At 53.9% G+C, this 208,164-nt stretch overlaps 21 protein-coding genes and 1 long non-coding RNA gene across 24 annotated transcripts; 20 read left to right on the plus strand and 2 right to left on the minus strand.

Moving 5' to 3' along the window:
- The first annotated feature begins 18,027 nt into the window (after positions 1–18,027).
- LOC122154057 (PHD finger protein 7-like) lies at positions 18,028–21,393 on the plus strand. The gene is made up of 9 exons (XM_042799851.1): positions 18,028–18,262; positions 18,533–18,624; positions 18,719–18,820; positions 19,116–19,240; positions 19,456–19,618; positions 19,709–19,812; positions 20,029–20,142; positions 20,294–20,412; positions 20,579–21,393. Exons 1-9 carry the CDS (start codon positions 18,211–18,213, stop codon positions 21,391–21,393), a joined length of 1,686 nt encoding a protein of 561 aa, XP_042655785.1. The 5' UTR covers positions 18,028–18,210.
- Positions 21,394–22,836: 1,443 nt separating this feature from the next.
- LOC122154058 (PHD finger protein 7-like) lies at positions 22,837–26,533 on the plus strand. The gene is made up of 9 exons (XM_042799852.1): positions 22,837–23,403; positions 23,673–23,764; positions 23,859–23,960; positions 24,256–24,380; positions 24,596–24,758; positions 24,849–24,952; positions 25,169–25,282; positions 25,434–25,552; positions 25,719–26,533. The coding sequence occupies exons 1-9, from the start codon at positions 23,352–23,354 to the stop codon at positions 26,531–26,533; spliced, it is 1,686 nt and encodes a 561-aa protein (XP_042655786.1). The 5' UTR covers positions 22,837–23,351.
- Positions 26,534–26,744: 211 nt separating this feature from the next.
- Positions 26,745–31,285, plus strand: LOC122154059 (PHD finger protein 7-like). Its single transcript, XM_042799853.1, is given in 10 exon segments — positions 26,745–26,903; positions 28,844–29,173; positions 29,268–29,365; positions 29,664–29,792; positions 30,008–30,170; positions 30,261–30,324; positions 30,327–30,363; positions 30,580–30,693; positions 30,845–30,963; positions 31,131–31,285. Coding segments are annotated over 10 exon segments (1,368 nt in total).
- Positions 31,286–34,435: 3,150 nt separating this feature from the next.
- On the plus strand, positions 34,436–42,370 carry LOC116962208 (histone-lysine N-methyltransferase 2D-like). Its single transcript, XM_042799854.1, has 11 exons — positions 34,436–34,511; positions 34,750–34,874; positions 38,790–39,119; positions 39,214–39,315; positions 39,611–39,735; positions 39,951–40,113; positions 40,204–40,307; positions 40,524–40,637; positions 40,789–40,907; positions 41,074–41,119; positions 41,177–42,370. The coding sequence occupies exons 1-11, from the start codon at positions 34,436–34,438 to the stop codon at positions 41,886–41,888; spliced, it is 2,016 nt and encodes a 671-aa protein (XP_042655788.1). The 3' UTR covers positions 41,889–42,370.
- LOC122154060 (histone-lysine N-methyltransferase 2D-like) lies at positions 42,100–47,298 on the plus strand. The gene is made up of 10 exons (XM_042799855.1): positions 42,100–42,258; positions 44,200–44,529; positions 44,624–44,725; positions 45,021–45,145; positions 45,361–45,523; positions 45,614–45,717; positions 45,934–46,047; positions 46,199–46,317; positions 46,484–46,529; positions 46,587–47,298. The coding sequence occupies exons 1-10, from the start codon at positions 42,100–42,102 to the stop codon at positions 47,296–47,298; spliced, it is 1,974 nt and encodes a 657-aa protein (XP_042655789.1).
- Positions 47,299–47,509: 211 nt separating this feature from the next.
- LOC122154061 (histone-lysine N-methyltransferase 2D-like) lies at positions 47,510–52,708 on the plus strand. Its single transcript, XM_042799856.1, has 10 exons — positions 47,510–47,668; positions 49,610–49,939; positions 50,034–50,135; positions 50,431–50,555; positions 50,771–50,933; positions 51,024–51,127; positions 51,344–51,457; positions 51,609–51,727; positions 51,894–51,939; positions 51,997–52,708. The coding sequence occupies exons 1-10, from the start codon at positions 47,510–47,512 to the stop codon at positions 52,706–52,708; spliced, it is 1,974 nt and encodes a 657-aa protein (XP_042655790.1).
- Positions 52,709–52,919: 211 nt separating this feature from the next.
- Positions 52,920–58,545, plus strand: LOC122154062 (histone-lysine N-methyltransferase 2D-like). The gene is made up of 10 exons (XM_042799857.1): positions 52,920–53,078; positions 55,020–55,349; positions 55,444–55,545; positions 55,841–55,965; positions 56,181–56,343; positions 56,434–56,537; positions 56,754–56,867; positions 57,019–57,137; positions 57,304–57,349; positions 57,407–58,545. Exons 1-10 carry the CDS (start codon positions 52,920–52,922, stop codon positions 58,116–58,118), a joined length of 1,974 nt encoding a protein of 657 aa, XP_042655791.1. The 3' UTR covers positions 58,119–58,545.
- Positions 58,546–66,972: 8,427 nt separating this feature from the next.
- LOC122154056 (PHD finger protein 7-like) lies at positions 66,973–69,292 on the plus strand. The gene is made up of 3 exons (XM_042799836.1): positions 66,973–68,445; positions 68,540–68,641; positions 68,938–69,292. The coding sequence occupies exons 1-3, from the start codon at positions 68,359–68,361 to the stop codon at positions 69,064–69,066; spliced, it is 318 nt and encodes a 105-aa protein (XP_042655770.1). The 5' UTR covers positions 66,973–68,358; the 3' UTR covers positions 69,067–69,292.
- Positions 69,293–69,656: 364 nt separating this feature from the next.
- Positions 69,657–71,702, plus strand: LOC122154045 (serine/arginine repetitive matrix protein 2-like). Its single transcript, XM_042799654.1, has 2 exons — positions 69,657–69,969; positions 70,121–71,702. The coding sequence occupies exons 1-2, from the start codon at positions 69,873–69,875 to the stop codon at positions 71,218–71,220; spliced, it is 1,197 nt and encodes a 398-aa protein (XP_042655588.1). The 5' UTR covers positions 69,657–69,872; the 3' UTR covers positions 71,221–71,702.
- LOC122154063 (histone-lysine N-methyltransferase 2D-like) lies at positions 71,432–76,630 on the plus strand. The gene is made up of 10 exons (XM_042799859.1): positions 71,432–71,590; positions 73,532–73,861; positions 73,956–74,057; positions 74,353–74,477; positions 74,693–74,855; positions 74,946–75,049; positions 75,266–75,379; positions 75,531–75,649; positions 75,816–75,861; positions 75,919–76,630. The coding sequence occupies exons 1-10, from the start codon at positions 71,432–71,434 to the stop codon at positions 76,628–76,630; spliced, it is 1,974 nt and encodes a 657-aa protein (XP_042655793.1).
- A 211-nt stretch (positions 76,631–76,841) lies between these two features.
- Positions 76,842–82,041, plus strand: LOC122154064 (histone-lysine N-methyltransferase 2D-like). The gene is given in 11 exon segments (XM_042799860.1): positions 76,842–77,000; positions 78,942–79,271; positions 79,366–79,467; positions 79,763–79,887; positions 80,103–80,265; positions 80,356–80,370; positions 80,372–80,460; positions 80,677–80,790; positions 80,942–81,060; positions 81,227–81,272; positions 81,330–82,041. Coding segments are annotated over 11 exon segments (1,974 nt in total).
- Positions 82,042–82,252: 211 nt separating this feature from the next.
- LOC122154065 (histone-lysine N-methyltransferase 2D-like) lies at positions 82,253–87,933 on the plus strand. The gene is given in 11 exon segments (XM_042799861.1): positions 82,253–82,411; positions 84,352–84,681; positions 84,776–84,790; positions 84,792–84,878; positions 85,174–85,298; positions 85,514–85,676; positions 85,767–85,870; positions 86,087–86,200; positions 86,352–86,470; positions 86,637–86,682; positions 86,740–87,933. Coding segments are annotated over 11 exon segments (1,974 nt in total). The 3' UTR covers positions 87,452–87,933.
- A 1,160-nt stretch (positions 87,934–89,093) lies between these two features.
- On the plus strand, positions 89,094–92,905 carry LOC122154066 (PHD finger protein 7-like). Its single transcript, XM_042799862.1, is given in 11 exon segments — positions 89,094–89,731; positions 90,001–90,092; positions 90,187–90,201; positions 90,203–90,289; positions 90,585–90,709; positions 90,925–91,087; positions 91,179–91,282; positions 91,499–91,612; positions 91,764–91,882; positions 92,049–92,094; positions 92,152–92,905. Coding segments are annotated over 11 exon segments (1,671 nt in total). The 5' UTR covers positions 89,094–89,679.
- An 8,853-nt stretch (positions 92,906–101,758) lies between these two features.
- On the plus strand, positions 101,759–105,958 carry LOC122154067 (serine/arginine repetitive matrix protein 2-like). Its single transcript, XM_042799863.1, has 9 exons — positions 101,759–101,867; positions 102,691–102,819; positions 103,092–103,183; positions 103,278–103,379; positions 103,675–103,799; positions 104,111–104,177; positions 104,268–104,352; positions 104,588–104,701; positions 104,853–105,958. The coding sequence occupies exons 1-9, from the start codon at positions 101,759–101,761 to the stop codon at positions 105,950–105,952; spliced, it is 1,923 nt and encodes a 640-aa protein (XP_042655797.1). The 3' UTR covers positions 105,953–105,958.
- A 205-nt stretch (positions 105,959–106,163) lies between these two features.
- Positions 106,164–110,671, plus strand: LOC122154068 (PHD finger protein 7-like). The gene is made up of 7 exons (XM_042799864.1): positions 106,164–106,322; positions 108,264–108,593; positions 108,685–108,774; positions 109,070–109,194; positions 109,410–109,679; positions 109,902–110,015; positions 110,167–110,671. Exons 1-7 carry the CDS (start codon positions 106,164–106,166, stop codon positions 110,669–110,671), a joined length of 1,593 nt encoding a protein of 530 aa, XP_042655798.1.
- A 3,282-nt stretch (positions 110,672–113,953) lies between these two features.
- On the plus strand, positions 113,954–116,843 carry LOC122154069 (PHD finger protein 7-like). The gene is made up of 6 exons (XM_042799866.1): positions 113,954–113,995; positions 114,864–114,959; positions 115,265–115,570; positions 115,662–115,751; positions 116,047–116,171; positions 116,387–116,843. The coding sequence occupies exons 1-6, from the start codon at positions 113,954–113,956 to the stop codon at positions 116,841–116,843; spliced, it is 1,116 nt and encodes a 371-aa protein (XP_042655800.1).
- Positions 116,844–120,931: 4,088 nt separating this feature from the next.
- LOC122154070 (PHD finger protein 7-like) lies at positions 120,932–124,627 on the plus strand. Its single transcript, XM_042799867.1, has 8 exons — positions 120,932–120,973; positions 121,842–121,937; positions 122,243–122,548; positions 122,640–122,729; positions 123,025–123,149; positions 123,365–123,634; positions 123,858–123,971; positions 124,123–124,627. Exons 1-8 carry the CDS (start codon positions 120,932–120,934, stop codon positions 124,625–124,627), a joined length of 1,548 nt encoding a protein of 515 aa, XP_042655801.1.
- Positions 124,628–132,050: 7,423 nt separating this feature from the next.
- Positions 132,051–140,233, minus strand: LOC116959231 (protein BTG1-like). Of its 2 annotated transcripts, XR_004405741.2 has the most exons (3): positions 140,122–140,233; positions 138,019–138,068; positions 132,929–133,032 (listed from the first exon to the last, which is right to left on the minus strand). XR_004405741.2 is itself a non-coding variant. In XM_032983303.2 (2 exons), the coding sequence occupies exons 1-2, from the start codon at positions 133,253–133,255 to the stop codon at positions 132,680–132,682; spliced, it is 471 nt and encodes a 156-aa protein (XP_032839194.2). In that variant the 5' UTR covers positions 133,256–133,608; the 3' UTR covers positions 132,051–132,679. The 2 variants fall into 2 exon arrangements, 1 of the variants encoding a protein (XP_032839194.2); XM_032983303.2 differs by lacking the exons at positions 138,019–138,068; positions 140,122–140,233 and adding an exon at positions 133,138–133,608 and having other exon boundaries at positions 132,051–133,032.
- Positions 140,234–140,544: 311 nt separating this feature from the next.
- LOC104363112 (ATR interacting protein) lies at positions 140,545–159,608 on the plus strand. The gene is made up of 13 exons (XM_042799887.1): positions 140,545–140,998; positions 141,932–142,014; positions 143,576–143,746; positions 144,396–144,511; positions 144,810–144,970; positions 146,364–146,459; positions 147,304–147,433; positions 148,626–149,357; positions 149,991–150,133; positions 150,740–150,831; positions 151,734–151,817; positions 152,077–152,326; positions 153,580–159,608. The coding sequence occupies exons 1-13, from the start codon at positions 140,626–140,628 to the stop codon at positions 153,645–153,647; spliced, it is 2,499 nt and encodes an 832-aa protein (XP_042655821.1). The 5' UTR covers positions 140,545–140,625; the 3' UTR covers positions 153,648–159,608.
- Positions 159,609–159,847: 239 nt separating this feature from the next.
- Positions 159,848–183,470, minus strand: SHISA5 (shisa family member 5). The gene is given in 7 exon segments (XM_032983304.2): positions 159,848–163,456; positions 165,429–165,518; positions 165,521–165,646; positions 166,700–166,815; positions 179,702–179,776; positions 180,113–180,281; positions 183,284–183,470. Coding segments are annotated over 7 exon segments (714 nt in total). The 5' UTR covers positions 183,342–183,470; the 3' UTR covers positions 159,848–163,376.
- On the plus strand, positions 179,067–182,528 carry LOC116959232. 2 transcript variants are annotated; one of them, XR_004405743.1, is made up of 3 exons: positions 179,067–179,253; positions 180,783–180,888; positions 181,575–182,528. It is a non-coding gene; the product is annotated as an uncharacterized LOC116959232 (long non-coding RNA). The 2 variants fall into 2 exon arrangements; XR_004405742.1 differs by having other exon boundaries at positions 181,857–182,528.
- A 302-nt stretch (positions 183,471–183,772) lies between the features above and the next one.
- Positions 183,773–186,472, plus strand: LOC116959233 (PHD finger protein 7-like). The gene is made up of 8 exons (XM_042799888.1): positions 183,773–183,871; positions 183,966–184,067; positions 184,363–184,487; positions 184,575–184,737; positions 184,828–184,931; positions 185,147–185,260; positions 185,411–185,529; positions 185,696–186,472. Exons 1-8 carry the CDS (start codon positions 183,785–183,787, stop codon positions 186,178–186,180), a joined length of 1,299 nt encoding a protein of 432 aa, XP_042655822.1. The 5' UTR covers positions 183,773–183,784; the 3' UTR covers positions 186,181–186,472.
- The last annotated feature ends 21,692 nt before the right edge of the window (positions 186,473–208,164 follow it).

The raw sequence follows: 208,164 nt of genomic DNA on the forward strand, positions 1-208,164 counted from the left end.
AAGATGCTGTGCTTAATGAGATATATTTTCCTTTCTGCTGGAGTATTCTTGGTATATCACATTCTAGAAGGACAGTATGGTATACCTTTGTTATTTTTTATTATTCATATACATAGATAAGCTTTATAAGATGTTGAGGGTAAACACAAGATCTTCAAAAGATAGGCATGTCCACGTATGTACTAGGAGTAAAGTGAAATGGCAGCAAACTTTCACAAGCATCATGCTGTTCTTTTAGACCATGATATAAAGTTGATTGTCCTTTCTTGCTATCAAATTTTCAGACCCACTACTTCACATTATTGCCACCTAAAAATACCCATTTGATTTCACAAATATTTTAACTCTAGCAGAAATTATGAACTGTAATCTTTGGTTCTAACAAATATTTACCTTTACCAACAATTTACCTGAAGTAACCATTCTTCTGTTACCAATTTCCTAAAGCAATCTTTCCGAACACAATGTCTAAAGTCAAAGAAATGTTACTGATAAGTCATTTAAATTAAAACAAATATAAAGGAACTTTTTTATATGAACAGGGAGTTTGTATATGTGAAAGAACATTAACCTACTGCTTTATATTGAAATGTCCACAATGGCACCAAGTGGTTTACATAAAAATATTTAAAATAGTCCTTCTTCCAATGAGTCTTCACAAAGATGCAAACAATAGCTCCATAAATAAAGCATTAAGGTAGAAAAAAAAATCCCCCACACACTGTTAAATATTAAAAAGTAAGCTCAGATTTGTCTTCTTATAAGAGGGGCAACTACCTTTAGATTTTGCATACAAGTTTTTCAGTTCCTCTATTTTTCTGCAGCACAGTGAAATATTTGTCAGAATACAGGATTATAGCCTGTAAACGGTAACCTTTTACATGTTCTGTATAGCAAACACTATATCTTTAGGTGATAGGCTCACACTCCTCTGAAACAGCAAAACCATTCAACAATTAGTGAAAAATATTGGTAGGACAAGGTGAGAGCCATCACTGATGTGACACACATATGAAAGAATACTGGAAAACCTAGAGAACAGTTTGATTACAACTGCATGAATTCAGATATGAAAACAGCACTTTCAAATTTTGCTGGGGATAAAGGGAAAGATAAGAGAAACTCAGTGAACTTCAAAGAAAAACATAGATCAAATGCCAACTAAAGACTTTGGCATACACTTGTAGAAAAAAAGGTTAAAAATTGGAAACTAAGCATGAAACAGGAGACAACTGTATTATAAATGAAAAAGACTTACTAGAAAAAAGAGCAAACGATATATTTTAGGGCTACTAATTCACTGACAGTTTTATGTAAGAATAAAATTAGCTGTAGATACAGGCATAAAGCTTAGATGCTGTTGCTGAAAACAGAACTCCAGCTTTAATTTGTTTAGTTAGGTGTCTGAAGCATTGGAAATAATACGCAGTTCATCACAGCAACATGTTAAATAATTAGTTTATAGGCAATGAACCACACCAGGATATATGTTACTAGAAGAACAATAACCCAGCATTGCTACCCCAAAAAATCTGATCTTCAGAAATACTGAAGTAATCACCACAGGAAACAACATCTGTAAAAAATGCAAATATTCTGAAACATATTAGAAGAAGGTATATTAAAAAATCTGTATGGCTTTTTAGGATCCTGTCTGATATGTTGGCTGAATATGTTACAGGTAACTTTTTTTGAAAGCGTGTTTGCCCTCCATGCTTAGTTAATGAAGCTGATACCAGATCTCAATATTCTCAACTATGGATCCTTGTGAAGGGATACTGGAACAGATAATTCTCTTTGCAAAACTAACTTGCAGGTCATTTAAAATACTATTGCCATTAAGAACAGAATACAAAAAGTACATTACAGTACAGTGTTACACTTGCCAATCTGGTACAAAAACAAAAGAACTGTAATAAGGATGGAAAGAAATGCCTCGTAAAAGCTCAGGATTAGTCCTCCCTTTTTAATCCAGTGCTGCTTACTATTCCAATTCTTACATTCATTGTCCAGCCATGGTGTCTGCCAATAAAATAAGCATTAATCTTCATTTCATGTTGATGCAAAGTTTAGCAAATTTAGTGCAAAAAGATTATTTGAAGGGCAGAGAAACCACTGAAATGTAGGAAGGGAGGAGAAGGAAATAAGAAGTTGTCTTGTATATGCTTCTCTTCTGATTTCTAGTCACACATACTGAGATAGATACAGAGCCTACTCTGGATCAGAGCTAAAAAGAAGCCCTTTAATTTCAGCAAACTTTTGATCCCAGACTTCTTATTTTAGTTTTCATTCCATGGAGTGTTCAATGTTTAGTGGTTTAGATACTTTTAGAAAAAGACAAATATCTGTTTATTTTAGAAAACACTCACAGCTTTCCCTGAATATACCATCAAGACATATGCTGCACACATACAGTTGTGAGACTCTCAACATAGACAAATTATTTTCTTGTCTGGTGAAGTGGCTCACAGACAGAACAGTTAAGGCTTCAGCTACAATTAAATCTCCATTTGATACTTCAGAAACTAAAAGGAGCTCTATGAAGCTAATACACAGGACTCAGTTAAACACTGCAAGTGCTTGAAATGTTCATCTAGGCCTGAGCCAAAAGGCTTTTAATATTAAACTTGAGAGTAATTCTACTGACTTCTATAGAAGCAACAACTTGCTCTTACTTAAAACGTGTAGCATTGAGTCACTGAAAAAAAAATCTGAAGACTGTCAGAGATACATTAAAAGACTAATGATAAAATCAAGTGTTCCATAAATACTGCAGTTCATGATTCTGAATTAAGGTTGTTCAGCAAAACCTGCATCCATCAAAATACTAATTCCACATTAAATGTTCAGCACTACCAGTAAATTCAAGTACATTCTTAATTACTCTTGACTGATGTCTTAACATGCATACTTCAACCACTTGAAAAAATAGCTCACAAGCCACATGAAAATATCCAATGCCTTTGGTTTCAGTATCAGCTCATCACACCGTGGGGCAAAAAGAACAAGATGGCCCTTTCCCAACATACTTGTACATCTTTTTCCTGCCCCAGAGGAAAAACCCTTTGACAAAACCCTTGTATCAACCTTTAACATGCAGAGAAGCGAGACATGCATTTGATGACCTCTGGTATATCCAGGAAAAAAAACCTCATCATACTTCCCAGAAGAATGGCTCTGTACAAGTAGCACGTTATTTTGAGCACTAAGTAAAATGTTATCTCATCATACACATTGGAAGAATTATGTCTTCATTTATACTTCTGCAACATTAGAAATACAGTCTTCCTAACAACACATGATAATCCCCATTCACAGAGTAAGAGAAGGCAAGTCTAAGGGGTCAGCTTCTGTTGTTACCCATTCCAAGAATATATAAAAGCGTAAACCACATTAGTTTATATTCTTTTCCATCACTGCCACATGTGACTTTATGTAAATCTAAACCTCAGGTTGCACATTTGCAAAAGAAGTATTTATATAACACTGTTTTGATGCTAATGATGCTGCATAAATAATATGTAGGGGACTAGTGCAAAGTGCCAATTGCATATTCATATCATACATATGTACTGTTATTAAAAAATAATTGCATATAAAGATGTTGTACTCTAGGAATAGTCATTAGTATTTTACCTATATGTAGCATGCAGAATAAAACTTAGGTCTTGCAAATAATGTAATTTCTAAGTACTTGTGAATATTTGATAATATTTATAAATAACGGGCAAGTTCCTTTCCTCCTCAGAGCACCAGTGTAAGAAAGCAAGTTCCATGCTGGCACTCAGTGTAAAATGAAGTATAGTGGTTTGATGTTACCACGACCTTGCTTCTGTGCCGAATTGTCCTCCCAGAACTACTGGAACAAATAGGGCTCAGTGTTCAGACAGTTTAATAAATATTTTCTAGTACAACCTACCTTTTCCCTCAGTTTTCTTGTGCATTTTTCATTCTTCATTCATGTAGCAGACTATCCTGGGAACGGTACAGAGAAGAGGTATCGGTCATCTGAGGTAAAAGTCACTAATGAGAGCTGTGTAAGATGATGAGTTTGTATGACTGGGCTATAAACTGCATCATCCCAGACATCATAATGCTGTCACAGAAAATCTACAGTAAAAATTCCTTTATAACATTGATTATACTAGCTAATACTGAAAAACAAATAAATTTTAGAAGACTTTACGCACTAGAAAGTTCATATTCGAAGCTGCTACATCACAGCATCTGCAAAGACAGTATTTACAATATCATACATGCATTTTTCTTTAAAAATGTGTTCCATTTCAAATAAAAGTTCCATACTGTCCTGGGTTTGAGGGAGCGGTGGGGTTTTTTGGTAGCAGGGGAGGGGGCGACAGCGCTGGCCCTCTCTGAGAAGCTTCTCCAAGCTCCCCCGGCTCCAAGCAGGCCCTACCTCTGCAGCAGGGCCGAGCCAAGCAGCTCCACCTCTGCGATAACGCATTTAAGAAGGGACCTGGTGAGGAGGAGTGGGACTTGTGAGGAGGACTTGCCGCAGCTGCGTGAACACCAAGGCCAGTGGGGGAACGGAGGAAGAAAGGAGGGGGGAGGTGTGCCAGAGCAGAGTCTGCCCCACTGTATCCTGTGGCGAGACGGTGTCGTGGTTTAGGCCTGGTCCGCAGCCAACCGCAATGCAGCAGCTCTCTCTCCCTTCCCCTCCGGCAATGAGAAGGGACAGAGAGCCAGGCTTGGGGTTTGAGATAGGACTGGGATGGGGAAAAATTCCCCTTTCTGATCACGAGCAAAAGGCAGCCTCGTTAGGGGAAGAAAAAAAAAGAACATACATTTATTACAGACACTCACAACACATAACAGAGTAGGACAGTGAGAGGCATCGCCACATCTTGAGAACACCTTCCACCCACCCCTCCCTTCTTCCCGGGCTCAGCTCTGCTCCCGATATCTCTACCTCCTCCCCCAGTGGCGCAGGGGCAGGGAATGGGGGGTGCAGTCAGCGCTGCCACTTCTCTTCTCTTCGGTGAGGGGACTGTCCGGAACTTGTTCCTCCTTCTCCATCGTGGTCCCCCTCTCACAGGAGACAGTCCTCCACAAACTTTCTCCAACATGAGCTCCTCCCATGGGCCGCAGCGTTCCCCACACTGCTCCGTCATGGGTCACTAACCTTCTCCGACTGGATTCCCTCCCACGGCTGCAGCCCTTCCCGAGCTGCTCCGGCGTGGGACACCCCCACATGCTGCAATCCTCCCAGCACTTAACTACATCAGCAGGGCTACCTTTTCCCAGGAGACCCCGGCCTTCTTTGGGCACCGTCACCTTGATCATACGAGCAGAAGCCACAGGCCATAAATCAATGTCTGCTCCACCGTAGGTCTTCATGGGTGGCAGGGGGGGGCCGCCCTGCCGTTTCACCACAGGATACAGGGGGGTCTCTGCTCCGGCACAACTCCCCCCTCCTTTCTTCCTCCATTCCTCCACTGACCTTGGTGTTCATGCAGCTGCAGCAACTCCTCCTCACAAGTCCGACTGCACGTCACCACATCCCTTCTTAAATACGTTATCGCAGAGGCGCAGCTGATTGGCTCAATTTCCCAAACAGAAGTGGAGCTGGCTTGGAGCTGGGGGAGCTTAGAGGAGCTTCTCACAGGGGGCCGCCCCGATAGCCCCCTCCCCTGCCACCAAAAACCACCACCACTCACTCAATCCAGGACAGACGGCCCCTCCCCGCCACCCATGGAGGTCTACGGTGGAGCAGACTCCGAATTATGGCCTGGGAGGGGCCTCACATTCCCTATTAAGGTGGCTGCACCCAGAGTTAGCCAGGACCCTGTGGGAAGAAGCAGCCCTCGCTGTTGTAGGTTGCCGCTGGGAGGACTGCAGCACGCGGGGGTGTCCCACGCCGGAGCAACTCAGGAAGGGCTGCAGCCCGTGGGAGGGACTCACGTCAGAGAAACTTTCTGGAGGACTGTCTCCTGTGAGAGGGGGACCACGCTTGAGCAGGGGGAAGAAGTTCCAGAAGTTCAACCCCCACCCCCGAAGACAGAAGAAGCGGCAGCACTGACTGAACACCCCATTCCCTGCCCCTGTGCCGCTGCGGGGAGGACGTACAGATATCCGGAGCGGAGCTGAGCCCGGGAAGAAGGGAGGGGTGGGTGTTTTTCTACATATGGTGATGCTTCTCACTCTCCTACTCGGTTAAGTGTGGTTGTTGCTAGTGTCTGTAATAAATCTATGTTCTATTTTTCTCCCCTTAATGAGTCTTGGCCTGTGACCATAATGGGTGATTTACCCCTGCCTGTCCTATCTCGAATCCCAAGCCTGGCTTATTTCCTCCTTCTCAGTGCCTTGGGCGGGTGGGGGAGGCAGAGAGGGAGTGAGAGCAGCTGCTCAGTTGTGCCCTCTGAGCTCAAACCACGACACAACCGAAGGCTTCCTTCTTGCAGCAGAAGACAAGAAAGCCTTTTGCGTAGAGGTTGCCAACACCAGGTAAGGAGCTGACACCGCAAGGCTCAGGGGAGACAGAGCAGCGCTTGTTACTCAGGCCTCGAGCCCCATCACGCGCCCTTGAGAGCAAAAAAGTCACACGTGTTCTACGGGAATGTCATACTGGGCCTGGGCTGCGTCCGTCATCCAACAGGAAGGATTTCCCTCCTGCTGGAGACCAGCAAGCCCCTCTCTCTCTAGTGCAGGGAGGAGAAAGGGCTGTGAATCAACGAATGAATGAAAAGCAAATGGTAATCAAACGGTCATGAAGCAATCACAAAAGGGTCACGAGAATCACAGAATCCCTTAGGTTGGAAAAGACCCTTACGATCACGGAGCCCAGCCGTTGACATGGACGACGCTGCCAAGGGCACCGCTAAACCATGTCCCCAGGTGCCACGGCTACACATCTCTTAAATTCCTCCAGGGATGGTGACTCAAGCCCTTCCCTGGGCAGCCCGTTGCGGTGCTTGGCAAAACTCGCCCCATCGACCCGGCCTGGGCAGATGCCTCTATAGAGCCTCCCGACCCTCAAACGGACCAAACCGCCGCCGAAGCTGCCCCGCAGCCATTTGCACTTTCCCTGCCCACCAAGGACGGGCTCACACTGTCTCTGAAAGGCAGTTTATTGCCACGGAGGAAGCCAGGCCGTTCGCGCCGTGAGTCCCCAGCTCGCGCTGCCGCTGCTTTTCCTTCTGGAGGCAGCACGTCACCAAAGCGCTAAGGACGACTTCGGGAGATGACGATGTTGGGCCACCTGCGACACTGAGGTGCCGTCCTGAGGCCCCGTGCTGTGCCCCGGCCACGCGCCGCGTCGGAGCGGATGGGCTGTGCGAGCCCAGGCCGGGCTCCAAGGTGGCTTCTGTCCCCTGGAGCCGGGAGCCCAGGGCCGGCGGCAGCCCTGCAGGTGCAGCCGCAGCGCTGCGGCGCAGAGAGGAAGGATCCCCTTCCCTGACCTGCCGGCAGCGCTCCCCATGCCGAGGGCAGGAGCAGAGCCGCAGCCTGGGCCAGGGCTGCAGCCCTGGGCTCGCACGGCCTGACCAGCACCGGTCGGCCAACAGTGCCAGCCTCGACGGCTGCCCCGCGGGACCTGCCTTTCGGCTCTGCGCTGCCTGCAGGAGCAGCCGCCCCGCTCCCGGGGGTGCCGAGGGCTCGGGCCCCCGCCTCGGCACTTCGCACCCACCCCTGTGAGGCGGCGGCCGGCTCCGAGGGGCTGGCACGTTCCTGAGGGCGTCCCTGCCCGTCGTTGGGGTGCATCCAGGCCAACGGTGCTGATGTCACTGTGGCCATTGTGACCCGCGGGGGACAAGCCTACATAAAGCATCGCTGGGCTCAGGCTGTGCCTCAGTGCGACCTGGTGAGGTGAGGGGAGGGCAGGGGTGGACGGGGCTCGTGCGGGGCTGCCGAGGGAGGAGGGCGGCCCCGTGCCGGGGGGCGCTGGGCCTCTGCTGCAAGCTGACCCGCACCCTGCTTCTCCCCCAGAGTCAGCTGAGGAGCACTTGGGAGAGACACCCCAGCACTGCGGGGACAGCGACTCTCCCAGCACTCACCGTTGATGTGCGCCATGTCTGCGAGGAAGCAGGAGGCCGCCGACTCGATAGATCTGGGTAGAGCAAAGCATCCCTCCCGCAGCATAGCAGAGGGGCTGTCGGGGCACTCAGCGTGGGGCTGAGAGCGGTAGCAGGGGCAGGCAGAAGCTCCCCAAGCGCCCTGGGGCAGTGCCCCTCCGTGCCGCAGCCAGCGGGGCCCAGGCTGGGCCGTGGGCACCTGCTGCTGGGACACCCGTGCCTGCAAGGCCAGCCCTCAGGGACGCTTGCCCCGGCCCTGCAGAGGTGAGCTGCTCATTCCCGCTGTCGTTTGCTCTCTCCCCTCCAGCATGCATGCTGTGTGGCCGGGCAGAGGCTGACCCGCACATCTGCGGGAAGAAACTGCAGAAGCAAGGGATCTGCGCCCACCTCTTTTGCCTGGTGAGTGCCCCCGGGGCTCCCTCCAGCTTGCCGACAGGCAGCCCTGGCCACGCTCTCCTCCTCATCACCTCGTCTCCTCTATCATGTGCAGTTTTTTACCAAGAAGCTTTTTAATCAAGAGAGTATGGATGGGGTAAGCCTGAAGGATATCCGACGCACAATCAAGCAGGCATCACAGAGGGTGAGGACTGAACAAGCTCAGGGAGATCTGTGGTGCCACGGGAGCGGTGTGGGAGCTTAGCCCAGACCCCAAGAAAGAAATCCCAGCCCTTCCAAGCAGCTCTGGGACAAAAGTCTCGCGCCCAGCAGCTCCACAGAGCCTCCACCCAGACCCAGCACAGGAGCCTCGTGCGCTGGGTGCATCCGTGGGCTCTGACCCAGCAGTGGGGCAGCATCCTGCGCCCTGCCCGGAGGCGTGGGGCTGGCTCTGGAGGCCCTGAGGCTGCCGCTGATGGGGGCTGCTCTGCTCTTTCCAGCGCTGCTTCGTCTGTGGCGAGAGCGGGGCCGCCATCACCTGCTGCCAGGAGGGCTGTGACCGCAGCTTCCACCTCCCCTGCGCCGTGGAGGGGGAATGCGTCACTGCAGTACTTTGGGCTTTACAGGTAAGGGTAGCCGGCCCTCCCACAGGAGGATCACCCACTTTTTTATACCCCTTTCTGACAGCATCAATAAGCAAACATAAAACAAGCCCACAGTGACACTTCCTAGCAGACAGTCATGGACAGAGCGAGTGGTGGGATTCCTTCACACATTATCACCCATCATTCCCACCAAAACACTCCTCACCTCACCCTTCCCTTTCCTCGTGCCTCCCCAGGTCCTTCTGCTGGCAGCACCGCCCAGAGCAGGCAGTGGAGGCGGCTCCGGGGGAGAACACCGCCTGCCTCATCTGCCTGGACCCTGTGGAGGACAGGAAGTCCTACGGCACCCTGGTGTGCCCAGCGTGCAAACACGCCTGGTTCCACAGGGCCTGCATCCAGAACCAAGCTATCTACGCTGGCTTCTTCTGTTTCCAGTGTCCACATTGTCAAAATGAATATCGATTTCTGATGGAAATGCTCACCATGGGCATCCGAATCCCCAGGAGGTTGGTTTTTCTATTCCAAGTCACCAGACAGGAGGGTGCCAGCGTTGTGCCGTGCCAGGGACTGCCCCTGCGCTCCCGGCCCTCCGCTCTCTCCCCTCAGCCTGGGCTTCAGCTTCACGCAGGAGTCAGAAAGCGGGCAGGGGGGGAAGAGCAGGGACGCCCTGCATCTGCCTTATGCCGGGGTAGCAGGGGTTCATTAACTTTCCCTTCTTTCATCAAAAGAATACCATCAGGTGAGGACGACAGTGCATATGAAGAGTTATATGAGAGGCACAGCCGCTGCGATGCCCGTGAGTGCCTTTGCCCAGGAGGCAGGCAGCACGCAGAGGAACAGGGGTAAGTTGCCCGAGCGGCAACCTGGGCTCTGCCCAGGATCTCTGTCTCGCCAAGGGCTCGAAGTGGAGGGACAGAAAACAAGAGCTCTGCCGGACAATCCCGTGCTGCGGTCACTTTGTCCTCACAGCCACGCACCCGTTTGCTTCCCCAGGCCCTGGCAACTGCTCCTGTGCTGCTCCTGTGCTGCCGAGGGCACCCACAGACGCTGCTCATTCATGAAACACAGCACAGTCATATGGGAGTGTGACAGCTGTGCTGGCCTGGGCACCGGTAAGAGGCAAAGCACCCGGGTGCCCCCAGGCGAGGCCTGGCAGCGGGTGCCCATTCTGGGCTTGGCAGAGCCCCTCTGCTCCAGGGGGGTTGGGGGCACCGCTCTGGCCTCTCCTGATGCGGGCCTGGGGGGCCGTGCCCGTGACCTTCCTGCTTCCCCTTACAGCCTCCAGTTGCAGCTTGGAGGTCACAGGTCCCATCACCGAGAGCCAGTCATGATCGGGGCCGTCCCACAGCTCTCCAGCACCAGAGACCAGCAGCGCCAGAACCAGCAGCACAGTGGCATCGGGGTCGTCCTCTTGCTCTGCAGCAGGGGAGAGCAGCAGCCCCAGCAGCACTGGCTACCAGGCAGCATCGGGGCTGTCCCACGGCTCCCCAGTGCCTGAGAGCAGCAGCTGCTCCAGCCCACCTGGGCCCGACCGCGTGCGAGACCGCTCTCGCTCGCGGCATCGGGCCCAAAAGCCCTACAGCCGGCGCACAAGAGGCCGTGGCAGGAGCCGCGCACCAGCACCCAGGGCTGAGAGCAGCAGCCCCGCACAGTCGGTGCCGGGATGCTCCCGTGGCTCCCCGGTACCCGAGACCGGCAGCCCCAGCACCCCCAGCTCTGCACGGCTCCAGAGCAGCCGCCGCCCCAGCCGCCCCGGGCCCGTGCGGGGACGAGACCGCTCCCGCTTACGACGTCGGGCCCAGAACCCTTACAGCCGGCCCGGACGCTGACGCGCGACCAGCCCTGCGCCGGCCCTGCCTGCTGGCCCTGATCCCCCACCACCGCTCCAATAAAGTTGACTGTTAATCTCTGCCCTGGGAGATTCCACGCTCCTTTGTTGGCTTCCGCCGGGCCCACAGGGCTGTCTTCTCCCCGGGGCTTGGCAGCACCTTCCCCAGACCTCCCTCCTCCCGGGCTGGCCTTGGCCGGCTGCCCAGCGCCATGGCCGTGGGCTTCGGGCCTCGCTGGCCCCGCAGCCTGCTCCGCTTCCCCGGGGAAAGTTCGAACGCACAAGCGGCAAAGCGCCTCTGCTTTCAAAGTTCCCCTCAGAGTCACCTCTGGAGGTGTGACATGAAGGTTGCTGCAGATGGTGCTGCTACAGTAGTAGCCAAAGGGCATTGCCCTTCCCCAGTTCCAGCTCCTGTCGCCCACCGTGGTTGCTGCTGTACCAGCTTGTCCTGGCTTTGAGGGAGCGGTGGGGTTTTTTGGTAGCAGGGGAGGGGGCGACAGCGCTGGCCCTCTCTGAGAAGCTTCTCCAAGCTCCCCCGGCTCCAAGCAGGCCCTACCTCTGCAGCAGGGCCGAGCCAAGCAGCTCCACCTCTGCGATAACGCATTTAAGAAGGGACCTGGTGAGGAGGAGTGGGACTTGTGAGGAGGACTTGCCGCAGCTGCGTGAACACCAAGGCCAGTGGGGGAACGGAGGAAGAAAGGAGGGGGGAGGTGTGCCAGAGCAGAGTCTGCCCCACTGTATCCTGTGGCGAGACGGTGTCGTGGTTTAGGCCTGGTCCGCAGCCAACCGCAATGCAGCAGCTCTCTCTCCCTTCCCCTCCGGCAATGAGAAGGGACAGAGAGCCAGGCTTGGGGTTTGAGATAGGACTGGGATGGGGGAAAAATCCCCCTTTTATGATCACGAGCAAAAGGCAGACTCGTTAGGGGAAGAAGAAAAAACCATACATTTATTACAGACACTAACAACACATAACAGAGTAGGACAGTGAGAGGCATCGCCACATCTTGAGAACACCTTCCACCCACCCCTCCCTTCTTCCCGGGCTCAGCTCTGCTCCCGATATCTCTACCTCCTCCCCCAGTGGCGCAGGGGCAGGGAATGGGGGGTGCAGTCAGCGCTGCCACTTCTCTTCTCTTCGGTGAGGGGACTGTCCGGAACTTGTTCCTCCTTCTCCATCGTGGTCCCCCTCTCACAGGAGACAGTCCTCCACAAACTTTCTCCGACATGAGTTCCTCCCATGGGCCATTTGCACTTTCCCTGCCCACCAAGGACGGGCTCACACTGTCTCTGAAAGGCAGTTTATTGCCACGGAGGAAGGCAGGCCGTTCGCGCCGTGAGTCCCCAGCTCGCGCTGCCGCTGCTTTTCCTTCTGCTCCCCATGCCGAGGGCAGGAGCAGAGCCGCAGCCTGGGCCAGGGCTGCAGCCCTGGGCTCGCACGGCCTGACCAGCACCGGTCGGCCAACAGTGCCACCCTCGACGGCTGCCCCGCGGGACCTGCCTTTCGGCTCTGCGCTGGCTGCAGGAGCAGCCGCCCCGCTCCCGGGGGTGCCGAGGGCTCGGGCCCCCGCCTCGGCACTTCGCACCCACCCCTGTGAGGCGGCGGCCGGCTCCGAGGGGCTGGCACGTTCCTGAGGGCGTCCCTGCCCGTCGTTGGGGTGCATCCAGGCCAACGGTGCTGATGTCACTGTGGCCATTGTGACCCGCGGGGGACAAGCCTGCATAAAGCATCGCTGGGCTCAGGCTGTGCCTCAGCGCGACCTGGTGAGGTGAGGGGAGGGCAGGGGTGGACGGGGCTCGTGCGGGGCTGCCGAGGGAGGAGGGCGGCCCCGTGCCGGGGGGCGCTGGGCCTCTGCTGCAAGCTGACCCGCGCCCTGCTTCTCCCCCAGAGTCAGCCGAGGAGCACTTGGGAGAGACACCCCAGCACTGCGGGGACAGCGACTCTCCCAGCACTCACTGTTGATGGGTGAGATGACTGCGAGGAAGCAGGAGGCCGCCGACTCGATGGAGCCAGGTGAGAGCAAAGCATCCCTCCCGCAGCATAGCAGAGGGGCTGTCGGGGCGCTCAGCGTGGGGCCGAGAGCGGTGGCAGGGGCAGGCAGGAGCTCCCCAAGCGCCCCGGGGCAGGGCCCCTCCGTGCCGCAGCCAGCGGGGCCCAGGCTGGGCCGTGGGCACCTGCTGCTGGGACACCCGTGCCTGCAAGGCCAGCCCTCAGGGACGCTTGCCCCGGCCCTGCAGAGGTGAGCTGCTCATTCCCGCTGTCGTTTGCTCTCTCCCCTCCAGCATGCATGCTGTGTGGCCGGGCAGAGGCTGACCCGGACATCTGCGGGTACAAACTACAGAAGCGAGGGCTCTGCGCCCATCTCTTTTGCCTGGTGAGTGCCCCCGGGGCTCCCTCCAGCTTGCCGACAGGCAGCCCCGGCCACGCTCTCCTCCTCATCACCTCCTTGTCTTGTCTTTCCTGCGCAGTTTTTTGCCAACAGCCTCTTCCAGAAAGAGTCCCACAACGTGGGCCTGATGGGATTCCCCCTGAGGGATATTCGCCATACAGTCAAGCAGGCATCACAGCAGGTAAGGATTGGACAAGCTCAGGGAGATCTGTGGTGCCACGGGAGCGGTGTGGGAGCTTAGCCCAGACCCCAAGAAAGAAATCCCAGCCCTTCCAAGCAGCTCTGGGACAAAAGTCTCGCGCCCAGCAGCTCCACAGAGCCTCCACCCAGACCCAGCACAGGAGCCTCGTGCGCCGGGCGCATCCGCGGGCTCTAACCCGTCAGTGGGGCAGCATCCTGCGCCCTGCCCGGAGGCGTGGGGCTGGCTCTGGAGGCCCTGAGGCTGCCGCTGATGGGGGCTGCTCTGCTCTTTCCAGCGCTGCTTCGTCTGTGGCGAGAGCGGGGCCGCCATCACCTGCTGCCAGGAGGGCTGCGACCGCAGCTTCCACCTCCCCTGCGCCGTGGAGGGGGAATGCGTCACGCAGTACTTTGGGCTTTACAGGTAAGGGTAGCCGGCCCTCCCACAGGAGGATCACCCACTTTTTTATACCCCTTTCTGACAGCATCAATAAGCAAACATAAAACAAGCCCACAGTGACACTTCCTAGCAGACAGTCATGGACAGAGCGAGTGGTGGGATTCCTTCACACATTATCACCCATCATTCCCACCAAAACACTCCTCACCTCACCCTTCCCTTTCCTCTTGCCTCCCCAGGTCCTTCTGCTGGCAGCACCGCCCAGAGCAGGCAGTGGAGGCGGCTCCGGGGGAGAACACTGCCTGCCTCATCTGCCTGGACCCTGTTGAGGACAGGAAGTCCTACGGCACCATGGTGTGCCCAGCGTGCAAACACGCCTGGTTCCACAGGGCCTGCATCCAGGTAGGAGCCCTTCCCTCGCCCACGGGGGGGGCACGGCGGGCGCTCAGCAGCACCAAGGCCTCACGCCTGCTCCTCATGTTTCCCCTGCAGGGACAGGCTGCGTGCGCCGGCATTTTCTTCCAGTGCCCTCTCTGTAGAGATGAGCATGCATTTCTCATGGAGATGTTCAACATGGGTATCCGAATCATCTTCAGGTTGGTGTCCTGCCCGCCCCACCAGACAGGAGGGTGCCAGCGTTGTGCCGTGCCAGGGACTGCCCCTGCGCTCCCGGCCCTCCGCTCTCTCCCCTCAGCCTGGGCTTCAGCTTCACGCAGGAGTCAGAAAGCGGGCAGGGGGGGAAGAGCAGGGACGCCCTGCCTCTGCCTTATGCCGGGGCAGCAGGGGCGCAGCATTTTTCCCTTGTGCTTCAGATTGCCATCATGGGAGAATGGGCACGCAGATGATGAACAAAATGAGAGGCACAGCCGCTGCGATGCCCGTGAGTGCCTTTGCCCAGGAGGCAGGCAGCACACAAAGCGACAGGGGTAAGTTGCCCGAGCGGCAACCTGGGCTCTGCCCAGGATCTCTGTCTCGCCAAGGGCTCGAAGCGGAGGGGCGGAGAACAAGAGCTCTGCCGGACAATCCCGTGCTGCGGTCACTTTGTCCTCACAGCCACGCACCCGTTTGTTTCCCCAGGCCCTGGCAACTGCTCCTGTGCTGCTCCTGCGCTGCCGAGGGCACCCACAGACGATGCTCCCACTTGGGGACCGGCACGGCCAGATGGGAGTGCGACAGCTGTGCTGGCCTGGGCACCGGTAAGAGGCAAAGCACCCGGGTGCCCCCAGGCGAGGCCTGGCAGCGGGTGCCCATTCTGGGCTTGGCAGAGCCCCTCTGCTCCAGGGGGGCTGGGGGCACCGCTCTGGCCTCTCCTGCCACGGGCCTGGGGGTCCGTGCCCGTGACCTTCCTGCTCCCCCTTACAGCCTCCAGTGGCAGCTCGGAGGTTGCGGGTCCCATCACCGAGAGCCAGTCAGGATCGGGGCCGTCCCACAGCTCTCCAGCACCAGAGACCAGCAGCCCCAGCAGCACTGGTCTCCAGGCGGCATCGGGGCCATCCCAAAGCTCCCCAGTGCCTGAGAGCAGCAGCTGCTCCAGCCCACCTGGGCCTGACCGTGTGCGAGACCGTGCTCGCTCACGGCGTAGTGCCCAAAAACCCTACAGCCGGCCCACAAGACACCGTGGCAGGAGCAGTGCACCAGCACGCAGGGCTGAGAGGAGCACCCCAGGACAGTTGGCACGGGGACGGTCCCACAGCTCGCTTGTCCCCTGAGTCCAGCAGCCCCAGCACCAGCACCACGGCGGCATCAGGGTCCTCCTCCAGCTTCACAGAACTGGAGAGTAGCAGCCCCAGCAGCACTGGTGGCCAAGGGGCATCGGGGCCGTCTCAAAGCAGCTCCCCACCACCTGAGAGCAGCAGCTGCTCCAGCCCACCTGGGCCCGACCGCGTGCGAGACCGCTCTCGCTCGCGGCGTCGGGCCCAAAAGCCCTACAGCCGGCGCACAAGAGGCCGTGGCAGGAGCCGCGCACCAGCACCCAGGGCTGAGAGCAGCAGCCCCGCACAGTCGGTGCCGGGATGCTCCCGTGGCTCCCCGGTACCCGAGACCGGCAGCCCCAGCACCCCCAGCTCTGCACGGCTCCAGAGCAGCCGCCGCCCCAGCCGCCCCGGGCCCGTGCGGGGACGAGACCGCTCCCGCTTACGACGTCGGGCCCAGAACCCTTACAGCCGGCCCGGACGCTGACGCGCGACCAGCCCTGCGCCGGCCCTGCCTGCTGGCCCTGATCCCCCACCACCGCTCCAATAAAGTTGACTGTTAATCTCTGCCCTGGGAGATTCCACGCTCCTTTGTTGGCTTCCGCCGGGCCCACAGGGTTGTCTTCTCCCCGGGGCTTGGCAGCACCTTCCCCAGACCTCCCTCCTCGCGGGCTGGCCTTGGCCGGCTGCCCAGCGCCATGGCCGTGGGCTTCGGGCCTCGCTGGCCCCGCAGCCTGCTCCGCTTCCCCGGGGAAAGTTCGAACGCACAAGCGGCAAAGCGCCTCTGCTTTCAAAGTTCCCCTCAGAGTCACCTCTGGAGGTGTGACATGAAGGTTGCTGCAGATGGTGCTGCTACAGTAGTAGCCAAAGGGCATTGCCCTTCCCCAGTTCCAGCTCCTGTCGCCCACCGTGGTTGCTGCTGTACCAGCTTGTCCTGGCTTTGAGGGAGCGGTGGGGTTTTTTGGTAGCAGGGGAGGGGGCGACAGCGCTGGCCCTCTCTGAGAAGCTTCTCCAAGCTCCCCCGGCTCCAAGCAGGCCCTACCTCTGCAGCAGGGCCGAGCCAAGCAGCTCCACCTCTGCGATAACGCATTTAAGAAGGGACCTGGTGAGGAGGAGTGGGACTTGTGAGGAGGACTTGCCGCAGCTGCGTGAACACCAAGGCCAGTGGGGGAACGGAGGAAGAAAGGAGGGGGGAGGTGTGCCAGAGCAGAGTCTGCCCCACTGTATCCTGTGGCGAGACGGTGTCGTGGTTTAGGCCTGGTCCGCAGCCAACCGCAATGCAGCAGCTCTCTCTCCCTTCCCCTCCGGCAATGAGAAGGGACAGAGAGCCAGGCTTGGGGTTTGAGATAGGACTGGGATGGGGGAAAAATCCCCCTTTTATGATCACGAGCAAAAGGCAGCCTCGTTAGGGGAAGAAGAAAAAAACATACATTTATTACAGACACTAACAACACATAACAGAGTAGGACAGTGAGAGGCATCGCCACATCTTGAGAACACCTTCCACCCACCCCTCCCTTCTTCCCGGGCTCAGCTCTGCTCCCGATATCTCTACCTCCTCCCCCAGTGGCGCAGGGGCAGGGAATGGGGGGTGCAGTCAGCGCTGCCACTTCTCTTCTCTTCGGTGAGGGGACTGTCCGGAACTTGTTCCTCCTTCTCCATCGTGGTCCCCCTCTCACAGGAGACAGTCCTCCACAAACTTTCTCCGACATGAGTTCCTCCCATGGGCCATTTGCACTTTCCCTGCCCACCAAGGACGGGCTCACACTGTCTCTGAAAGGCAGTTTATTGCCACGGAGGAAGGCAGGCCGTTTGCGCCGTGAGTCCCCAGCTCGCGCTGCCGCTGCTTTTCCTTCTGGAGGCAGCACGTCACCAAAGCGCTAAGGACGACTTCGGGAGAATGACGATGTTGGGCCACCTGCGACACTGAGGTGCCGTCCTGAGGCCCCGTGCTGTGCCCCGGCCACGCGCCGCGTCGGAGCGGATGGGCTGTGCGAGCCCAGGCCGGGCTCCAAGGTGGCTTCTGTCCCCTGGAGCCGGGAGCCCAGGGCCGGCGGCAGCCCTGCAGGTGCAGCCGCAGCGCTGCGGCGCAGAGAGGAAGGATCCCCTTCCCTGACCTGCCGGCAGCGCTCCCCATGCCGAGGGCAGGAGCAGAGCCGCAGCCTGGGCCAGGGCTGCAGCCCTGGGCTCGCACGGCCTGACCAGCACCGGTCGGCCAACAGTGCCAGCCTCGACGGCTGCCCCGCGGGACCTGCCTTTCGGCTCTGCGCTGGCTGCAGGAGCAGCCGCCCCGCTCCCGGGGGTGCCGAGGGCTCGGGCCCCCGCCTCGGCACTTCGCACCCACCCCTGTGAGGCGGCGGCCGGCTCCGAGGGGCTGGCACGTTCCTGAGGGCGTCCCTGCCCGTCGTTGGGGTGCATCCAGGCCAACGGTGCTGATGTCACTGTGGCCATTGTGACCCGCGGGGGACAAGCCTGCATAAAGCATCGCTGGGCTCAGGCTGTGCCTCAGCTGCGACCTGGTGAGGTGAGGGGAGGGCAGGGGTGGACGGGGCTCGTGCGGGGCTGCCGAGGGAGGAGGGCGGCCCCGTGCCGGGGGGCGCTGGGCCTCTGCTGCAAGCTGACCCGCGCCCTGCTTCTCCCCCAGAGTCAGCCGAGGAGCACTTGGGAGAGACACCCCAGCACTGCGGGGACAGCGACTCTCCCAGCACTCACTGTTGATGGGTGAGATGACTGCGAGGAAGCAGGAGGCCGACGACTCGATGGAGCCAGGTGAGAGCAAAGCATCCCTCCCGCAGCATAGCAGAGGGGCTGTCGGGGCGCTCAGCGTGGGGCCGAGAGCGGTGGCAGGGGCAGGCAGGAAGCTCCCCAAGCGCCCCGGGGCAGGGCCCCTCCGTGCCGCAGCCAGCGGGGCCCAGGCTGGGCCGTGGGCACCTGCTGCTGGGACACCCGTGCCTGTAAGGCCAGCCCTCAGGGACGCTTGCCCCGGCCCTGCAGAGGTGAGCTGCTCATTCCCGCTGTCGTTTGCTCTCTCCCCTCCAGCATGCATGCTGTGTGGCCGGGCAGAGGCTGACCCGGACATCTGCGGGTACAAACTACAGAAGCGAGGGCTCTGCGCCCATCTCTTTTGCCTGGTGAGTGCCCCCGGGGCTCCCTCCAGCTTGCCGACAGGCAGCCCCGGCCACGCTCTCCTCCTCATCACCTCCTTGTCTTGTCTTTCCTGCGCAGTTTTTTGCCAACAGCCTCTTCCAGAAAGAGTCCCACAACGTGGGCCTGATGGGATTCCCCCTGAGGGATATTCGCCATACAGTCAAGCAGGCATCACAGCAGGTAAGGATTGGACAAGCTCAGGGAGATCTGTGGTGCCACGGGAGCGGTGTGGGAGCTTAGCCCAGACCCCAAGAAAGAAATCCCAGCCCTTCCAAGCAGCTCTGGGACAAAAGTCTCGCGCCCAGCAGCTCCACAGAGCCTCCACCCAGACCCAGCACAGGAGCCTCGTGCGCCGGGCGCATCCGCGGGCTCTAACCCGTCAGTGGGGCAGCATCCTGCGCCCTGCCCGGAGGCGTGGGGCTGGCTCTGGAGGCCCTGAGGCTGCCGCTGATGGGGGCTGCTCTGCTCTTTCCAGCGCTGCTTCGTCTGTGGCGAGAGCGGGGCCGCCATCACCTGCTGCCAGGAGGGCTGCGACCGCAGCTTCCACCTCCCCTGCGCCGTGGAGGGGGAATGCGTCACGCAGTACTTTGGGCTTTACAGGTAAGGGTAGCCGGCCCTCCCACAGGAGGATCACCCACTTTTTTATACCCCTTTCTGACAGCATCAATAAGCAAACATAAAACAAGCCCACAGTGACACTTCCTAGCAGACAGTCATGGACAGAGCGAGTGGTGGGATTCCTTCACACATTATCACCCATCATTCCCACCAAAACACTCCTCACCTCACCCTTCCCTTTCCTCTTGCCTCCCCAGGTCCTTCTGCTGGCAGCACCGCCCAGAGCAGGCAGTGGAGGCGGCTCCGGGGGAGAACACTGCCTGCCTCATCTGCCTGGACCCTGTTGAGGACAGGAAGTCCTACGGCACCATGGTGTGCCCAGCGTGCAAACACGCCTGGTTCCACAGGGCCTGCATCCAGGTAGGAGCCCTTCCCTCGCCCACGGGGGGGGCACGGCGGGCGCTCAGCAGCACCAAGGCCTCACGCCTGCTCCTCATGTTTCCCCTGCAGGGACAGGCTGCGTGCGCCGGCATTTTCTTCCAGTGCCCTCTCTGTAGAGATGAGCATGCATTTCTCATGGAGATGTTCAACATGGGTATCCGAATCATCTTCAGGTTGGTGTCCTGCCCGCCCCACCAGACAGGAGGGTGCCAGCGTTGTGCCGTGCCAGGGACTGCCCCTGCGCTCCCGGCCCTCCGCTCTCTCCCCTCAGCCTGGGCTTCAGCTTCACGCAGGAGTCAGAAAGCGGGCAGGGGGGGAAGAGCAGGGACGCCCTGCCTCTGCCTTATGCCGGGGCAGCAGGGGCGCAGCATTTTTCCCTTGTGCTTCAGATTGCCATCATGGGAGAATGGGCACGCAGATGATGAACAAAATGAGAGGCACAGCCGCTGCGATGCCCGTGAGTGCCTTTGCCCAGGAGGCAGGCAGCACACAAAGCGACAGGGGTAAGTTGCCCGAGCGGCAACCTGGGCTCTGCCCAGGATCTCTGTCTCGCCAAGGGCTCGAAGCGGAGGGGCGGAGAACAAGAGCTCTGCCGGACAATCCCGTGCTGCGGTCACTTTGTCCTCACAGCCACGCACCCGTTTGTTTCCCCAGGCCCTGGCAACTGCTCCTGTGCTGCTCCTGCGCTGCCGAGGGCACCCACAGACGATGCTCCCACTTGGGGACCGGCACGGCCAGATGGGAGTGCGACAGCTGTGCTGGCCTGGGCACCGGTAAGAGGCAAAGCACCCGGGTGCCCCCAGGCGAGGCCTGGCAGCGGGTGCCCATTCTGGGCTTGGCAGAGCCCCTCTGCTCCAGGGGGGCTGGGGGCACCGCTCTGGCCTCTCCTGCCACGGGCCTGGGGGTCCGTGCCCGTGACCTTCCTGCTCCCCCTTACAGCCTCCAGTGGCAGCTCGGAGGTTGCGGGTCCCATCACCGAGAGCCAGTCAGGATCGGGGCCGTCCCACAGCTCTCCAGCACCAGAGACCAGCAGCCCCAGCAGCACTGGTCTCCAGGCGGCATCGGGGCCATCCCAAAGCTCCCCAGTGCCTGAGAGCAGCAGCTGCTCCAGCCCACCTGGGCCTGACCTTGTGCGAGACCGTGCTCGCTCACGGCGTAGTGCCCAAAAACCCTACAGCCGGCCCACAAGACACCGTGGCAGGAGCAGTGCACCAGCACGCAGGGCTGAGAGGAGCACCCCAGGACAGTTGGCACGGGGACGGTCCCACAGCTCGCTTGTCCCTGAGTCCAGCAGCCCCAGCACCAGCACCACGGCGGCATCAGGGTCCTCCTCCAGCTTCACAGAACTGGAGAGTAGCAGCCCCAGCAGCACTGGTGGCCAAGGGGCATCGGGGCCGTCTCAAAGCAGCTCCCCACCACCTGAGAGCAGCAGCTGCTCCAGCCCACCTGGGCCCGACCGCGTGCGAGACCGCTCTCGCTCGCGGCGTCGGGCCCAAAAGCCCTACAGCCGGCGCACAAGAGGCCGTGGCAGGAGCCGCGCACCAGCACCCAGGGCTGAGAGCAGCAGCCCCGCACAGTCGGTGCCGGGATGCTCCCGTGGCTCCCCGGTACCCGAGACCGGCAGCCCCAGCACCCCCAGCTCTGCACGGCTCCAGAGCAGCCGCCGCCCCAGCCGCCCCGGGCCCGTGCGGGGACGAGACCGCTCCCGCTTACGACGTCGGGCCCAGAACCCTTACAGCCGGCCCGGACGCTGACGCGCGACCAGCCCTGCGCCGGCCCTGCCTGCTGGCCCTGATCCCCCACCACCGCTCCAATAAAGTTGACTGTTAATCTCTGCCCTGGGAGATTCCACGCTCCTTTGTTGGCTTCCGCCGGGCCCACAGGGTTGTCTTCTCCCCGGGGCTTGGCAGCACCTTCCCCAGACCTCCCTCCTCGCGGGCTGGCCTTGGCCGGCTGCCCAGCGCCATGGCCGTGGGCTTCGGGCCTCGCTGGCCCCGCAGCCTGCTCCGCTTCCCCGGGGAAAGTTCGAACGCACAAGCGGCAAAGCGCCTCTGCTTTCAAAGTTCCCCTCAGAGTCACCTCTGGAGGTGTGACATGAAGGTTGCTGCAGATGGTGCTGCTACAGTAGTAGCCAAAGGGCATTGCCCTTCCCCAGTTCCAGCTCCTGTCGCCCACCGTGGTTGCTGCTGTACCAGCTTGTCCTGGCTTTGAGGGAGCGGTGGGGTTTTTTGGTAGCAGGGGAGGGGGCGACAGCGCTGGCCCTCTCTGAGAAGCTTCTCCAAGCTCCCCCGGCTCCAAGCAGGCCCTACCTCTGCAGCAGGGCCGAGCCAAGCAGCTCCACCTCTGCGATAACGCATTTAAGAAGGGACCTGGTGAGGAGGAGTGGGACTTGTGAGGAGGACTTGCCGCAGCTGCGTGAACACCAAGGCCAGTGGGGGAACGGAGGAAGAAAGGAGGGGGGAGGTGTGCCAGAGCAGAGTCTGCCCCACTGTATCCTGTGGCGAGACGGTGTCGTGGTTTAGGCCTGGTCCGCAGCCAACCGCAATGCAGCAGCTCTCTCTCCCTTCCCCTCCGGCAATGAGAAGGGACAGAGAGCCAGGCTTGGGGTTTGAGATAGGACTGGGATGGGGGAAAAATCCCCCTTTTATGATCACGAGCAAAAGGCAGACTCGTTAGGGGAAGAAGAAAAAAACATACATTTATTACAGACACTAACAACACATAACAGAGTAGGACAGTGAGAGGCATCGCCACATCTTGAGAACACCTTCCACCCACCCCTCCCTTCTTCCCGGGCTCAGCTCTGCTCCCGATATCTCTACCTCCTCCCCCAGTGGCGCAGGGGCAGGGAATGGGGGGTGCAGTCAGCGCTGCCACTTCTCTTCTCTTCGGTGAGGGGACTGTCCGGAACTTGTTCCTCCTTCTCCATCGTGGTCCCCCTCTCACAGGAGACAGTCCTCCACAAACTTTCTCCGACATGAGTTCCTCCCATGGGCCATTTGCACTTTCCCTGCCCACCAAGGACGGGCTCACACTGTCTCTGAAAGGCAGTTTATTGCCACGGAGGAAGGCAGGCCGTTCGCGCCGTGAGTCCCCAGCTCGCGCTGCCGCTGCTTTTCCTTCTGCTCCCCATGCCGAGGGCAGGAGCAGAGCCGCAGCCTGGGCCAGGGCTGCAGCCCTGGGCTCGCACGGCCTGACCAGCACCGGTCGGCCAACAGTGCCACCCTCGACGGCTGCCCCGCGGGACCTGCCTTTCGGCTCTGCGCTGGCTGCAGGAGCAGCCGCCCCGCTCCCGGGGGTGCCGAGGGCTCGGGCCCCCGCCTCGGCACTTCGCACCCACCCCTGTGAGGCGGCGGCCGGCTCCGAGGGGCTGGCACGTTCCTGAGGGCGTCCCTGCCCGTCGTTGGGGTGCATCCAGGCCAACGGTGCTGATGTCACTGTGGCCATTGTGACCCGCGGGGGACAAGCCTGCATAAAGCATCGCTGGGCTCAGGCTGTGCCTCAGTGCGACCTGGTGAGGTGAGGGGAGGGCAGGGGTGGACGGGGCTCGTGCGGGGCTGCCGAGGGAGGAGGGCGGCCCCGTGCCGGGGGGCGCTGGGCCTCTGCTGCAAGCTGACCCGCGCCCTGCTTCTCCCCCAGAGTCAGCCGAGGAGCACTTGGGAGAGACACCCCAGCACTGCGGGGACAGCGACTCTCCCAGCACTCACTGTTGATGGGTGAGATGACTGCGAGGAAGCAGGAGGCCGACGACTCGATGGAGCCAGGTGAGAGCAAAGCATCCCTCCCGCAGCATAGCAGAGGGGCTGTCGGGGCGCTCAGCGTGGGGCCGAGAGCGGTGGCAGGGGCAGGCAGGAGCTCCCCAAGCGCCCCGGGGCAGGGCCCCTCCGTGCCGCAGCCAGCGGGGCCCAGGCTGGGCCGTGGGCACCTGCTGCTGGGACACCCGTGCCTGTAAGGCCAGCCCTCAGGGACGCTTGCCCCGGCCCTGCAGAGGTGAGCTGCTCATTCCCGCTGTCGTTTGCTCTCTCCCCTCCAGCATGCATGCTGTGTGGCCGGGCAGAGGCTGACCCGGACATCTGCGGGTACAAACTACAGAAGCGAGGGCTCTGCGCCCATCTCTTTTGCCTGGTGAGTGCCCCCGGGGCTCCCTCCAGCTTGCCGACAGGCAGCCCCGGCCACGCTCTCCTCCTCATCACCTCCTTGTCTTGTCTTTCCTGCGCAGTTTTTTGCCAACAGCCTCTTCCAGAAAGAGTCCCACAACGTGGGCCTGATGGGATTCCCCCTGAGGGATATTCGCCATACAGTCAAGCAGGCATCACAGCAGGTAAGGATTGGACAAGCTCAGGGAGATCTGTGGTGCCACGGGAGCGGTGTGGGAGCTTAGCCCAGACCCCAAGAAAGAAATCCCAGCCCTTCCAAGCAGCTCTGGGACAAAAGTCTCGCGCCCAGCAGCTCCACAGAGCCTCCACCCAGACCCAGCACAGGAGCCTCGTGCGCCGGGCGCATCCGCGGGCTCTAACCCGTCAGTGGGGCAGCATCCTGCGCCCTGCCCGGAGGCGTGGGGCTGGCTCTGGAGGCCCTGAGGCTGCCGCTGATGGGGGCTGCTCTGCTCTTTCCAGCGCTGCTTCGTCTGTGGCGAGAGCGGGGCCGCCATCACCTGCTGCCAGGAGGGCTGCGACCGCAGCTTCCACCTCCCCTGCGCCGTGGAGGGGGAATGCGTCACGCAGTACTTTGGGCTTTACAGGTAAGGGTAGCCGGCCCTCCCACAGGAGGATCACCCACTTTTTTATACCCCTTTCTGACAGCATCAATAAGCAAACATAAAACAAGCCCACAGTGACACTTCCTAGCAGACAGTCATGGACAGAGCGAGTGGTGGGATTCCTTCACACATTATCACCCATCATTCCCACCAAAACACTCCTCACCTCACCCTTCCCTTTCCTCTTGCCTCCCCAGGTCCTTCTGCTGGCAGCACCGCCCAGAGCAGGCAGTGGAGGCGGCTCCGGGGGAGAACACTGCCTGCCTCATCTGCCTGGACCCTGTTGAGGACAGGAAGTCCTACGGCACCATGGTGTGCCCAGCGTGCAAACACGCCTGGTTCCACAGGGCCTGCATCCAGGTAGGAGCCCTTCCCTCGCCCACGGGGGGGGCACGGCGGGCGCTCAGCAGCACCAAGGCCTCACGCCTGCTCCTCATGTTTCCCCTGCAGGGACAGGCTGCGTGCGCCGGCATTTTCTTCCAGTGCCCTCTCTGTAGAGATGAGCATGCATTTCTCATGGAGATGTTCAACATGGGTATCCGAATCATCTTCAGGTTGGTGTCCTGCCCGCCCCACCAGACAGGAGGGTGCCAGCGTTGTGCCGTGCCAGGGACTGCCCCTGCGCTCCCGGCCCTCCGCTCTCTCCCCTCAGCCTGGGCTTCAGCTTCACGCAGGAGTCAGAAAGCGGGCAGGGGGGGAAGAGCAGGGACGCCCTGCCTCTGCCTTATGCCGGGGCAGCAGGGGCGCAGCATTTTTCCCTTGTGCTTCAGATTGCCATCATGGGAGAATGGGCACGCAGATGATGAACAAAATGAGAGGCACAGCCGCTGCGATGCCCGTGAGTGCCTTTGCCCAGGAGGCAGGCAGCACACAAAGCGACAGGGGTAAGTTGCCCGAGCGGCAACCTGGGCTCTGCCCAGGATCTCTGTCTCGCCAAGGGCTCGAAGCGGAGGGGCGGAGAACAAGAGCTCTGCCGGACAATCCCGTGCTGCGGTCACTTTGTCCTCACAGCCACGCACCCGTTTGTTTCCCCAGGCCCTGGCAACTGCTCCTGTGCTGCTCCTGCGCTGCCGAGGGCACCCACAGACGATGCTCCCACTTGGGGACCGGCACGGCCAGATGGGAGTGCGACAGCTGTGCTGGCCTGGGCACCGGTAAGAGGCAAAGCACCCGGGTGCCCCCAGGCGAGGCCTGGCAGCGGGTGCCCATTCTGGGCTTGGCAGAGCCCCTCTGCTCCAGGGGGGCTGGGGGCACCGCTCTGGCCTCTCCTGCCACGGGCCTGGGGGGCCGTGCCCGTGACCTTCCTGCTCCCCCTTACAGCCTCCAGTGGCAGCTCGGAGGTTGCGGGTCCCATCACCGAGAGCCAGTCAGGATCGGGGCCGTCCCACAGCTCTCCAGCACCAGAGACCAGCAGCCCCAGCAGCACTGGTCTCCAGGCGGCATCGGGGCCATCCCAAAGCTCCCCAGTGCCTGAGAGCAGCAGCTGCTCCAGCCCACCTGGGCCTGACCGTGTGCGAGACCGTGCTCGCTCACGGCGTAGTGCCCAAAAACCCTACAGCCGGCCCACAAGACACCGTGGCAGGAGCAGTGCACCAGCACGCAGGGCTGAGAGGAGCACCCCAGGACAGTTGGCACGGGGACGGTCCCACAGCTCGCTTGTCCCTGAGTCCAGCAGCCCCAGCACCAGCACCACGGCGGCATCAGGGTCCTCCTCCAGCTTCACAGAACTGGAGAGTAGCAGCCCCAGCAGCACTGGTGGCCAAGGGGCATCGGGGCCGTCTCAAAGCAGCTCCCCACCACCTGAGAGCAGCAGCTGCTCCAGCCCACCTGGGCCCGACCGCGTGCGAGACCGCTCTCGCTCGCGGCGTCGGGCCCAAAAGCCCTACAGCCGGCGCACAAGAGGCCGTGGCAGGAGCCGCGCACCAGCACCCAGGGCTGAGAGCAGCAGCCCCGCACAGTCGGTGCCGGGATGCTCCCGTGGCTCCCCGGTACCCGAGACCGGCAGCCCCAGCACCCCCAGCTCTGCACGGCTCCAGAGCAGCCGCCGCCCCAGCCGCCCCGGGCCCGTGCGGGGACGAGACCGTTCCCGCTTACGACGTCGGGCCCAGAACCCTTACAGCCGGCCCGGACGCTGACGCGCGACCAGCCCTGCGCCGGCCCTGCCTGCTGGCCCTGATCCCCCACCACCGCTCCAATAAAGTTGACTGTTAATCTCTGCCCTGGGAGATTCCACGCTCCTTTGTTGGCTTCCGCCGGGCCCACAGGGTTGTCTTCTCCCCGGGGCTTGGCAGCACCTTCCCCAGACCTCCCTCCTCGCGGGCTGGCCTTGGCCGGCTGCCCAGCGCCATGGCCGTGGGCTTCGGGCCTCGCTGGCCCCGCAGCCTGCTCCGCTTCCCCGGGGAAAGTTCGAACGCACAAGCGGCAAAGCGCCTCTGCTTTCAAAGTTCCCCTCAGAGTCACCTCTGGAGGTGTGACATGAAGGTTGCTGCAGATGGTGCTGCTACAGTAGTAGCCAAAGGGCATTGCCCTTCCCCAGTTCCAGCTCCTGTCGCCCACCGTGGTTGCTGCTGTACCAGCTTGTCCTGGCTTTGAGGGAGCGGTGGGGTTTTTTGGTAGCAGGGGAGGGGGCGACAGCGCTGGCCCTCTCTGAGAAGCTTCTCCAAGCTCCCCCGGCTCCAAGCAGGCCCTACCTCTGCAGCAGGGCCGAGCCAAGCAGCTCCACCTCTGCGATAACGCATTTAAGAAGGGACCTGGTGAGGAGGAGTGGGACTTGTGAGGAGGACTTGCCGCAGCTGCGTGAACACCAAGGCCAGTGGGGGAACGGAGGAAGAAAGGAGGGGGGAGGTGTGCCAGAGCAGAGTCTGCCCCACTGTATCCTGTGGCGAGACGGTGTCGTGGTTTAGGCCTGGTCCGCAGCCAACCGCAATGCAGCAGCTCTCTCTCCCTTCCCCTCCGGCAATGAGAAGGGACAGAGAGCCAGGCTTGGGGTTTGAGATAGGACTGGGATGGGGGAAAAATCCCCCTTTTATGATCACGAGCAAAAGGCAGACTCGTTAGGGGAAGAAGAAAAGAACATACATTTATTACAGACACTAACAACACATAACAGAGTAGGACAGTGAGAGGCATCGCCACATCTTGAGAACACCTTCCACCCACCCCTCCCTTCTTCCCGGGCTCAGCTCTGCTCCCGATATCTCTACCTCCTCCCCCAGTGGCGCAGGGGCAGGGAATGGGGGGTGCAGTCAGCGCTGCCACTTCTCTCTTCAGGTGAGGGGACTGTCCGGAACTTGTTCCTCCTTCTCCATCGTGGTCCCCCTCTCACAGGAGACAGTCCTCCACAAACTTTCTCCGACATGAGTTCCTCCCATGGGCCATTTGCACTTTCCCTGCCCACCAAGGACGGGCTCACACTGTCTCTGAAAGGCAGTTTATTGCCACGGAGGAAGGCAGGCCGTTTGCGCCGTGAGTCCCCAGCTCGCGCTGCCGCTGCTTTTCCTTCTGGAGGCAGCACGTCACCAAAGCGCTAAGGACGACTTCGGGAGAATGACGATGTTGGGCCACCTGCGACGCTGAGGTGCCGTCCTGAGGCCCCGTGCTGTGCCCCGGCCACGCGCCGCGTCGGAGCGGATGGGCTGTGCGAGCCCAGGCCGGGCTCCAAGGTGGCTTCTGTCCCCTGGAGCCGGGAGCCCAGGGCCGGCGGCAGCCCTGCAGGTGCAGCCGCAGCGCTGCGGCGCAGAGAGGAAGGATCCCCTTCCCTGACCTGCCGGCAGCGCTCCCCATGCCGAGGGCAGGAGCAGAGCCGCAGCCTGGGCCAGGGCTGCAGCCCTGGGCTCGCACGGCCTGACCAGCACCGGTCGGCCAACAGTGCCACCCTCGACGGCTGCCCCGCGGGACCTGCCTTTCGGCTCTGCGCTGGCTGCAGGAGCAGCCGCCCCGCTCCCGGGGGTGCCGAGGGCTCGGGCCCCCGCCTCGGCACTTCGCACCCACCCCTGTGAGGCGGCGGCCGGCTCCGAGGGGCTGGCACGTTCCTGAGGGCGTCCCTGCCCGTCGTTGGGGTGCATCCAGGCCAACGGTGCTGATGTCACTGTGGCCATTGTGACCCGCGGGGGACAAGCCTGCATAAAGCATCGCTGGGCTCAGGCTGTGCCTCAGTGCGACCTGGTGAGGTGAGGGGAGGGCAGGGGTGGACGGGGCTCGTGCGGGGCTGCCGAGGGAGGAGGGCGGCCCCGTGCCGGGGGGCGCTGGGCCTCTGCTGCAAGCTGACCCGCGCCCTGCTTCTCCCCCAGAGTCAGCCGAGGAGCACTTGGGAGAGACACCCCAGCACTGCGGGGACAGCGACTCTCCCAGCACTCACTGTTGATGGGTGAGATGACTGCGAGGAAGCAGGAGGCCGACGACTCGATGGAGCCAGGTGAGAGCAAAGCATCCCTCCCGCAGCATAGCAGAGGGGCTGTCGGGGCGCTCAGCGTGGGGCCGAGAGCGGTGGCAGGGGCAGGCAGGAGCTCCCCAAGCGCCCCGGGGCAGGGCCCCTCCGTGCCGCAGCCAGCGGGGCCCAGGCTGGGCCGTGGGCACCTGCTGCTGGGACACCCGTGCCTGCAAGGCCAGCCCTCAGGGACGCTTGCCCCGGCCCTGCAGAGGTGAGCTGCTCATTCCCGCTGTCGTTTGCTCTCTCCCCTCCAGCATGCATGCTGTGTGGCCGGGCAGAGGCTGACCCGGACATCTGCGGGTACAAACTGCAGAAGCGAGGGCTCTGCGCCCACCTCTTTTGCCTGGTGAGTGCCCCCGGGGCTCCCTCCAGCTTGCCGACAGGCAGCCCCGGCCACGCTCTCCTCCTCATCACCTCCTTGTCTTGTCTTTCCTGCGCAGTTTTTTGCCAACAGCCTCTTCCAGAAAGAGTCCCACAACGTGGGCCTGATGGGATTCCCCCTGAGGGATATTCGCCATACAGTCGAGCAGGCATCAGCAGCAGGTAAGGACTGGACAAGCTCAGGGAGATCTGTGGTGCCACGGGAGCGGTGTGGGAGCTTAGCCCAGACCCCAAGAAAGAAATCCCAGCCCTTCCAAGCAGCTCTGGGACAAAAGTCTCGCGCCCAGCAGCTCCACAGAGCCTCCACCCAGACCCAGCACAGGAGCCTCGTGCGCCGGGTGCATCCACGGGCTCTGACCCAGTCAGTGGGGCAGCATCCTGCGCCCTGCCCAGGAGGCGTGGGGCTGGCTCTGGAGGCCCTGAGGCTGCCGCTGATGGGGGCTGCTCTGCTCTTTCCAGCGCTGCTTCGTCTGTGGCGAGAGCGGGGCCGCCATCACCTGCTGCCAGGAGGGCTGTGACCGCAGCTTCCACCTCCCCTGCGCCGTGGAGGGGGAATGCGTCATGCAGTTCTGTGGGCTTTACAGGTAAGGGTAGCCGGCCCTCCCACAGGAGGATCACCCACTTTTTTATACCCCTTTCTGACAGCATCAATAAGCAAACATAAAACAAGCCCACAGTGACACTTCCTAGCAGACAGTCATGGACAGAGCGAGTGGTGGGATTCCTTCACACATTATCACCCATCATTCCCACCAAAACACTCCTCACCTCACCCTTCCCTTTCCTCTTGCCTCCCCAGGTCCTTCTGCTGGCAGCACCGCCCAGAGCAGGCAGTGGAGGCGGCTCCGGGGGAGAACACTGCCTGCCTCATCTGCCTGGACCCTGTTGAGGACAGGAAGTCCTACGGCACCATGGTGTGCCCAGCGTGCAAACACGCCTGGTTCCACAGGGCCTGCATCCAGGTAGGAGCCCTTCCCTCGCCCACGGGGGGGGCACGGCGGGCGCCCAGCAGCACCAAGGCCTCACGCCTGCTCCTCATGTTTCCCCTGCAGGGACAGGCTGCGCGCGCCGGCATTTGCTTCCAGTGCCCTTTCTGTAGAGATAGGCGTGCATTTCTCAAGAGATGCTCACCATGGGCATCCGAATCCCATTCAGGTTGGTGTCCTGCCCGCCCCACCAGACAGGAGGGTGCCAGCGTTGTGCCGTGCCAGGGACTGCCCCTGCGCTCCCGGCCCTCCGCTCTCTCCCCTCAGCCTGGGCTTCAGCTTCACGCAGGAGTCAGAAAGCGGGCAGGGGGGGAAGAGCAGGGACGCCCTGCCTCTGCCTTATGCCGGGGCAGCAGGGGCGCAGCATTTTTCCCTTGTGCTTCAGATTGCCATCATGGGAGAATGGGCACGCAGATGATGAACAAAATGAGAGGCACAGCCGCTGCGATGCCCGTGAGTGCCTTTGCCCAGGAGGCAGGCAGCACACAAAGCGACAGGGGTAAGTTGCCCGAGCGGCAACCTGGGCTCTGCCCAGGATCTCTGTCTCGCCAAGGGCTCGAAGCGGAGGGACGGAGAACAAGAGCTCTGCCGGACAATCCCGTGCTGCGGTCACTTTGTCCTCACAGCCACGCACCCGTTTGTTTCCCCAGGCCCTGGCAACTGCTCCTGTGCTGCTCCTGCGCTGCCGAGGGCACCCACAGACGATGCTCCCACTTGGGGACCGGCGCAGCCAGATGGGAGTGCAACAGCTGTGCTGGCCTGGGCACCGGTAAGAGGCAAAGCACCCGGGTGCCCCCAGGGCGAGGCCTGGCAGCGGGTGCCCATTCTGGGCTTGGCAGAGCCCCTCTGCTCCAGGGGGGCTGGGGGCACAGTTCTGGCCTCTCCTGCCGCGGGCCTGGGGGGCCGTGCCCGTGACCTTCCTGCTCCCCCTTACAGCCTCCAGTGGCAGCTCGGAGGTGGCGGGTCCCATCACCGAGAGCCAGTCAGGATCGGGGCCAGTCCCACAGCTCTCCAGCACCAGAGACCAGCAGCCCCAGCAGCACTGGTCTCCAGGCGGCATCGGGGCCATCCCAAAGCTCCCCAGTGCCTGAGAGCAGCAGCTGCTCCAGCCCACCTGGGCCTGACCGTGTGCGAGACCGAGCTCGCTCACGGCGTAGTGCCCAAAAACCCTACAGCCGGCCCACAAGACACCGTGGCAGGAGCAGTGCACCAGCACGCAGGGCTGAGAGGAGCACCCCAGGACAGTTGGCACGGGGACGGTCCCACAGCTCGCTTGTCCCTGAGTCCAGCAGCCCCAGCACCAGCACCACGGCGGCATCAGGGTCCTCCTCCAGCTTCACAGAACTGGAGAGTAGCAGCCCCAGCAGCACTGGTGGCCAAGGGGCATCGGGGCCGTCTCAAAGCAGCTCCCCACCACCTGAGAGCAGCAGCTGCTCCAGCCCACCTGGGCCCGACCGCGTGCGAGACCGCTCTCGCTCGCGGCGTCGGGCCCAAAAGCCCTACAGCCGGCGCACAAGAGGCCGTGGCAGGAGCCGCGCACCAGCACCCAGGGCTGAGAGCAGCAGCCCCGCACAGTCGGTGCCGGGATGCTCCCGTGGCTCCCCGGTACCCGAGACCGGCAGCCCCAGCACCCCCAGCTCTGCACGGCTCCAGAGCAGCCGCCGCCCCAGCCGCCCCGGGCCCGTGCGGGGACGAGACCGCTCCCGCTTACGACGTCGGGCCCAGAACCCTTACAGCCGGCCCGGACGCTGACGCGCGACCAGCCCTGCGCCGGCCCTGCCTGCTGGCCCTGATCCCCCACCACCGCTCCAATAAAGTTGACTGTTAATCTCTGCCCTGGGAGATTCCACGCTCCTTTGTTGGCTTCCGCCGGGCCCACAGGGTTGTCTTCTCCCCGGGGCTTGGCAGCACCTTCCCCAGACCTCCCTCCTCGCGGGCTGGCCTTGGCCGGCTGCCCAGCGCCATGGCCGTGGGCTTCGGGCCTCGCTGGCCCCGCAGCCTGCTCCGCTTCCCCGGGGAAAGTTCGAACGCACAAGCGGCAAAGCGCCTCTGCTTTCAAAGTTCCCCTCAGAGTCACCTCTGGAGGTGTGACATGAAGGTTGCTGCAGATGGTGCTGCTACAGTAGTAGCCAAAGGGCATTGCCCTTCCCCAGTTCCAGCTCCTGTCGCCCACCGTGGTTGCTGCTGTACCAGCTTGTCCTGGCTTTGAGGGAGCGGTGGGGTTTTTTGGTAGCAGGGGAGGGGGCGACAGCGCTGGCCCTCTCTGAGAAGCTTCTCCAAGCTCCCCCGGCTCCAAGCAGGCCCTACCTCTGCAGCAGGGCCGAGCCAAGCAGCTCCACCTCTGCGATAACGCATTTAAGAAGGGACCTGGTGAGGAGGAGTGGGACTTGTGAGGAGGACTTGCCGCAGCTGCGTGAACACTGTTATAAATCGAGACTACAATGGGTCGAACTCCAATTGAAATTTTATTAATTATAGCAAGTAGAATATGAGCAAAAACAGCGCTGGACGACAGGGCAGTCTGTGCTCCACCAACTGCCGTACTGAGGAGAACAAACTGTCCCTTTTTATACATTTTTTTTCCCGCGTTCATGGAGTGGTGAAGATACTATGTTTCAACTGTTGCTGCGGTCTGGAGTGGTGGAGATACTCTGCGCATGTGCTAGTTGTTGTTAGGGGGTCGTTTTCTGCCTTCTGGTGGTCGATGATATCCTTATATGGAGTTGTTTTTCTTCTGTTTGTTTTCTTGGGATATCTTGTGATCTGCAGCGTCGGCCATGTGTGCACAAGCAACACATAATTCCATGAACGATCTCCCCTCCTCTTATTATCTTTAAGTCTTAATAAACAATATACTTAACTCATAGTTTCTCACAATCCCCCCTTTTTCTTTTTATCCTACTATTGTTTATTAGACGCTACTTTCATTCCTAGCACTGCAAGCAAGCCTTCTTCCACAATTCCAGCATTTATCACAACATTCACAGGATAATATCTCACAATTACAATCATAATTCTTACATGGTATAACGCATTCACAACAATCTTCATCATCTATTTCTTCATTAATAGATACACTTTTATATTTTACCTCAGACCTTAAAATAAGTAATTTAGCTATGTCGAACCGTTCTCTAATAAAGCGTAAAATATAGCGTATTATACAAGGTCCAAATATAAGTCCCAGAATCAATATAATAAGCGGTCCTGCTAAAGCAGATAACAAAGTAGTTAGCCAAGGTGAAACATTAAACCAGTTTTCATACCACGATCTACCCGTCTCACGATCCTTTTTACGTTGATCTAACCTTTTCCGGAGTTCAGACATGGTGTCCTGGACTATTCCCATATGGTCAGCAAAAGAACAACATTCTTCATTTAGAGCTACACATAACCCTCCTTCCTTTAAGAACAATAGGTCTAATCCTCTTCTATTTTGCAGCACTACCTCTGATAAAGACTTTACTGAAGTGGCTAAATTTTGTATTGATCGTTCTATTTTTGCTAAATCCTCATCTACAGCCATCTGCAAACTTTGTAATTCCTGACCTTTTACTAGGGAGGCTATGCCTGTACCTGCTCCAACTCCGCTCGCTATCAGCAGAGTAGCTAGGGTTATCACTGTAATTGGCTCTCGTTTTTGTCTATTCAGGTCTCCTTCAAAGTGGCGTAACGCCTCCTCAGAGGTGTGATAGATCAGACGAGGAACAATAATCACCTGTATGCAAAACTGAGATTGATTAAACACGTTTAAGGATAGGCAAGGCGTTACTCCGATGTCTGAACAAACCCACTTAGCTCCTGGTGTCGGGATAGCCCATTTGTCATTTTGATCCTTGTGTCTTTTTATATTGGTGTTAGTGATTGTTTGGTTGCACAAGGGCTGATACCTTTTGGGAACTGTACCTATACATTTTCCTTGACCTGTTACTAATTGAATAGTAATTCCTTGTGTATGGTTCCTCTGGTCATCCCATTGGCATTCTTGTGGGTTTGAACCACTAGACCATTGAATCCTATCTGGTATTCCGATTGCCTCAAAATATGGTGGTCTAATATTGTAACATAACCAGCATTCCTTAGTTAAATTTGGTTTACTTTCATTAAGGGTACGATAAGAGGCTCGCATTAAATCCCATAAGGGGTCTTTAGATTCTGACACTCCTGAATCCCTAACTAAAGAGTACTCAGTCACCATGTCTTTAGTTGTTCTATCTGTTACTGATAAAAAGTTTGGACGAATGGTTGTGACACTTGTGGGAACCATCCTTTTCTTAGGAAAAATGGGTGAATTTAGGACTGAGTTTGGTCCTACTGGTAAGGGATCGTGAGACATCGGTCTTTTCATTATTTGAAAGATTCCTCCTCTGTCTCCCTCTGGTTCCCAATATCTAATTGCCCAATATTTTCCTGCTAACCATTGATCGTTGTCTGGGGTTTTAATTGTTATGTTAATACTTTTACAATATCCGTCATTGTTACAGTGTCCGAATACACGTCCATTGCTTCCTATGTGAGGTCTCTTACACTTTTCCGGTGACCACTTTATTTCTAGATATTCGTCTCCAGATGTGGACCACTCAGAGGCCCATGTTTCGCATCCCCAATAGCCACAGTAATAGTGACCTGGAAGGTTACAATAACTTCTTCCAGGATTGGACGCGGGACATATGTAGATTGGTTTGCACAGATCAGCTTTGTCTTTACGGTGTCCAGTAATTAGATCGCGCAAACTCACATTAAAACTAAATGTACCCGGTGTAGCCCGTGCTTGAATTGGATTATTTGGATGTTGTATGTTTGTTATTGTCCAATTCATAGGTTCATGAGGGTTTCCTCCTTTTGCCTGGGCTATTATCAGTAACAAGACTAACGGTATACCAGGAAAAAGGGTGTTTATCACTTTTGCCAATTTAGGTGTATTTTTACCAGTCCTGGGGAAGTTAGACCATTGCTGCTTTTGCGTCCCATTGTTCTGATTCTTTTCTCCATGGTTTGTTCCTCCTCTGCCTCGCCCTTCGACTCGGTTGCTTCGAGTCACGGGGTGTACCGTCTTCTCGGCAGCAAGGGAATTCTTCAGGAGAACAGCTGTTTCGGGCTTTCTGCCTGTTTATATAGACTTCCCACTTTGCAGCTTTAACTAATGGGACAAAGCAAGACACAGTTAGTACTTCCCTTCTGCACTTTATAGCCAAAATTTCAGCTACAAAGGGGACCGGTTCGTCAGATTGGTACCGATAATATTGAGGGTTTATTTCTTTGGCAAAACTTTCCCACCACTCATAGGATTCCCCAAATAATTTCTTGTCTAATTTCTCACATTATGTCTACCATTTATCCTGGTATGCCTTGCACCTAAAACAAGCAAACAAGCAAATGGGTAACAGTTACAGTTTAAATGATTACACCTAACTCGTATATTTAAAATGCATACATTATTTATATCAGTATATTTTCTATATTCTAACAATTTTCTCTACCCCCACTTAGTGCGTTTCCATATATAATAAATGAACAAGGAAATTATTATTGCAAGTAAAAACAGCAATATACACTTTATACCAAAAGGCAATGCGGCAAAATGCTCAAACAAAGTCTTTATCATTATCTCTTCAGGTTTATCTTGGTATCACCTGGAGTACTAATTACTTTCCATTGAGGTTTCGTCACGGGGCCTTTAATGCGACTGGCATGAGTCCATCCACGCTCAGCAGTCCGGACAGCTGTTTCTGTTGTTAGTAAAACAAGATAAGGTCCCTCCCAATTGGGTTTTAGGGTTTCTTCCTTCCGTACTTTAACCAATATCCAATCCCCAGGTTTAACATTATGAATTTTTAAGTCCAACGGGGGTCGTTGCACAATCAGTCCATGTTCCCAAAGCTTATTACGATGTTCTGCTAATTGTGAAACATATTCATTAATCACATGGTCTCGAATTAAAACATTTGTTTGTGGATTTTCAATTCTATAGGACATTCCATACACCATTTCAAACGCTGATATTCCCACATCCGCTCGGGGTCTGGTTCTGAGAATTAATAGTGCCATGGGTATGCACTTAATCCATGACAATTTGGTTTCTATCATTAATTTAGTCAGAATAGTTTTGATTTCTCCATTCATCCTTTCAACTTTTCCCGAACTTTGTGGATGCCATGGTGTATGGTATTCCCACTTAATACCCAAGCTTTCGGTTAGATCTCTAACAATTTTTGACACAAAGTGTGTTCCTCTGTCCGAGTCGATTATTTCAGGCACTCCATATCGAGGTATAATGTGTTCAAGTAATACTTTAGTAACTTGGTTAGCAGTTGCCCTGGAGGTAGGAAAAGCCTCAACATAATGTGTTAAATGATCCACCATTACTAACAAATATTTATAACGCCCTACCCTAGGTAGTTCAGTAAAATCCACTTGTATGTGTGAGAAAGGTCTGTATGCTGGGGAACGTCCTCCAAGAGGTTTTTGTCTCATGTTGTTTCGATTAACCTTTGACAGGTCTCACAGGCTGCCGTGATTGTCTTTGCTATGTTATATACGCCTATACAGGCAAACTGTTGATTGAAATGATCAAATAATGCCTGGGTTCCCCAGTGTGTTTTGCTGTGTATTTTTGAAAATATTTCGAGTGCTATGCCTTTTGGCAAGACTTCCCTCCCATCTGGCAATATGTATTTACCCTCTTGTTCCTTAGCTCCCATTTGTTCTAGTTTTTCCTTTTCTGCAGACTCAAAGCTCAAATTTTTATTAACAGATACTTGTTGTATCGTCAAAATTGTATTATAATTGCCTGCCACTCGTTTTGCTTCTGTATCAGCTGCATTATTTCCCCTACCTTGATAACTTCTACCTCGCTGGTGTCCCTTTATATGTACAACATGAACGATCTCCCCTCCTCTTATTATCTTTAAGTCTTAATAAACAATATACTTAACTCATAGTTTCTCACAACACCAAGGCCAGTGGGGGAACGGAGGAAGAAAGGAGGGGGAAGGTGTGCCGGAGCAGAGTCTGCCCCACTGTATCCTGTGGCGAGACGGTGTCGTGGTTTAGGCCTGGTCCGCAGCCAACCGCAATGCAGCAGCTCTCTCTCCCTTCCCCTCCGGCAATGAGAAGGGACAGAGAGCCAGGCTTGGGGTTTGAGATAGGACTGGGATGGGGAAAAATCCCCCTTTTATGATCACGAGCAAAAGGCAGACTCGTTAGGGGAAGAAGAAAAAAACATACATTTATTACAGACACTAACAACACATAACAGAGTAGGACAGTGAGAGGCATCGCCACATCTTGAGAACACCTTCCACCCACCCCTCCCTTCTTCCCGGGCTCAGCTCTGCTCCCGATATCTCTACCTCCTCCCCCAGTGGCGCAGGGGCAGGGAATGGGGGGTGCAGTCAGCGCTGCCACTTCTCTTCTCTTCGGTGAGGGGACTGTCCGGAACTTGTTCCTCCTTCTCCATCGTGGTCCCCCTCTCACAGGAGACAGTCCTCCACAAACTTTCTCCGACATGAGTTCCTCCCATGGGCCATTTGCACTTTCCCTGCCCACCAAGGACGGGCTCACACTGTCTCTGAAAGGCAGTTTATTGCCACGGAGGAAGGCAGGCCGTTCGCGCCGTGAGTCCCCAGCTCGCGCTGCCGCTGCTTTTCCTTCTGGAGGCAGCACGTCACCAAAGCGCTAAGGACGACTTCGGGAGATGACGATGTTGGGCCACCTGCGACGCTGAGGTGCCGTCCTGAGGCCCCGTGCTGTGCCCCGGCCACGCGCCGCGTCGGAGCGGATGGGCTGTGCGAGCCCAGGCCGGGCTCCAAGGTGGCTTCTGTCCCCTGGAGCCGGGAGCCCAGGGCCGGCGGCAGCCCTGCAGGTGCAGCCGCAGCGCTGCGGCGCAGAGAGGAAGGATCCCCTTCCCCGACCTGCCGGCAGCGCTCCCCATGCCGAGGGCAGGAGCAGAGCCGCAGCCTGGGCCAGGGCTGCAGCCCTGGGCTCGCACGGCCTGACCAGCACCGGTCGGCCAACAGTGCCAGCCTCGACGGCTGCCCCGCGGGACCTGCCTTTCGGCTCTGCGCTGGCTGCAGGAGCAGCCGCCCCGCTCCCGGGGGTGCCGAGGGCTCGGGCCCCCGCCTCGGCACTTCGCACCCACCCCTGTGAGGCGGCGGCCGGCTCCGAGGGGCTGGCACGTTCCTGAGGGCGTCCCTGCCCGTCGTTGGGGTGCATCCAGGCCAACGGTGCTGATGTCACTGTGGCCATTGTGACCCGCGGGGGACAAGCCTGCATAAAGCATCGCTGGGCTCAGGCTGTGCCTCAGCGCGACCTGGTGAGGTGAGGGGAGGGCAGGGGTGGACGGGGCTCGTGCGGGGCTGCCGAGGGAGGAGGGCGGCCCCGTGCCGGGGGGCGCTGGGCCTCTGCTGCAAGCTGACCCGCACCCTGCTTCTCCCCCAGAGTCAACCGAGGAGCACTTGGGAGAGACACCCCAGCACTGCGGGGACAGCGACTCTCCCAGCACTCACTGTTGATGGGTGAGATGACTGCGAGGAAGCAGGAGGCCGACGACTCGATGGAGCCAGGTGAGAGCAAAGCATCCCTCCCGCAGCATAGCAGAGGGGCTGTCGGGGCGCTCAGCGTGGGGCCGAGAGCGGTGGCAGGGGCAGGCAGGAGCTCCCCAAGCGCCCCGGGGCAGGGCCCCTCCGTGCCGCAGCCAGCGGGGCCCAGGCTGGGCCGTGGGCACCTGCTGCTGGGACACCCGTGCCTGTAAGGCCAGCCCTCAGGGACGCTTGCCCCGGCCCTGCAGAGGTGAGCTGCTCATTCCCGCTGTCGTTTGCTCTCTCCCCTCCAGCATGCATGCTGTGTGGCCGGGCAGAGGCTGACCCGGACATCTGCGGGTACAAACTGCAGAAGCGAGGGCTCTGCGCCCACCTCTTTTGCCTGGTGAGTGCCCCCGGGGCTCCCTCCAGCTTGCCGACAGGCAGCCCCGGCCACGCTCTCCTCCTCATCACCTCCTTGTCTTGTCTTTCCTGCGCAGTTTTTTGCCAACGGCCTCTTCCAGAAAGAGTCCCACAACGTGGGCCTGATGGGATTCCCCCTGAGGGATATTCGCCATACAGTCGAGCAGGCAGCGCAGCAGGTAAGGACTGGACAAGCTCAGGGAGATCTGTGGTGCCACGGGAGCGGTGTGGGAGCTTAGCCCAGACCCCAAGAAAGAAATCCCAGCCCTTCCAAGCAGCTCTGGGACAAAAGTCTCGCGCCCAGCAGCTCCACAGAGCCTCCACCCAGACCCAGCACAGGAGCCTCGTGCGCCGGGTGCATCCACGGGCTCTGACCCAGCAGTGGGGCAGCATCCTGCACCCTGCCCAGAGGCGTGGGGCTGGCTCTGGAGGCCCTGAGGCTGCCGCTGATGGGGGCTGCTCTGCTCTTTCCAGCGCTGCTTCGTCTGTGGCGAGAGCGGGGCCGCCATCACCTGCTGCCAGGAGGGCTGTGACCGCAGCTTCCACCTCCCCTGCGCCGTGGAGGGGGAATGCGTCATGCAGTTCTGTGGGCTTTACAGGTAAGGGTAGCCGGCCCTCCCACAGGAGGATCACCCACTTTTTTATACCCCTTTCTGACAGCATCAATAAGCAAACATAAAACAAGCCCACAGTGACACTTCCTAGCAGACAGTCATGGACAGAGCGAGTGGTGGGATTCCTTCACACATTATCACCCATCATTCCCACCAAAACACTCCTCACCTCACCCTTCCCTTTCCTCTTGCCTCCCCAGGTCCTTCTGCTGGCAGCACCGCCCAGAGCAGGCAGTGGAGGCAGCTCCGGGGGAGAACACTGCCTGCCTCATCTGCCTGGACCCGGTGGAGGACAGGAAGTCCTACGGCACCATGGTGTGCCCAGCGTGCAAACACGCCTGGTTCCACAGGGCCTGCATCCAGGTAGGAGCCCTTCCCTCGCCCACGGGGGGGGCACGGCGGGCGCCCAGCAGCACCAAGGCCTCACGCCTGCTCCTCATGTTTCCCCTGCAGGGACAGGCTGCGCGTGCCGGCATTTGCTTCCAGTGCCCTTTCTGTAGAGATAGGCGTGCATTTCTCAATGAGATGCTCACCATGGGCATCCGAATCCCATTCAGGTTGGTGTCCTGCCCGCCCCACCAGACAGGAGGGTGCCAGCGTTGTGCCGTGCCAGGGACTGCCCCTGCGCTCCCGGCCCTCCGCTCTCTCCCCTCAGCCTGGGCTTCAGCTTCACGCAGGAGTCAGAAAGCGGGCAGGGGGGGAAGAGCAGGGACGCCCTGCCTCTGCCTTATGCCGGGGCAGCAGGGGCGCAGCATTTTTCCCTTGTGCTTCAGATTGCCATCATGGGAGAATGGGCACGCAGATGATGAGCAAAATGAGAGGCACAGCCGCTGCGATGCCCGTGAGTGCCTTTGCCCAGGAGGCAGGCAGCACACAAAGCGACAGGGGTAAGTTGCCCGAGCGGCAACCTGGGCTCTGCCCAGGATCTCTGTCTCGCCAAGGGCTCGAAGCGGAGGGACGGAGAACAAGAGCTCTGCCGGACAATCCCGTGCTGCGGTCACTTTGTCCTCACAGCCACGCACCCGTTTGTTTCCCCAGGCCCTGGCAACTGCTCCTGTGCTGCTCCTGCGCTGCCGAGGGCACCCACAGACGATGCTCCCACTTGGGGACCGGCGCAGCCAGATGGGAGTGCAACAGCTGTGCTGGCCTGGGCACCGGTAAGAGGCAAAGCACCCGGGTGCCCCCGGGCGAGGCCTGGCAGCGGGTGCCCATTCTGGGCTTGGCAGAGCCCCTCTGCTCCAGGGGGGCTGGGGGCACAGTTCTGGCCTCTCCTGCCGCGGGCCTGGGGGGCCGTGCCCGTGACCTTCCTGCTCCCCCTTACAGCCTCCAGTGGCAGCTCGGAGGTGGCGGGTCCCATCACCGAGAGCCAGTCAGGATCGGGGCCATCCCACAGCTCTCCAGCACCAGAGACCAGCAGCCCCAGCAGCACTGGTCTCCAGGCGGCATCGGGGCCATCCCAAAGCTCCCCAGTGCCTGAGAGCAGCAGCTGCTCCAGCCCACCTGGGCCTGACCGTGTGCGAGACCGAGCTCGCTCACGGCGTAGTGCCCAAAAACCCTACAGCCGGCCCACAAGACACCGTGGCAGGAGCAGTGCACCAGCACGCAGGGCTGAGAGGAGCACCCCAGGACAGTTGGCACGGGGACGGTCCCACAGCTCGCTTGTCCCTGAGTCCAGCAGCCCCAGCACCAGCACCACGGCGGCATCAGGGTCCTCCTCCAGCTTCACAGAACTGGAGAGTAGCAGCCCCAGCAGCACTGGTGGCCAAGGGGCATCGGGGCCGTCTCAAAGCAGCTCCCCACCACCTGAGAGCAGCAGCTGCTCCAGCCCACCTGGGCCCGACCGCGTGCGAGACCGCTCTCGCTCGCGGCGTCGGGCCCAAAAGCCCTACAGCCGGCGCACAAGAGGCCGTGGCAGGAGCCGCGCACCAGCACCCAGGGCTGAGAGCAGCAGCCCCGCACAGTCGGTGCCGGGATGCTCCCGTGGCTCCCCGGTACCCGAGACCGGCAGCCCCAGCACCCCCAGCTCTGCACGGCTCCAGAGCAGCCGCCGCCCCAGCCGCCCCGGGCCCGTGCGGGGACGAGACCGCTCCCGCTTACGACGTCGGGCCCAGAACCCTTACAGCCGGCCCGGACGCTGACGCGCGACCAGCCCTGCGCCGGCCCTGCCTGCTGGCCCTGATCCCCCACCACCGCTCCAATAAAGTTGACTGTTAATCTCTGCCCTGGGAGATTCCACGCTCCTTTGTTGGCTTCCGCCGGGCCCACAGGGTTGTCTTCTCCCCGGGGCTTGGCAGCACCTTCCCCAGACCTCCCTCCTCGCGGGCTGGCCTTGGCCGGCTGCCCAGCGCCATGGCCGTGGGCTTCGGGCCTCGCTGGCCCCGCAGCCTGCTCCGCTTCCCCGGGGAAAGTTCGAACGCACAAGCGGCAAAGCGCCTCTGCTTTCAAAGTTCCCCTCAGAGTCACCTCTGGAGGTGTGACATGAAGGTTGCTGCAGATGGTGCTGCTACAGTAGTAGCCAAAGGGCATTGCCCTTCCCCAGTTCCAGCTCCTGTCGCCCACCGTGGTTGCTGCTGTACCAGCTTGTCCTGGCTTTGAGGGAGCGGTGGGGTTTTTTGGTAGCAGGGGAGGGGGCGACAGCGCTGGCCCTCTCTGAGAAGCTTCTCCAAGCTCCCCCGGCTCCAAGCAGGCCCTACCTCTGCAGCAGGGCCGAGCCAAGCAGCTCCACCTCTGCGATAACGCATTTAAGAAGGGACCTGGTGAGGAGGAGTGGGACTTGTGAGGAGGACTTGCCGCAGCTGCGTGAACACCAAGGCCAGTGGGGGAACGGAGGAAGAAAGGAGGGGGGAGGTGTGCCAGAGCAGAGTCTGCCCCACTGTATCCTGTGGCGAGACGGTGTCGTGGTTTAGGCCTGGTCCGCAGCCAACCGCAATGCAGCAGCTCTCTCTCCCTTCCCCTCCGGCAATGAGAAGGGACAGAGAGCCAGGCTTGGGGTTTGAGATAGGACTGGGATGGGGGAAAAATCCCCCTTTTATGATCACGAGCAAAAGGCAGACTCGTTAGGGGAAGAAGAAAAAAACATACATTTATTACAGACACTAACAACACATAACAGAGTAGGACAGTGAGAGGCATCGCCACATCTTGAGAACACCTTCCACCCACCCCTCCCTTCTTCCCGGGCTCAGCTCTGCTCCCGATATCTCTACCTCCTCCCCCAGTGGCGCAGGGGCAGGGAATGGGGGGTGCAGTCAGCGCTGCCACTTCTCTTCTCTTCGGTGAGGGGACTGTCCGGAACTTGTTCCTCCTTCTCCATCGTGGTCCCCCTCTCACAGGAGACAGTCCTCCACAAACTTTCTCCGACATGAGTTCCTCCCATGGGCCATTTGCACTTTCCCTGCCCACCAAGGACGGGCTCACACTGTCTCTGAAAGGCAGTTTATTGCCACGGAGGAAGGCAGGCCGTTCGCGCCGTGAGTCCCCAGCTCGCACTGCCGCTGCTTTTCCTTCTGGAGGCAGCACGTCACCAAAGCGCTAAGGACGACTTCGGGAGATGACGATGTTGGGCCACCTGCGACGCTGAGGTGCCGTCCTGAGGCCCTGTGCTGTGCCCCGGCCACGCGCCGCGTCGGAGCGGATGGGCTGTGCGAGCCCAGGCCGGGCTCCAAGGTGGCTTCTGTCCCCTGGAGCCGGGAGCCCAGGGCCGGCGGCAGCCCTGCAGGTGCAGCCGCAGCGCTGCGGCGCAGAGAGGAAGGATCCCCTTCCCCGACCTGCCGGCAGCGCTCCCCATGCCGAGGGCAGGAGCAGAGCCGCAGCCTGGGCCAGGGCTGCAGCCCTGGGCTCGCACGGCCTGACCAGCACCGGTCGGCCAACAGTGCCAGCCTCGACGGCTGCCCCGCGGGACCTGCCTTTCGGCTCTGCGCTGGCTGCAGGAGCAGCCGCCCCGCTCCCGGGGGTGCCGAGGGCTCGGGCCCCCGCCTCGGCACTTCGCACCCACCCATGTGAGGCGGCGGCCGGCTCCGAGGGGCTGGCACGTTCCTGAGGGCGTCCCTGCCCGTCGTTGGGGTGCATCCAGGCCAACGGTGCTGATGTCACTGTGGCCATTGTGACCCGCGGGGGACAAGCCTGCATAAAGCATCGCTGGGCTCAGGCTGTGCCTCAGCGCGACCTGGTGAGGTGAGGGGAGGGCAGGGGTGGACGGGGCTCGTGCGGGGCTGCCGAGGGAGGAGGGCGGCCCCGTGCCGGGGGGCGCTGGGCCTCTGCTGCAAGCTGACCCGCGCCCTGCTTCTCCCCCAGAGTCAACCGAGGAGCACTTGGGAGAGACACCCCAGCACTGCGGGGACAGCGACTCTCCCAGCACTCACTGTTGATGGGTGAGATGACTGCGAGGAAGCAGGAGGCCGACGACTCGATGGAGCCAGGTGAGAGCAAAGCATCCCTCCCGCAGCATAGCAGAGGGGCTGTCGGGGCGCTCAGCGTGGGGCCGAGAGCGGTGGCAGGGGCAGGCAGGAGCTCCCCAAGCGCCCCGGGGCAGGGCCCCTCCGTGCCGCAGCCAGCGGGGCCCAGGCTGGGCCGTGGGCACCTGCTGCTGGGACACCCGTGCCTGCAAGGCCAGCCCTCAGGGACGCTTGCCCCGGCCCTGCAGAGGTGAGCTGCTCATTCCCGCTGTCGTTTGCTCTCTCCCCTCCAGCATGCATGCTGTGTGGCCGGGCAGAGGCTGACCCGGACATCTGCGGGTACAAACTGCAGAAGCGAGGGCTCTGCGCCCACCTCTTTTGCCTGGTGAGTGCCCCCGGGGCTCCCTCCAGCTTGCCGACAGGCAGCCCCGGCCACGCTCTCCTCCTCATCACCTCCTTGTCTTGTCTTTCCTGCGCAGTTTTTTGCCAACGGCCTCTTCCAGAAAGAGTCCCACAACGTGGGCCTGATGGGATTCCCCCTGAGGGATATTCGCCATACAGTCGAGCAGGCAGCGCAGCAGGTAAGGACTGGACAAGCTCAGGGAGATCTGTGGTGCCACGGGAGCGGTGTGGGAGCTTAGCCCAGACCCCAAGAAAGAAATCCCAGCCCTTCCAAGCAGCTCTGGGACAAAAGTCTCGCGCCCAGCAGCTCCACAGAGCCTCCACCCAGACCCAGCACAGGAGCCTCGTGCGCCGGGTGCATCCACGGGCTCTGACCCAGCAGTGGGGCAGCATCCTGCACCCTGCCCAGAGGCGTGGGGCTGGCTCTGGAGGCCCTGAGGCTGCCGCTGATGGGGGCTGCTCTGCTCTTTCCAGCGCTGCTTCGTCTGTGGCGAGAGCGGGGCCGCCATCACCTGCTGCCAGGAGGGCTGTGACCGCAGCTTCCACCTCCCCTGCGCCGTGGAGGGGGAATGCGTCATGCAGTTCTGTGGGCTTTACAGGTAAGGGTAGCCGGCCCTCCCACAGGAGGATCACCCACTTTTTTATACCCCTTTCTGACAGCATCAATAAGCAAACATAAAACAAGCCCACAGTGACACTTCCTAGCAGACAGTCATGGACAGAGCGAGTGGTGGGATTCCTTCACACATTATCACCCATCATTCCCACCAAAACACTCCTCACCTCACCCTTCCCTTTCCTCTTGCCTCCCCAGGTCCTTCTGCTGGCAGCACCGCCCAGAGCAGGCAGTGGAGGCAGCTCCGGGGGAGAACACTGCCTGCCTCATCTGCCTGGACCCGGTGGAGGACAGGAAGTCCTACGGCACCATGGTGTGCCCAGCGTGCAAACACGCCTGGTTCCACAGGGCCTGCATCCAGGTAGGAGCCCTTCCCTCGCCCACGGGGGGGGCACGGCGGGCGCCCAGCAGCACCAAGGCCTCACGCCTGCTCCTCATGTTTCCCCTGCAGGGACAGGCTGCGCGTGCCGGCATTTGCTTCCAGTGCCCTTTCTGTAGAGATAGGCGTGCATTTCTCAAAGAGATGCTCACCATGGGCATCCGAATCCCATTCAGGTTGGTGTCCTGCCCGCCCCACCAGACAGGAGGGTGCCAGCGTTGTGCCGTGCCAGGGACTGCCCCTGCGCTCCCGGCCCTCCGCTCTCTCCCCTCAGCCTGGGCTTCAGCTTCACGCAGGAGTCAGAAAGCGGGCAGGGGGGGAAGAGCAGGGACGCCCTGCCTCTGCCTTATGCCGGGGCAGCAGGGGCGCAGCATTTTTCCCTTGTGCTTCAGATTGCCATCATGGGAGAATGGGCACGCAGATGATGAGCAAAATGAGAGGCACAGCCGCTGCGATGCCCGTGAGTGCCTTTGCCCAGGAGGCAGGCAGCACACAAAGCGACAGGGGTAAGTTGCCCGAGCGGCAACCTGGGCTCTGCCCAGGATCTCTGTCTCGCCAAGGGCTCGAAGCGGAGGGACGGAGAACAAGAGCTCTGCCGGACAATCCCGTGCTGCGGTCACTTTGTCCTCACAGCCACGCACCCGTTTGTTTCCCCAGGCCCTGGCAACTGCTCCTGTGCTGCTCCTGCGCTGCCGAGGGCACCCACAGACGATGCTCCCACTTGGGGACCGGCGCAGCCAGATGGGAGTGCAACAGCTGTGCTGGCCTGGGCACCGGTAAGAGGCAAAGCACCCGGGTGCCCCCGGGCGAGGCCTGGCAGCGGGTGCCCATTCTGGGCTTGGCAGAGCCCCTCTGCTCCAGGGGGGCTGGGGGCACAGTTCTGGCCTCTCCTGCCGCGGGCCTGGGGGGCCGTGCCCGTGACCTTCCTGCTCCCCCTTACAGCCTCCAGTGGCAGCTCGGAGGTGGCGGGTCCCATCACCGAGAGCCAGTCAGGATCGGGGCCATCCCACAGCTCTCCAGCACCAGAGACCAGCAGCCCCAGCAGCACTGGTCTCCAGGCGGCATCGGGGCCATCCCAAAGCTCCCCAGTGCCTGAGAGCAGCAGCTGCTCCAGCCCACCTGGGCCTGACCGTGTGCGAGACCGAGCTCGCTCACGGCGTAGTGCCCAAAAACCCTACAGCCGGCCCACAAGACACCGTGGCAGGAGCAGTGCACCAGCACGCAGGGCTGAGAGGAGCACCCCAGGACAGTTGGCACGGGGACGGTCCCACAGCTCGCTTGTCCCTGAGTCCAGCAGCCCCAGCACCAGCACCACGGCGGCATCAGGGTCCTCCTCCAGCTTCACAGAACTGGAGAGTAGCAGCCCCAGCAGCACTGGTGGCCAAGGGGCATCGGGGCCGTCTCAAAGCAGCTCCCCACCACCTGAGAGCAGCAGCTGCTCCAGCCCACCTGGGCCCGACCGCGTGCGAGACCGCTCTCGCTCGCGGCGTCGGGCCCAAAAGCCCTACAGCCGGCGCACAAGAGGCCGTGGCAGGAGCCACGCACCAGCACCCAGGGCTGAGAGCAGCAGCCCCGCACAGTCGGTGCCGGGATGCTCCCGTGGCTCCCCGGTACCCGAGACCGGCAGCCCCAGCACCCCCAGCTCTGCACGGCTCCAGAGCAGCCGCCGCCCCAGCCGCCCCGGGCCCGTGCGGGGACGAGACCGCTCCCGCTTACGACGTCGGGCCCAGAACCCTTACAGCCGGCCCGGACGCTGACGCGCGACCAGCCCTGCGCCGGCCCTGCCTGCTGGCCCTGATCCCCCACCACCGCTCCAATAAAGTTGACTGTTAATCTCTGCCCTGGGAGATTCCACGCTCCTTTGTTGGCTTCCGCCGGGCCCACAGGGTTGTCTTCTCCCCGGGGCTTGGCAGCACCTTCCCCAGACCTCCCTCCTCGCGGGCTGGCCTTGGCCGGCTGCCCAGCGCCATGGCCGTGGGCTTCGGGCCTCGCTGGCCCCGCAGCCTGCTCCGCTTCCCCGGGGAAAGTTCGAACGCACAAGCGGCAAAGCGCCTCTGCTTTCAAAGTTCCCCTCAGAGTCACCTCTGGAGGTGTGACATGAAGGTTGCTGCAGATGGTGCTGCTACAGTAGTAGCCAAAGGGCATTGCCCTTCCCCAGTTCCAGCTCCTGTCGCCCACCGTGGTTGCTGCTGTACCAGCTTGTCCTGGCTTTGAGGGAGCGGTGGGGTTTTTTGGTAGCAGGGGAGGGGGCGACAGCGCTGGCCCTCTCTGAGAAGCTTCTCCAAGCTCCCCCGGCTCCAAGCAGGCCCTACCTCTGCAGCAGGGCCGAGCCAAGCAGCTCCACCTCTGCGATAACGCATTTAAGAAGGGACCTGGTGAGGAGGAGTGGGACTTGTGAGGAGGACTTGCCGCAGCTGCGTGAACACCAAGGCCAGTGGGGGAACGGAGGAAGAAAGGAGGGGGGAGGTGTGCCAGAGCAGAGTCTGCCCCACTGTATCCTGTGGCGAGACGGTGTCGTGGTTTAGGCCTGGTCCGCAGCCAACCGCAATGCAGCAGCTCTCTCTCCCTTCCCCTCCGGCAATGAGAAGGGACAGAGAGCCAGGCTTGGGGTTTGAGATAGGACTGGGATGGGGGAAAAATCCCCCTTTTATGATCACGAGCAAAAGGCAGACTCGTTAGGGGAAGAAGAAAAAAACATACATTTATTACAGACACTAACAACACATAACAGAGTAGGACAGTGAGAGGCATCGCCACATCTTGAGAACACCTTCCACCCACCCCTCCCTTCTTCCCGGGCTCAGCTCTGCTCCCGATATCTCTACCTCCTCCCCCAGTGGCGCAGGGGCAGGGAATGGGGGGTGCAGTCAGCGCTGCCACTTCTCTTCTCTTCGGTGAGGGGACTGTCCGGAACTTGTTCCTCCTTCTCCATCGTGGTCCCCCTCTCACAGGAGACAGTCCTCCACAAACTTTCTCCGACATGAGTTCCTCCCATGGGCCATTTGCACTTTCCCTGCCCACCAAGGACGGGCTCACACTGTCTCTGAAAGGCAGTTTATTGCCACGGAGGAAGGCAGGCCGTTCGCGCCGTGAGTCCCCAGCTCGCACTGCCGCTGCTTTTCCTTCTGGAGGCAGCACGTCACCAAAGCGCTAAGGACGACTTCGGGAGATGACGATGTTGGGCCACCTGCGACGCTGAGGTGCCGTCCTGAGGCCCTGTGCTGTGCCCCGGCCACGCGCCGCGTCGGAGCGGATGGGCTGTGCGAGCCCAGGCCGGGCTCCAAGGTGGCTTCTGTCCCCTGGAGCCGGGAGCCCAGGGCCGGCGGCAGCCCTGCAGGTGCAGCCGCAGCGCTGCGGCGCAGAGAGGAAGGATCCCCTTCCCCGACCTGCCGGCAGCGCTCCCCATGCCGAGGGCAGGAGCAGAGCCGCAGCCTGGGCCAGGGCTGCAGCCCTGGGCTCGCACGGCCTGACCAGCACCGGTCGGCCAACAGTGCCAGCCTCGACGGCTGCCCCGCGGGACCTGCCTTTCGGCTCTGCGCTGGCTGCAGGAGCAGCCGCCCCGCTCCCGGGGGTGCCGAGGGCTCGGGCCCCCGCCTCGGCACTTCGCACCCACCCATGTGAGGCGGCGGCCGGCTCCGAGGGGCTGGCACGTTCCTGAGGGCGTCCCTGCCCGTCGTTGGGGTGCATCCAGGCCAACGGTGCTGATGTCACTGTGGCCATTGTGACCCGCGGGGGACAAGCCTGCATAAAGCATCGCTGGGCTCAGGCTGTGCCTCAGCGCGACCTGGTGAGGTGAGGGGAGGGCAGGGGTGGACGGGGCTCGTGCGGGGCTGCCGAGGGAGGAGGGCGGCCCCGTGCCGGGGGGCGCTGGGCCTCTGCTGCAAGCTGACCCGCGCCCTGCTTCTCCCCCAGAGTCAACCGAGGAGCACTTGGGAGAGACACCCCAGCACTGCGGGGACAGCGACTCTCCCAGCACTCACTGTTGATGGGTGAGATGACTGCGAGGAAGCAGGAGGCCGACGACTCGATGGAGCCAGGTGAGAGCAAAGCATCCCTCCCGCAGCATAGCAGAGGGGCTGTCGGGGCGCTCAGCGTGGGGCCGAGAGCGGTGGCAGGGGCAGGCAGGAGCTCCCCAAGCGCCCCGGGGCAGGGCCCCTCCGTGCCGCAGCCAGCGGGGCCCAGGCTGGGCCGTGGGCACCTGCTGCTGGGACACCCGTGCCTGCAAGGCCAGCCCTCAGGGACGCTTGCCCCGGCCCTGCAGAGGTGAGCTGCTCATTCCCGCTGTCGTTTGCTCTCTCCCCTCCAGCATGCATGCTGTGTGGCCGGGCAGAGGCTGACCCGGACATCTGCGGGTACAAACTGCAGAAGCGAGGGCTCTGCGCCCACCTCTTTTGCCTGGTGAGTGCCCCCGGGGCTCCCTCCAGCTTGCCGACAGGCAGCCCCGGCCACGCTCTCCTCCTCATCACCTCCTTGTCTTGTCTTTCCTGCGCAGTTTTTTGCCAACGGCCTCTTCCAGAAAGAGTCCCACAACGTGGGCCTGATGGGATTCCCCCTGAGGGATATTCGCCATACAGTCGAGCAGGCAGCGCAGCAGGTAAGGACTGGACAAGCTCAGGGAGATCTGTGGTGCCACGGGAGCGGTGTGGGAGCTTAGCCCAGACCCCAAGAAAGAAATCCCAGCCCTTCCAAGCAGCTCTGGGACAAAAGTCTCGCGCCCAGCAGCTCCACAGAGCCTCCACCCAGACCCAGCACAGGAGCCTCGTGCGCCGGGTGCATCCACGGGCTCTGACCCAGCAGTGGGGCAGCATCCTGCACCCTGCCCAGAGGCGTGGGGCTGGCTCTGGAGGCCCTGAGGCTGCCGCTGATGGGGGCTGCTCTGCTCTTTCCAGCGCTGCTTCGTCTGTGGCGAGAGCGGGGCCGCCATCACCTGCTGCCAGGAGGGCTGTGACCGCAGCTTCCACCTCCCCTGCGCCGTGGAGGGGGAATGCGTCATGCAGTTCTGTGGGCTTTACAGGTAAGGGTAGCCGGCCCTCCCACAGGAGGATCACCCACTTTTTTATACCCCTTTCTGACAGCATCAATAAGCAAACATAAAACAAGCCCACAGTGACACTTCCTAGCAGACAGTCATGGACAGAGCGAGTGGTGGGATTCCTTCACACATTATCACCCATCATTCCCACCAAAACACTCCTCACCTCACCCTTCCCTTTCCTCTTGCCTCCCCAGGTCCTTCTGCTGGCAGCACCGCCCAGAGCAGGCAGTGGAGGCAGCTCCGGGGGAGAACACTGCCTGCCTCATCTGCCTGGACCCGGTGGAGGACAGGAAGTCCTACGGCACCATGGTGTGCCCAGCGTGCAAACACGCCTGGTTCCACAGGGCCTGCATCCAGGTAGGAGCCCTTCCCTCGCCCACGGGGGGGGCACGGCGGGCGCCCAGCAGCACCAAGGCCTCACGCCTGCTCCTCATGTTTCCCCTGCAGGGACAGGCTGCGCGTGCCGGCATTTGCTTCCAGTGCCCTTTCTGTAGAGATAGGCGTGCATTTCTCAAAGAGATGCTCACCATGGGCATCCGAATCCCATTCAGGTTGGTGTCCTGCCCGCCCCACCAGACAGGAGGGTGCCAGCGTTGTGCCGTGCCAGGGACTGCCCCTGCGCTCCCGGCCCTCCGCTCTCTCCCCTCAGCCTGGGCTTCAGCTTCACGCAGGAGTCAGAAAGCGGGCAGGGGGGGAAGAGCAGGGACGCCCTGCCTCTGCCTTATGCCGGGGCAGCAGGGGCGCAGCATTTTTCCCTTGTGCTTCAGATTGCCATCATGGGAGAATGGGCACGCAGATGATGAGCAAAATGAGAGGCACAGCCGCTGCGATGCCCGTGAGTGCCTTTGCCCAGGAGGCAGGCAGCACACAAAGCGACAGGGGTAAGTTGCCCGAGCGGCAACCTGGGCTCTGCCCAGGATCTCTGTCTCGCCAAGGGCTCGAAGCGGAGGGACGGAGAACAAGAGCTCTGCCGGACAATCCCGTGCTGCGGTCACTTTGTCCTCACAGCCACGCACCCGTTTGTTTCCCCAGGCCCTGGCAACTGCTCCTGTGCTGCTCCTGCGCTGCCGAGGGCACCCACAGACGATGCTCCCACTTGGGGACCGGCGCAGCCAGATGGGAGTGCAACAGCTGTGCTGGCCTGGGCACCGGTAAGAGGCAAAGCACCCGGGTGCCCCCGGGCGAGGCCTGGCAGCGGGTGCCCATTCTGGGCTTGGCAGAGCCCCTCTGCTCCAGGGGGGCTGGGGGCACAGTTCTGGCCTCTCCTGCCGCGGGCCTGGGGGGCCGTGCCCGTGACCTTCCTGCTCCCCCTTACAGCCTCCAGTGGCAGCTCGGAGGTGGCGGGTCCCATCACCGAGAGCCAGTCAGGATCGGGGCCATCCCACAGCTCTCCAGCACCAGAGACCAGCAGCCCCAGCAGCACTGGTCTCCAGGCGGCATCGGGGCCATCCCAAAGCTCCCCAGTGCCTGAGAGCAGCAGCTGCTCCAGCCCACCTGGGCCTGACCGTGTGCGAGACCGAGCTCGCTCACGGCGTAGTGCCCAAAAACCCTACAGCCGGCCCACAAGACACCGTGGCAGGAGCAGTGCACCAGCACGCAGGGCTGAGAGGAGCACCCCAGGACAGTTGGCACGGGGACGGTCCCACAGCTCGCTTGTCCCTGAGTCCAGCAGCCCCAGCACCAGCACCACGGCGGCATCAGGGTCCTCCTCCAGCTTCACAGAACTGGAGAGTAGCAGCCCCAGCAGCACTGGTGGCCAAGGGGCATCGGGGCCGTCTCAAAGCAGCTCCCCACCACCTGAGAGCAGCAGCTGCTCCAGCCCACCTGGGCCCGACCGCGTGCGAGACCGCTCTCGCTCGCGGCGTCGGGCCCAAAAGCCCTACAGCCGGCGCACAAGAGGCCGTGGCAGGAGCCACGCACCAGCACCCAGGGCTGAGAGCAGCAGCCCCGCACAGTCGGTGCCGGGATGCTCCCGTGGCTCCCCGGTACCCGAGACCGGCAGCCCCAGCACCCCCAGCTCTGCACGGCTCCAGAGCAGCCGCCGCCCCAGCCGCCCCGGGCCCGTGCGGGGACGAGACCGCTCCCGCTTACGACGTCGGGCCCAGAACCCTTACAGCCGGCCCGGACGCTGACGCGCGACCAGCCCTGCGCCGGCCCTGCCTGCTGGCCCTGATCCCCCACCACCGCTCCAATAAAGTTGACTGTTAATCTCTGCCCTGGGAGATTCCACGCTCCTTTGTTGGCTTCCGCCGGGCCCACAGGGTTGTCTTCTCCCCGGGGCTTGGCAGCACCTTCCCCAGACCTCCCTCCTCGCGGGCTGGCCTTGGCCGGCTGCCCAGCGCCATGGCCGTGGGCTTCGGGCCTCGCTGGCCCCGCAGCCTGCTCCGCTTCCCCGGGGAAAGTTCGAACGCACAAGCGGCAAAGCGCCTCTGCTTTCAAAGTTCCCCTCAGAGTCACCTCTGGAGGTGTGACATGAAGGTTGCTGCAGATGGTGCTGCTACAGTAGTAGCCAAAGGGCATTGCCCTTCCCCAGTTCCAGCTCCTGTCGCCCACCGTGGTTGCTGCTGTACCAGCTTGTCCTGGCTTTGAGGGAGCGGTGGGGTTTTTTGGTAGCAGGGGAGGGGGCGACAGCGCTGGCCCTCTCTGAGAAGCTTCTCCAAGCTCCCCCGGCTCCAAGCAGGCCCTACCTCTGCAGCAGGGCCGAGCCAAGCAGCTCCACCTCTGCGATAACGCATTTAAGAAGGGACCTGGTGAGGAGGAGTGGGACTTGTGAGGAGGACTTGCCGCAGCTGCGTGAACACCAAGGCCAGTGGGGGAACGGAGGAAGAAAGGAGGGGGGAGGTGTGCCAGAGCAGAGTCTGCCCCACTGTATCCTGTGGCGAGACGGTGTCGTGGTTTAGGCCTGGTCCGCAGCCAACCGCAATGCAGCAGCTCTCTCTCCCTTCCCCTCCGGCAATGAGAAGGGACAGAGAGCCAGGCTTGGGGTTTGAGATAGGACTGGGATGGGGAAAAATTCCCCTTTCTGATCACGAGCAAAAGGCAGCCTCGTTAGGGGAAGAAAAAAAAGAACATACATTTATTACAGACACTAACAACACATAACAGAGTAGGACAGTGAGAGGCATCGCCACATCTTGAGAACACCTTCCACCCACCCCTCCCTTCTTCCCGGGCTCAGCTCTGCTCCCGATATCTCTACCTCCTCCCCCAGTGGCGCAGGGGCAGGGAATGGGGGGTGCAGTCAGCGCTGCCACTTCTCTTCTCTTCGGTGAGGGGACTGTCCGGAACTTGTTCCTCCTTCTCCATCGTGGTCCCCCTCTCACAGGAGACAGTCCTCCACAAACTTTCTCCGACATGAGTTCCTCCCATGGGCCATTTGCACTTTCCCTGCCCACCAAGGACGGGCTCACACTGTCTCTGAAAGGCAGTTTATTGCCACGGAGGAAGCCAGGCCGTTTGCGCCGTGAGTCCCCAGCTCGCGCTGCCGCTGCTTTTCCTTCTGGAGGCAGCACGTCACCAAAGCGCTAAGGACGACTTCGGGAGATGACGATGTTGGGCCACCTGCGACGCTGAGGTGCCGTCCTGAGGCCCCGTGCTGTGCCCCGGCCACGCGCCGCGTCGGAGCGGATGGGCTGTGCGAGCCCAGGCCGGGCTCCAAGGTGGCTTCTGTCCCCTGGAGCCGGGAGCCCAGGGCCGGCGGCAGCCCTGCAGGTGCAGCCGCAGCGCTGCGGCGCAGAGAGGAAGGATCCCCTTCCCCGACCTGCCGGCAGCGCTCCCCATGCCGAGGGCAGGAGCAGAGCCGCAGCCTGGGCCAGGGCTGCAGCCCTGGGCTCGCACGGCCTGACCAGCACCGGTCGGCCAACAGTGCCAGCCCTCGACGGCTGCCCCGCGGGACCTGCCTTTCGGCTCTGCGCTGGCTGCAGGAGCAGCCGCCCCGCTCCCGGGGGTGCCGAGGGCTCGGGCCCCCGCCTCGGCACTTCGCACCCACCCCTGTGAGGCGGCGGCCGGCTCCGAGGGGCTGGCACGTTCCTGAGGGCGTCCCTGCCCGTCGTTGGGGTGCATCCAGGCCAACGGTGCTGATGTCACTGTGGCCATTGTGACCCGCGGGGGACAAGCCTGCATAAAGCATCGCTGGGCTCAGGCTGTGCCTCAGCGCGACCTGGTGAGGTGAGGGGAGGGCAGGGGTGGACGGGGCTCGTGCGGGGCTGCCGAGGGAGGAGGGCGGCCCCGTGCCGGGGGGCGCTGGGCCTCTGCTGCAAGCTGACCCGCGCCCTGCTTCTCCCCCAGAGTCAACCGAGGAGCACTTGGGAGAGACACCCCAGCACTGCGGGGACAGCGACTCTCCCAGCACTCACTGTTGATGGGTGAGATGACTGCGAGGAAGCAGGAGGCCGACGACTCGATGGAGCCAGGTGAGAGCAAAGCATCCCTCCCGCAGCATAGCAGAGGGGCTGTCGGGGCGCTCAGCGTGGGGCCGAGAGCGGTGGCAGGGGCAGGCAGGAGCTCCCCAAGCGCCCCGGGGCAGGGCCCCTCCGTGCCGCAGCCAGCGGGGCCCAGGCTGGGCCGTGGGCACCTGCTGCTGGGACACCCGTGCCTGCAAGGCCAGCCCTCAGGGACGCTTGCCCCGGCCCTGCAGAGGTGAGCTGCTCATTCCCGCTGTCGTTTGCTCTCTCCCCTCCAGCATGCATGCTGTGTGGCCGGGCAGAGGCTGACCCGGACATCTGCGGGTACAAACTGCAGAAGCGAGGGCTCTGCGCCCACCTCTTTTGCCTGGTGAGTGCCCCCGGGGCTCCCTCCAGCTTGCCGACAGGCAGCCCCGGCCACGCTCTCCTCCTCATCACCTCCTTGTCTTGTCTTTCCTGCGCAGTTTTTTGCCAACGGCCTCTTCCAGAAAGAGTCCCACAACGTGGGCCTGATGGGATTCCCCCTGAGGGATATTCGCCATACAGTCGAGCAGGCAGCGCAGCAGGTAAGGACTGGACAAGCTCAGGGAGATCTGTGGTGCCACGGGAGCGGTGTGGGAGCTTAGCCCAGACCCCAAGAAAGAAATCCCAGCCCTTCCAAGCAGCTCTGGGACAAAAGTCTCGCGCCCAGCAGCTCCACAGAGCCTCCACCCAGACCCAGCACAGGAGCCTCGTGCGCCGGGTGCATCCACGGGCTCTGACCCAGCAGTGGGGCAGCATCCTGCACCCTGCCCAGAGGCGTGGGGCTGGCTCTGGAGGCCCTGAGGCTGCCGCTGATGGGGGCTGCTCTGCTCTTTCCAGCGCTGCTTCGTCTGTGGCGAGAGCGGGGCCGCCATCACCTGCTGCCAGGAGGGCTGTGACCGCAGCTTCCACCTCCCCTGCGCCGTGGAGGGGGAATGCGTCATGCAGTTCTGTGGGCTTTACAGGTAAGGGTAGCCGGCCCTCCCACAGGAGGATCACCCACTTTTTTATACCCCTTTCTGACAGCATCAATAAGCAAACATAAAACAAGCCCACAGTGACACTTCCTAGCAGACAGTCATGGACAGAGCGAGTGGTGGGATTCCTTCACACATTATCACCCATCATTCCCACCAAAACACTCCTCACCTCACCCTTCCCTTTCCTCTTGCCTCCCCAGGTCCTTCTGCTGGCAGCACCGCCCAGAGCAGGCAGTGGAGGCGGCTCCGGGGGAGAACACTGCCTGCCTCATCTGCCTGGACCCGGTGGAGGACAGGAAGTCCTACGGCACCATGGTGTGCCCAGCGTGCAAACACGCCTGGTTCCACAGGGCCTGCATCCAGGTAGGAGCCCTTCCCTCGCCCACGGGGGGGGCACGGCGGGCGCCCAGCAGCACCAAGGCCTCACGCCTGCTCCTCATGTTTCCCCTGCAGGGACAGGCTGCGCGTGCCGGCATTTGCTTCCAGTGCCCTTTCTGTAGAGATAGGCGTGCATTTCTCAAAGAGATGCTCACCATGGGCATCCGAATCCCATTCAGGTTGGTGTCCTGACCGCCCCACCAGACAGGAGGGTGCCAGCGTTGTGCCGTGCCAGGGACTGCCCCTGCGCTCCCGGCCCTCCGCTCTCTCCCCTCAGCCTGGGCTTCAGCTTCACGCAGGAGTCAGAAAGCGGGCAGGGGGGGAAGAGCAGGGACGCCCTGCCTCTGCCTTATGCCGGGGCAGCAGGGGCGCAGCATTTTTCCCTTGTGCTTCAGATTGCCATCATGGGAGAATGGGCACGCAGATGATGAGCAAAATGAGAGGCACAGCCGCTGCGATGCCCGTGAGTGCCTTTGCCCAGGAGGCAGGCAGCACACAAAGCGACAGGGGTAAGTTGCCCGAGCGGCAACCTGGGCTCTGCCCAGGATCTCTGTCTCGCCAAGGGCTCGAAGCGGAGGGACGGAGAACAAGAGCTCTGCCGGACAATCCCGTGCTGCGGTCACTTTGTCCTCACAGCCACGCACCCGTTTGTTTCCCCAGGCCCTGGCAACTGCTCCTGTGCTGCTCCTGCGCTGCCGAGGGCACCCACAGACGATGCTCCCACTTGGGGACCGGCGCAGCCAGATGGGAGTGCAACAGCTGTGCTGGCCTGGGCACCGGTAAGAGGCAAAGCACCCGGGTGCCCCCGGGCGAGGCCTGGCAGCGGGTGCCCATTCTGGGCTTGGCAGAGCCCCTCTGCTCCAGGGGGGCTGGGGGCACAGTTCTGGCCTCTCCTGCCGCGGGCCTGGGGGGCCGTGCCCGTGACCTTCCTGCTCCCCCTTACAGCCTCCAGTGGCAGCTCGGAGGTGGCGGGTCCCATCACCGAGAGCCAGTCAGGATCGGGGCCATCCCACAGCTCTCCAGCACCAGAGACCAGCAGCCCCAGCAGCACTGGTCTCCAGGCGGCATCGGGGCCATCCCAAAGCTCCCCAGTGCCTGAGAGCAGCAGCTGCTCCAGCCCACCTGGGCCTGACCGTGTGCGAGACCGAGCTCGCTCACGGCGTAGTGCCCAAAAACCCTACAGCCGGCCCACAAGACACCGTGGCAGGAGCAGTGCACCAGCACGCAGGGCTGAGAGGAGCACCCCAGGACAGTTGGCACGGGGACGGTCCCACAGCTCGCTTGTCCCTGAGTCCAGCAGCCCCAGCACCAGCACCACGGCGGCATCAGGGTCCTCCTCCAGCTTCACAGAACTGGAGAGTAGCAGCCCCAGCAGCACTGGTGGCCAAGGGGCATCGGGGCCGTCTCAAAGCAGCTCCCCACCACCTGAGAGCAGCAGCTGCTCCAGCCCACCTGGGCCCGACCGCGTGCGAGACCGCTCTCGCTCGCGGCGTCGGGCCCAAAAGCCCTACAGCCGGCGCACAAGAGGCCGTGGCAGGAGCCGCGCACCAGCACCCAGGGCTGAGAGCAGCAGCCCCGCACAGTCGGTGCCGGGATGCTCCCGTGGCTCCCCGGTACCCGAGACCGGCAGCCCCAGCACCCCCAGCTCTGCACGGCTCCAGAGCAGCCGCCGCCCCAGCCGCCCCGGGCCCGTGCGGGGACGAGACCGCTCCCGCTTACGACGTCGGGCCCAGAACCCTTACAGCCGGCCCGGACGCTGACGCGCGACCAGCCCTGCGCCGGCCCTGCCTGCTGGCCCTGATCCCCCACCACCGCTCCAATAAAGTTGACTGTTAATCTCTGCCCTGGGAGATTCCACGCTCCTTTGTTGGCTTCCGCCGGGCCCACAGGGTTGTCTTCTCCCCGGGGCTTGGCAGCACCTTCCCCAGACCTCCCTCCTCGCGGGCTGGCCTTGGCCGGCTGCCCAGCGCCATGGCCGTGGGCTTCGGGCCTCGCTGGCCCCGCAGCCTGCTCCGCTTCCCCGGGGAAAGTTCGAACGCACAAGCGGCAAAGCGCCTCTGCTTTCAAAGTTCCCCTCAGAGTCACCTCTGGAGGTGTGACATGAAGGTTGCTGCAGATGGTGCTGCTACAGTAGTAGCCAAAGGGCATTGCCCTTCCCCAGTTCCAGCTCCTGTCGCCCACCGTGGTTGCTGCTGTACCATCTGAAGGCTTCCTTCTTGCTCTAGAAGACAAGAAATCCTTTTTTGTAGAGTTTGCAAACACCTCGTAAGGAATTTACTCCACAGAACTCATTGGAGCCAGAGCAGCACCTGTTACTGAAGCCTCGAGTCCTATCATATGCCCTTGAGAGCAAAAAAGTTCACATGGAGTTCTGGGTAACATGGGACCTGGGCAATGCCCATCATCCGAAAGGATTTCCCTCCTGTTGGGAGACGAGCTAGCCCCTCTCTAGTGCAGGGAGGAGAAAGGATTTGGTTGCAGACTGACTGCTGAAGATCTCTGTAGAAGCTGGCAGCGTGCTAGAAGCCTGAATCAAGAAATAAGGCGACCAAAGCGTGAAGGAAATCCTGTGGGGTGGCTGGACAGACTTGAACAACCCTCTGCTCTTCGGGCAAGCTATAGGTGGCCTTATCTGTGTGCATTAAGTGTCTTCCTCAGAGGCCTTCCTGCAGCATGGAAGTTGATGCCTTACAGGAGGGAACCGCTGTCCTCTCTCAGGTAGGCAAGGGAACCTGAGAAACCTGAAGGGCTTTTCTGCCAAGAAAGAGGCAGCGAGTAAGGAAAGGAGGTCGAGAGGGTCTAAAAGAGAACTCTGTGGCAGCACTTTGTCCTCCTATTCTTGACAGCTGTGTCTGGGAAGACGCATGGTCTGCATGTGGCCAGAACAGGGCGTTTGCGATGTGAGCTCCGAGGCACTCCCGAGCACTGGTGCTTGGTTGATGCCGGCTGAAGAGCTGTGGTCATGAACAGCCCCACTCTGAACCGAGGTGCTTGTTCCCTGGCACCGTTCACCTCTGACAGCACCCAGCTCACTGTGTTCTGTAATGCCTGGCTGTCGGAAGGCCACGACAAATCTCAGAAAGCCTGGTGAGAAGGAAACCCTGAGCACCAGAGTTTGGCTTGGAAGGTGGCTGGTAGAAGAGGATGGCCGAGGACACTGGGAAGCCTCTAGTCACTCTCAGCAGTGTCAGACAGCTAGTGTTGTAGAAGGGCTTCTGGGGATTTCACATTTCTCTCTTAGTCCTGAATTGCCTTTGGGAACTGGATTCTCCAATACTGGATTTCACATTGCTTTTTTCCTCCTACGGTTGTTCCCGGGGCACCGTTTGGTTTTTGTCCTGGCAGGTTCAGTAGTGGACTCGGTGGTGCTCGGTGAGTAAATGTCCCTGATGTCTGGGCGCTCACCTGGGCCCACAGCCCTCACTGCCTTCCCTTCAGGGGGGACTCCTGCCTCTGGATCGAGCTCATACTGCAGCACCGTTGCCACAGACCCCCAGGGACTGATGAACAACCCCATCAGCTGCCCTGTGGCTAGCCCAGTTACAGCAGGTTTCTGAGGGTCAATGACCTCTGCTCTATACTTCCTCCATGCTCCTTTTTTTTCTCCACACGATGTCCTCGTAAGCCTTCAAGATGGTAGCTGGTAAGGGAAGGTTTCAGGCTTCCCTACCCTACCTGCTCCTTCCTAAACTTTTGCAGAATCTCTCCCTTGTAGAAGGATGGGAAGCTCAGGTGTGGAAGGAGATGACTGTGATAAATGGCAGAGAAGAATGTTCAGCAGTCGAGAGGCTTGTGCAAGGCTCTTCCACTAAGAATCCCTGGTTGTTTATTTTAGGAAAGATGAAGTTTAAATGGCAATTCAGTGATTGTGGAAATACACCACAGAGATAAGAAAGCTGAAAACTGTCTTGTTTTGCAAAGGAGAAGTTACAGGAGAGAACGTCAAAAAGCAAATAACTTAAGTACTGAGTAGATAAAGAAGAAAAACTGTGTTTTTTCTTAGGTACTCTTCTCTGTGTCTGCACAAGTTTGTCTGAGTCATGTTTTCATTTTGTTCTTTGTTTTCTCTCTTCAGAATTAATTTTGCAGTGTAGAAATTTGAAAACAGATATTAAAAAAACTTTTCACTTACTCTCACATATTCTTTGGTAAAGGCAAAAAGCTAAGTTCATAGGTAACAGGCTTTATCTTTGAAAGCCATGCGATCTGACTCAATTTGTAAATACCTTGGTGTGTCATGCTGCTTTTGAAGATGTTAAACTGAACTGTAATTTGTGGTGCATGATCCTCTCTCATTCTGAGGCTAGGAGGTCCTCCTAGTTGTATTAAATACCACATTTTTGCAGTATACTGCATTACTACTTCTGCACGCTCTTTTTTTCTCCTAAGAATTCCTGCAGCATTGATGTTCTAATGTGGTGCTTTCCTGTCATCCAGAGCTTCACAACTCCTAACTGCTAAACATACTGCATTGTAGTATGAAGAGTCCTCATGACATACCATTTACAACAGCATAGGATTTCAATCAAGACTAATGTTTTCAGGACATTTTGGTGGACATTCAGCAGAGTAAGCGGTACTACAAAGCCCTAAATTAGCAAAGAAATAAAAGTGCTGGTCATCTGCTATCAGCCCTCCTGACTTCATTAGAGTTTGTACATCTGTACATTTCAACCTGCATGGATTTTCATGGATAGCTGGAGAAAGTAAAGAAGCACTAACTTAAATTCTTTTTGACTTTTACTGTAACAAGGCACATGTTTGTACCCGTTTGCCAGGAGAGAATATTTTATGCAGTGGCACATCACTAGAAATTCCTCTTTCTAGTAAATTGCATTGTGCCTGGATCACCAGTGATGCTTAGACAAAATGGGTGATTTATTTGGCTAACGATCAGTGATTTCCTGGAATCTAATCACTGAGATCACTCAGGTCCTTGGAATATTTTAAGAATAAAAACTGCTGTATCAAATCACTTTGTTAAATTGTTATGATTGGCCGAAGGAGCATCTGCTTTAAAAATCATTTTTACACATTTGCAAAATTATGAAGGTGGCATTTTGATGACTTAAAATTTACTGGGGTTTTTTTCCATAATAATGTTTCATCTGTCATACTCGAGCAAACATTGATATTGCAAACATGAACGTTTAGTACCTTTGTCCAGTCTTCCCTTTCATCCCTTTTGCCTTTTGACACACCTTTTCTTTCCTCACAATTTTGTGGTTTCCCCTGGGGTGTTTCAAGTCAGAAGTCTGGGGACATTCTATCCAGGTATGCAGTATGAAAATGAATAAATACGAGCCGTTTCAGTGGGAAGAGGCGTCCCGGTGGCAGCAGTAGCGGGCTGCAGGCCGCGCTAGGCCGCAGCCGCCTCCGCTCCGCCCGGACGGTGGCGCCGGCTGCACGCGCTTGGCGGCCCGCGCGCCGGTGCCCAGGCACGGCAAAATGGCGGCGGGGGGGGGGGGGCGCGTCGCAACCACGGCGTTGTACATCAGCCCCTTAGCCCTCTCCTCGGCGGGCGTTCGGGGTTTTCGACAGGGCTGTTTATTGATCTTTTAGTTCTCCTTAGCTCAGCGTTGCTGTTATAAATCGAGACTACAATGGGTCGAACTCCAATTGAAATTTTATTAATTATAGCAAGTAGAATATGAGCAAAAACAGCGCTGGACGACAGGGCAGTCTGTGCTCCACCAACTGCCGTACTGAGGAGAACAAACTGTCCCTTTTTATACATTTTTTTTCCCGCGTTCATGGAGTGGTGAAGATACTATGTTTCAACTGTTGCTGCGGTCTGGAGTGGTGGAGATACTCTGCGCATGTGCTAGTTGTTGTTAGGGGGTCGTTTTCTGCCTTCTGGTGGTCGATGATATCCTTATATGGAGTTGTTTTTCTTCTGTTTGTTTTCTTGGGATATCTTGTGATCTGCAGCGTCGGCCATGTGTGCACAAGCAACACATAATTCCATGAACGATCTCCCCTCCTCTTATTATCTTTAAGTCTTAATAAACAATATACTTAACTCATAGTTTCTCACAATCCCCCCTTTTTCTTTTTATCCTACTATTGTTTATTAGACGCTACTTTCATTCCTAGCACTGCAAGCAAGCCTTCTTCCACAATTCCAGCATTTATCACAACATTCACAGGATAATATCTCACAATTACAATCATAATTCTTACATGGTATAACGCATTCACAACAATCTTCATCATCTATTTCTTCATTAATAGATACACTTTTATATTTTACCTCAGACCTTAAAATAAGTAATTTAGCTATGTCGAACCGTTCTCTAATAAAGCGTAAAATATAGCGTATTATACAAGGTCCAAATATAAGTCCCAGAATCAATATAATAAGCGGTCCTGCTAAAGCAGATAACAAAGTAGTTAGCCAAGGTGAAACATTAAACCAGTTTTCATACCACGATCTACCCGTCTCACGATCCTTTTTACGTTGATCTAACCTTTTCCGGAGTTCAGACATGGTGTCCTGGACTATTCCCATATGGTCAGCAAAAGAACAACATTCTTCATTTAGAGCTACACATAACCCTCCTTCCTTTAAGAACAATAGGTCTAATCCTCTTCTATTTTGCAGCACTACCTCTGATAAAGACTTTACTGAAGTGGCTAAATTTTGTATTGATCGTTCTATTTTTGCTAAATCCTCATCTACAGCCATCTGCAAACTTTGTAATTCCTGACCTTTTACTAGGGAGGCTATGCCTGTACCTGCTCCAACTCCGCTCGCTATCAGCAGAGTAGCTAGGGTTATCACTGTAATTGGCTCTCGTTTTTGTCTATTCAGGTCTCCTTCAAAGTGGCGTAACACCTCCTCAGAGGTGTGATAGATCAGACGAGGAACAATAATCACCTGTATGCAAAACTGAGATTGATTAAACACGTTTAAGGATAGGCAAGGCGTTACTCCGATGTCTGAACAAACCCACTTAGCTCCTGGTGTCGGGATAGCCCATTTGTCATTTTGATCCTTGTGTCTTTTTATATTGGTGTTAGTGATTGTTTGGTTGCACAAGGGCTGATACCTTTTGGGAACTGTACCTATACATTTTCCTTGACCTGTTACTAATTGAATAGTAATTCCTTGTGTATGGTTCCTCTGGTCATCCCATTGGCATTCTTGTGGGTTTGAACCACTAGACCATTGAATCCTATCTGGTATTCCGATTGCCTCAAAATATGGTGGTCTAATATTGTAACATAACCAGCATTCCTTAGTTAAATTTGGTTTACTTTCATTAAGGGTACGATAAGAGGCTCGCATTAAATCCCATAAGGGGTCTTTAGATTCTGACACTCCTGAATCCCTAACTAAAGAGTACTCAGTCACCATGTCTTTAGTTGTTCTATCTGTTACTGATAAAAAGTTTGGACGAATGGTTGTGACACTTGTGGGAACCATCCTTTTCTTAGGAAAAATGGGTGAATTTAGGACTGAGTTTGGTCCTACTGGTAAGGGATCGTGAGACATCGGTCTTTTCATTATTTGAAAGATTCCTCCTCTGTCTCCCTCTGGTTCCCAATATCTAATTGCCCAATATTTTCCTGCTAACCATTGATCGTTGTCTGGGGTTTTAATTGTTATGTTAATACTTTTACAATATCCGTCATTGTTACAGTGTCCGAATACACGTCCATTGCTTCCTATGTGAGGTCTCTTACACTTTTCCGGTGACCACTTTATTTCTAGATATTCGTCTCCAGATGTGGACCACTCAGAGGCCCATGTTTCGCATCCCCAATAGCCACAGTAATAGTGACCTGGAAGGTTACAATAACTTCTTCCAGGATTGGACGCGGGACATATGTAGATTGGTTTGCACAGATCAGCTTTGTCTTTACGGTGTCCAGTAATTAGATCGCGCAAACTCACATTAAAACTAAATGTACCCGGTGTAGCCCGTGCTTGAATTGGATTATTTGGATGTTGTATGTTTGTTATTGTCCAATTCATAGGTTCATGAGGGTTTCCTCCTTTTGCCTGGGCTATTATCAGTAACAAGACTAACGGTATACCAGGAAAAAGGGTGTTTATCACTTTTGCCAATTTAGGTGTATTTTTACCAGTCCTGGGGAAGTTAGACCATTGCTGCTTTTGCGTCCCATTGTTCTGATTCTTTTCTCCATGGTTTGTTCCTCCTCTGCCTCGCCCTTCGACTCGGTTGCTTCGAGTCACGGGGTGTACCGTCTTCTCGGCAGCAAGGGAATTCTTCAGGAGAACAGCTGTTTCGGGCTTTCTGCCTGTTTATATAGACTTCCCACTTTGCAGCTTTAACTAATGGGACAAAGCAAGACACAGTTAGTACTTCCCTTCTGCACTTTATAGCCAAAATTTCAGCTACAAAGGGGACCGGTTCGTCAGATTGGTACCGATAATATTGAGGGTTTATTTCTTTGGCAAAACTTTCCCACCACTCATAGGATTCCCCAAATAATTTCTTGTCTAATTTCTCACATTATGTCTACCATTTATCCTGGTATGCCTTGCACCTAAAACAAGCAAACAAGCAAATGGGTAACAGTTACAGTTTAAATGATTACACCTAACTCGTATATTTAAAATGCATACATTATTTATATCAGTATATTTTCTATATTCTAACAATTTTCTCTACCCCCACTTAGTGCGTTTCCATATATAATAAATGAACAAGGAAATTATTATTGCAAGTAAAAACAGCAATATACACTTTATACCAAAAGGCAATGCGGCAAAATGCTCAAACAAAGTCTTTATCATTATCTCTTCAGGTTTATCTTGGTATCACCTGGAGTACTAATTACTTTCCATTGAGGTTTCGTCACGGGGCCTTTAATGCGACTGGCATGAGTCCATCCACGCTCAGCAGTCCGGACAGCTGTTTCTGTTGTTAGTAAAACAAGATAAGGTCCCTCCCAATTGGGTTTTAGGGTTTCTTCCTTCCGTACTTTAACCAATATCCAATCCCCAGGTTTAACATTATGAATTTTTAAGTCCAACGGGGGTCGTTGCACAATCAGTCCATGTTCCCAAAGCTTATTACGATGTTCTGCTAATTGTGAAACATATTCATTAATCACATGGTCTCGAATTAAAACATTTGTTTGTGGATTTTCAATTCTATAGGACATTCCATACACCATTTCAAACGCTGATATTCCCACATCCGCTCGGGGTCTGGTTCTGAGAATTAATAGTGCCATGGGTATGCACTTAATCCATGACAATTTGGTTTCTATCATTAATTTAGTCAGAATAGTTTTGATTTCTCCATTCATCCTTTCAACTTTTCCCGAACTTTGTGGATGCCATGGTGTATGGTATTCCCACTTAATACCCAAGCTTTCGGTTAGATCTCTAACAATTTTTGACACAAAGTGTGTTCCTCTGTCCGAGTCGATTATTTCAGGCACTCCATATCGAGGTATAATGTGTTCAAGTAATACTTTAGTAACTTGGTTAGCAGTTGCCCTGGAGGTAGGAAAAGCCTCAACATAATGTGTTAAATGATCCACCATTACTAACAAATATTTATAACGCCCTACCCTAGGTAGTTCAGTAAAATCCACTTGTATGTGTGAGAAAGGTCTGTATGCTGGGGAACGTCCTCCAAGAGGTTTTTGTCTCATGTTGTTTCGATTAACCTTTGACAGGTCTCACAGGCTGCCGTGATTGTCTTTGCTATGTTATATACGCCTATACAGGCAAACTGTTGATTGAAATGATCAAATAATGCCTGGGTTCCCCAGTGTGTTTTGCTGTGTATTTTTGAAAATATTTCGAGTGCTATGCCTTTTGGCAAGACTTCCCTCCCATCTGGCAATATGTATTTACCCTCTTGTTCCTTAGCTCCCATTTGTTCTAGTTTTTCCTTTTCTGCAGACTCAAAGCTCAAATTTTTATTAACAGATACTTGTTGTATCGTCAAAATTGTATTATAATTGCCTGCCACTCGTTTTGCTTCTGTATCAGCTGCATTATTTCCCCTACCTTGATAACTTCTACCTCGCTGGTGTCCCTTTATATGTACAACATGAACGATCTCCCCTCCTCTTATTATCTTTAAGTCTTAATAAACAATATACTTAACTCATAGTTTCTCACAACACCAAGGCCAGTGGGGGAACGGAGGAAGAAAGGAGGGGGAAGGTGTGCCGGAGCAGAGTCTGCCCCACTGTATCCTGTGGCGAGACGGTGTCGTGGTTTAGGCCTGGTCCGCAGCCAACCGCAATGCAGCAGCTCTCTCTCCCTTCCCCTCCGGCAATGAGAAGGGACAGAGAGCCAGGCTTGGGGTTTGAGATAGGACTGGGATGGGGAAAAATTCCCCTTTATGATCACGAGCAAAAGGCAGCCTCGTTAGGGGAAGAAGAAAAAGAACATACATTTATTACAGACACTAACAACACATAACAGAGTAGGACAGTGAGAGGCATCGCCACATCTTGAGAACACCTTCCACCCACCCCTCCCTTCTTCCCGGGCTCAGCTCTGCTCCCGATATCTCTACCTCCTCCCCCAGTGGCGCAGGGGCAGGGAATGGGGGGTGCAGTCAGCGCTGCCACTTCTCTTCTCTTCGGTGAGGGGACTGTCCGGAACTTGTTCCTCCTTCTCCATCGTGGTCCCCCTCTCACAGGAGACAGTCCTCCACAAACTTTCTCCGACATGAGTTCCTCCCATGGGCCATTTGCACTTTCCCTGCCCACCAAGGACGGGCTCACACTGTCTCTGAAAGGCAGTTTATTGCCACGGAGGAAGGCAGGCCGTTCGCGCCGTGAGTCCCCAGCTCGCGCTGCCGCTGCTTTTCCTTCTGGAGGCAGCACGTCACCAAAGCGCTAAGGACGACTTCGGGAGATGACGATGTTGGGCCACCTGCGACGCTGAGGTGCCGTCCTGAGGCCCCGTGCTGTGCCCCGGCCACGCGCCGCGTCGGAGCGGATGGGCTGTGCGAGCCCAGGCCGGGCTCCAAGGTGGCTTCTGTCCCCTGGAGCCGGGAGCCCAGGGCCGGCGGCAGCCCTGCAGGTGCAGCCGCAGCGCTGCGGCGCAGAGAGGAAGGATCCCCTTCCCCGACCTGCCGGCAGCGCTCCCCATGCCGAGGGCAGGAGCAGAGCCGCAGCCTGGGCCAGGGCTGCAGCCCTGGGCTCGCACGGCCTGACCAGCACCGGTCGGCCAACAGTGCCAGCCTCGACGGCTGCCCCGCGGGACCTGCCTTTCGGCTCTGCGCTGGCTGCAGGAGCAGCCGCCCCGCTCCCGGGGGTGCCGAGGGCTCGGGCCCCCGCCTCGGCACTTCGCACCCACCCCTGTGAGGCGGCGGCCGGCTCCGAGGGGCTGGCACGTTCCTGAGGGCGTCCCTGCCCGTCGTTGGGGTGCATCCAGGCCAACGGTGCTGATGTCACTGTGGCCATTGTGACCCGCGGGGGACAAGCCTGCATAAAGCATCGCTGGGCTCAGGCTGTGCCTCAGTGCGACCTGGTGAGGTGAGGGGAGGGCAGGGGTGGACGGGGCTCGTGCGGGGCTGCCGAGGGAGGAGGGCGGCCCCGTGCCGGGGGGCGCTGGGCCTCTGCTGCAAGCTGACCCGCGCCCTGCTTCTCCCCCAGAGTCAACCGAGGAGCACTTGGGAGAGACACCCCAGCACTGCGGGGACAGCGACTCTCCCAGCACTCACTGTTGATGGGTGAGATGACTGCGAGGAAGCAGGAGGCCGACGACTCGATGGAGCCAGGTGAGAGCAAAGCATCCCTCCCGCAGCATAGCAGAGGGGCTGTCGGGGCGCTCAGCGTGGGGCCGAGAGCGGTGGCAGGGGCAGGCAGGAGCTCCCCAAGCGCCCCGGGGCAGGGCCCCTCCGTGCCGCAGCCAGCGGGGCCCAGGCTGGGCCGTGGGCACCTGCTGCTGGGACACCCGTGCCTGTAAGGCCAGCCCTCAGGGACGCTTGCCCCGGCCCTGCAGAGGTGAGCTGCTCATTCCCGCTGTCGTTTGCTCTCTCCCCTCCAGCATGCATGCTGTGTGGCCGGGCAGAGGCTGACCCGGACATCTGCGGGTACAAACTGCAGAAGCGAGGGCTCTGCGCCCACCTCTTTTGCCTGGTGAGTGCCCCCGGGGCTCCCTCCAGCTTGCCGACAGGCAGCCCCGGCCACGCTCTCCTCCTCATCACCTCCTTGTCTTGTCTTTCCTGCGCAGTTTTTTGCCAACGGCCTCTTCCAGAAAGAGTCCCACAACGTGGGCCTGATGGGATTCCCCCTGAGGGATATTCGCCATACAGTCGAGCAGGCAGCGCAGCAGGTAAGGACTGGACAAGCTCAGGGAGATCTGTGGTGCCACGGGAGCGGTGTGGGAGCTTAGCCCAGACCCCAAGAAAGAAATCCCAGCCCTTCCAAGCAGCTCTGGGACAAAAGTCTCGCGCCCAGCAGCTCCACAGAGCCTCCACCCAGACCCAGCACAGGAGCCTCGTGCGCCGGGTGCATCCACGGGCTCTGACCCAGCAGTGGGGCAGCATCCTGCACCCTGCCCAGGAGGCGTGGGGCTGGCTCTGGAGGCCCTGAGGCTGCCGCTGATGGGGGCTGCTCTGCTCTTTCCAGCGCTGCTTCGTCTGTGGCGAGAGCGGGGCCGCCATCACCTGCTGCCAGGAGGGCTGTGACCGCAGCTTCCACCTCCCCTGCGCCGTGGAGGGGGAATGCGTCATGCAGTTCTGTGGGCTTTACAGGTAAGGGTAGCCGGCCCTCCCACAGGAGGATCACCCACTTTTTTATACCCCTTTCTGACAGCATCAATAAGCAAACATAAAACAAGCCCACAGTGACACTTCCTAGCAGACAGTCATGGACAGAGCGAGTGGTGGGATTCCTTCACACATTATCACCCATCATTCCCACCAAAACACTCCTCACCTCACCCTTCCCTTTCCTCTTGCCTCCCCAGGTCCTTCTGCTGGCAGCACCGCCCAGAGCAGGCAGTGGAGGCAGGCTCCGGGGGAGAACACTGCCTGCCTCATCTGCCTGGACCCGGTGGAGGACAGGAAGTCCTACGGCACCATGGTGTGCCCAGCGTGCAAACACGCCTGGTTCCACAGGGCCTGCATCCAGGTAGGAGCCCTTCCCTCGCCCACGGGGGGGGCACGGCGGGCGCCCAGCAGCACCAAGGCCTCACGCCTGCTCCTCATGTTTCCCCTGCAGGGACAGGCTGCGCGTGCGCCGGCATTTGCTTCCAGTGCCCTTTCTGTAGAGATAGGCGTGCATTTCTCAATGGAGATGCTCACCATGGGCATCCGAATCCATCTTCAGGTTGGTGTCCTGCCCGCCCCACCAGACAGGAGGGTGCCAGCGTTGTGCCGTGCCAGGGACTGCCCCTGCGCTCCCGGCCCTCCGCTCTCTCCCCTCAGCCTGGGCTTCAGCTTCACGCAGGAGTCAGAAAGCGGGCAGGGGGGGAAGAGCAGGGACGCCCTGCCTCTGCCTTATGCCGGGGCAGCAGGGGCGCAGCATTTTTCCCTTGTGCTTCAGATTGCCATCATGGGAGAATGGGCACGCAGATGATGAACAAAATGAGAGGCACAGCCGCTGCGATGCCCGTGAGTGCCTTTGCCCAGGAGGCAGGCAGCACACAAAGCGACAGGGGTAAGTTGCCCGAGCGGCAACCTGGGCTCTGCCCAGGATCTCTGTCTCGCCAAGGGCTCGAAGCGGAGGGACGGAGAACAAGAGCTCTGCCGGACAATCCCGTGCTGCGGTCACTTTGTCCTCACAGCCACGCACCCGTTTGTTTCCCCAGGCCCTGGCAACTGCTCCTGTGCTGCTCCTGCGCTGCCGAGGGCACCCACAGACGATGCTCCCACTTGGGGACCGGCGCAGCCAGATGGGAGTGCAACAGCTGTGCTGGCCTGGGCACCGGTAAGAGGCAAAGCACCCGGGTGCCCCCGGGCGAGGCCTGGCAGCGGGTGCCCATTCTGGGCTTGGCAGAGCCCCTCTGCTCCAGGGGGGCTGGGGGCACAGTTCTGGCCTCTCCTGCCGCGGGCCTGGGGGGCCGTGCCCGTGACCTTCCTGCTCCCCCTTACAGCCTCCAGTGGCAGCTCGGAGGTGGCGGGTCCCATCACCGAGAGCCAGTCAGGATCGGGGCCATCCCACAGCTCTCCAGCACCAGAGACCAGCAGCCCCAGCAGCACTGGTCTCCAGGCGGCATCGGGGCCATCCCAAAGCTCCCCAGTGCCTGAGAGCAGCAGCTGCTCCAGCCCACCTGGGCCTGACCGTGTGCGAGACCGAGCTCGCTCACGGCGTAGTGCCCAAAAACCCTACAGCCGGCCCACAAGACACCGTGGCAGGAGCAGTGCACCAGCACGCAGGGCTGAGAGGAGCACCCCAGGACAGTTGGCACGGGGACGGTCCCACAGCTCGCTTGTCCCTGAGTCCAGCAGCCCCAGCACCAGCACCACGGCGGCATCAGGGTCCTCCTCCAGCTTCACAGAACTGGAGAGTAGCAGCCCCAGCAGCACTGGTGGCCAAGGGGCATCGGGGCCGTCTCAAAGCAGCTCCCCACCACCTGAGAGCAGCAGCTGCTCCAGCCCACCTGGGCCCGACCGCGTGCGAGACCGCTCTCGCTCGCGGCGTCGGGCCCAAAAGCCCTACAGCCGGCGCACAAGAGGCCGTGGCAGGAGCCGCGCACCAGCACCCAGGGCTGAGAGCAGCAGCCCCGCACAGTCGGTGCCGGGATGCTCCCGTGGCTCCCCGGTACCCGAGACCGGCAGCCCCAGCACCCCCAGCTCTGCACGGCTCCAGAGCAGCCGCCGCCCCAGCCGCCCCGGGCCCGTGCGGGGACGAGACCGCTCCCGCTTACGACGTCGGGCCCAGAACCCTTACAGCCGGCCCGGACGCTGACGCGCGACCAGCCCTGCGCCGGCCCTGCCTGCTGGCCCTGATCCCCCACCACCGCTCCAATAAAGTTGACTGTTAATCTCTGCCCTGGGAGATTCCACGCTCCTTTGTTGGCTTCCGCCGGGCCCACAGGGTTGTCTTCTCCCCGGGGCTTGGCAGCACCTTCCCCAGACCTCCCTCCTCGCGGGCTGGCCTTGGCCGGCTGCCCAGCGCCATGGCCGTGGGCTTCGGGCCTCGCTGGCCCCGCAGCCTGCTCCGCTTCCCCGGGGAAAGTTCGAACGCACAAGCGGCAAAGCGCCTCTGCTTTCAAAGTTCCCCTCAGAGTCACCTCTGGAGGTGTGACATGAAGGTTGCTGCAGATGGTGCTGCTACAGTAGTAGCCAAAGGGCATTGCCCTTCCCCAGTTCCAGCTCCTGTCGCCCACCGTGGTTGCTGCTGTACCAGCTTGTCCTGGCTTTGAGGGAGCGGTGGGGTTTTTTGGTAGCAGGGGAGGGGGCGACAGCGCTGGCCCTCTCTGAGAAGCTTCTCCAAGCTCCCCCGGCTCCAAGCAGGCCCTACCTCTGCAGCAGGGCCGAGCCAAGCAGCTCCACCTCTGCGATAACGCATTTAAGAAGGGACCTGGTGAGGAGGAGTGGGACTTGTGAGGAGGACTTGCCGCAGCTGCGTGAACACCAAGGCCAGTGGGGGAACGGAGGAAGAAAGGAGGGGGGAGGTGTGCCAGAGCAGAGTCTGCCCCACTGTATCCTGTGGCGAGACGGTGTCGTGGTTTAGGCCTGGTCCGCAGCCAACCGCAATGCAGCAGCTCTCTCTCCCTTCCCCTCCGGCAATGAGAAGGGACAGAGAGCCAGGCTTGGGGTTTGAGATAGGACTGGGATGGGGGAAAAATCCCCCTTTTATGATCACGAGCAAAAGGCAGACTCGTTAGGGGAAGAAGAAAAAAACATACATTTATTACAGACACTAACAACACATAACAGAGTAGGACAGTGAGAGGCATCGCCACATCTTGAGAACACCTTCCACCCACCCCTCCCTTCTTCCCGGGCTCAGCTCTGCTCCCGATATCTCTACCTCCTCCCCCAGTGGCGCAGGGGCAGGGAATGGGGGGTGCAGTCAGCGCTGCCACTTCTCTTCTCTTCGGTGAGGGGACTGTCCGGAACTTGTTCCTCCTTCTCCATCGTGGTCCCCCTCTCACAGGAGACAGTCCTCCACAAACTTTCTCCGACATGAGTTCCTCCCATGGGCCATTTGCACTTTCCCTGCCCACCAAGGACGGGCTCACACTGTCTCTGAAAGGCAGTTTATTGCCACGGAGGAAGGCAGGCCGTTCGCGCCGTGAGTCCCCAGCTCGCACTGCCGCTGCTTTTCCTTCTGGAGGCAGCACGTCACCAAAGCGCTAAGGACGACTTCGGGAGATGACGATGTTGGGCCACCTGCGACGCTGAGGTGCCGTCCTGAGGCCCCGTGCTGTGCCCCGGCCACGCGCCGCGTCGGAGCGGATGGGCTGTGCGAGCCCAGGCCGGGCTCCAAGGTGGCTTCTGTCCCCTGGAGCCGGGAGCCCAGGGCCGGCGGCAGCCCTGCAGGTGCAGCCGCAGCGCTGCGGCGCAGAGAGGAAGGATCCCCTTCCCCGACCTGCCGGCAGCGCTCCCCATGCCGAGGGCAGGAGCAGAGCCGCAGCCTGGGCCAGGGCTGCAGCCCTGGGCTCGCACGGCCTGACCAGCACCGGTCGGCCAACAGTGCCAGCCTCGACGGCTGCCCCGCGGGACCTGCCTTTCGGCTCTGCGCTGGCTGCAGGAGCAGCCGCCCCGCTCCCGGGGGTGCCGAGGGCTCGGGCCCCCGCCTCGGCACTTCGCACCCACCCATGTGAGGCGGCGGCCGGCTCCGAGGGGCTGGCACGTTCCTGAGGGCGTCCCTGCCCGTCGTTGGGGTGCATCCAGGCCAACGGTGCTGATGTCACTGTGGCCATTGTGACCCGCGGGGGACAAGCCTGCATAAAGCATCGCTGGGCTCAGGCTGTGCCTCAGCGCGACCTGGTGAGGTGAGGGGAGGGCAGGGGTGGACGGGGCTCGTGCGGGGCTGCCGAGGGAGGAGGGCGGCCCCGTGCCGGGGGGCGCTGGGCCTCTGCTGCAAGCTGACCCGCGCCCTGCTTCTCCCCCAGAGTCAACCGAGGAGCACTTGGGAGAGACACCCCAGCACTGCGGGGACAGCGACTCTCCCAGCACTCACTGTTGATGGGTGAGATGACTGCGAGGAAGCAGGAGGCCGACGACTCGATGGAGCCAGGTGAGAGCAAAGCATCCCTCCCGCAGCATAGCAGAGGGGCTGTCGGGGCGCTCAGCGTGGGGCCGAGAGCGGTGGCAGGGGCAGGCAGGAGCTCCCCAAGCGCCCCGGGGCAGGGCCCCTCCGTGCCGCAGCCAGCGGGGCCCAGGCTGGGCCGTGGGCACCTGCTGCTGGGACACCCGTGCCTGCAAGGCCAGCCCTCAGGGACGCTTGCCCCGGCCCTGCAGAGGTGAGCTGCTCATTCCCGCTGTCGTTTGCTCTCTCCCCTCCAGCATGCATGCTGTGTGGCCGGGCAGAGGCTGACCCGGACATCTGCGGGTACAAACTGCAGAAGCGAGGGCTCTGCGCCCACCTCTTTTGCCTGGTGAGTGCCCCCGGGGCTCCCTCCAGCTTGCCGACAGGCAGCCCCGGCCACGCTCTCCTCCTCATCACCTCCTTGTCTTGTCTTTCCTGCGCAGTTTTTTGCCAACGGCCTCTTCCAGAAAGAGTCCCACAACGTGGGCCTGATGGGATTCCCCCTGAGGGATATTCGCCATACAGTCGAGCAGGCAGCGCAGCAGGTAAGGACTGGACAAGCTCAGGGAGATCTGTGGTGCCACGGGAGCGGTGTGGGAGCTTAGCCCAGACCCCAAGAAAGAAATCCCAGCCCTTCCAAGCAGCTCTGGGACAAAAGTCTCGCGCCCAGCAGCTCCACAGAGCCTCCACCCAGACCCAGCACAGGAGCCTCGTGCGCCGGGTGCATCCACGGGCTCTGACCCAGCAGTGGGGCAGCATCCTGCACCCTGCCCAGAGGCGTGGGGCTGGCTCTGGAGGCCCTGAGGCTGCCGCTGATGGGGGCTGCTCTGCTCTTTCCAGCGCTGCTTCGTCTGTGGCGAGAGCGGGGCCGCCATCACCTGCTGCCAGGAGGGCTGTGACCGCAGCTTCCACCTCCCCTGCGCCGTGGAGGGGGAATGCGTCATGCAGTTCTGTGGGCTTTACAGGTAAGGGTAGCCGGCCCTCCCACAGGAGGATCACCCACTTTTTTATACCCCTTTCTGACAGCATCAATAAGCAAACATAAAACAAGCCCACAGTGACACTTCCTAGCAGACAGTCATGGACAGAGCGAGTGGTGGGATTCCTTCACACATTATCACCCATCATTCCCACCAAAACACTCCTCACCTCACCCTTCCCTTTCCTCTTGCCTCCCCAGGTCCTTCTGCTGGCAGCACCGCCCAGAGCAGGCAGTGGAGGCAGCTCCGGGGGAGAACACTGCCTGCCTCATCTGCCTGGACCCGGTGGAGGACAGGAAGTCCTACGGCACCATGGTGTGCCCAGCGTGCAAACACGCCTGGTTCCACAGGGCCTGCATCCAGGTAGGAGCCCTTCCCTCGCCCACGGGGGGGGCACGGCGGGCGCCCAGCAGCACCAAGGCCTCACGCCTGCTCCTCATGTTTCCCCTGCAGGGACAGGCTGCGCGTGCCGGCATTTGCTTCCAGTGCCCTTTCTGTAGAGATAGGCGTGCATTTCTCAAAGAGATGCTCACCATGGGCATCCGAATCCCATTCAGGTTGGTGTCCTGCCCGCCCCACCAGACAGGAGGGTGCCAGCGTTGTGCCGTGCCAGGGACTGCCCCTGCGCTCCCGGCCCTCCGCTCTCTCCCCTCAGCCTGGGCTTCAGCTTCACGCAGGAGTCAGAAAGCGGGCAGGGGGGGAAGAGCAGGGACGCCCTGCCTCTGCCTTATGCCGGGGCAGCAGGGGCGCAGCATTTTTCCCTTGTGCTTCAGATTGCCATCATGGGAGAATGGGCACGCAGATGATGAGCAAAATGAGAGGCACAGCCGCTGCGATGCCCGTGAGTGCCTTTGCCCAGGAGGCAGGCAGCACACAAAGCGACAGGGGTAAGTTGCCCGAGCGGCAACCTGGGCTCTGCCCAGGATCTCTGTCTCGCCAAGGGCTCGAAGCGGAGGGACGGAGAACAAGAGCTCTGCCGGACAATCCCGTGCTGCGGTCACTTTGTCCTCACAGCCACGCACCCGTTTGTTTCCCCAGGCCCTGGCAACTGCTCCTGTGCTGCTCCTGCGCTGCCGAGGGCACCCACAGACGATGCTCCCACTTGGGGACCGGCGCAGCCAGATGGGAGTGCAACAGCTGTGCTGGCCTGGGCACCGGTAAGAGGCAAAGCACCCGGGTGCCCCCGGGCGAGGCCTGGCAGCGGGTGCCCATTCTGGGCTTGGCAGAGCCCCTCTGCTCCAGGGGGGCTGGGGGCACAGTTCTGGCCTCTCCTGCCGCGGGCCTGGGGGGCCGTGCCCGTGACCTTCCTGCTCCCCCTTACAGCCTCCAGTGGCAGCTCGGAGGTGGCGGGTCCCATCACCGAGAGCCAGTCAGGATCGGGGCCATCCCACAGCTCTCCAGCACCAGAGACCAGCAGCCCCAGCAGCACTGGTCTCCAGGCGGCATCGGGGCCATCCCAAAGCTCCCCAGTGCCTGAGAGCAGCAGCTGCTCCAGCCCACCTGGGCCTGACCGTGTGCGAGACCGAGCTCGCTCACGGCGTAGTGCCCAAAAACCCTACAGCCGGCCCACAAGACACCGTGGCAGGAGCAGTGCACCAGCACGCAGGGCTGAGAGGAGCACCCCAGGACAGTTGGCACGGGGACGGTCCCACAGCTCGCTTGTCCCTGAGTCCAGCAGCCCCAGCACCAGCACCACGGCGGCATCAGGGTCCTCCTCCAGCTTCACAGAACTGGAGAGTAGCAGCCCCAGCAGCACTGGTGGCCAAGGGGCATCGGGGCCGTCTCAAAGCAGCTCCCCACCACCTGAGAGCAGCAGCTGCTCCAGCCCACCTGGGCCCGACCGCGTGCGAGACCGCTCTCGCTCGCGGCGTCGGGCCCAAAAGCCCTACAGCCGGCGCACAAGAGGCCGTGGCAGGAGCCACGCACCAGCACCCAGGGCTGAGAGCAGCAGCCCCGCACAGTCGGTGCCGGGATGCTCCCGTGGCTCCCCGGTACCCGAGACCGGCAGCCCCAGCACCCCCAGCTCTGCACGGCTCCAGAGCAGCCGCCGCCCCAGCCGCCCCGGGCCCGTGCGGGGACGAGACCGCTCCCGCTTACGACGTCGGGCCCAGAACCCTTACAGCCGGCCCGGACGCTGACGCGCGACCAGCCCTGCGCCGGCCCTGCCTGCTGGCCCTGATCCCCCACCACCGCTCCAATAAAGTTGACTGTTAATCTCTGCCCTGGGAGATTCCACGCTCCTTTGTTGGCTTCCGCCGGGCCCACAGGGTTGTCTTCTCCCCGGGGCTTGGCAGCACCTTCCCCAGACCTCCCTCCTCGCGGGCTGGCCTTGGCCGGCTGCCCAGCGCCATGGCCGTGGGCTTCGGGCCTCGCTGGCCCCGCAGCCTGCTCCGCTTCCCCGGGGAAAGTTCGAACGCACAAGCGGCAAAGCGCCTCTGCTTTCAAAGTTCCCCTCAGAGTCACCTCTGGAGGTGTGACATGAAGGTTGCTGCAGATGGTGCTGCTACAGTAGTAGCCAAAGGGCATTGCCCTTCCCCAGTTCCAGCTCCTGTCGCCCACCGTGGTTGCTGCTGTACCAGCTTGTCCTGGCTTTGAGGGAGCGGTGGGGTTTTTTGGTAGCAGGGGAGGGGGCGACAGCGCTGGCCCTCTCTGAGAAGCTTCTCCAAGCTCCCCCGGCTCCAAGCAGGCCCTACCTCTGCAGCAGGGCCGAGCCAAGCAGCTCCACCTCTGCGATAACGCATTTAAGAAGGGACCTGGTGAGGAGGAGTGGGACTTGTGAGGAGGACTTGCCGCAGCTGCGTGAACACCAAGGCCAGTGGGGGAACGGAGGAAGAAAGGAGGGGGGAGGTGTGCCAGAGCAGAGTCTGCCCCACTGTATCCTGTGGCGAGACGGTGTCGTGGTTTAGGCCTGGTCCGCAGCCAACCGCAATGCAGCAGCTCTCTCTCCCTTCCCCTCCGGCAATGAGAAGGGACAGAGAGCCAGGCTTGGGGTTTGAGATAGGACTGGGATGGGGGAAAAATCCCCCTTTTATGATCACGAGCAAAAGGCAGACTCGTTAGGGGAAGAAGAAAAAAACATACATTTATTACAGACACTAACAACACATAACAGAGTAGGACAGTGAGAGGCATCGCCACATCTTGAGAACACCTTCCACCCACCCCTCCCTTCTTCCCGGGCTCAGCTCTGCTCCCGATATCTCTACCTCCTCCCCCAGTGGCGCAGGGGCAGGGAATGGGGGGTGCAGTCAGCGCTGCCACTTCTCTTCTCTTCGGTGAGGGGACTGTCCGGAACTTGTTCCTCCTTCTCCATCGTGGTCCCCCTCTCACAGGAGACAGTCCTCCACAAACTTTCTCCGACATGAGTTCCTCCCATGGGCCATTTGCACTTTCCCTGCCCACCAAGGACGGGCTCACACTGTCTCTGAAAGGCAGTTTATTGCCACGGAGGAAGGCAGGCCGTTCGCGCCGTGAGTCCCCAGCTCGCACTGCCGCTGCTTTTCCTTCTGGAGGCAGCACGTCACCAAAGCGCTAAGGACGACTTCGGGAGATGACGATGTTGGGCCACCTGCGACGCTGAGGTGCCGTCCTGAGGCCCTGTGCTGTGCCCCGGCCACGCGCCGCGTCGGAGCGGATGGGCTGTGCGAGCCCAGGCCGGGCTCCAAGGTGGCTTCTGTCCCCTGGAGCCGGGAGCCCAGGGCCGGCGGCAGCCCTGCAGGTGCAGCCGCAGCGCTGCGGCGCAGAGAGGAAGGATCCCCTTCCCCGACCTGCCGGCAGCGCTCCCCATGCCGAGGGCAGGAGCAGAGCCGCAGCCTGGGCCAGGGCTGCAGCCCTGGGCTCGCACGGCCTGACCAGCACCGGTCGGCCAACAGTGCCAGCCTCGACGGCTGCCCCGCGGGACCTGCCTTTCGGCTCTGCGCTGGCTGCAGGAGCAGCCGCCCCGCTCCCGGGGGTGCCGAGGGCTCGGGCCCCCGCCTCGGCACTTCGCACCCACCCCTGTGAGGCGGCGGCCGGCTCCGAGGGGCTGGCACGTTCCTGAGGGCGTCCCTGCCCGTCGTTGGGGTGCATCCAGGCCAACGGTGCTGATGTCACTGTGGCCATTGTGACCCGCGGGGGACAAGCCTGCATAAAGCATCGCTGGGCTCAGGCTGTGCCTCAGCGCGACCTGGTGAGGTGAGGGGAGGGCAGGGGTGGACGGGGCTCGTGCGGGGCTGCCGAGGGAGGAGGGCGGCCCCGTGCCGGGGGGCGCTGGGCCTCTGCTGCAAGCTGACCCGCGCCCTGCTTCTCCCCCAGAGTCAACCGAGGAGCACTTGGGAGAGACACCCCAGCACTGCGGGGACAGCGACTCTCCCAGCACTCACTGTTGATGGGTGAGATGACTGCGAGGAAGCAGGAGGCCGACGACTCGATGGAGCCAGGTGAGAGCAAAGCATCCCTCCCGCAGCATAGCAGAGGGGCTGTCGGGGCGCTCAGCGTGGGGCCGAGAGCGGTGGCAGGGGCAGGCAGGAGCTCCCCAAGCGCCCCGGGGCAGGGCCCCTCCGTGCCGCAGCCAGCGGGGCCCAGGCTGGGCCGTGGGCACCTGCTGCTGGGACACCCGTGCCTGCAAGGCCAGCCCTCAGGGACGCTTGCCCCGGCCCTGCAGAGGTGAGCTGCTCATTCCCGCTGTCGTTTGCTCTCTCCCCTCCAGCATGCATGCTGTGTGGCCGGGCAGAGGCTGACCCGGACATCTGCGGGTACAAACTGCAGAAGCGAGGGCTCTGCGCCCACCTCTTTTGCCTGGTGAGTGCCCCCGGGGCTCCCTCCAGCTTGCCGACAGGCAGCCCCGGCCACGCTCTCCTCCTCATCACCTCCTTGTCTTGTCTTTCCTGCGCAGTTTTTTGCCAACGGCCTCTTCCAGAAAGAGTCCCACAACGTGGGCCTGATGGGATTCCCCCTGAGGGATATTCGCCATACAGTCGAGCAGGCAGCGCAGCAGGTAAGGACTGGACAAGCTCAGGGAGATCTGTGGTGCCACGGGAGCGGTGTGGGAGCTTAGCCCAGACCCCAAGAAAGAAATCCCAGCCCTTCCAAGCAGCTCTGGGACAAAAGTCTCGCGCCCAGCAGCTCCACAGAGCCTCCACCCAGACCCAGCACAGGAGCCTCGTGCGCCGGGTGCATCCACGGGCTCTGACCCAGCAGTGGGGCAGCATCCTGCACCCTGCCCAGAGGCGTGGGGCTGGCTCTGGAGGCCCTGAGGCTGCCGCTGATGGGGGCTGCTCTGCTCTTTCCAGCGCTGCTTCGTCTGTGGCGAGAGCGGGGCCGCCATCACCTGCTGCCAGGAGGGCTGTGACCGCAGCTTCCACCTCCCCTGCGCCGTGGAGGGGGAATGCGTCATGCAGTTCTGTGGGCTTTACAGGTAAGGGTAGCCGGCCCTCCCACAGGAGGATCACCCACTTTTTTATACCCCTTTCTGACAGCATCAATAAGCAAACATAAAACAAGCCCACAGTGACACTTCCTAGCAGACAGTCATGGACAGAGCGAGTGGTGGGATTCCTTCACACATTATCACCCATCATTCCCACCAAAACACTCCTCACCTCACCCTTCCCTTTCCTCTTGCCTCCCCAGGTCCTTCTGCTGGCAGCACCGCCCAGAGCAGGCAGTGGAGGCAGCTCCGGGGGAGAACACTGCCTGCCTCATCTGCCTGGACCCGGTGGAGGACAGGAAGTCCTACGGCACCATGGTGTGCCCAGCGTGCAAACACGCCTGGTTCCACAGGGCCTGCATCCAGGTAGGAGCCCTTCCCTCGCCCACGGGGGGGGCACGGCGGGCGCCCAGCAGCACCAAGGCCTCACGCCTGCTCCTCATGTTTCCCCTGCAGGGACAGGCTGCGCGCTGCCGGCATTTGCTTCCAGTGCCCTTTCTGTAGAGATAGGCGTGCATTTCTCAAAGAGATGCTCACCATGGGCATCCGAATCCCATTCAGGTTGGTGTCCTGCCCGCCCCACCAGACAGGAGGGTGCCAGCGTTGTGCCGTGCCAGGGACTGCCCCTGCGCTCCCGGCCCTCCGCTCTCTCCCCTCAGCCTGGGCTTCAGCTTCACGCAGGAGTCAGAAAGCGGGCAGGGGGGGAAGAGCAGGGACGCCCTGCCTCTGCCTTATGCCGGGGCAGCAGGGGCGCAGCATTTTTCCCTTGTGCTTCAGATTGCCATCATGGGAGAATGGGCACGCAGATGATGAGCAAAATGAGAGGCACAGCCGCTGCGATGCCCGTGAGTGCCTTTGCCCAGGAGGCAGGCAGCACACAAAGCGACAGGGGTAAGTTGCCCGAGCGGCAACCTGGGCTCTGCCCAGGATCTCTGTCTCGCCAAGGGCTCGAAGCGGAGGGACGGAGAACAAGAGCTCTGCCGGACAATCCCGTGCTGCGGTCACTTTGTCCTCACAGCCACGCACCCGTTTGTTTCCCCAGGCCCTGGCAACTGCTCCTGTGCTGCTCCTGCGCTGCCGAGGGCACCCACAGACGATGCTCCCACTTGGGGACCGGCGCAGCCAGATGGGAGTGCAACAGCTGTGCTGGCCTGGGCACCGGTAAGAGGCAAAGCACCCGGGTGCCCCCGGGCGAGGCCTGGCAGCGGGTGCCCATTCTGGGCTTGGCAGAGCCCCTCTGCTCCAGGGGGGCTGGGGGCACAGTTCTGGCCTCTCCTGCCGCGGGCCTGGGGGGCCGTGCCCGTGACCTTCCTGCTCCCCCTTACAGCCTCCAGTGGCAGCTCGGAGGTGGCGGGTCCCATCACCGAGAGCCAGTCAGGATCGGGGCCATCCCACAGCTCTCCAGCACCAGAGACCAGCAGCCCCAGCAGCACTGGTCTCCAGGCGGCATCGGGGCCATCCCAAAGCTCCCCAGTGCCTGAGAGCAGCAGCTGCTCCAGCCCACCTGGGCCTGACCGTGTGCGAGACCGAGCTCGCTCACGGCGTAGTGCCCAAAAACCCTACAGCCGGCCCACAAGACACCGTGGCAGGAGCAGTGCACCAGCACGCAGGGCTGAGAGGAGCACCCCAGGACAGTTGGCACGGGGACGGTCCCACAGCTCGCTTGTCCCTGAGTCCAGCAGCCCCAGCACCAGCACCACGGCGGCATCAGGGTCCTCCTCCAGCTTCACAGAACTGGAGAGTAGCAGCCCCAGCAGCACTGGTGGCCAAGGGGCATCGGGGCCGTCTCAAAGCAGCTCCCCACCACCTGAGAGCAGCAGCTGCTCCAGCCCACCTGGGCCCGACCGCGTGCGAGACCGCTCTCGCTCGCGGCGTCGGGCCCAAAAGCCCTACAGCCGGCGCACAAGAGGCCGTGGCAGGAGCCACGCACCAGCACCCAGGGCTGAGAGCAGCAGCCCCGCACAGTCGGTGCCGGGATGCTCCCGTGGCTCCCCGGTACCCGAGACCGGCAGCCCCAGCACCCCCAGCTCTGCACGGCTCCAGAGCAGCCGCCGCCCCAGCCGCCCCGGGCCCGTGCGGGGACGAGACCGCTCCCGCTTACGACGTCGGGCCCAGAACCCTTACAGCCGGCCCGGACGCTGACGCGCGACCAGCCCTGCGCCGGCCCTGCCTGCTGGCCCTGATCCCCCACCACCGCTCCAATAAAGTTGACTGTTAATCTCTGCCCTGGGAGATTCCACGCTCCTTTGTTGGCTTCCGCCGGGCCCACAGGGTTGTCTTCTCCCCGGGGCTTGGCAGCACCTTCCCCAGACCTCCCTCCTCGCGGGCTGGCCTTGGCCGGCTGCCCAGCGCCATGGCCGTGGGCTTCGGGCCTCGCTGGCCCCGCAGCCTGCTCCGCTTCCCCGGGGAAAGTTCGAACGCACAAGCGGCAAAGCGCCTCTGCTTTCAAAGTTCCCCTCAGAGTCACCTCTGGAGGTGTGACATGAAGGTTGCTGCAGATGGTGCTGCTACAGTAGTAGCCAAAGGGCATTGCCCTTCCCCAGTTCCAGCTCCTGTCGCCCACCGTGGTTGCTGCTGTACCAGCTTGTCCTGGCTTTGAGGGAGCGGTGGGGTTTTTTGGTAGCAGGGGAGGGGGCGACAGCGCTGGCCCTCTCTGAGAAGCTTCTCCAAGCTCCCCCGGCTCCAAGCAGGCCCTACCTCTGCAGCAGGGCCGAGCCAAGCAGCTCCACCTCTGCGATAACGCATTTAAGAAGGGACCTGGTGAGGAGGAGTGGGACTTGTGAGGAGGACTTGCCGCAGCTGCGTGAACACCAAGGCCAGTGGGGGAACGGAGGAAGAAAGGAGGGGGGAGGTGTGCCAGAGCAGAGTCTGCCCCACTGTATCCTGTGGCGAGACGGTGTCGTGGTTTAGGCCTGGTCCGCAGCCAACCGCAATGCAGCAGCTCTCTCTCCCTTCCCCTCCGGCAATGAGAAGGGACAGAGAGCCAGGCTTGGGGTTTGAGATAGGACTGGGATGGGGAAAAATTCCCCTTTCTGATCACGAGCAAAAGGCAGCCTCGTTAGGGGAAGAAAAAAAGAACATACATTTATTACAGACACTAACAACACATAACAGAGTAGGACAGTGAGAGGCATCGCCACATCTTGAGAACACCTTCCACCCACCCCTCCCTTCTTCCCGGGCTCAGCTCTGCTCCCGATATCTCTACCTCCTCCCCCAGTGGCGCAGGGGCAGGGAATGGGGGGTGCAGTCAGCGCTGCCACTTCTCTTCTCTTCGGTGAGGGGACTGTCCGGAACTTGTTCCTCCTTCTCCATCGTGGTCCCCCTCTCACAGGAGACAGTCCTCCACAAACTTTCTCCGACATGAGTTCCTCCCATGGGCCATTTGCACTTTCCCTGCCCACCAAGGACGGGCTCACACTGTCTCTGAAAGGCAGTTTATTGCCACGGAGGAAGCCAGGCCGTTTGCGCCTGTGAGTCCCCAGCTCGCGCTGCCGCTGCTTTTCCTTCTGGAGGCAGCACGTCACCAAAGCGCTAAGGACGACTTCGGGAGATGACGATGTTGGGCCACCTGCGACGCTGAGGTGCCGTCCTGAGGCCCCGTGCTGTGCCCCGGCCACGCGCCGCGTCGGAGCGGATGGGCTGTGCGAGCCCAGGCCGGGCTCCAAGGTGGCTTCTGTCCCCTGGAGCCGGGAGCCCAGGGCCGGCGGCAGCCCTGCAGGTGCAGCCGCAGCGCTGCGGCGCAGAGAGGAAGGATCCCCTTCCCCGACCTGCCGGCAGCGCTCCCCATGCCGAGGGCAGGAGCAGAGCCGCAGCCTGGGCCAGGGCTGCAGCCCTGGGCTCGCACGGCCTGACCAGCACCGGTCGGCCAACAGTGCCACCCTCGACGGCTGCCCCGCGGGACCTGCCTTTCGGCTCTGCGCTGGCTGCAGGAGCAGCCGCCCCGCTCCCGGGGGTGCCGAGGGCTCGGGCCCCCGCCTCGGCACTTCGCACCCACCCCTGTGAGGCGGCGGCCGGCTCCGAGGGGCTGGCACGTTCCTGAGGGCGTCCCTGCCCGTCGTTGGGGTGCATCCAGGCCAACGGTGCTGATGTCACTGTGGCCATTGTGACCCGCGGGGGACAAGCCTGCATAAAGCATCGCTGGGCTCAGGCTGTGCCTCAGCGCGACCTGGTGAGGTGAGGGGAGGGCAGGGGTGGACGGGGCTCGTGCGGGGCTGCCGAGGGAGGAGGGCGGCCCCGTGCCGGGGGGCGCTGGGCCTCTGCTGCAAGCTGACCCGCGCCCTGCTTCTCCCCCAGAGTCAGCCGAGGAGCACTTGGGAGAGACACCCCAGCACTGCGGGGACAGCGACTCTCCCAGCACTCACTGTTGATGGGTGAGATGACTGCGAGGAAGCAGGAGGCCGACGACTCGATGGAGCCAGGTGAGAGCAAAGCATCCCTCCCGCAGCATAGCAGAGGGGCTGTCGGGGCGCTCAGCGTGGGGCCGAGAGCGGTGGCAGGGGCAGGCAGGAGCTCCCCAAGCGCCCCGGGGCAGGGCCCCTCCGTGCCGCAGCCAGCGGGGCCCAGGCTGGGCCGTGGGCACCTGCTGCTGGGACACCCGTGCCTGCAAGGCCAGCCCTCAGGGACGCTTGCCCCGGCCCTGCAGAGGTGAGCTGCTCATTCCCGCTGTCGTTTGCTCTCTCCCCTCCAGCATGCATGCTGTGTGGCCGGGCAGAGGCTGACCCGGACATCTGCGGGTACAAACTGCAGAAGCGAGGGCTCTGCGCCCACCTCTTTTGCCTGGTGAGTGCCCCCGGGGCTCCCTCCAGCTTGCCGACAGGCAGCCCCGGCCACGCTCTCCTCCTCATCACCTCCTTGTCTTGTCTTTCCTGCGCAGTTTTTTGCCAACAGGCCTCTTCCAGAAAGAGTCCCACAACGTGGGCCTGATGGGATTCCCCCTGAGGGATATTCGCCATACAGTCGAGCAGGCAGCGCAGCAGGTAAGGACTGGACAAGCTCAGGGAGATCTGTGGTGCCACGGGAGCGGTGTGGGAGCTTAGCCCAGACCCCAAGAAAGAAATCCCAGCCCTTCCAAGCAGCTCTGGGACAAAAGTCTCGCGCCCAGCAGCTCCACAGAGCCTCCACCCAGACCCAGCACAGGAGCCTCGTGCGCCGGGTGCATCCACGGGCTCTGACCCAGCAGTGGGGCAGCATCCTGCACCCTGCCCAGAGGCGTGGGGCTGGCTCTGGAGGCCCTGAGGCTGCCGCTGATGGGGGCTGCTCTGCTCTTTCCAGCGCTGCTTCGTCTGTGGCGAGAGCGGGGCCGCCATCACCTGCTGCCAGGAGGGCTGTGACCGCAGCTTCCACCTCCCCTGCGCCGTGGAGGGGGAATGCGTCATGCAGTTCTGTGGGCTTTACAGGTAAGGGTAGCCGGCCCTCCCACAGGAGGATCACCCACTTTTTTATACCCCTTTCTGACAGCATCAATAAGCAAACATAAAACAAGCCCACAGTGACACTTCCTAGCAGACAGTCATGGACAGAGCGAGTGGTGGGATTCCTTCACACATTATCACCCATCATTCCCACCAAAACACTCCTCACCTCACCCTTCCCTTTCCTCTTGCCTCCCCAGGTCCTTCTGCTGGCAGCACCGCCCAGAGCAGGCAGTGGAGGCGGCTCCGGGGGAGAACACTGCCTGCCTCATCTGCCTGGACCCGGTGGAGGACAGGAAGTCCTACGGCACCATGGTGTGCCCAGCGTGCAAACACGCCTGGTTCCACAGGGCCTGCATCCAGGTAGGAGCCCTTCCCTCGCCCACGGGGGGGGCACGGCGGGCGCCCAGCAGCACCAAGGCCTCACGCCTGCTCCTCATGTTTCCCCTGCAGGGACAGGCTGCGCGCGCCGGCATTTGCTTCCAGTGCCCTTTCTGTAGAGATAGGCGTGCATTTCTCAAAGAGATGCTCACCATGGGCATCCGAATCCCATTCAGGTTGGTGTCCTGCCCGCCCCACCAGACAGGAGGGTGCCAGCGTTGTGCCGTGCCAGGGACTGCCCCTGCGCTCCCGGCCCTCCGCTCTCTCCCCTCAGCCTGGGCTTCAGCTTCACGCAGGAGTCAGAAAGCGGGCAGGGGGGGAAGAGCAGGGACGCCCTGCCTCTGCCTTATGCCGGGGCAGCAGGGGCGCAGCATTTTTCCCTTGTGCTTCAGATTGCCATCATGGGAGAATGGGCACGCAGATGATGAGCAAAATGAGAGGCACAGCCGCTGCGATGCCCGTGAGTGCCTTTGCCCAGGAGGCAGGCAGCACACAAAGCGACAGGGGTAAGTTGCCCGAGCGGCAACCTGGGCTCTGCCCAGGATCTCTGTCTCGCCAAGGGCTCGAAGCGGAGGGACGGAGAACAAGAGCTCTGCCGGACAATCCCGTGCTGCGGTCACTTTGTCCTCACAGCCACGCACCCGTTTGTTTCCCCAGGCCCTGGCAACTGCTCCTGTGCTGCTCCTGCGCTGCCGAGGGCACCCACAGACGATGCTCCCACTTGGGGACCGGCGCAGCCAGATGGGAGTGCAACAGCTGTGCTGGCCTGGGCACCGGTAAGAGGCAAAGCACCCGGGTGCCCCCGGGCGAGGCCTGGCAGCGGGTGCCCATTCTGGGCTTGGCAGAGCCCCTCTGCTCCAGGGGGGCTGGGGGCACAGTTCTGGCCTCTCCTGCCGCGGGCCTGGGGGGCCGTGCCCGTGACCTTCCTGCTCCCCCTTACAGCCTCCAGTGGCAGCTCGGAGGTGGCGGGTCCCATCACCGAGAGCCAGTCAGGATCGGGGCCATCCCACAGCTCTCCAGCACCAGAGACCAGCAGCCCCAGCAGCACTGGTCTCCAGGCGGCATCGGGGCCATCCCAAAGCTCCCCAGTGCCTGAGAGCAGCAGCTGCTCCAGCCCACCTGGGCCTGACCGTGTGCGAGACCGAGCTCGCTCACGGCGTAGTGCCCAAAAACCCTACAGCCGGCCCACAAGACACCGTGGCAGGAGCAGTGCACCAGCACGCAGGGCTGAGAGGAGCACCCCAGGACAGTTGGCACGGGGACGGTCCCACAGCTCGCTTGTCCCTGAGTCCAGCAGCCCCAGCACCAGCACCACGGCGGCATCAGGGTCCTCCTCCAGCTTCACAGAACTGGAGAGTAGCAGCCCCAGCAGCACTGGTGGCCAAGGGGCATCGGGGCCGTCTCAAAGCAGCTCCCCACCACCTGAGAGCAGCAGCTGCTCCAGCCCACCTGGGCCCGACCGCGTGCGAGACCGCTCTCGCTCGCGGCGTCGGGCCCAAAAGCCCTACAGCCGGCGCACAAGAGGCCGTGGCAGGAGCCGCGCACCAGCACCCAGGGCTGAGAGCAGCAGCCCCGCACAGTCGGTGCCGGGATGCTCCCGTGGCTCCCCGGTACCCGAGACCGGCAGCCCCAGCACCCCCAGCTCTGCACGGCTCCAGAGCAGCCGCCGCCCCAGCCGCCCCGGGCCCGTGCGGGGACGAGACCGCTCCCGCTTACGACGTCGGGCCCAGAACCCTTACAGCCGGCCCGGACGCTGACGCGCGACCAGCCCTGCGCCGGCCCTGCCTGCTGGCCCTGATCCCCCACCACCGCTCCAATAAAGTTGACTGTTAATCTCTGCCCTGGGAGATTCCACGCTCCTTTGTTGGCTTCCGCCGGGCCCACAGGGTTGTCTTCTCCCCGGGGCTTGGCAGCACCTTCCCCAGACCTCCCTCCTCGCGGGCTGGCCTTGGCCGGCTGCCCAGCGCCATGGCCGTGGGCTTCGGGCCTCGCTGGCCCCGCAGCCTGCTCCGCTTCCCCGGGGAAAGTTCGAACGCACAAGCGGCAAAGCGCCTCTGCTTTCAAAGTTCCCCTCAGAGTCACCTCTGGAGGTGTGACATGAAGGTTGCTGCAGATGGTGCTGCTACAGTAGTAGCCAAAGGGCATTGCCCTTCCCCAGTTCCAGCTCCTGTCGCCCACCGTGGTTGCTGCTGTACCAGCTTGTCCTGGCTTTGAGGGAGCGGTGGGGTTTTTTGGTAGCAGGGGAGGGGGCGACAGCGCTGGCCCTCTCTGAGAAGCTTCTCCAAGCTCCCCCGGCTCCAAGCAGGCCCTACCTCTGCAGCAGGGCCGAGCCAAGCAGCTCCACCTCTGCGATAACGCATTTAAGAAGGGACCTGGTGAGGAGGAGTGGGACTTGTGAGGAGGACTTGCCGCAGCTGCGTGAACACCAAGGCCAGTGGGGGAACGGAGGAAGAAAGGAGGGGGGAGGTGTGCCAGAGCAGAGTCTGCCCCACTGTATCCTGTGGCGAGACGGTGTCGTGGTTTAGGCCTGGTCCGCAGCCAACCGCAATGCAGCAGCTCTCTCTCCCTTCCCCTCCGGCAATGAGAAGGGACAGAGAGCCAGGCTTGGGGTTTGAGATAGGACTGGGATGGGGAAAAATTCCCCTTTCTGATCACGAGCAAAAGGCAGCCTCGTTAGGGGAAGAAAAAAAAGAACATACATTTATTACAGACACTAACAACACATAACAGAGTAGGACAGTGAGAGGCATCGCCACATCTTGAGAACACCTTCCACCCACCCCTCCCTTCTTCCCGGGCTCAGCTCTGCTCCCGATATCTCTACCTCCTCCCCCAGTGGCGCAGGGGCAGGGAATGGGGGGTGCAGTCAGCGCTGCCACTTCTCTTCTCTTCGGTGAGGGGACTGTCCGGAACTTGTTCCTCCTTCTCCATCGTGGTCCCCCTCTCACAGGAGACAGTCCTCCACAAACTTTCTCCGACATGAGTTCCTCCCATGGGCCATTTGCACTTTCCCTGCCCACCAAGGACGGGCTCACACTGTCTCTGAAAGGCAGTTTATTGCCACGGAGGAAGCCAGGCCGTTTGCGCCGTGAGTCCCCAGCTCGCGCTGCCGCTGCTTTTCCTTCTGGAGGCAGCACGTCACCAAAGCGCTAAGGACGACTTCGGGAGATGACGATGTTGGGCCACCTGCGACGCTGAGGTGCCGTCCTGAGGCCCCGTGCTGTGCCCCGGCCACGCGCCGCGTCGGAGCGGATGGGCTGTGCGAGCCCAGGCCGGGCTCCAAGGTGGCTTCTGTCCCCTGGAGCCGGGAGCCCAGGGCCGGCGGCAGCCCTGCAGGTGCAGCCGCAGCGCTGCGGCGCAGAGAGGAAGGATCCCCTTCCCCTGACCTGCCGGCAGCGCTCCCCATGCCGAGGGCAGGAGCAGAGCCGCAGCCTGGGCCAGGGCTGCAGCCCTGGGCTCGCACGGCCTGACCAGCACCGGTCGGCCAACAGTGCCAGCCTCGACGGCTGCCCCGCGGGACCTGCCTTTCGGCTCTGCGCTGGCTGCAGGAGCAGCCGCCCCGCTCCCGGGGGTGCCGAGGGCTCGGGCCCCCGCCTCGGCACTTCGCACCCACCCCTGTGAGGCGGCGGCCGGCTCCGAGGGGCTGGCACGTTCCTGAGGGCGTCCCTGCCCGTCGTTGGGGTGCATCCAGGCCAACGGTGCTGATGTCACTGTGGCCATTGTGACCCGCGGGGGACAAGCCTGCATAAAGCATCGCTGGGCTCAGGCTGTGCCTCAGCGCGACCTGGTGAGGTGAGGGGAGGGCAGGGGTGGACGGGGCTCGTGCGGGGCTGCCGAGGGAGGAGGGCGGCCCCGTGCCGGGGGGCGCTGGGCCTCTGCTGCAAGCTGACCCGCGCCCTGCTTCTCCCCCAGAGTCAACCGAGGAGCACTTGGGAGAGACACCCCAGCACTGCGGGGACAGCGACTCTCCCAGCACTCACTGTTGATGGGTGAGATGACTGCGAGGAAGCAGGAGGCCGCCGACTCGATGGAGCCAGGTGAGAGCAAAGCATCCCTCCCGCAGCATAGCAGAGGGGCTGTCGGGGCGCTCAGCGTGGGGCCGAGAGCGGTGGCAGGGGCAGGCAGGAGCTCCCCAAGCGCCCCGGGGCAGGGCCCCTCCGTGCCGCAGCCAGCGGGGCCCAGGCTGGGCCGTGGGCACCTGCTGCTGGGACACCCGTGCCTGCAAGGCCAGCCCTCAGGGACGCTTGCCCCGGCCCTGCAGAGGTGAGCTGCTCATTCCCGCTGTCGTTTGCTCTCTCCCCTCCAGCATGCATGCTGTGTGGCCGGGCAGAGGCTGACCCGGACATCTGCGGGTACAAACTGCAGAAGCGAGGGCTCTGCGCCCACCTCTTTTGCCTGGTGAGTGCCCCCGGGGCTCCCTCCAGCTTGCCGACAGGCAGCCCCGGCCACGCTCTCCTCCTCATCACCTCCTTGTCTTGTCTTTCCTGCGCAGTTTTTTGCCAACAGGCCTCTTCCAGAAAGAGTCCCACAACGTGGGCCTGATGGGATTCCCCCTGAGGGATATTCGCCATACAGTCGAGCAGGCAGCGCAGCAGGTAAGGACTGGACAAGCTCAGGGAGATCTGTGGTGCCACGGGAGCGGTGTGGGAGCTTAGCCCAGACCCCAAGAAAGAAATCCCAGCCCTTCCAAGCAGCTCTGGGACAAAAGTCTCGCGCCCAGCAGCTCCACAGAGCCTCCACCCAGACCCAGCACAGGAGCCTCGTGCGCCGGGTGCATCCACGGGCTCTGACCCAGCAGTGGGGCAGCATCCTGCACCCTGCCCAGAGGCGTGGGGCTGGCTCTGGAGGCCCTGAGGCTGCCGCTGATGGGGGCTGCTCTGCTCTTTCCAGCGCTGCTTCGTCTGTGGCGAGAGCGGGGCCGCCATCACCTGCTGCCAGGAGGGCTGTGACCGCAGCTTCCACCTCCCCTGCGCCGTGGAGGGGGAATGCGTCATGCAGTTCTGTGGGCTTTACAGGTAAGGGTAGCCGGCCCTCCCACAGGAGGATCACCCACTTTTTTATACCCCTTTCTGACAGCATCAATAAGCAAACATAAAACAAGCCCACAGTGACACTTCCTAGCAGACAGTCATGGACAGAGCGAGTGGTGGGATTCCTTCACACATTATCACCCATCATTCCCACCAAAACACTCCTCACCTCACCCTTCCCTTTCCTCTTGCCTCCCCAGGTCCTTCTGCTGGCAGCACCGCCCAGAGCAGGCAGTGGAGGCGGCTCCGGGGGAGAACACTGCCTGCCTCATCTGCCTGGACCCGGTGGAGGACAGGAAGTCCTACGGCACCATGGTGTGCCCAGCGTGCAAACACGCCTGGTTCCACAGGGCCTGCATCCAGGTAGGAGCCCTTCCCTCGCCCACGGGGGGGGGCACGGCGGGCGCCCAGCAGCACCAAGGCCTCACGCCTGCTCCTCATGTTTCCCCTGCAGGGACAGGCTGCGCGCGCCGGCATTTGCTTCCAGTGCCCTTTCTGTAGAGATAGGCGTGCATTTCTCAAAGAGATGCTCACCATGGGCATCCGAATCCCATTCAGGTTGGTGTCCTGACCGCCCCACCAGACAGGAGGGTGCCAGCGTTGTGCCGTGCCAGGGACTGCCCCTGCGCTCCCGGCCCTCCGCTCTCTCCCCTCAGCCTGGGCTTCAGCTTCACGCAGGAGTCAGAAAGCGGGCAGGGGGGGAAGAGCAGGGACGCCCTGCCTCTGCCTTATGCCGGGGCAGCAGGGGCGCAGCATTTTTCCCTTGTGCTTCAGATTGCCATCATGGGAGAATGGGCACGCAGATGATGAGCAAAATGAGAGGCACAGCCGCTGCGATGCCCGTGAGTGCCTTTGCCCAGGAGGCAGGCAGCACACAAAGCGACAGGGGTAAGTTGCCCGAGCGGCAACCTGGGCTCTGCCCAGGATCTCTGTCTCGCCAAGGGCTCGAAGCGGAGGGACGGAGAACAAGAGCTCTGCCGGACAATCCCGTGCTGCGGTCACTTTGTCCTCACAGCCACGCACCCGTTTGTTTCCCCAGGCCCTGGCAACTGCTCCTGTGCTGCTCCTGCGCTGCCGAGGGCACCCACAGACGATGCTCCCACTTGGGGACCGGCGCGGCCAGATGGGAGTGCGACAGCTGTGCTGGCCTGGGCACCGGTAAGAGGCAAAGCATCCGGGTGCCCCCGGGCGAGGCCTGGCAGCGGGTGCCCATTCTGGGCTTGGCAGAGCCCCTCTGCTCCAGGGGGGCTGGGGGCACAGTTCTGGCCTCTCCTGCCGCGGGCCTGGGGGGCCGTGCCCGTGACCTTCCTGCTCCCCCTTACAGCCTCCAGTGGCAGCTCGGAGGTGGCGGGTCCCATCACCGAGAGCCAGTCAGGATCGGGGCCATCCCACAGCTCTCCAGCACCAGAGACCAGCAGCCCCAGCAGCACTGGTCTCCAGGCGGCATCGGGGCCATCCCAAAGCTCCCCAGTGCCTGAGAGCAGCAGCTGCTCCAGCCCACCTGGGCCTGACCGTGTGCGAGACCGAGCTCGCTCACGGCGTAGTGCCCAAAAACCCTACAGCCGGCCCACAAGACACCGTGGCAGGAGCAGTGCACCAGCACGCAGGGCTGAGAGGAGCACCCCAGGACAGTTGGCACGGGGACGGTCCCACAGCTCGCTTGTCCCCGAGTCCAGCAGCCCCAGCACCAGCACCACGGCGGCATCAGGGTCCTCCTCCAGCTTCACAGAACTGGAGAGTAGCAGCCCCAGCAGCACTGGTGGCCAAGGGGCATCGGGGCCGTCTCAAAGCAGCTCCCCACCACCTGAGAGCAGCAGCTGCTCCAGCCCACCTGGGCCCGACCGCGTGCGAGACCGCTCTCGCTCGCGGCGTCGGGCCCAAAAGCCCTACAGCCGGCGCACAAGAGGCCGTGGCAGGAGCCGCGCACCAGCACCCAGGGCTGAGAGCAGCAGCCCCGCACAGTCGGTGCCGGGATGCTCCCGTGGCTCCCCGGTACCCGAGACCGGCAGCCCCAGCACCCCCAGCTCTGCACGGCTCCAGAGCAGCCGCCGCCCCAGCCGCCCCGGGCCCGTGCGGGGACGAGACCGCTCCCGCTTACGACGTCGGGCCCAGAACCCTTACAGCCTGGCCCGGACGCTGACGCGCGACCAGCCCTGCGCCGGCCCTGCCTGCTGGCCCTGATCCCCCACCACCGCTCCAATAAAGTTGACTGTTAATCTCTGCCCTGGGAGATTCCACGCTCCTTTGTTGGCTTCCGCCGGGCCCACAGGGTTGTCTTCTCCCCGGGGCTTGGCAGCACCTTCCCCAGACCTCCCTCCTCGCGGGCTGGCCTTGGCCGGCTGCCCAGCGCCATGGCCGTGGGCTTCGGGCCTCGCTGGCCCCGCAGCCTGCTCCGCTTCCCCGGGGAAAGTTCGAACGCACAAGCGGCAAAGCGCCTCTGCTTTCAAAGTTCCCCTCAGAGTCACCTCTGGAGGTGTGACATGAAGGTTGCTGCAGATGGTGCTGCTACAGTAGTAGCCAAAGGGCATTGCCCTTCCCCAGTTCCAGCTCCTGTCGCCCACCGTGGTTGCTGCTGTACCAACTGAAGGCTTCCTTCTTGCTCTAGAAGACAAGAAATCCTTTTTTGTAGAGTTTGCAAACACCTCGTAAGGAATTTACTCCACAGAACTCATTGGAGCCAGAGCAGCACCTGTTACTGAAGCCTCGAGTCCTATCATATGCCCTTGAGAGCAAAAAAGTTCACATGGAGTTCTGGGTAACATGGGACCTGGGCAATGCCCATCATCCGAAAGGATTTCCCTCCTGTTGGGAGACGAGCTAGCCCCTCTCTAGTGCAGGGAGGAGAAAGGATTTGGTTGCAGACTGACTGCTGAAGATCTCTGTAGAAGCTGGCAGCGTGCTAGAAGCCTGAATCAAGAAATAAGGCGACCAAAGCGTGAAGGAAATCCTGTGGGGTGGCTGGACAGACTTGAACAACCCTCTGCTCTTCGGGCAAGCTATAGGTGGCCTTATCTGTGTGCATTAAGTGTCTTCCTCAGAGGCCTTCCTGCAGCATGGAAGTTGATGCCTTACAGGAGGGAACCGCTGTCCTCTCTCAGGTAGGCAAGGGAACCTGAGAAACCTGAAGGGCTTTTCTGCCAAGAAAGAGGCAGCGAGTAAGGAAAGGAGGTCGAGAGGGTCTAAAAGAGAACTCTGTGGCAGCACTTTGTCCTCCTATTCTTGACAGCTGTGTCTGGGAAGACGCATGGTCTGCATGTGGCCAGAACAGGGCGTTTGCGATGTGAGCTCCGAGGCACTCCCGAGCACTGGTGCTTGGTTGATGCCGGCTGAAGAGCTGTGGTCATGAACAGCCCCACTCTGAACCGAGGTGCTTGTTCCCTGGCACCGTTCACCTCTGACAGCACCCAGCTCACTGTGTTCTGTAATGCCTGGCTGTCGGAAGGCCACGACAAATCTCAGAAAGCCTGGTGAGAAGGAAACCCTGACCACCAGAGTTTGGCTTGGAAGGTGGCTGGTAGAAGAGGATGGCCGAGGACACTGGGAAGCCTCTAGTCACTCTCAGCAGTGTCAGACAGCTAGTGTTGTAGAAGGGCTTCTGGGGATTTCACATTTCTCTCTTAGTCCTGAATTGCCTTTGGGAACTGGATTCTCCAATACTGGATTTCACATTGCTTTTTTCCTCCTACGGTTGTTCCCGGGGCACCGTTTGGTTTTTGTCCTGGCAGGTTCAGTAGTGGACTCGGTGGTGCTCGGTGAGTAAATGTCCCTGATGTCTGGGCGCTCACCTGGGCCCACAGCCCTCACTGCCTTCCCTTCAGGGGGGACTCCTGCCTCTGGATCGAGCTCATACTGCAGCACCGTTGCCACAGACCCCCAGGGACTGATGAACAACCCCATCAGCTGCCCTGTGGCTAGCCCAGTTACAGCAGGTTTCTGAGGGTCAATGACCTCTGCTCTATACTTCCTCCATGCTCCTTTTTTTTCTCCACACGATGTCCTCGTAAGCCTTCAAGATGGTAGCTGGTAAGGGAAGGTTTCAGGCTTCCCTACCCTACCTGCTCCTTCCTAAACTTTTGCAGAATCTCTCCCTTGTAGAAGGATGGGAAGCTCAGGTGTGGAAGGAGATGACTGTGATAAATGGCAGAGAAGAATGTTCAGCAGTCGAGAGGCTTGTGCAAGGCTCTTCCACTAAGAATCCCTGGTTGTTTATTTTAGGAAAGATGAAGTTTAAATGGCAATTCAGTGATTGTGGAAATACACCACAGAGATAAGAAAGCTGAAAACTGTCTTGTTTTGCAAAGGAGAAGTTACAGGAGAGAACGTCAAAAAGCAAATAACTTAAGTACTGAGTAGATAAAGAAGAAAAACTGTGTTTTTTCTTAGGTACTCTTCTCTGTGTCTGCACAAGTTTGTCTGAGTCATGTTTTCATTTTGTTCTTTGTTTTCTCTCTTCAGAATTAATTTTGCAGTGTAGAAATTTGAAAACAGATATTAAAAAAACTTTTCACTTACTCTCACATATTCTTTGGTAAAGGCAAAAAGCTAAGTTCATAGGTAACAGGCTTTATCTTTGAAAGCCATGCGATCTGACTCAATTTGTAAATACCTTGGTGTGTCATGCTGCTTTTGAAGATGTTAAACTGAACTGTAATTTGTGGTGCATGATCCTCTCTCATTCTGAGGCTAGGAGGTCCTCCTAGTTGTATTAAATACCACATTTTTGCAGTATACTGCATTACTACTTCTGCACGCTCTTTTTTTCTCCTAAGAATTCCTGCAGCATTGATGTTCTAATGTGGTGCTTTCCTGTCATCCAGAGCTTCACAACTCCTAACTGCTAAACATACTGCATTGTAGTATGAAGAGTCCTCATGACATACCATTTACAACAGCATAGGATTTCAATCAAGACTAATGTTTTCAGGACATTTTGGTGGACATTCAGCAGAGTAAGCGGTACTACAAAGCCCTAAATTAGCAAAGAAATAAAAGTGCTGGTCATCTGCTATCAGCCCTCCTGACTTCATTAGAGTTTGTACATCTGTACATTTCAACCTGCATGGATTTTCATGGATAGCTGGAGAAAGTAAAGAAGCACTAACTTAAATTCTTTTTGACTTTTACTGTAACAAGGCACATGTTTGTACCCGTTTGCCAGGAGAGAATATTTTATGCAGTGGCACATCACTAGAAATTCCTCTTTCTAGTAAATTGCATTGTGCCTGGATCACCAGTGATGCTTAGACAAAATGGGTGATTTATTTGGCTAACGATCAGTGATTTCCTGGAATCTAATCACTGAGATCACTCAGGTCCTTGGAATATTTTAAGAATAAAAACTGCTGTATCAAATCACTTTGTTAAATTGTTATGATTGGCCGAAGGAGCATCTGCTTTAAAAATCATTTTTACACATTTGCAAAATTATGAAGGTGGCATTTTGATGACTTAAAATTTACTGGGGTTTTTTTCCATAATAATGTTTCATCTGTCATACTCGAGCAAACATTGATATTGCAAACATGAACGTTTAGTACCTTTGTCCAGTCTTCCCTTTCATCCCTTTTGCCTTTTGACACACCTTTTCTTTCCTCACAATTTTGTGGTTTCCCCTGGGGTGTTTCAAGTCAGAAGTCTGGGGACATTCTATCCAGGTATGCAGTATGAAAATGAATAAATACGAGCCGTTTCAGTGGGAAGAGGCGTCCCGGTGGCAGCAGTAGCGGGCTGCAGGCCGCGCTAGGCCGCAGCCGCCTCCGCTCCGCCCGGACGGTGGCGCCGGCTGCACGCGCTTGGCGGCCCGCGCGCCGGTGCCCAGGCACGGCAAAATGGCGGCGGGGGGGGGGGGGGGGGCGCGTCGCAACCACGGCGTTGTACATCAGCCCCTTAGCCCTCTCCTCGGCGGGCGTTCGGGGTTTTCGACAGGGCTGTTTATTGATCTTTTAGTTCTCCTTAGCTCAGCGTTGCTGTTATAAATCGAGACTACAATGGGTCGAACTCCAATTGAAATTTTATTAATTATAGCAAGTAGAATATGAGCAAAAACAGCGCTGGACAACAGGGCCGTCTGTGCTCCACCAACTGCCGTACTGAGGAGAACAAACTGTCCCTTTTTATACATTTTTTTTCCCGCGTTCATGGAGTGGTGAAGATACTATGTTTCAACTGTTGCTGGGGTCTGGAGTGGTGGAGATACTCTGCGCATGTGCTAGTTGTTGTTAGGGGGTCGTTTTCTGCCTTCTGGTGGTCGATGATATCCTTATATGGAGTTGTTTTTCTTCTGTTTGTTTTCTTGGGATATCTTGTGATCTGCAGCGTCGGCCATGTGTGCACAAGCAACACATAATTCCATGAACGATCTCCCCTCCTCTTATTATCTTTAAGTCTTAATAAACAATATACTTAACTCATAGTTTCTCACAATCCCCCCTTTTTCTTTTTATCCTACTATTGTTTATTAGACGCTACTTTCATTCCTAGCACTGCAAGCAAGCCTTCTTCCACAATTCCAGCATTTATCACAACATTCACAGGATAATATCTCACAATTACAATCATAATTCTTACATGGTATAACGCATTCACAACAATCTTCATCATCTATTTCTTCATTAATAGATACACTTTTATATTTTACCTCAGACCTTAAAATAAGTAATTTAGCTATGTCGAACCGTTCTCTAATAAAGCGTAAAATATAGCGTATTATACAAGGTCCAAATATAAGTCCCAGAATCAATATAATAAGCGGTCCTGCTAAAGCAGATAACAAAGTAGTTAGCCAAGGTGAAACATTAAACCAGTTTTCATACCACGATCTACCCGTCTCACGATCCTTTTTACGTTGATCTAACCTTTTCCGGAGTTCAGACATGGTGTCCTGGACTATTCCCGTATGGTCAGCAAAAGAACAACATTCTTCATTTAGAGCTACACATAACCCTCCTTCCTTTAAGAACAATAGGTCTAATCCTCTTCTATTTTGCAGCACTACCTCTGATAAAGACTTTACTGAAGTGGCTAAATTTTGTATTGATCGTTCTATTTTTGCTAAATCCTCATCTACAGCCATCTGCAAACTTTGTAATTCCTGACCTTTTACTAGGGAGGCTATGCCTGTACCTGCTCCAACTCCGCTCGCTATCAGCAGAGTAGCTAGGGTTATCACTGTAATTGGCTCTCGTTTTTGTCTATTCAGGTCTCCTTCAAAGTGGCGTAACACCTCCTCAGAGGAACAATAATCACCTGTATGCAAAACTGAGATTGATTAAACACGTTTAAGGATAGGCAAGGCGTTACTCCGATGTCTGAACAAACCCACTTAGCTCCTGGTGTCGGGATAGCCCATTTGTCATTTTGATCCTTGTGTCTTTTTATATTGGTGTTAGTGATTGTTTGGTTGCACAAGGGCTGATACCTTTTGGGAACTGTACCTATACATTTTCCTTGACCTGTTACTAATTGAATAGTAATTCCTTGTGTATGGTTCCTCTGGTCATCCCATTGGCATTCTTGTGGGTTTGAACCACTAGACCATTGAATCCTATCTGGTATTCCGATTGCCTCAAAATATGGTGGTCTAATATTGTAACATAACCAGCATTCCTTAGTTAAATTTGGTTTACTTTCATTAAGGGTACGATAAGAGGCTCGCATTAAATCCCATAAGGGGTCTTTAGATTCTGACACTCCTGAATCCCTAACTAAAGAGTACTCAGTCACCATGTCTTTAGTTGTTCTATCTGTTACTGATAAAAAGTTTGGACGAATGGTTGTGACACTTGTGGGAACCATCCTTTTCTTAGGAAAAATGGGTGAATTTAGGACTGAGTTTGGTCCTACTGGTAAGGGATCGTGAGACATCGGTCTTTTCATTATTTGAAAGATTCCTCCTCTGTCTCCCTCTGGTTCCCAATATCTAATTGCCCAATATTTTCCTGCTAACCATTGATCGTTGTCTGGGGTTTTAATTGTTATGTTAATACTTTTACAATATCCGTCATTGTTACAGTGTCCGAATACACGTCCATTGCTTCCTATGTGAGGTCTCTTACACTTTTCCGGTGACCACTTTATTTCTAGATATTCGTCTCCAGATGTGGACCACTCAGAGGCCCATGTTTCGCATCCCCAATAGCCACAGTAATAGTGACCTGGAAGGTTACAATAACTTCTTCCAGGATTGGACGCGGGACATATGTAGATTGGTTTGCACAGATCAGCTTTGTCTTTACGGTGTCCAGTAATTAGATCGCGCAAACTCACATTAAAACTAAATGTACCCGGTGTAGCCCGTGCTTGAATTGGATTATTTGGATGTTGTATGTTTGTTATTGTCCAATTCATAGGTTCATGAGGGTTTCCTCCTTTTGCCTGGGCTATTATCAGTAACAAGACTAACGGTATACCAGGAAAAAGGGTGTTTATCACTTTTGCCAATTTAAGTATATTTTTACCAGTCCTGGGGAAGTTAGACCATTGCTGCTTTTGCGTCCCATTGTTCTGATTCTTTTCTCCATGGTTTGTTCCTCCTCTGCCTCGCCCTTCGACTCGGTTGCTTCGAGTCACGGGGTGTACCGTCTTCTCGGCAGCAAGGGAATTCTTCAGGAGAACAGCTGTTTCGGGCTTTCTGCCTGTTTATATAGACTTCCCACTTTGCAGCTTTAACTAATGGGACAAAGCAAGACACAGTTAGTACTTCCCTTCTGCACTTTATAGCCAAAATTTCAGCTACAAAGGGGACCGGTTCGTCAGATTGGTACCGATAATATTGAGGGTTTATTTCTTTGGCAAAACTTTCCCACCACTCATGGGATTCCCCAAATAATTTCTTGTCTAATTTCTCACATTATGTCTACCATTTATCCTGGTATGCCTTGCACCTAAAACAAGCAAACAAGCAAATGGGTAACAGTTACAGTTTAAATGATTACACCTAACTCGTATATTTAAAATGCATACATTATTTATATCAGTATATTTTCTATATTCTAACAATTTTCTCTACCCCACTTAGTGCGTTTCCATATATAATAAATGAACAAGGAAATTATTATTGCAAGTAAAAACAGCAATATACACTTTATACCAAAAGGCAATGCGGCAAAATGCTCAAACAAAGTCTTTATCATTATCTCTTCAGGGTTATCTTGGTATCACCTGGAGTACTAATTACTTTCCATTGAGGTTTCGTCACGGGGCCTTTAATGCGACTGGCATGAGTCCATCCACGCTCAGCAGTCCGGACAGCTGTTTCTGTTGTTAGTAAAACAAGATAAGGTCCCTCCCAATTGGGTTTTAGGGTTTCTTCCTTCCGTACTTTAACCAATATCCAATCCCCAGGTTTAACATTATGAATTTTTAAGTCCAGCGGGGGTCGTTGCACAATCAGTCCATGTTCCCAAAGCTTATTACGATGTTCTGCTAATTGTGAAACATATTCATTAATCACATGGTCTCGAATTAAAACATTTGTTTGTGGATTTTCAATTCTATAGGACATTCCATACACCATTTCAAACGCTGATATTCCCACATCCGCTCGGGGTCTGGTTCTGAGAATTAATAGTGCCATGGGTATGCACTTAATCCATGACAATTTGGTTTCTATCATTAATTTAGTCAGAATAGTTTTGATTTCTCCATTCATCCTTTCAACTTTTCCCGAACTTTGTGGATGCCATGGTGTATGGTATTCCCACTTAATACCCAAGCTTTCGGTTAGATCTCTAACAATTTTTGACACAAAGTGTGTTCCTCTGTCCGAGTCGATTATTTCAGGCACTCCATATCGAGGTATAATGTGTTCAAGTAATACTTTAGTAACTTGGTTAGCAGTTGCCCTGGAGGTAGGAAAAGCCTCAACATAATGTGTTAAATGATCCACCATTACTAACAAATATTTATAACGCCCTACCCTAGGTAGTTCAGTAAAATCCACTTGTATGTGTGAGAAAGGTCTGTATGCTGGGGAACGTCCTCCAAGAGGTTTTTGTCTCATGTTGTTTCGATTAACCTTTGACAGGTCTCACAGGCTGCCGTGATTGTCTTTGCTATGTTATATACGCCTATACAGGCAAACTGTTGATTGAAATGATCAAATAATGCCTGGGTTCCCCAGTGTGTTTTGCTGTGTATTTTTGAAAATATTTCGAGTGCTATGCCTTTTGGCAAGACTTCCCTCCCATCTGGCAATATGTATTTACCCTCTTGTTCCTTAGCTCCCATTTGTTCTAGTTTTTCCTTTTCTGCAGACTCAAAGCTCAAATTTTTATTAACAGATACTTGTTGTATCGTCAAAATTGTATTATAATTGCCTGCCACTCGTTTTGCTTCTGTATCAGCTGCATTATTTCCCCTACCTTGATAACTTCTACCTCGCTGGTGTCCCTTTATATGTACAACATGAACGATCTCCCCTCCTCTTATTATCTTTAAGTCTTAATAAACAATATACTTAACTCATAGTTTCTCACAACACCAAGGCCAGTGGGGGAACGGAGGAAGAAAGGAGGGGGAAGGTGTGCCGGAGCAGAGTCTGCCCCACTGTATCCTGTGGCGAGACGGTGTCGTGGTTTAGGCCTGGTCGGCAGCCAACCGCAATGCAGCAGCTCTCTCTCCCTTCCCCTCCGGCAATGAGAAGGGACAGAGAGCCAGGCTTGGGGATTGAGATAGGACTGGGATGGGGGAAATATCCCCCTTTTATGATCACGAGCAAAAGGCAGACTCGTTAGGGGAAGAAGAAAAAAACATACATTTATTACAGACACTAACAACACATAACAGAGTAGGACAGTGAGAGGCATCGCCACATCTTGAGAACACCTTCCACCCACCCCTCCCTTCTTCCCGGGCTCAGCTGTGCTCCCGATATCTCTACCTCCTCCCCCAGTGGCGCAGGGGCAGGGAATGGGGGGTGCAGTCAGCGCTGCCACTTCTCTTCTCTTCGGTGAGGGGACTGTCCGGAATTTGTTCCTCCTTCTCCATCGTGGTCCCCCTCTCACAGGAGACAGTCCTCCACAAACTTTCTCCGACATGAGTTCCTCCCATGGGCCATTTGCACTTTCCCTGCCCACCAAGGACGGGCTCACACTGTCTCTGAAAGGCAGTTTATTGCCAAGGAGGAAGCCAGGCCGTTTGCGCCGTGAGTCCCCAGCTCGCGCTGCCACTGCTTTTCCTTCTGGAGGCAGCACGTCACCAAAGCGCTAAGGACGACTTCGGGAGATGACGATGTTGGGCCACCTGCGACGCTGAGGTGCCGTCCTGAGGCCCCGTGCTGTGCCCCGGCCACGCGCCGCGTCGGAGCGGATGGGCTGTGCGAGCCCAGGCCGGGCTCCAAGGTGGCTTCTGTCCCCTGGAGCCGGGAGCCCAGGGCCGGCGGCAGCCCTGCAGGTGCAGCCGCAGCGCTGCGGCGCAGAGAGGAAGGATCCCCTTCCCCGACCTGCCGGCAGCGCTCCCCATGCCGAGGGCAGGAGCAGAGCCGCAGCCTGGGCCAGGGCTGCAGCCCTGGGCTCGCACGGCCTGACCAGCACCGGTCGGCCAACAGTGCCAGCCTCGACGGCTGCCCCGCGGGACCTGCCTTTCGGCTCTGCGCTGGCTGCAGGAGCAGCCGCCCCGCTCCCGGGGGTGCCGAGGGCTCGGGCCCCCGCCTCGGCACTTCGCACCCACCCCTGTGAGGCGGCGGCCGGCTCCGAGGGGCTGGCACGTTCCTGAGGGCGTCCCTGCCCGTCGTTGGGGTGCATCCAGGCCAACGGTGCTGATGTCACTGTGGCCACTGTGACCCGCGGGGGACAAGCCTGCATAAAGCATCGCTGGGCTCAGGCTGTGCCTCAGTGCGACCTGGTGAGGTGAGGGGAGGGCAGGGGTGGACGGGGCTCGTGCGGGGCTGCCGAGGGAGGAGGGCGGCCCCGTGCCGGGGGGCGCTGGGCCTCTGCTGCAAGCTGACCCGTGCCCTGCTTCTCCCCCAGAGTCAACCGAGGAGCACTTGGGAGAGACACCCCAGCACTGCGGGGACAGCGACTCTCCCAGCACTCACCTGTTGATGGTGAGCATGATCTGCGAGGAAGCAGGAGGCCGCCGACTCGATAGGATCCAGGGTGAGAGCAAAGCATCCCTCCCGCAGCATAGCAGAGGGGCTGTCGGGGCGCTCAGCGTGGGGCCTGAGAGCGGATGGCAGGGGCAGGCAGGAAGCTCCCCAAGCGCCCCGGGGCAGGGCCCCTCCGTGCCGCAGCCAGCGGGGCCCAGGCTGGGCCGTGGGCACCTGCTGCTGGGACACCCGTGCCTGTAAGGCCAGCCCTCAGGGACGCTTGCCCCGGCCCTGCAGAGGTGAGCTGCTCATTCCCGCTGTCGTTTGCTCTCTCCCCTCCAGCATGCATGCTGTGTGGCCGGGCAGAGGCTGACCCGGACATCTGCGGGTACAAACTACAGAAGCGAGGGCTCTGCGCCCATCTCTTTTGCCTGGTGAGTGCCCCCGGGGCTCCCTCCAGCTTGCCGACAGGCAGCCCCGGCCACGCTCTCCTCCTCATCACCTCCTTGTCTTGTCTTTCCTGCGCAGTTTTTTGCCAACAGCCTCTTCCAGAAAGAGTCCCACAACGTGGGCCTGATGGGATTCCCCCTGAGGGATATTCGCCATACAGTCAAGCAGGCGTCACAGCAGGTAAGGATTGGAGAAGCTCAGGGAGATCTGTGGTGCCACGGGAGCGGTGTGGGAGCTTAGCCCAGACCCCAAGAAAGAAATCCCAGCCCTTCCAAGCAGCTCTGGGACAAAAGTCTCGCGCCCAGCAGCTCCACAGAGCCTCCACCCAGACCCAGCACAGGAGCCTCGTGCGCCGGGCGCATCCGCGGGCTCTAACCCGTCAGTGGGGCAGCATCCTGCGCCCTGCCCGGAGGCGTGGGACTGGCTCTGGAGGCCCTGAGGCTGCCGCTGATGGGGGCTGCTCTGCTCTTTCCAGCGCTGCTTCGTCTGTGGCGAGAGCGGGGCCGCCATCACCTGCTGCCAGGAGGGCTGCGACCGCAGCTTCCACCTCCCCTGCGCCGTGGAGGGGGAATGCGTCACGCAGTACTTTGGGCTTTACAGGTAAGGGTAGCCGGCCCTCCCACAGGAGGATCACCCACTTTTTTATACCCCTTTCTGACAGCATCAATAAGCAAACATAAAACAAGCCCACAGTGACACTTCCTAGCAGACAGTCATGGACAGAGCGAGTGGTGGGATTCCTTCACACATTATCACCCATCATTCCCACCAAAACACTCCTCACCTCACCCTTCCCTTTCCTCTTGCCTCCCCAGGTCCTTCTGCTGGCAGCACCGCCCAGAGCAGGCAGTGGAGGCAGCTCCGGGGGAGAACACCGCCTGCCTCATCTGCCTGGACCCTGTTGAGGACAGGAAGTCCTACGGCACCATGGTGTGCCCAGCGTGCAAACACGCCTGGTTCCACAGGGCCTGCATCCAGGTAGGAGCCCTTCCCTCGCCCACGGGGGGGGCACGGCGGGCGCTCAGCAGCACCAAGGCCTCACGCCTGCTCCTCATGTTTCCCCTGCAGGGACAGGCTGCGTGCGCCGGCATTTTCTTCCAGTGCCCTCTCTGTAGAGATGAGCATGCATTTCTCATGGAGATGTTCAACATGGGTATCCGAATCATCTTCAGGTTGGTGTCCTGCCCGCCCCACCAGACAGGAGGGTGCCAGCGTTGTGCCGTGCCAGGGACTGCCCCTGCGCTCCCGGCCCTCCGCTCTCTCCCCTCAGCCTGGGCTTCAGCTTCACGCAGGAGTCAGAAAGCGGGCAGGGGGGGAAGAGCAGGGACGCCCTGCCTCTGCCTTATGCCGGGGCAGCAGGGGCGCAGCATTTTTCCCTTGTGCTTCAGATTGCCATCATGGGAGAATGGACACGCAGATGATGAACAAAATGAGAGGCACAGCCGCTGCGATGCCCGTGAGTGCCTTTGCCCAGGAGGCAGGCAGCACACAAAGCGACAGGGGTAAGTTGCCCGAGCGGCAACCTGGACTCTGCCCAGGATCTCTGTCTCGCCAAGGGCTCGAAGCGGAGGGACGGAGAACAAGAGCTCTGCCGGACAATCCCGTGCTGCGGTCACTTTGTCCTCACAGCCACGCACCCGTTTGTTTCCCCAGGCCCTGGCAACTGCTCCTGTGCTGCTCCTGCGCTGCCGAGGGCACCCACAGACGATGCTCCCACTTGGGGACCGGCGCAGCCAGATGGGAGTGCAACAGCTGTGCTGGCCTGGGCACCGGTAAGAGGCAAAGCACCCGGGTGCCCCCGGGCGAGGCCTGGCAGCGGGTGCCCATTCTGGGCTTGGCAGAGCCCCTCTGCTCCAGGGGGGCTGGGGGCACAGTTCTGGCCTCTCCTGCCGCGGGCCTGGGGGGCCGTGCCCGTGACCTTCCTGCTCCCCCTTACAGCCTCCAGTGGCAGCTCAGAGGTGGCGGGTCCCATCACCGAGAGCCAGTCAGGATCGGGGCCGTCCCACAGCTCTCCAGCACCAGAGACCAGCAGCCCCAGCAGCACTGGTCTCCAGGCGGCATCGGGGCCATCCCAAAGCTCCCCAGTGCCTGAGAGCAGCAGCTGCTCCAGCCCACCTGGGCCTGACCGTGTGCGAGACCGAGCTCGCTCACGGCGTAGTGCCCAAAAACCCTACAGCCGGCCCACAAGACACCGTGGCAGGAGCAGTGCACCAGCACGCAGGGCTGAGAGGAGCACCCCAGGACAGTTGGCACGGGGACGGTCCCACAGCTCGCTTGTCCCTGAGTCCAGCAGCCCCAGCACCAGCACCACGGCGGCATCAGGGTCCTCCTCCAGCTTCACAGAACTGGAGAGTAGCAGCCCCAGCAGCACTGGTGGCCAAGGGGCATCGGGGCCGTCTCAAAGCAGCTCCCCACCACCTGAGAGCAGCAGCTGCTCCAGCCCACCTGGGCCCGACCGCGTGCGAGACCGCTCTCGCTCGCGGCGTCGGGCCCAAAAGCCCTACAGCCGGCGCACAAGAGGCCGTGGCAGGAGCCGCGCACCAGCACCCAGGGCTGAGAGCAGCAGCCCCGCACAGTCGGTGCCGGGATGCTCCCGTGGCTCCCCGGTACCCGAGACCGGCAGCCCCAGCACCCCCAGCTCTGCACGGCTCCAGAGCAGCCGCCGCCCCAGCCGCCCCGGGCCCGTGCGGGGACGAGACCGCTCCCGCTTACGACGTCGGGCCCAGAACCCTTACAGCCGGCCCGGACGCTGACGCGCGACCAGCCCTGCGCCGGCCCTGCCTGCTGGCCCTGATCCCCCTCCACCGGTACAATAAAGTTGACCGTTAATCTCTGCCCTGGGAGATTCCACGCTCCTTTGTTGGCTTCCGCCGGGCCCACAGGGTTGTCTTCTCCCCGGGGCTTGGCAGCACCTTCCCCAGACCTCCCTCCTCGCGGGCTGGCCTTGGCCGGCTGCCCAGCGCCATGGCCGTGGGCTTCGGGCCTCGCTGGCCCCGCAGCCTGCTCCGCTTCCCCGGGGAAAGTTCGAACGCACAAGCGGCAAAGCGCCTCTGCTTTCAAAGTTCCCCTCAGAGTCACCTCTGGAGGTGTGACATGAAGGTTGCTGCAGATGGTGCTGCTACAGTAGTAGCCAAAGGGCATTGCCCTTCCCCAGTTCCAGCTCCTGTCGCCCACCGTGGTTGCTGCTGTACCAGCTTGTCCTGGCTTTGAGGGAGCGGTGGGGTTTTTTGGTAGCAGGGGAGGGGGCGACAGCGCTGGCCCTCTCTGAGAAGCTTCTCCAAGCTCCCCCGGCTCCAAGCAGGCCCTACCTCTGCAGCAGGGCCGAGCCAAGCAGCTCCACCTCTGCGATAACGCATTTAAGAAGGGACCTGGTGAGGAGGAGTGGGACTTGTGAGGAGGACTTGCCGCAGCTGCGTGAACACCAAGGCCAGTGGGGGAACGGAGGAAGAAAGGAGGCGGGAGGTGTGCCAGAGCAGAGTCTGCCCCACTGTATCCTGTGGCGAGACGGTGTCGTGGTTTAGGCCTGGTCCGCAGCTAACCGCAATGCAGCAGCTCTCTCTCCCTTCCCCTCCGGCAATGAGAAGGGACAGAGAGCCAGGCTTGGGGATTGAGATAGGACTGGGATGGGGGAAAAATCCCCCTTTTATGATCACGAGCAAAAGGCAGACTCGTTAGGGGAAGAAGAAAAAACCATACATTTATTACAGACACTAACAACACATAACAGAGTAGGACAGTGAGAGGCATCGCCACATCTTGAGAACACCTTCCACCCACCCCTCCCTTCTTCCCGGGCTCAGCTCTGCTCCCGATATCTCTACCTCCTCCCCCAGTGGCGCAGGGGCAGGGAATGGGGGGTGCAGTCAGTGCTGCCACTTCTCTTCTCTTCGGTGAGGGGACTGTCCGGAATTTGTTCCTCCTTCTCCATCGTGGTCCCCCTCTCACAGGAGACAGTCCTCCACAAACTTTCTCCGACATGAGTTCCTCCCATGGGCCATTTGCACTTTCCCTGCCCACCAAGGACGGGCTCACACTGTCTCTGAAAGGCAGTTTATTGCCAAGGAGGAAGCCAGGCCGTTTGCGCCGTGAGTCCCCAGCTCGCGCTGCCGCTGCTTTTCCTTCTGGAGGCAGCACGTCACCAAAGCGCTAAGGACGACTTCGGGAGATGATGATGTTGGGCCACCTGCGACGCTGAGGTGCCGTCCTGAGGCCCCGTGCTGTGCCCCGGCCACGCGCCGCGTCGGAGCGGATGGGCTGTGCGAGCCCAGGCCGGGCTCCAAGGTGGCTTCTGTCCCCTGGAGCCGGGAGCCCAGGGCCGGCGGCAGCCCTGCAGGTGCAGCCGCAGCGCTGCGGCGCAGAGAGGAAGGATCCCCTTCCCCGACCTGCCGGCAGCGCTCCCCATGCCGAGGGCAGGAGCAGAGCCGCAGCCTGGGCCAGGGCTGCAGCCCTGGGCTCGCACGGCCTGACCAGCACCGGTCGGCCAACAGTGCCAGCCTCGACGGCTGCCCCGCGGGACCTGCCTTTCGGCTCTGCGCTGGCTGCAGGAGCAGCCGCCCCGCTCCCGGGGGTGCCGAGGGCTCGGGCCCCCGCCTCGGCACTTCGCACCCACCCCTGTGAGGCGGCGGCCGGCTCCGAGGGGCTGGCACGTTCCTGAGGGCGTCCCTGCCCGTCGTTGGGGTGCATCCAGGCCAACGGTGCTGATGTCACTGTGGCCACTGTGACCCGCGGGGGACAAGCCTGCATAAAGCATCGCTGGGCTCAGGCTGTGCCTCAGTGCGACCTGGTGAGGTGAGGGGAGGGCAGGGGTGGACGGGGCTCGTGCGGGGCTGCCGAGGGAGGAGGGCGGCCCCGTGCCGGGGGGCGCTGGGCCTCTGCTGCAAGCTGACCCGCGCCCTGCTTCTCCCCCAGAGTCAGCCGAGGAGCACTTGGGAGAGACACCCCAGCACTGCGGGGACAGCGACTCTCCCAGCACTCACTGTTGATGGGTGAGATGACTGCGAGGAAGCAGGAGGCCGACGACTCGATGGAGCCAGGTGAGAGCAAAGCATCCCTCCCGCAGCATAGCAGAGGGGCTGTCGGGGCGCTCAGCGTGGGGCCGAGAGCGGTGGCAGGGGCAGGCAGGAGCTCCCCAAGCGCCCTGGGGCAGGGCCCCTCCGTGCCGCAGCCAGCGGGGCCCAGGCTGGGCCGTGGGCACCTGCTGCTGGGACACCCGTGCCTGCAAGGCCAGCCCTCAGGGACGCTTGCCCCGGCCCTGCAGAGGTGAGCTGCTCATTCCCGCTGTCGTTTGCTCTCTCCCCTCCAGCATGCATGCTGTGTGGCCGGGCAGAGGCTGACCCGCACATCTGCGGGAAGAAACTGCAGAAGCAAGGGATCTGCGCCCACCTCTTTTGCCTGGTGAGTGCCCCCGGGGCTCCCTCCAGCTTGCCGACAGGCAGCCCTGGCCACGCTCTCCTCCTCATCACCTCGTCTCCTCTATCATGTGCAGTTTTTTACCAAGAAGCTTTTTAATCAAGAGAGTATGGATGGGGTAAGCCTGAAGGATATCCGACGCACAATCAAGCAGGCATCACAGAGGGTGAGGACTGAACAAGCTCAGGGAGATCTGTGGTGCCACGGGAGCGGTGTGGGAGCTTAGCCCAGACCCCAAGAAAGAAATCCCAGCCCTTCCAAGCAGCTCTGGGACAAAAGTCTCGCGCCCAGCAGCTCCACAGAGCCTCCACCCAGACCCAGCACAGGAGCCTCGTGCGCTGGGTGCATCCGTGGGCTCTGACCCAGCAGTGGGGCAGCATCCTGCGCCCTGCCCGGAGGCGTGGGGCTGGCTCTGGAGGCCCTGAGGCTGCCGCTGATGGGGGCTGCTCTGCTCTTTCCAGCGCTGCTTCGTCTGTGGCGAGAGCGGGGCCGCCATCACCTGCTGCCAGGAGGGCTGCGACCGCAGCTTCCACCTCCCCTGCGCCGTGGAGGGGGAATGCGTCACGCAGTACTTTGGGCTTTACAGGTAAGGGGAGCCGGCCCTCCCACAGGATGATCACCCACTTTTTTATACCCCTTTCTGACAGCATCAATAAGCAAACATAAAACAAGCCCACAGTGACACTTCCTAGCAGACAGTCATGGACAGAGCGAGTGGTGGGATTCCTTCACACATTATCACCCATCATTCCCACCAAAACACTCCTCACCTCACCCTTCCCTTTCCTCGTGCCTCCCCAGGTCCTTCTGCTGGCAGCACCGCCCAGAGCAGGCAGTGGAGGCGGCTCCGGGGGAGAACACCGCCTGCCTCATCTGCCTGGACCCTGTGGAGGACAGGAAGTCCTACGGCACCCTGGTGTGCCCAGCGTGCAAACACGCCTGGTTCCACAGGGCCTGCATCCAGAACCAAGCTATCTACGCTGGCTTCTTCTGTTTCCAGTGTCCACATTGTCAAAATGAATATCGATTTCTGATGGAAATGCTCACCATGGGCATCCGAATCCCCAGGAGGTTGGTTTTTCTATTCCAAGTCACCAGACAGGAGGGTGCCAGCGTTGTGCCGTGCCAGGGACTGCCCCTGCGCTCCCGGCCCTCCGCTCTCTCCCCTCAGCCTGGGCTTCAGCTTCACGCAGGAGTCAGAAAGCGGGCAGGGGGGGAAGAGCAGGGACGCCCTGCATCTGCCTTATGCCGGGGTAGCAGGGGTTCATTAACTTTCCCTTCTTTCATCAAAAGAATACCATCAGGTGAGGACGACAGTGCATATGAAGAGTTATATGAGAGGCACAGCCGCTGCGATGCCCGTGAGTGCCTTTGCCCAGGAGGCAGGCAGCACGCAGAGGAACAGGGGTAAGTTGCCCGAGCGGCAACCTGGGCTCTGCCCAGGATCTCTGTCTCGCCAAGGGCTCGAAGTGGAGGGACAGAAAACAAGAGCTCTGCCGGACAATCCCGTGCTGCGGTCACTTTGTCCTCACAGCCACGCACCCGTTTGCTTCCCCAGGCCCTGGCAACTGCTCCTGTGCTGCTCCTGTGCTGCCGAGGGCACCCACAGACGCTGCTCATTCATGAAACACAGCACAGTCATATGGGAGTGTGACAGCTGTGCTGGCCTGGGCACCGGTAAGAGGCAAAGCACCCGGGTGCCCCCAGGCGAGGCCTGGCAGCGGGTGCCCATTCTGGGCTTGGCAGAGCCCCTCTGCTCCAGGGGGGTTGGGGGCACCGCTCTGGCCTCTCCTGATGCGGGCCTGGGGGGCCGTGCCCGTGACCTTCCTGCTTCCCCTTACAGCCTCCAGTTGCAGCTTGGAGGTCACAGGTCCCATCACCGAGAGCCAGTCATGATCGGGGCCGTCCCACAGCTCTCCAGCACCAGAGACCAGCAGCGCCAGAACCAGCAGCACAGTGGCATCGGGGTCGTCCTCTTGCTCTGCAGCAGGGGAGAGCAGCAGCCCCAGCAGCACTGGCTACCAGGCAGCATCGGGGCTGTCCCACGGCTCCCCAGTGCCTGAGAGCAGCAGCTGCTCCAGCCCACCTGGGCCCGACCGCGTGCGAGACCGCTCTCGCTCGCGGCATCGGGCCCAAAAGCCCTACAGCCGGCGCACAAGAGGCCGTGGCAGGAGCCGCGCACCAGCACCCAGGGCTGAGAGCAGCAGCCCCGCACAGTCGGTGCCGGGATGCTCCCGTGGCTCCCCGGTACCCGAGACCGGCAGCCCCAGCACCCCCAGCTCTGCACGGCTCCAGAGCAGCCGCCGCCCCAGCCGCCCCGGGCCCGTGCGGGGACGAGACCGTTCCCGCTTACGACGTCGGGCCCAGAACCCTTACAGCCGGCCCGGACGCTGACGCGCGACCAGCCCTGCGCCGGCCCTGCCTGCTGGCCCTGATCCCCCACCACCGCTCCAATAAAGTTGACTGTTAATCTCTGCCCTGGGAGATTCCACGCTCCTTTGTTGGCTTCCGCCGGGCCCACAGGGCTGTCTTCTCCCCGGGGCTTGGCAGCACCTTCCCCAGACCTCCCTCCTCGCGGGCTGGCCTTGGTCGGCTGCCCAGCGCCATGGCCGTGGGCTTCGGGCCTCGCTGGCCCCGCAGCCTGCTCCGCTTCCCCGGGGAAAGTTCGAACGCACAAGCGGCAAAGCGCCTCTGCTTTCAAAGTTCCCCTCAGAGTCACCTCTGGAGGTGTGACATGAAGGTTGCTGCAGATGGTGCTGCTACAGTAGTAGCCAAAGGGCATTGCCCTTCCCCAGTTCCAGCTCCTGTCGCCCACCGTGGTTGCTGCTGTACCAGCTTGTCCTGGCTTTGAGGGAGCGGTGGGGTTTTTTGGTAGCAGGGGAGGGGGCGACAGCGCTGGCCCTCTCTGAGAAGCTTCTCCAAGCTCCCCCGGCTCCAAGCAGGCCCTACCTCTGCAGCAGGGCCGAGCCAAGCAGCTCCACCTCTGCGATAACGCATTTAAGAAGGGACCTGGTGAGGAGGAGTGGGACTTGTGAGGAGGACTTGCCGCAGCTGCGTGAACACCAAGGCCAGTGGGGGAACGGAGGAAGAAAGGAGGGGGGAGGTGTGCCAGAGCAGAGTCTGCCCCACTGTATCCTGTGGCGAGACGGTGTCGTGGTTTAGGCCTGGTCCGCAGCCAACAGCAATGCAGCAGCTCTCTCTCCCTTCCCCTCCAGCAATGAGAAGGGACAGAGAGCCAGGCTTGGGGTTTGAGATAGGACTGGGATGGGGAAAAATTCCCCTTTCTGATCACGAGCAAAAGGCAGCCTCGTTAGGGGAAGAAAAAAAAAGAACATACATTTATTACAGACACTCACAACACATAACAGAGTAGGACAGTGAGAGGCATCGCCACATCTTGAGAACACCTTCCACCCACCCCTCCCTTCTTCCCGGGCTCAGCTCTGCTCCCGATATCTCTACCTCCTCCCCCAGTGGCGCAGGGGCAGGGAATGGGGGGTGCAGTCAGCGCTGCCACTTCTCTTCTCTTCGGTGAGGGGACTGTCCGGAACTTGTTCCTCCTTCTCCATCGTGGTCCCCCTCTCACAGGAGACAGTCCTCCACAAACTTTCTCCAACATGAGCTCCTCCCATGGGCCGCAGCGTTCCCCACACTGCTCCGTCATGGGTCACTAACCTTCTCCGACTGGATTCCCTCCCACGGCTGCAGCCCTTCCCGAGCTGCTCCGGCGTGGGACACCCCCACATGCTGCAATCCTCCCAGCACTTAACTACATCAGCAGGGCTACCTTTTCCCAGGAGACCCCGGCCTTCTTTGGGCACCGTCACCTTGATCATACGAGCAGAAGCCACAGGCCATAAATCAATGTCTGCTCCACCGTAGGTCTTCATGGGTGGCAGGGGGGGGCCGCCCTGCCGTTTCACCACAGGATACAGGGGGGTCTCTGCTCCGGCACAACTCCCCCCTCCTTTCTTCCTCCATTCCTCCACTGACCTTGGTGTTCATGCAGCTGCAGCAACTCCTCCTCACAAGTCCGACTGCACGTCACCACATCCCTTCTTAAATACGTTATCGCAGAGGCGCAGCTGATTGGCTCAATTTCCCAAACAGAAGTGGAGCTGGCTTGGAGCTGGGGGAGCTTAGAGGAGCTTCTCACAGGGGGCCGCCCCGATAGCCCCCTCCCCTGCCACCAAAAACCACCACCACTCACTCAATCCAGGACAGACGGCCCCTCCCCGCCACCCATGGAGGTCTACGGTGGAGCAGACTCCGAATTATGGCCTGGGAGGGGCCTCACATTCCCTATTAAGGTGGCTGCACCCAGAGTTAGCCAGGACCCTGTGGGAAGAAGCAGCCCTCGCTGTTGTAGGTTGCCGCTGGGAGGACTGCAGCACGCGGGGGTGTCCCACGCCGGAGCAACTCAGGAAGGGCTGCAGCCCGTGGGAGGGACTCACGTCAGAGAAACTTTCTGGAGGACTGTCTCCTGTGAGAGGGGGACCACGCTTGAGCAGGGGGAAGAAGTTCCAGAAGTTCAACCCCCACCCCCGAAGACAGAAGAAGCGGCAGCACTGACTGAACACCCCATTCCCTGCCCCTGTGCCGCTGCGGGGAGGACGTACAGATATCCGGAGCGGAGCTGAGCCCGGGAAGAAGGGAGGGGTGGGTGTTTTTCTACATATGGTGATGCTTCTCACTCTCCTACTCGGTTAAGTGTGGTTGTTGCTAGTGTCTGTAATAAATCTATGTTCTATTTTTCTCCCCTTAATGAGTCTTGGCCTGTGACCATAATGGGTGATTTACCCCTGCCTGTCCTATCTCGAATCCCAAGCCTGGCTTATTTCCTCCTTCTCAGTGCCTTGGGCGGGTGGGGGAGGCAGAGAGGGAGTGAGAGCAGCTGCTCAGTTGTGCCCTCTGAGCTCAAACCACAACACAACTGAAGGCTTCCTTCTTGCAGCAGAAGACAAGAAAGCCTTTTGCGTAGAGGTTGCCAACACCAGGTAAGGAGCTGACACCGCAAGGCTCAGGGGAGACAGAGCAGCACTTGTTACTCAGGCCTCGAGCCCCGTCACGCGCCCTTGAGAGCAAAAAAGTCACACGTGTTCTACGGGAATGTCATACTGGGCCTGGGCTGCGTCCGTCATCCAACAGGAAGGATTTCCCTCCTGCTGGAGACCAGCAAGCCCCTCTCTCTCTAGTGCAGGGAGGAGAAAGGGCTGTGAATCGACGAATGAATGAAAAGCAAATGGTAATCAAACGGTCATGAAGCAATCACAAAAGGGTCACGAGAATCACAGAATCCCTTAGGTTGGAAAAGACCCTTACGATCACGGAGCCCAGCCGTTGACATGGACGACGCTGCCAAGGGCACCGCTAAACCATGTCCCCAGGTGCCACGGCTACACATCTCTTAAATTCCTCCAGGGATGGTGACTCAAGCCCTTCCCTGGGCAGCCCGTTGCGGTGCTTGGCAAAACTCGCCCCATCGACCCGGCCTGGGCAGATGCCTCTGTAGAGCCTCCCGACCCTCAAACGGACCAAACCGCCGCCGAAGCTGCCCCGCAGCCATTTGCACTTTCCCTGCCCACCAAGGACGGGCTCACACTGTCTCTGAAAGGCAGTTTATTGCCACGGAGGAAGCCAGGCCGTTCGCGCCGTGAGTCCCCAGCTCGCGCTGCCGCTGCTTTTCCTTCTGGAGGCAGCACGTCACCAAAGCGCTAAGGACGACTTCGGGAGATGACGATGTTGGGCCACCTGCGACACTGAGGTGCCGTCCTGAGGCCCCGTGCTGTGCCCCGGCCACGCGCCGCGTCGGAGCGGATGGGCTGTGCGAGCCCAGGCCGGGCTCCAAGGTGGCTTCTGTCCCCTGGAGCCGGGAGCCCAGGGCCGGCGGCAGCCCTGCAGGTGCAGCCGCAGCGCTGCGGCGCAGAGAGGAAGGATCCCCTTCCCTGACCTGCCGGCAGCGCTCCCCATGCCGAGGGCAGGAGCAGAGCCGCAGCCTGAGCCAGGGCTGCAGCCCTGGGCTCGCACGGCCTGACCAGCACCGGTCGGCCAACAGTGCCAGCCTCGACGGCTGCCCCGCGGGACCTGCCTTTCGGCTCTGCGCTGGCTGCAGGAGCAGCCGCCCCGCTCCCGGGGGTGCCGAGGGCTCGGGCCCCCGCCTCGGCACTTCGCACCCACCCCTGTGAGGCGGCGGCCGGCTCCGAGGGGCTGGCATGTTCCTGAGGGCGTCCCTGCCCGTCGTTGGGGTGCATCCAGGCCAACGGTGCTGATGTCACTGTGGCCATTGTGACCCGCGGGGGACAAGCCTACATAAAGCATCGCTGGGCTCAGGCTGTGCCTCAGTGCGACCTGGTGAGGTGAGGGGAGGGCAGGGGTGGACGGGGCTCGTGCGGGGCTGCCGAGGGAGGAGGGCGGCCCCGTGCCGGGGGGCGCTGGGCCTCTGCTGCAAGCTGACCCGCGCCCTGCTTCTCCCCCAGAGTCAGCTGAGGAGCACTTGGGAGAGACACCCCAGCACTGCGGGGACAGCGACTCTCCCAGCACTCACCGTTGATGTGCGCCATGTCTGCGAGGAAGCAGGAGGCCGCCGACTCGATAGATCTGGGTGAGAGCAAAGCATCCCTCCCGCAGCATAGCAGAGGGGCTGTCGGGGCACTCAGCGTGGGGCTGAGAGCGGTAGCAGGGGCAGGCAGAAGCTCCCCAAGCGCCCCGGGGCAGGGCCCCTCCGTGCCGCAGCCAGCGGGGCCCAGGCTGGGCCGTGGGCACCTGCTGCTGGGACACCCGTGCCTGCAAGGCCAGCCCTCAGGGACGCTTGCCCCGGTCCTGCAGAGGTGAGCTGCTCATTCCCGCTGTCGTTTGCTCTCTCCCCTCCAGCATGCATGCTGTGTGGCCGGGCAGAGGCTGACCCGCACATCTGCGGGAAGAAACTGCAGAAGCAAGGGATCTGCGCCCACCTCTTTTGCCTGGTGAGTGCCCCCGGGGCTCCCTCCAGCTTGCCGACAGGCAGCCCTGGCCACGCTCTCCTCCTCATCACCTCGTCTCCTCTATCATGTGCAGTTTTTTACCAAGAAGCTTTTTAATCAAGAGAGTATGGATGGGGTAAGCCTGAAGGATATCCGACGCACAATCAAGCAGGCATCACAGAGGGTGAGGACTGAACAAGCTCAGGGAGATCTGTGGTGCCACGGGAGCGGTGTGGGAGCTTAGCCCAGACCCCAAGAAAGAAATCCCAGCCCTTCCAAGCAGCTCTGGGACAAAAGTCTCGCGCCCAGCAGCTCCACAGAGCCTCCACCCAGACCCAGCACAGGAGCCTCGTGCGCTGGGTGCATCCGTGGGCTCTGACCCAGCAGTGGGGCAGCATCCTGCGCCCTGCCCGGAGGCGTGGGACTGGCTCTGGAGGCCCTGAGGCTGCCGCTGATGGGGGCTGCTCTGCTCTTTCCAGCGCTGCTTCGTCTGTGGCGAGAGCGGGGCCGCCATCACCTGCTGCCAGGAGGGCTGTGACCGCAGCTTCCACCTCCCCTGCGCCGTGGAGGGGGAATGCGTCATGCAGTACTTTGGGCTTTACAGGTAAGGGTAGCCGGCCCTCCCACAGGAGGATCACCCACTTTTTTATACCCCTTTCTGACAGCATCAATAAGCAAACATAAAACAAGCCCACAGTGACACTTCCTAGCAGACAGTCATGGACAGAGCGAGTGGTGGGATTCCTTCACACATTATCACCCATCATTCCCACCAAAACACTCCTCACCTCACCCTTCCCTTTCCTCTTGCCTCCCCAGGTCCTTCTGCTGGCAGCACCGCCCAGAGCAGGCAGTGGAGGCGGCTCCGGGGGAGAACACCGCCTGCCTCATCTGCCTGGACCCTGTGGAGGACAGGAAGTCCTACGGCACCCTGGTGTGCCCAGCGTGCAAACATGCCTGGTTCCACAGGGCCTGCATCCAGAACCAAGCTATCTACGCTGGCTTCTTCTGTTTCCAGTGTCCACATTGTCAAAATGAATATCGATTTCTGATGGAAATGCTCACCATGGGCATCCGAATCCCCAGGAGGTTGGTTTTTCTATTCCAAGTCACCAGACAGGAGGGTGCCAGCGTTGTGCCGTGCCAGGGACTGCCCCTGCGCTCCCGGCCCTCCGCTCTCTCCCCTCAGCCTGGGCTTCAGCTTCACGCAGGAGTCAGAAAGCGGGCAGGGGGAGGAAGAGCAGGGACGCCCTGCATCTGCCTTATGCCGGGGTAGCAGGGGTTCATTAACTTTCCCTTCTTTCATCAAAAGAATACCATCAGGTGAGGACGACAGTGCATATGAAGAGTTATATGAGAGGCACAGCCGCTGCGATGCCCGTGAGTGCCTTTGCCCAGGAGGCAGGCAGCACGCAGAGGAACAGGGGTAAGTTGCCCGAGCGGCAACCTGGGCTCTGCCCAGGATCTCTGTCTCGCCAAGGGCTCGAAGTGGAGGGACAGAAAACAAGAGCTCTGCCGGACAATCCCGTGCTGCGGTCACTTTGTCCTCACAGCCACGCACCCGTTTGCTTCCCCAGGCCCTGGCAACTGCTCCTGTGCTGCTCCTGTGCTGCCGAGGGCACCCACAGACGCTGCTCATTCATGAAACACAGCACAGTCATATGGGAGTGTGACAGCTGTGCTGGCCTGGGCACCGGTAAGAGGCAAAGCACCCGGGTGCCCCCAGGCGAGGCCTGGCAGCGGGTGCCCATTCTGGGCTTGGCAGAGCCCCTCTGCTCCAGGGGGGTTGGGGGCACCGCTCTGGCCTCTCCTGATGCGGGCCTGGGGGGCCGTGCCCGTGACCTTCCTGCTTCCCCTTACAGCCTCCAGTTGCAGCTTGGAGGTCACAGGTCCCATCACCGAGAGCCAGTCATGATCGGGGCCGTCCCACAGCTCTCCAGCACCAGAGACCAGCAGCGCCAGAACCAGCAGCACAGTGGCATCGGGGTCGTCCTCTTGCTCTGCAGCAGGGGAGAGCAGCAGCCCCAGCAGCACTGGCTACCAGGCAGCATCGGGGCTGTCCCACGGCTCCCCAGTGCCTGAGAGCAGCAGCTGCTCCAGCCCACCTGGGCCCGACCGCGTGCGAGACCGCTCTCGCTCGCGGCATCGGGCCCAAAAGCCCTACAGCCGGCGCACAAGAGGCCGTGGCAGGAGCCGCGCACCAGCACCCAGGGCTGAGAGCAGCAGCCCCGCACAGTCGGTGCCGGGATGCTCCCGTGGCTCCCCGGTACCCGAGACCGGCAGCCCCAGCACCCCCAGCTCTGCACGGCTCCAGAGCAGCCGCCGCCCCAGCCGCCCCGGGCCCGTGCGGGGACGAGACCGTTCCCGCTTACGACGTCGGGCCCAGAACCCTTACAGCCGGCCCGGACGCTGACGCGCGACCAGCCCTGCGCCGGCCCTGCCTGCTGGCCCTGATCCCCCACCACCGCTCCAATAAAGTTGACTGTTAATCTCTGCCCTGGGAGATTCCACGCTCCTTTGTTGGCTTCCGCCGGGCCCACAGGGCTGTCTTCTCCCCGGGGCTTGGCAGCACCTTCCCCAGACCTCCCTCCTCGCGGGCTGGCCTTGGTCGGCTGCCCAGCGCCATGGCCGTGGGCTTCGGGCCTCGCTGGCCCCGCAGCCTGCTCCGCTTCCCCGGGGAAAGTTCGAACGCACAAGCGGCAAAGCGCCTCTGCTTTCAAAGTTCCCCTCAGAGTCACCTCTGGAGGTGTGACATGAAGGTTGCTGCAGATGGTGCTGCTACAGTAGTAGCCAAAGGGCATTGCCCTTCCCCAGTTCCAGCTCCTGTCGCCCACCGTGGTTGCTGCTGTACCAGCTTGTCCTGGCTTTGAGGGAGCGGTGGGGTTTTTTGGTAGCAGGGGAGGGGGCGACAGCGCTGGCCCTCTCTGAGAAGCTTCTCCAAGCTCCCCCGGCTCCAAGCAGGCCCTACCTCTGCAGCAGGGCCGAGCCAAGCAGCTCCACCTCTGCGATAACGCATTTAAGAAGGGACCTGGTGAGGAGGAGTGGGACTTGTGAGGAGGACTTGCCGCAGCTGCGTGAACACCAAGGCCAGTGGGGGAACGGAGGAAGAAAGGAGGGGGGAGGTGTGCCAGAGCAGAGTCTGCCCCACTGTATCCTGTGGCGAGACGGTGTCGTGGTTTAGGCCTGGTCCGCAGCCAACCGCAATGCAGCAGCTCTCTCTCCCTTCCCCTCCGGCAATGAGAAGGGACAGAGAGCCAGGCTTGGGGTTTGAGATAGGACTGGGATGGGGAAAAATTCCCCTTTCTGATCACGAGCAAAAGGCAGCCTCGTTAGGGGAAGAAAAAAAAAGAACATACATTTATTACAGACACTCACAACACATAACAGAGTAGGACAGTGAGAGGCATCGCCACATCTTGAGAACACCTTCCACCCACCCCTCCCTTCTTCCCGGGCTCAGCTCTGCTCCCGATATCTCTACCTCCTCCCCCAGTGGCGCAGGGGCAGGGAATGGGGGGTGCAGTCAGCGCTGCCACTTCTCTTCTCTTCGGTGAGGGGACTGTCCGGAACTTGTTCCTCCTTCTCCATCGTGGTCCCCCTCTCACAGGAGACAGTCCTCCACAAACTTTCTCCAACATGAGCTCCTCCCATGGGCCGCAGCGTTCCCCACACTGCTCCGTCATGGGTCACTAACCTTCTCCGACTGGATTCCCTCCCACGGCTGCAGCCCTTCCCGAGCTGCTCCGGCGTGGGACACCCCCACATGCTGCAATCCTCCCAGCACTTAACTACATCAGCAGGGCTACCTTTTCCCAGGAGACCCCGGCCTTCTTTGGGCACCGTCACCTTGATCATACGAGCAGAAGCCACAGGCCATAAATCAATGTCTGCTCCACCGTAGGTCTTCATGGGTGGCAGGGGGGGGCCGCCCTGCCGTTTCACCACAGGATACAGGGGGGTCTCTGCTCCGGCACAACTCCCCCCTCCTTTCTTCCTCCATTCCTCCACTGACCTTGGTGTTCATGCAGCTGCAGCAACTCCTCCTCACAAGTCCGACTGCACGTCACCACATCCCTTCTTAAATACGTTATCGCAGAGGCGCAGCTGATTGGCTCAATTTCCCAAACAGAAGTGGAGCTGGCTTGGAGCTGGGGGAGCTTAGAGGAGCTTCTCACAGGGGGCCGCCCCGATAGCCCCCTCCCCTGCCACCAAAAACCACCACCACTCACTCAATCCAGGACAGACGGCCCCTCCCCGCCACCCATGGAGGTCTACGGTGGAGCAGACTCCGAATTATGGCCTGGGAGGGGCCTCACATTCCCTATTAAGGTGGCTGCACCCAGAGTTAGCCAGGACCCTGTGGGAAGAAGCAGCCCTCGCTGTTGTAGGTTGCCGCTGGGAGGACTGCAGCACGCGGGGGTGTCCCACGCCGGAGCAACTCAGGAAGGGCTGCAGCCCGTGGGAGGGACTCACGTCAGAGAAACTTTCTGGAGGACTGTCTCCTGTGAGAGGGGGACCACGCTTGAGCAGGGGGAAGAAGTTCCAGAAGTTCAACCCCCACCCCCGAAGACAGAAGAAGCGGCAGCACTGACTGAACACCCCATTCCCTGCCCCTGTGCCGCTGCGGGGAGGACGTACAGATATCCGGAGCGGAGCTGAGCCCGGGAAGAAGGGAGGGGTGGGTGTTTTTCTACATATGGTGATGCTTCTCACTCTCCTACTCGGTTAAGTGTGGTTGTTGCTAGTGTCTGTAATAAATCTATGTTCTATTTTTCTCCCCTTAATGAGTCTTGGCCTGTGACCATAATGGGTGATTTACCCCTGCCTGTCCTATCTCGAATCCCAAGCCTGGCTTATTTCCTCCTTCTCAGTGCCTTGGGCGGGTGGGGGAGGCAGAGAGGGAGTGAGAGCAGCTGCTCAGTTGTGCCCTCTGAGCTCAAACCACAACACAACTGAAGGCTTCCTTCTTGCAGCAGAAGACAAGAAAGCCTTTTGCGTAGAGGTTGCCAACACCAGGTAAGGAGCTGACACCGCAAGGCTCAGGGGAGACAGAGCAGCGCTTGTTACTCAGGCCTCGAGCCCCGTCACGCGCCCTTGAGAGCAAAAAAGTCACACGTGTTCTACGGGAATGTCATACTGGGCCTGGGCTGCGTCCGTCATCCAACAGGAAGGATTTCCCTCCTGCTGGAGACCAGCAAGCCCCTCTCTCTCTAGTGCAGGGAGGAGAAAGGGCTGTGAATCGACGAATGAATGAAAAGCAAATGGTAATCAAACGGTCATGAAGCAATCACAAAAGGGTCACGAGAATCACAGAATCCCTTAGGTTGGAAAAGACCCTTACGATCACGGAGCCCAGCCGTTGACATGGACGACGCTGCCAAGGGCACCGCTAAACCATGTCCCCAGGTGCCACGGCTACACATCTCTTAAATTCCTCCAGGGATGGTGACTCAAGCCCTTCCCTGGGCAGCCCGTTGCGGTGCTTGGCAAAACTCGCCCCATCGACCCGGCCTGGGCAGATGCCTCTGTAGAGCCTCCCGACCCTCAAACGGACCAAACCGCCGCCGAAGCTGCCCCGCAGCCATTTGCACTTTCCCTGCCCACCAAGGACGGGCTCACACTGTCTCTGAAAGGCAGTTTATTGCCACGGAGGAAGCCAGGCCGTTCGCGCCGTGAGTCCCCAGCTCGCGCTGCCGCTGCTTTTCCTTCTGGAGGCAGCACGTCACCAAAGCGCTAAGGACGACTTCGGGAGATGACGATGTTGGGCCACCTGCGACACTGAGGTGCCGTCCTGAGGCCCCGTGCTGTGCCCCGGCCACGCGCCGCGTCGGAGCGGATGGGCTGTGCGAGCCCAGGCCGGGCTCCAAGGTGGCTTCTGTCCCCTGGAGCCGGGAGCCCAGGGCCGGCGGCAGCCCTGCAGGTGCAGCCGCAGCGCTGCGGCGCAGAGAGGAAGGATCCCCTTCCCTGACCTGCCGGCAGCGCTCCCCATGCCGAGGGCAGGAGCAGAGCCGCAGCCTGGGCCAGGGCTGCAGCCCTGGGCTCGCACGGCCTGACCAGCACCGGTCGGCCAACAGTGCCAGCCTCGACGGCTGCCCCGCGGGACCTGCCTTTCGGCTCTGCGCTGGCTGCAGGAGCAGCCGCCCCGCTCCCGGGGGTGCCGAGGGCTCGGGCCCCCGCCTCGGCACTTCGCACCCACCCCTGTGAGGCGGCGGCCGGCTCCGAGGGGCTGGCACGTTCCTGAGGGCGTCCCTGCCCATCGTTGGGGTGCATCCAGGCCAACGGTGCTGATGTCACTGTGGCCATTGTGACCCGCGGGGGACAAGCCTACATAAAGCATCGCTGGGCTCAGGCTGTGCCTCAGTGCGACCTGGTGAGGTGAGGGGAGGGCAGGGGTGGACGGGGCTCGTGCGGGGCTGCCGAGGGAGGAGGGCGGCCCCGTGCCGGGGGGCGCTGGGCCTCTGCTGCAAGCTGACCCGCGCCCTGCTTCTCCCCCAGAGTCAGCTGAGGAGCACTTGGGAGAGACACCCCAGCACTGCGGGGACAGCGACTCTCCCAGCACTCACCGTTGATGTGCGCCATGTCTGCGAGGAAGCAGGAGGCCGCCGACTCGATAGATCTGGGTGAGAGCAAAGCATCCCTCCCGCAGCATAGCAGAGGGGCTGTCGGGGCACTCAGCGTGGGGCTGAGAGCGGTAGCAGGGGCAGGCAGGAGCTCCCCAAGCGCCCCGGGGCAGGGCCCCTCCGTGCCGCAGCCAGCGGGGCCCAGGCTGGGCCGTGGGCACCTGCTGCTGGGACACCCGTGCCTGCAAGGCCAGCCCTCAGGGACGCTTGCCCCGGTCCTGCAGAGGTGAGCTGCTCATTCCCGCTGTCGTTTGCTCTCTCCCCTCCAGCATGCATGCTGTGTGGCCGGGCAGAGGCTGACCCGCACATCTGCGGGAAGAAACTGCAGAAGCAAGGGATCTGCGCCCACCTCTTTTGCCTGGTGAGTGCCCCCGGGGCTCCCTCCAGCTTGCCGACAGGCAGCCCTGGCCACGCTCTCCTCCTCATCACCTCGTCTCCTCTATCATGTGCAGTTTTTTACCAAGAAGCTTTTTAATCAAGAGAGTATGGATGGGGTAAGCCTGAAGGATATCCGACGCACAATCAAGCAGGCATCACAGAGGGTGAGGACTGAACAAGCTCAGGGAGATCTGTGGTGCCACGGGAGCGGTGTGGGAGCTTAGCCCAGACCCCAAGAAAGAAATCCCAGCCCTTCCAAGCAGCTCTGGGACAAAAGTCTCGCGCCCAGCAGCTCCACAGAGCCTCCACCCAGACCCAGCACAGGAGCCTCGTGCGCCGGGCGCATCCGCGGGCTCTAACCCGTCAGTGGGGCAGCATCCTGCGCCCTGCCCGGAGGCGTGGGGCTGGCTGTGGAGGCCCTGAGGCTGCCGCTGATGGGGGCTGCTCTGCTCTTTCCAGCACTGCTTCGTCTGTGGCGAGAGCGGGGCCGCCATCACCTGCTGCCAGGAGGGCTGCGACCGCAGCTTCCACCTCCCCTGCGCCGTGGAGGGGGAATGCGTCACGCAGTACTTTGGGCTTTACAGGTAAGGGTAGCCGGCCCTCCCACAGGAGGATCACCCACTTTTTTATACCCCTTTCTGACAGCATCAATAAGCAAACATAAAACAAGCCCACAGTGACACTTCCTAGCAGACAGTCATGGACAGAGCGAGTGGTGGGATTCCTTCACACATTATCACCCATCATGCCCACCAAAACACTCCTCACCTCACCCTTCCCTTTCCTCGTGCCTCCCCAGGTCCTTCTGCTGGCAGCACCGCCCAGAGCAGGCAGTGGAGGCGGCTCCGGGGGAGAACACCGCCTGCCTCATCTGCCTGGACCCTGTTGAGGACAGGAAGACCTACGGCACCCTGGTGTGCCCAGCGTGCAAACACGCCTGGTTCCACAGGGCCTGCATCCAGAACCAAGCTATCTACGCTGGCTTCTTCTGTTTCCAGTGTCCACATTGTCAAAATGAATATCGATTTCTGATGGAAATGCTCACCATGGGCATCCGAATCCCCAGGAGGTTGGTTTTTCTATTCCAAGTCACCAGACAGGAGGGTGCCAGCGTTGTGCCGTGCCAGGGACTGCCCCTGCGCTCCCGGCCCTCCGCTCTCTCCCCTCAGCCTGGGCTTCAGCTTCACGCAGGAGTCAGAAAGCGGGCAGGGGGAGGAAGAGCAGGGACGCCCTGCATCTGCCTTATGCCGGGGTAGCAGGGGTTCATTAACTTTCCCTTCTTTCATCAAAAGAATACCATCAGGTGAGGACGACAGTGCATATGAAGAGTTATATGAGAGGCACAGCCGCTGCGATGCCCGTGAGTGCCTTTGCCCAGGAGGCAGGCAGCACGCAGAGGAACAGGGGTAAGTTGCCCGAGCGGCAACCTGGGCTCTGCCCAGGATCTCTGTCTCGCCAAGGGCTCGAAGTGGAGGGACAGAAAACAAGAGCTCTGCCGGACAATCCCGTGCTGCGGTCACTTTGTCCTCACAGCCACGCACCCGTTTGCTTCCCCAGGCCCTGGCAACTGCTCCTGTGCTGCTCCTGTGCTGCCGAGGGCACCCACAGACGCTGCTCATTCATGAAACACAGCACAGTCATATGGGAGTGTGACAGCTGTGCTGGCCTGGGCACCGGTAAGAGGCAAAGCACCCGGGTGCCCCCAGGCGAGGCCTGGCAGCGGGTCCCCATTCTGGGCTTGGCAGAGCCCCTCTGCTCCAGGGGGGTTGGGGGCACCGCTCTGGCCTCTCCTGACGCGGGCCTGGGGGGCCGTGCCCGTGACCTTCCTGCTTCCCCTTACAGCCTCCAGTTGCAGCTTGGAGGTCACGGGTCCCATCACCGAGAGCCAGTCATGATCGGGGCCGTCCCACAGCTCTCCAGCACCAGAGACCAGCAGCGCCAGAACCAGCAGCACAGTGGCATCGGGGTCGTCCTCTCGCTCTGCAGCAGGGGAGAGCAGCAGCCCCAGCAGCACTGGCTACCAGGCAGCATCGGGGCTGTCCCACGGCTCCCCAGTGCCTGAGAGCAGCAGCTGCTCCAGCCCACCTGGGCCCGACCGCGTGCGAGACCGCTCTCGCTCGCGGCGTCGGGCCCAAAAGCCCTACAGCCGGCGCACAAGAGGCCGTGGCAGGAGCCGCGCACCAGCACCCAGGGCTGAGAGCAGCAGCCCCGCACAGTCGGTGCCGGGATGCTCCCGTGGCTCCCCGGTACCCGAGACCGGCAGCCCCAGCACCCCCAGCTCTGCACGGCTCCAGAGCAGCCGCCGCCCCAGCCGCCCCGGGCCCGTGCGGGGACGAGACCGTTCCCGCTTACGACGTCGGGCCCAGAACCCTTACAGCCGGCCCGGACGCTGACGCGCGACCAGCCCTGCGCCGGCCCTGCCTGCTGGCCCTGATCCCCCACCACCGCTCCAATAAAGTTGACTGTTAATCTCTGCCCTGGGAGATTCCACGCTCCTTTGTTGGCTTCCGCCGGGCCCACAGGGTTGTCTTCTCCCCGGGGCTTGGCAGCACCTTCCCCAGACCTCCCTCTTCGCGGGCTGGCCTTGGCCGGCTGCCCAGCGCCATGGCCGTGGGCTTCGGGCCTCGCTGGCCCCGCAGCCTGCTCCGCTTCCCCGGGGAAAGTTCGAACGCACAAGCGGCAAAGCGCCTCTGCTTTCAAAGTTCCCCTCAGAGTCACCTCTGGAGGCGTGACATGAAGGTTGCTGCAGATGGTGCTGCTACAGTAGTAGCCAAAGGGCATTGCCCTTCCCCAGTTCCAGCTCCTGTCGCCCACCGTGGTTGCTGCTGTACCAGCTTGTCCTGGCTTTGAGGGAGCGGTGGGGTTTTTTGGTAGCAGGGGAGGGGGCGACAGCGCTGGCCCTCTCTGAGAAGCTTCTCCAAGCTCCCCCGGCTCCAAGCAGGCCCTACCTCTGCAGCAGGGCCGAGCCAAGCAGCTCCACCTCTGCGATAACGCATTTAAGAAGGGACCTGGTGAGGAGGAGTGGGACTTGTGAGGAGGACTTGCCGCAGCTGCATGAACACCAAGGCCAGTGCGGGAACGGAGGAAGAAAGGAGGGGGGAGGTGTGCCAGAGCAGAGTCTGCCCCACTGTATCCTGTGGCGAGACGGTGTCGTGGTTTAGGCCTGGTCCGCAGCCAACCGCAATGCAGCAGCTCTCTCTCCCTTCCCCTCCGGCAATGAGAAGGGACAGAGAGCCAGGCTTGGGGTTCGAGATAGGACTGGGGTGGGGGAAAAATCCCCCCTTTTATGATCACGAGCAAAAGGCAGACTCGTTAGGGGAAGAAAAAAAAGAACATACATTTATTACAGACACTCACAACACATAACAGAGTAGGACAGTGAGAGGCATCGCCACATCTTGAGAACACCTTCCACCCACCCCTCCCTTCTTCCCGGGCTCAGCTCTGCTCCCGATATCTCTACCTCCTCCCCCAGTGGCGCAGGGGCAGGGAATGGGGGGTGCAGTCAGCGCTGCCACTTCTCTTCTCTTCGGTGAGGGGACTGTCCGGAACTTGTTCCTCCTTCTCCATCGTGGTCCCCCTCTCACAGGAGACAGTCCTCCACAAACTTTCTCCAACATGAGCTCCTCCCATGGGCCGCAGCGTTCCCCACACTGCTCCGTCATGGGTCACTAACCTTCTCCGACTGGATTCCCTCCCACGGCTGCAGCCCTTCCCGAGCTGCTCCGGCGTGGGACACCCCCACATGCTGCAATCCTCCCAGCACTTAACTACATCAGCAGGGCTACCTTTTCCCAGGAGACCCCGGCCTTCTTTGGGCACCGTCACCTTGATCATACGAGCAGAAGCCACAGGCCATAAATCAATGTCTGCTCCACCGTAGGTCTTCATGGGTGGCAGAGGGGGGCCGCCCTGCCGTTTCACCACAGGATACAGGGGGGTCTCTGCTCCGGCACAACTCCCCCCTCCTTTCTTCCTCCATTCCTCCACTGACCTTGGTGTTCATGCAGCTGCAGCAACTCCTCCTCACAAGTCCGACTGCACGTCACCACATCCCTTCTTAAATACGTTATCGCAGAGGCGCAGCTGATTGGCTCAATTTCCCAAACAGAAGTGGAGCTGGCTTGGAGCTGGGGGAGCTTAGAGGAGCTTCTCACAGGGGGCCGCCCCGATAGCCCCCTCCCCTGCCACCAAAAACCACCACCACTCACTCAATCCAGGACAGACGGCCCCTCCCCGCCACCCATGGAGGTCTACGGTGGAGCAGACTCCGAATTATGGCCTGGGAGGGGCCTCACATTCCCTATTAAGGTGGCTGCACCCAGAGTTAGCCAGGACCCTGTGGGAAGAAGCAGCCCTCGCTGTTGTAGGTTGCCGCTGGGAGGACTGCAGCACGCGGGGGTGTCCCACGCCGGAGCAACTCAGGAAGGGCTGCAGCCCGTGGGAGGGACTCACGTCAGAGAAACTTTCTGGAGGACTGTCTCCTGTGAGAGGGGGACCACGCTTGAGCAGGGGGAAGAAGTTCCAGAAGTTCAACCCCCACCCCCGAAGACAGAAGAAGTGGCAGCACTGACTGAACACCCCATTCCCTGCCCCTGTGCCGCTGCGGGGAAGACGTACAGATATCCGGAGCGGAGCTGAGCCCGGGAAGAAGGGAGGGGTGAGTGGGTGGGGCGAAGGTGTATTTCTACATATGGTGATGCTTCTCACTCTCCTACTCGGTTTAGTGTGGTTGTTGCTAGTGTCTGTAATAAATCTATGTTCTATTTTTCTTCCCTTAATGAGTCTTGCCTTTGGCCTGTGACCATAATGGGTGATTTACCCCTGCCTGTCCTATCTCGAATCCCAAGCCTGGCTTATTTTCATCTTCTCATTAGGCTGGAGGGGAGGGGGTGAGTGAAATCAGTTGCTCTGTTGTGCTTTCTGAGCTCAAGCCACGACCCATACTTGTCATATTTCTAAGATTACAAACTTATTCTTTTAAGAACTGAGGTATTTTATTAGCACAATACTTTTGCTTGAAATATTATAGAACTATTTTGTGAGGTATTTGCAGCTTTGTCTTTCAGTGACTCTAGACTGATTTTTTGTTTAACTTAACTGAACAGATGTTTACCTTCTTTTACAATTTTTTCTTTCTTTGGATTTTTAAGAACAACTGGGGAGAATAACTGATAGTATATAGCTTCTTCTGCTAATGAGGCTATACACCTACTGCCATCAATAACCTGGGGGCCAATTGTTTAAAACACTGATAAAACCAAGTCTGTCACAAATCACAATTTAATTTGCATTCTCATTGCTTCCTGACACTTTTTAGAGATCTATTATTCCCACTGATTGCAAACAACGGGCAGCTTAATCTCACAGTGCAAAGTGACTCTCCCAAGCAGATGAAAGATTCTTTCATGCTATTCCATTTCAATTAAAATGTATTACCCCCCTAAGAAGTTACCCAAATTACAAGCTAAAATCAGCAGTTTACTTCTCAATGAAAATTTTATGTAGCCTTATAATGGAAAGCAAAATACCTCTTGTTATTACTGAAATAAATTCAGGCCCTGAATGTATTACAGGAAGGAAGGACGGCAGGCAGGCAGGCAGGCAGGCAGGCAGGCAGGCAGGCAGGCAGGCAGGCAGGCAGGCAGGCAGGCAGGCAGGCAGGCAGGCAGGCAGGAAGGCAGGAAGGCAGGAAGGCAGGAAGGCAGGAAGGCAGGAAGGCAGGAAGGAAGGCAGGAAGGAAGGCAGGAAGGAAGGCAGGAAGGAAGGCAGGAAGGAAGGAAGGAAGGAAGGAAGGAAGGAAGGAAGGAAGGAAGGAAGGAAGGAAGGAAGGAAGGAAGGAAGGAAGGAAGGAAGGAAGGAAGGAAGGAAGGAAGGAAGGAAGGAAGGAAGGAAGGAAGGAAGGAAGGAAGGAAGGAAGGAAGGAAGGAAGGAAGGAAGGAAGGAAGGAAGGAAGGAAGGAAGGAAGGAAGGAAGGAAGGAAGGAAGGAAGGAAGGAAGGAAGGAAAAAGAGAGAGAAAGAGAGAGAAAGAGAGAGAAAAAGAGAAAAAGAGAAAAAGAAAAAAAGAAAGAAAAAAAGAGAAAAAAAGAGAAAAGAGAAAAAGAGAGAAGAGAGAGAGAAGAAAGAAGAAAGAGAAAAGAAAGAGAAAAGAAAGAAGAAAGAGAGAAGAAAGAGAGAAACCAGAAAAAAGCCAACGCACATGGATTACTGTGAAGTAAAAAAATCTGGAGGAACCTAAAAATGTGAAAGGAAAATCCTTGGTTAAAATAGCTAAGAAAAACACCTATGCAAAGGCAATGACCTCTTAAGATAGATCAACACATAAATGAATTCTGGTACTGAAAAGATTAAGACAGTAAAATTGCTAACGTGAGGCAAAAATCTGCAAGTGTTCAATAACTATTGCCTATCTGTATTTGATAATGTGGATAACTTTGTGCTACATGAGGATAATGACATACTTCCAACATACTCATGGCTAAAACAGATAATATCAAGATAATAATTTTTAAGATTTCAAAAGGAAAAGCATAACCACAAGGTCTAGAAAAGCGCCCAAGACAACTGCTTTGGGATACCAGCAGGAGCTTGATGTCTATTTCTGATGTATGTGGTAATGACTAGAAAATTTCCCCAGAGTAGGTATCCCAATATAAAAAAGTAAAAACTAATAATTGCAGGAGTTAGAACACTTTTAATCATGGCTTAAATGTAAAAGGGAGGTTAATTAATGAAGTATTAATTCACTTCAAAAGAAGTATAATTAAAAGGAGAACAATATTCTTAATGCCAGTCAATACAGTTTTATAGAAAAGCTATCCTGTTAAACAAACTTGGGGTTTGTCCTTTGTGTGAGTAATTGCAATTACACTATTTAGGCTTTTATAAGGCACTTCACCTAAAACACGTGGCATTCTAGACAAAAACGACACAGTGAAGAACGCATTACATGAATTAAAAACTAGTTAAGCGAAAGACCTCACATTTAGCAATTTTGTCAGTACTAGATCTGAAGTAATTTTGCATTGTTCTCAGTGGAGTGAAAATCACAGTACTGTCAGTGCTGGTGGCATGGCAAATAATGGTGGGAATAGTGTGATCCAGAGCAGTTGGTTCACTGCACTCATTTCTTGAGAACACATTCTGATGCACATATTAAAAAATGGAATGAGTGTTTGCATAAAGCATGTATGTAAATCCCAGTTAAAAGAAAATTATTTATGCTCAAATTTAAAAAGCTTAATCTTTCTAATCCTTTAAATAAAAAACAAGAATTAATTTGATTGGAATATAAAGTGCATACAAGAGGCCATATTGAAAGGCTCTTTCACCTTGAGGATAAAGGAATAAAGACACCAAAGTTTAGAAATTAAACTTCAAAAACATACTAAATTTCATACTTGAACTCACCTAGCACCAAAGGTAATAGAACCTGAAACGAATATAGACAATATCCTTATCTCTTGAAGTCTTCAAATCAAAACTATACACCTCTGTATTCTTAAGTGCATATAATGAGTCAGGGGTATGATATATAGGAATTGCAGTACATAAGTGGTCAGGGGCTATATAACAAACAGGACCTCCTGTCTCATTTGGATTTTACAACTCAGAAAGACAAATACTATCTAATTGTCTTTGGAGCAAGGCAAATGTATATTTTTTTCCTCTATAAACATTTCTTCCTTCAGCTTTACTTATCCAACAGTTAACCCACCCGCATACAAACAGACATGAGAACAAATAAATATAGCCTTCCTCCAAATATTTTTACTGCTTCAAGGAGGCTAGCATGCAATAATTCTTCCTATAGAATCTACACCATGACTGATCAGATGTTGTCAGTCTTGTGTGACAAGTACATAATCTTAAATGTTAAGGTTTTAGCTTTTCTTTTTGCAATGGCAGAATGCAGAATTTACCACCTTTTAGGGAAAACACAAAATTAATTTTATTTACCTCCTCCAAACAACAGTCTTCCTGGCTTACTACCAAGAGCTCTGTTCCTTCAGAACAGCCTTTGTGCTGTTAGTAAGTCTTCAATATTTTTTTAGGCAATGGAATGTAGTTCTAGATGTCACAGATGTAACAGTGTATTTCCCTGTAGCTCAAGTATTTTATTTGCTTCAGTGCATTTTCTTGAAGCTCCCCAGTCTCCTCTACCTGCTTGTCTGCAGAGTAATTTCAATTCTATGCCTGAAGCGGAAGTATATGAAATTGAACTTGAATTACACTCGCAAAAATGTCCCATTCAATGATAAATATCAAACTTGCAGAGAGCATAGAATACTTGAGACATAATATACGAAATAGCCCATTGAATATGGTAGGATTAATAAATAAGAAGCAATAGAATTCAGCATGTCTGGGATTAATCCAGGCTCCTCTCTACTCTTACTCCAAGACACACCAGGCAAGAACAGAATATCTGAAAAACCTGCTGTATGTACCCTACTTCATGTCAAACCACACCCAGTAGCTGGAAATCATACCCTGTGTCACAAGACACCTTTAACTCCACTTTAAGTTTTTACTACTATGTAAAATCCTCTGTAAAGCCAAAACCTTCATACTACATCTTTTCAGATAGGCTGGTAATATAATGTGCAGCAAAGCCAACTATCTTTCAAATGAAATTTAATCAAAGAGGGCATCTCACCCTTAGCAGATTCAGCGTTATTCTATTCAGTTACTGACAAATGTGTCAAGTATGTCCCTTAGTGGTCCTGAGGAAATAAGTATTCAGAGTGGGTAATCCTATCAGAGAAAAAAAATGTTACTATCTCCCCAAGAGAATAAAACAATGTTGCAAGAACTGATTTTTAATCTTGTATAATAAAAAGGCAATTTACCACAAGACCTTTACAACCCATTTGTTAAAGTAACACAGAAACTTACTTACTGAAGTGATAGACTTAAAACACACAATCAACTTTTACAAAGTTTTAATTACTAAGAAAACTGCACTATGCATTTTATTCAGATTAAACAAATACTACAAGACATGCCTGCCTCTAACACAGTAAGTCAAACAGCAAGAAGCAAGCCACAGCTTTTCCTGACACAAAGAAAAAAAATCTCTTTATGTGAGCTGGAGTTCTACCCTTTGCAGTTTGCCCAGACTTGCCCCTTCCTTCCCTCTCTGTTTTACCATGCTGTTGACATAGTGCAAGTTTGATTTTTTTTTTTAATTTTTTCTTAGCAGAGTACTTTTGCCCCCATTCAGTTTGATACAGCACATACTGAAAAAACACCCATGCAGCTCTACACAGACTATTCAGCTCTACCCAAACAGCCAGCAAGCTTTACTGAAACAAGGCGTTTTGTGGTGATCTGAAATGAAGGTGAATGTTCAGAGGTACACCTTCCTAACTGTGAAGCTATCTGTGATTATTAGAAATAGCTAGAGTAAGGTTTGAGAGCAATGTAAAAAGCCAGGGTGGGGAGGAAGAAGAAAACCAACAACGAACCAACAAGTCAAAAGTAGTTTGAGCAAGTCTTTATTGTTCTACTCCGATAACTAGAAATAACAAGACAAACTAATTCCCCAACTCTTTTTGTCAAAAGGTTTCAGGCATGATGGAATCTAGCCCTCAACTAAATGCATACTCTGAAAAGGAAAAATGAGTTATTTTTGTGATTTGTGCCTCGCAGCCAAACTTAAATGACCCTGAGAGAAGTCTGTGCAGACAAATCACTGGAAAGATTTATGTGCAGCTTGTTAGATCTGTTTCCCACCCCTCTTCGTGTTATTGCTCTGCAAATTGAGGAATGTTTTAGCAAGTGTTAATCTTGACTAAAATCCATCATAAAGAATGCTACAATATTGCTTTTTATTACAAATAGCCAAAACTTATTTGAAAATATAAATGTGTAAAACAATCAACCAACTATACAGTGCATTTTCAGTACACAATCCAGAAAGTAACATGCAGTGTAAAGAACTGCTTTATACATTAGCCCTTGGCCACAAAGAACTTGGCAGTACTACTACAACTTCAGTGACTATAGGGTAAAAAAAAAAAAAAAAAAAAAACCAACGAAAAACTCAGTTACATCTAAATTTACCATGAGATTGGGATACATACATCATCGTACAAGGAATTGTAATTTTTAACTAGAAACTGTCATTATGTTGTAACTCTTGGAAGGGCTGGATCTGCCAATTCTCCACTCCTCCTTACAGCTGTTCCTGCTCTCCAGCGGTTTGGTTGCCTTCCCACCAGGCTGGGGACTTTCGTAAAGAACACAGATAGACCCATCTTCGCCTATCCGATAGGACACTTCGAAAGGGTCGACCCAAAGAGTTAATTCGGTGGGTAAGAGCTGGAAGAGTCTCTCGTGGCTCAGCCCAATCATCCCCGCCGCTTTTCCTATCAAGGGGTCCATCTTATGGTTGATCCTAATGCACCGGTACCCGGAGCCCTTGGAGGGCACCAGGGGGAACCAGTGGTGCTTGTAGTGCTCTGCGGGAGGGAACAAAGAGCAGCTTTACCGCGGCCCCAGAGCCCCACGGAGGCTGCGCTCCGCCGCCGTCCCTCCCCCCCCGCGCCCCCGCCGCCCCCGCTCACCGCGCAGCGCCTCCTGCAGGCACTCCCGGAAGCACCGCAGCTGCTCCTCGCCGATACCGCCGGCGGCCCGCAGGAGGCGGGTGACAAACGCCGCCGCCGTGGAAATCTCGGTCCTCATGGCCGCCCCGGCCAACCCGCACCTGCCCGCCGCCGCCGCCCCGGCCCCGCTGCCAGCGCCGACGCGCCCGCCCCGGCCCCGCCCCCCGCGCCTCCACCCAATGACGGCGCCGCGCAACTGCCACGTCACACGGCGGCGCCCCGCCCCGGCGGGCGGGTAGAAAGCCCCATTGGCGGCGAGCGGGCGAGGGGGCGGGACGGCTTCGGCGGCTGCGCGCCACCATTGGGCCGCCGCACGGGCCGGGCTGTTTGTTTTGTTGGCGGAGGGGCGGGGCCTGCCCGCCGAGGGGCGGGGCGAGGCAGGTCACACCCCCCGGGCAGCACCGGCGAGAGCGGCGCCCGGGCTTCGCTCAGCCGCCGGTGCCCCGCACCACGGCACCCCCCGGGGCTCCGAACGCCCGCTCCGCCCTTCGCCCCGCTCCCGGCCGCCCTGACAGCCGCTCCCCCAGCAGCGGCGGGCAGCAGACGTGACACCCACCCCGCTGCGTGCCCTTCCCACGCTCATTTCTCAAACCAGTACGAGCAAAATCTAAAAAAATCTCTCGCCATCTCTTTTAGACATCCAACGCCAAGACCGAGACACTTACATGGCAAAACAGCAAAGAAATTTTAACAATATCCCCTTAGCTAAGAACACAATCAGTTTTCAGTAAGAGTTATGCAAGAAAATGCAGGTTACTTTTAGAAGAGGTGGTCCAGAAAGCATCACTGTTCTTTCGAAAGCTTGCCTACCTGCAAGTGGTTGAGAATTTGGCACACTTGGAAAACAGATGCAGAAGTTAAACGGAGTTCTGCTTAGTGCATGAACTACACAGTGAAATTTGTTGTCAAATGTATTACAGTGGAAGGATACATCTTTGACCTGTATTTAGATTACTGAGCTGCATCTTTTAAGTGAGATACCAGCCTGGAAAGACTTTTTGTTGTTAGAAATACAAGTCCAATGCTTATTTGAGCACAGAAAGAGCTGTATGCACATTGCACCGAGTACCAAGCTTCGCTGGCCCCACCGGTCGCACTGCAAACCTCACCAAGAGGAATGCAAACAGCTGCACTCTGAGCAGCATTTTTGTGGAGCATAAAGGTCCGAGGTCTGGAAACATGTGGTTGAACAGTCTGTGTTGGCACAAACTTTGTATTATTCTGATGAATAAAGGACGTGGCTTGTCTGAGCCAAGGAACTTTGCTGATGACTCATTAGCATCATCACTGCTGAGCCTCCGAGTTTGAGGAATAACTACAGTTCATCTCTTTACAATAAAAGAGTTGTCTTGACGACACTTGTCCTGGCAAGTCAGTTTGCCCAGGAGCTCCAAACCAGTAATTCTGTCCCTAACCAGACAGACTCACTTCCTCCACACAACTGCCAAGTGTCAGCTGAGTGTAAGTTTCAGGGATGTGTATGCTGACCCAGCTGTGACCTTCTCACCTTCAGTGCAGTGACAATGTTCTTCAGTTATTTTAAAGCATTTAAGAAGTGGCTGTGTTAGGTATAGCCAAGATTCCCCAAGTTTACAAAAAGTTTCCTCTCTAGTTCAAAGACTAAACACAAACTATTTTTCCCCAGCCTTGAAGTTCTGTTCACAAGCAATTCTTCCAATCATTTTTTTTTCCCCAAGAACACTGACCAAGGTCAGGACTTTATCACCAAAGCTGCCTGCAGTCATAACTGAATACACTTCTCAAAAAGCAATCTTTCAAAAGTTCATGCAATGGCCCAAACATTTTTTACCTCCTTGTCTTATTTAAATACATCCTCTCCCTTCACTGGTTTTGTGTCTTAAACCCACTTTGAAAAAAAAAAAAAAAAAACAAAAAAAAACCAAAATAAAACAAACAACTTACATTGATTTCTTTACACAGTTGGTTAGGTTCTAAGACTTCATATTTTCCTTTGTTATATATATATATATATAAAAATAAAAGTTAACTGCTCCTTTATACTTCTCTGGGCCAAACCTCATCACACACAGGAAGGGTTAGCAGGGAAATACCCAGTCCTGCAGTAGCAAGACATGTAGTTTGTTCATAAAATTAGTAGTGAATTACAGTTTACTCCCAACAGTTTATTTTTGCTAGATTCTGCCACCTGGTGTGTTGCAACAGTCAAATAAAAGTGTTATTCAATTTACAGTTAAAACTTATTCAGATTCATTCTGTTTGTGGAAAATTTACTTTAAGAAAACAAGTTCCTATCCAATAGGGACAAAATTACTTGTAATACTATGACAACATTAGAACTCATGTAGTACCTCCTTACTTGATGTTACTCTATTAAGACGATTAACTTTTCTTGCCCTCCCTTTCCTCTAATAGGAAGCAAGAGGACCAAGACAGAAGGGCCAAGACCCTCAAATAAGAGAACTACAGCCATTTGTCCAAAACTCAGGAGCTATTACCTAGTTTGACAGTCCCGCTTCACAACTTAGCTAGAGTATAATTGTGTATGCCATTTTGTTGTCTAACCAAACAGATTTTTATCAAACAGGGGAAAAAAATAAAAAAATCTTATTTCACCTTCTCTTCTAGAAAAGACAGTAGCTTTCTGTGCTTCCTTTTCCTCTCACAGCTGTTAGAACTAAACTAGATCCTCTTCTAATCACATCTCAGGTCTGGATCAAGATACTATTTTGTTAGAACAATTTTTCACTGAAGTCCAGTTTGCATTTCAGTACCTCAGACTTTAGAAATTAAGCTAAAAAAGTCTCTGCTAATACCTGGGCATATCAGTCATCCAGTTATTTCACTCTTGTTTTAGTCAGTGTTTTGAGAATCAGAACAGAAACCCCAACTCTCCAGCTTTGGAGACTTTACTAGTAAATCTATCCAGGTACACATGGACTGTGTCACCCTACATTTGAGCAGGCACAATCATCACTCGCTAGTTATGGCACAGCAACAAAAAAAGAAAGTAAGCCTGCATTATGTGTTACTTAGTCTAGACACTTGATCTATTACTGCACAACAAAATTTTACCATTGCTTTAAGACTAACTCTAGGTTTATTCTGCACATTGTCACATACTTCCCCCACCTTATTCACACCCCCCTTCCCTCTCATTTGTGAGATACAGGCTCCCCGACCATGTCTACACTGTGTCACTTCAAAGCTTCCAACTCCTCGGTTGCACTATCACAAATGCAGTAAGCCAGCTACTCATTTCCAGACTGATTAAAATAATGGACAAAGAAACAATGCTTGCATTGAAGTTATGAAATTCTTACTAGCACTCAAAATAAACATAACTTTACTGTTAACAGCACTAAGAACTGTACAAATCCAGCCATCAGTTATTAAATTTAATGCTTGACTATGCTTCCCCCTGTCAAGCTGCATGATACAAATTCCCAGTTATATACTGTCTGATTTTACTGTCAGTCAGACAAAGTTCTGCTAAAGCCAGGATAGATAAAGGGATCTGGTTTTAACTCGCTTGTGAGAAACTTAAGATCAGAGCAGAAAAAGCTCTCTAAGCAAGCAAATGGAAGGTAGTTAAAAATACTACAAGACTAAAAAGTTGATGTTGTAACACTGCTAGCACAGATTAATGCTTACTACTAGTCCTAAGCAGAACACTCAGTTGAAATAAGAAGGTCTGGCTATAAAAAGAGATGCCACAGTTGTCAGGTACTGTTAAAGTTACACTTTGATTTCCTGTATTCTCCTCGGTGAGCTTCACATTTAAGGCTCAAGGTAAGCAAGTCACAGAAAGACAAAAATAAATCAATAAACATGTAACTATTTGACTTTCATCTCCCTGCCAGAAAATGGTGGCACAGGCAGTAGCATTTAAAAAAGCCTGGGAAGAGTTCATCGAGGAACTAGTTATTTGCCAATTAAGCTAATCATTTATATAAATACGCTGTTTTAGAGAGTACCAATAGTATTCTCTAAATAGTGTTTTAGAGGTTCCAATAACACAGCACTGACAACAGTAATTAAACAACAATTTGGAGACACTGTACCAGCACAATTTAGCAGTAGCCATTGAAATACATTATTTTTTATTAGAAACAAATATTAAGCACTCATATACAGAGGAAAAAAACCACACGGTTCTAGGTTTGTTTATTGTGTGTGTGTCCCCCACTTGCTGGAAGATTTCTATGGCTTTGAGAGTTGAGAAGCCTCATCATACAGACAGCAGAAGCAAGTAAGTTACCACTACTGTTGAGAATTAATAGGATTAATAGCCTTACCTAGCACTAGAAATTAAAGTGTCTGAAGCCTTCGGCCACAAAAGCTGACCAAGAGTAAACTTCCTGATAAAACTAGTTACAGATACAAAACTAGCTGAAACCAGCAAATGGATGCAGAATAAAGGAAAAAAGGACCAAAGAAACAATTCCAAAGGAATGATGTAACTTCAGAAGGCAGCCAGCCCAGTGACCAAGAAATCCAGTAAGAAATCAAGAGACCACTGACCAGAATTAAGTAACTAGACACAGAGATCAGGTGATGGTGGTATGTTCCAGGAAACATATTTGTAAGGGTATAATTGGGGTGCATGACCTGCAGTAGGGGTCCCACTTTGGGAGCACCAAGCTCAAGCCGCTCTGCATGTCAGCTAAATAAGTCACTTATTTACTCAGCAGATTGGTAACTTGTCTTTTTTGAGCATGAATTTAGGGCCAAGCCCTGCTGAGGTGGCATCTGTGTAATTCTTAACATGGACTAGGTGGCAGCTACATAATTCCTGCAACAATTACCATACCTATAGCTTTCTTTCACAAAGAATTTTTTAGCTCATCAACTCAGACTTACTTTGTTTTTATTCTATTCATCTGCAAGTAATTTCTCTTTAGCAGGAACACCTGGAATAGAGGAAGAGAGAGTCAGCTTCTTGGTTTATCTTGTTAAAAAGAAAGTGTGTGCCAGTATGCTATCATTCCATTTTTTCTCAGCTTCAGTTACAGGAAGAGGAGAATGTAAAACTGATACTAGATCACTTATACTGTATATTGTTATTTAAAAGTAGAAGTAGTAATAACGAAAAAATAGTAACGACAGCATAAGCCTATTCATTTATCAAAAAAAAAAAAAAAAGCAGCATTAAGTCTAAGTAAAGTCTAAATCAAGTTCCCTTTAGATTTCTTTAATTAAGCTCTCAGTACACACCTCTACAAACAGAGATAGCTGAAATAGAGTATTGGAACCTGCAAAATTAAATTTTAAACAAACCAAGCAATTTTGGTTTTATTCCGTCTAATAAAAGCATCTCCCTCTAAACAGAAAAAATTAAAACCACTCTTGAAAGCAAGAACTACCTTTTCTTTAACACTAGGCTATGAAGGCAAGGATTACATTACCATTCCCACAACAGAAAGAAAAATAGTTTTTCGGAACACAAATGATTTAAGCATCAAACCCCTCCATAATTTCCCCAGTTCAGTCTACTAATTAACAAAACAGAACTTCTCAGAGACCAGAAGCTTAAGCCAGTACCTCAGAACTAAAGCAACACAAGCACTGTGTGTATGAGCCATCCCCCTAGCCTCCCCGTTTATGTGCACCCACCCACACTGATGAGCTGCAGCTGCCCTGCGTGTTTAAATTCAGAGGGATCACCTGCTGTCACTTTAGCAGAGAAGTTGGGATGACATAGTAGAGCTGAGACCCCTGACTCTCAGGGATTTCTTTTAGCCTTACTGGCTGATCGCAGGCTGCTTGTGTGAGAGCAGTGCACAGATAAAGAAAATGACAACTTAGTGATAACTCTAAGTTTGCTACACACAGAGGGAAATAGAGATATGAGCAAGAGAAATCAAAATTCTCCAATGGATTTGGAAATATGTCATATGAACAGCGCAGCCTTTTTCACTTGAAGGCCACTAAGTGATTAGTAAACTGATTTACAGCACTGAAAATTGTTATTAACCTGATGTTTAAAAATATGCTGCCAGACTACTGTACACTTAAAAAGTTTATCACGTAGCGATGCCCTCACACCCACCTAAGTTATACAGACCTTACATCAGCTGGAAAGTATATTTTTCAACCCACTTTATACCACTTTTAAACCAAACAAAGATATAACAAAAGCAAGGTAATGCAGTAAATTAATATCAGGGGTTTAGTACAGAAGTTTTGCAAATATTGGACTTCCCTGGTACAACTATCTCTTCCTGGTCCCATTTCACTTGGAAAAAAACAAAAACAAAAACAAAAAACATGAAAACGACCTACTTCAGATCTCATTTTCTTTACTAAAGCAACTAAACAATTAAGCAGCATACAACATGGTGCCAATGATTTAGCAGAGCAAGTGAAAAATTGCTCTGACTACCACCTTTGCAGAAATACTAATGAGGGCAAATATTACAAGGCAAAGTGCCTTTTTTTGTAACGGACTGTTTAATAGATTTAAGATTAGAACTGCAATTAAAAAAAAAAAAAAGGCAACAAATTTGGCAGGTATAACACTCCTTTGAGTCTGCAACAGAAAATCAGAGTAAGTGCATTCTGGACTTCGCAAGCTGTATGAATTTATTGAGTAAAAATAATTTCCTTTCCTTACAGTCTTGTGTCTCATATTCCCGTGCGGTACAAGCAAAACCACCATTGCGTATTTGGAGTTTCATGCTCCTCTGCAGCTACCACAGGATGTCCTCAGGAAGAAAGGATGAGGAATACAAACGGCCTGCTAGGACAGCGGCCGGGATCCTTATTTATCTAAATATCCGGATGTTTTCTCTGTGGGCCAGAGGGGCGAGCGCACTGCCCGCGCCCCGACGCGGGACAAGCAGCCGAAGCGGCCCGGTCCGAGGGCCGCGGCCGTACCGCGGGACGCCTCCCCGCCCCCCCGCCACGGACCTGCAGGGTCTGTATACCATGACATCACCAGGTGCCGCTCACGACGTCACTAACCTGGCACCGCGGACTCTGTGGTGGCCGCATGTGCGCAGGTGCCACCGCCACCACCCCGCAGCCCAGCGCCCGGTGTTACGTCAGCAAGTCAGCCCCTCACCACGTCGTGCTGTGACATCACTTGCGGGCAGCCTGACGTCAGCAGTCTTTCTTTCCCCCCGCCTCCGCTGCTGGCGGGAGGAGCCTCCCCACCACCCTCAGCCACCCCGCGCGCCACCTGGCCAATCAGCGAGGCGCTTGCAGCGCGCCTCGCCTCGGCCAATGGCGGGGACGCTTACAGCCAGCCGCTGCGCGCCGGCGCGGGGTTTGACCCCCGGCGGGGCTGTCGTCCCATTGGCCCGCGGGTGATTGGTGAGCGGCGCGGTGCGCGCGGGGGGGGGGGGGCGGCGCGGAGCTGGCGGCGCGTGGGCTCGGCGGGTCCGTCAGCGGGTCCGGTCCGTCCCCCGAGCCGGCCGGGGGGGGCCCCAGCGCTGCTCCCCCCCCCTCCCCCCCCCCCCCCCCGCCATGGCGGCGCAGCCCCCGCCTGGGCCGCGGAAGCGGAGCGGCCCGACGCTGTGCGGGGCGGGCTGGGCCGGGGCCGACCCTCCAGTCGCGGCGGGCCGCGACGGGGCCCTGGAGAACGGCTTCCCGCCCCACAAGCGCCCCAAGAGCTCGGGGGCGGCTGGGCCCGGCGAGGCGCCGGGAGACCCCTTCGGGGACAACGACGACTTCACGGCTGACGACCTGGAGGAGATCGACATCCTGGCTTCGCAGGCGCTGTCGCAGGAGGCTGCCGCCGCTCCGTGGGCGGGCCTCCCGAAACACGCGTGGGGTGCCTGCGGGGCGAGCGGCGCCGAGCGGCGGGCGGCCGTGGGGCTGCCCCGGGGGAAGCCGACAGGTCGGTGTACCCGCGGGGGGGGGCGGTTCGGTGGTTCTCCACGGTGCGAGGTGCGTGGGTTTGCCCGCACGGCCCGGTCCCGAGTCAAGGGCGGTCACCTCTGGGGTCCTGAAGCCGCCCCGTGCTATTGAACTGCTGGGGAAAATGCTTGTCATCCCGTTAGGAATTGGTTGTTGGAGCGGCACGGTGGTGCCGGCTGCTAGGGGAGCTGCTTGAAATTCTAAGTGACACCCGAGCGGTCACGTAGCGTTAAAACGGGCGGTACTGGGAGCCTGCTCTCTGGCAGCGTGTGCCGGGACATGCACCTGGAACGTCGACACTGCCGCTTAAACGCGTTCAATAAAACAAACGACTTTCATAAACTTTTAACAGGGTTTAACTATCATTTATAATATCGTGCATCTTAGCTACCAGATTTTGTTTTCCTAACCATTAACTTTCACTAGTAAACGCATAGTATGTCTCATATTGACAGCTGATTTTCAGGTTTACTTTGAAAAAGGATCCAGGGTTTTGTTCATTATTAAAGTACAGAGGGCTTAAATCCTGTAAGAATGTTTTTGCAGTGCTAACATTTGTAATCTCTTCAGGTCAGAAAGTTTTCAGTTAACCCTTACCTGTGCAGGGTGCACTAACTAAAATTACCTTGGAGGAAATGCTGCATTTACTGTGGGCCATCATACTGATGGTGATAATCTTATGAGAAATGTTTGAGGGGAGGGTTTTATTTTTTTTAAGAATTGATGCACGAGCTCTAAAGAAAGTTACTGTGGTGATCAGATGTGTGCAATTTACCTGTTTATAGCGACAGTATAAATAACAAGATATGCAGACGTATGTAATAGCAAATAACAAAAGCTTGATGTTAAGTCATCAGTGATGTACATACATCATCCATGCTTCAGAACAGATCTCGGCTTTTTTCTGCACCAGGAGGCAGTACAGAAGATAGTCTGATGAGAGATGCATTCCAGTTTGAAGTACTGCAAACACAGCATGAAGAAATTAAACAGAAGGTTAGCAGTATCTTCCCCTCCCCTCTAAATACCACATTTTTTGATAAGGCTAACTGAAAGGTGGGATAAATTTGCTTCCAAGTATCTCATTCTAATCAAGTTGATTAGTAATCTTTGAAATCTGTGGACCTATTAAAAGCATCATACTATAAACAGCTCTAGTAATATTAAGTGTGAGAGCAGTATTTTATTTCTTGGTCATTTCGGATTAGCAAATGCAAATTTGTCAGTTTTACTTGTTTCCTGTCAGATCGATTCTCCTCTGTCCCATTAGCTAGTCAGCAAGAGTCATTTTGTGCAACTTAAAGATTTAAGAAAGTAAACTGACTTTTAAGTTGTGCTATGTTATTTTACCTTCTGATGATCTGTTATGGAAAGATATGGTGGAGGGGAAATGGGTCCAGAAAAGTAAGATGGTACAAATGCCTGTACCAAATCCATCCTTTTTTGGCAGACAGCTTAGGAAGAAAACAAGACCCGAGCAAGTTTATGATGGTATTTTACCAGAATAGCCTTTTAGCCTCTGGTAGAATTTCATGTAGGCATCTCCCAGTCTAGAAATATTATCTGTGTATTTAATATTCTGTAGTGTATTTTTTTAAAACACTTGGGTATTTGGTTTTGGATACCTTCTAGTGTGAAAGAGGTCCACAGATTAACAACACATTGTGTCAGGAAGTTTCTTCTTTGCTTTAATTTTGAACTTTGCACCTAGTGATTTTCAGTGGGTGTGGCTTGGCTGTTACCAGAGGCAGTAAACAAGGAATAACTTGCTTATAGCGCTCACACCTCAGTAGACCTTTGTTTCCTCACAGTTGTGCTTTTTCCCAAATGGGAGGGTCCTACTCTATTTACCTTTCTCTCATCACCCTTACCTCTGTTCTCTGAATCTGTCCCAGCTCTATTAAATCCTCCTGTATTGGGGAAGCTCCTACCTGAACACTGCGTTCAACATGGGGGTAAACCATAATTTTACTTAGGGGTAGAGAGGCATCTTTCTGCTTTTTTTTCTCCATGCTTTTCTGGGTAACTCCTTACCTCTCCAAAGTCTTGTCTCTGGGTGGTGATGGCTGTTCAGACAGCATTAGAGAGTATATATGTCATGAAGATACTGTCTGGGGGTGGTAACTTGTCTTAGGACAGCATGCTTGTTGGCTGCCATGCTAGATGAAATGTTTTAATTGCATTATAATTGTTACCATCCAAACAATGAATAAATTATTGATGTGTGTGACTAGAATACTTTTCAAAAAGAACATAATCACAGAGAAGGGGAAGAAGAATGGTCTCTGACAGATGCCAGGATGGTATATGAAGATGTGCCTTTACTGTCATTTCATAATTCTGTTATCGAAAACAGTAGCTAGGCCTGATTTAATCAGAAAAAGATTAGAAACAACATTGCAGAATTTCTGAACTGGGTTACAGGAGCATTTTTCTCCCTAGAAAGTATAAATGTGCCTAATTTTCAACCACGTAATGATATGAATACATACTTTCAGTTACATAAATACATACTTTCAGTTATATATATCCTTTAATGGAACTCATCTGTTTGCAGCTGAAAGAAATGCAGGATGAAATTCTTACTAAAAATGGAGAAATTAAAATTTTGCGTGACTCCATGCAGCAGATGGAGTGTGCTATGGAGGAACAGAAAAGATCATACATGCTATTGGAACAGCAAAAATCTCAGACCTTAAGTGCAAAAGAAAAAGAGTTCTCCAAAAAGGTTTGTAAATATGACAATTACCTGCACATCACATGCAGAAGTTAATTTTATGACTTAATGATATCACAGACCACCTAGTCAAAGGAAGAACATTTATGTGACATTTCCAAATGATGTATGCTTTTATTTTCTTATCTAGAAGCATTTGTAAGAAATTGCTGAGGGTCGTCTTCTGCCAAAATAAAGGAGTAAAATGCAAGTGGTAGAGGTTTTCGTTTACTTGTTGCCTTTTTTAAGCAATCCCAAGAACATTAAAATTATAATGTATTTTAGAATGGAAAAAAGCGACAGAACATGCTTTATGACTCTGATCAGATTGCTATTCCTGTTGCAGTCATCTTTCTGAAAGCCCTGAAGAGGACAGTGGCTACTTTTGTCCTGTTTACTCTGCTGTTCACGGCCTCACTGTAGTCATGCTCTCCGTGGCAGTTGGTCTCTTAACAAGTCATGTCTCTTGCCTGAAATTTTGATACTTGTTTCTAAGATAGTATTAATTGGACTAGCATACATAAAAATGGAGATCTTGCACAGAGTTCACAGTAAGTAGACAGTAATCTTGAAATTTTACAGTAATTCTTGTTGCTCTGCAGTTATAACACCTCTGAATTATTCAGTAACAGTAAAACCATCTTTTTAATTCCTCTTCCAGTTACTGTCATTACAGTCAGAGTTGCAGTTCAAAGATGCAGAAATGAATGAATTAAGAACAAGACTTCAGAACTGTGAAAGAAATAAACACGCTACTCAGACGGTTTTAGCGCCAAGGTAGGAGTTTTGGGAGATGAATCTGTGTTCCTTTTTACAACATCTGTGCTTAAACTATTGAAGAGATTTTCTTTCTCCATGTACCACTTAGCTCCATTGTCTTTAAAAAGTACAGCCAAAAAAGTCTGGTGACCTCTATGGAATTTGTTCAAGAAGAGCCTTCCTTGTATCTGTGACAGAAATGCAAAGAGTTTATAGTGAACTACCTTTCAAACATCAATGTAAATAGATCTTTGTTTATTGTTTAATAAAGTAATTTCAAAATATTGATTCATCTAAGTTTTAATTTTTATTTTAGCCCTAAAAAGAATTTTGCAATACAAGTGAAATCAGAAGGATGTTCTCCACAGCCTGGAAGAAGATCTTTTCCTACGAAGGAATCCTTCAATGCTGAAACGTCCAGTAAGCCATCATGTTCTTCAGGAAATCCGACTGCCTCAACTGCTTCAGTCAAAGAAGGTAAACCCATATACAGCTTGCAACATATTTAGCTGCATAGGAACATTCTGCCTTAGATGAGGATTTTTGTGCTATATGACTGAACAGTCTCAGTAAGTTCACTGTAGAGAAAAACATTTTATTTTGGTTTTGCTTAAATTTCTTTCTGTTTTATACCAAATGGCATTAAATAGATATGACTGAAATTTGTATCAAGGTCATTTTAATTCACACCATGGCAATGCCTATATACCAGATGCCGGGATGTCAATGATGAAGTGGCTATTGGCCATAACAAAAAATTTTTATTTATTACGTGAGAACTAAAATATCCAAATTGTTAAATCTGCCTTTCTTATATACAAAATAATTTGCCTATTTCCTGAATTGGTCTGCTAGTCAGCTAATGTATTTTATATATTCTTGTGGTTTTGATTTTCAAGTTGACCTTTTGGGGGATTTTATTTTAAAGGGTACAAATTTAGCTGTATTGAAAGAAACAACTGAAACAGTATACTCACTTCCTCTTTTATGTGTAGGACAGTAATTCTCACAAAATTGTATCTTGAAATTTATTGAGTAAATGGGAAATTAGGAAATTAATATATGCATATATTTGAAGATTCCTATAATATGAAACAAAAATGGTGGGTTTTTATGGCAGCTGACTGCCATGTTTCCAACAGGAAATAATAAATGGAAGAAATTTGGATATTATCAACTAATCCTTACATGAAGAGTCATGAAAAATCTGAGATGTAACTGTCAGTTACAGTATTTAATCTGAAACCGTATAGGCATTATGTACTCTATCGAAAAGAAAAATACAATAGCCCTAAAGCATTAGTATTATTTTTTCAGCCTCCTGACTGTTCATTATGGTAACAACACTCAACATCCCTATTTGTTTGAAAAACACACTTGATTATTTGTCTTCTGAACCCTGCAAGGCTTTTGGCTTCAGTTTGGCTAGTAATTGTGACACATAGATGATTGAAAGATTATGAAATGCACAATTTTAGTTTTTAAATGTTTTCTTAGAATTTTATGTTGATTTTTAACTAGTGTAGTCATGTAGATCTCTGCTAGTAGTGGGAATTCAACTTAAGGTATTGTTTTTTCCTAAAAGAAAAGTTGAGAGCAGTAACACTGAACAATCTGTGGTACATCTGAAAGTAAAGGTGAAATGCTATTCGCTTTTCTAATTTATTTTGTGGAGCAGTTCTGCTTGCATCACAGCTCTTAATTATTGCTTGACATATCCGAGTTATACAAGACAAATGTTTTTTAATGATCTACTATCTGTTTAGTTACTATATAACAGCTATGGCTAACTGAATGTGTGTAAAGGATAGCTACAGGTATATAAGCAATGTAGTTCTCGTATTAGACTCATAATTACTGTTTGTTTTAGACAGTAAGATAACCCATCCTGAAGTTTTATCTGTGAAGCATGAAGCAATGGGAAAAAACAGTTCCTACAATTCTGTACCTAAGCGAAACGCACGAGGTAACTTAATTCTGCTAATACAGAAATAGAGAGCATTTCTGAGGAACAGCTCAGAGGTCATTACGAGACAGTGTCGTGCTGAGGAGCCTGCTGCATACAGTGCCACTGCACAGGACAGTGGTGTTCAGCTAGTCGCTTTTCGCTTTGAATGTTCTGATTTTGCAGTAAAGCATTTCGGGTGACAATATAATCTTGCATCCTAACAACATTCTTATGTTATTCTATTTCAGAAGAAAGTTTGCCTGGGTTTTGCTTTATGGGATGATATGGATCAAGAGGCATCTTATTACAGGGATGGCTCTTTCAGTATTAATGTATTATGCTTTTTATTGTAAACTGATGTAAAGACAGGAAAATGCTTTTGTTTTTGTTTTTTTGTTGTTGTTGTTATTTGTTTTGGTTTTTTTTTTTTTGTTTGTTAAATTAAGGTGAAAACAACAAAGCAACATTTACAACAGCCAATACCAGGAAGTTTTCAGGGTACTATTTTATTTCCAATTCAGAATAGAATAACACTAAATTTTACTGTCTGGACTGGAACATGGAGGGCAAGTCACCAGGATAGTTGGGATACATGATCATTTGGCTCGAGCTATTTTGCTGTTATGGGATTGTAATTAAAATATCTCTAAATATAATTCGGTTAATATTTAAATTGTATCTTAATTTATTTTTTCCTGAAAATAATTCTCTTTTAGAGAAAGAAGATTTGTAATGAAAAAATTATTTTGAGTTTGAGAGCACTATAAATAAGGCCAATCTTTTTGAAATATTCTTTGTTGTTTGTTGTTGATGTTGCAGTTGATAGTAAAGCTACTCCAAAGACAATTACATACCCTTTCAGGTTCTATCTTACTAAATGCACTGATGAAACAGCCCATCGTCCCTGGGTCATTACTCGGACTCTGTCATCTTCTTAGCAGTACCTCTGAGCCTCTACCTGGAGCTGTACTGCAGCCTAACTATTTGGATAAGTAAGTTGTTTGGGTTTTTTTGTTAAAGTGTATTTGACATGTTCTCAGTATAGTGGCATTCTCTATACTAAGAAATGCTTATTCATGTAGGATAGCTCATTCCTTGCATTAAATGCAGTTTTGCTTAGGCTATTTAATGCAAAATTTGGAACATCATTCAGCATCTTTGATTATTAATCTTTGATTATTGTAGATGGTAAACAGTGGAACAACCCTAAGAAATAAACTAGGTTAATTATATATTAGGGGAAGGCACCAAAACAGGTTTTATAAAACCTGGGAGTGACTTAGCAGCTGCTATTGTTAGCCAGTTAAGGACATAAAACTTGCATTGCAACAAGGGAAGCATATATACATGATCATGAGTTAAGTGGGAAGAAAATGTTGAAAATATCAAAAGAACAGTAGGCTTTATATCGTCTAAACTGTGTTCAATTTGTAATGTACAATATATGTGCAATTTTCCAAAATCTATTTATAGTGACTGGCAAAACATTTTAAATAGGAATATTGGATATAAATTATAATAGTTTTTCACTTTAAAGAATTAGACTGTAGCTCCTGAAATACCTTTGCTTTTCTGATATGATACTGCATTAGTAATTCTTGGGTTCTGTGGGTCCATAGCAAGGCTCACGTCTCGTGGCCCTTGCCATTTATGCAAGTGGAGGTGGTGCGTTTGGCCTTTGTAGCTGCAAGTTGACTAGTTAATAGCAGAACTCTCCTTCTCTCCCTCCCCACCTCCCTGGCCAAGAAAATAATTTTTTATTATCTGTATAGTTCTCTAAAGGCCCCCACATACTACAGATCAGTAATGTACAGATACTTGTTCTTCCCAGAATCTACCAAATAACATCAGGAGAAGATAATATATGGCAGGTTATCAAAAGAATGAAATTGGAAAGCCAAAGTTTCAAATGTAGTTTCAGACAGTGGCTACAGCTGATGTTGCTCAGCTCTAAGCTCTGACTGCTTTCCCAAGACTTAGGAGTGCTTTGAAATTGCTCCTTCATGCAGGTATCAAGGAGTAGGATTTTTTTTTTTCCCCAATGTACATTTTATTTGGGGAACAGACATCTCTTAGTACTCTAGCCTTTCTGTTATTTGATTCAGAATATGGATAACTCAAATTTCAACTGTGTTCTCTGCCTTTTCTTCTGAAGTATTTCCCATTTTAATTTTATTTGGATAGGAAGTCCACACAACTACCCAACAGCAGGACAACTCAAGAAGAAATTGCTCCTCCTGTATCCCTGCAAGAAGCTCAAGAACTTGCAATAACAGGATTGAACTTCATTGCTATGGACGAAGGATTATCTGAAGGAAACCCAACAGAAAGCCAGAGAGAGTTCTTGCACCTCACACGCTGCAAGGTCCGAGGTGCTGTGCATCTCTTGCCCTTGGTCGAGCACCATATTGGTGCATACTGTCAAGCGGTACAATTGGCGGACAAGTCAGTGAACGGTTCTTGTGGAAGCCATTCAGCTGTGTCTTCCAGAACCAACGCAAATACGGTGTCAAGTAAGGAGGACTTCAGGTTGTCTCTTGAAGAAACTACAGTTATATCGCTGGGTGTTCTTTATTATTTGGCATTTTATAGCTGGGATGTTGTCCACACATTGCTGTCTGCTGAAGTGGAAAAAAGTTCTGCTGCTGGAGATGAACAGGTTTCCAAGATGGACAAAACTGTGTTGTGTGATAATCAGCGTGATAATAAAGAAGATACCAGGACACAAGGAGGGCTGCCCGTAGCCCCACAGGATGCTTCCAGAAATGGTCAAACTCCACATTCTCTGTTTAAAAAGCTGCTTCAGGTTTTAGCTTTTTCTGCTACAAGAGGCTCCCAGACTCATAGTATACTGAACCAAAGCCTAAAAGTTTTGGTGAAATTAGCTGAAAATTCAACAATGGACTTGCTAATAAAGTAAGTCTTTAGCTTTAAAATTATTTCAGACTCATTTAGCAGTTTTCATTCTCTGTTGAAATTAATTCGTGCAGATGACAGTAGAAGTTTTGACATATATGAGAGAATGTCACATTTCTCAGATAATCTTTGAGCAGCAATTGAGGATCTTTCTACTGCCTTTTCTGCTAACGGATGTGATAATGACCCCTGATCAGTAACAAGATTTATGATGCTTTTATGAAGCAGATGCTGTTGCCTCATTGCATAGCTGTCACTTGAAAGTGAGAAAACTTCTTAAGGCCATATGCAGTTGATCGACAGATCTATAACATTCATTTGGGGTTTTTTTGCAATTGCTGGGAGATGTGTAAGGAATGAAAGCACAGGGTCTCATTCTGGTAGGTAAAATGCCACTCTCAAAAGTGAGGCATTTCATCTGCTAATGATCTAATGTACACAACCACAGTATGAACTGAAGACTGACTGCCAAACGTAACAGGGTATGTTTTTCAGTGTACTTTGACATGTATGTTGAGATCAGGTGTGTTTTGAAGGGCTAAAAAGGCACAAATTATGATGCTGTGTACAAGAAATAATGTATTTTTGACTTGTTGGTGCTTTTCTCATTTCTAACTGAGTTTTCTTTTGAAGTTTTCAGCACTTACTGAGTAGCCAGATCCTGCTCCATTGCCTGTGTTCGGAGACCCCTTTGCCTGCTGTCCTTTTGACCGTGCGACTGTTGTCTGTTCTTGCTCAACACCACATCTTGGTTGCTCAACTTTGTTCTCATTCAGGTAAAAGACTGCATAACACAGAGAACTGTTATCAGTTGAATGTTAGCATGACTAAAAAGTAATGCAAGTAGGCCTTCTCCAAGGTGTTAAAACCCCAAAAAGCAAAAAGCCTCCTATGGTACCTGAAAATTTGTTTTCTAGTGCAGTGCTTCAGTTACTGTTTGAAGTGTATTTTCTCTTATGGTATCTGTTACATACAATGCTTTTGAGACCTATGTGGATTTTTAAAACTGCTTTCTGAATTAATGTTTATCATATTAAATGTTAATGAGGAAAAAAGAGCTTTTGAGGAGATTTGAAGTTTAATTTATCTGCGCTCATGACACTGAGTTTAGGGACTCCAGTACTTTGCATGAGCAATAGTATTTGTCCAGATCCTTATGAGTGAGGTAGGACAGTATTACCACAAACACATATATAAAGTTTAGAGGTACTAGTTTTTTCAGCACTGCTTGGGGTGTCTGAAATAAAGCAAGAAGTTGAGCCTGTATCGCCAGGCCCAGGATAGTACTCTGTATTTTCTGAAATGTTTTCATGTCCAACAAAGTTAATTTTTGTCATAAGCAACTGACTAGTTGGGAAAAGAACAGAGTCATCTCTTTTCAGACACCTGCCTCCTTCTTGCACTGTACATGTATATTACATCAAGACCAGATAAATCAGCATCTGAAATGCTTTGGCTTCAGCTGGAACAAGAGGTAACCACAGCTGTTTGTTTTTGTGCTTTTTCCTGCTATTTTCAGCTGGGGGCAGTGGGAGGAGCAGGGCAATGAACAGATTTTCTGAAAATAAGTTCTTTCTCCAGCTGAAATAGAACACTGAAAGTATTGGCTTGCAGTAAGGGATTACACTGATTTTTAAGAGTAGCTGCTTGAAACTGGATCAGTAACTATTCTTAAAGAGAACATTGGTCATAATAGTCATAGTTAAGTCACTGGAAAAACAAGAAAGATCCTAGGATGGCTGTAAGTGTTCAACACTGAACTTTATTTTGCTTTTAGATTGGTAGAGTAAAAAGAAGCAAGATTTACATTTCATTTTGATTGTATTACTTCTGACCTGTATTTTATGAGTTATTACATATAAAAGGCAGGCTGTAGCAATTTAAGATTATATTCTTTGTATTCAGTGTAAATGCTAGCTTGCTGTGTAATAGCCGTGATTGTACACAGGAAGAATAGTGTTTGAACTTAATTTGTAGTGTTTGTACTGACAGTGGTGACTTCTTTGAGGTTCTACTATTTGCTCCACCTCTGTTCTCATTTGAAATAATTTTTAATAATTTTCATTATCTCCATACCTACCTTCTTATATTAAATGTAAGCATGTTGTTTGTGTGCAGTGAATTAAGGCCCACTGCACCTCATTAGCCTTCCTCATCAGGAAGTTGAAAAAGTTTCTGTGCAAGGCAAATGCCATATCTGTAAAGTTCCTTAAGAATTCTTTGGGGTAAAAAAAGATCAGCTGTTTAGAAAGAAAACAAGAATGTTTGAAACTAGAAATGAAATATCACTTCTACCTCCTTTTATTTGCAGCTTTTTTGATAATTCTGCAGAACCCTAGTACCCAATATAATGCAGTCTGTGTGTTTTTGTAATAGACAGTTAGACTCCTGACAAGGTGTATGCGGTGTTCCAGTCCTGCTGTTTTATTGCCTGGTACAGACTGCCAGTGTAATCTTGAGGTACGTCACTACAGTGGCTGAGTTTAATCTACTGAGAACTTAAAGGTACTCAATGCTGAAATAGCTTTTTGCCCTTTTCTTAGCTACAATGAAACTGAAGTGTACTGTACTTTAAAGAATGCTACCTTCTAGGAAGCTTGCTTTTGCTTCTGGAAAATACTCTGAAATTTGTAATTTTGAAGAAATTAAACAGTTTATAATGAAGTAAGTTTTTCTGCGACTATAATTTTTGTGTATTGAGGCACTTTTTTTCTTGCAGGTGGTTAAGGCACTAATTATAATGTTACATAGACAGTGGATGAAGATTAGAAGATCTGAGAACAACTTATGTGCATATAAGGAACAAATTATCCAGTTTTTACGGGATGCTGTTTTACTCTTACACAGCCTGTCTCATAAAGATAAGCTGTTTCACGAACACTGTTTGGAAGTTCTCCATCAATATGATCAAGCCATGCCAGGCATAAGAGCCATCCTAAGAAAAACTCAGAAATTAAGTGCCTGTGAAGGTAAAGAGTCAAACGATAATGTTGGCTTTTTTCCATGCTGTAGAAATAGAAATTCTACTTCTGTCCCTTTCCTTATTTAACAAGTGCCATGTACCAAACCCCATGGATGTTTGTTGCTCAGACCTCAGAAGGCAGTCTACTGCTTCTCAGTCTTCTTTATACTGAATCACTATTCTGCTATTCTTCAGTAGTTTTATCTTCTTCTCTCTATAGAACTATGCCCCTACTATCTTATCAAACAAAATCCTATACTTCAGCTCTCTTTAGTAGAACAATCTGCACTATTTTACCATATTAAAAAAAAAAAAAATCATTATTCCAAGTCTCCAACTAGCATTACACCTTCTGTCTGTAATTGTATTTTTTTCCCCCTGCATCCTTAACATTTCCTCTTCCCTCTTCTACCCCAAAAGCTTCTCTAGCCCATGTCCATCAAGCCTTGCCCCTTGCTTTGCACACTTCTGGTGTCTATTTCCTAAAGAGTGCTAGTCTTGCGAAATTGCCTTTCCTCCTTGTACCTTGATGCCATTTCTTCATTCACTCAGGGCATTATTTACATATATGTTGTAGAACTGATGTGAAGATTGTACTCTTATGTTAGTATGTAGCTTGCTACAAGGTATCAGACAAGGCATCTAGCTTTTTTCAGAGTTGGAGTGATAAATCCTTCATTGTTGGTGTATGTATTGCATCAGTAATGCAGATCACGCAAGCATGCCACCACAGTGTCCCAGGGTTTTCTAGAACTTTACCTAACACCTTGTCCAACTGGGCTTGGGAACGGACCAGAACAGTAGAAGAGCTTGTGAGGGTGGGGATGGTGGTGCACATGAGTGCTTGCAAACCTGAAGTTAGCATTCATGTTCTTCCTTTAAAACACGAAATACTGTGCTTTTGTCCTAGTGACTTTTAAAAACTAGTTAACAAAAATGAGGTTTTAAACTTAATAATCAGAACTAGTTGCAAAATAACAAAGTCCTCTTTACTGTTTTTCTACTAATAGCTAAATTTAATTGACTGCTCAATATAGTTTGCTCCTTTAATGCCTAAAAAGGCATTAAAGAAAAGAGGGGGAGAAGTTATATGACAAAACGCGTATCTAAAGACCTGTTTGCATAGAATCTTGAAAAAGGATAGTTGTTGTAGCCTTCTATAGTCAGTATCTTTAAAAATGCAAACAGATATCAGCTATAATTATACTATATGAAGTAGAAAAATGACTCTGAAACATGATATTTTTGTTATTGTTGCAGAGCTGATTTTGGATGAATTGTATCCTCCTGAGCCAGAAGCAGAAGATCACGGAATGGACTCTAGCTAGCTAACATCTAGCAAAGATCTCTGTCCTTCCTCATCTAAATCATAATAATCATTGCCAGTGTAAATCTGAAATTTAAATCATCTATTTTAAGTGATAATCTAGAAGTTGCACTGAAATGCAGCACAACTAAGACATCTCTTTGCTGTGATTATTTTAAGTGCCATCTAAATGTCACTGAAAGCAAAGAAATTTTGATGCAAGAATTATACTGCAATGTACTGTTTTGCTGTGCAAAACCACTCAGTTGCTTATGACTGGTTCTGTTTATGAATTTCATCCTTTATGAAATTGCTGTAAATGGAATGGAAATGTCACTATTCTCCATTTTACTGTGATTACTGCTAAATTTATGATGCTGAATGTGCTGAGATGTTTGGGATCCCTTTGTTCATGTGAAAGTCCTTTGAACTCATTTCTTTTGCAGCTGTAACACTTTTCTGCTTGACTACCAAAATTTTCATGTTGATAAACAGTTTACTGTGATTTTAAAAAACCTTTCTAGAAATAAGTTATCGTTGGCACTTCAGTTCCGAGGAAGAAATTCAAACCCCTGTAATAATTACCTGAGTTCACCATTTTTTCTCAATTTCATGAATCTGCTCGACATGTAACTGTTAAGATACCAAAACAAAAAATACTAGATTTTTTTTTTTTTTAAATTTACCTTAGAAGACTAAGATGGTAACATTGAGGAGAGAGAGAGAAGGATATTTAAGTGTGTGCAGACTGGGTTTTTTTGGTTGTAGTATCTGGATAGGCACTGCAGTGATAATGTCATTCCTCAGATACAGCACTGAGTATGAGAGGAAGAACTGTTGCTATACCCTTTTCAGGAATCTGTCAGCTGTGATAGCTGCAGGCATCACCTGAACCTTAGACCCTAAAAAGGGAAGTGTTAGTACTACTAAAATGAGCTGAGAGGTTTATATTTTTTAAAAATTTGGGAAGATTTTTCATTTTTTGATAGGTAGTTGATCCAGAACAAGCCTGGCTCCAGGGACAAGGAGGAGGAGGGATAGTACTACAGTGGGAAGGAAGCCCTTGGAAAATTGTGAAACATCCAGTTCTCTGGTCATAACCCAAAGTGGCTGTGTCCTGCCCTGGCGTGCCTGGGCAAAGAGCCCTACTCCAGTGTGCTGAACAAGCTCTTGACTTGGCTTTCACTTTTGAAGAAAACTTTCCCAGAAATCACTATGTGTAATAATCCAGCCTCTCCCTAGGGCCAAAGCTCCTGGGCACAAAGCTCCACTCCTAGGGCTAAGCCTTTTCTTTGAGCAACAGCCAGCACAGTTCCACCAGGCAGGGCCTGTTCGTTTGTAAAACACAAGCTGCCAACTGCTCCTCTCAGTAAAAGGTTTCAAGTCCCTTGGGGCACCTGGACAACTGCCATTTTTCTGCTTAAATGCAGCAAGGAAGGATACACAGGCACATACCAGCACAGCTTTCTGAGTCTGTGTATGCTTGCGTGGTCACAACCCTAGAACTGCCACCAGGGCACTGGACAAGACGTGCTACAGAAGTTTCAGCATGATATAAAAACATTTGACTTGTACACTTTAAACAAACAAAAACCCCAAAAAAACAAAACAAAACACAGCACTTTGGGACTAGAGAGAATAGCTCCTGCCTTACTCAAAACCAAAATAAACATTAAGATAATTCTTGAAAAATAGCCCTATGAGCAGTAGTAAAGCAGTATCCAGCAGAATCCTTCTGTGAGGGGCTAACTTGGAGCTGTCCTAACAATGATACGATAGTCATAATATCCCAAAACACAGTGACCTGCCATCACTGATCAACTGCTCTATGCTGTTCTCACCACCTGATTTCTTTAAACATAGTTTGAGTTTATAGAGGTAAGATGCATTTAAGCCCCTTTGGCCTATTCACCCAGAGAAGAAACTGTTAAGTCTGGATGAAAACCAGTTAAGGAATCCTAAACTGTTGAAGCAATTCGGTTAAACAAGCTTTTATAAAAAATTCCTGGCGTCATCTAAAGGGTGTGTGTATGGCAACTTGGTAAAAGTTACTGATAAACCTTACATAAACAGAAGTGTTACCTGTGGAAAAAAATGCCAGGAAAATACCCCTAACTGTTCCCTTCTGGCACTGCATCCCTTCCCATGCACCCACTGTAACAAACACCCTAACTTGTACATTTACACTCTGGTTTTCTTCCCACTTTTGACTAAAGTGGTGTCGCCCAGGCTATATACAAACAAACCAGCCCAAAATGCTATACCTTTACCCGTAGAAAGGACAGTAACATCATGGCATTAGGAAATTAAACTGTAGCTTTTAAAAATTAAGGCATTTTCTGTAAAATTCCTAAGGAAAAAGGAGGAAAAAGGAAAAAAGAGGCCGCACTCCTAAAGAGAAAAGGTGTACTTACAGAACTGCCATAATTCATTATTTATTACATCATTTACGGTGACCAATCTTTTTTCAGGATTATTGGAAGTCTACTGAGCTTCAGTAATTATTGCCTTTTTACATTCTGTTGGAATTTTTTCTTTGGATTACAGACATCCAACCATGTAGGCAACATCTGATCATCCCCTGAAAAAAAACAAGCATTTTTACAGATTACGGAACTACTGGTTTACTATCTTCATGACCAGAAAGTAACAGAACTCAGACTGTTCTCATCAGACACTCCTTAAAGAATTGACAGCATAGCAGCTCTTTTTTCAAGGCCAGTTTGCATTTTCCCAACATGTTATAGATAAGTTGTGCCTCTATTAACTGAGAAAAGGAATTTACTCTGGCATCAAGCAGAGTCACAGGACTGAATAATGAAGTACTGAGCAACAACAATAAACACTAGTCATGTTCTAGATGTGATTATCACATTCCTCAGTCAGCAGCAGCCACCCATCTGTTTTCTTGCCCATGGGGATGGCAACTAGTTTCCCCTTTGCCGAAAGCTGACCTAAGAATAGCTGGCTTTTTCCTCCTCACTGAACTGTACTGAGCAGACAGGACTGAAGCTCAGCAGGAGCTGGCTGAAGAAAGGAATCACCTCTACTGGCTTGCCCATTACTCGGGCAACCTTGTGCAAAAAGGATGAGATCCTTGCTGACTTGTATTTTAAGATCTACTGACACTACCCCTTGAACAGTTGCAGAGCAAGAGGTATTGCATTGCTAAATTCAAGGACCTGAGGCACTGCATGGATTCAAACACACAGCAGTTTATTTCTACTGAACCTATGTACAGAGAGAAAGTAAATGATGCTTCACTGACTAAAATATTGAGGGAATTTACACAAGTAACACCTTATTTTCTACAACTCATAGAATTATTGAATAGTTAAGGTTGGAAGGGACCTCTGTAGGTCATCTAGTCCAGCCCAAATCAAAGCAAACTTCCACAGACAACTGCTCTGTGTCATTTCAGGCCTCAAAATACATTTCTGTAAACCAAGCTGTAATAGGTGAAGATGGCAAATACAAAATACCCCATCATGTAGCATGCAGCATCTGACCTGGGTTGTTTTTTTTCATATTAATTCCACTAGTGTGAATTACTGTTTAAGAAAGTTTAGCCTGTGCTAGACTATTAGAACAGAAAGTTAATTTAACCACTGAATAAAGTTTTTATGTTACAGTCAGTAATATTATTTATGATTAAGGTCAAATGCAGCAGTAATCTGCCTGTAAGGAGTGTATTACCTGCTGTGAATGTAACAGCAAATGCAAACTTGCATCTACCGTGTAAATTGTTAAAACCTATGTATCAAATTATAATTTAACAGTGATAAGAAAAGGTGGTCTGTAAGCTTTATAAAGACCTACAAGCCCACTGTGGCTGAAGTTTATCAAAATGCTTCCAAGAGCGAGGGCCAACATGTTCAGTACCAAGTTTAACTGCAAACCGCTAGCAATGTGCTGAGCACCCTGTCCCTGCAGCAGGTACATTGAGTTCACTTTGGACTGATTTTATAGGTTTTAGTCCTAAAGCTTCTAAGCAAAATAGTGCTCTGAATAGCTTGCTCAAGTGGTAACCTGCTTTTGAAAATATCTAGGGGGACCAGCTAGTTTATCTTCATATTCCAACAACGTAACTGCGGAGTGTCCTAAACAGAGATAACACAAACCAGACTGGTTTGGGTTGGTTTGTTTTTCTGTTTTGTTTTTTTTTTTTTTTTTTGGTCTATGCATTACTCTCATTGTGGGTTGGTATCTTGAGAACGTAGCTGAACAATTTGTTTGGCTAAAGACCTCCTTTACAGCACAGATGTGCTGCGATACCTGTTCAGCAGTCTGTAAAGCAGATCCTACCTGATTCCAGGGCCAAAGTAACATCTGAGAGTGAACCATGAAAACCAACTGCAAGATCAAGAAACGTTAGAATGGAAACTCTCCAGGAACTGCTTTAAAAGCTACTTTGACTGCAGCAAGGAAAATCGGGTATCAGAGATTAATTTATACATATCTTGAACCGTTCTTCAGCATTGGTGAAACGAAGAGTGAAACAGCTGCTCAACTTGTCAGCTTGCAGGAGAGGAGGGATGGCACGGAGATGGAAATGGCATCGCTTCCAAACCCGTGCCCCACGCTGCAGCCCCAGGGGAACCAGAGAGGGCCTGTGCTGCACTGCGCCGGGCAGTGCCGCCTCACTATCCAGTACTGACAAAAGGAGTTAGCCGTGTCTTAAACCTAAAGAAATCACTTTACAACAGAAGGGCATCCCTTATAACGTGGCTAACTCGCCCTTAGTGGAGACTGCCATAAAAAGGTAAAGCAGAGGAGACTACTCCATCAACACAGATGCCCAAGCTCTTTAAAGGATAAAATATTTTCTTCAGCTTTATCTCACCTTTAACAGGTTTAACTTGCACACTTTTTCTCCCTCCTATACAACTTGAAAGGTGTAAATCTGACCAGGTTCCTGTGATACAGGCTATACAAGTAGATGAGGTCAAACAGTAATCAGAGGGAAAAAAATAGGCCCCAAACCACTGGCTAAAGCAAACCTGGCAAGTCAGCATACATGCTTAGATATGATCCTAATCTTCCACACTTTAAAAAAAAAAAAAAAAAAAAAAAAAAAGAGAGAATTGCTTGTTTGGCAATTATTGCTCATTTTTCCCTCCTTTGTGTTCAGCTTCTCCATGCAACCCTGCCATGGGTTTTAAGATGCATGCCAAGTTTTGTTCTGGAAAAAGTCACACTATCATAAACAACTGCTGATTAAAAGTTACGGAAACGTAACCAGCATTATTCCTCACCCCGAGCTCTCAACTTTTTAGTTCAGCAGTTTGCTCTCCTATATGGTATTTTGCTGCAATTTTAGAGGGTGAAGGTACCTTTGAAGCCCTATGTGCTCGTTAAAGGAAATATGAAGTTTTTAAACAAAACACTACATTCCTCAGATTTGTGTGCAGAGAAGGGAAGGCACACAGCTTTTCTCTGAACAGAAGGAGGCTTCTCTGCATGTCACTTCTCAAATTCAGCCATCTTGCACAGATCCATCTGCTAAAAAGTCATGGGGGAAAAAAAAAAAAAAAAACAGATGAACTAAAAAGTAGTGGCAACAAAAATGTCAGAAACAACTCTGCATTCTCCTGGTATAATTTCTAGCCCACACATTAATTTTAGTTGTCTTCTACATTGAGGTTTTGGAGGATACATTATGTCTGCTGTCTCCAGTTAAAGGATAGAAATTCTGATGAAGAATGTGAAATAAAATTGTAAGTGAAATGATCTATATTTCATCTGCAACACATTATCAGCCTGCAGCTGAAACTCCAACAAATTCAATTAGTAACATTGCAAAACTACCTGATTACTCCATGATAAACAACTCTTTCAGAACAAGTTTGGGTGGGGGATTGGGCTTTTTTTCTTTTTGAATGTTGTCATTCCCTTCCCTCCTGCACCTTTTTTAAATCCTGCATTGGAAACTTAGCTGGCAATTCAAGGTAATAAAGATTATATACTGAACATTCTCAACTAATTCAGTACTACTCAGTGTCTTATAAAAAGCATTCTTGGTCTGCTCAAAGAAAATATTTTCAAGTAAAAGACTAATGAGACAGAGGTATAAATACAACCTTTCACAAGCGTTTTTTTCAAAACCATTGGAAGTACACAAAAACATCAGCAAAAATGTTCTCACACAGAGTAGAAAGCATCACTTACCACACATTGGTCAAGTTGATAAATGAGGCATGATACTCAACACACAAGTCAAAATACATGTTGAGAAGATACTAAGCTTTAATCAAGTTACAGATGACTTTGAAGTCTACCATCTTGTCTACACTAGACTTTTCAAATCTCTTGGGATATGTTAGCTAATGCATTCAAACTTCATGCATTTAATTTACTCCGTTGGCTACAAAAGGCCTTAGGAACAATCCTTTTAGAATAGCTTTGAAGCAAACTGTCAGAACAACATTCAGGAGCTTATATTGTTCTTGCTTTATGTTGTGACCTCTAATTACGATTAGGCTTCAACCTCCACTACCAAAAGTGATATTCGTGACACAAGGTGACTTAAAGTACACTTGGTAACACTAGCTGTCAAACAAAATGAAGTAAAATGCAGTTTTTCATATACACTCCTTAATAATACCCAAATTCAGGCTAAGAAAACAAAATTGATAGAATATTCTTCAAACACTGCATTTATTACAAAGGTGCATAGAGTTTATGCCATTTCTTTTGAATACTTACATTTAAACTACAAACAACATACAAAGCTAGATTACAGTATGTAATAAAATCAACAATGATTATCTAGTAAATTCAGTACAACAGAATATTCTACTGTATTTATTTTCACAAAACATTTCTGAAACAAAGGCACTTACAGAATTTAAAAAATTAACATATACTCTTTCAACATTTGAAATTTTAATTCCATTTCCCCTCCCCTACAGCACTGTGGATAACTAGCTTGACATGAAGGCAACAGCTACTTGGACTGATACATCAGCAGTGCTTAAACTAAAAGTCTATGGATCAACATCTCCATCTTTTCTATAACCATCCCATTCTCCTAACTACGTGAAAACAAGTTTCATTGGATGCCTGGCAACAACTAAATAAAATTTGGTCCTATGCCTTATTGTTAATGATGATTAACACGCTAAGAGAAGATCTGATTAAGTGCTCCAATTATGAAGCAAGTGGACCATCTTCTCTCCCTTCAACAAGTTTTGTAACTGAAATAGTAATACTACTACTAAAGTAGTTCCTTGTATATAAATGATTAGTCTTTTCACTTGTATATAGTTATCATTAGCATGTGTTCACTGCAGGAAAGGTGTAAATTTTCAGGCTCCCTAACCCTATCCCTCATCTCCCACTGCTCCACATACAGTGTTCAGGGCAATTTATTTGGTCTGTGTAACATCTACACCAAAACTTCGCATTTGGGGACCTCTGTAATTGTTGCCACTTTATTTTCCTACTATCTTTTCCTTAGGGATGATGGCAGAGGACTGAGCCAACTTCTCATGAAATTAGAGATTTTCCTTTCATAACCAAAACATAACCTTACCAACACTTCCATGAACTGTAGGCCTTATCACGTCAGAGGGAGGAAAGGAAGAGCAGTGCAGAGTAACAATCTCACGAAGCCCAGCACTAGAATATTGTACCTGTGCTCTGAGTGCTGCACAGCAGCTGTGCTGGCTGGCTGCACCTCACTTGCCAGACTCCATCCGGGCAGCAAAGGTGCTGGTATAGTCTCTGCCCTCTTTCTATATGAATAACACACAGGGAGAGGATCTATAGCAAGGGAATTATGTCTGCAGTTACTCAGTGCCCTCCTACACATGAAAATTCCAGATTTCTAGGGAAACACTTCATCCTCCATACAGGAGGCACTCTCCGTTTTTGGTCGTTCTCACATAACTCCTAACAGCGTAATGAAGCATTGCCCAATTTCTCGACTTACAAGGCATAAAAGAGGAGGAACACACAGATACAGGCCATGCATGCTCTGTGAGTGCCTCTTGGCACCATTTCATGCTATTAACTTCAACACTCAGAGAGGTGTAACAGAGGGGGCACAGGCTGTCATGAATCCCAATGATATCAATTTCCTACAAGTTTCTTCTGAAATGTCCTAAAGACATTCTTGAAAAAAAAAAAAAAAAACAAAAAAAAAAAAACAGAAATAGACTCAAAAATCAGGCTGCCTTTGACAGCAGCAATTTCCGTCCATCATATGAGGTAAAACAATGCCACCATCAATGTTTTTCAAACAGTAATATGCCCCAAATGTAGACTCACAGGACAAATGGCTTAATGGCCTCTCCAAAAAAGTAACATCAGTGTATGTGACATGTCAAAATTATTTCACTAATTATGTCACAGTGATATGTACTGTGTATGACAGATAGCTCTACTGAGGAATAACAAATTGTATTTCAATGTTAGAAAAGACAGACTTGTAGAGGACACTAAAATAATGATGATTCATTTGATCAATACAACGTATACAGAGCCAAAAGCCTTGTAAACACCGGTAACAGTCATGAGGATGTCTCAAGATGTTTCACGACTGCAAGCTCTACCTTCTTGAAAATACATTACCTCACCAGGACCAAATCCTACCACTCTTCTTCTTCCTGACTTCTCATTCTCTGCTCAGCTTTATGGGAATGTTGAAGACTAAAGGGAGGTTTAATCTCTACTCTGTGTTGGGCTGGGATTTCTTATTCCACACCCCCCCCATTATTATTCAAATGCTGACTGCTTATAAAGATTTATCATTCCTAGGTTCCTGATGTGTACACTTCCCACTACAGACAGTGACAAACCCTAAGCATTTAAAAACCCCAATCTATTTCTGACATCCCATCTCTCCTGTAAAATAAATTCCTTCCCTGTGATGAGGCAGGACTGAACACTGGCAGGTACTTTTGCTTAACATATGATTAAGGTGCTAATTTTTCTTTCAAAGTCATCAACAACATATGACTTAAATATACTTGTCCAATATTTTTTATGAAGAAATCTCAGGTTTTCAGCTTTTGATCTATTTTGTTCTAGCAACTGGCAGAGTTTGGTTTGGTTGTTAATTTCCAGCTATAAATTAAAATGGCCTGAGAAAACACCCAATGAAGGCACAGTTTTTTAAGCCTTAAAATTGGGAAAGAAAACAAAGAAAGTATCAACTCACACTATTTAGCACAGAAAAATACAACTAGTCCAGACAATTAAATGTGGTTTTCTACCCCTTACTGAAGTAAATGTGTTTCAAAAGGGAAAATTCCCTTTTGAATAGTAAATGAAATGTATTACACTGTAGTTTACCTAACAATAACAACTTCAAAATAGGCAGAACATACATAACATATATCAGGTAGTTTCTTAGAGATTACGTTTCTATGTTTTAATACTGTGCAAAAGATTGCTACAGCTTTGGGTGTTTGATAATGCTCATATTAGACCATTCCTTTCAAAATTATTGCACAGCAAATATTATTGTGGTTCTTATTTCTTAAGTACTCCTTCTTCATACTTTTCTTGTTGTGAATAGAACAAAATCTCTTTTTGTATTTGCTTGAGGTATAAATTAACAACTTCTGCAAGAAAAATACTCCTTCCTTGTACTCAGAGCATTTAAAAAAAAAGGTACTGAATTAACTTTCACTTTACTTAGACAAAAAGATTGCTGTCTTCCAGAAAAATATACTACAGTCATACAGTGTAAACAGCACAAATTATACTTTAAAAAGTTTTGTCTGCAGAAGCATAGAAGATCTTTTCAATAGGTAGGCTTCTGAGGATCCACATAAGCAGGGTTGTAAGGGGGCTGGGTGATTGGGTAAGGTGCTCCAGCACCAGCTGCAAAAGCAAAACAAGAAAAAACAGATTGTAGAATTTACATTCTGAATTTTATGTGTATAATGGCAATTTTTGGTTTGAACACATGGTTAAGAGCTTCAACTTAGGTAGCATTTTAATTGGACTTGAGAACAGTTTGTGCTAAATCATAAAGCATCCACATGTCAAAAGTAAGACCACAAAAACCTTTGTTCTTGTGGCTAGTTTTTTTTTTTGTTTTTTTGTTTTTTTTTTGTTTTTTTTTTAATGCTTAACTGTACATGTATATTATGGCAGCCACAAACACATGGTTAGCCTTCAGGGGAGAACAGAGTCTAAAAACAAAGGAACAGATCTGGTCCAAGAAATAAAGCCAGTGGAAGTCAGAGATGCAGAAACAATAGGATATACCTGATAGTATGCAGAGAAGTGAGAATAACCACTGGGCAAAAGAAAAAGGACTAGAAAAGCATCTTAGGATTCCTTCAAGGAAAATCCTTTCCTAGTAAATGTCATGGAGTTTATTAAAAAAATTGAAGTGAAAAAAGTATCCCACCACTACCGAGCACATTAAAGATTTTGACTTATGTACTAGATGTACATCACTCAGATGATATCCTTATTTTCTAATATTCTGGGACAAGCTGCTCTCAAGTGGCATCTTCATTTTCAGGTCTGTCAAATAGCACAAGTTAGTTCAAATAACACAGCATGTGATCAGATTCCTGGAACGTATAGTGTGGTTATCTTTTGCTGATCTTGTAAAGTGAGTGGGTTTGGCTCCTGTGTGACAGAGCAGGTATTCTCTCCCTTGCATGGGATCTAATTAAGAGATTGCCCCTTGATTAACAGACAAGAGAAATAAAGGAAAGAGGTCTCACTTTGAGACATTCTCAGCTAGCAACAGGGTAAGTGCTTCGAAATCTTTCCAGAAAAAAAAAATAATTTTAAGAACTAACAAACCAGCAACAGTCAGAGAAACCAGAGAGTATGAGAAGCAAAATGACAAGTTTATTGGCTTCCTCACATGATAAAGATGAAGCCAAAGCACTTTGGGGTAATCCCATAAAACCCACAGCTTCTTCAGAGTTTATAACAGAGAAATAAAGTGAACAGGCCTGCCAAGTCAGTGTTTTTACATACAGGACTGGTTTGCACATTGTTAATGTGTAATTTCTAACTAGTTCACAAGTGCTTAAGACCATGAGCAGCCATTTTATATTTGAGTTGTCATGAAAGAATTACTTTCCAAGGGCATTATCTACTACTCAGGACCATACTTTGTTACTTAGAAGGATGAACAGTGTGGTTTGTAAGGGGGTTTGAAGATCCTAGGGCAGGTAACAGCCTAGTTTTGGCCCTTCTGAACAGCCAGGAGCCAACTGTTCAAGAGAACAGCTATTACCAGTGGAAGTAGGAATTAGTAATAGCAACAATAAAGCTGCATGAAAACAACGCTATGAAGGAAAGAAAGCAGAAGAAAAAAAAGATTCTGATAATTCTAACTGCTAGTCATCAGGAAACTTGTCTGAAGTTGATCAGAGACTCAGTATTCTATAAACATAGTGATGAACTACTAGAAAATGCATCTGTGTATAGACTGAAACATCTAGCAAATATCAGATTAGAAAGGGTATGTAGAAGCACTCAACTACTACACATATGTTAACTAGACTTTGATTTTAATATGAAATTTTAACTGAATTAGTAAAACATTCTACTGGATCCACTGGCAGTCCCACATACCACCAAACTTCACCAATACAGCTCCAGCTACATTTCCTCTTGCAATGCTTAAAATAGAAATGGTGATGGGGAAATTTCAGCAAGAGTGATTTACAGTGTCCACCATAACTTGACTTTTACAGAATTTGTTCACATTTACATTAATATATTAATAGAAAATAATAAGTGTAAATAATACAAGATTGGCTCCAAAGCAACTGTGTCTCTAGCTATTTAAGAGATGAAGAAACACTCAGCGCTGCCTTACCTGCCAGAGTTTCATGATAAGCTGGGGGTCCCGACGGCTGCATGGGGTAAGGGGGAGGATACTGTGCAGGGTACGGTGCTACCGGCATTCCGGCTGTGGCTGGATAGCCACAGGCTGATATCCTTGATAGGGAGCTACTGGGTAGTTGGGTGGCACTCCCTGCTGTTGGGGATAGGGAGCATGAACCACTGTAGTGGAAGTAGTGGTGGCCACAACAGCTACAAGCAAGCAAAAGGAACATGGTTAGTGATGGTGGTTCTGCAAGATCACCTGGAACAGCCAACAACAGTAATGTAAAAAATATTAGAAACGTACGTCCCTAAATATATTTCCATTGATCTCAATGGTAATGAGAGCTTTCACATACTTGGATAGAAGCCAACATATTTCCTTGTTTCTCAATCACAAATAGCAAAGAATTTTTTTCTGGGATGCTTCAAAAACCAGGAACTCAACTCTGCAGCCAACTTATCTATCATTTGGTATGAGACCTGCAAAATTGCTCATTTTTAAATGTTATCTGCTTTTAAGGATTAAGGTGATAAAAATCTCCTTTATTAGGTAAGGAGCTTCCTACCATGACTGCTCTAATGAGTCTCGTTTTGTATGTTGTCTACACACAAATACATCCATGTGTTAGTACCATCCCTGTGTTAGTATGTCTTTCTCTAAGTAAGTCAGAAAGGCAAATACACATTAAGTCATCAATTTTTGTAGGAGCTGATGTTGGATCATTGGTTCATATCTCTTATTGGAATAAGGGAGCATTAACGCTTTCTAATAAACTGCAATAATTTGTTTTCGAGATCTCCTTCTTCTTTATGCTACAATTACAGACTTTGCTTAAGGTTGCATTGTTGCAGTCCCGGGCCTTTGGTGTATTTTTCAGGTATGTTCTTAAGAGACTGAGAAAAATTTTAAACTTCATTCTATCCCCTCCTTACATAAACAAACAACAGAAACACCCAACACGCCCACCTTTCCCCCCCAAATGTGGATGGGGGGGGGGGGGGGGGGAGAGAGAACCATAAAATGCTTTAGAACTTTAGAAAATATTCCAAAACATCTCTCTGCAACTTCACATTCTGAAACAGCTTAAATGCTTATTTTTAATGTTTAGATATTGCAATTTCTGTAGCAGAGAGGTAAGGCAAGATTATTTTCACCTTTTATTGGAACAAGATTTTCCAAAGGGGAAAATAAACAAACAACAAAAACCAGAAAGTCCTTTTCAAAGATATGTAAAAGAAAATAAATATATAGGTACTTACGCCGTGGTCTTCGACATGCTTTATACAAACAGCAACACGAACAGGTGAGGCACAGAATAATAGTCACTACAATCACCGCACAAACAGTAATTCCAATCGCAACAAGGGTTCCAAAACTGCAAAAGATACCACCACAAGCAGTCAGAGTCTTTCCCAAGAATCTGTTACTCTTTAACCTAACATTCTGTAGCCAACACCCTGCTCTTCCTCCAATTTTTCACTCTTACTACTTCATGCATTTGAATAAGAAACAACTGTCTAATGTTGTGCTATGTGAGGTCAGGTCTGCTAAATCAGTGGAAGCCGACCAGCTCCTGTCAAGGAGCACATATCCCTGTGCATGAAAAGGGCCCAACGGGAGTCTTTGGTCCCTCTCAGTTTAGTGTGATTGCAGTTCTTGTTATTTTAGGGCAACTGCATGTCCCATTATGTATTCCAAAAGGTTAAAGCGATAAGGTTTCAAAATCACTAGTTTGATGACTTAATTTTCCAAGCATTATTTGCCTGCTCTGGACACACAGGTAGGCATGCCTGAAATGAAGCACCCCGGACTCTGGGGTGACAGCAAGTTCTCTGTACATTTGTAAGACCTCCCAGGCCAGATCTCAGGACAACCTTGGTACTGAGCAGACCTCTCCACACTGCAGATTCTCGGCAAGTTCCTTAGCATTTGTAAAAAGTTGGTTTAGCAGCCAAGTTTCACACGGTTTGAAAGAACTGAAATTCTGCCACCTTTACTGCAATAACGAGTATGTTATGCTACATTGTGGAGACAGAAACACTGCCTAAACCACCAAAATCTAGTGTGGAAAGGCCAAAAATTACACCATCTTTAAACTCTGTAATGAGTATCAAAATAGTGGAGGTAGATGTAAAGCTTCTGGAGACAACTGTTTTATAAGTTCTGTTTACCACACTGGGAAGCAAAGGTTAAATCTGCAAAGCATTAAATGCCCAATAACAATTCCCTTTTAAGTGTTAATTTACAGGATTGATTTCAGGCTGTAGGAAACAAATAAAGCCCTTCTTCCCTAGAAGCCAACATCTCCAGCATTTTTATTTCTTATAAAATGCACCATGTATCAGTTTTGGGAACAATTGCAGGAAGTAAGTTTTAATTAACAACATGCTCTAAAATAACAAGAGCTGGTTTTATATCCTGTGTTTGCTGCTTCGTAGAGATTTTGGCTACAGAACTTCCTATTTTTTCCTGCTCAGCTCCTGTTAACAGCTTTAAAGAAAATGACACATCTCCTGAACCTCCAGCAACTTTCGCTTGGCTACCAAACAGCCATCTGATGTGGAAATTGGTTTTGAGTATCAGAGACTGGATGATTAAATCACTGACATAAGAAAATGCAAATGCCCTATTCCTAGCCCAAATTCAGAAGACCTGTCTTCTAGAGCAACTTAACCCTCAGTAAGGTGGACACTGAACATAAGCACTGACAAAACTGGTTCAATTTAAAATGCATTTTCTTCCCCTAAGAGAGGGGGAAGAAACTTAGGAAAAATCTCTTTCAAGAATCTGAGCACCAATTTTATCTAACTGTAGCTGTATGTAACTTGTCCATTGATTTTGTTAAGTACTAAATGTAATGCTATGGATTTACTCCTCGAGTACTAAATCTAATACTGTGGATTGCCTACATCCACTGCACCTAAGCATTTACATGTGAAACAGGAATCAGGAACTGCTGCAGCCTCCTGAGGTCACAGACGCTATGTCAGAAATGCTGCCAGGAAAGCAAACAGATTATTGCAACACAGCTTCAAAATGTAAAGAGGCACACGTGCTTTGTCACGTTTATTTGTACCTTTACATTACGTTTTTCATATTCTGACTTGCACATGCAAATGCATTCCTAACCATGCCGCTTTTAAGTGCTCCCTCATCCTCACGAGCATTACTTTCACTTCAGCACAGTAAACTCACAGCCAGCTCATCTCCATCCAAAAATCCCACTTCTTTCAAGCCTGGTATAAAAAGGAAGATACAAAAGCAATTTCAAGGGGTGGAAGAGAGATAAACATGCACAATGATACCACATCCTGAAACACAGGCTGCCTCCTGTTCATGAGGCCAACATCAAACATGCATCAAGTTAGTTTGAAAACATAAGCTGAATATTTGTGCATGCAGAAGTGGATTAGATTTAAGAATGACCTGTGGAATTTAATTATACAGGGTCCTTACTAGATAGTCATTATATAAATTAATATATACACTTGGGAAAGAAAAAGAGAGAAGTGTGAACTATGGGTTCATACATTAGATGTAATCACCTTAATTGCAACGTTTACAAGAAACAGCATGCCTGTCTGTGACAAACTATGGACACCTCTAGAAACTGGAGGGCAACAAATGTTAACTACAATTACTGCTACTCCTGCCAGCAGCATTTTCTTTGCTCTTGTTCCCACTTCTGTATCAACCCTGTGAAAGCTCTCTCACTAGGGAAGTTAACATTTCCATTACACACAATTACTACCAAGCAACATTAGCAGAGACAACAAAGGAAGAGTCTTCTAGGTTCCTCGGGCTTTTTCCCCAGCAAAGGAGTCAAAAATTTGTTTGCTAGTGAACTATGCCAAGGAAAAAGATTCTTGTGTCAAGGAAAGAGATTAGGTCTGACAAAGACAACTAAAATTCTCCACTTCTGAACCTCTTTGAGCTTTAGCAAGGCTGGACAAAATCAAATAAATCTAAAAAATGGATAAACCAGACAAAGTGGAAAAATGTCTACTCATCATAAACAAACTAGCACAGCAGGAAGCTGGCAGAAAGCCTTATCTTTCACAACTCAATTCAGTTCTGATATGACAAGAAAGAAAACAACACAAGCCCATCTGCAGCCAAGCTGGCCACCAACAGATAAACACTCATCAGTTTGAAGCATGGGCTCCATTTTCTTATTTGTAATAAAAGTTTTCTGCTCACTGAAGCACAACTCTCATTGCATATTTACTATCTCTAATAGGAAAGTAACAAAAGCAAAGCTCAGGGAAAAAACCCCACCATATTCTTATTTTCACCAAGTTGTTAGAGAAATCCTGTGCATTTTCATAATTCTCTGTGTCTTTGCTAAAATTACATGACACATTTAAAATGCAGGTGTGTCAGGTGTATACACTCTAGAGCGTGGTTCTGTGTTTGTGCGTGTAAACACTGTGATTCAGTTCTAGCCACCGAAATACTGTGAGATTACTGCAGACCAAAATTATAAACCTTCAGAAACAGCCCAGTGAGTGAAACAACTGACAGGAGTTAGTTCATCCCAGTTTTCCACGGAGTGTACGCAAACTGGATTACTGCAGGCATTTTTATCACCTGCTTTACAGCAGAAACATAGTTTTCCTGCCAGTGCTTGGGTTCATGCAGACTAATGTCTTGAAACAGCAGAAGGTAGTGTGACACGGAAAACGAAACAGCACAGGCTATCAACTTGCAGCTTGCTGCATCAACACTCTCTTTCAACAGTGGAGCTGCTCAAAAATACTTTTTTTTTCCCCCAACAATTTCTATTGATAATCAAAACTAGCAATACCCTTTTGGAATACCTGAACAGCCAGGCACCACCTTACCGTAATAATATCTGTCCTTTTACTCCCCAAAGAGTACTACACCCTGAGCACTTCTTCCTGAAGAGTCAGTAATATCCCACTAGTAAAATTACTGAAAAAAAATCCCACTAGTAAAACTGTGCAGGAAAGCTACCAGTAATAGATGATGTTACTCAAGTGAGGCTGGAATGGTGCTCAGCATACTTTACTCAGTGAACCAGCTAAGCTTCAGGAGATAAGATATTCCAGATAGTGTATAAAGACTCTCTTGCAGAGTGCTAACTCCAGAAAGCTTATACTCCTTTCTTAGACAAAACTCTTGCTTCATTTAATTGTGTTCACTTGATGAATCTAAAAGGACTCTGAAAATATTTGGAAAATAATATATTCACCTTAAAAAATGATTTAATTACCAACTGTTAGCATTATACATAATGAAAAATAACAGACTTGAGGGACTGTAGCTTAAAAGATTGTTCCACTGAATAGTTAACCAAGAAAAAAAAAAAAAATCAAGCAAAAACCAGACCAAAAAACCTACACCTTATACCCTGCATTCTGCAAACAAACGTCAGAGTACAGCAGTCAGGGTGGCCACAGCACCAGATTGGAATGCTCTGCTGGCGTCACAGTTTGAACATGGGTTTCCAGACTCCCACATTATATATACTCTAAATAAAGCACACACTGTTATAAACAGCTTGAGCTCATTCACTGCCATTTCCTGTTTCTTTCCCTTCACATAAAAGCTAACTTTTGCCAATAACTTAATAGAAAACAAAATTGAAAACAAATCCAAACTTAATAGCTGTTTTATGGCAGTAATGATAAATTGCAACTTATAAAAATCAGTGGGAAAGTAGGTATGAAGAGACAGCTCCTTGCCCTTTCCTACCACTGCCTCTTTCTTTCCTTGCCCTACTCCACTTCCATCCCTATTCTCTCACCTTTAGAAAGCACTAAATTGCACATGTATCAAAGATACCTCGCAGACTCACCTCACCTTTGAAGTTTTGTATTTATTCAAAATATCAGTCAGTTCGCATGAAGGGAGTTATGTGATTAGTGCCTGTTTTGCCCCTTTTGGTACTGAATGAGATGAAACAGACATTCAAATGGAAGAATCAAACCCAGGATCTAAATATATAATTTGTAGAAGTTAATTCCCAAGTCAGTTGTTGTTCATATGGGAGATCTCAATCTTAAATACTGTCAAATGTAAAAGAAATGCAAAATGCTTCGAGTGTCTTTAAGGCCTTTTAAAATATCCAAGTTTCCATTCCAGTAACATATTTTTAAACCTCCTTAATAGTTTGAATCACTTAAGTTGACAACATTTTGTAAGCCCTGCTGTAAACAAAGTTTTTGCACATCTATGCATTCATGACAATGGAACACACTGCAGATTTTGTCTTTAAAAAGGAAAAAAAAAATCCAAATGAACAAGACCACCTAGTTTTGAAAAATTAGTTTAAGCAGCCTATTTATTTCGCAAGTTTTAATCTATTCCAAGATTTGTTCCATGCTACAAGAACCATGTTGCCAGGGTCCTTTTCAAAAGCATGGCTGCTTTTAAAAACAAACATTTACAAATACTGAGTTATGGCTGTAACACAGGGTGGTCTGGAAAGACTTCAGAAGATAATTAAGGCCATTCCTATAAGTCTAAAGGAAAAAAAAAAAAAAAGTATACACATATTATTCAAAAAAGTATACACATATTGTTCTTTACTGCTCCAGAAAAGGATCCAGTTCCCAGAAATGTGACAGAATAGATGTCCAGACTTGCCTTGACTCAGGCATAGTGCATGTCCAAACAACTCCCCAGACCAAGATGCTTTCCTAAGTCCAACATTTTAGTCACAGCCATGCAATGCCATGTATTGGCTCTAAAGCTTAGCAAGAAAATGAAGCATAGAGTTTTATGTGTTTTTAAAGGAAAAGCAATATGACTTCCCAAGTGTCTTTCAGAGGGATTAGTTTTTACAACTTTACAAGCAACACACTTCCTCAGTTGAATATTTTAGCACGAAGATTCAAATATAAGAACCACTTTGTTAGAGACTCAAAAAAGATATTTACATAGAAAGCAAAGTCCTGTGAGGTTAATACTCACATGAAAACAACAGCATGACATTAACACCTGATAGACTAACCAGTCTATTTTAGCAATGCTGGGTTTTGGGCCACAGGAGCTTCAGCATATGCAAATGAAAATATACACCATAGAGTTAAGTCCAGGTGCAATCACACTAATTGCTGGTGTCAGCCATGGCCTGCTCCAGCCATTTTACCCAGGGGCCACCCTCCCAAAGTGAGATCTCTACATGATCAAGAAGTGTCTAAGAAACAAGGGCCCAGTGATTCCTGTAGTGAGTAACTAGAACCTTAAGACTCAGATTGAATTCTGGTTTCAGAATTATGAAATCTTGATAGTTTCATCAGACTGGCAGGTTTGAGTAACTGCTAAGTCATTCTATAAGCTACACAACGCAGCAAAGTGTGGACTGGAACTGTGATGTCTGTGTTGGTTTTTAAGACCAATGTTAACTCAGCTTAGCACTTGAGAGTGTCCCTCCCAGGGTCCTACCCACATACAGTCCCTTAATGTGAAGAAAATGGTTTCATCTTATTTTGGCTAACCCATCAGTGGTGTGCTATCTGAAGTCATCACTAATTGTGAACTGCTAAACTGCTCTAGCATGGACATATTAACTGCCACTGAAAAAAAGAACACTAACACTTATCAAAACTTTTCATAGTTCTTTCTTGGTACCCCTCAAAAGAAGGAATGTCTGCAGCAGGAGCCCCCCAAGACAATCCCTGAGACACCTTTGCTTACCTGCAGCCTGAACAACCGAGCTACATTCCCTAGAGTCAGCAGCTGAGCACAGCCCTAGCATGAGAACCAATACTAAAGCAACAACAATAATGCCATGGTATACCAAGAAGCCCTGGAACTGCAAAAGTGTTATAGAAAAAGAGAATGCAACAGTCTTTTGAGAAGTTTGCTAAATATGTACTGAATGGGTCCTTTTTCTACTTGTTCAAATAGGAAGCTGATGTGGGTTACCTTAAACCCAAAATAACAAACTTGAATTTCATACACAAAGACTTCCTGGAAGTAAAGCTTATTACTACTTGTTTTAAAGACACTAACTTCTCAGTTTTTTCAAGTAACACGTAACAGGTTTAGCACAAGTTCTTAAACAGCCTCTGTAAGGAAGTGGTAGGAAGGGAACTTAATGGAGTTTGTGGTTTTATTCAGACATCCAACACCCAGATCCAACAGGTTATTATGGAAGATGTATAGAAGCATCTCTTCTTAGTCTATAAACAGGTCGCTTGTACTAAGTATGTCTTATTTAAGTCACTTTGTAATACATACTAAAGATACAATTTTCCAGGGAAGTTTCCCAGGAAATCTACTATTGTACACTTTGTCGACAGTTGAGAGTAATTGCTGCAGGTAACTGGTACATTAAAAATACGCATGTAATAAGGAGAGAGGTCAGAGCTGCATTCAAAGGGACCAAAGTCTGTCATCAACAGTGCAAGAATTAACACTGTTGCTTCATGCAGGACAATTTCAGACAAGTCCACTGGACTGTAAGCATAAAAACAGTCCTTAAACACAATATAAGTCATTTGCTTCTACAGATGAAAATTAAATTTAAAATGCTCCTTTAGTAGCAAAAAGAGAATGTAGGCTGATTACAGGCACAGATATTTAAGGCAAACAAAGCAAGTCAATTCCCATCCCACTGTTAGGATCCCAGTTCAACAATACAGGATGTTACCCCCCCACCCTAATTAAAGTTTGGGACCAACATAAAAGCAATGTGAGGGATTTTTCTGAAATGGTTAACTGAATTAATAGAACAAGTTTAACTGAAAAAAAAATAAGTACTGCAGAACAACTGCCATACTGTACTATACAATACTACTGCCAATACCATACTAATTCTAGAAAGCAGATTTAAGCAACTAATTAGGAACTAACTTGGCTACACAGTTAAAGTTTTATTTCTAACTAAAAAAGGGATTTTTTTTTTTTCTGGCAAACTGCAGCCCAGTGTATGACTTGCCAAACACAATGAAATTGCGATCAAAGGAAGTTTAGACTAGGTTACACCCACCACCTTTGCTTACAGTAGAACCCAGATCTTGTATGAAACACACCTTATTCCTACCCACATTACTCATGTGCAATCTTTGAACAAGTGCTAATTTCATGGAATAAAACTAATTTATTCATTTCACAGAAGACCCTACAACTGTAGTTTTAAAAGGCTTGGAAATTTAAGGACATTCTCCTCCCATAATACATCCACAACACAATCTATTGCAAATACATCTGGCTATGCCTCAGGTCATGGCTATTTTATGGAAGGATATGAAACAGCAGAGCTTTGGAACCCACATGCTCAAACTTTCATAGATCTCACTAAATAACAATCATGGTCGTTTAACCATGTTTGCAAGGAAGGACTCTGTTTCTTGGGCTACAGGACCCTTCTCTGAGGATTACTCTGCCTGTGGCTGCTTTGACAAGCTCTCTCCAGAATCAACCTATCTGTTAAAAATTTACTGTTTTCAGAGTTACAGTGTAGAGGCACACCAAAGCCCCCAGAGTTAGAAGAACATTCTACCCTAGTAAATACAGACAGTCAATGAAGTACACACCCACAGAAAAATTTAACTCCTGAACATAATCCAAGCAATTAATATTGGTGTGGCTTTGAGTGTTTAGGCCAGGTTGTTTTTTGTCGTGTACTTCAGAGTGCACTAATTCAACTATGCACATCTGCCTCTTAGGCCAGGGCAGCATTTTTCAATATCTCCTTCCATCCTGGTTTCAGAGAAAATCAACCTGCTTGAGCATTAAGCCCACTTCCTGAAGCAGGCAGCTGAGAAATCCTTAATGGCAACTCACAACTGCTTTGTCAGCTTTAAGTAGCTTCTTCACTGAGAATACAGTGAACACAAAACCAAATGCTCTGTAATGCAAATTACAATTACAAATTGTGCAAGCTTGTATTTACTTTTCAGGTGAGTAAAAAGCATAGAACAATTTTTAAAATAGCTTCAAATCCAAATCTCGATTGTTTCTCAACAAGAAACTTACATCGCTTGGTAAGATTAGCCTGTATCTGAATGCAAGCCTCCCAGAACAGGCTCTGTATGCAGTTTAACTCACGTATTACAGAAAATATTAATTCCAGTACTGGAAAATAAATCCTCTGCTCACTAAACAGAGGGTGCTTACCTTTCTAGAGGTTCTTTTCCAATTAATAATCTTCGTAATTTATTTTCTTATCATTGTCAATCTATTACAGATGCTGGAGCATCCAAATACACTGTAAAGTGTAAACTCAAGTCCCTGATAACGATAGGGGAAGAGGAGGAGAAGTGGGGTATAGTTCAATATCATGGTATTTTTTACGTTGTTCATGGAGAAAACATATGCTTAAAAACACCTAAATTGAGACAGCAGATTAGGATAATCACATCTTCCACAGTTAGAAATTGACTGGTTTTGCCAATTTATGCACATAGACTACTGCAGATGCTGCATTTCAGTCACAGGCAGGCAGATTTACATGGATTTTCTCCATTTTACAAAAGGAGAATGAAGACACAAGACAACACATTGATCAGCCCATGACAAAACCCGAGTAAGCGCATCCCCTGTCTAACAAGGCTGTTCTGTCTCTGCTGGCTGCGGCTTCCCAGGAAGACTGTCATTCTGCCTCTCTCTTCTTATCACGTAAGGACACGCAGCCTTTTCTCAAGCATTACTGTATCTGTTACATAATCTGCTGTAACTTCATGGCAGAAATTAATTCAGAAACAGAGTCCAATTAACTGCCTACAAAGACAATCTGAAGGTTTTTTTCCATTTAGAAAGACTGCTATCAGCTGCCCCATGTACTCTGTTTTCTTTTGTATCTGATACAGATGTTCTGAATTGCTCTACTTCCTTAAACACTCAGATATTTCACAATTAGCTGAATTGTGGATGAGTCATCTAATTTCCTTTTCCAGTAAGGGTCACTATTGGAAAAATGGCATACCAAGGCTAACTAACCATTTTACCAATGCAAATTATAACAACCGCTGTTCCAATGAATCAGAGAAAATTCAGTAATACAATTAAAAGAGAAAAAAAAAAAAAGTGAAACACCTTCTGGTAGTAAATCCTTGCCACAATGCATTCACTAGCAGCAGAACTTGTAGAAATTGTGCATGGTCATCTTGCATGCAAGGAAAAATGGTGGAAAATGTAACAAGTTTAGTGGTATGAAACCTATGCCTATGCTTTAACCTAAAAGCTGTGAATGATCTTTAAGGATTGATCAATAACAAAAAAGCCTGAATCTGAGCTACTGCCAACTTTTAAAATTTTCCTAAAATGCTTACCTTTGCTTTCAACTGCAATGTTCTGGGAAACAAAATGTTTTCAAGTACTTGAAAGTAGACTATTAAGACACTCCAAAGAAATGTAATTTGCTGCCTTTAAAATGTCCAAAACAAGATTATAGGATATGATCTGCTTGCACTGTGACCTAAACCTTAATAGGGTTGCCTGAAGTGCCTTGCACCCTTGCCTCAACAGCACAATAGTCAATATTAAATACTGAAAGATATTAACATTAAAGAATACTAACAGAAAGAAACCTACTAAAAACTGGTGCTTTGCTTCTACTTCTGCAGAAGACCTCAGAATAAACACTGCAAAAAAAGCACAAGCAAACTAAAAACTCCTAACCTAGACCCAAGGAAGAACATACACACCATGACTAACCCTCCCCTAACACTGTTCATAGAATCAGAGTGATGGTGGCAAGTTTTCCAAGCAGGGAGACACCGCAGCTCACTCAGCCCAGTGGCAAGTCCACATGCAGTTTGTGACAAGTCCTCAGAGAGGCAAACACCTCTTTAAAAGCCAGGATTTATGAGCAATGTACCAGAGTGGTAACTTGATCTAGGAATAAGCCAGATGCAAGAACGAGGGACTAAATGCTTTCTGACCCTTAATGCCAGGAAACCATCACCTCCTTCTTTTGAAGGGCAGTGTCAAAGGTAGTACTTGCAACTCATGAGAAAGAACAGGGCACTAAAAGTTGCCCTTTGTTGCCTCTTCTCCTGCTATTAACTTTTCAAAGATTGTGCTCATCTTGCTGGGAGAGAGGCAGAAATATCTCAACTGACATCAGCCCTCCTCTCTACACAGTAAAGCATTAAACAAACACAGTCATCAAGAAACAATGTAAAACTTGTCTTTTAAAAGAAACTGGCAGGAAGGGAGAGGGTGGAGTATACCTTGCAGGCAGAAACCAGGGACAACTCTTCCAGAAGGAATACAGCTTATTGCTTGGTTAAAAAAAAAAAAAAAAAAAAATCAAACAAACAACCACCAAACCAACAACAACAACAACAAAAAAAAAAAAAAAACACCAACCAACCAACCAAACAAACAAACCAACCCAACTCCAAAACTCCAACACACACCGCACAAAAACCTAGACAAAGTCTGTAATGGAACAGAAACCGACTTGGTGTCCCTCTAACTGCAATCACAGAAATTCCTACTCACTTTAAATCCTAGTGTTGAAACACCCTAAATTGAACACCTAGTCACTGGTCACTTTGGAAAGCTCTGGGATGTGTTTTTGCTCTGGAGTCACATGTGAGTGGCTTTTCAAGGGCATTATTTCTGTGAATAATTACCATCTTTCCATTAAAATTGCCTAACCAGAAAGCAAGCCTGATGTTAAGTCTAGGCCTCTGCACAATACATTAATTTTTTTAAAGCTGTAATGTAATTGAAAAAGATAAATCACTAATGACCCATTTTCTCAAGATGAGACATCAATGATTCTCTCTTTTTAGACATTCCACAGTTGAAAACAAAGATAACTAAAGCAACTTAGCTGCTACTTCCTAAATATTTTCTGTCATTTACAAATGCACCTTTGTGAACTATGGGCCTTGGTTACAATTTCTTTAAAAACTGCGCAGGGCTTTTGGTTTTGTTTGTTTTTTTAAAAGACTACATTCTTTCATTTGCTGTGCTTTTTAATAACTATGCTTACTGGTATGGAAAAAAATGTATTTATTACATTCTTGATATTTCACCTTTTTTACTCCAGCAGATTCAAGATCTCTGCAGCACTAGAGACATGGAAAGTTGTTTTTTTATCTTTCCACTAAATCGCATCAAGAGTGAACGCTGATTGCAAGCTGAAGCTCATGCCTGCAGTACTTGAACCGCTCATGTGAAGAAGATACGTGAGACAGCTCCCTCAGCCTCGCAGGGAAGGGACATCCCTCCTCCGAAAATATTTGTTGCACCAATCCTTTCTTCGTGGAAGACCTACTGGGTCAAAAGAGACCAAGGACCCACGACGCTCGTTCACCCTCTTCTCGCCGGTGCCCCACGAGGCTGGCTCCCTCCCCGCCGCAAGTCGCGACTCCGGTGGCGGGGCGCGGAGTGCCCCTCGCCGCTCTGCCGCAGAGCGACGCCGGCCCCGCGCCCCCTCCCGCATCGTGCCCGCCCCGGGAGGCGGAGGCCTCGCCGCTTACACGGCCCCGTTCGCCAAAGGCTACCGAGCCCGCGGCGGCTGTGGCGACCCCCGCTCCCACCTCACCCGCTTACCCCATGCTTGCCACCGCCGCTCGCCCCGCGCCCACCGCCGGCCCAGCCCGGCCCCGGCCCTCTACGTCACGCCGCTCGCCCCGCCCCCTTAAAGGACGACGCCGCGACGTCCGGGAGCGCCCGCGCCCCTTCCGCGGGGGTTCAGCGCCGCGCTGCTGCTCCGCGGAGAGTCCCAGCCCCTTCTCTGTCACCCCCTGAAAGTTCATTATTCAAACGCCCGCAGACGCATCAAGTATTCGCAGCTCAGACTTAACCCTCGCCCCCCCCTCGCAGCCTCCCACGCTGTGAAAAACAGAGAGGCTCTACAGCAGGACTCTCGTCAACACCGGTATGTCATAGACTTTAAAGATTTTAATTTGCCCGAGATTGAAACGGAACAAGAAATACTGATGATGACTAAGTACAAAAGATGCTAAAAGCCCGGAAAGAACCTCAAAACAGAACCAGCTTCTCTTACTGAGCCACTGTGGACTTAATGTGTCAGTACGGAAGGGAACAGAGCAAGCATGCGACCGCTTCAGCGGGCAACCTCCCATTGGGTGAGGAGAACACAGATATCACCTACAGCGATCGTTATGGTCTGATCAGCTGAACCTGACCTCCTCGTGTCTCTACTTCCTCAAATGTTCCAACACATACGTGGAGATGGAGTGCTCCACATTCTTAACACACAAATAAGTATTTCTATTTCTGTATTCTATTGGCATGCATTGATTACAATATGAAGAACCTCTAAATATGTATCATTTTAAAAGCTGAGATGTTGCATGGCTTACCTGGGGCCAGAAGAAATGTAATCATCAGGGTCCGAAAAAACATGCATGTAATTTATGTTGCTTGAGTCAGAGGTCCTGTAGTAAGAGAATTCATCTCAAAAATGGAATGCATGACTTATTCAAGTAACTGGCTAAGTTCCAAATACTTATGAAAGGTAATGTACACTAAAAAGAGAAAGAAATTAATTTTGTCATCCTCAAAGATTAAATTGGGTAAAAAGCATTTGAAAATTTCATGCATCAATTTGTCTACCTCATTGCTCCCATTTTACAGGTAAGTTAACACAAATCCCTGACAGAGCCAGATAGGAGCGCTGAAAGGTCCCTTTCTAAGTTTTGAACCATTAAACTGTGTTTTCATCATTTGATGATAGAATTATAATTGCTATATACATTCAGTTTGCCTCATACCTTCCCTCAAGCAGAGTACACTGAAATTGTTGTTCTTCATCAAATTTTAATAACATATCAGAGCAACAGTATTGAAGCATGCAATCTCCACAGCAGAAGTTGGGACAGGATTTTGCAGGTTGTGCCTTGCCATGACGATCTATATATGCCTGACAATCCTCACCCAAAACTGAAAAAAGAGTTAAAATCCAATAGTTAGAGACTTTATATGATTATTTCTTTAGTTACTTTCTCATAGTGACCAGCTCACCTAGGTTAGCATTTAAATATGTTTCAAGTATTTTGGTTACGTCTTACAAATCAGTTATTTCCTTTAGAGTAAACCAAAGGCAAATACTACTCACACAAGGTATCTCGTCTTTGTCAAGTAGCTCTTCCCAACTGTTCACACATACATAGAGGACTAAACTGCACGCAAATATACTTACAAGATGCTCTGTCTTGTGGCACTGTCTTCACTACGTCTGCTAGTGGCTACCAAATTACTGTAAAGACTCAGGGCATTGTGACTAGCCAGATATGTTAAAAAATCCAAACAAGCCCTAAGATCAGTTAGAAGAAAATGTTAAATTTTTCTTGATGCAAATAAAGCAATAGAACTGCATTCACTGTAGATTTGGACTTCCATGTGACCAGGTTGTTTCTACCTGTTGCTTTGTTTACTTTACAGAAAATCCTGATCCTGTTAATCCCTGGCATAAACCAGAGATTCCTAGGACTAAAATCACTTACGTGGCATCTTCCCATTGCAAGTGTCAAACAGTGCAGCTACAATGGTAAGGAAATAGAGATGTTAATATACTAGGATGGATTTCTTAGGGGATATCCTGTGTTTTTCAGCATTGAGTTGGGCTGATACATTCCTTAACATACTGGCTGTTTTCTCTCTCCCTTTGCCCTCTCAAGCCTGAGTGACTGCAATGTAAGAACTACACATTAAAAACTTCCAACTGTCACATAAAAATACTCCTCAAAGCTTAAGGCAAAAAGCATTTCCCAAGAAGAATCTTTAGCAAGACTATCATTACAGTTTTCAGTGATAAATGAAGTCAGCTAGTTTCTATTCCTGATTTTCCTTCCTATCACGTATCACATTAACAAGGCATACCCTGATATTTTTCTCCTAAGCCACACTCCATCCAAGCTCAAATTACTTCAAGTGTAGTTGTTCAGAGAAATCAAACAAGAGGAGGCAAACACAACAAATCATATTCATTCAGAAGTAAGGGGTATTTCCTGGGTATTTAAACTGATTTTGCCATTTGAAAACTCAGTCTTGACTCTCTGGCACCAAGACATACCGAATATTTCGGCCAAGGTTAAATTTAAAAAATGTTCTAAGGGGTTAAATGTGGAGGTTCATTAAACGAAAAGGGGAATTTCTCCTGTACCAATACCACAGTACTTCAACCAGTGTGTTTATGCATGCTTATGCCTGTTTCACCAAATTTTTCCTCTGCAGGCACATAACATCACCTGCTAACTCCCTCCTTCCTGTATCAGCAATAAGGAAATGATAGGTAGCTAAACCAATTCCAAAATATTTTGTGAAATTACAAATAAAACAAGGTAGCCAACGAAATTGCTCGCTCCATCTCGCAATTGCTCTACTGCAACACAATGAAATAACAGAAACCAAAGGTCTAGGCTAGTTTTCAGGCAGCAAAGCTGAATCAACTAGGGCCAAGCACACCAAGAGAGAAAACTGTGGCTCCTCTACTTTGTTCTTCTCTTCTTCCATCAGCTGGGGCACCCACCAGACTCTTCCCTCAACTGATCCAATTCACCAGCTGATCAGCAGATCAACTAGGGGCCAGCGGACTTCTTTTCCCCAGCTCGTTTTCTGCCGGCTTAATGATTTGAGTCACCTCAGAAGAAGTCCAGTATATACCCAACGCACCACAACACGAGGGTGAAGGCTCAGGGAGGCAGAAACGATCTCCTGTTTTGGCATACGTGCTACTGAAGGGTTCATCCTATCCTGCAAAACAGCAGCCTGATGATTTCACACAAGCAATACCACTAAAACCCTTTAACAAATTGATCAAGTTCCATCTTGAGAGCAGAGCTGAGAAACTATTCCCACTGAAAGTCCTCAACCATTCCAAGAAGAAAACTTCTAACTTCCAACTCCATTTATTCAAGGACAGCTTGCACACAGTTACTGCTGTAGCACCATCATTGTTAACCATCTTAGTGAAGCCTTCTGGTGATCACCCTTCAATGTACTTACAGGTAAAACTGACAGTTTCAGCCACGCTTTAAACTCAGCCCTCAGACAGTGACCCTTTCTACTCTGACCAAGTTAAACATCCTCTTGCGTATCCACTAAAGATCACATTCACCTTTCCTGCACGTGTCTCTGCAGAATTTAATCCATGAGATAAAGTGATGCCACTGATGCATATAATAACAAGAGTGCTTCTCCTTACTGAGGTTTCACCTGATAAGTCCTATGATCACGCCTGTTTTTCCTCAACACATGAAAAAGTTGGGAAAAGCTATATGCTCCATCCTTAAATCACTGTAACAAGATAGTTACAGATAAGGTTGCTGAAAAAAATTACAATTTTCAGTGTTAGCACCCAATTGCTATGGATGAAATCAATTATCAAATGAGTTTATATAAGCAGTACTGTTTACACAATATCATCAATTAACACCTAAGTATTTATATTATCTTGCACTAAAAAGCTAACATTCACTGTGTCAGGGCGAAAAACTGAATGCTTTTAATGGGATGCAACAGGAGTGACCGGCAGCCACTTTGTGGTATACTCCAAGAGTCTCACCTCAAGTTTACCAGTAGACAGCATTCATTAGGTGGGTCCACGCAGTCATTACTGAGCTACAAATTGCTGCTATCTAGCAACGCACACCGGTATCAACGCAAACCTACCTCACTTTGACCGTAACTTTTCCCTCAATGAGCTCAATTGGCACCAAACGCGCTGTCCCGGCGGGGACATCTCCTGCAGGACGCGCCCACCGCCGCTCGGGCGGCAGAGCCGAAGGGGTCTCTTCCCGAAGCCGGGCACTGCGACAGTAGTCCCCGAAGCCGCCTCAGAAAGAGACCCCAGAGCCCGCCCACCCTCCTCGGGGGCGGACCCTCCCCCCGCCCCGCTCGCAGCCCCGGCACACCCCGCCCGTCCGCCACCGTCCCACACTCACCGGCCACCGACAGCAGCAGACAGAGGCTGAAACCGAGAGCAACTCGCCACGTCGCCATGACGGTCTCCACTTCTCCCTCAGCCGAGAGGGCGAGCGCGAGATAACGCAACGGAAGAGCGGGAGGGGCCGGCGCCGCCGCGCGGCCGCGGCCGCGGCCGCGGTCGCGTGCACGGCAGGGGGCGGGGCGCGATGCGATACGATACTGAGCGCCGGACTGAGCCGCCTCACGCACAGAAAGAGCGGGAAACCGGTGAGGCGACGGTTCTCCGCGCAACAGTCGGTGGGCCCAGGAGGAGCCTAGGCTGAGCCGCGGATACCTGCTGCTGGGAAAACAGTGCCTGCAACGCTTCTTCCTCTCCCCAGCCTGCAGCCCTGCCTATCAGCCAGCTGGGAAGGGACAGAACAGTCTCCTAGGGGCCAACCCTCAGGGACAACTACCCCGGCCCTGCAGAGGTGAACTGCTCCTTCCCAGTGGCGTTTGCTCTCTCCCCTCCAGCATGCATGCTGTGTGGCCGGGCAGAGGCTGACCCGGACATCTGCGGGTACAAACTGCAGAAGCTAGGGCTCTGCGCCCACCTCTTTTGCCTGGTGAGTGCCCCCGAGGCTCCCTCCAGCTTGCCGACAGGCAGCCCCGGCCACGCTCTCCTTCTCATCACCTCCTCGTCTCCTCTCTCCTGCGCAGTTTTTTGCCAATGAGCTTTTTCAGGAACAGGTAAACAATGTAGGACTGATGGGATTCCCCTTGGAGGATATTCTCCATACAGTCGAGCATGCAGCGCAGCAGGTAAGGACTGGACAAGCTCAGGGAGATCTGTGGTGCCACGGGAGCGGTGTGGGAGCTTAGCCCAGACCCCAAGAAAGAAATCCCAGCCCTTCCAAGCAGCTCTGGGACAAAAGTCTCGCGCCCAGCAGCTCCACAGAGCCTCCACCCAGACCCAGCACAGGAGCCTCGTGCGCCGGGCGCATCCGCGGGCTCTGACCCAGCAGTGGGGCAGCATCCTGCGCCCTGCCCGGAGGCGTGGGGCTGGCTCTGGAGGCCCTGAGGCTGCCACTGATGGGGGCTGCTCTGCTCTTTCCAGCGCTGCTTCGTCTGTGGCGAGAGCGGGGCCGCCATCACCTGCTGCCAGGAGGGCTGTGACCGCAGCTTCCACCTCCCCTGCGCCGTGGAGGGGGAATGTGTCACGCAGTTCCTTCCTCAATACAGGTACCTCCTCTCCCCTTCCTGCCGCCACCGGGGAAGGACCCAGCCATTCCCACCTCCTCACCCTTCCCTTTCCTCTTGCCTCCCCAGGTCCTTCTGCTGGCAGCACCGCCCAGAGCAGGCAGTGGAGGCGGCTCCGGGGGAGAACACCGCCTGCCTCATCTGCCTGGACCCTGTTGAGGACAGGAAGTCCTACGGCACCATGGTGTGCCCAGCGTGCAAACACGCCTGGTTCCACAGGGCCTGCATCCAGGTAGGAGCCCTTCCCTCGCCCACGGGGGGGGCACGGCGGGCGCCCAGCAGCACCAAGGCCTCACGCCTGCTCCTCATGTTTCCCCTGCAGGGACAGGCTGCGCGCGCCAGCATTTGCTTCCGGTGCCCTCTCTGTAGAGATGAGCATGCATTTCTCATGGAGATGTTCAACATGGGCATCCGAATCCCATTCAGGTTGGTGTCCTCCCCGCCCCACCAGACAGGAGGGTGCCAGCGTTGTGCCGTGCCAGGGACTGCCCCTGCACTCCCGACCCTCCGCTCTCTCCCTCAGCCTGGGCTTCAGATTCATGCAGGAGTCAGAAAATGGGCAGGCGGGGAAGAGCAGGGACACCCTGCATCTGCCTTATGCCGGGGCAGCAGGGGCTCAGCCATTTTCCCTTGTGTTTCAGATCCCCAGCATGGGAGAACGAGCCTGCAGACGCAGCACCAAATGAGAGGCACAGCCGCTGCGATGCCCGTGAGTGCCTTTGCCCAGGAGGCAGGCAGCACGCAGAGGAACAGGGGTAAGTTGCCCGAGCGGCAACCTGGGCTCTGCCCAGGATCTCTGTCTCGCCAAGGGCTCGAAGCGGAGGGACGGAGAACAAGAGCTCTGCCGGACAATCCCGTGCTGCGGTCACTTTGTCCTCACAGCCACGCACCGTTTGCTTCCCCAGGCCCTGGCAACTGCTCCTGTGCTGCTCCTGTGCTGCCGAGGGCACCCACAGACGCTGCTCCCACTTCGGGACCGACACGGCCAGATGGGAGTGCAACAGCTGTGCTGGCCTGGGCACCGGTAAGAGGCAAAGCACCTGGGTGCCCCCGGGCGAGGCCTGGCAGCGGGTGCCCATTCCGGGCTTGGCAGAGCCCCTCTGCTCCAGGGGGGCTGGGGGCACCGCTCTGGCCTCTCCTGCCGTGGGCCTGGGGGACCGTGTCCGTGACCTTCCTGCTCCCCCTTACAGCCTCCAGTGGCAGCTCAGAGGTCGCGGGTCCCATCACCGAGAGCCAGTCAGGATCGGGGCCGTCCCACAGCTCTCCAGCACCAGAGACCAGCAGCCCCAGCAGCACTGGTCTCCAGGTGGCATCGGGGCCATCCCAAAGCTCCCCAGTGCCTGAGAGCAGCAGCTGCTCCAGCCCACCTGGGCCCGACCGCGTGCGAGACCGCTCTCGCTCGCGGCGTCGGGCCCAAAAGCCCTACAGCCGGCGCACAAGAGGCCGTGGCAGGAGCCGCGCACCAGCACCCAGGGCTGAGAGCAGCAGCCCCGCACAGTCGGTGCCGGGATGCTCCCGTGGCTCCCCGGTACCCGAGACCGGCAGCCCCAGCACCCCCAGCTCTGCACGGCTCCAGAGCAGCCGCCGCCCCAGCCGCCCCGGGCCCGTGCGGGGACGAGACCGTTCCCGCTTACGACGTCGGGCCCAGAACCCTTACAGCCGGCCCGGACGCTGACGCGCGACCAGCCCTGCGCCGGCCCTGCCTGCTGGCCCTGATCCCCCACCACCGCTCCAATAAAGTTGACTGTTAATCTCTGCCCTGGGAGATTCCACGCTCCTTTGTTGGCTTCCGCCGGGCCCACAGGGTTGTCTTCTCCCCGGGGCTTGGCAGCACCTTCCCCAGACCTCCCTCCTCGCGGGCTGGCCTTGGCCGGCTGCCCAGCGCCATGGCCGTGGGCTTCGGGCCTCGCTGGCCCCGCAGCCTGCTCCGCTTCCCCGGGGAAAGTTCGAACGCACAAGCGGCAAAGCGCCTCTGCTTTCAAAGTTCCCCTCAAAGTCACCTCTGGAGGTGTGACATGAAGGTTGCTGCAGATGGTGCTGCTACAGTAGTAGCCAAAGGGCATTGCCCTTCCCCAGTTCCAGCTCCTGTCGCCCACCGTGGTTGCTGCTGTACCAGCTGAAGTCTTTGTTCTTGCAGTAGAAGACAATAAATTGTTTTGCGTAGAGGTTGTAAACACTTGGTAAGGGACTTGTTCTGCAGAGCTCTGGTGAGCCAGAGCAGCACCTGTTACTGAGGCCTTGATTTGCATCATACACCTCTGAGAGCAACAAATTCACATGGAGCTCTGTTGGAGTGTAACAATGCACCTGGGCAACGTCCATTATCAGAAAGAATTTCCCTCCTGTTGGAGACCAGCAAGCCCCTCTCTAGTGCAGGGAGTGATACAGGGCCTAGATAGGAACAGGGGATGTAAGGGTTAATATGGGAATAGCAAGAAGGGGATGACAAGGGAAATAGTTGAGATAACAGTTCTGCTTAATGAGTAGATAGTTTGTAAAACATGATGAGCTGAGGTATGGAGTCTTTAGGCTTTATCAGTACAAAGCCGGTTGGGACTAGACCTATGGTTTGGACAACAGCCAGTAAGAGACTGAGTCTGCGCGAAACCTGGGGTCACAGAGCGGACAGGAGGAAGAGGAGCTTGACTTCATCCCCAAAGACCCCCACGACCACCACCAGAAGACACTGCGCAGACTCAATTGGGAGGAGATTATGGAAATGCTAATTATAATACGAAGCGGGGATAGGTAATGCATATGTATAGGCGTATTGCGAAATATTATGAATATGTAATCATTTGCTCTATAAATCTAAGGTAACGGTGCCATATCAGGGCGCACAATAGGAGGAGTTATCCCCTGTGTGCCCAGCGCTGAATAAACATACCTACTTTACAATCTATCAGATTGTGGAGTCTGTTTTCCGCACGTCAGTTTTGGCGAGCCAGGCAGGAGACTCTCTGCTCGACTGCGGGATCGACTGCGGGGCGGACTCTCCCAGGCGCGCCCCGAGCACTTTCCTCGGAGGAGCCTCCGCTACCAGCCGCTCACCGTGGGGGGGCAGACAAGGACTTCCTGAAGCCGTGGACTAAACGGTATGTTCAAGGATAGGAGCCTGTAAGTCGTACGCGTGGCTGGAGCAGCTGGTAAATCGCACAGAGACGTCTGGCGTGCAGCTAAGCCGGGTAGGTGCACCGAAAAGGCGCGAATTCGTGCGGGTTAGGGTAGTCTAGGGGCAATTATACCTTGCCACAGACCGATAGAGCGGTCGCTGGCTCCAATCGGGGACCTGTTGGCCGAGAGGGCGGCCACAGGCAAGAGTGATTGAAAAGGCCTTTGTTCTGTTGTGGTTTTTTTACTCCTGATGAAAGTGTTGTAAGTGTGTGGACTTGTAAGTGTGTGGACGTCCGTGAGATTGTGAGATTGTGAGTGAATGCTGTGTGGTGACCGTGTTAAGCGTGAGCGTTTGGAGTGAGTGTTTTACAAAAACAAGATGGGTAATACTCAGGGAGGGGTATTAAAAAGGAGCCCTCTTGGCTGTATACTCGCCCATTGGCGGGATATTGCAGGGAGTGGAGGCACGGAAAGCAAAAGGACTCTTATAAAATATTGCAATCAGTGGTGGCCGCTGTATAAGATAGAGGATGGCGCTAAATGGCCGCTTAATGGAACACTGGACTATAACACTCTGTTACAACTTATGTTGTTTTTAAGGAGAGAAGGAAAATGGGATGAGGTATCATACGCGGATATGTTTTTCACTTTGCGAAATCACCCAGAGTGGCAAAGGGACTGTGGGTTAGTACCCCCACCGGACCCTATGGTGCTCGCACTTGAACGAGAAAGTAAGGAAAGTAGGGGTAAGCTGAAGAAGGTGAAAGGGAAAGGAAGGAAAAGAGATGGGACCATTTGGATAATTTACCCCCCCCCATATAACCCGGCACACCTAGGAAATCAGGCGGTGCAGCAGGAAGATGCGGGTGAGGAGGCCCCTGTTGTTAATATCAGACCTGAAACCTGGCAGCAACGAAGCGGGGGGGGGAAATCGTTTAAGGGAGCACGGGGCGGCTAGGGTTAATCCCTTGCGGGGAAGTCCCAGCGGCAGGAATTCAAGGGGGATGGGATTTGTGGATGTGCCGCTCACTAATGTAGAAGTGAGGGCGTATAAGAATGAATTTAGGAGGTTATTAGAGGACCCTGTGGGGCTGTCAGAGAAGATTGATCAATTTTTGGGACCCAGTATATATATACATGGGAGGAGATGCAGTCGATTACGGGACTTTTTTTTTTCTCTCCTGAAGAAAGACAGATGATCAGAACGGTTGGAATGTGGATATGGGAGAGAGAAAATCAGCAGGGGATACCCGGGGAAAGGAAACTCCCTGTAACCCCTCTGCAGTGGAATCAGAATGAACAAGAGCGGAGGAGAGATATGAGTGACTCTAGGTCATTATAATAAGAGTCTGGAGGAACTCCTGAGAGAAGCACAGAAAGTAGATATTAGGAAGGATGAAGAAGAGGCTAAAACTAAAGCTAAAACTATGATAACTGCACAAGAAGCTGTTAGAAACAAACACAAGGAATCTCAGACAGGAAATCACAAATTTGAAACAGGCAAGGGAATGAAAGGGAAGGTGGAACCAAGAGGCACCACTGACTAGGGAAATCACAAGGGAATGTTTTCATTGTGGGAAGGGGGGGGCATCATAAACAAGAATGCCCCCAGAGAATACGGGACCTGTTGGTGTTTGAAGTAACCCAACAGGATGAGGGTGGTAATCACTAGGAGTGTCAGGGACTCTACCTCCTGGGGGATATACCAACAGAAGAGCCCTTGATAAATTTGAAATTAAGACCCCAGGAGGAAGATTATGTAAAAGATACAACTTGGGCTGTAGGGGCTAAAGGTGAAGGGGTTTTCGGTCCCAGTTATAAAGAATGTGTTAATACAAGGGGAAGATCAATATGCTGTTAATGATTTGTTGTTAATGCCAGGGGTAGGATGTAATTTGCTAGGTAGAGATTTACAAGTGCAATTAGGAATAGGTGTGGTGCTGGATGAAGGAAAACTAGTGGTTAAATTACTAGAATTATGGGAGGAGAGTCGGGGAGGATATTTAGGAACCAGAGCGTAACTGTTTGGATTTTATAAATTATCAAACGAAAATAAGAGAAGATCTGTTAAATAAACCTTTGCCCTATAGAGAAAAACTATTTATTGATGGGTCCTCTCGATGCCTAGAAGGAAAAATATTGGGTTATGTAATTATCGAGAGGCAGAAGATGGAAGTGTTTGAAAAGGGGAAATTACCTGCTGGGTGGTCAGCACAAGTCTGTGAACTCTATGCCCTAAAACAGACATTGGTATATTTGAGAGATAAGGAAGGGACAGTGTACACAGACTCAAAGTATGCATTTGGAGTGGTCCACACATTTGGAAAAATATGGGAAGAAAGAGGGCTTATAAATACAAAAGGGAAGGAGCTAGTACACGAGTGGCTGATCAGAGAAGTTTTAGAAGCCCTGAAGCTCCCCACAGAAATTGCAATTGTGCATGTGAAAGGACATCAGAGGGGAGCATCAATGGAAATAAGGGGGAATAATTTAGCAGATTAAGTAGCCAGAGAAGCAGCTACAGAATCATCATTGGTAGTTTTATTGGTAATAATACCAGGGGCTTATGAGAATTTAGCCCCAAATTTCACAGAACAAGAAAAGGATATACTTAAAAATAAGGGGGGAAAAGATTCAGAAGGAAAATGGACTTTAGCAGATGGAAGGCAGATGTTAAATAAAACAAGATCATGAGAAATTCTGTCATTAATACATTAGAAAATACATTGGGGAACGCAATCACTTTGTGATCATTTTCTTAGACAATATGGGTGTATAGGAATATATACGGTAGCTAAACAACTAGTTGATCGATGTTTAATTTGTTAAAAAGTGAACAAAAAGGTAACGAAAAAAAAAAAAAGGTGGCTGGGGAACAGGAGCTAGCCATACAAAGCCTCCAGGTAGACTTAACAGAGCTACCTTAAATACAAGGGTGGAAGTATTTGTTGGTATTAGTGGCTCACTTAACTCATTGGGTGGAAGCAATCCCCCACACCAAGGGCAATGGCAAGCATGGTATCCAAGGTGTTACTGGAAAACATTATCCCCAGATATGGATTAATAGAAAGAATAGACTTGGGCGGAGGAACGCATTTCATTTTAAAAATTATACAACAGCTATCTGAAGCCTTAGGGATCGAATGGGCATGGCACACCCCATGGCATCCTCGGAGTTCTGGAAGAGGAGAAAGAATGAATCAAACTTCAAAACAAACCTTGACTAAGTTAATGATTGAGACTCAGATGTCTTGGATTAAATGCCTGCCGTTGGCCTTATTAAGGATCAATACTCAGCCACGAACAGACCTGGGAATTTCTCCCTATGAAATGATGTTTGGATTACCATGTATGAGTAATGACAGGGATATTGTCATCCCTGAAGTAGGAGATCAGTATGTAAGAAAGTATGTAATAAGAATTGGTAACACTTTAATGAAACTAAGAAAGAAAGGACTTCTGCCTCAAATACCACCATTGGCTTTTAATATCCACAATGTAAAACCAGGTGATTGGGTATTGATAAAAGTGTGGAAAGATTAATCATTAACTCCCGAGTGGGAAGGTCCATTTCAGGTGCTGCTGACCACCGAGACAGCGATCCGAACAAAAGAAAAGGGGTGGACTCTTGCCTCCTGAGGAAAAGGACCGGTGGAAAAGCCTCAGGAGTGGACTGTGGTACCATCAACTGACCAACTACAAGTCACCCTCAAAGGACTAAGTAAATTCATCAGGAGGGGATTGAATGACTCTTAACCAGTGGTTTGACTGGGTTTTTGACTGGTTTCAGAGGTAACACTGTGAAAATTTACTTATTCATTTACTTACTTGCTGTATAAGGAAACAAAAACAAAAAACAAACAAAACAAACAAACAAACAAAAAAAAAAAACCTGTCAGGGAAAAGCTGGCGTTTACCGAGCATTAACTGACAGACGTGAGATTATGAGCATTTTGGAGTCAATTAGGCATTGCTAGAAAATCAACCTAATAGGGTAATACCTTGTCTCGAGTGTATGTATGGATGTCATGAAGCGTGGGTTTTGTGTGAATGTGAAATGTGTTACCGGATGTGGTATTTCTTGCAGATGGAGAAAATTGTCTTATAACTGTATAGGGAAGGGGCATGAACTGTAACCTTGATTTACGGGGAAAAAGAGGTTAGTCCCCAGAATTTGTGATGTCCCTGAGAGTTGATGGAAGGACACTATCAGGAAGTGCCAAAAATTTTGCTTTGCTTAGAAACAAAGGAAGTGGCTACAAAGGAGCTGCACTTGAATTGACTAACTCTCAACACATGGATTCGTTAAATAGTAGAGGGCAAGACCGGGTTAACCTCTGTGCTCGCCACCAGGAAGACTTGTATCTCAGCTGTGGGCTGCAACCCCATAGGCATGAGAGGTGGGAGTATATGTTATACCGGACCTCTGCTAATCATCCTGGTATGGTTTGCTTTAATAGTGGCAAATTTGTGCAGCAAGTGCTTTACTGTTATGTCCAACATCAGAGTGGCTTTGCTTTCCCAAAGACAGAAGGGTGGATGGAGATATTTTTAGTGGGAAGAAGAGAATCCAAGTAAAAGATGTGACAGAAGTAAAACAGCCAGTACCAAAACCACCGAAAAGACCTATAACAGAATTTTCGACATGGTTAACCAAAGGAGATGGTGGTTTACATAAGCAGATACAACTACATGGGCACTTGAAAGAGGAACATTCACAAGGGCAAAAGATATGTAGTAAAAAGGCAAACAAAGTGAGGGCTACCAACATCGAGGCTGCACAATAAATTGCTGCCCATGCATAAGCACGCTCCATTGTTTTCGCGGTATCGGAGGTACAAGAGTGAGAGCGCGAGTGGCGAACCTGCCTGGTCTGTAGGGATCAGGAGTCAGGGTCCACATACGCAGCAGGAAAATGGATTTCCACGCCCCCAGTCCAAAGCGCATGTGTTGTTGGAGGGTCTCGAAAGTTCGGCTATACCCGGATGGCAAAAACACCTGCCAGGCCCGCCCAGATCTAGGCAGCACAGGCATTCTGGGTGGAAGAGAAACTTCCGCTCATTGCGCACTTGGACCTTCCTCGGTCAAGCCGCTAGCCTGGGGCTGGACTATCCCACTAATCTTACTGATCCCACTGGATTGCAATCTTGGGAAGATGGGAGTAGGGGACGATCCTGTGTGCGCCACCCTGCTGTTAGGATTTTTCATTATATTGGTGGTGACCGTCGTTGCCATCGCGGTATGCGAGGGAATGTCTCGTGGCTGGTGTCAGAGAAGATCACCTCCTCCCCCCAATCCTCCAAGATCACGAAGACAACTAAGACGCCCTCGAAACCTTGATGTGGTGATGGAAACAGACTTATAGTTCAAAGAAGAAAATGTTATTGATCAGAGGAGTTACCGCGCGGCGCGTGACTGTTGTTCTTGGACTCTTTCTATCTTTCTATCGCTATCGCCCCCGTGAGTAAGGGTAACAAGACATTGAAGGACAACATCCAAAGGACAGTGCTGATATCTTTGGTTCTTACTTTTTCTCTTTCTGATTGTGTCGCGTGGGACTTTGCTGGATTGTTATACAGTTAATTATTTCAGGTTCTTGTTTGCTAATAAATTGTTGATTATTGTTTACAGAGTGTCTGATAGTACAGTTGACTGTGCAGTTTGGCACACGGCTCGAATTTGCTTAACGCCAACAGGTGAAACAGTAGTAGCAAATTGCATGTTGGTCACAACATGTTGGATTAACTGAACAAAGCAAGGACTAAATAACACACGGCAAAAACGTTAAGGTGACAACTGCACATAGCAGATAGAATAAGAGCTGTTTTACCTATGGTGCTCTGAAAACACCCTCAATGTTAGACTCAGAATGGTGGGATGATCTATTAGGAGCTTCCTGGTGGAAAAGATTGAATTTTTCTTCCTTTTGTGCCGTCGCGGGCTTACTATTTTTACCATGTTTAATACCTTGCTTTATACAGACTAATATCTCCGAAATCCAACCAGCCTGCCTTCCTTTCTTAGAAACATCTTTCAAGGGCTGGACGAGGTGGTCACAAAATCAAACGCACCTTAGGAGCAGGATGAAAAGAGATTTAACTGGGGTATTAGGAACAGGATTGGGAGTTTTGAATGGAATTGATTCAGAAGTATTAATGAACAAATTGGCCACTGTAACAAGTGATTTAACAAGGCTAAGGCAGCCTCTACAGTCATCTTTGTTGGCATTGGGAACTAGTCAATGGCAAATCTCAAAAGTATTGCCAAGTTGGGAAAAGGTTGAGGACCAAGACCACAGACTAATACTAGATGCACTTAGTATGGTTCAGGATAATGTGTCTTTAGCTTTTAGTTGTATACAAGCACAATTATGGATGCAGGCAACCGCTGCCTTGATTATAAGGGAAGGGAACAAAGGAATTTTTCCAGTTGAAATCCGAAAGGCGGTTTGGGACAAAGCCACCAATTTTGAAAGGAGATTCCAATCGTGGTGGACTATGGTGAATTTTACTTATGACCCCACTACTAACATAGCTACTGCCTTTGTGCTCACTATACGTAATGCCACAGTTTATGTAATCCACCCCATCATTGCATTAGGATTGAATCATGAGGACACAGTGCTCTATCCTTCAGAACACAGAGCATGGGCCCGGAAGGTGAATGAGAAATGGCAGACTGTAAACGTGGAATCTTGTATTACCCGAGAACAACAGGGGTTCATTTGTGAAAGTAATACAATTGATGCCCAAGACGTATGCCTTGATACTGAGCAAAGTATCTGCCACTTCGAAATTCACCTAGATAATAGTAAAAAAACGGTGATTCTATATACTGGTCAAGGCTGTATATGTTTAAGAACCGCTTGTGTATTCGTAGAGATAGATCATGACAATGTAACTTTGCCCATTCGGAATCATTCTAATTTCTGTATTTGTAACTTCGTTAAAATCATTGGGTGTGACTTTGTATATTGGGCACCAGTGGTTTCCCACCAGTTGATAAAATCTAAAATCACAGGGTATCTCAAGTTATCACCTACACCTATTGGAATGAACCTTACATTAGTAAGGCAATTGATTAAACACCAAGATCTGTTAGGGATCTTGAGAGAAATTCAGAGAAACGGAGAGAAAACTTTAGTTACTGTACACCATGATACAAAAGAAATAAACAGGGTTTTGCAAAGAGCAAAACAAGATGCAAGTCATAACTGGTGGGATACTCTTTTCGGCTGGTCGCCTTCTGCAACAGGGATTCTTAACACTATGATACACCCCATTGTGATCCTACTAGGTAGTTTAGGAATTTTATTAGTACTAACCATCATGTTGTATTTATGGGTCTGGAGAATGTTTAAAAGGATAACTGCGATGCATGAGGCTTTATATTATTCGGGAAAATTGTTGAAGTAAAAGAATTTACTTAGTATGATAAGAAAAGGGGGGATTGATACAGGGCCTAGATAGGAACAGGGGATGTAAGGGTTAATATGGGAATAGCAAGAAGGGGATGACAAGGGAAATAGTTGAGATAACAGTTCTGCTTAATGAGTAGATAGTTTGTAAAACATGATGAGCTGAGGTATGGAGTCTTTAGGCTTTATCAGTACAAAGCCGGTTGGGACTAGACCTATGGTTTGGACAACAGCCAGTAAGAGACTGAGTCTGCGCGAAACCTGGGGTCACAGAGCGGACAGGAGGAAGAGGAGCTTGACTTCATCCCCAAAGACCCCCACGACCACCACCAGAAGACACTGCGCAGACTCAATTGGGAGGAGATTATGGAAATGCTAATTATAATACGAAGCGGGGATAGGTAATGCATATGTATAGGCGTATTGCGAAATATTATGAATATGTAATCATTTGCTCTATAAATCTAAGGTAACGGTGCCATATCAGGGCGCACAATAGGAGGAGTTATCCCCTGTGTGCCCAGCGCTGAATAAACATACCTACTTTACAATCTATCAGATTGTGGAGTCTGTTTTCCGCACGTCAGGGAGGAGAAAGGATTTGCTTGCAGAGTGACTGCTGAAGATCTCTGTAGAAGCTGGCAGCGAGCTAGAAGCCTGAATCAAGAAATAAGGCGACCAAAGCGTGAAGGAAATCCTGTGGGGTGGCTGGACAGACTTGAACAACCCTCTGCTCTTCGGGCAAGCTACAGGTGGCCTTACGCTGTGTGCATTAAGTGTCTTCCTGAGAGGCCTTCCTGCAGCATGGAAGTTGATGCCTTAGAGGAGGGAACCGCTGTCCTCTCTCGGGCAAGCAGGGGATTTTCTGTCAACAGAGGCAATGAGGAAAGGAAGGAGCTCTATCATTTCATGAACACTATACACAAGACAGCCTTCAACCACCACATCACCCAGAAGTTCCAAACTGTGGTTTCACAGTGTTTTAAATGCACTTTCAATAAAGATGTAGGCAGCAGTTACACTCTACTTCTTACTACACTTCTAATAATCATACTGTGTCTGGATAGACAAATGTCACTAGCATACAATATATTTTTAGGCCTAATGTAAAATGCTGCTTATGTCATTATAGATATCAGATGCCAGGTAAGAGGTCTCTCAAGTTTGATGAGTGACCTTAAGAGACATCCCTGTTCAACAGGGAGATCACTGCCTTGCAGTCTGCTGCCATACAGGAGGTGTCGGTGGGCTCAATGGGGGTGTTGTCCCAAAAATCTGGGTGCTTTCACCTGGTGAGCAATAAGCCAAAAATACACAGAGTTGAGACATTTGTTTAATTAATATCTTCACAGAGATGGGTGCTATGTGCTAATTCCACAGAGCTAGCACACCTGTGTTAGTACACGGTAAGCATTTATACATCCTGAGTGACAGTTATCAGTACTTTTTACTGTTAAATTTGGCCACCTTCGTTCACATTGGTCCTTGCAACATCTCATCTTCATTTAAAGTCACAATATCCTCTTTTTTAACTGTGCATGTTCAGTGACAAAGGGACTTTTGTTGGTAGGGGGCTTTTTCCAACTCAAGGGTGGGTTTTTACTATGTTAATGAGGAAAGCTCACTCATAGTTCAAGTAGTTCTCCTTCGTTCAGCTAACAGCTTTTGTTCCTGTGTACTTATCTTGATATTTCCCTGCTTGATGGTTTTATGGTGTCATCCCTTGTGCTTACCTCAGTATAACTTTGTTTTAATTACAGTGTTGCTTCTTCAGGTTCACTCTGTCGGCTTTATCAGTTCCTTTATCAATTCCTGGCATTCTTTCACAGCTCTCCTTTGGTCATTTTACCAATTAAGATGTAATGGGGGGGTGGGGCTACAGATATTTATAGCTTAAAGTGATTGCATTGTAGTCAAACCTTGCTTTGCGGTATGTGCAACAGTGCAGCTGTAGCAGTTGTAGTTTTGTCTGGTCCCTGCTCAGGGTGGTACTGCTAGTTCCTGATAAAACAAGGCCTAGACTTCTCAGCTCCTGAGAAGATACGGGCTAACACGGATCCCAAGCTTTGCACGGCAGTGCTGATTTCAGTCAGGCCTACCTGTGGGTGCTGCCTGAACCAAAGTACTGCTCACCCAGCCAGAGTGGGTGCACCCATCACACCTGGGCAGATTCAGTAGTGAGACTCGGTACTCGGTGAGTAAATGTCCCCGCTGCCTGGGCACTCACCTGAGCTCACAGCCCTCACTGCCTCCCCCTGGGGACTCCTCTTGCCTCTGGATCAAGCTCGTACAGAAGCACTGTTGCCAAAGACCCCCAGGGACGGATAAACAACCCCTTCAGTTGCCCTGTGGTTAGCCCAGGTACAGCAGGTTTCTGAGGGTCAATGGCCTCTGCTCTATACTTCCTCCATGTTGCTTTTTTTTTTTCTCCAAATACATCCTCATAGGCTTTCAAGGCAGCAGCTGGTAAGGGAAGGTTTCAGTCTTCCCCACCCTACCTACTCCTTCCTAGACTTTTGTGGAATCTCTCCCTTGCAGGATGGGAAGCTCAGGTGTGGTAGGAGATGACTGTGGGCAGTGATAGAGGTGGATGGTCAGCAATCCAGAGGCTTGTGCCAGGCTCCTCCACTGAGAATCCCTTGTTGTTTATTTCAGGTAAATTCTTCGGGCTGTTTGGCTCCAGTTGAAGAGCCAGGACAGGTCCTTGAACATACATTAGGTAAGTAAGTCTGAAGTCATTGACAGACATTTGCTACCTGGGGCAATCCTGTTGTCTGCAGCCCTTCTGTGGCGGGCAGTGGTAAAAGTTCAGCTCAGGCTGTGTGGTTGCTCCCTCTGCATAGTTCCAGGCTTCATAAGGTACACTGTATGCCAAAGGTTTGGTCAGGTCCAGATTTGTGACTGGGCGGAAGCTCTCCCAAGTTCAATAGCTTTCCCAAGGTGGTTTCTGCAAAAGGCTACTTCTTGAACTCCACCAGTGCTTTAACCATGTGTATGTGTGAAATGCAGATTGTTTTCCATACTTGACCTGAGGTTGTATGTGAGCTCAAGAACTGTATCAAGTAGATTGTTGTCATATTTAAAGAGACAAGTAAATACAGGCAGAAGTGAAGAAATTTGGTTGCTTTCCAGAAGTGAATTAGGTAGTGAGTCTGCAGCAAGTAAGATTGTGTCCCAATGTCTGGTGCAGAGACAGAAAGAGTGCCTGAAGTGCACAGCGTTGCAAGATGCCCATACCTTGGAAGAGGAGAGAGACACTGTGAAGTTATAGTTACCTAGGTATAAACCTTTGCATTTCTGAGTCTACTCTAAGAGACCCCGGTTTACACAGTACGTTACAGAGGAGTAAAGCCCCTATAATCTCCAGAAATATCTTGCTGGTGCTTGGATGGCTGTGCAGGGCTCTGGGTCCCAGGCAGGGCTCCACAGGGACAAGGTTTGGAGCATAGAGCATTCCGCCCCCAATGGCCCAGCAGAGCGGTCCTGTGGCCAGATCCTGCTGCAAGACTCAGTCCTGAGACAGGTCCAAAGAGAGCTGCTATCACAGATCTGAAACCAGAGCTGAAAGGCCAATGACCTGAGAGGCCGCCTGTCACAGCCATGGGATCACCTCTCGTCCTCCAAAGGAAGCTCCAGAGTTCTCTGAGCTCCTCAGGTCTTCGCAAACATCTTTAAGGCTGTCCCACAACAGCACATGAAGCAGCGCTGAGGCATAAGACAGTGGTGCTGGACAAGGTCTGGGGAAGGTGCTGCCAAGGCCCGGGGAGAAGACAACCCTGTGGGCCCAGCTCCTAACGCTGCCCCTCGGGAAAGGGAGGGGAGGCGGAAGCCAACAAAGGAGCGTGGAATCTCCCAGGGCAGAGATTAACAGTCAACTTTATTGGAGCGGTGGTGGGGGATCAGGGCCAGCAGGCAGGGCCGGCGCAGGGCTGGTCGCGCGTCAGCGTCCGGGCCGGCTGTAAGGGTTCTGGGCCCGACGTCGTAAGCGGGAACGGTCTCGTCCCCGCACGGGCCCGGGGCGGCTGGGGCGGCGGCTGCTCTGGAGCCGTGCAGAGCTGGGGGTGCTGGGGCTGCCGGTCTCGGGTACCGGGGAGCCACGGGAGCATCCCGGCACCGACTGTGCGGGGCTGCTGCTCTCAGCCCTGGGTGCTGGTGCGCGGCTCCTGCCACGGCCCCTTGTGCGCCGGCTGTAGGGCTTTTGGGCCCGACGCCGCGAGCGAGAGCGGTCTCGCACGCGGTCGGGCCCAGGTGGGCTGGAGCAGCTGCTGCTCTCAGGCACTGGGGAGCCGTGGGACAGCCCCGATGCTGCCTGGTAGCCAGTGCTGCTGGGGCTGCTGCTCTCCCCTGCTGCAGAGCGAGAGGACGACCCCGATGCCACTGTGCTGCTGGTTCTGGCGCTGCTGGTCTCTGGTGCTGGAGAGCTGTGGGACGGCCCCGATCATGACTGGCTCTCGGTGATGGGACCCGTGACCTCCAAGCTGCAACTGGAGGCTGTAAGGGGAAGCAGGAAGGTCACGGGCACGGCCCCCCAGGCCCGCGTCAGGAGAGGCCAGAGCGGTGCCCCCAACCCCCCTGGAGCAGAGGGGCTCTGCCAAGCCCAGAATGGGCACCCGCTGCCAGGCCTCGCCTGGGGGCACCCGGGTGCTTTGCCTCTTACCGGTGCCCAGGCCAGCACAGCTGTCACACTCCCATATGACTGTGCTGTGTTTCATGAATGAGCAGCGTCTGTGGGTGCCCTCGGCAGCACAGGAGCAGCACAGGAGCAGTTGCCAGGGCCTGGGGAAGCAAACGGGTGCGTGGCTGTGAGGACAAAGTGACCGCAGCACGGGATTGTCCGGCAGAGCTCTTGTTTTCTGTCCCTCCACTTCGAGCCCTTGGCGAGACAGAGATCCTGGGCAGAGCCCAGGTTGCCGCTCGGGCAACTTACCCCTGTCGCTTTGTGTGCTGCCTGCCTCCTGGGCAAAGGCACTCACGGGCATCGCAGCGGCTGTGCCTCTCATATAACTCTTCATATGCACTGTCGTCCTCACCTGATGGTATTCTTTTGATGAAAGAAGGGAAAGTTAATGAACCCCTGCTACCCCGGCATAAGGCAGATGCAGGGCGTCCCTGCTCTTCCCCCCCTGCCCGCTTTCTGACTCCTGCGTGAAGCTGAAGCCCAGGCTGAGGGGAGAGAGCGGAGGGCCGGGAGCGCAGGGCCAGTCCCTGGCACGGCACAGCGCTGGCACCCTCCTGTCTGGTGACTTGGAATAGAAAAACCAACCTCCTGGGGATTCGGATGCCCATGGTGAGCATTTCCATCAGAAATCGATATTCATTTTGACAATGTGGACACTGGAAACAGAAGAAGCCAGCGTAGATAGCTTGGTTCTGGATGCAGGCCCTGTGGAACCAGGCGTGTTTGCACGCTGGGCACACCAGGGTGCCGTAGGACTTCCTGTCCTCCACAGGGTCCAGGCAGATGAGGCAGGCGGTGTTCTCCCCCGGAGCCGCCTCCACTGCCTGCTCTGGGCGGTGCTGCCAGCAGAAGGACCTGGGGAGGCACGAGGAAAGGGAAGGGTGAGGTGAGGAGTGTTTTGGTGGGAATGATGGGTGATAATGTGTGAAGGAATCCCACCACTCGCTCTGTCCATGACTGCCTGCTAGGAAGTGTCACTGTGGGCTTGTTTTATGTTTGCTTATTGATGCTGTCAGAAAGGGGTATAAAAAAGTGGGTGATCCTCCTGTGGGAGGGCCGGCTACCCTTACCTGTAAAGCCCAAAGTACTGCGTGATGCATTCCCCCTCCACGGCGCAGGGGAGGTGGAAGCTGCGGTCGCAGCCCTCCTGGCAGCAGGTGATGGCGGCCCCGCTCTCGCCACAGACGAAGCAGCGCTGGAAAGAGCAGAGCAGCCCCCATCAGCGGCAGCCTTAGGGCCTCCAGAGCCAGCCCCACGCCTCCGGGCAGGGCGCAGGATGCTGCCCCACTGCTGGGTCAGAGCCCGCGGATGCACCCGGCGCACGAGGCTCCTGTGCTGGGTCTGGGTGGAGGCTCTGTGGAGCTGCTGGGCGCGAGACTTTTGTCCCAGAGCTGCTTGGAAGGGCTGGGATTTCTTTCTTGGGGTCTGGGCTAAGCTCCCACACCGCTCCCGTGGCACCACAGATCTCCCTGAGCTTGTTCAGTCCTCACCCTCTGTGATGCCTGCTTGATTGTGCGTCGGATATCCTTCAGGCTTACCCCATCCATACTCTCTTGATTAAAAAGCTTCTTGGTAAAAAACTGCACATGATAGAGGAGACGAGGTGATGAGGAGGAGAGCGTGGCCAGGGCTGCCTGTCGGCAAGCTGGAGGGAGCCCCGGGGGCACTCACCAGGCAAAAGAGGTGGGCGCAGATCCCTTGCTTCTGCAGTTTCTTCCCGCAGATGTGCGGGTCAGCCTCTGCCCGGCCACACAGCATGCATGCTGGAGGGGAGAGAGCAAACGACAGCGGGAATGAGCAGCTCACCTCTGCAGGGCCGGGGCAAGCGTCCCTGAGGGCTGGCCTTGCAGGCACGGGTGTCCCAGCAGCAGGTGCCCACGGCCCAGCCTGGGCCCCGCTGGCTGCGGCACGGAGGGGCACTGCCCCAGGGCGCTTGGGGAGCTCCTGCCTGCCCCTGCCACCGCTCTCAGCCCCACGCTGAGTGCCCCGACAGCCCCTCTGCTATGCTGCGGGAGGGATGCTTTGCTCTCACCCAGATCTATCGAGTTGGCGGCCTCCTGCTTCCTCGCAGACATGGCGCACATCAACGGTGAGTGCTGGGAGAGTCGCTGTCCCCGCAGTGCTGGGGTGTCTCTCCCAAGTGCTCCTCGGCTGACTCTGGGGGAGAAGCAGGGCGCGGGTCAGCTTGCAGCAGAGGCCCAGCGCCCCCCGGCACGGGGCCGCCCTCCTCCCTCGGCAGCCCCGCACGAGCCCCGTCCACCCCTGCCCTCCCCTCACCTCACCAGGTCGCACTGAGGCACAGCCTGAGCCCAGCGATGCTTTATGTAGGCTTGTCCCCCGTGGGTCACAATGGCCACAGTGACATCAGCACCGTTGGCCTGGATGCACCCCAACGACGGGCAGGGACGCCCTCAGGAACGTGCCAGCCCCTCGGAGCCGGCCGCCGCCTCACAGGGGTGGGTGCGAAGTGCCGAGGCGGGGGCCCGAGCCCTTGGCACCCCCGGGAGCGGGGCGGCTGCTCCTGCAGCCAGCGCAGAGCCGAAAGGCAGGTCCCGCGGGGCAGCCGTCGAGGCTGGCACTGTTGGCCGACCGGTGCTGGTCAGGCCGTGCGAGCCCAGGGCTGCAGCCCTGGCCCAGGCTGCGGCTCTGCTCCTGCCCTCGGCATGGGGAGCGCTGCCGGCAGGTCGGGGAAGGGGATCCTTCCTCTCTGCGCCGCAGCGCTGCGGCTGCACCTGCAGGGCTGCCGCCGGCCCTGGGCTCCCGGCTCCAGGGGACAGAAGCCACCTTGGAGCCCAGCCTGGGCTCGCACAGCCCATCCGCTCCGACGCGGCGCGTGGCCGGGGCACAGCACGGGGCCTCAGGACGGCACCTCAGCGTCGCAGGTGGCCCAACATCGTCATCTCCCGAAGTCGTCCTTAGCGCTTTGGTGACGTGCTGCCTCCAGAAGGAAAAGCAGCGGCAGCGCGAGCTGGGGACTCACGGCGCAAACGGCCTGGCTTCCTCCGTGGCAATAAACTGCCTTTCAGAGACAGTGTGAGCCCGTCCTTGGTGGGCAGGGAAAGTGCAAATGGCTGCGGGGCAGCTTCGGCGGCGGTTTGGTCCGTTTGAGGGTCGGGAGGCTCTACAGAGGCATCTGCCCAGGCCGGGTCGATGGGGCGAGTTTTGCCAAGCACCGCAACGGGCTGCCCAGGGAAGGGCTTGAGTCACCATCCCTGGAGGAATTTAAGAGATGTGTAGCCGTGGCACCTGGGGACATGGTTTAGCGGTGCCCTTGGCAGCGTCGTCCATGTCAACGGCTGGGTTCCGTGATCGTAAGGGTCTTTTCCAACCTAAGGGATTCTGTGATTCTCGTGACCCTTTTGTGATTGCTTCATGACCGTTTGATTACCATTTGCTTTTCATTCATTCGTTGATTCACAGCCCTTTCTCCTCCCTGCACTAGAGAGAGAGGGGCTTGCTGGTCTCCAGCAGGAGGGAAATCCTTCCTGTTGGATGACGGACGCAGCCCAGGCCCAGTATGACATTCCCGTAGAACACGTGTGACTTTTTTGCTCTCAAGGGCGCGTGACGGGGCTCGAGGCCTGAGTAACAAGCGCTGCTCTGTCTCCCCTGAGCCTTGCGGTGTCAGCTCCTTACCTGGTGTTGGCAACCTCTATTCAAAAGGCTTTCTTGTCTTCTGCTGCAAGAAGGAAGCCTTCGGTTGTGTCGTGGTTTGAGCTCAGAGGGCACAACTGAGCAGCTGCTCTCACTCCCCCTCTGCCTCCCCCACCCCCCCAAGGCACTGAGAAGGAGGAAATAAGCCAGGCTTGGGATTTGAGATAGGACAGGCAGGGGTAAATCACCCATTATGGTCACAGGCCAAAGGCAAGACTCATTAAGGGAAGAAAAATAGAACATAGATTTATTACAGACACTAGCAACAACCACACTAAACCGAGTAGGAGAGTGAGAGGCATCACCATATGTAGAAAAACACCCACCCCTCCCTTCTTCCCGGGCTCAGCTCCACTCCGGATATCTGTACGTCCTCCCCGCAGCGGCACAGGGGCAGGGAATGGGGTGTTCAGTCAGTGCTGCCGCTTCTTCTGTCTTCGGGGGTGGGGGTTGAACTTCTGGAACTTCTTCCCCCTGCTCAAGCGTGGTCCCCCTCTCACAGGAGACAGTCCTCCACAAAGTTTCTCCGACGTGAGTCCCTCCCACGGGCTGCAGCCCTTCCTGAGCTGCTCCGGCGAGGGATACCCCCGCGTGCTGCAATCCTCCCAGTGGCGACCTACAACAGCGGGGGCTGCTTCTTCCCACAGGGTCCTGGCTAACTCTGGGTGCAGCCACCTTAATAGGGAATGTGAGGCCCCTCCCAGGCCATAATTCGGAGTCTGCTCCACCGTAGACCTCCATGGGTGGCGGGGAGGGGCCGTCTCACCACAGGATACAGGGGAGCGGACTCTGCTCCGGCACACCTCCCCCCTCCTTTCTTCCTCCGTTCCCCCACTGGCCTTGGTGTTCACGCAGCTGCGGCAAGTCCTCCTCACAAGTCCCACTCCTCCTCACCAGGTCCCTTCTTAAATGCGTTATCGCAGAGGTGGAGCTGCTTGGCTCGGCCCTGCTGCAGAGGTAGGGCCTGCTTGGAGCCGGGGGAGCTTGGAGAAGCTTCTCAGAGAGGGCCAGCGCTGTCGCCCCCTCCCCTGCTACCAAAAAACCCCACCGCTCCCTCAAAGCCAGGACAAGCTGGTACAGCAGCAACCACGGTGGGCGACAGGAGCTGGAACTGGGGAAGGGCAATGCCCTTTGGCTACTACTGTAGCAGCACCATCTGCAGCAACCTTCATGTCACACCTCCAGAGGTGACTCTGAGGGGAACTTTGAAAGCAGAGGCGCTTTGCCGCTTGTGCGTTCGAACTTTCCCCGGGGAAGCGGAGCAGGCTGCGGGGCCAGCGAGGCCCGAAGCCCACGGCCATGGCGCTGGGCAGCTGGCCAAGGCCAGCCCGCGAGGAGGGAGGTCTGGGGAAGGTGCTGCCAAGCCCCGGGGAGAAGACAACCCTGTGGGCCCGGCGGAAGCCAACAAAGGAGCGTGGAATCTCCCAGGGCAGAGATTAACAGTCAACTTTATTGGAGCGGTGGTGGGGGATCAGGGCCAGCAGGCAGGGCCGGCGCAGGGCTGGTCGCGCGTCAGCGTCCGGGCCGGCTGTAAGGGTTCTGGGCCCGACGTCGTAAGCGGGAACGGTCTCGTCCCCGCACGGGCCCGGGGCGGCTGGGGCGGCGGCTGCTCTGGAGCCGTGCAGAGCTGGGGGTGCTGGGGCTGCCGGTCTCGGGTACCGGGGAGCCACGGGAGCATCCCGGCACCGACTGTGCGGGGCTGCTGCTCTCAGCCCTGGGTGCTGGTGCGCGGCTCCTGCCACGGCCCTCTTGTGCGCCGGCTGTAGGGCTTTTGGGCCCGACGCCGCGAGCGAGAGCGGTCTCGCACGCGGTCGGGCCCAGGTGGGCTGGAGCAGCTGCTGCTCTCAGGCACTGGGGAGCCGTGGGACAGCCCCGATGCTGCCTGGTAGCCAGTGCTGCTGGGGCTGCTGCTCTCCCCTGCTGCAGAGCGAGAGGACGACCCCGATGCCACTGTGCTGCTGGTTCTGGCGCTGCTGGTCTCTGGTGCTGGAGAGCTGTGGGACGGCCCCGATCATGACTGGCTCTCGGTGATGGGACCCGTGACCTCCAAGCTGCAACTGGAGGCTGTAAGGGGAAGCAGGAAGGTCACGGGCACGGCCCCCCAGGCCCGCGTCAGGAGAGGCCAGAGCGGTGCCCCCAACCCCCCTGGAGCAGAGGGGCTCTGCCAAGCCCAGAATGGGCACCCGCTGCCAGGCCTCGCCTGGGGGCACCCGGGTGCTTTGCCTCTTACCGGTGCCCAGGCCAGCACAGCTGTCACACTCCCATATGACTGTGCTGTGTTTCATGAATGAGCAGCGTCTGTGGGTGCCCTCGGCAGCACAGGAGCAGCACAGGAGCAGTTGCCAGGGCCTGGGGAAGCAAACGGGTGCGTGGCTGTGAGGACAAAGTGACCGCAGCACGGGATTGTCCGGCAGAGCTCTTGTTTTCTGTCCCTCCACTTCGAGCCCTTGGCGAGACAGAGATCCTGGGCAGAGCCCAGGTTGCCGCTCGGGCAACTTACCCCTGTCGCTTTGTGTGCTGCCTGCCTCCTGGGCAAAGGCACTCACGGGCATCGCAGCGGCTGTGCCTCTCATATAACTCTTCATATGCACTGTCGTCCTCACCTGATGGTATTCTTTTGATGAAAGAAGGGAAAGTTAATGAACCCCTGCTACCCCGGCATAAGGCAGAGGCAGGGCGTCCCTGCTCTTCCCCCCCTGCCCGCTTTCTGACTCCTGCGTGAAGCTGAAGCCCAGGCTGAGGGGAGAGAGCGGAGGGCCGGGAGCGCAGGGGCAGTCCCTGGCACGGCACAACGCTGGCACCCTCCTGTCTGGTGACTTGGAATAGAAAAACCAACCTCCTGGGGATTCGGATGCCCATGGTGAGCATTTCCATCAGAAATCGATATTCATTTTGACAATGTGGACACTGGAAACAGAAGAAGCCAGCGTAGATAGCTTGGTTCTGGATGCAGGCCCTGTGGAACCAGGCGTGTTTGCACGCTGGGCACACCAGGGTGCCGTAGGACTTCCTGTCCTCCACCGGGTCCAGGCAGATGAGGCAGGCGGTGTTCTCCCCCGGAGCCGCCTCCACTGCCTGCTCTGGGCGGTGCTGCCAGCAGAAGGACCTGGGGAGGCACGAGGAAAGGGAAGGGTGAGGTGAGGAGTGTTTTGGTGGGAATGATGGGTGATAATGTGTGAAGGAATCCCACCACTCGCTCTGTCCATGACTGCCTGCTAGGAAGTGTCACTGTGGGCTTGTTTTATGTTTGCTTATTGATGCTGTCAGAAAGGGGTATAAAAAAGTGGGTGATCCTCCTGTGGGAGGGCCGGCTACCCTTACCTGTAAAGCCCAAAGTACTGCGTGACGCATTCCCCCTCCACGGCGCAGGGGAGGTGGAAGCTGCGGTCGCAGCCCTCCTGGCAGCAGGTGATGGCGGCCCCGCTCTCGCCACAGACGAAGCAGCGCTGGAAGGAGCAGAGCAGCCCCCATCAGCGGCAGCCTCAGGGCCTCCAGAGCCAGCCCCACGCCTCCGGGCAGGGCGCAGGATGCTGCCCCACTGCTGGGTCAGAGCCCGCGGATGCACCCGGCGCACGAGGCTCCTGTGCTGGGTCTGGGTGGAGGCTCTGTGGAGCTGCTGGGCGCGAGACTTTTGTCCCAGAGCTGCTTGGAAGGGCTGGGATTTCTTTCTTGGGGTCTGGGCTAAGCTCCCACACCGCTCCCGTGGCACCACAGATCTCCCTGAGCTTGTTCAGTCCTCACCCTCTGTGATGCCTGCTTGATTGTGCGTCGGATATCCTTCAGGCTTACCCCATCCATACTCTCTTGATTAAAAAGCTTCTTGGTAAAAAACTGCACATGATAGAGGAGACGAGGTGATGAGGAGGAGAGCGTGGCCAGGGCTGCCTGTCGGCAAGCTAGAGGGAGCCCCGGGGGCACTCACCAGGCAAAAGAGGTGGGCGCAGATCCCTTGCTTCTGCAGTTTCTTCCCGCAGATGTGCGGGTCAGCCTCTGCCCGGCCACACAGCATGCATGCTGGAGGGGAGAGAGCAAACGACAGCGGGAATGAGCAGCTCACCTCTGCAGGACCGGGGACAAGCGGCCCTGAGGGCTGGCCTTGCAGGCACGGGTGTCCCAGCAGCAGGTGCCCACGGCCCAGCCTGGGCCCCGCTGGCTGCGGCACGGAGGGGCCCTGCCCCGGGGCGCTTGGGGAGCTTCCTGCCTGCCCCTGCCACCGCTCTCAGCCCCACGCTGAGTGCCCCGACAGCCCCTCTGCTATGCTGCGGGAGGGATGCTTTGCTCTCACCCAGATCTATCGAGTCGGCGGCCTCCTGCTTCCTCGCAGACATGGCGCACATCAACGGTGAGTGCTGGGAGAGTCGCTGTCCCCGCAGTGCTGGGGTGTCTCTCCCAAGTGCTCCTCAGCTGACTCTGGGGGAGAAGCAGGGCGCGGGTCAGCTTGCAGCAGAGGCCCAGCGCCCCCCGGCACGGGGCCGCCCTCCTCCCTCGGCAGCCCCGCACGAGCCCCGTCCACCCCTGCCCTCCCCTCACCTCACCAGGTCGCACTGAGGCACAGCCTGAGCCCAGCGATGCTTTATGTAGGCTTGTCCCCCGTGGGTCACAATGGCCACAGTGACATCAGCACCGTTGGCCTGGATGCACCCCAACGACGGGCAGGGACGCCCTCAGGAACGTGCCAGCCCCTCGGAGCCGGCCGCCGCCTCACATGGGTGGGTGCGAAGTGCCGAGGCGGGGGCCCGAGCCCTCGGCACCCCCGGGAGCGGGGCGGCTGCTCCTGCAGCCAGCGCAGAGCCGAA

The sequence above is a fragment of the Tyto alba genome, unplaced genomic scaffold (genome assembly GCF_018691265.1).
Source record: "Tyto alba isolate M040663 unplaced genomic scaffold, T.alba_DEE_v4.0 Super-Scaffold_3, whole genome shotgun sequence".
Classification (NCBI taxonomy): domain Eukaryota; kingdom Metazoa; phylum Chordata; class Aves; order Strigiformes; family Tytonidae; genus Tyto; species Tyto alba.

What these genes read in the sequence shown, in the direction of transcription:
- LOC122154057 (XM_042799851.1), top strand. Translation starts at nt 18,211, where the DNA reads ATGGGTGAGATGACTGCGAGGAAGCAGGAGGCCGACGACTCGATGGAG. An exon ending in CGACGACTCGATGGAGCCAG is followed by an intron (nt 18,263 to 18,532) that starts GTGAGAGCAAAG and finishes TCTCCCCTCCAG; the next exon opens with CATGCATGCTGTGTGGCCGG. An exon ending in GCGCCCATCTCTTTTGCCTG is followed by an intron (nt 18,625 to 18,718) that starts GTGAGTGCCCCC and finishes TTTCCTGCGCAG; the next exon opens with TTTTTTGCCAACAGCCTCTT.
- LOC122154058 (XM_042799852.1), top strand. Translation starts at nt 23,352, where the DNA reads ATGGGTGAGATGACTGCGAGGAAGCAGGAGGCCGACGACTCGATGGAG. An exon ending in GCGCCCATCTCTTTTGCCTG is followed by an intron (nt 23,765 to 23,858) that starts GTGAGTGCCCCC and finishes TTTCCTGCGCAG; the next exon opens with TTTTTTGCCAACAGCCTCTT. An exon ending in CTGTGCTGGCCTGGGCACCG is followed by an intron (nt 25,553 to 25,718) that starts GTAAGAGGCAAA and finishes TCCCCCTTACAG; the next exon opens with CCTCCAGTGGCAGCTCGGAG.
- LOC116962208 (XM_042799854.1), top strand. Translation starts at nt 34,436, where the DNA reads ATGGTTGTGACACTTGTGGGAACCATCCTTTTCTTAGGAAAAATGGGT. An exon ending in GACTGAGTTTGGTCCTACTG is followed by an intron (nt 34,512 to 34,749) that starts GTAAGGGATCGT and finishes CTTTATTTCTAG; the next exon opens with ATATTCGTCTCCAGATGTGG. An exon ending in CGCGGGACATATGTAGATTG is followed by an intron (nt 34,875 to 38,789) that starts GTTTGCACAGAT and finishes CCCGCAGCATAG; the next exon opens with CAGAGGGGCTGTCGGGGCGC.
- LOC122154060 (XM_042799855.1), top strand. Translation starts at nt 42,100, where the DNA reads ATGGCCGTGGGCTTCGGGCCTCGCTGGCCCCGCAGCCTGCTCCGCTTC. An exon ending in CTGCAGATGGTGCTGCTACA is followed by an intron (nt 42,259 to 44,199) that starts GTAGTAGCCAAA and finishes CCCGCAGCATAG; the next exon opens with CAGAGGGGCTGTCGGGGCGC. An exon ending in TCCACAGGGCCTGCATCCAG is followed by an intron (nt 45,524 to 45,613) that starts GTAGGAGCCCTT and finishes TTTCCCCTGCAG; the next exon opens with GGACAGGCTGCGCGTGCCGG.
- LOC122154061 (XM_042799856.1), top strand. Translation starts at nt 47,510, where the DNA reads ATGGCCGTGGGCTTCGGGCCTCGCTGGCCCCGCAGCCTGCTCCGCTTC. An exon ending in CTGCAGATGGTGCTGCTACA is followed by an intron (nt 47,669 to 49,609) that starts GTAGTAGCCAAA and finishes CCCGCAGCATAG; the next exon opens with CAGAGGGGCTGTCGGGGCGC. An exon ending in GGCATCCGAATCCCATTCAG is followed by an intron (nt 51,128 to 51,343) that starts GTTGGTGTCCTG and finishes CTTGTGCTTCAG; the next exon opens with ATTGCCATCATGGGAGAATG.
- LOC122154062 (XM_042799857.1), top strand. Translation starts at nt 52,920, where the DNA reads ATGGCCGTGGGCTTCGGGCCTCGCTGGCCCCGCAGCCTGCTCCGCTTC. An exon ending in CAGCACACAAAGCGACAGGG is followed by an intron (nt 56,868 to 57,018) that starts GTAAGTTGCCCG and finishes TTGTTTCCCCAG; the next exon opens with GCCCTGGCAACTGCTCCTGT. An exon ending in GGTCCCATCACCGAGAGCCA is followed by an intron (nt 57,350 to 57,406) that starts GTCAGGATCGGG and finishes CAGCCCCAGCAG; the next exon opens with CACTGGTCTCCAGGCGGCAT.
- LOC122154056 (XM_042799836.1), top strand. Translation starts at nt 68,359, where the DNA reads ATGCTGTGTGGCCGGGCAGAGGCTGACCCGGACATCTGCGGGTACAAA. An exon ending in GCGCCCACCTCTTTTGCCTG is followed by an intron (nt 68,446 to 68,539) that starts GTGAGTGCCCCC and finishes TTTCCTGCGCAG; the next exon opens with TTTTTTGCCAACGGCCTCTT. An exon ending in TCGAGCAGGCAGCGCAGCAG is followed by an intron (nt 68,642 to 68,937) that starts GTAAGGACTGGA and finishes TGCTCTTTCCAG; the next exon opens with CGCTGCTTCGTCTGTGGCGA.
- LOC122154045 (XM_042799654.1), top strand. Translation starts at nt 69,873, where the DNA reads ATGGGCACGCAGATGATGAACAAAATGAGAGGCACAGCCGCTGCGATG. An exon ending in CAGCACACAAAGCGACAGGG is followed by an intron (nt 69,970 to 70,120) that starts GTAAGTTGCCCG and finishes TTGTTTCCCCAG; the next exon opens with GCCCTGGCAACTGCTCCTGT.
- LOC122154063 (XM_042799859.1), top strand. Translation starts at nt 71,432, where the DNA reads ATGGCCGTGGGCTTCGGGCCTCGCTGGCCCCGCAGCCTGCTCCGCTTC. An exon ending in CTGCAGATGGTGCTGCTACA is followed by an intron (nt 71,591 to 73,531) that starts GTAGTAGCCAAA and finishes CCCGCAGCATAG; the next exon opens with CAGAGGGGCTGTCGGGGCGC. An exon ending in GGTCCCATCACCGAGAGCCA is followed by an intron (nt 75,862 to 75,918) that starts GTCAGGATCGGG and finishes CAGCCCCAGCAG; the next exon opens with CACTGGTCTCCAGGCGGCAT.
- LOC122154067 (XM_042799863.1), top strand. Translation starts at nt 101,759, where the DNA reads ATGAGTTCCTCCCATGGGCCATTTGCACTTTCCCTGCCCACCAAGGAC. An exon ending in GAAGCCAGGCCGTTTGCGCC is followed by an intron (nt 101,868 to 102,690) that starts GTGAGTCCCCAG and finishes CTTCTCCCCCAG; the next exon opens with AGTCAACCGAGGAGCACTTG. An exon ending in CAGTACTTTGGGCTTTACAG is followed by an intron (nt 103,800 to 104,110) that starts GTAAGGGTAGCC and finishes TGTTGAGGACAG; the next exon opens with GAAGTCCTACGGCACCATGG.
- LOC122154068 (XM_042799864.1), top strand. Translation starts at nt 106,164, where the DNA reads ATGGCCGTGGGCTTCGGGCCTCGCTGGCCCCGCAGCCTGCTCCGCTTC. An exon ending in CAGTACTTTGGGCTTTACAG is followed by an intron (nt 109,195 to 109,409) that starts GTAAGGGGAGCC and finishes GTGCCTCCCCAG; the next exon opens with GTCCTTCTGCTGGCAGCACC. An exon ending in GGCATCCGAATCCCCAGGAG is followed by an intron (nt 109,680 to 109,901) that starts GTTGGTTTTTCT and finishes TTTCATCAAAAG; the next exon opens with AATACCATCAGGTGAGGACG.
- LOC122154069 (XM_042799866.1), top strand. Translation starts at nt 113,954, where the DNA reads ATGGACGACGCTGCCAAGGGCACCGCTAAACCATGTCCCCAG. An exon ending in CTGTGCCTCAGTGCGACCTG is followed by an intron (nt 114,960 to 115,264) that starts GTGAGGTGAGGG and finishes CGGGGCACTCAG; the next exon opens with CGTGGGGCTGAGAGCGGTAG. An exon ending in TCAAGCAGGCATCACAGAGG is followed by an intron (nt 115,752 to 116,046) that starts GTGAGGACTGAA and finishes TGCTCTTTCCAG; the next exon opens with CGCTGCTTCGTCTGTGGCGA.
- LOC122154070 (XM_042799867.1), top strand. Translation starts at nt 120,932, where the DNA reads ATGGACGACGCTGCCAAGGGCACCGCTAAACCATGTCCCCAG. An exon ending in TCAAGCAGGCATCACAGAGG is followed by an intron (nt 122,730 to 123,024) that starts GTGAGGACTGAA and finishes TGCTCTTTCCAG; the next exon opens with CACTGCTTCGTCTGTGGCGA. An exon ending in CAGCACGCAGAGGAACAGGG is followed by an intron (nt 123,972 to 124,122) that starts GTAAGTTGCCCG and finishes TTGCTTCCCCAG; the next exon opens with GCCCTGGCAACTGCTCCTGT.
- LOC116959231 (XM_032983303.2), bottom strand. Translation starts at nt 133,255, where the DNA reads ATGAGGACCGAGATTTCCACGGCGGCGGCGTTTGTCACCCGCCTCCTG. An exon ending in CCTGCAGGAGGCGCTGCGCG is followed by an intron (nt 133,033 to 133,137) that starts GTGAGCGGGGGC and finishes TCCCTCCCGCAG; the next exon opens with AGCACTACAAGCACCACTGG.
- LOC104363112 (XM_042799887.1), top strand. Translation starts at nt 140,626, where the DNA reads ATGGCGGCGCAGCCCCCGCCTGGGCCGCGGAAGCGGAGCGGCCCGACG. An exon ending in ACAATGGACTTGCTAATAAA is followed by an intron (nt 149,358 to 149,990) that starts GTAAGTCTTTAG and finishes TTTCTTTTGAAG; the next exon opens with TTTTCAGCACTTACTGAGTA. An exon ending in GGCTTCAGCTGGAACAAGAG is followed by an intron (nt 150,832 to 151,733) that starts GTAACCACAGCT and finishes TTTTTGTAATAG; the next exon opens with ACAGTTAGACTCCTGACAAG.
- LOC116959233 (XM_042799888.1), top strand. Translation starts at nt 183,785, where the DNA reads ATGCTGTGTGGCCGGGCAGAGGCTGACCCGGACATCTGCGGGTACAAA. An exon ending in TCCACAGGGCCTGCATCCAG is followed by an intron (nt 184,738 to 184,827) that starts GTAGGAGCCCTT and finishes TTTCCCCTGCAG; the next exon opens with GGACAGGCTGCGCGCGCCAG. An exon ending in GGCATCCGAATCCCATTCAG is followed by an intron (nt 184,932 to 185,146) that starts GTTGGTGTCCTC and finishes CTTGTGTTTCAG; the next exon opens with ATCCCCAGCATGGGAGAACG.